Raw genomic sequence first — 251,190 nt, forward strand, 5'->3', positions numbered from 1 at the left:
CGGTAACCTATCAGACCAAGTGAAGGACCATCAGATATTGTCCAACGACTCCACAACCAAACTTTATATGTTCAATGTCGAGAATCGTTATTCAAAGCAATCTGATTCGCAAAACGCAAAAATAAATGTTTATAAGCACAAAATCAAACACCAAACGTTCAAATGAGAAAAAGAAGACAGTTTTGGGCCATGAAACCAGTTTTGAGATGAATTGAAGGTATTCGCTTAGCAAAACTTTTTCGAAGCAGAAAATTGATTTTTGGGGTAATTTGGATCATTTAGGTAAAAGTCTGCTCTCTAATGCGTTAAATAGGGATAACTTGCCACGTAAACAAAACTAATAATATGTTTATGACTCTCGTTGTTTGACCTTGAGGTTTGAAAAGGTGTCAAACCACAAAAAACTTTGAAAAATAAAGTCAGTCTGATTGAAATCTACGAACAGTTTCCATTATATTCTATAAAGATGAGTGCGCATGGTTGCCAGTGGAATTTGAGTTAAGTGATCATCTCATAAACTTGACACTGTACTTGTTCAGCAAAGAAATTATTATAGCTAAAAAAGTGAAAGGAAAACGATGTAGAAAGTTGTGACCACAGATCCGTTATTTTTCTCTGCATTTTCTCTTGCGGTTTTAAAAAAGACCATTTTGCGATCTTCAAAAGCTATCCATCGCCCACAAACATCTCTCTCATAATTGACAACAATGTTAGTAGCTATCGGTAACCTATCAGACTAAGTGAAGAACCATCGGAGGAAGCCAATTGTGTCAATTAATGGGGTTAACTCAACAATTTTTCTTTTTTCACGATTTCATCAAATATCTGTTGATGTTGTTTTATGTCAAAACACACAAAACATCATAACCTTCATGGTGAGGTGGGAAATTCACCATGAAGGTTTGCCGTGACCTAGAACGTGGAAGTGGACCAGAATTACACCCACAAATACGTCGGGAACGCTGTTTCACGTTGTTTTACGTCGGTTCCCGAGATCTTGGGCTTCGATTTTAGCCCAAAAAATGGGGTACAGAACAGTATTTTGTTAATATCTGCTAAAGTACTGGACCAAATTAAACGGGAGTGGTCGCATTTTGTTAGCACTAAACCCCTCTTGCATGCAGTATTTGGTTGGTTTCTCAAATCGTCCTAATCAAAAAGTTATTAATGATTAAAGTTGAAAAAAGTCGAATTTTCGGGCTATTCTGGGTGACCCAAATTTCGGTACAACAAAACACGTGATTTACCCAACAAGTGCTAGTGTTTTAGAATCCTCAGTTAGTGGGGAGTATGCCCATATATATTTTCCATAGCGTTTTACGGAATTCTGATAGTCAAATTTGGCTCTGAAGTCAGGTCACCTCGCTTTTTGGGTCATTTGGTACGGTACCTTATAATTGCTATAACTCCTCGAAGAATGTACCGATTGGGCTCATTTTTGAATATGATGCGTATCTCAAGCAGTGCTACAAGGTGGTACTAAGCGCGTTTGTTTTTGTTCCGCCGTTTTAGAGAAATTGGCCAGTAAACTTGACCTCGATTTGAGCCCCAGAAGCGGTTGACACCATCCGGCACCAGTTTTGAATCTTTGAATTTTGTGACTTCAGGTTACAAAATTAGTGTTCTGAACAGCCCGTCTAATGGTGATTTTGAATATGTATACTTTATATAGCGTTTTTGCAGGTTTAGAAGTTCAATTTTGGCTCTGCAGGCCGAGTACTCTGCTTCTTTGGCCATTTGGTACGGTACCTTTATGTTGGAATATCTCCTCGTAGAGTAAAGCGATTTTTGATCTGATCTTTGATTTGAACTCAGCTTGAGCAGTACTTGAATCCCTGTAAATAGCGTTTTGTTTCTTTCAGCCGTTTTCGAGAAATTGGCCAGGACACATACCTCCATTTTGGCCAATTCGTGTCCGGTACCTTTGCTGTATGTACATGTTAAACCATCAAAACTCGCTGTTTTAGACTCCATAGTTAGTTCGTTAGATTGCTCCGATAATGGGGATTGTCCCCATATATATTTTACAGGTGGTTATAACGAGTGGTTATTGGTTATAGTAGAGAAACAGGACACGAAATGGGTCATTTTGGTCATTTGGTACGGTACCTTGATGTTGGAATATCTCCTCGTAGAGTGAACCGATTTTTGATCTGATTTTTGATTTGAACTCAGCTTGAGCAGTACTTTAATCCCTGTAAATGGCGTTTTGTTTCTTTCAGCCGTTTTCGAGAAATTGGCCTCGACACATACGGTCATTTTGCCCTTTTAGTGACTGGTACGTTTCACGTTTCTACTTGTGAAATGTTGAAATTAATGACTTTGACTGCAGGAATAGGCTCGTTGAACTCCATTTGTAATGGGGAATCTCCCCATATATATTTTGTATAGGGTTTTCCGAGATCTAGGGGGTCAATTTTGACTCTGCAGGTGACCCCCCCCCCCCCCCAATGCCCTCAAAATATGCCCAAAATTCAGTAATCCCATTTAAAAAATTGTTAAAAATGGTCAGCTGAGCTCCCATTAGGGTTGCATTAGAACCCATATATAGTGGGGGAACTCTCCTCTAATTTTCAACCATATTGGTTGAGTGGTTAATCTTCTCTCCGCTTATTACTTATATATATACTATTATTCTAAGGTGAGGGCGTTTCGCCCCATGAGGTGCACCAACCCCCCCCTGTCCCGTTGAGACGCCGGTTAGTCGGTTCCCCCCCCCGCTGGGTTTTGGTGCACCTCATGATGGGGATGTGCGTGCGGTGCGAGCGCTTTTTGCGGGCGCGTTTTGCGGGCGTGTTTCTTCGCGTTTCTGTGTGTTTCTCTGTGTTTGTGTTCATTTTCATGTTAGACCAAATGCTTATTTTCAGAGCTTTTCTTTGTTTGCCTTGGCGCAGCAGCAGCAACAGCGGACTTCAATCTTCAAACAGTGAGTGCGCACGTTGTGCTGTCTTTGCTTTTCAGCGCTCACAGTGATGGCATGAGCTTTTTTTGTGCTTGCTCAGAGCCTCCTGTGATAGAGCGCGGCAATTATTTGAGTCCTGTGAGCACTCATCGAATGCCATGCTTTTTTGTAGCACTGATGGAGTGCAGTGCTATTTTTTGGGCGCACAGTGACGGCTTGAGCAATGCGCGTCTCTGTTTTTCCTTTTGCTCAAGGCCTCCTGTGATCAGACGCCGCAATTATTTAGGTCGTGTGTCTTAGCACTCACCGAGTGCTTTTCCGTCTCCTGTAGTGAGGCGAAGCAATTATTTGAGTCCTGTAGACACCCACTGAGTGCTTTGTTTTCGGTCTGCATGCAGCGTTGCTAGCGCGCTGGAATTTTAGGTGGTTGAGCGCTAACATTGAAGGCATGGGTAACCAGGGGCAGTGGCTGTCGGTTTCCTTTTTTTCGACCTCCTGGAGAAACATATATTGGTTTCTGATGGTCGTTACTGGTTCCATATGCTTGGTAGACATCTGGAAACGGGTGCATAAAAAATCTGAGGCCTCTGATGCGTTTTCATCTTGGTGCTTTTTTGGCCTGAATGAGGTTGCGTTTTTTCTCATTTTTGCTTTTTGTTTCATCAAATTTCTCATGTATTTGAACCTTTTTTGCTCTCAATGTGACTAAAAGCCCCTATATGTTTGTCAATAGACATGGTGTGATCAATTGGAGCCCAAAAGAAGGCGATTAGTGGTTTTGAAAGATGAAAATTTGTGCCATATGTGGAAATTTACTAGAAATGAATTTTTTTTCGAACCTTTGAGTGGTCGGGATTCCAAGACAGTGAATATTTTCGCCTGGTTTTTAGGAATGGTTTGTTCTAGCAAACGTTATAGTTCGTGAATTAATCAAGAAAAACCTCGAATTTGCAATTTGGTGAAAAATAACTTGATTTATGCGTGCATTTTTTTTTTGCTTGCGAGAGGGGCTGTTGGTGTCCTTTTTTTCGACCTCCTGGAGAAACATATATTGGTTTCTCATGGTCGTTACTGGTTCCATATGCTTGGTAGACATCTGGAAATGGGTGCATAAAAAATCTGAGGCCTCTGATGCGTTTTCATCTTGGTGCTTTTTTGGCCTGAATGAGGTTGCGTTTTTTCATGTTTGCTGTTTGTTTCATCAAATTTCTCATGTGTTGGATCTTTTTTTGCTCTCAATGTGACTAAAAGCCCCTATATGTTTGTCAATAGACATAGTATGATCAATTGGAGCCCAAAAGAAGGCAATTAGTGGTTTTGAAATATGAAAATTTGTGCCATATGTGGAAATCTACTAGAAATGATTTTTTTTTCGAACTTTTGAGTGGTCGGGATTTCAAGACAGTGAATCTTTTCGCCTAGTTTTTAAGAATGGTTTGTTCTAGCAAACGTTATAGTTCGTGAATTAATCAAGAAAAACCTCGAATTTGCAATTTGGTGAAAAATAACTTGATTTATGCGTGCATTTTTTTTTTGCTTGCGAGAGGGGCTGTTGGTGTCCTTTTTTTCGACCTCCTGGAGAAACATATATTGGTTTCTGATGGTCGTTACTGGTTCCATATACTTGGTAGACATCTGGAAACGGGTGCATAAAAATCTGAGGCCTCTGATGCGTTTTCATCTTGGTGCTTTTTTGGCCTGAATGAGGTTGCGTTTTTTCTCATGTTTGCTGTTTGTTTCATCAAATTTCTCATGTATTGGAACTTTTTTTGCTCTCAATGTGACTAAAAGCCCCTATATATGTTGGTCAATAGACATAGTATGGCCAATTGGAGCCCAAAAGAAGGCAATTAGTGGTTTTGAAAGATGAAAATTTGTGCCATATGTGGAAATCTACTAGAAATGATTTTTTTTCGAACTTTTGAGTGGTCGGGATTCCAAGACAGTGAATCTTTTCGCCTGGTTTTTAGGAATGGTTTGTTCTAGCAAACGTTATAGTTCGTGAATTAATCAAGAAAAACCTCGAATTTGCAATTTGGTGAAAAATAACTTGATTTATGCGTGCATTTTTTTTGCTTGCGAGAGGGGCTGTTGGTGTCCTTTTTTTCGACCTCCTGGAGAAACATATATTGGTTTCTCATGGTCGTTACTGGTTCCATATGCTTGGTAGACATCTGGAAACGGGTGCATAAAAAATCTGAGGCCTCTGATGCGTTTTCATCTTGGTGCTTTTTTGGCCTGAATGAGGTTGCGTTTTTTCTCATGTTTGCTGTTTGTTTCATCAAATTTCTCATGTATTGGAACTTTTTTTGCTCTCAATGTGACTAAAAGCCCCTATATGTTTGTCAATAGACATGGTGTGATCAATTGGAGCCCAAAAGAAGGCGATTAGTGGTTTTGAAAGATGAAAATTTGTGCCATATGTGGAAATTTACTAGAAATGAATTTTTTTTCGAACCTTTGAGTGGTCGGGATTCCAAGACAGTGAATATTTTCGCCTGGTTTTTAGGAATGGTTTGTTCTAGCAAACGTTATAGTTCGTGAATTAATCAAGAAAAACCTCGAATTTGCAATTTGGTGAAAAATAACTTGATTTATGCGTGCATTTTTTTTTTGCTTGCGAGAGGGGCTGTTGGTGTCCTTTTTTTCGACCTCCTGGAGAAACATATATTGGTTTCTCATGGTCGTTACTGGTTCCATATGCTTGGTAGACATCTGGAAATGGGTGCATAAAAAATCTGAGGCCTCTGATGCGTTTTCATCTTGGTGCTTTTTTGGCCTGAATGAGGTTGCGTTTTTTCTCATGTTTGCTGTTTGTTTCATCAAATTTCTCATGTATTGGAACTTTTTTTGCTCTCAGTGTGACTAAAAGCCCCTATATGTTTGTCAATAGACATAGTATGATCAATTGGAGCCCAAAAGAAGACAATTAGTGGTTTTGAAAGATGAAAACTTCTGCCATATGTGGAAATCTACTAGAAATGATTTTTTTTTCGAACTTTTGAGTGGTCGGGATTCCAAGACAGTGAATCTTTTCGCCTAGTTTTTAGGAATGGTTTGTTCTAGCAAACGTTATAGTTCGTGAATTAATCAAGAAAAACCTCGAATTTGCAATTTGGTGAAAAATAACTTGATTTATGCGTGCATTTTTTTTGCTTGCGAGAGGGGCTGTTGGTGTCCTTTTTTTCGACCTCCTGGAGAAACATATATTGGTTTCTCATGGTCGTTACTGGTTCCATATGCTTGGTAGACATCTGGAAACGGGTGCATAAAAAATCTGAGGCCTCTGATGCGTTTTCATCTTGGTGCTTTTTTGGCCTGAATGAGGTTGCGTTTTTTCTCATGTTTGCTGTTTGTTTCATCAAATTTCTCATGTATTGGAACTTTTTTTGCTCTCAATGTGACTAAAAGCCCCTATATGTTTGTCAATAGACATAGTATGATCAATTGGAGCCCAAAAGAAGGCAATTAGTGGTTTTGAAAGATGAAAATTTGTGCCATATGTGGAAATCTACTAGAAATGATTTTTTTTCGAACTTTTGAGTGGTCGGGATTCCAAGACAGTGAATATTTTCGCCTAGTTTTTAGGAATGGTTTGTTCTAGCAAACGTTATAGTTCGTGAATTTATCAAGAAAAACCTCGAATTTGCAATTTGGTGAAAAATAACTTGATTTATGCGTGCATTTTTTTTTTGCTTGCGAGAGGGGCTGTTGGTGTCCTTTTTTCGACCTCCTGGAGAAACATATATTGGTTTCTCATGGTCGTTACTGGTTCCATATGCTTGGTAGACATCTGGAAACGGGTGCATAAAAAATCTGAGGCCTCTGATGCGTTTTCATCTTGGTGCTTTTTTGGCCTGAATGAGGTTGCGTTTTTTCTCATGTTTGCTGTTTGTTTCATCAAATTTCTCATGTATTGGAACTTTTTTTGCTCTCAGTGTGACTAAAAGCCCCTATATGTTTGTCAATAGACATAGTATGATCAATTGGAGCCCAAAAGAAGACAATTAGTGGTTTTGAAAGATGAAAACTTCTGCCATATGTGGAAATCTACTAGAAATGATTTTTTTTTCGAACTTTTGAGTGGTCGGGATTCCAAGACAGTGAATCTTTTCGCCTAGTTTTTAGGAATGGTTTGTTCTAGCAAACGTTATAGTTCGTGAATTTATCAAGAAAAACCTCGAATTTGCAATTTGGTGAAAAATAACTTGATTTATGCGTGCATTTTTTTTTTGCTTGCGAGAGGGGCTGTTGGTGTCCTTTTTTTCGACCTCCTGGAGAAACATATATTGGTTTCTCATGGTCGTTACTGGTTCCATATGCTTGGTAGACATCTGCAAACGGGTGCATAAAAAATTTGAGGCCTCTGATGCGTTTTCATCTTGATGCTTTTTTGGCCTGAATGAGGTTGCGTTTTTTCTCATGTTTGCTGTTTGTTTCATCAAATTTCTCATGTGTTGGATCTTTTTTGCTCTCAATGTGACTAAAAGCCCCTATATGTTTGTCAATAGACATAGTATGATCAATTGGAGCCCAAAAGAAGGCAATTAGTGGTTTTGAAAGATGAAAATTTGTGCCATATGTGGAAATCTACTAGAAATGATTTTTTTTTCGAACTTTTGAGTGGTCGGGATTCCAAGACAGTGAATCTTTTCGCCTAGTTTTTAAGAATGGTTTGTTCTAGCAAACGTTATAGTTCGTGAATTAATCAAGAAAAACCTCGAATTTGCAATTTGGTGAAAAATAACTTGATTTATGCGTGCATTTTTTTTTGCTTGCGAGAGGGGCTGTTGGTGTCCTTTTTTTCGACCTCCTGGAGAAACATATATTGGTTTCTGATGGTCGTTACTGGTTCCATATGCTTGGTAGACATCTGGAAACGGGTGCATAAAAAATCTGAGGCCTCTGATGCGTTTTCATCTTGGTGCTTTTTTGGCCTGAATGAGGTTGCGTTTTTTCTCATGTTTGCTGTTTGTTTCATAAAATTTCTCATGTATTGGAACTTTTTTTGCTCTCAATGTGACTAAAAGCCCCTATATGTTTGTCAATAGACATAGTATGGTCAATTGGAGCCCAAAAGAAGGCAATTAGTGGTTTTGAAAGATGAAAATTTGTGCCATATGTGGAAATCTACTAGAAATGATTTTTTTTTCGAACTTTTGAGTGGTCGGGATTCCAAGACAGTGAATCTTTTCGCCTGGTTTTTAGGAATGCTTTGTTCTAGCAAACGTTATAGTTCGTGAATTAATCAAGAAAAACCTCGAATTTGCAATTTGGTGAAAAATAACTTGATTTATGCGTGCATTTTTTTTTGCTTGCGAGAGGGGCTGTTGGTGTCCTTTTTTTCGACCTCCTGGAGAAACATATATTGGTTTCTGATGGTCGTTACTGGTTCCATATGCTTGGTAGACATCTGGAAACGGGTGCATAAAAAATCTGAGGCCTCTGATGCGTTTTCATCTTGGTGCTTTTTTGGCCTGAATGAGGTTGCGTTTTTTCTCATGTTTGCTGTTTGTTTCATCAAATTTCTCATGTATTGGAACTTTTTTTGCTCTCAATGTGACTAAAAGCCCCTATATGTTTGTCAATAGACATAGTATGGTCAATTGGAGCCCAAAAGAAGGCAATTAGTGGTTTTGAAAGATGAAAATTTGTGCCATATGTGGAAATCTACTAGAAATGATTTTTTTTTCGAACTTTTGAGTGGTCGGGATTCCAAGACAGTGAATCCTTTCGCCTAGTTTTTAGGAATCGTTTGTTCTAGCAAACGTTATAGTTCGTGAATTAATCAAGAAAAACCTCGAATTTGCAATTTGGTGAAAAATAACTTGATTTATGCGTGCATTTTTTTTGCTTGCGAGAGGGGCTGTTGGTGTCCTTTTTTTCGACCTCCTGGAGAAACATATATTGGTTTCTCATGGTCGTTACTGGTTCCATATGCTTGGTAGACATCTGGAAACGGGTGCATAAAAAATCTGAGGCCTCTGATGCGTTTTCATCTTGGTGCTTTTTTGGCCTGAATGAGGTTGCGTTTTTTCTCATGTTTGCTGTTTGTTTCATCAAATTTCTCATGTGTTGGATCTTTTTTGCTCTCAATGTGACCAAAAGCCCCTATATGTTTGTCAATAGACATAGTATGATCAATTGGAGCCCAAAAGAAGGCAATTAGTGGTTTTGAAAGATGAAAATTTGTGCCATATGTGGAAATCTACTAGAAATGATTTTTTTTCGAACTTTTGAGTGGTCGGGATTCCAAGACAGTGAATCTTTTCGCCTAGTTTTTAAGAATGGTTTGTTCTAGCAAACGTTATAGTTCGTGAATTAATCAAGAAAAACCTCGAATTTGCAATTTGGTGAAAAATAACTTGATTTATGCGTGCATTTTTTTTTGCTTGCGAGAGGGGCTGTTGGTGTCCTTTTTTTCGACCTCCTGGAGAAACATATATTGGTTTCTCATGGTCGTTACTGGTTCCATATGCTTGGTAGACATCTGGAAATGGGTGCATAAAAAATCTGAGGCCTCTGATGCGTTTTCATCTTGGTGCTTTTTTGGCCTGAATGAGGTTGCGTTTTTTCTCATGTTTGCTGTTTGTTTCATCAAATTTCTCATGTATTGGAACTTTTTTGCTCTCAATGTGACTAAAAGCCCCTATATGTTTGTCAATAGACATAGTATGGTCAATTGGAGCCCAAAAGAAGGCAATTAGTGGTTTTGAAAGATGAAAATTTGTGCCATATGTGGAAATCTACTAGAAATGATTTTTTTTTCGAACTTTTGAGTGGTCGGGATTCCAAGACAGTGAATCTTTTCGCCTGGTTTTTAGGAATGGTTTGTTCTAGCAAACGTTATAGTTCGTGAATTAATCAAGAAAAACCTCGAATTTGCAATTTGGTGAAAAATAACTTGATTTATGCGTGCATTTTTTTTTGCTTGCGAGAGGGGCTGTTGGTGTCCTTTTTTTCAACCTCCTGGAGAAACATATATCGGTTTCTCATGGTCGTTACTGGTTCCATATGCTTGGTACACATCTGGAAACGGGTGCATAAAAAATCTGAGGCCTCTGATGCGTTTTCATCTTGGTGCTTTTTTGGCCTGAATGAGGTTGGGTTTTTTCTCATGTTTGCTGTTGGTTTCATCAAATTTCTCATGTATTGGAACTTTTTTTGCTCTCAATGTGACTAAAAGCCCCTATATAATTGTCAATAGACATAGTATGATCAATTGGAGCCCAAAAGAAGGCAATTAGTGGTTTTGAAAGATGAAAATTTGTGCCATATGTGGAAATCTACTAGAAATGATTTTTTTTTCGAACTTTTGAGTGGTCGGGATTCCAAGACAGTGAATCTTTTCGCCTGGTTTTTAGGAATGGTTTGTTCTAGCAAACGTTATAGTTCGTGAATTTATCAAGAAAAACCTCGAATTTGCAATTTGGTGAAAAATAACTTGATTTATGCGTGCATTTTTTTTGCTTGCGAGAGGGGCTGTTGGTGTCCTTTTTTTCGACCTCCTGGAGAAACATATATTGGTTTCTCATGGTCGTTACTGGTTCCATATGCTTGGTAGACATCTGGAAACGGGTGCATAAAAAATCTGAGGCCTCTGATGCGTTTTCATCTTGGTGCTTTTTTGGCCTGAATGAGGTTGCGTTTTTTCTCATGTTTGCTGTTTGTTTCATCAAATTTCTCATGTATTGGAACTTTTTTGCTCTCAATGTGACTAAAAGCCCCTATATGTTTGTCAATAGACATAGTATGGTCAATTGGAGCCCAAAAGAAGGCAATTAGTGGTTTTGAAAGATGAAAATTTGTGCCATATGTGGAAATCTACTAGAAATGATTTTTTTTTCGAACTTTTGAGTGGTCGGGATTCCAAGACAGTGAATCTTTTCGCCTGGTTTTTAGGAATGGTTTGTTCTAGCAAACGTTATAGTTCGTGAATTAATCAAGAAAAACCTCGAATTTGCAATTTGGTGAAAAATAACTTGATTTATGCGTGCATTTTTTTTGCTTGCGAGAGGGGCTGTTGGTGTCCTTTTTTTCAACCTCCTGGAGAAACATATATCGGTTTCTCATGGTCGTTACTGGTTCCATATGCTTGGTAGACATCTTTAAACGGGTGCATAAAAAATCTGAGGCCTCTGATGCGTTTTCATCTTGGTGCTTTTTTGGCCTGAATGAGGTTGCGTTTTTTCTCATGTTTGCTGTTTGTTTCATCAAATTTCTCATGTATTGGAACTTTTTTTGCTCTCAATGTGACTAAAAGCCCCTATATGTTTGTCAATAGACATAGTATGATCAATTGGAGCCCAAAAGAAGGCAATTAGTGGTTTTGAAAGATGAAAATTTGTGCCATAAGTGGAAATCTACTAGAAATGATTTTTTTTTCGAACTTTTGAGTGGTCGGGATTCCAAGACAGTGAATATTTTCGCCTAGTTTTTAGGAATGGTTTGTTCTAGCAAACGTTATATTTCGTGAATTTATCAAGAAAAACCTCGAATTTGCAATTTGGTGAAAAATAACTTGATTTATGCGTGCATTTTTTTTGCTTGCGAGAGGGGCTGTTGGTGTCCTTTTTTTCGACCTCCTGGAGAAACATATATTGGTTTCTCATGGTCGTTACTGGTTCCATATGCTTGGTAGACATCTGGAAACGGGTGCATAAAAAATCTGAGGCCTCTGATGCGTTTTCATCTTGGTGCTTTTTTGGCCTGAATGAGGTTGCGTTTTTTCTCATGTTTGCTGTTTGTTTCATCAAATTTCTCGTGTATTGGAACTTTTTTTGCTCTCAATGTGACTAAAAGCCCCTATATGTTTGTCAATAGGCATTGTGTGATCAATTGGAGCCCAAAAGAAGGCAATTAGTGGTTTTGAAAGATGAAAATTTGTGCCATATGTGGAAATTTATTAGAAATGATTTTTTTTTTCGAACTTTTGAGTGGTCGGGATTCCAAGACAGTGAATCTTTTCGCCTAGTTTTTAAGAATGGTTTGTTCTAGCAAACCTTATAGTTCGTGAATTAATCAAGAAAAACCTCGAATTTGCAATTTGGTGAAAAATAACTTGATTTATGCGTGCATTTTTTTTTTTGCTTGCGAGAGGGGCTGTTGGTGTCCTTTTTTTCGACCTCCTGGAGAAACATATATTGGTTTCTGATGGTCGTTACTGGTTCCATATGCTTGGTAGACATCTGGAAACGGGTGCATAAAAAATCTGAGGCCTCCGATGCGTTTTCATCTTGGTGCTTTTTTGGCCTGAATGAGGTTGCGTTTTTTCTCATGTTTGCTGTTTGTTTCATCAAATTTCTCATGTATTGGAACTTTTTTTGCTCTCATTGTAACTAAAAGCCCCTATATGTTTGTCAATAGACATAGTATGGTCAATTGGAGCCCAAAAGAAGGCAATTAGTGGTTTTGAAAGATGAAAATTTGTGCCATATGTGGAAATCTACTAGAAATGATTTTTTTTCGAACTTTTGAGTGGTCGGGATTCCGAGACAGTGAATCTTTTCGCCTAGTTTTTAGGAATGGTTTGTTCTAGCAAACATTATAGTTCGTGGATTACTCGAGAAAAACCTCGAATTTGCAATTTAGTGAAAAATGACTTGATTTATGGGTGCATTTTTTTTTGCTTGCGAGAGGGGCTGTTGGTGTCCTTTTTTTCGACCTCCTGGAGAAACATATATTGGTTTCTGATGGTCGTTACTGGTTCCATATGCTTGGTAGACATCTGGAAACGGGTGCATAAAAAATCTGAGGCCTCTGATGCGTTTTCATCTTGGTGCTTTTTTGGCCTGAATGAGGTTGCGTTTTTTCTCATGTTTGCTGTTTGTTTCATCAAATTTCTCATGTATTGGAACTTTTTTGCTCTCAATGTGACTAAAAGCCCCTATATGTTTGTCAATAGACATAGTGTGATCAACTGGAGCCCAAAAGAGGGCAATTAGTGGTTTTGAAAGATGAAAATTTGTGCCATATGTGGAAATTTACTAGAAATGATTTTTTTTTCGAACTTTTGAGTGGTCGGGATTCCAAGACAGTGAATCTTTTCGCCTGGTTTCTAGGAATGGTTTGTTCTAGCAAACGTTATGGTTCGTGGATTAATCAAGAAAAACCTCGAATTTGCAATTTAGTGAAAAATAACTTGATTTATGGGTGCATTTTTTTTTTGCTTGCGAGAGTGGCTGTTGGTGTCCTTTTTTTCGACCTCCTGGAGAAACATATATTGGTTTCTGATGGTCGTTACTGGTTCCAAATGCTTGGTAGACATCTGGAAACGGGTGCATAAAAAATCTGAGGCCTCTGATGCGTTTTCATCTTGATGCTTTTTTGGCCTGAATGAGGTTGCGTTTTTTTCTCATGTTTGCTGTTTGTTTCATCAAATTTCTCATGTATTGGAACTTTTTTTGCTCTCAATGTGACTAAAAGCCCCTATATGTTTGTCAATAGACATATTTCGATCAATTGGAGCCCAAAAGAAGGCAATTAGTGGTTTTGAAAGATGAAAATTTGTGCCATATGTGGAAATTTACTAGAAATGATTTTTTTTCGAACTTTTGAGTGGTCGGGATTCCAAGACAGTGAATCTTTTCGCCTGGTTTTTAAAAATGGTTTGTTCTAGCAAACGTTATAGTTCGTGGATTAATCAAGAAAAACCTCGAATTTGAAATTTAGTGAAAAATAACTTGATTTATGGGTGCATTTTTTTTGCTTGCGAGAGGGGCTGTTGGTGTCCTTTTTTTCGACCTCCTGGAGAAACATATATTGGTTTCTGATGGTCGTTACTGGTTCCATATGCTTGGTAGACTTCTGGAAACGGGTGCATAAAAAGTGTGAGGCCTCTGATGCGTTTTCATCTTGGTGCTTTTTTGGCCTGAATGAGGTTGCGTTTTTTCTCATGTTTGCTGTTTGTTTCATCAAATATCTCATGTTTTGGAACTTTTTTGCTCTCAATGTGACTAAAAGCCCCTATATGTTTGTCAATAGACATAGTGTGATCAATTGGAGCCCAAAAGAAGGCAATTAGTGGTTTTGAAAGATGAAATATTGCGCCATATGTGGAAATTTACTAGAAATGATTTTTTTTTGGAACTTTTGAGTGGCCGGGATTCCAAGACAGTGAATCTTTTCGCCTGGTTTTTAGGAATGGTTTGTTCTAGCAAACGTTATAGTTCGTGGATTAATCAAGAAAGACCTCGAATTTGCAATTTAGTGAAAAATAACTTGATTTTTGGGTGCATTTTTTTTTGCTTGCGAGAGGGGCTGTTGGTGTCCTTTTTTTCGACCTCCTGGAGAAACATATATTGGTTTCTCATGGTCGTTACTGGTTCCATATGCTTGGTAGACATCTGGAAACGGGTGCATAAAAAATCTGAGGCCTCTGATGCGTTTTCATCTTGGTGCTTTTTTGGCCTGAATGAGGTTGCGTTTTTTTCTCATATTTGCTGTTTGTTTCATCAAATTTCTCATGTATTGGAACTTTTTTGCTCTCAATGTGACTAAAATCCCCTATACGTTTGTCAATAGACATAGTTCGATCAATTGGAGCCCAAAAGAAGGCAATTAGTGGTTTTGAAAGATGAAAATTTGTGCCATATGTGGAAATTTACTAGAAATGATTTTTTTTTCGAACTTTTGAGTGGTCGGGATTCCAAGACAGTGAATCTTTTCGCCTGGTTTTTAGAAATGGTTTGTTCTAGCAAACGTTATAGTTCGTGGATTAATCAAGAAAAACCTCGAATTTGCAATTTAGTGAAAAATAACTTGATTTATGGGTGCATTTTTTTTGCTTGCGAGAGGGGCTGTTGGTGTCCTTTTTTTCGACCTCCTGGAGAAACATATATTGGTTTCGGATGGTCGTTACTGGTTCCAAATGCTTGGTAGACATCTGGAAACGGGTGCATAAAAAATCTGAGGCCTCTGATGCGTTTTCATCTTTGTGCTTTTTTGGCCTGAATGAGGTTGCGTTTTTTCTCATGTTTGCTGTTTGTTTCATCAAATTTCTCATGTATTGGAACTTTTTTTGCTCTCAATGTGACTAAAAGGCCCTATATGTTTGTCAATAGACATAGTGTGATCAATTGGAGCCCAAAATAAGGCAATTAGTGGCTTTGAAAGATGAAAATTTGTGCCATATGTGGAAATTTACTAGAAATGATTTTTTTTCGAACTTTTGAGTGGTCGGGATTCCAAGACAGTGAATCTTTTCGCCTGGTTTTTAGGAATGGTTTGTTCTAGCAAACGTTATAGTTTGTGGATTAATCAAGAAAAACCTCGAATTTGCAATTTGGTGAAAAATAACTTGATTTATGCGTGCATTTTTTTTTGCTTGCGAGAGGGGCTGTTGGTGTCCTTTTTTTCGACCTCCTGGAGAAACATATATTGGTTTCTGATGGTCGTTACTGGTTCCAAATGCTTGGTAGACATCTCGAAACCGGTGCATAAAAAATCTGAGGCCTCTGATGCGTTTTCATCTTGGTGCTTTTTTTGGCCTGAATGAGGTTGCGTTTTTTCTCATGTTTGCTGTTTGTTTCATCAAATTTCTCATGTATTGGAACTTTTTTTGCTCTCAATGTAACTAAAAGCCCCTCTATGTTTGTCAACAGACATAGTGTGATCAATTGGAGCCCAAAAGAAGGCAATTAGTGGTTTTGAAAGATGAAAATTTGTGCCATATGTGGAAATTTACTAGAAATGAATTTTTTTTTCGAACTTTTGAGTGGTCGGGATTCCAAGACAGTGATTCTTTTCGCCTGGTTTTTAGGAATGTTTTGTTCTAGCAAGCGTTATAGTTCGTGGATTAATCAAGAAAAGCCTCGAATTCGCAATTTGGCGAAAAATAACTTGATTTATGGTGCATTTTTTTCTTGCTTGCTAGAGGGGCTGTTGGTGTCCTTTTTTTCGACCTCCTGGAGAAACATATATTGGTTTCTGATGGTCGTTACTGGTTCCAAATGCTTGGTAGACATCTCGAAACGGGTGCATAAAAAATCTGAGGCCTCTGATGCGTTTTCATCTTGGTGCTTTTTTGGCCTGAATGAGGTTGCGTTTTTTCTCATGTTTGCTGATTGTTTCAGCAATTTTCTCATGTATTGGAACTTTTTTTGCTCTCAATGTGACTAAAAGCCCCAATATGTTTGTCAATAGACATTGTGTGATCAATTGGAGCCCAAAAGAAGGCAATTAGTGGTTTTGAAAGATGAAAATTTGTGCCATATGTGGAAATTTACTAGAAATGAATTTTTTTTCGAACTTTTGAGTGGTCGGGATTCCAAGACAGTGAGTTTTTTCGCCTGGTTTTTAGAAATGGTTTGTTCTAGCAAACGTTATAGTTCGTTGATTAATCAAGAAAAACCTCGAATTCGCAATTTGGTGAAAAATAACTTGATTTATGGGTGCATTTTTTTTTCTGGCTTGCGAGAGGGGCTGTTGGTGTCCTTTTTTTCGACCTCCTGGAGAAACACATATTGTTTTCTGATGGTCGTTACTGGTTCCAAATGCTTGGTAGACATCTGGAAACGGGTGCATAAAAAATTTGAGGCCTCTGATGCGTTTTCATCTTGATGCTTTTTTGGCCTGAATGAGGTTGCGTTTTTTCTCATGTTCTCTGTTTGTTTCATCAAATTTATCATGTATTGGATTTTTTTTGCTTTTAATGTGTCCAAAAGCCCCTATATGTTTGTCAGTAGACAAAGTGTGACCAATTGGAGCCCAAAAGAAGGCAATGAGGGGCTTTGAAAGATGAAAATTTATGCCATATGGGGAAATTTACAAGCAATGATTTTTTTTTCGAACTTTTGAGTGGTCGGGGTTCCAAGACAGTGAATCTTTTCGCCTGGTTTTTAGAAATGGTTTGTTCTTACAAACGTTATAGTTTGTGGATTAGGCAAGAAAAACCTCGAATTCTCAATTTGGTGAAAAATAACTTGATTTTTGGGTGCATTTTTTTCTGGCTGGCGAGAGGGGCTGTTGGTGTCCTTTCTTTCGACGTCCCGGAGAAACATATATTGGTTTCTGATGGTCGTTACTGGTTATATTGTGTTAACAGGGATGCCCCGGGTGTACACAAAAAAAAGATCAACAATCTTCCAGGAATACAGAATGGAATGTGCGCTAAAATCTGTTGATGCTGGTTCGTCTTTGAGAACTGCGTCTCGAAAGTTCAATCTTCCTTACTCGACTCTGAGACGACGCTTTTGTAACCAAGCAAATAAAATTGGAAGGCCGCCAATTTTCTCCGAGTATCAGCAGAGATCACTAATGAAGGCACTCTCTTACCAGTGCTTGACCTTTGAAAAAATGAGAAGAGCCTACATATTTGGAAAAAATTTAAATGTCAAGTTACCAGCCACTTGGAACACCCACCGAACTGTTGGAGTAGAATGGATGATTGGTTTTCTAAAGAAGTTTTCGCATCTCAACTTATTTATTGTCAAAGGAAAGTTCTTTCAAAGAAACGATTTTGTTTGCGTCAGATGCATGGGAAATAAGCAAAGAGGAGAATTAGGATTTCTGTGCGAAAGTTGCTGCCTTTGCACATGTAAATCTTGCTTCAGAAAAAGTGCAATCTGCTGTGTTGATTAATGTTTTCGTGAATTGTTTGTCATACTATTATTGTTGGTGGCTTGTTTGGTGTTTTATTTATTTCAATTGATATTCATTGAAGGGCGCTTGGAACGCGTTCTTTTCTTGCAAATCTCTTCAAAGGATTCAAAGACAGCACTTAAATTGACAGTTTTTCGTTAGGCTAGAGGGCACCGCCCTGCCTATGAAAAAGGGTCAATTTTTGAAGTTTTCTGGTAATCCCCGTTGGAAAATGAGAGCCGCCTACGAATAAAAATTGTCTTTTTTGGCGCTTCGAACGTTTTCAATTCTTGCAAATTTTATCAAAGTAGTTAAAGACCGCTCTTAAATTGACACTTTTTCGTAAGGCTAGAGGGCACCGCCCTGCCTATGAAAAAGGGTCAATTTTTAAAATTTTTTTGGTAATCGCGTTTAGTAAATGAGAGCCGCCTAAGAATAAAAATTGGCTTTTTTGGCGCTTCGAACGTTTCACAAATTTCTACAAAGGATTCCAAGATCCTACATATTGACAAATTTTCGATAGGTCAGAGGGCACCTAGAGAGATCAGAAAAAAGTCAATATCGTTTTTTGGTAGTCTGCGCTGGAAACTGCGTACCGTTAGACAAATAAAATGCCCTCTGCTTTTTCCTGTGGCGCCTCGCTAAATTTTGGCTGTTGAATTTTTCAAAGGGAACAAAGACGTCACTGACGGTTTCTCATAGGCTAGAGGGCACCGCCCTACCTACGGAAAGTTGTCAGTATTGTCTATCGGTGCTTCAAATAAGGTGGCGTTTTACAGAGTAATGGCTCTTTTCAACGTTTTGGCAAAAATGGACCTGACTACCTTACAGCGTGAGCGCCTCAGTGGCATAATTGAAAGTTCGTGCATGACATTGAGGTCATTCAAATTGCTCTCGGACCAGGATCTAGTGGGGGCTGGTTTTCCTAAACCAGCAGTGCTTGAGATGCGGGCTATTATTGGAACAATGACCGAGGAAGTACCTGCAATGACGCCGTCAACTTCTGCAATCGAAACATCGTTTCGAGGCAGCTCCTTTGAACCGAGCCAGGTATCTTCACCATTGAGCGATGCCTCCAGGATAAGTAACCAGGAAAACGAACTGCCTGAGTTGACAGCAGATGCACTCCGCTTGTTGACACAAAGCATTGATGTTGGGACTTACGCAGGGAAGCATGAGTTCAATAGAATTCTGGTGGCTGAAATCATAAAGGTCCATTTTTTTTCTCTTTTTTTTTATTACAAAAATGTAATAGAATTTTGAGTGCGTTTGCTTTTTTGCAGAGACAACCCGAGGACGCAAAGTTAAATCCAACTTCAAGAGACAAGCTTCGGTATGCAAAACTGGCAATTGAGGTAAAGCCAGAGTTGCGGTCCCTAGATCCGGTCTATCCATGTGTAATAATTTTAACTTATTTTTCTCCATTTTTGGAGCTGAGGGTTTTTTATAATAACAGTATTTTTAAGGCTCAGTTCTTTCGGCCATACTATCTGGAGAACGGTAAACCGAGGTGCGCAAAAGGGCTCATAGAGGAGCACCTGAAGTCTCTGCGGGCGAGAGCAAAGCGGCAAGAGGCTAAGAGAAGCGGTTAGATCAGTTTTTAAACCAGTGAACCAAGATTCTTTGAACCAAAATGAGGTGAGCAATGTGATCTTCAGGAACACCCTTGCAACCAAAACGATTAAGAATCAATCATCAGTCCCAGGAAGCGTCAAATGTTGACTTAAGTTGCCTGCAAGATCTTTTCGGACAGGAGGAAATGGATTTCAGTACTCGAAGGCGGGAAACGTTCGAGACACGAAAAAAGTTGCTCTCAGAAGCAGGAACGGTCAATTTTGATACCTACATGTACTATATTGGGATGGAATTAAAGGACATCGGTGAGGTAAGAGTAATTTAAAAACACCTGTATACCGGATATTGGGCTATTCTCAAACTAGGTAATTTTTTAAAGCTGGAGGAAGAATTCAAGCTATGGGTGCCGAACTCGCCTAAGGATGCCTTTGGTAAACTCTTCCTGCCATTTGTGGCAAAACTAATAGCTCTGTGCGACGATCCACCTAGAGAAGCGGTAGACAAAATACTGGTCCTGAAGAGCAAAAAACGTAAGCTTTTAATTTTGTTTTTTTTTGTTGGTCATGTACTAGTTTTTCTCTCTTTTTTGTAGTTTCGGAGCCCGTTTTGGCCTTGAGGGCTCTCCCCGCTCTGATGCCAGTAAAACAAAGCGTCGGCAAGGAGCGCAAAAGTACAAATGCTGAGTTGCGCTCCATGGCTGTTACAAAGTTTGTTCGGGAGCTTCCGGTAAAAATTTTAAGTCAGTTATACCAATTTGCGCATGAATGAGTGAAATAAATATTTTTTACGGATGTTGGGAACCTAGACGAAATCAGCCGAAATGAGAGTATCGGCGCCATCCTATGCACCAGCAGCCAGGTTATTGGTTGTTTTTTTAGCTCTTTTATCCTGTAACATCTAGTGTTTGGTCTACTGCTAGGGTGTCCGGTTTCAATTTAGGTTTTTGTGGTTGGACCAAAGCGAGTGATCTCGTGTGAAGATCTCTTTCAAGCCGTAGATGTTGCATTCAAGCTATTCTACATTTTGAACTTGAAGTTCCCCCGAGAGACTTTCGCGGTCTGGAGTTTTATACAAATCGTTGTATACAAATTGACAGCTTCGCATGTGCCGCCGCAAGTTGACAGCTTCGTGGCGAAAATGAATGCTCTCTCTGAAAACGAGTAATAGGACAGTCATAGGTTGCACCAAACACGAAGTAATGTATTTCGCCAAAAAAATTGTTCGGTTTTGTAAAAGTGCTTGCTTTCATTTGAAATGTTCACAAGCTTTTTGTTCAAAATAAAAATAGTTCGTGTGATTCAGTCTTTTTTTGAAAGTTTGAACTTAAATGGATAATCAACTTTCTTGACAACTCTCGCCGCTCATCGACTTTTTCAGTGCAAACATGGGTAAATCTATTGAAACAAATGTGCAGGACTACTTCGAAGTTGCTAGTGTTGATTGGATGCTACTGGATGAGTTGATTGATAAAGGCGGAGTCAGAAGTCATCGTGCAATTAGATTGGATCAAAGGGTTGAAGTGTCAAAGAACTCCGAACTCTATAAGTATCTGAAGGATTTGTATGTAACATCTTTTTCTTTTGTCTCATATGAAAAAGAACTTTCGTATTCTGAGGATAAAAATAGAGGTTATTGTGGCTACAAAATTATTGCAAAAAACGATTTTAATGTTGGTGAAGTAATACCTGGGTTGAAGGGAATTGTTGCCTCATGCCCTCAAGATATCGATGACACTCCCGAGTTAAACTATTCAATTTTTTTCAAGGGAAAATTTTCGTACTCTTTACAAGGGCCACTGTCTTTCGTGAACCATGCTTGTGTCCCAAATTGTAGGTATAAGGAACCAAAGGGTAAATCTGGTCTGGCGGTGGTTGAAGTGATCAAAAAAATTGCAACAGGTGATGAAGTAACAGTTTTTTAAGGAAAAGAATATTTTGGGAAAAATAATGAGTTGTGTTTGTGCCCTCATAAAGAAAAGCATGTGACAAAAGATTTCAATTTTTTACTCGAAAATGTTTCTTCAGGTTCAAAAACTAGATCAGGACTGAAACGAACTATTAACTCCTCTACTGCTCCTAATATTGAAAACGAAAATAAAAGTCTTACATCTCGCGCCTAATAAAAGTCTTACATCTCTTACATCAGCTAATGAAGAGAGTGTATCTACTAATCATGTGAACTTCGAAACGGCTGATGTTTTGTTAGAAGAATCTTCTGCGGGTCCTTCTATTGTTTCAGTTGCTCCTGAGGTATCTGCGAAAAAGCAAAAGACGTTTGTTCAAACGATGGTTCCCATAGATGAGGATCAGTCGATGTCAGAACAATCTGCAGAAGATCAGAATGCAGCCTCTGAGGATGCCCTATGTGGCATCAGTGTCGGTTTAGTATCAAGCCAACGGTTCTCCAGAAGAGTCAAGGAACAATTAGAAGCATGTAACGAATTGGAGCCTAGTAATGTTATCCTAGATTGCGAGTTTTGCAGTTTAACACTAAAAACTTCGATGGATTTTGTGTCGCACCTAAGAGTTCATAAGCTTGAGGCTTTGTTTACTTGCCCTTTTTGCAAGCGAATCTTTGGAAGTTATCCGCGTTACGTAGAGCACATGAAAAATCATTTTTTTGATATGAGTTCGAAAGGTTTTGAGTTCTTATTGTCATCAAAAAACAAAAAAAGTAAAACTAATAATGCTGAGCCAACATCGGAAAGACTTAAATCTAACCAAATAACCAATGTACCACTGGAGAAAACGAATATAAACTCTGATTCTAAATTGACAGTAATAAGTAATTCAAGCGCTTATGAATTACCCCAAATTTTTGAAAACGGTTTAAATAATTCAGGAAGAACTGAGGTGCAATTGAAGCCAGTAAAATTTTATCCTTGGTCACAAAAAAAGTTCAATTACAACCTAGAAAACACAGAAAAATTCAATTGTAAACAAGACGACTGCAATTTTTCTTATATGACGCTAGAAAATTACGACAGACATTTAAGCGATTTCCATTGCTTGGCGTCAAGTTTTTTGTGCCCCTTTTGTCCTAGAGAGCATACATCACTGAGGTATTTACAAAAACATGTTAGAAAAATGCATGCGGTAGCTGAAAGTCCTAGTGTGATTGATGAACTGCCGTTATCAATAGAGGAAGCTGAAATTGCGCAGGATCTTGAAAACATAGATAAACAACCGGACGTTTTTGCGAAACTTGATAGCTTGCAAAATGGTTTCTGTGGTCGCGAAGTGCTTCTAAAGAGTCTTTGCCAAACGTCATCGACTTGGACACAGTGTCTCTCTTTTTCGTCTATAGCATGCTCTGCTTTAGAGGAAGTAATGAGTTCAGTGAGGCTAGCTTTGGATGAAGTTCAGAAAGATACTCCCTCGGTATCAGAATCAGCAATCTTTGCAAAACTACATAGTTGTACCAGGAACTTTAAAACTACTGATGTGAGCAACCAATATCAGTTGATCTCCTTTCTCAAAAAACAGGAAAAGTTTGTGGAGCCCCTCGATCTAAAATTTGGGGAGGAAAATGAACTAAGGAGCGTAGGTGGTTTAAAGAAACCATTAGAACGGGTCAGTTTATCCCCATATCTGAGGTTCTGTCAAATATAATTTTCCAGGAAGAAGATGTTTTTCAAGTTTGCTTGGCTTATGAAAATTTTTTGAAAAAATTGTCCTGTCAACGGGTTTTGTTCGACATTAATCAGAGCAAAGGTAGTTTGAATCTTGATGCAAAATCCGTTATTAGAGAAGTAAGTTCAATTGTTGAGTGCGATGAGGGAATTTCAGTACAAGTAACATTACAGCTCTACTTTGACGAACTGGAGACCGCTAATCCCATAGGGTCTAGAGCAACGATACACAAAATAGGATGCTTCTACTGGTACTTGAAAAGTCTGCCCCCATGGTTAAATTCTGATATGCGATACACTTTCGTCGTTGCTCTTGTGTCCTACCTTGATGTAAAATATTATGGTTTTTCTCCGGTTATAGACGCCATAACGAATGATTTGGTAAAACTAGAAAATGGAATATCAATCACCACAAAAAATGGGAAGGTTTTAAAAATAAAAGCAAAAAAAATGAGTTTTGTTGCAGATAACTTAGCTTATCACGCCGTTTTTGGTTTCAATGAGAACTTTTCATCGGGCATGTGCTGCGAAAAATGTTTTGTGCCACAATCGAAATTTAAGCAAGTTTTTGAGGAAGATGCCGAAAAGCTCCGCTCACCCGCTTCTTGTATAAGTAATGTAGGTGTAGCTGGCTCAGGTATGAAAAGTGTATGTCGACTCAAAACTTCTTTTTTCGAACCGTATGAAAATTTTACAGTGGACTTGCACCATGATATATTCCAGGGAAGCCTGATGCACACTGTGAAACTTGTTCTCAACAGTCTCATTTTTGAATTAGGTTTTCTTTCTCTGCAAGATCTGAACTCACGAATCAACTGGTTCAACTATGGACGAGATATTGATGGAAAACCCTCCGAGTTTGCTGAAGAAAGGTTCTTATCTTGCTCAATCCTTGCATTGGTTCATTCGGAAAAATAATTGTTGTTTTTGGTTTAGGATAAAAGAGAAAACGTCCAAGTCACTCAAAGAGAAGTACGATCAGATGTATACCCTCTTCCGCTTCTTACCGTTGATGCTGAGTGACTTGGTTCCCGAGGGTAACTCGGTTTGGGCTTTTCTACTGGACTATTTTAATCTCGTCGAGATGTTGCTGAGCCCCGCTTTCGATGAAGATGACATCTCAATCCTTGGTGTTTTGGTTCACAATCACCTTAATTCGTTCTCTGAAGTGTTTCCTGATAGTAGTGTTATATTTAAACAGCACCATCTCATTCATTATCCTACGGTCATTAGGTCGTGCGGCCCTCTGTTATATCTAAGTGTGCTTCGTTATGAAAGAAAACATCAGTTTTTTAAAAAATTGGCAAACAATATTTGCAATTTTAAGAATTTGACTAAAAGCTTGGCAATGAGACACCAAATAGCGCAGTTTGTTGATTGGAGAAATGGATTGCCGGTGAAAGAAGACGATTTTCCTGGTGCTAGGCTTGTAGAATTCTCTGAATTTTTCAAATCTGAAGACTGTAAAACTGAAGAAAAATTTAAAAATTGCAATGTGCTTATTTCCAAACATGCTGTTATCAAAGGTACTCGCTACAACATCAACAAGGCAGTGATCAAATCAATATCTTCTCAAAGTGAACCTGAATTTGGATTGATAAAACACATTTTGGTTGATAAAACTGATATATACTTCGTTGTTGTGAATTTGAAGTTGCATTACTATGATGCTCACTCAAGATCTTATGCTGTAACGCAGGAAGCGTCTGGTCAGTTTTCATTTATCGCATATGCAGATCTCTTTGATTATCATCCCCTCTCTTTGCACTCTTGTTTTCTCAACACCTGTAAATTCTCTCATATCTGTTTACGCCATAGACTTACTTTCAACAATTATGCTAGCTATTTTGACTCAGAGAGCTGTAATTAAAACAGCAAAGTTTTGCGTATCTTTTGCATATCTTTTTTCTATTTTTCGTCAAACAGTAGGTTCGATAGAGGTCTGGATTTTTTTATGTTTTTTTTTGCGTTTTGTTGTTTTCGGTCTGGGTTCTTGTCCCTGTCCATAAATTTTTTGTTTAGTCTTTTGTTTCAAGTGGGCCTTATGCCGCTTCAGAAATGGAGCATCACGAGGAGGAAGAAGAATTACTAGTTGGACGACTTCAAGCTGGAGAGTCGGTATCAAACTATGCAATAAGATTATTATGGGAAGTACAAAATGGCAATGTTGAGTTGGATAATAGGATAGTTTTCATCGGAGACTCAAATTTAAGAGACGCTTATGAAACTTGCTCATCATTTGATATTCTAAAGTCTTACCATAACAAGTTTACAATTTGCGCTAAGGGTGGTCGTCGACTGTCGCATTTACCTGAGTTGTTTCCTTCAGTTGCTAATTTCAAATATAATTGTATTTTATTGGGCGGCAACGATTTAAGTACAAGATCTGTGGATGAAATGCTTAACGACATTGCGGAATTTAAATACCATCTGCCGGCATCTTGGCCGAAACAAATTTTGTGTGTTGTAGAATTATTTTATCGTGGTGACCAAACTGAAGAACCGCTTCTATCCAAACTGAAAGATTTTAATAGTCGTTTAAAAACTGAATTTAAAGCTGATTACTACCCAAATACCCAAGTTAGAGCTAACGCTTTTCCCCGACCATCTGATCGCGTCAATAATAGATTCTTCCATGATAAAAATGAAAAAGGATTCCAAATTATCATCTAAAAGTGCAATGCAGAAGCCAATACGCAAAACTTCTCAGTAAAATTTGTGATCATATGCTGAATCGTTCAAGTGTTCCAGACTATTCTTAATCATTTTTGTGAACTGTTCTCCAACTGATTTGTAATTATTTGCTCCTCAAAACATTGTTTTGACAGTTTGTTTAGTTGTAGGGCAGTTCTTGAATATCCTATTTTAAGCTGTCGTCTTATTAGTTCACGGAATGATCTTGTTTTAATCTGCATGCAGAGAATATGTAACATTGCATGTAAATTATGTACATTTTGTAAAATTTTAATAAAAAGAAAAAGCAAAAAAAAACTAAAAAAAAAACAAAAAAATTATTTAGATTTGTGATTTTGCTGTTCTGACTAAAGTTTGCTGTTCTGTATGCTGTCTGTTGAACCATCTGCTTTCATCAATTTTATGTATTTCCACAGATCTGCTAATACTTTTTATCTGTGCTCCTCATTTACCTATTTCTGCTGCCTATGTGTTATTATATTCCGATATAACTCTGCTCAATTTTCCCAATTCCATTAAAGTTATACTTAACTGTATGTAGTCTTAAAGATGTAATTAACTGCAATTCTCCATGCAAAAGCATGCAATTTTACATGTAAAAACATGCAATCTTTCGTTCGTAACCAATTTCAATATTTACTATAAATTGTAACGCTTATATCTAAAACGTATAATTTAGTTCTCGAGCTGTTGTTTTAATTGTTGTTTACTTTATCAATCTTATAGACTTTAAAACTTACAGTTTCAATATAACTTAGCTGACCTTGTAAATGGGAAAGGAACTGATGGAAAATCTCGGAATAAAGATTTGTAGATCAGTTTGGCTTCACCTCGGTGAGGCACGCTTTTTGATTAGTGGGCACCGCCCTCTCAAAAGGCATGCCTTATTGAGGTTTAAGTTGTACGAGCTTTTATTGGAATAGTGTTCCGCCTAATAATTGGAGTAACTTGTTGAGAGGGCACCGCCCTATCAGGTTAAAACTCTCTGGTTGGTAAGGTAAGTGGTTAGGTTTATGGTTTTCTGTTGTTCCTTTCCCATGGCTCCGGAAAAAATTTGATGTTCTTTTATTTTGGAAATTGGATCTCGGTTGGCCATTCCTTTTTCCGGAGCCTTTGATTAGTTTCAACTCATGTATTATGCATGTAAAACATGTAACTCAGCTTGTAACAAATTGTGCTTTGCCTAATTATAATTGTTTGTGCTTCAAAATGGCCATCCTTGATCCTAGTGTCGAAATCCTGTGGGCGCCTTCCCGTTGGTGGTTTTGTATAAGTCGTGTACTATGTACATGGCGAGCTGAGACCCACGTAAAAATTAAAATATAATGGGAAATGCAAAACTGATCATACCAGGTTTTTTTGCACACCCGACAGAGGCTGCTTACTTATGTCTTTTCAGCCTAATTTTTGCATGTAAATTGATTATGATTTGCAGGTAAATTTACCTAGATTTTGCAAGTAAATTGTTCTTTAATGCAATTCACCTAGAATCTACCTGCAAACACATTACATTACCTGCAATTCTAGGTAAAATTTCCTGCAAGTTACCTAGAATTTGCAGTTATACCCTCCTAGAATTTTACCTGCAAAAAAAATTTTCTAGGTAAATTTACCGGCAAAAAACACGCGCAAATTGCAGGTAAATTTACCTAGAATTTCATTTTTGCAGGTAAAATTCTAGGTAAATTTAAATGCAATCTACCTAGAATTTGCAGGTAAAAACACCTAGAATTTTACCTGCAAAAAAGTTTTTTTAGGTAAATTTACCTGCAAAAAGCACGCGCAAATTGCAGGTAAATTTACCTAGAACATTTTTTTGCAGGTAAAATTCTAGGTGTTTTTACCTGCAAATTCTAGGTAGATTGCATTTAAATTTACCTAGAATTTTACCGGCAAAAATGAAATTCTAGGTAAATTTACCTGCAATTTGCGCGTGTTTTTTGCCGGTAAATTTACCTAGAAAATTTTTTTTGCAGGTAAAATTCTAGGAGGGTATAACTGCAAATTCTAGGTAACTTGCAGGAAATTTTACCTAGAATTGCAGGTAATGTAATGTGTTTGCAGGTAGATTCTAGGTGAATTGCATTAAAGAACAATTTACTTGCAAAATCTAGGTAAATTTACCTGCAATTTATAATCAATTTACCTGCAATTTTTTTAGAGTGTAACGTCGGGCGAATTACTCTAAGACGACTGCCGAGGAGGTGTGTTTGGTAGCAGCCAGCTGGGGCTTCGGGATGTTAAAATTAGGGCGGGGTGAGTGGAGCGCGTAGGGGGTGGTCAAACAATGGGGGAGGTGAACCGCTGGGAGGGCGGGGTGTCAGTGGGTGACTGAGAGGGGGGTCAAACTTTTACGACTAAGAACCGCCCTTCACACCATGAAATTACACTTTAAAAAACGCAAACGTTTTTATTCCGATGTCTTAACCTTGCTGTTATGTCTCAAACTTACATTGGGCTCTTTTCTGTTATTGCCCCCCCCCCCAGCCTTATATAACCAGTCTATTTGCACCCCCCAAATATGTTCTTTTTGGTCCTTAGAGATCCTTTATTTTAGTCATAATAAATTGCCGGTACCGGTAGACGACTGGATGAATTTTTGTTTCCGGTTGTCAAAAAAATAGTACCATAGAGCTATTCCTGCAAAAGAAAGGCGAAAAAATATTATAAACAAGATTATTCTTTGTCTGCTTACATTATAAGCAAAGTTTGATTACCGTATACGTCTTAATTTCAAAACTTGGCTGCACAATTAAAATGTAAATGCCGTTTGTATATAATTGTATATGTTAGTCTATGAAATGAAACCAATATGCTATAACATGTATAAGTGGGGGGTGCAAACGGACGTGGGGGGCAATAACAGAAAAAGAGCCTTACCTTGCTGTGATGTCTCAACATTATTTACCCTAGAGCGTTATTTCTTAAAACTGCCCTCAAAAACCCTCAATTTTAACGTTATGCCGTCATTTCAACTTTGCCCCTCAGTCCAAAGCAAGCATTATTTATGAGAGTAAGGAAAACTCCTTTCTTAGAATTTTTCGTGAAAAACTAAAAAATTGCTGTAAAGGTTCCAGGTGTTCAGGTCTGCAGAACGAACATTGTAAAGCTTCAATCTACTCAAAAAACCGACAATTTGTCCTATTTCAATCTAAAGTCTAACAACATTTGTTGTGGTAGTACATCAAAACTAATTTCATGTCTGGGCGAAAATTGTATGAACTTAGAAGACGCGAAATTGACAAAAGTTGCAAGAACTCTTGGAGTTTATGTCCTCAAAACCATTTCTGACGGCTAAAAGCTACTCAGTAACACAAGCGTGAACATAGTTTCATTGGCTCCAAATAGCGGGAAAACTCCATATAGCGGAAATAGGCTACAAAATTACAAAAAATTTGGAAAATGCTGTATATTTTCTTCTGTTTAAGTTGGCATAACCAATAAATATATCCCACAAACCAACATGAGAAAAATCTAGGCAGGGCAAGACCTCCATCAAGTGTATCGAACGTCAATTTAAGACCTATTGTTCAAAGAACAAACCACGGAAAAACGTGAAAAATTGCAAAATTTTGAGCTTAAAACTTGTGAGTTTTCAACCTTGAATATAAATCTCTCAACTAAGCGAATCTAATGCAAATTAATACCCAATGGTCTTTACCTGTTATCCTGCTTTGTTATCGGAAAAAAGTCGGTTAACATCTTTTAAAAAACATAGCAGGACAAATCCTGAAAAACTACAAGCCAAAGCAAAAAAATAAGTCGACAAAAATGAGAAAAATAAAAGTGCAGTAAACTTGTAGATACTCTCTTTATTAGCGGATTGAATACCAACGTTTTCGGACCAAAAAGTATAAAACAAAATCTAAGAATAAACAACAAAGGAAAAAAATAAAAGTAAAACTAGATATTTACAGGAAGAATAACGCATATTTGCTCGAGCTTCTTAGTTCCTTTGTCTTCAAAACAAAAAGTCAAATAAAATCAACACAAGTACAAAGCCTCAAGAAAAACAAGTCAGAAACTTCGAGAATAATTCTTCACATTTATGACTTCAAAAACAATTATGACGTGCAAAGCCTAACAGAAAACTAACTCTCAGACTAGCTAAAAAATCTGAAATAGCTTCGTGGGCCACTAAAAGTCAGAAAAACTTGAAAAACGACTCATTAAAATTTATTGTCTAAGTTAGCATTACTAATAATTTTATCTCAAAAATAAGTCATGAAGCAATTCTAGCTTACAAAAAAGCTGTACGAATTGTGACCAATGCCAATATTTGACACATTAACCACAGAATCCAACAAATACAGAAACAACATGAGAAACTGCACCATTTTGGGCTCAATAACTTCAAGAAAACACAATCACACAGAAATTAAGCATTAAAATTAGCGCAAACATCGCATAAAAGACTACTGCAGACAGCTGCAGGTATCTAATAAAACTTAATGCCCTGAAGTATACAGCTCTTTATCACGTGTTGAAAACTCGAAGTCGTATAATATTACAAAACAACAAAGCGAGACAAGTCCTGAATTACAATTAAAAGAAATAAAAAACTAATGAACTGAATATAAGTTTTTCCATCATCAATAGACTTCATCAGTCAACAAAACATATGACCCATTATTGGCAGAAATGTAAGAACAATTTTGAAACTTTTGGTTCTCCAAAAAGGAGTGCTGTAAAAATCCTCAAAAATAACATTTTATATAACTATTGGCACAGCTCAATTTCAGAATGTCTAAACCCCACAACAACCTTACTGAAAACAGAGACAGAGCAAAAACGAAAAAAAAAATATTTGGCAAAAACCAGGAACAATTTTTAAATTGGCGGCCTGAAGAAAAAGCACAACTTTACAAGCAATTCAACCACAGCCGACCACACATGAAGAGCACCAAAATGAACCAATAACTTCGCCTCATTTACGCCTCACCAGCTGCCAATAAAACCTTAAATATAAAGATAACGAAAACAACACTAACCAAACTCTTGAATATATGGTAATCTTTAGCTATGAACTGAAACAATCAATTTGATTCAATTATACCTCATTAGCAACAAAGAGACCAGTCGTTAATGAGTGTAAGTGACATGGCAACAGAAATATTTTAAATACAAGCGAAAATCAAAAATTGGCAAACTATTTAATAACAACAAAGTGTCAAAGTCATAAAAGCATTGAGGGATTCAAGGATTTGCAAACAATCGCAGTCAGAACGCATGGAGAATATGTTAATATAACTATAGACAAAAACCGCTGAAAACAAAGTCAAAGTGCCGCACATGAAAGAAAACTAACCCTCGAAAACAAAAAATTTGATTGAACACCAAACTCTCACGCCACTTTATTAATTTGAAAATCACACTTCAACCGTAATAGATTTCTTGCTCCTTAGCAGAAAAATTGAGAGCAACAGTGTAAACAGATGATAAAAACAGCGCCTCAATAAAATCGAAACCCTTTGGTTTTTAAAAAGGCAGAGCACAAACACAATCCATTTTTTCTATTGTAAGAATCAAGGGCAGGTTAATAACAGCCACACTCAGATATCACTATCGGCGCTATGACTAAAGTGAGAGAGCTCTACAAACCCACTTCACACCAAAAGTATAAGTCTCCAAAGCAGTTCTGTGAATCGCATACTTTGAGACTACAGAGCTGAAAGGCTCTATGAGAATCTAATGCCCGATGGGCGCTACCTGCTTATCCCGTTTTTGAGGACAAAAAGTCAAATGGGTCAGACGAACAATTGGTGAGGCAAAAAATCGCATTAAAAACCGACAGGACTAATATAATTGCTATACAAAAGTATAGAAAATTTTTACCTCTCACTCACGAAATTAATTATACTTTTTGTCATTATTGATTGTTAATACGCACATCAGGTTAACAAAACTGTGATAATTTTTAAACTGATGAAATCGTCTCAAAAAAATTTAACTCAAGCCACAAATAACAGTAAAATTTGGAAACATTCATTACGCATCAAAAATTTTATGCATGAAATGATCGATTAGAAGTTTGACCAACTCTTCTCAGCTCATCAGCATACTTCGAGTTTCCACACCTAATTCCTGTCGATTCAAATAGAGTTCATCATTTATCAGACAATGATGAGTCAGGCCACAGCGACTAACTTGCCAACAACTGTCAACGCAAAGCACTTACCGGATAAGAAGATTGTTTTTTTCTGCAGTTGAATGTCATTCTGAATGTCATTTGAATCTCTTAATGTCATAATTAAATCTAATTGGCAAAAGTGACAAATAATTAACTTTTAGAGCTAACACTTTACACTATAAATACTTTGGCCCAAAAGTAGAAAAGTTTTGATTGTTCATCGCTTAAGAATTTTTTAATTGATGATAAATGTTGGTCGCCAATCTTTAATGGATGTTTCTGTACTGCTACTGACTGATATAGTACTGGAAATTTCCCTCATTTATGTTTGTTCAGGTGCCTATACTATGCAGACACCCTTTTTTCGGGGGAGGGGGGAGCGGGGAGGAAGGGGGATGAACTGAATCTGATGATCTTGTGTTCCCTAATCTTCCATAAGTCTCTCATCTTGTGAAGTAAGATTCGTAATGAGTTGTGATTCATCACATTTCTAATAACGAATCTATTAGCTTTTCTGCCAGCTATTCTATTAGCTTTTCCCAAGGAATAACACCGTTTTTAGGTACTAATTTATACAATTACATTCTACCGGAATATCTTGTTACTGTGTAATTGCGTAGTCAATTACAGAGAACGTCTTTGTAACCATCAATTGCATCACAACTTATAAAATCCCGTTGTCGTGGGGTCTCTTATATCTGACCTTGTAATAAATTGTTTTTATATATTCATAAATTCTTATGATTACAGAAAGGCATATATGCTTAGCTTGTGAATTTAGTTTGTTCACATGAAACATAAAAAAATTGAGAATGAAAAAAAACAAACAATTAAAAAACATAGCAGGACAAGTCCTGAAATACAATTCAAAGCATTGAATGAAAAACTTAGAATTACTCTACCTGACCAGCAGATCAATTCAACGATGTCAGTCAAAACACAAACAAAATCATCTCAAAAAATAGATAAACAAACAATCAAACAAACCAAACAAATATATAATCATTGATAAAACTTTGAAGCTTTTAGCAAGGCAAAATTTAATGCCTTTAAATATACCTATTTCAAAAATATATTCAAAACCAAATTTCTGATATTGGTGCAGTATTATATCTGCAAGGCCTGAAAAATATCATTGGCCCTTGAAGATCGATTAACTCGAAAATTTTCAAAAATTTAAACAAAAAATGATATCAATTGAAATTTTAATGAAATGTTGCTGAAAATCGTGATATTAATATCTTGAGAATCATTTCTTAAGAAATGATTCTAATGTCTCTAGAGGCTATCCAGTAAACCAATTCTAAGCTTTAAAAAATAATTGATTCAAAGATCGATAGGCAATAATTTTTATAAAAAATTTCAAATTTCAAAAACAGAAATTCGTTCTATTAAAATGTTGAAAACCATCCAATTAACCCCAAGCAACTATTTACTAACATGCTATCAAACCCTGTATGAGGTTATCTGGCTATTCAGGCAAGAAAAACTAACTGAATAAACGACAAATGTTTTGAAAAAAAACTTAAAAACTTGCAGGTTTTATCAGAAAATTTTCAAATTCGGGAGGTTAAATTGTTGAAAACAAATCCATTGAAACTAACAACTATGTAATAATGGAGATTCCCTGGCCCCATTGAAACTAACAACTATTGCGATTCCCTGGCCCCTGAAGCTGGAAAAACGCAAAAAATGACAAAAATTTTCAAAAAACCTGAAAAAAAATGCAAAAACTAGTATCATTTTGTGTGTTTATGTTTGTAGTACCGAAACATATAGCTCACAGAATGATCATAACAAGTACTTTTGTCTCGCAAAAATCCTTCATCAATTTTCGAAAATTTCAACCTAAGACTAATCAAGCAAAACACTTAAAAAATCACAAATAAAATGAAAAATTGCACCATTTTGAGCCCAAAAACTCCTAAAAAAGACCTTTTAACCTTGAATTAAGGCCATCCCAGCAGCTGCAACACTCTAAGCACGTGAAGGACTACTAACATCCACTTTGGGCCTCCAATGAAACTTAATGCCCGCTGGGCTTTACCTGTTCATCCCGTTTTGAAAGATCAGAGTCATTGAAAAATGTGTGAACACATCTTAAAAAAACACAGCGCCCCAATACAATTCAAATTCTTTGAATTGTAATAAAAAACGCATCACAACTGGTGAACGCCTATGTAAAAGCAAGCCGAATGTTATGTAATTATTATTTTATCTTTCAAAAGTAATCCAAATAAAACACCCTTCAGCGTCAGGGCAAATTATAGCAGGGCTGTCAAAGCAATCCCGTACTACAACCCAACCCAATATTTTTTCGCTTACTTGAACTTTTCTTTAAAATTCGGCTTGCTTGCCTATGGGCTTATTTGACCACCACCATCAAAACTGCGGTTATAAAACCAGTAAAGGTTAAAAACGGACCAGGTATAGATTGAAGTAAACTTTGAAGCAGTGCACAAGTACCGTTGTTACTACAACCCAATTAGCCCGAAGACAAGATTCACTCCATGGGTGCGCGATAACATGACAAGGCTGCTTCAAAGACACCACAGGACTGTCATTTCTGGAGAATAACTGGTCTGGGGCTAACAACAATCGACTGAGAACCGAAGGCATATCTTTCGGATCTGAAAGGCGAGGAACGACCGTCGTAGTTTTTTAAAAAGGGTGTATAATCCAAAAGTGGAAAAATATATTAAACTCATCTGACACTGTAAACCATAATTGTTTTGCGGTCAAAATTTTACAGCTACGGTCATCGTCGGTCAGCAAATGCTGTACTAAAATTGTACTTAGACAGTAGAAAGCAAATAATTAGATGTTAAATTTTTCAAAAGTAATCGAAATCAGCCGAAATTTGGCTAGGCGTGCCCCATTTAATTCTAGGGCATATTTTCACCCGAACATTGAAAAGGACTTTTTCCCGCTTTAACATGCATAATTTTTCCAAAGCTTCAAATTAATTTTGTCATCAGCTTCTAAGGTCAATTCCAACAGCTAACACATTAACTGGTAATAATTTTACGAATAAGAACGTCAAATGTCCTCCCGTATTATAAGGCTACGACTGAATTTGACAAAAAATGTATCAACTTTCACTAATTAGAGGCTCTCAGATGCTATCCTCGGTCCCAATATCTGTTGTAACTTATCAATCGTCACCAATGCTGGCAGATATGAAGTGAAAACTAATGCAATCTTACTCTTTGGTTTGCGAACTTAAACTTTAGAAATTTTGTAACCTTCGAATCGAGTTTGAGCGTTGGGCAAATACTTTGTCTTATTCACCCAATCGAGAGGTCATTGCTTCAATTATTCTATAATTTCACTGTTATCAGTATGGAGATATATTTTACACTCCTTGTATCAAATTTAGTATTACTTGAATTCAAGATTTGATATTAAGCCAATCCGCAATGCGTACATTTATTTCAAAGATACTTAAGTTAAGGTCAACCATTGAAGCCTACACTCAGTTTTTATGCTGTAATGCGTGGCAACTCAACAAGGGGTCGTCCCTGGCAACCAGCCCAACCCTCTACCCATAACAAACGTAAACCCGAACAATAGTCCATTCAGATCTATTCTGCTCTGCGAAAGCTTAGTGGACATAAAGAGCACCCCTCCCCCACCCGCCAGAGCAACCACCATTATTTTATATTTGACCATGCTATATAAGTAGTACGCGTCGCTGATGTGTAGTAATGGGGATCCTATTTATTTATTTATTTATTTATTTATTTATTTATTTATTTGGTTAATTGTGCATGATGAACTAACTTATCATGGCTACTTCAGCACATAATGTGTAACTGGGTGTCAAACGGATTTGGGGGCAACATAACCCCATTTTTCTCATTTCTTCGAAGCACCCAGTTTCGAATTTGACTAGTAACTATAGCCAGAACATTTCGACTTGTATCACGCTATCCTGTAATATAATATAACAAAGCTAATAAAATCTAATAATATAGCTAATAATCAATCTGTTCCATCTAATTCGAGAGTGAAAAAAGGGCATAGTAAAAACAGTAAATTTTATATGAAAATACTCTGCTGTATGTATTTTACACTACACCGAGATAATATTTAAAGGCAGAGGAGAGAGAACTGTTCGAGCACACTTTACAAGTGACCATATTCATCACCAAATTGGATCTATTCTGTATAAAGTCTCCCAGTACCGTTTACGATCCCCTCCCCCATAAATTATGTGATGTTATACAGCACGTTACTGTATGAAAAATAAGCATGATCTCTAGGAGAAAGCACGATTACGCCCACTAAACGGTGGGGAGGGGGGGGGGGGGAGAATAGATCCACGATATCTGTGAAATGTACCCTACAGTCACCTTTTCGATCACGAGGCACCATTAAGGCTCTGATTCCTACCAAGAATAACAAAAGGTAGAATACATCAACGGGCATCACAAAACCGATTGTCCTATATAACCGACTATAGTTGGACAAATAAATAACAAGTCATGCCTAAGGTGCTATTCGTAGCTCTTAGAAAGGCCTAATCACATTATGGGGCAAAAAATAGTAAGAAAAATCTGTACTGGATCTGAAAAAAGCAAGGCGTTCAAAAAAGTCAAATGCTCTCTACATCATGAATTTATCCCTTCTCAGCAGTTTAGGTAAACAGTGCAATTCACGGACCAGCAGAGCTCTAACGGAACCATTACCAGGCGATACAAGGATTAAGGGATTAAAAGAGTTTCTTTATATCAGAGCCCCCCCCCCCCCAACTATTTGCACCTAACACAAAAACATAACTGGATGCAAACGCGTTGTCCGCGGAAAAATTTTTCCACGGAGCCCAAAAAAGCACAGGAAAATGCCAAGTTACCTGTTGGGATTATGGGTTTTCGCAAGCGGAATAAAAGGCGTTTTTAACCAAGTAGAAAAATTAATTTCTCAAAAAGAGAATAACAAAAAAGATATTTTACAATAGAATTTAGAGATTTTTAGGAGAGATCTGATTATTACATCAGAATGGTGATTTGACTTTGGGGATGAAAACAGGCTCAAAAATCAGCTGTATATATAACCGTTATCAGTGCGAGAAAGTCAAGATACAAAACTAATCATAGCACCATGATTTACAGTGGGAGTCGCAAGGGTTACCCATTATGGTTTGCTTCTGCAAATTTCCTAGAAATCATTCACAGGGGATGCCATAGATGGTATGCATTTACACTTTTCTAAGAATTCGTTAACCTTTCCGGTGGTATCATAATCATTCAATACATGCTGGGAAGATTTTACATAAAATAATCTCACTCTAAGCATAGTTATCTCGATCGATATTCTAACATTACCAACATCTGTGTTACCTATTAGATCGATTAGCCAACAATTTTTGCGAAGTCTTTCAAAAATTAAAGCCGGAAACGATGATAACCGATTGCGTGAGCACTGATTTCAGTTTTTGAAAATTCTGTAGAATTTAAAATTCAGCTATGGTGGTTCGGGGCCTTAGGCTCTAAAATTCAACAAGTTTTGAATGTACTTCCTAAGAAGTGCTTTCTTTTAAGTTAGCCCTCTAGGCGACTTTAATTCCCCTACTGCCCTGACTAAAACTTACAAAAAATGGGCATAAAGCTACATTTAACAAAAGTTAACTCACACCAGCTAACTTCAAGTACATATACCTACAAAGAGAACTATCTAAAAAACACACCCAAACCTAGACAAGTTCTCTGTCTTACCAACAGAAAAACGAGACTTCACTCACAATTTTCAATTGAAAAGAATCTCCGAAAAGTATACAAATCGAGCTCTTTATATACTCCGCAAGAGTAAAGACAAGAGATATAATGAAGTCCAAGAATTATTCTTAGTGTAATCATATGCGAAAAGCCCCAAAAATCCATAAATTTAAAACAAGTTTATCCCCTATTTAGTTATTAACCCAATTTCTAGCTTAGAATTCTAAGTTCATTAGAGTTTCGAATCTGTTAAGTTGAGGCAAAGTCAGAACTTCCATTACCTATCAAGATCAATATTTGCTGAATAAACCACCTATAAAGTCAAAAACTTAATCGGTTTATATATTTTGGTTCCAAATAGCAAGCAACACCAATTCCTTCTGTATAACAATCACAAATAGCTCTTAATTTATTTATTAGATTAGACAGAAAAAATAATGCCTTTTGATGCACACCTTAGAGAAAAGGATAAAATTTAAATAATACCAGCTTGTTCAAGCAATGAAAACATTGATTAGTAACTTATTGTGATAAATAGCAACGATAACAAGCATTGGGTGATAAATCTACAAAACATTTTGAACGTTTTTTTGACTATGTATTCTATACCAATACAATAACCATCAAATTGATTGACAAAAGTTTCTCTTGGAATACATATGACAAAAATTACCCCCGAACAGTTGGGGCTTGAGATAATGCTACAAGAAATTAGCCAGTTAACGGCTTGGAGGGTAGTTGCTAAAATACAAGTTCTTACACGTCACTTATAATCTATTCAAAATTTTATGGCTCATTAAAAAGGTGCATCTCTGCCGTTGTATTCTTGTTTCCGCAAAAAAATGTATTGTTTACATAAAGCTTTGAAACTTTTTAAAATACCAGAATTTTTTTCGGGACGCCAAACACTTTGACATAATGGCAATTGTGGTTAGCTCGCTCTCTTCTAAAAAAATGAAGTTAACAAATTTATGGGCAGAACTACGTTCTCGCATGAAAAAGTTGGCTCTCGCGAAACAAGTGGCCACTTGTCGAACCGTCTAAATTGTTCGTTTCGGATAACTTTCAGTTTCACAAAGCTGCCTAATTTGAGTCTTATGACGCTTCTCAACCCAGATATTTCCTTATGGTTAGCTCAAACTCCAATTACACGCTTCTCCAAAAATAGGAAAATCTACAAAAAACAGCACATTTCAAAATTGTAGTCGCTTCAAAGCTAGATTTCATGAGCATTGAGACCAAGATCGGCACAAATTGGAAGCTGTGCCAATTGGTTACCTTCTTTAAAGGGTTTCGCAAACTATACAAAAATATTATGCTGGTTCTCAATAAAGTTTCATAAGGTTTGTGGAGTTGGAAATAGTTAAAAACAACATTGAACAAGACTGCTCGTGCTGTGAAAGGAAGAAGATCCGAAGCTGACAGACCGAAAGATAAAAAGCGCCGAACTAGATGACGAGAACTGAAAAGAAAGAAAAATCACAGCCAAATCCAATTGCTTCTATTTTTGACCAGTCAGCAACATTTATTCAAGCACTCAAGATGATGTGTTACTTGCCAAAATGTCGTGATCGCTTCTCTCTTTGTCAGACGAGAGCTCCACTTCTTTACATTCGCTCATACAGGCAATCCTTCCACCTGATAAAAGTTTCTCACAAGGTTTCTCATAAACGTTAAGCAATACTTCCGAGGAAATAAACACTCCTAGACCAAAATAGCTCTTCAATTTTTGTTCGCTTCGAATAGATGATGATATCACGCCACAACAGCAGCCGAAGTGCGGCATCAGCAAAAGAGTTAAGGAAAGAGAGAGGTGAGAGAGAGAGTGTGTGTGTGCGAGAGATAAAACGTGAACAAGAAAGAGAAGGAAAGAAATCCCAACCAACAGAGAGAGATTGCGCACTGAAAAATTTCCATGATGAGATTCGACTCTGCAACTTCTAGTATTCAAGCATGGTTAGTAATTAAATAATATACAAAACTGAAAATGCAAAGTTCAAAAGTTTCCACAATTCGCTCAAAAAAAATGTTCAAAACCCTTTTTTGTCCGAGGATTTCTCTCATGTGACCCATCTGCAAGAATTCAAAAGTTTCGTGGGCCAGTAATGATCGTTAAACTCACGAAATGGAAGAAGTATAAAATTTTAAAAACAATTGCAAATTGTAACAAATTTTTTCCTAAATTCGTGACATTAATATCTTCAAAACAATTTCATTGTCTCAAGAAACTATCCGGTGTCCCTAGTTCAAGACTTTACAAGTACAAGTTACATTAGCTCATAAAAATCCATAAACTTGGAACAATTTTTCGAAAATTTTTTAAAAAAAGTTAAATTTTATCAAAAAATGCTAATATTTCGAGTCACTAAAAGACTGATAACCATTTAATTTACTCTGAAAACTATGCGGCAGCTTATAATTAAACCTCGGAAGAGATCCATGGCCCCCTGGTGCCGGAAAAAATTCAAAGATTTTTGAAAAACTTGAAAAAATTGCAACTATTTTAAAAAGAACCACTTAAATTCGTGATATTAAAAGCATGAAAAACATTCCATTACATCTAGGAAATATGCAGTCCTATTATGAAAACCTAGAGGAGCTTCTTTGGCTCTTGAGGCTGCAGAAACCTAAAAAAAAGACAAACGTTTGAAAAAAATTGAAAAAAATTCAAATATTTTATTTACAAAATTGATTAAATTCGTGATATTAAACTCTTGAACAGCATTCCGTTATATCTAGACACTATGCAGTAACCTATTATCAAACAAAGATGAGGTTACTTGGCTCTTGAGGCTGCAGAAACTTGAAAAATGACAAACATTTTGAAAACAAAAATTGCCAGTTTTGTCAAAAATTACAAACGTTTGTGACATTAAAAAGTTGAAAACCATTCCATGTCCCACCTAAATTTTTCCGTAGCTTATTATCAAAGCCTGGAGGAGGTTTTTTGGCCCAGGGTCTGGAAAAACTCAAATGACAATAAATGAAAAACAAATTGAAAAAAATTTTGTCAAAAAAATGCAAAAATTTGTGATGTTAAAATGGTAAAAATTTTCCCGTTACCACAAGAAACTGTTCAGTATTCTATTAGAGGAGGTTCCTTGACAGCTAGGGCTGAAAAAACTTATATGAAAAAAAGTGTCAAAACCTTGAAAAAAATTGTAAGTATTATTAATTTGCGTGTTTTTGTTTAGATTACCAAAACATATAAAAAGCTCATAAGAAGTACTCATCTCTTGCAAAAGACCCTTATGACAAAAACCACAAAAATGGCAATAATTTGGGCCCAAAAACTCCTAAAAATAACCTTTTAAGCTTGAACTACCGCCTTCCCGTTAGCTTCATCACACTAAGCAATTGAAGGACTACTAAACGCGGCAAAGGGCCTCTGTCGAAACTTAATGCCCGCAGGGCGCAACCTGTTTATCCCGTTTTTCAGGACGAAAAGTCAAATGGGTCAGACAAAAAGCCGGTCAAGCAAAAAATCGCATAAAAAGGACCAACAGGACTAATATAAATGCTAAACTTAGTTTGAGAGCAATTGAAAAATTGATCTCCACCTTGAACATATTGACTATATAGCGAAAAATTATGGAAGCAGGGAGTGAGTTAAGCCAAAATTCAACGGTGACTTTTGCAAAACAAAATTGTGAGCGACACTGCGCAGAACTGAAAAGCTGGGCGCCTAAATAAAAAACGTGAGTAGGTGACCCAGCTTTCAAAAAAATGGTCGGGCGAATAGCTGTCAAACGACCGGCGAGCTGTTGGCTCTGTCAGTAGCTAACCGCGGTTTAGTAAGGCTATGTTTAGCTAAGAGGGGTGCGAGGTGAGGGTAATAGATGATGACATCACGCCATAACAGCAGCTGAAGTGCGGCATCACAAAAGAGTTAAGGGGGAGAGAGAGAGAGAGTGTGCGAGAGATAAAACGTGAACGATAAAGAAGTGAAAGAAAATTAAAAAGAGGAGATTGCGCTAGGAACATTTTCTATGATACTCGCTTCTGCTCATTCCAGTTTTCTAGCATTGTTAGTAACTAAATACAAAAAAAACAGAAAATGCAAAGCTCAAAAGTATCTACAATTCGCTCGAAAAAAGGTTCAAAACCATTTTTTGTCCGAGGAGTTCTCTCATGTGACCCATCTGCAAGAATTCAAAAGTTTCGTGGACCAGTAATGATCGAATGATGAAAACTATGAGTCAGCTTATAATCAAACCTCGGAGGAGATCCATGGCCCCCTGGTGCCGGAAAAAAATTCAAAAAGATTTTTGAAAAACTTGAAAAAATTGCACCTATTTTAAAAAGAACCACTTAAATTCGTGATATTAAAATCATGAAAAACTTTCCGTTACATCTAAGAAATATGCATTCCTATTATGAAACTCAATAGGAGCTTCTTTGGCTCTTGAGGCTGCAGAAACCTAAAAAATGACAAACGTTTGAAAAAAATTGAAAAAAATTCAAATATTTTTTTTACAAAATTGATTAAATTCGTGATATTAAACTCTTGAACAGCATTCCGTTATATCTAGACACTATGCAGTAACCTATTATCAAACATAGATGAAGTTACTTGGCTCTTGAGGCTGCAGAAACTTGAAAAAAAAATGAAACATTTTGAAAACAAAAATTGCCAGTTTTGTCAAAAATTACAAACGTTTGTGACATAAAAAAGTTGAAAACCATTCCATGTCCCATCTAAATTTTTTCGTATATTATTATCAAAGCCTTGAGGAGGTTTTTGGCCTTTTCCACCTGATAAAAGTTTCTCACAAGGTTTCTCATAAACGTTAAGCAATACTTCCGAGGAAATAAACACTCCTAGAACAAAATAGCTCTTCAATTTTTGTTCGCTTCGAATAGATGATGACATCACGCCACAACAGCAGCCGAAGTGCGGCATCAGCAAAAGAGTTAAGGAAAGAGAGAGGTGAGAGAGAGAGAGTGTGTGTGTGCGAGAGATAAAACGTGAACAAGAAAGAAATCCCAACCAACAGAGAGAGATTGCGCACTGAAAAATTTCCATGATGAGATTCGACTCTGCAACTTCTAGTATTCAAGCATTGTTAGTAATTAAATAATATACAAAACTGAAAATGCAAAGTTCAAAAATTTCCACAATTCGCTCCAAAAAATGTTCAAAACCCTTTTTTGTCCGAGGATATCTCTCATGTGACCCATCTGCAAGAATTCAAAAGTTTCGTGGGCCAGTAATGATCGTTAAACTCACGAAATGGAGGAAATATAAAATTTTAAAAACAATTGCAAATTGTAACAAATTTTTTTCCTAAATTCGTGACATTAATATCTTCAAAACCATTTCATTGTCTCAAGAAACTATCCGGTGTCCCTAGTTCAAGACTTTATAAGTTTCATTAGCTCATAAAAATCCATAAACTTGGAACATAATAATTTTTCGAAAATTTTTAAAAAAAGTTAAATTTTATCAAAAAATGCTAATTTTTCGAGTCACTAAAAGACTGATAATCATTTAATTTACTCTGAAAACTATGCGGCAGCTTATAATTAAACCTCGGAAGAGATCCATGGCCCCCTGGTGCCGGAAAAATTCAAAGATTTTTGAAAAACTTGAAAAAATTGCAACTATTTTAAAAAGAACCACTTAAATTCGTGATATTAAAAGCATGAAAAACATTCCATTACATCTAGAAAATATGCAGTCCTACTATGAAAACCTAGAGGAGCTTCTTTGGCTCTTGAGGCTGCAGAAACCTAAAAAAAGACGAACGTTTGAAAAAAATTGACAAAAATTCAAATATTTTTTTAAAAAATTGATTAAATTCGTGATATTAAACTCTTGAACAGCATTCCGTTATATCTAGACACTATGCAGTAACCTATTATCAAACATAGATGAGGTTACTTGGCTCTTGAGGCTGCAGAAACTTGAAAAAAATGACAAACATTTTGAAAACAAAAATTGCCAGTTTTGTCAAAAATTACAAACGTTTATGACATTAAAAAGTTGAAGACCATTCCATGTCCCACCTAAATTTTTCTGTAGCTTATTATCAAAGCCTGGAGGAGGTTTTTTGGCCCTGGGTCTGGAAAAACTCAAATAACAATAAATGAAAAACAAATTGAAAAAAATTTTGTCAAAAAAATGCAAAAATTTGTGATGTTAAAATGGTAAAAATTTTCCCGTTCCCACAAGAAACTGTTCAGTATTCTATTAGAGGAGGTTCCTTGACAGCTAGGGCTGAAAAAACTTATATGAAAAAAAGTGTCAAAAACTTGAAAAAAATTGTAAGTATTATTAATTTGCGTGTTTTTGTTTAGATTACCAAAACATATAAAAAGCTCATAAGAAGTACTCATCTCTTGCAAAAGACCCTCATGACAAAAACCACAAAAATGGCAATAATTTGGGCCCAAAAACTCCTAAAAATAACCTTTTAACCTTGAACTACCGCCTTCCCGTTAGCTTCATCACACTAAGCAATTGAAGGACTACTAAACGCTAGGAACATTTTCCATGATATTCGCTTCTGCTCATTCCAGTTTTCTAGCATTGTTAGTAATTAAATACAAAAAAAAACGGAAAAAGCAAAGTTCAAAAGTATCTACAATTCGCACCAAAAAAGGTTCAAAACCATTTTTTTATCCGAGGAGTTCTCTAATGTGACCCATCTGCAAGAATTCAAAAGTTTCGTGGGCCAGTAATGATCGTTAAACTCAAAAGGAAGAAATATAAAAGTTTCAAAACAATCGCAAATTGTAACTAAATCTTTCCAAAATTCGTGACATTATTATCTTCAAAACCATTTCATTGTCTCAAGAAACTATCCGGTGTCCCTAGTTCAAGACTTTATAAGTTTCATTAGCTCATAAAAATCCATAAACTTGGAACATAATAATTTTTCAAAAATTTTCAAAAAGCAGTTAAATTTTATCAAAAAAATGCTAATAATTCGAGTCATTAAAAGACTGATAACCATTTCATTAACTCTGCAAACTATGCGGCAGCTTATAATCAAACCTCGGACACGATCAAACTTCGGACCATGGCCATTTGAAAAAATTGCAACTATTTAAAACAATCGCATAAATTTGTGATAATAAAATCATGAAAAACATTCCATTAAATCTAGGAAAAACGCTGTCCTATTATGAAAGCCAATAGGAGGTTCCTTGGCTCTTGAGGCCACGGAAACCTTAAAAAAATGACAAACAATTTCAAAAAACATTAAAAAATTGCAATTTTTTTTTAAAAAAATTGATTAAATTTGTGATATTAAACTCTTGAACAGCATTCCGTTACATCTAGACACTACGCAGTAACCTATTATCAAACATAGACGAGGTTACTTGGCTCTTGAGGCTGCAGAAACTTGAAAAATTTGACTAAAGTTTCAAACAAAAATTGCAAGTTTTGTCAAAAATTGCAAACATTTGTGATATTAAAAGGTTGAAAACCGTTCCATTTCCCACATAAATTGTTCCGTAGCTTATGATCAAAGCCTTGAGGAGGTTTTCTGGCCCTGGGTCTGGAAAAACTCAAATGACAATAAATGAAAAATAAATTGAAAAAAATTTTGTCACAAAAATGCAAAAATTTGTGATGTTAAAATGGTAAAAAAATTTTCCGTTACCACAAGAATTTGTTCAGTATTCTATTAGAGGAGGTTCCTTGACAGCTAGGGCTGAAAAACTCATCTGAAAAAAAGTGTCAAAACCTTGAACAAAAATTGTGAGAAGTATAATTAATTTGCGTGTTTTTGTTTGGATTACAAAAACATATAGCTATTAAAAAGATCATAAGAAGTACTCATGTCTTGCAAAAGACCTTTATGACAAAAAACCACAAAAATGGCAATAATTTGGGCCCAAAAACTCCTAAAAATAACCTTTTAAGCTTGAACTACTGCCTTCCCGCTTCCCGTTAGCTTCATCACACTAAGCAATTGAAGGACTACTAAACGCGGCAAAGGGCCTCTGTTGAAACTTAATGCCCGCTGGGCGCTACCTGTTTATCCCGTTTTTCAGGACGAAAAGTCAAATGGGTCAGACGAAAAGCAGGTCCAGCGAAAAATCGCATAAAGAAGACCAACAGGACTAATATAATTACTACAACCTTCGTTTGAGAGCAATTAAAAAATTGATCTCCACCTTGAACATATTGACTATATAGCGTAAAATTATGGAAGCTGCGAGTGAGTTAATCCAAGCTTCAATGGTGACTTTTTTAAAACAAAAATGTGAACGACACTGCACCGAACTGAAAAGCTGGGCGCCTAAATTAACCACGTGAGTAGCTGACGCAGCTTTCAAAAAAATGTCATATTCTCCCCCTTTTTGATTATTTGTCAGGTTGGTGGGATGTGCAGGTACGAAGGGATACGACAGAGGGATGAGTCGCAACTAGGAGCGTATGGTACTGCTAATGAGCCAAAAAGAGCTGTAAACTCAAATAATGCTCCAACGCCCGAAAATGGAAACTAATGCCATTAAAGAATAAAATAAAATTTCACGAATTAAAACATAGCCGGCAGATTGCCGGAGAAGAGCCACCCACCGTTGACCCCAGTGACCGACGTTAGGATTGAAACAGTTACAGAAAAATGAGCAAACGGTGGCACAGTGAAACTTAGCAAAACTAATTTGCAAACTAAGCCACAGTGAAACTTCTCAGCCACAGTGAAAGAAACTAACGTTCATTCGGTTGAAACAGGTAAGTCGGGAGTCTTGACTTAAAACGAAAAACGTGATCGGAAGTTAAAATGAATTTTAAAAACGAGCGCCCAAAAATAGCCGTTGAGGCTGACGGCGGCTATTAAAAACATCAGGACAAGTCCTGACCTACATTAGGTCATTGACTTAAACACCTAGGAAAGATTGGACTATAAATGTATCACGGAAAAAATCCGATCAAAAAAATTGTACGAAGTAAAAATTGGAGACAAATTGCCGCATGCGAACAAAATACTAGCGAGAAAAAATTTGTGCTCCAAGTTCTCCTGCCGCAAAACCACGCGTTTTTTCTCTCCACTTTCCGTTTCGGCGTCACCAAAACCACAACAACAATTCGACTTCAAAAATCATCAAAATGAATTAATGAACAGATCTTTAAACAGACTAACGTCAGGTGCATTGCCCACAAACGACAGGTGCACGGTTTGCTTTGGTAGTAGCGAGCTGGAGCTTAGGGAAGCTACCATTAGAGGGAGGGCGCCCGAAGTGTGGGCGTGCAGTGCGGGGGAGGGAGGGGTCAAACGGGTTTCACCTGTTTACCCGTTTTTCAGAAAGAAAAGTTAAAACGGTGAGCCGAAAAATCGGTCAGGTACAAAATTTTCTTCAGAGCAATTGAAAAGGAGGAAACAAATAACCGTCAAATTCCATGAACTGGAAAAGGCTGTAGAATAAAAATACTCCTATGCGAGACGGAAAGAGACAGCAAGACTAATATAATTGCTACAAACTTTGCTTGAGCTTAATTAATATACATCAACCACCTGACGTCGGACAAATTGATGTCGAACAAGCGGGGCGATTTAATTCATCGGCTGGAGCCTGGCAATTTTCTTTTTCGGTGCAAAAACGTCCTAACATGCAGGGATTCGCACCAACGACCTCCGGAGTCCCGGAAATAATGATTAACCACTCCACTATCAAGTCCTTGCTATTTCTTCTTACAATCACCTTTGCTTTAGCAACAGACTTTACTTCGTAGTGAGAGCAATTGAGATCAATCAAAAATAAAAAAGACAAGCGTGAAAAAGTCAGTAGAGAAGTCAATGAATGTTCTAGAAAAGCGCAAAAACGGTCAAGCAAAAATTTTGCGTAAAACAAACAAGTTTACAATAATTGTTTCAAACTTGGTTCGAGAGCAATTAATAAATGGTAGGGTCATATTCCAGGGGGTAGGGATAGAACGACAGCGCTCCAATTCAATTCAAATTCATTGAATTTAGAAATAGAAGAATGCCTAAATACTAGCCGTTGATAGGCTGACGGCGACTATTAACCAACTGTCAATTAATTGTTAAACCTATATCAGAAAACTATAACCCGTCTTCAAGCCGGAAAAAAACAGGATAATCCCCTGTCTTCGTGAAGCTGTCTGTGTGAAGATGATCTCGCACTTAACCATAGATTTCTGGGTGACCATAGCCTAACCATTCAAGCAATTATACCACGCGAAAGCTTCAGACGCAAAAAAAAATTGGCCACAGTTACCAAAAAGGCAATGCCCTTAGTTAAACCAGCAGTCTGAAATGTTGGAAATAATACGAAAAAGGTAGCTGAGAACAAGACGCTGTGCCGTTGCCTCATGCTGTTCTGTTCCGCTGCGGTAACGCAGAAACCACAATTATTATTAAAAAGAGTCTGATAGAATTCAGATGGCGGAAAATCATTCACATTACGATTAAAAGATTCGCTCGATCCACTTTCGCGGGCCTTGAAAATACAACTATCGGAAACAACCAACTTTGAGAATTGACGCCAGGATAGCAATGCCCTTTGATTCATAGAACTATCACATATGTCATCTAACATGAGCGCTTGACATGAGCGTCATAACTGAAGACGTAGGAAACGAGAGCCTTTAATGACGCAGCAAAAATACTCTTCATTAGTGAGACAAGTGATTACTATCACAACTCAATGCTTCAATTCGGTATATTACAATAAATTTAATTTGAGTATCAAATGGAAAAATAGAGCAAAGATATCAATTGTAGTAGTTTGTTTGTAGTATTGCTAAGGCCATTCGTCACACAAGCGAGCGAGCTGGGAGGAAGCGTAGCAAGGGAACATGTATTCATCATCGACAGCATCTACATATCAAATTCAACTGTTCCTTCCCGAAAGTCCCATTTTCAAATTAATATTAGGCTGTAGTCCCAGGATATGATCAATTACTATTAGGATTGATTATTTTCTAATCCTATGTCTACCAACGTCTTCTCAGTGACCACATTTTGCACACAAAAATCCTCCAGCTTTGAAGCGTCCCTTAGTAAGAAAAAAAGTAACTATTGATTATTCAGTTATATTTTCAGTATGATTGAGAGAGACGACTTTGTGAAATGTATCGGGGGGGGGGGGGTAGATCCTGATATTGCAACCTGTTTTCTTGGGGGAACAATTAAACATGGTCATGAAAAGGCAGAAACTAGTAAATAAAGCATAGTAGTGTTTGTATGTACAAGTTATTATCACCAATCGCCAAGTTGATTATGAGAATACATTTCAATTTGGGGAATAATTGTGTCATTATTGTCTAGAAACAGAGCACCGAAACTGTGCATGTTATTGTTGTTGATGTTTTGTATCGAATAGAAGTTTATAAAATTCCACCTGAGATTCCTTCTCTTTCGCTTATGGTATTGTTGACTAGTAATAGATTACAATATTGGCTGCTGGATAAGAGCTCCTCGTGCTATCTATCGCCTTTTCTTTTCCCTATCTTCTTATTAGAAATCCCGATCCCATCCTGTCAAGTCGTCGGGAGGAGGGGCCTCGTTTGTTCTCTCGTATCTATCGAAATTGCTCGTGTCCAAAGGGGAGGCGATCTAAAATACCCCAAACTTTGAATTAACCAAGGTAAAAACCTTCTTGGCTAACAGTGGAAACATCAAAAAAGTGGAAACATCATCGGCTGTTCTTCGCACAGTAAGTGTTCCAACCCACGAAATAATCATTTTAAATAGCCACAATCAGATGGGTGGCTCAGATGTGGTAAATAATTTCAGATCTATTCTGCCCCCTGCCAACGTGTTTTTATGACCACTGCGGGTGAGCGGGTAGAATATATTCTTCAAGCTAATTTTAAAAAAAAGCACATGCAGGTTTTCAAGATTAAAGGCATGCCAATATTTCAAATATCCTAAAAGTTTTATATCCACTCAAGTGTTAAGGGGACACTGAATAGCTAGATGAGATTTTGATAAGATTGTTTGGTAGAAAACGTAGACATATATTCAAGCATGGAGGATCTTTAAATCTATTTTCAAGAAATTAGCTGTATTACCGGTATATATAATATGTTGATACTACAGCGTTTGTCAAAAAGTCAGGTTTTGTATCAAGCTCCTTTTTACTCGGCACAAAAAGTATACCCCACCGGGTCCCTTTTTTGTCACCGAAAGCTCATATCTTAACTTCCCTAACACACCAGGCCGAAAACAGCAATTATAAGAGAATTTACAGTTTTTATAATTCAATTTCTGGTTTTTTTTTTCTCTACGAGCTACCCTAACATGTTTTTTTGGATCTATTCTGTTTCTCCTCTAGTGTTTTTTATGACCCCAGTAACAAATTAAGTGTTGGGATCTTTTCCGTTAGTGCCCCCTCCCTCCAGTACGTTATGCCCCCCCCCCCCCCCCCCCCCCAGTTAGAGCACGTGCCATTACATAATAAATAATTATGTAAAAAAATGGCACGTGCGTCTGGAGGGTGCAAATAATATGCGCCCACCAAGCTGGGAGAGGAGCGCAAACCAAAAAGATCCTCATTTTAAATAGCCACCATCAGCTACTCAAATTGCTAATTAAGGCGCTGTCCTTTTTACGACTCAAAAACAGTTATGGTGAGCAGCGGAAAGAGGAGTAATAGTTACATATTTAAAAAAAAATACGGTTACGCCTCTTTTCACATGATGCATAGTGAAATGCCGAACGTGAAAACAAGTGTTTCGGTCCATCTGCAGAAAAAAATCAGGAAGCCCAGAGAAGTTTTGGAGTAATTTTTATTCATCAAGTTTCTGAGATAGAGAAATTTGGCGCAAAAAATATTTGTAAAGCAAGCAAATTCTTTTTTATCAAAGGTAGCTATTCCACAGCATTTTTTTAGTTTTAAGTTCAACCCGAATAATTTTATTGCCAAAAAGTAATGTATAGTACTTTTGGGACCATTTTGTCGACTTCAAGTAATTATTAGACTTTTAGATCAAATAAAGAGAAGCTCAAATAAAGAGAAGCTCGAGCGGCCAAAATTGGCGCACCAAAAAATCCAGGTTAGAATAAGTTCTTGACCCTTAAATACATTTGGGGGGTTGCAGAAAATAATGATCATACGCTTTTTTTTGCCTAAAATTTAAGCGAACATGATTTTTCAAACTCATGCAAGTTGGCCAGACGATGGAGAGCGAAGTCTTAGAGTGACTAAGCATGCGTAACTACTTTGAAAATTGACCAGTAGTTGATTTGAACTAACATCTCTTACTTCCAAGTCTAGTTGACTAACTGTCAAATTATCTAGTCTTAAGCTCTCGAACTTCTTTTTATAACCCATTCTCGAGGAATTTCTTACTCTCTCCATAGCCAAATATATGTTCCACAAATAGACCTTCTTGAAAAGCTATCTCAAGCTTCTCTTATGCTCAAGTTTCATTAAATTGTTCTCTCTCAGCCATCTTACAGCTATCTTACATTTTTCATGATGGGCGGCACCAGTTTCCTGTTGGCTACACCATCCCAGTTGAAACCTTCGAACCACTTGTTGCGTTTGATCTCCTTGATGCCTCCTTTGGGTGCTCCCAGTCTCTCTGCCGGGTTGGGTTTGCACAGACGCCTAATGAGTTGGTTTGCGGATCTGGAGATTTTCTTCGAGGGGAAGTGGATCACGTCAATGCCCTTGAGAATGATGTTGTACGTCTTCATTGGATCAGAACCAACAAATGGGGGGCTGAACAAAAATCTTGAATATGTTTCGATCACCTCGTGAACATTTTTTACCTCTGTGAACAAAACTTTGAGTAGCTTAATATGAGGTCAGGGCAAGCAACTACAATAATTTAATACCCTTATAAGGGAGTAAAAATGATTAAATAAAGTGAGATATTGTTATATTCCCAGTATTAATGTTGTAGCTTGAGCTGCCAAAATACCAGATACACATTTATATCTTGTAACATAACTGACTAATGTTGGTTGGGTTGAACTGCTCTAAAACGAGCGGTTGTCTCAATCAGTAGCTAGCTGAAGGGGCTCTAAACTGCACTTAGGGGGGCTAGCGTAAGCTGAATTGAGGATGGAAGGGGTGGAACGGGAGGGGGGGGGGGGGGGGTGGACGAAAGTAGTTGGGGAGGGGGTATCTCCCTTTATACAATTTATGACTCGGTTAATCGGTCGACTTAGAGACTAACCTAAGAGAGATGTACCGCAAATCTTTTTTCCCGAGTTCACTTGTTTATCTCGTCTTTGCAGACGAATGGTCCAAAGAAAAAACGGATTTTTTCCGTTTGTGCCCCCCCAGTACCTTATGCACCCCCAGTTACAGAGCACGTGCCATTACATAGTAAATCATTGTGTAAGGCACGTGGGTCTGGGGGTGCAAATAATATGCGCACACTAAGATGGGGGAGACACAAAGCACAAACGGAAACATCCGAAAAAACTATCAGAAGAAAAGTCGGTAGTACGCCAAATCCCAAAAAAAATACCAGCCGGATAAATACAACAGCTATAAAATTCGTTTGAGGACAAAAACGGTCAATCGAAAAGTAAGTTCTCCTTTGACTTCGGTTTTCCCTGACTCCTTTCGCTTTGCGTCGGCTAAATTTGCGAATTGCGTGCTTAAAGTCATTTAGGGAGAATGGCAAGACAATTAAGAAGAAACATTTGAGTTCACTGCTAGTCGCTCATGACTATAACAAATAACGTAATGCACATAAAACCAGCAGAAAAGTGGCAGGAGGAAACACACTAGGAGAAATAAACATCAGACAACAAAAATATAGCAGGACGAGTCCTGAACTATAATTCAAAGAATTTCATTGGAAAAGACAAGTAACTAGACCTAGAAACGACTGGTAATGGATTAGCAAAACCAATTAAATACTGCCGAGAAAGTTCAATTTTCAAAGGCTGCTTTTTCGATTTCAAGAACTTCACAGCATATTTAATAAAAACAAAACAATGGACAAAAATCGCAATCGCTAAAAATCCTCAAAGTGGTGTAAAAAAATTTTCAACTACGAATAACAACTGCTGAAAGCTAGAAAAAACCCTCACTATAATTACCATAGTGTAATAAAAACTTTTAAAAACTTAACATAGACCGCAGATTAACGGAATAGCTGTGATGTAGACTTGCGTGCCGTAAATTAAAGACATAAGTTGAACAAAGTTATCGCCGCTGCTAAAAAAAGCTACTTGAAAAACATTCAGCGAGAAATTATAAGAGCTTGTCTTGTCAAAAATTCATTCCACAGAAGCATTTTTTTATTAGGAACCTTCATTACACATATGAGTTGCTTTGACCTTCAACTATTTCAAATTAAAATTTTCCCCGCCTCTTTTTGCTTTTCGTAGGCTGAATTAGCGAATGGCGTGCAAAAAGTCCCTTAGGGAGAAAGGCAAGTTAAATATGAAGAAACATTTGAGTTCACTGCTAGCTGTGAAAAATTCATTCCACAGAAGCCTTTTTTTATTAGGAACCGTCATTACACATATGAGTTGCTTTGACCTTCAAGTATTTCAAATTAAAAATTAGTTTTAAAGTGCAAAAGTCATTTTCATTGAGTGAGGTAAGTCAGATAAGCTGAATTAGGGAATGGCGTGCTAAAAGTCACTTAGGGAGAAAGGCAAATTAACTATGAAGAAACATTTGAGTTCACTGCATGCTGTCAAAAATTCATTCCACAGAAGCCTTTTTTTATTAGGAACATTCATTACACATATGAGTTGCTTTGACCTTCAAGTATTTCAAATTAAAATTTAGTTTTAAAGTGCAAAAGTCATTTTCATTGAGTGAGGTAAGATCAAAATCTAATAAAGCAAATATCTCAAAAGCTTTGCTAGAGTGAGCGAGAACTGACACAACGCGCACCAATGCCGTTACAGAGAGGAAGAAGCCATTCAGAAAATTCGACTTTCTGCTTTGCGGTGTGAAAAAATGAAACGAAAAAAGAGCCTCAGACGACGAAAAAATAAACATAGCCGGAAGAATTCCGCAAACGACTCGAAGTCGTATCCCCCGAGAAGATATCTGTTTATCCCATTTTTCAAGACGAATCATCCGAAGAAAAAACAGACTTTTTCTGTTTTTGCTTCCCGTACTTTAAGCAGCCCCAGTTACAGAGTACGTGCCATTATATAGCAGACCATTATGTAAAAATATGGCACGTGCGTCTAGAGTTGCAAATAAAATGCGGCCACTAAACGGGGGCACAACAGGAAACGATCTGAAAAAACTATCAGACAAAAAATCGGTAGTACGCAAAGTCTCATTATACCAGCCGGATTATAACAACAGCCACAAAATTCGTTTGAGGGAATAAAAGGTCGTTCGAAAAGTAACTTTTCCTTTGAATTCTGTTTTCCCCGCCTCTTTTTGCTTTTCGTAGGCTGAATTAGCGAATGGCGTGCTAAAAGTCACTTAGGGAGAAAGGCAAGTTAACTATCAAGAATTATTTGAGTTCACTGCTAGCCTCTAATAAACATAACAGACATTGTAATGCACATAAGATGAGCGGAAAAGTGACAGAAAGAAGCACTAGGAGAAATAAACATCAGACAATTAAAAAGTAGCAGGACGAGTTCTGAACTATAATTCAAAGGATTTCATTAAATAGAGAATTAACTAGATCCAGAAACGACTGGTTATGGATTTGGAAAACCATTGAAAATACTGTCAAGAACTTTCAAGAACAAATTTCAAAAAAAACAGGACAATGGACTAAAATCGCTAAAATTCGCCAAAGTAGTTGATAAACCTAATATATTGTAAACCTAATTGCAATTATGAATACCAACTGCTGAGAGCTAGAAAGGCATCCTCTATATCCTTACCAAAGTATAAAAATAACCATTAAAAACCTAACGTAGACGGCAGATTGCGGAAATAGCTGCGAAATTGACCTGCGTGCCGTATAATAAAGACAAAAACAGATAGACATAAGATGAAAAAATTTATCAACGCTGCTCACAAATCTAGGTAAAAAACATTCATAGAAAAACTAAGAGGATGTCAAAGATTCATTCCACAGAGGCCTTTTTATTATGAACCTTCATTACACATATGAGTTCCTTAGGCCTTACACTAAATCAATTTAAAGTTTTAAAGTGAAAAAGTCATTTTTTGAGTGCAGTAAGTCAATTATGATCAAAATGTAAAAGCAGATGATCGTAAAACCCTGGCTAGAGAGTGCGAAATGAAATCACGCGCGCAAATGCCGTTTGTGAGGAGAAAGTCATTAGGAAAATTTGACCTTTTTCAGCTTTCCGGCGTGAACAAATTTAAAACGGAAAAAGAACTTCAAACGGCGAAACGAGAAAAAAAAGCACGAAGAATTCCGGAAGGGACTCGAAGTCAAATACCCCAAAATTTCTGCCTTTCCAAACAGCTGATATCACCTTGCTAATTAAATCAAAGCAGAAAAAACACAATCGTAAGTCAAACAAAGGCAAATTTTGCCAGAAAAAACTACGAAAAATTACATATATAAATAAAACAAAATTTCTGTTTCATGCAATGAAACATAGTTATCAAAAAAGACAAACCAAGCCCTAATGAGCTCAAAAACATCTCTTTTTTGAAGAAAACGAGACAAAAACGGAAAACATTGTCATTGTACAAAAATTCTAAATTTTTGTCAAATTGCATAGAGAAAATGTGTAGCAAAATTAACTTGTATCCCTTGTAGTAAACAGAGCCTACAGACACGAACCTTTATTTCGACGATCAAAAAATTCAAAAAAATGAAATGGGCCAAAAATCACGAAAAAGACAAAACCAGCAAAAAAGTTTTAAATAACCTTCAAATTATTCGACAAAAGATTTATTTCGAAAGACAAAATAATTCAAGGTCAAAAAGACCGATTAAAATTAGAACTAGGATCCCAAAAAAGTTGGTACAAAGTAGTTATCAGTCAGAATAATCAAATGACATTTCAAGCAAATTCTCAGTGCCGCACTATGTCAAATGAATTAAATTTCAAACAAAATAAAACAGAACGAAAAGGCTAAAACAGCTAATTTTTAACAACAGAGGTGATCAGAACTATGGGTCTCGAAAATGATAGAATGGTACATGCTAAAACATGGAGAATGATGAAAGAAACAAGAACAAACAAAAAAACAAAACTAGTTCTTGATTTTTGAAAGCTAAAAATCAAAATGAAATAGAAAAACAAATATAATTCCTTACTTAGCATTAAAAAATGTAGCTATCCTCCCGCATAGATTAAAATGTAGAAACATAGGTCAAAGATCGGAAACGAAAAAAGTTGCAATCAAATTGCCGAAAAATTTTCATAATTTCATTTTTATGGCGTTCTCTGAACGCCATAAAAGGATTCAAGTATTAGTAAAAGAAAATTAAAATCACTGACAGTGCACAAAGATGCCATTTCTAGCAATTCGATTAAAAAAAAACAAAAAAACAAGAAAAATTGGACAAAAAACTTCCAAACTCAGACAGGGATGTGTACAATTCTACAAAAAACACCTCGAACTATCAACAGGCACTCAATTCAAGAATTGTCAAAGTGAAATTTCCATTTGCACTAAAAAAATCCGCATTACGATCAAAAAATAATTTTAAATTGTAAAAACATGAAAATTTTTTTTTATAAAATTATAAAAACGTGCTCATTTAGAATTCAAAACCTACCAAGCAGATTGCCGGAAAATAGCCGCCGTTGATTCCAATAAGCATAATTGGGAATGAAAGAATAGAAGATATCAAAAAAAAAGATTTTTATACAGAAACATTTTTTAAGTCCGATTTATTTTGGTGGCATTTCGTAGTTGAACATACTTCTGTTTCTTAGAGAGAGGCTACAGGGGCTACTATCAATACCAATAAGCATTAGAGATGGTAACTAAGACTTATAGGAACGCCGTTCAAATAGCGGGCATCTAAAATTGGGCTTTATGGGTTTATCCCGTTTCTATTTCTGACTTCAATTTTTTATACTGACTATGTTCATTTTGAATTGCTTTCCTGAGCAACTGATGTTCAAATTCATTTTTAGAAGAATGAGAGAAGAGAGAAACTAGCCTATAGAAGTCAAAAAGATTTCACGCAAAATGCTAAAAAAGCGGCAAATTGGTTAAGCGAAAAAAAGTTCGACGAAGTAAAAAGAAATAGGAGCGCTATAATAGCCGGCTGAGATGATGAGGAGGGCTTTTAAACACAATATTGGACTCTCAAAACCACTGTGGAATCAATCAGAGGTTCACATATCAGAACAGCTTCTATTAGAAATTATTTCTACAAACAAATTTATAAGCATAAAAACTGTGCCAATTGGACAAAAAAGCGGCTATAAGTAGTAATCTACGTCCGGCATTCCGTCAAAAAAATAATTTTCAAAGTCGAAAACTCAACCACAGATCAAAGCAGATGGGTGGAAAAAATTATTTCACACGGCAATTTTACTCTTTCGCGTTTAGGTCAAAACGCCATCTGAACGAATTGTATTTCCGGTAAAAAAAAAGAAACAGCCGGAAGAATTCCGAAAACAACTCGAAGATGTCTTGAACAAAAAGTAGCCTGTCAAATAACAAGTTTCTGATGGCAGTGAGCATAGAAAAAGAGAAAACACAAACTCAACTAAAAACATAGCCTGCAAATTGCCGGAAAATAACCGCCGTTGACACGCTTGATGTACATCGGGACTGAAACAGAAAATAAAGATAAAAATTGACCGACATTTTTGTTTATTGCGTCAAAAGTGTACTAAATTAGCATCCAGTTTCAGTTACATTCTAAAACTTTACATAATTCAGCTTCTAAGAAAACTTATATGTTTAACACTAATATCAGCTATCAACCACACTAATGAACTTTAATATCCTAATGCTCTATAAACTAATGAGCGGGCTTCATCGGTTTATCCTGCTTTGTTTGATTTTAATCTTTTGACATTAATCGTATTAACTAAATTACGTAATTTGAGAGGCTGACGGCGGCTAATAATAAAAAAAATTTAACTAAAAACATTCTAAATCTAAAAAATACCAAAACTCATTTACGTTGTCAATTTGTATAAGTTGATATACAATAGGAAAACAGTATTTCAGCCAATCAACGATCTCACTCAATTGATCTCATAAACTTGGACCAGCCAAAATAAGCACAAAAGCATCTCCACCGTTGAAATAAAGTAAAAAAAACTGTAAGAAATTAGGAAAAATTAACAACTTTTCGCAGTTTGTCAAAATCAAAAAAATGCGTGGTACCAAAGAATGTGTATTTAATGTAATTTAAATGCAGACACTGCGCGAGCAAAAAACTTGCAAAAACAGCTTGAAAAAGCCGAATGCGAACAAAAAATTTGCTCACTGAGCAAAACACTATTCACACCTAGATTTCTCGCTTTTTCAAAAGAAGGCATGAAAAAGAGCCACCCTTTTATACGCTCTTCGAATTTGTTCATGGAAACAATTTTTTCACTCACTGAACTTCCGGTTTTCCTGCTGGCTCACTTTTCACAAAAACAAAACCATAAAGCCTCTTTGATTCTTAAAAACCCTTAGAAAACCAAGACGCCTCTTCGAGTCGTAAAAAACTAAGATTACCGCAATATAGCTCCGCTCAGCTTACAGCTTCGTAGTTTTAAAATTAATTAACATAACCGAAAAGATTGCCCAAAAATAGCCGCGATAGAAGCCTGTGGCCTTCCATGAATTGAAACAACTAAAGAAATAAGACAGACAGATTGACCACCAGTCAATTAATAGACCACTAGATTGACTTTTTGATTAGAATCGAACTGTCATTTATAGAGTCACATACGCTCTATAAGGAAAAAAAGCCCTAATGGAGCTTTTTCAAAATTAATATTCGAAATCAAAAACTCTAATACTCAAGAATTAGGGCATGTACGTTTGACACTACTTAGATGCACACTATTGACCTTTAACTAATAAATGTTCACAAAATTTAAATTCATTAAGCGAGTTCAAAAGTCATTTTTATTGAGTGAGATAAGTCACACAATTGACCTAAAAGCAGAAAAAATGACGTCACGTGCACAAATTTTAACTGCAGAGCAGTAAAAATCACTAAAAATTGAAAAGTCTATTCCAAGAAGTCAGTTCGTCAATGGAGACGACGAATTAAAAAACATAGCAGGACAAGTCCTGACGTACAATTCAAAGAATTTTCATTGACTAAACAGAAAAACTAGACCTAGAATGGACTATGAGTGAAATGAGAAAACCATTTTAGAAAAAATCAGATAAAAAATAAGAAAAAACATAAAATCCCGCATGTGAACCAAAAAAAAAACCACTAGCGAGAAATGCCGCATGTGAACCAAAAAAAAACCACTAGCGAGAAATGAAAAATTAATTCAAACAAAAAAACTAGGTCTAGAATGAGCTGTGAATGGATTGGGAAAACCATTTAGAAAAAAACCTGATCCACAAAATCGAAAAAACAGTAAAAATCAGAGTGAAATTGCCGCATGTGAACAAAAAATCACTACCGAGAAACCGAATTTTTGTTCAGACACCATTTTCTCACTCTACTTTAAAATTAGAGCGAAAAAAATTCACGCCGCAAAACCACTCGCTTTTTCGCTCCATTTCCTGTTTCGGCGTGACCAAAATCACTACTCCATTCAAAAATCATGAAAATGTGTGAACAGATCTTAAAAAAAAGACAGCGCCCCAATACAATTCAAATTCTTTGAATTGTAAAAAACCACGATGTCCCTAATAATAGCCGCTATCGCTTCGCGGCTATTAAAAACAAAAACAAAAATTTTTAAAAAAACGGCATGTGAACATTAAAATATATAGATAATTTATCATTGAGACAATTCCATGGTCGGGGAAGTTGAAATGCTAAAATGAGCGTGTAAAAGAGAAAGCTGAATTGTATCCACGCCACAATACGTACTTTCCGGTGAGGAGTTCAAACATGAGGATGCCGATGGACCAGTAGTCGGCTGCGAAGTCATGCCCCTTGTTGAGAATGATCTCTGGTGGCACGTACTCTGGGGTACCACAGAAGGTCCACGTCTTCTGGTTCCCAATCACTTTTGAGAACCCAAAGTCGCACTGTAACAAAACCAAACCAATTATCAGAACCATGCAATCAAATTATTCAGTCCTAGAACTCTGATTTGACCTTGTTTTAAAAATACTGCTAAGCGAGCGCTCGCATTTCTATGCAATTTTTTACATCGGCTGATTGATATCAGTTGAATCAATTGTTGGGATCAGTTGTTTAATTTCCGGGAAGAGCAAATACTCATTCTAAGATGATTATCAGCTTCACTGATAAATTTCATTTTTGCTCATTTCATATTCTTTGTATTGCTTATAATACCGTCTCCCCCATTTTACAGCTGAAGAATTAATTCGCTGAAAACGCGTCTCAAAAACTTGTTCAGATCGATGGTTTTTATGACATGCATTAAGTCGATCAGGAGTGATATTTGCGCATTACCAATTTTGCGTATCCTTGTGAGTCTAGGAGAAGATTTTCGGGTTTCAGATCTCGGTATATAATTCCCTTGCCATGGAGATATTCAAACGCCTCCAACACACACGCCAAGTAGAATCGGGTTGTGCCATCGTCAAAGTGCGAACTGGAAAAGCGCACACTATCACATGCAATAGATTAACAGAATTTGTGGCTTTTATAGTACATTTAGTTTTTAGTTGAACAACAGTTCAATAATGAGATAGAACATAGCGTGCACTAAGGTACAAATATTGGTTAGGATTTTGTCCATTAGAAACCCGTCAGCTAGCGAAGATAGAACCTTAAGGTCTCCTTCATTACTGCAAACACTCCATATGAGGGGTCTACATTTTCCTCGAGTTCCATAATAGGAATGATTCCGAATCGCCAAGTTTTCTGTTTTACCGTTGACGCTGAGTCAATTTCTCATCTAGGCGTTAGATAGCAAATGAAGAATCAGGTCACGAGTGCGATCAAAATCAATGTTATGCAACCTGCTTTTTAAAACCAGTTAGATAAGTTCATGATAAAGTTAAATTCGATGACTTACTAGTCTCTAAGAATAGTCCACAATTCTCCTCCCAAACATGCTTCGAAAACCATGTAGAGGTACTTGGAATCCTTGAATGTGGCGAATAGTCTGAAACAAACATTTTTATTCACAAAGTGCTGTCGTCTCAAACTCCATTAGATTGTAAATTTTAAACATATCTGCCAGATTATGAGAAAGAAGTAGCGCTTCAATGTAGCCTCAAAAAATCGACGAACAGCAATCCATTGAAAACTAGATAAATATCGTCAAATTAAAAGCTATTTTTGAATTTAAAAAACGAAATTTATTTGAATAAAATCGTGAAAGGGTGAATTTGAAACTTCAAATAGACAAAATTCAAATAGACCTCAGGCCAATCCAATAAATTAGTAGTCTCGAATACCTTTTAGTGTTTTAAAAACCCATTTAACTTTTTTTTCTAATTTTGAGGAAAATTCAGAGAGATCAGTTTTCCATTTAAAAACTTGTCTTTCACTTTTTTCAAAACTTGTGGCCGATAGAAAACGCTAGGCAGCCTTTAACTTCATTAAAAATACCCGGCAGATTGCCGGAAAATAGCCGCCGTTGATTCCCATAACTCTATTGGGAATGAAAGAAAAGAAAATATCAACAAAAATTGATTTTTGTATAAAAACATTTTTAAGAGCGATTTATTTTGATGTCATTTCGTAATTGAACATACTTCTGTCTCTCAGTGAGAGGCTACAGGGTCTAGTATCAATACCAATAAGCATTATAGATAGTAACTAAAACTTTTGCGAACAAAGTTCAAGTACCGGGCATCTAAAAATGGGCTTTATGGGTTTATACCGTTTCTATTTCTGATTTCATTTTTTGGTACTGACTCTGTTCAATTTGCTTTGCTGACCAATTGCTGTCTAAAAACACTTTTAGCAGAATGAGAGAAGAGTGAAACTAGCCTAGAGGAATCAAAAAGATTTCACGCAAAATGTCGAAAAAGCGGCAAAATGGGTAAAGCGAAAAAAAGTTCGACGAAGTAAACAAAACATAGCAGGACAAGTCCTGAAATACAATCCAAGTAATTGAATGAAAGACAGACCTAATGAACCTGACCTGCAGATCAATTGAACAATCCCAGCCAACAAGACAAAATCTCAAAAGTTGAGAAACTAAAGTCATCAAACAAACTAACCAAAAAAAAAACGATCATTGCTAAAACCCTTGAAGTTTTTAACTTGAAGTCCATATAAAACTCATTTCAAAATAATCATTAACTCACGCAAAATCCTTGAAAGAGATTATTCTGCCACTAAAAGTAGATAAACTGGACAAATATGACAAATGCATCAAGGCACTGAGAAGAGAAAATTTAAAAATTTCCAAAAATAGGGCTATAAAAAGGTCATTTTTGACTCTGTTTTGTAAACCGTCTACAACATTTAAAAATTTTCGTTGGCCAGTAAAGATAGTTATACTCAGAGAACGACAAAACAATCGAAAAATTTGAAAACGATCAAAAATTTTAAATTGCAAGCTTTATTTAAAAAATTCCCTACAATTGCAAAATTAAAAAGTTGGAAACTATTTTATTTCCCCTAGAAACTATGTAGTAACATACTAGCAAACCATAGAGGAGGTTTCCTGGCCACTGAAAAAAAATTTCAAAAATTTAAAGAAAAAAATTGCAACTTTATCAAAAAATTGGTTGAAAGATATTAAAATCTTGAATACCATTCCATGGCCAAAAAATATTTTCAGTAATCTGTTAGCCAACCCTAGATGAGGCTTTAAAACTTGTCATTATTCAAGTTTGCTTCCCCCCGGGGCTGGAAAACTTGAATAATGACAAAAAATGTCAGAAAATTTGAAAAAAAAACCAAGTTTGATTTTAAAAAATTATTAAAATTCTTGAAGTTAAAATTAAAATGTTTAAAACCACTTCATTACCACAAGAAACTATGCAACAACCTATTATTAAACTCCAGAGGAGCTGTTTTAACATCAAAGTCTGAAACAACTCAAAAAATGACGAAAATTTTCAAACAATTTGAAAAAATTAGTATAAATTACCGTGTTTATGTTTGGAGTAGCAATAGAAATCGCGCTTAAAGTGGCCGTAAAAAGCAATTTTGTCTTGCAAAGGACCTTTATCAACTTTAATAAACCTCAATTTCAGACTGGTCTAACAAAAAATCCAAAAAGTGACGAAAAAGTGCTAAAAATTTCATTATTTTAGGCTCAAAAACTCCCAAAAATGACCTTTTAACCTTGAATTACGGCCTTCCCATTAGCTTCACCACTCTGAGTACTTGAGGGACTACTAAACGCGGGCCTCTAATGAAACTTGATGCCCGCTGAGCTTTAACTCTTTATCCCGTTTTGAAAGCTCAGTCATGAAAACAGGTGTGAAAACATCTTACAAAAATAAAAAAACATAGCCGGAAGAATTCCGGAAACGACTCGAAGTGAAAATCTATTTAAGCGCCATACAACTACTCATCAGAAAAACTTGCCTCCACTTATTTATGATTTTCTCGAAACCAAACCATAAAACAAAAAAGTAAAAACAAAAAATCAAATCCGTTAAAATATGATAAAAAAAAATCTGATAAAATTTTGTCATAACTTGAGATCCCCAAATAACTATCTCCACCAAAATTACTTCATCAAAACAAATAGTACTTACTAAAATCACTTGAGTGAAGGTTTTAAAAATACTTGAGGCCAAATTATGAAAAAAAAAGCTCTTAAAAACAACTTGCACTAAAAAACTGGAAAAAGATAGTAAATTTCATAATATTACAAAAGCATATAAATCCAAAGAAAAATACTTTTCAGCCAATAGGGCATCCAGATGCTCGCAAAACAATAGACAAGTCATAATAGCCTAATAAACTTGTCTCAAAAACAAAAAACCCGAAAAATTGCAAAGAAAATTAAGAAAAGTAGTTCCAATTTTTTGTCATATTTCACAACAAAAAAAATGATTCATATCCACAAATTGCCCATACTTATTACTAAACAACTAGAACAACTATTGTGAACCCTAAACATCCACAAATGCCATAAGAAATTAAGGAATAGAAACGTCATTCAAAAACAAATTCAACAAATAAACTATAAAAACTGAAAGAGTTTTTTTATTAGTACAAGGAAACATAAAGCCGAATAAGGTTCCTTTGCAATTAGAGCAATGAAAATCTTGCACAAAACAATGAGCAAGTTATAATAGGGTGGCTAAGACACTTGTGTAAGATTAAAAAAAGAAACTGCAAAAAATAAGAAAAATGGTTTAAAATTTTTCAATTTTTCTGTCAATTTTCCGACGAAGAGAATGATTTACACCAATAAAACTTCAATCAATTAGTAGCTGAATATTCCTGAAGTAACAAGCTTCTATTCAAATCCCAGTTAAAGCATTAATACAAAAAAACAGGAGAAAAATAGTTAAATTTCGTCTAAAAATCAGCAAAACTGATCAAAAACCTCCAAATTAGCATTAAAAATCTAATTAACTACTTGAAACCTTCAATTCCTATCAAAACTAACCTAAAACTAATACAATATCATAATCAAACCTAATAACCATCAAAAGTTGCAAAAAAAACTGCTTTTAAAAGCCGCACGTGAACAAAAAAAATTTCGCTCGCTTAGAAAATATTCTTTCACACATCAATTTCTCGCTCTCTCAAAAACAGCGGTGTGAACAAAAACCACTCTCTTTTCGCTCCGCTCTTCACTTTTGTTCAGCACCAAAATCACTCCAAATTTTTTCACGCGTTTCATTTCCCGCTTCAAAATTCACTCCAAAAATTGATTAAAAAAAAGGACTTCTCCAATACTCCTCTTCGAGTCGTAAAAAGACAGAGCACCAATACAATCCAATTCTTGGATTGTAAAAAAATAGGAGCGCTATAATAGCCGGCTGAAAAGATGAGGGCGGCTATTAAAAACAACATTTCACAACATGGCAAAAATTGACACCTTTTTATTTTTAGCTCCAGCACAATTTCAGATGCCATTACTATCAGCAAACTGTATTGGTCATGAAGAATCACCAAAAACTACTATGTTTTGAGCGATACTGAAATTGTGGAAAGTTTTCCTCTTCAATGCACATATAGTAGTAGCTAATTTAAATGAGTTTTTAATGAAAGTATTTTGAATTAAAGAATGAGATCTATTATTTCGACGGTCACGAATGGAGCAGCAATGCATGACTAAGAAAGCTTGCATGGTTTTAAATAACTGTAGTTATTTATTTTTTCATCGATTTCTCTCAATATTTCATCATTCAGACTCTTTTGGCCAAAGTCCTCATTTCGATTCTACGGTAAGCAAAAAATACAAGGATTTAGGATATGAAATACTTTTGTCGACAAGATAACTAAAAATTGAATCATCTCAATTCAGACAATTCCTGTCACTCTTATGTTACAAATTCTATTACCTTCCAGAAAATTAACCAGAAACTATCAGAACTAACAAACAAATGGAAAAATCACAAACATTAATATTTTTTAGTTTAAAATAAAATGTGCAATAACAAATATTTTAAACAATAAGATACATGAAAATTTGTCCCTCCCCATACTTACAATCTTATCCATTAAATTACTAACTTTTATACTACATTGATTCCCATAACGATTGGGATTTAAAGAGCAAAAAACAAACAATTGATCTCATTTCGTAGTTAGACATACACTTTTTTCTAAAAGACAGGATGCATGGGGCTACTGTCAATATCAATGAGCATTAGAGATGATAAATAGGACATATAATTAAAAAGTTAAAGTAGAGGGCATCTAAAATTGAGTATTGTGGGTTTATCCCGTTTCTATTTTTGAATTCGTTTTTCAATGGCGACTCAGTTGATTCTAGATTATTATGTGCAGCAACTGCTGCTTAAAGGAAAAGCACTTTGAGCACAATGAGAGAACAGAGAAACTAGCTTTAAGATGTTGAAAAAGCTGTGAACTAAGTGAAGCCAAGCTATCTAACGAAATAGGGCCGCATTGCTAGCCGGCTGAGAATGAAGCCGGCTTTTGAAATCCAACATAATAGGAGTCAGTCTATACCCATTTGGATATCAGAATCTAAAAATTTCTCGCTAAAATTAAACATTACCGACCAACGTCTGGCGAACTGATCACAAACAACCGGCGAGAAGTTGGCTTCGGTAGTTGGCTGACAAAGAGGGGTCAAAATTTTGAGACCAAGAACCACCTTCACACTCAGAAACTATCTCATCAAAACAGTTCAGTGAATCGCATACTTACAGACTAGTAATGCGTAAGGTTCTAAGAGAGCTTCTCAGCCACTTAATGCCCTCCGAGAGCTACTTGTTTATCCCGTTTTTGATGAAGTAAAAAATCGCATTAAAAAGACCACATGACAAATATAATTGCTTCAAACGTTTGAGAGCAAATAGCAACTCAATACTGTCCAAAGAATCCAATTAATCAACATAACCAAACGATTTTCAAAAAGAAACCGCTGATCGACAAAACATCACGCATAGTGTTTGTCAGACTAAAAACTTAAACGAAAAATCTGTGGTAGGAACCTTAGCCGACAGATTGTCAGACATTAGCCGCACAAAAACTATTGAGACCTTCAGTTAAATACACTACTGGGGACCGAAAAGGGGCTACTCGAAAAGATTTTGATTTCATAATGTATTCTTATTTTCAAATCAAAACTCTCACACAATGTCTTTTACGCAATAACACTTTATAATACTCTAGTTCGGGTGATCTCTATTCAAAATCGATTCATTTACATTCGTTTTCAGATTTAATAAGTGAATGCAGACAATTGACTCTTAATAAATCAAAGCTTTCTTAAAACATTTTGAAATGTGTCTGCTAAAAAGGTGTTTTCTATGAAGAGGCGGTATCAACAACTTCTATGAAACCATAAATGCTAAATTAAATTATTCCACTTACGATACAATGAATGGGGATCTGCATGAAAGCATAATGTTTTTCTCGTTCATCACGTGCTCCTGTTGCCTCGTCTCAACAATGTGTCGCTTCTTGAGGGTCTTCATGGCGTACGTCTTCAGACTAGCTCCTCCTGTCTGCTTGTACTTGACCAGCTCCACTCGACCGAATCCTCCGACTCCCAGGGTGGCCACGTAATCAAAGTCATCTGGCGACAGCTGAGTACGGTCGAACTCCCTGTCCAAGAGGAACATGTTAAAGTAAAGAGCTGCTGCAGATGCTTCTAAGTAGCAGTGCTTGATGGACTCCAAACCCATTGAGTTATAATCAAATTAGTAATCTTTCGAAGCAAAAAAAACAAGATAAAAATTTTATTTAAGTCAAAATTGTCAAAAATGGGTTAAAAGCGCAGTGTGATGTCATAAGAAGTATAAAACTGACACTTGTTCGAGTCATTGCCAATTATTCCAGGACAACTTATGAACAACTTTATTTAGTCAACGTTGCAATAAGTCTCGAGTAACTCACTAAAGTAGTTGAGTCTATTTATAGTTTTGACGCAAAAGTTAAGGTTTTTTAGCGTTGCGACATTTAACTCATTATCAGTCAATTGAAGATATTACAATTATTCGGGCAATTTCAAAGATGTTGATAAGACTGCTCTTCTAAACGCAAGTTGCAGACAATGCCAATTTCCTATACAAATTGCGGTATAACTTCAAGAAAAAATTAATTTAATGGCGATAACTCATGGAGATAATCATAGAATAAAACTACATGAAAGTCAACATCAACCTAACCAATTTTTCCGTATTTTCCAAGTAAAGTTCCATAATACCAAGTTGTGCCTACACGTCTAGTCAGTCAATAAAAGACATGCATACTACCACGTACGAAGACTTTGACCTTTACTTGACAGAAGCGCCAAACTTGGCTGAGAATGTCTATCCAGTCATTAAAGAACAACAGTTCTATATACGTGAAATGCGTATGTAGACTTTGACGCGCCAAAATTTTGCTCAATAGAATACCAGGTGTCTCACCAGGGGTCATTTCAACAGGATGACGAATCAAATGGACAAAAAAATAACTTCATACTAAATAAACAACAGATGATGCAACTAAATTGACAACATTACTGTGCTCATAATTTGGTCGTTGGGGCCAAAAACAGCCTCTTAGTTCCGCATGACATTCCAGAGCCCTTGAGAGGCATGGCCATTGACAGCAGTCCACTATTTCAATCAAAATTTTAAATAGAATCAACAACTATTATTGTCGCAATATCGCCAATGTCGAAGAGCTAGCAGCGCTTAAGGATTATTGAAACTTAGAGTATGGAATTGTCTAGTTGGGATTACGACAGTGTCGACCATTTGATCTGTCGCCCCTATGAACAGCCTCTGACTCTAGATCAGTCACTTAAAGATGAACAAATTTATCCATATGATGAAATGCGTAGACTTTGTCACAAGGCCCAAATTTAGCTTAATGATACGTGTGTCCAGTCATCAAAAGATGAATTGAAATGTCTGGACTACCTTAACGAAACATCCACGAAAGCCGTAACTTTGACATTGAAATAGGCGCCAAATATTGCTTAACGGTACGTCTCGCCAGTGTTTAGAAGACAAATATCCTCATAATTTCAGTGTAAAAAATAAGAGCATTGAAACAGACATGTATCAACCCAACTGCGGTATAAGCTAACTTGGTTTTTTTCGTGCGCCCCCCCCCCCCCCCCGTTACAGAGCACGTGTCATTAAATAGTAAATCATCAAGTAAAAATATGGCACGTGCGTCTGGGGGTGCAAATATGCACCCACTAAGCTGGGGGGGGGGGGGGGGACAAACGGAAAAGATCACATTAATTCTCTAGAACAATTTTATTATAAATTTTTATTTATATATATTAGAACACATTTCATTATTACTATTATATTTGAAGTATGGGTGAATTGAGCAAAAATGAGCGAATTTTGTGAACCCTTAATATACCATATGGGTTAGTACGATAAGAGAGATTGGCCATAATTGAAATGAGAGTGACTAACGTGTGTCTAGGCACTGATGATATCGGGTGTGGGTGTTTGGGTGGTGATTCCTGGCTGTTGTTGAGTGCGGCCGAGGCCACTGCCTGTATGTAGGAGTCTTTGTTCAGAATAAGGCACGTGCAGGGTGACCTCGGACTCACCACCACGTTCTCCAACGTGCACTCTTGGCTACACCATAACACATACGCAATCACCATCAATTTATTAACTCGTTATTAATACACAAATTATTTCCTCTTTCAAATAATGCTCCCTTTTCCTCTCATGAACTGTTTTCTTTTTTCCTGCAGCGAAATATGGTCATTTTTGACTACGGTTTCGACCCAAACTTCGGCTGTCAAAGAGCTACGAATTTGGCCATGCCTAAACCAACGGTGAAACTTGCACAACCAAAACATTTCACGACAGAAGTTCAATGCCAACATGCGGCTTTATTTGCGAGGGTGGTTTATTTCCTATTAGAATAAGGTTGAGTTATTTTCAAGGGATTTATTTCCTTGGCCCTTTAATTGCTAACTTAACACCTTTGTACTAACATTTATGACAGCTCCACCTCTTAGAATTAGTCTACAAAACCATTCTAAATGCAAAAACGCACATTAGGTTGTTCACATTAGCAATTGGTACAAAATTTTTGTTCGCAGCAAAAAAAAAGAAAACAGTTCTTCCGATCGTGTACAATCTTTCAAAGGGGTCTGAAAATTTTTGATGGCACGACGAATTCAAACACAATTAAGTAAAGAATCACAAACATGCATCACCGCAAACATAACCGACGTGAATTCTAAGAATCACCAGCTCAATGATTCACATTTGAACAAACTATTTTCCGCTTGTCAACAGGAAAGATCCAATTAAAAAAAATTAATTTAACTTGCAAGTTTTCTACCAAATTATTAAAACGGCATAATACACTGTAATTGACACAGTACAGTTAAATTTAATAATTTTGAGAAACCATACAAGTAAAACTCATTCTGGAGACGCCGTGAAAGTAATAAAAGTCTAAATTGCTTTGAAGATTTCAAACTATGACCGACTTACGAAACCAGTTTAAATATATACGATTGTTGTTTAGGTTCAATTGGTCGTAGCAAATAAATAAACCAGACTAGCTATTCATGTACCTCTAGCAAAGAGACAACAATCTCGTGATTTGAAACTTATTTAAGGGACAGTGAAATGGGTATTGGTACTTACTCCCGGAGGGTCTCGTCTGCAAACCAGGCGCTATTGTGGATCGTGGCCGAGAATTTGGTGTCCGTCTTTCGCTGGACGTCACACTGGAACAAAACAAGTGGGTTGCTATAAGTCTCAAGAGTCCAGGGCTAATCGTTTTGCATGTTTCTGTCTCAATTGCCCGAACTGAATTGAGCAGGTATAGTTGTCAACTGAGATTTAAATGGATTGATAATTTGTGACCATTTTAAAACTGAGTACCGTTAATTAAGTGACCACCGATAAAATCTATATTTCGCGAGAAAGAGTAGCAACGCAAAAAGGAAGTTACCACGAAGGTTGCGAATAAATAGATAGAACTATACCAGTTACTACATTAGATGTTCCCTAACAATAATCGTTGGGGGGGGGGGTTCTTTCAGGTGCAAAGGAATGTTGCATAAATATTATGCTTATGTACCTGTTATACTTCATGTTCATGACATAGCCTACATTTGCGATGTCATCCTTAAGCCTAGAAAGAAACAAGTTAATACCGCACAAGACTTGAAAGTTTTGAAAGGACATTTTCAATAATTACGAACATAGCCAAAACAGTTGCTGCTACATGTACAAAGCAGGAGAAGCGGAATTGAAAAAATGAATTTATAGAAAATCATCAGAAAAAGCCTTTTTTATCAAAAAATCCATTAAAACTTGAAACCTTTAGAGTAACCTCGAATGAAATTAATTAGAGCAATTCAACTCAGAAGTAACCTTGAACGAGCGCCTGGCAAATTAGGTCAAGGACAAAAGCGGGCTCATTTTTCTGCTTTAAAGACTGAAAATGAAAAGCAAAAAATGAGCGTCACGACAAAACAAAATCCAATCAAACTCAACTATGATTGCGCAGCTGTGGACAAAATAGCTTCCAATTCCTGTGGTCATCTGAAAGAAGAAACATAGACGAATTTCATAGACGAAACATCTACTGAGATTTGATCGGATCGATATCTTGTCGTGAAAAACCAAGAGAAGGCCAATAATAGCTCCGCTAAGCTATCGCAGTTATTAAAAAAACTACAGAATAATTACAGGAAAGCACCAATTTTGGTCATCTAAAAATTGTTTTAATGGGTTTATTCTGTTTCCTCAATTTTTGATTTCGTTTTTTGACACTGACTCTGTTCGTCTTGGGTTTATTTGCTGGAAAACTACAGTATAAAACCACTTCACGCAGAATGAGCAAACAATGCAATTAAATAAAAGATTTTGCGCAAAATATCGAAAAGGCGGCAAAATTAGGTAAAGAGAAACAATTTGTGATTGACAAAGTAAAATATATATTAGAGCAAGCACTTAAAAAAAACCAAACAACTGACAGAAAAAAATTAAGGCCTGACCTAAGCAGCAGACCACCTGAGCAAACAAAAAATCAGTGTCAAAACATATATGCATCATCAGCATTATTCAATGAACAAAAAGCAACAAAAAATGGCAGCTAGAAAATATTGTTTGGCATAGAGAAAGGAACCGCCAGGGAAAACAAAAACTGTAAAAAACCATAAAGTTAATAAAACTAAAGACTCTCTTCGGATCCAAAATTTAAATAAGCATAGCTGGCAGATTGCCAGAAAATAGCAACAGCTCCGTAGACCTGCAGTCTCAAAAAGATAGTAAACGAAACAGACCAAAAAAAAACTTAATTAAAAAATGCTGAGATGTTAGATTTTGTTTAATCTGTTTAACTTATTGATGCTTGTATTAGCTGCCCTCAAATACCTTTCAATTATAATGACACGCACTCATTTGACTTTATCTATTTATATTAAAGAACAGTCGATTTCAGAGTGAGGAAGTCAATTTTAAGAGTGAGGTAAGTCACGTTAAACCAAAAACTTAATCACGCGAATTAACAAAAAACTACCCACAAAGAGTGAAGCATGATGTCATGCACTCAATTCAGTTGAAATTGCATGAAAGAATGAACAAAAAGCAGATATGAAGTGATTGTGACGACATGGTCGTAACAAAAACCTTGACGACAAAACGAAAAAAAAAACTAAGCAAAGGCCAATAATAGCCTCAGCTATCGCTTTGCGGTTATCAAAAACAATCAACTAACGTCAGAAGAATTCCTGTCGAACGACTAGCTGGAACTCTAATGAATTGCAGCCTGCTTCAATCGGTAGAGGGGGGCTAGCCTGACCAACGGGGCTACGAAATTCACTAGGCGGCTTCAAATAACCTTATTAGAGGTTATTGTATACAACTATTAATATTTAAAGTAAAAAATACACCAACTTTCGTACACTTTTACTTCTCATTTGATTTTAGTTGTTAACTAACGCCAATTGAGCTAAGCTGATTGCAATTGTGAATGTGAGAGAGCGTAAGATCACGTAAAACGCAGAAAGTCAAGGGCGTAAAAGTCGCTCGAAATCTCAAAAAAAACGGTCAAGCAAAGATTTTGCATTAAAAAAGACACACACGTGTACAATAATTTCTCTTCGAGAGCAATTTAACATTCATGCAGGTATTTAGCCGCAAATCATGAAGCCGTTTTATTGTTCAGTTAACTTGAACTCAAAAACCAAGACAAGACACAAAAAAAATTAAAACTAGAAAATTGCAAAAAAATATTGCCAATTTGCCTATTTTTTTTTTTTTCAAAACAAACTTTTTTGAGCAGAAATCTACTAAGTAACCAAATTTCTCAACCATTTCTCTGCTGCTAAAATCTATCAATTACCCACATGCAAGCTCTACAAAACTTGTACAGGCCTCCAACAAAATACTAACTACAATTTTGGGTGTTTAAAATGGCATGACGAATACATACACACACAAACACCTCAGAAAAGAACTACACATTACCGCTTTCACAAAACTTGCATGAAGTCTGACCATCGGGGATTGAAGCCCATCAATCAAAAAACTCAAAGATGTGAAAACATAGCTGGTGGAGTGCCAGAAAACAGCCACAATAGCTTCCTATATCTACAGTCTCAAAAACAAACAGTAAAAAAGACAGACCATAAATAATCTTTTCATTGAAGCATGAGATGTTATATTTTGATTAGGAATCTGTACAAGTTACTGCTGCATTTATTAGCTGCTCTCAGAAACCTTCACTTAGAGTACCAAACAACCAGTTGACCTTATCTCTTGAGTTAAAGTAAGGAAAAGTCGATTTCAAAGTCGAGAAGGCCTTTTTGAGAGAGGTAAGTCACGTGTGACCAAAAACTTAATCACGCAAAAAAAACTCGCAAAAAAACGATGCTTAATATAATTTAAGCCTGCTTAACGAACCAATTAACTATTATTTGGAGGCAAGAATTCAAAGTTACTCTAGGCTAAGCCCGCCCAATTTTGAATATTTAATATTTGCCTTCAAATAATTTTCAAAATTGTCTTGATTTGAATATTGTTATCGCTGGGGAAATCGCTGTTAGAAGAATGAAGCCGTAGTTGCGAAAATTGAAAGCAACTGAATATTTAAGTTTGAAATTGTCGACAGTACATGTAAGCAAACAATAGTCTTATCAGTCCAATGAGTTCGATGGCGGTTGACTAACCAAAGTCTTTACCACCTTATATATCGCTTTCATAGGATTTTTTAATCTTGGTGATGTCTCATCATATTGCTGGCTATTTTCGGCTCAATTAAATTAACCAGAATCTAATGAATAAAATAGGCTCAACTCTTTGAAAACTATTCAGGTTTGTCACTTCCCTTTTTCATGTTTTGGCCTAGATTCATTCCTTAATGGTCACTTTCTTAATGCTTTCTTTCTCCGATGACGATGAAATTACTTAGCAAGTACAATTTCAGATCAGATCAAAAAATTTCAGCTATTGAGGTCATAACTCACCTCTCCGTCCACAATGAACCAAGCACAGAAATTCAACTTACTTCTTATTTGCACTGTTTATTCAAATGTGTCTGAGTGAAATTAATTTATCACATCAATGATCTCCACTTTTGACAATTCTACATTCCCAAATAAAAACGAACCTTTTGTCCAAATTTAAGAAAATGTTCAACTTATAAACTAGCATGTAACTAATATTAACTGAGTGGTTCTTTTAATTAAATGTTTAAGACTAAAAAAGAATTTGTCAAGATTGCATGTCCTCAAAAACAACTTCAGATTAGATTTTTAAAAAAACTGAGATACTGAGGTCATAACTGACCTCTCCAGCCACAATAAATTTCTAGCATGTAAGAATAACCAGGTGGTTATTTTAATAACATGTTTCAGACTTAGAAAGAAATTATTCAGATTAGTTTCTTAGTTCCTTGTTTCTTCGTTTCTTTGTCGCTCACCTCTCCAGCCACAATGAAGTAAGCACAGTTGCCGTGGAATCCGTGTCTGATAATGAACTCTCCGGGCAGGAATTGTCTCTCCTCCAGCGTGTCCGCCAGTCTCTTGAGAGTGTCGTCGTCGTGACCAGAGAGGAGGTTGCAGCGTCTCAGTGCTCGCATGTGGTTCTCCTGCTTCTGAATAGTCGACTTCATCATCACATTTTGGAACACTTTCCTCTCTATCACCCACAGTTTGCAATCGCTCACAGCTGAAATAGAAAACAAACATAACAACAAGTATTCAAGGAACACAACAAATGCTTTGAAATGAATTCAGTTGGATGATCAGTGACAAGGCACAGAATTGCAGAATTGAAATCATAAACCGATTAAAATAAACCAATTGCTCCCGAATAACTGTCGGGGCGACGGGTTTTTTTTTTGAAGTCAAGCTTAAAAAGCCACTCAGATGTGAAATCGAAAGAATCTTCTAGAACAAAACGGTCCCGCGAAAATTTTGCATAAAAGACATACCTTTACAATAAAAGCTTCAAATTTCGTTCGAAAGCAATTCAATATAGATACTCCAATATTTTCCAACCATAATGAATGCCCCAATGCTGCCAAATGTTTGCATCATACTGGTACCTGTAGTTTCTCCACCTGTTGTTTTTTGTCGCAGATGGTATTTGGGGAATTTTCCACAGGATATTTTGATACCTTTTGATAATTTCCTTTGACTTAGCAAACCGACCTTAAGTTTTAATCAAGTCTTATATAATGGCTTTTTACTTAATCAAGAATAAAATTTGAAACTTCGACAAAGAAAATAGAAACTTCGACAGAAACTCTGATGAATTAACCGAAACTGCTCCTTTAATGGCGTCTCATTATTTGCAAATTCAAATATTAGCTATGACCGCAAGACGTACTGGGGTAAAAAATTCCGGATTCTACATCAAAATACGCGCTGTATTAATTTGTGAATTAAAGGTTTTCTTACATCTAATGGAAGCAGTTCGGGTACAGTTGTAGAGGATGGCCAGCTCTCCGAACAATTGTCCAGGCTTCATCACTCTGAAGGGCTTCCCACTTCCCTTGAAGACCTCCACGTTACCCTCTGTCAACAACACAGTCATTGATTCAAAACCATTCTAATATTTTTGAATACCATCAGATGAAGCAAAAATGAAAGAAGGAAGCAGAAATCATTGAATGAATGACCTACGTGAGAGGAGTTTAGATTTCTGGTACCTTTTTTGTTCGAGTACCGAACCACATCGAGCAGCTTGTCATGAAACACGAGACAGACATACTATAATTGCCGATTTAAAAAAGGAACACTTTATTTCTCCTATATCTTAAAATTTCAATCATAGCAAACTTTACAGAGATGGGCAGTGTAGATAACATATTAATTATAAACAAAAACAAATTTAGAGCCTTGATATATACCAACAGATAAATTACTGGTAACGGGCGAAGGGAGGACAGTATCATAAATTCAATGCAGTATAGAATGAAAGTTAATTGAACTTAAAATGGTTGTCAAAAATTAGACAGTTATATAATAATTTTTAGGCCCAATAAACGATTATTGTTGCAAAATCATCTTCTCTTGACATACCTTGAGAAATATGGTCAATTATACTCCCTCATAAAAAGTTCTCCAGCAATTTATTAGATCAACAAACCAACTCCCCTGTCATTTACTGTCATCTTCAATAATGCCTCATTCAATCCAGCTTGAATACATCACATCCGAAGTCAAAAATGTAACAGACTAACGTTGGGCGAACTTCTCTCAAACGACTGGCAAGCGGTTGGCTTCGTCAGCAGCTGCAGTTTAGGGAGGCTCGCTTTAGCTTAATTGAAGGCGGCGTGGGGTGAGCATGGAGGGGGGGGGGGGGGGCAAGTATAGGACTCCTCATTTAATTGTATTCAATATACACTTGGTACATTAGGCACTCTGCTCACCTTCAATGACGAACATCTCGTTGCCCACCTCTCCCTCTTTGATGATGCTCTCGTGCAGTCTGGACACTCTGGGTTCCATACAGTCCACCATGTCCGATATCTGCACATTGTCCAGCTTCTTCAAAAAGTCATTCTTCTCTATCGCTCCCTTGATCAACTCCTTCACTCTGTCAACAAACATTATCCAACATTACACAAACATCGCATTTAAAGGCTTCATTGCACAATGGCAGTATTTCATATACAATGCCATGTGTAAATATAGAAATTTTTTAATGAGGGGAACATTGTCTTCAACAAAAAAATTCTGCCACCCTCACTCTGTCAAAGCACAAATTTGAAAGAGAGCAAAATTTTTCTCAGAAGACTGGCGGACAGACTCGCTTCTAAGTGGGACAAACCCTACAGCATTATCATGAACTGGGTCAACCTGAGATTGAATTTTGCAATCTTAAGGGCTTCAAATATGTGCATAAGAGGAACTAGATCTAAATGGAGATCGTTTCGCCATGACGATGGAGCTTTTATACCTTGAAGAAGTATGTTGATGTTCCAGTTGTTATCGGATAAAAGTTATCAAATTTTTATCAAGAAACTTGAGAGGGCAGCGTACTTGTAGACTAAATGTCTACTGGCATGGATTCAAAAATCTATTTTAAAAGTCACCCCATCAGCAGGAACAACGAATTTTAGCGCCAATTATTAGCGCTCTGATGTTTTGTCACCCAATGAGTGGGGGCATCAACCTAAAATCAAAGGTGCGAGCAACTTCAAATGGGCTCAATTTGAAAAGGTCATCAACCCGAAAAACTACATTATGTATCCAGAAGAAAGCCCTCTAGCTAAGTTAATGCCTAAGATCACACGTTTTCGTTCCTACCTGATCTAAGTGGGGAGAACAAAAGCATATTGTAAGAGGCCTATTTCTTGTGAAGAAAAGAAACGGACTGCTGATATTAGATTAAATAAACTGGTAATCTGTTGTGTTGATGACAATATCGTGTTAACCAAGTTAATTGTCAATTGATTTTCATTTTTTCCAAATTTGAAAGATTCTTGGGACCTATCCCATTACTACAAACCGCCTAGCACTAGAGAAAAAAGTAACCCCAATTATGAAATTTTAGCGATCATTTACCTCTGTATGTTATGACCAGTAAGCTAGATTCACAGCAGAAGCAGAATTAAATTCTGGTGCCCTATATTCAAAAAAAATATTAGATTCTTCCGAGTTATTTGTTGCCATCAAGTTAAAGGTTGTCATCACAAGCATTATAATCAATGACTTAATGGACCGCTGAATTCTTTGAACACATTCACATCTATACACCAAATGAACAGTCTGAGATGTGGGGAATAATTGAAAAAGGACAGCTGAGAACAGGGTACGGTTAATACACTGCAGACTGAAAGCCTAATGCTGCTCCGCTGCGATTACGCAGAAACACATGTACCCTGTATTTATACTAATCAACATTTCCAAAAGAATAGAAAATTGAAAAAAGGGATGTGACTAAAAAAAGGGGATGGGACTTACGAATCACATAAGAAATCTGTCTTCAGCTATTTCATAACTTTTGGACTATAAATTCTTCCAAGAAAAACGAAAAAAACGACCGAAAATCTCAAAAAATGGCGACGAATTTTATGTGAAAGCCTAGCATCTTTCGAAACGTCAAACCAACTTTAGAACGACTTGCCATCGTGAATGCCACAAAAGTCAAATGTCTCGAAGCTGTAACATGATCAAAAACACTTGCTTGCTCAAATTGATCATCCCTACCTACTTTCTCGCCCTCTTAAAATCCTGCAAGATCACAACATACCCGGTAGATTGCCGAAAAATAGCCGCCATTGATTCCCATAGCCCCGAAAAGTATTGACAACAGAATGGACACAAATAATTTATGTAAGAAAACATTTTTGAAAAGCGAACTATTTTGATTTAACTGTGACACATTCCTGTTTTTCAATGAGCGGATATAGTATCAATGCTAATAAGCATTAGAAATGGTAACCAAGACATATAAGAAAATTCGAGTAGCGGGCATCTAAAATTAGGCTTCATGGGTTTATCCCGTTTCTGTTTTCAATTCTGTTTTTGAAACCAATTCTGTTCATTTTAAAATGCGTTGCTCAACAACTGAACAGACACATTGAACAGAATGTGCGAATAATGAAATCAGCCTGGAGAAGTCAAAAAGATTAAACGCAAAATTTAAGAAACTAAAATGATCAAACGAACTAAAAAATGCGGAACTCTCGAAATTTTTTACCCTGAAGGAAAATTTTGATCCATCAAAGTATACCCATTAACTCACGCACGAGCCTTGAAAAGGTTTATTGGCCACTAACAAAATACTCTAAAACAGCCACTAAAAACATAGCTGGCAGAATGCCAGAAAATAGCCGCAATAGATTTGTAGATCGGCAGTCTAAAAAAACAGTAAAAAAGACAGACCAAAAAAATTCGTCTTTTCATTGAAGGCTGATCTGTTAGATTTTGATTAAAAATCTGTATAAGTTATTGCTGCCTCTATTAGCTGATCTCAAATAACCTTCATTTAGAGTGACACACACCCATTTGACCTTATCTCTTTGAGTTAAAGTAAATAAAAGTCAATTTCAAAGTGAGGAAGTCATTTTTGAGAGTGAGGTAAGTCAAGTGTGACCAAAAATTTAATCACGCGCATGAACAGAAAACTCGCTCCACTAAGAGCGAAAAATGACGTCACACATGCATTTCAGTTGAAAGTGCATGAACGAATGAACAAAAAGTGGCTGTGACGTCATATGGTCGTAACAAAAATCCTGACGACGAAATAAAAAAACCAAGAGAAGGCCAATAATAGCCCCAGCTATCGCTGTGCGGCTATTAATAACAAATACTTAACAAAAGACAAAAATAACAAAATTAGAATTACAGAAGAAAGTTACTAAATTTCGCAATATTGATGTTCAACACCATTTTTTGTCTCTCAAATCTGTCCAGTAATCCATCTGCAAGACCTAAAAAAGTTTCATTGGCACCTACAGATCAATAAAGTCAGAAAATGACAAAAAAAATACAAATTGAAATTCGTGATATTAAAATGTTGAAACCCATTACATTGCCACTAGTAATTATTTGCCACTAGAAAGATCAAAGAAATGGAGAAATAAATGAAAACATAGTCGGCAGATTGCCGAAAAATAGCCGCTGTTGACGCGCTTGATGCACATCGTGATTGAAACAGTAAAAAAAGAAGAGACAAATTGACCGATTTTTTCCTGTTTATATTTCAGTGTCAAAAAGTTCTAATTTGGCGTGCAATTTCAATTGGATTCCAAAATTATATTTAATTCAGCTTATAAACTAAAAACTAATAAGCTTAATACCAATGTCAGCTAGCAAACACTCTATTGAACGTTGATAACCTACTTCTCAATGAATTAATGACAGGGCCTTATCGGTTTATCCCGTCTCTTTTGATTTTGATCTTTTAACTTTGACAGTATCCACCAAATTGCGTAATTGATTGCGTGAAAGAAATTAAAATCCATTAAGTTGAAACGGTGAGTGAAGTAAGTAAGTCAAACGTGAAAATCGTGATACGAAAAACGTGATCAAAAGGTAGAGCGAATTAAAAAACATAGCAGGACAAGTCCTGACGTACAATTCAAAGAATTTTCAATGAATAATCAAAACAACTAAACATAGAACAGACTATGAGTGAATTGGGAGAGACATTTTTGAAAACCAGATAAAAAGATTATAAAAAAAACAGAAAATCAATGTCAAAATGCCGCATGTGAACAAAACCACTAGCGAGAAAGTGAAATTTGGTTCGAACAAAGAAACTAGGCCTAGAATGAACTATGAATGGAATCCAATCCAAAAAATGAAAAAAAAACCTAGTAAAAATCAAAGTGAAATTGCCGCATGTGAATGAAAAACCACTAGCGAGAAACCGAATATTTGTTCAAACACCGTTTTCTCACTCTACTTTAAAAATAGAGCAAAAAAATTTCACGCTGCAATACCACTCGCTTTTTCGCTCCATTCCCTGTTTCGGCGTGACCAAAAACCCTACGCCAATTTGCCTTCAAAAATCATGAAAATGTGCGAACAGATCTTAAAAAAACATAGCCGGAAGAATTTCAGACGCAAAGTGAAAGTTTCAGACGCAAAAAAAGTGGCCCCAGTCACCAAAAAAGAGCAATGCTGCTCATAAAAAGAACACTCTGAAATGTGGGGAAAAATAAGAAAAAGGGCAGCTGAGAACAGGCCGCCGTAGCCTAATGCTGTTCCGCTGCGATTACGCAGGAACCAAAAATTATTATTATTATAATTCCGGAAACGACTCGAAGGAGAAAATTGCCCATACCTATGACTAAACAGCTAGAACAACTATTGTGAACCCTGGGCCTCCACAAATGCCATAAAAAATTCAAGGAAGAAACGGCCTTCAAAAACAAATTGAAAAAAAAACTAGAAAAACTTAATTAGAATTTTTAAATAGTACAAAGAAACATAAAGCAGAGTAAAGTTCCCTTGCAATTAGAGCAATGAAAAGCTCGCAAAACAATGGGCAAGTCATAACATGCTAAGAAACTTGTCTAATTCTAAAAAAGAACTGCACAAAAAAAATTTTAAAAAATGGTTTTAAATTTCTCAATTTTTGTCAATTTTCCTAAGAAAAAATGATTTAAACCAAAAAAACTTTGGTCAATTGATACCTGAATAATCCTCAGGTAACAAGCTTTATTCAAATCCCAATTAAAGCATTAAAACAAAAAAAAACAGGCAAAAAACCATTAAATTTCGTATAAAAATCAGCAAAACTGTTCAAAAACCTCCAAAATAGCATTAAATTCAAAATAAATACTTGAAACCTTCAATTCCTATAAAACAAGCCTAAAACTAACACAAAATCATAATCACATCTTATAACCATCACAAGTTGCCAAAAAACTGCTTTTAAAATGCGCACGTGAACAGAAAAATTTCGCTCGCGTAGAGAAAATTGTTTCGCACATCAATTTCTCGCTCTCTCAAGAACAACTGTATTAACAAAAACCACTCTCTTTGTTCAAAAAACCACTAGCGAGAAAGCGAATTTTTGTTCAAAGACCGTTTTCTCACTCTTTTAAAATTAGAGTGACAAAAATTCACGCCGCAAAATCACTTGCTTTTTCGCTCCGCTTCCTGTTTCGGCGTCACCAAAATCACACTAATTTGACTTCAAAAAACATGAAAATGAGTGAACAGATGTGAAAGATAAAAAAATATAGCCGGAAGAATTCCGGAAGGGACTCGAAGGAAAAAACTAACGCCCTTAACTAACTTGATTCTACTGAGTGACCACAATAACTAACAACGCTTATCCTATTGAATAACACTAATCATTTTAAAACAAGAAAATTAAAAAGAGTAATGAAGTATCTGACCAGAAAAGACGATAAATCATGTGATAAAATTTTTGTATTGAGTTGCAGCTTTAGTTTTATTCCGTTGAACCACTGCAAATTGAGAGAAAAACTCAACAAAGTTTCCAAGTAGGGAAAACGGAGGTAAGAGAAAAGAAGAACTAAACCAAAAATATTCTCGGTTACATTGCAACAAAATTTAGCCAAAATTTATTGATCAACTGCCAGTATGCTGCTTTCCATAATTTGTGGCAATGCACAGTAAAAAGAAGCAAAAAGCACACAATCAGAAGTTTTCAGCAAGAAAAGCAAAAAAAGACACGAAAATTTGCAAGAAATCTTGATAAAAATTACTGAATTATCTCTACCAAAATGACTCAAAACTCAAATCAAAAGTATTAAAATGCATCAAAAACAACTAATTTGTGCCATACGCATCCACAAATGCTAAAAACATGAAGAACACAGTGCATTTAAAATCAACTTGAAACAAAAACTAAAAAGAAAAAAATATACCCTTTTGATTTCACGAGAGCACATAGAGCCAAAAAACGTTCACTGGAACAACTAGAGTATTGAAAATCTTACAAAACGATAGGCAAGTAAAACAGGCTAAGAGATTTTCTAACGAAAAACAGCAAAAAAATTCAGAAAAACAATTTAAAAATTTCAGTTTATTGTCATCTTTCTTTAAAAAAATAGCTTTATACCAATGAAAAGGTAATCACTTGGTATCTAAAGACTCCATAACTAAAGTGCGTCTATTCAAAGCCCATACAAAAGCAATTTAACAAAACAAAATGCCAAAAATTGCTAAATTTGCCTAAAATTCACCAAAATCGCTGAAAAAAACTGCAAAATGGCATAGAATGCATTTTTATAACCAGAAACCTACAAACCACTATCAGGTCAACCCTAAAAAGAATACAATATCATAAACGTGGCCGACAGTTTGCCGGAGAATAACCGCCGTTGACGCGCTCGATGCATATCGGGATTGAAACAAAAAAAAAAGAAGAGATAAATTGATTAAATTTTTTTCTATATTTTCTCAGTGTCAAAAGTGTTCTAATTCGGCGTGCAATGTCGGTTGGTTTCTAAAACTATACTCATTTGAGCTTCTAAACTTAAGATAAGAAGTTTCAATTAAGATAATTAGCCTAAAACCAATGTCAGCTACCAAACACTCCAATGAACTTTGATAACCTAAAATTCTCGATGACTTAATGAAAGAGCTTTATCGGTCTCTTTTGATTTTACTCTTTTGACCGTATTTGTATTCACCATATTACGTAATTCATTGAGTGAATGGATTTAAAAACCATTCAGTTGAAACAGTGAGTGAGGTAAGTCACGAGTCAAACGTAAAAATCGTGACTTAACGCAAAACGTGCTCAAAAGTAATAAGTCGTAGAGAGGCTGACGGCAGCTATTAATCAATCTTTTTTCCAATATCGTGGAGCCATGGACCCTTATATAGCTATCAGCGTGAAGTGGGGGTCAAAGCCTAAGAACCGCCCTACACACACCATGAATTCATATCTTCAAAACAGTTCCAGTGAATCGCATACTTCAGTACGCCGGAGTTCAGTACGCCGAAAGGCTCTAAGAAAACTTAATGCCCTCCGAGCGATACCTGTTTATCCAATTTTTGAGGACGAAAAGTCAAAAGGGTCAACTCAACTGCACTCTAACTTCGACGTGGGTTCAAAATAATTAAATTGAGTAAAATACGTAATTCATTGAGTGAATGGATTTAAAAACCATTCAGTTGAAACAGTGAGTGAGGTAAGTCAGAAGTCAAACTTGAAAGTCGTGAATAAAGTAAAACCAAAAACGTGATCAAACGGTATAGCAAATTCTTTTAAAAAAAGGAGAGCGCCCAAATAATAGCCGTTTGAGAGGCTTGCAGCGGCTATTATTCAAACTTCTAAACAAAAAAAAAAAACGGTTTTTAAAAGCCGCACGTGAACACAAAATTTCGCTAACAGAAATTTTTTTCACACCTCAATTTCTCGCTCTCTCGAAAACAGCGGAATGAACAAAATCTTTCGAGAAAAGTTATATTACTTGACCATATTTTATACATTATCCGTTTATAATCACGAAAGATAATTTCAGATTTCAAAATTGCACATTTCTATTACAGCAAGCACGTAGAAAGACAATATTGAAAGAAGAGCCATTATTATACATCAACAATATCTCTTTTGAACTGTTCGGCTTTGAACTGCATCTGCTTAACTCCACAGCTGGTACAGCAGAACATCACAAAAAAGTCTGACAGAATTGATCGGTTCAGCTCAATGTCAAAACTATCTCTGAACTTTTTCCTCGCAACACTCAGCAGAATGCAGCAAAGAACAACCATAACACTGAAGGCTACCAGACACCCGAAGAAAACTTTTCCGTCCTCTGTGCTCAGGTCAAACAAAGGGTAAACAGTAGCGGTCGTAGCAGTTTCAGTTGTCGGTAACTTTGAGATTTATTCTATAATTCTAGCACGCTCTGTGCATATTAGATATATTAGATATATGGCGCGCAATTAACAATAATCAGAAAACTAAATGACCGATAAACAAAAAAAAACGACAACTTTGGAAAACAAACTATATCGAAGTTGGCTTTGGTAGTAGCCAGCTGGGGGCTTCGGGATGATAACATTGGAGGAAGGGTTGAGCTCTACAACGACCATTTGGAGCACGAAACTATTGCAGCCTGCTTCAGTGGGTTGGGGGGGGGACTAAAATCACCAAGGGGGATCCAAATGATGCCATTTGAATTTATTATGTATCACTAACCACTTAAATAGCAGTGAACTGCAGCCACTTGATTTCAGCTGCTGACACTTGGGAAAGAGAGAAATTTAGATGACGCAAAGCGAAAAAGTCAAGATGCTAGAGAAGTCAAGATGGTCAAGCAAAAGTTTTGCATTAAAAAGACGAACACATTAACAATAACTATTTTAAACTTCGTTCGAGAGCAAGTAAAAATAATAAGCACTACAAAATTGCGCAAAATGTAAAACATATCCAGATTGCCGGAAAATAGCCGCCTTTGATGCGGTAGACGGCCATCAGGATTGAAACAGAAAACATACCCGGCAGATTGCCGGAAAATAGCCGCCGTTGATTCCCATAACGAAGATTGGGATTGAAACAACAGAATATTAGAGCAAAAATGATTTTCGGAAAAAAACGTTAAACTGCGAACTATTTTGCTGTTATTTTGGAGCTGAACAAACTGATGTTTTGTAGTGAGACGACACAAGGGCTAGTATCAATACCAATAAACATTAAGGTAACTAAGATGGCAACTAAGTTCGAGTAACGGGCATCAGGGGTTTATCCCGTTTCTATTCGTGATTTCATTTTTTAATACTGACTCTGTTCATTTTGAATTGCAACTGCTTAGCAACTGCTGTCTAAAAGCACTTTGAGCAGAATGAGAGAAGAGTGAAACTAGCCTAGAGAAGTCAAAAAGATTTCACGCAAAATGTTGAACACGCTGTGAATTAAGGTAAAGCGAAAAATTTTTATTCGACATAGAATTTAAACCTATAATTACTTCAGCTTCTAAACTGAAGGATATTAAGCTTAATACTAAAATTAGCCAGCATCCCTATAATTAACTTCGATAACCTAATACACAATGACTTAATGACCGGGCTTATCGGTTTATCCCGTTCCTTTTCATTTTGCTCTTTTGGAATTGACCGAATTCACTACATTGCGTAATTCAATGCGTGAAACAACTAAGAATCCAATCAGTTGAAACAGTGAGTGATATAAGTTAAGAAGTCAAGCGTGAAAATTGGGACTTATGTAAAACGAAAAACGTGATCAAAAGGGATAGCGAATTAAAAACGTAGCCGGAAGAACTCCGGAAGCGATTCGAAGCGTCAAAACTTTACACAGACTACGTAATTGCAGCTGGAGCCACCATCATTTGTATTAAGACATTTGCACTCAAAACCTCCCCAAGCCTGATCTTAAAATTGATTAAAATTAAACCACTGTCACCAAGAGAAACAAAATGCAGCAAAATTTTATATTATTGAAAACATTTGGCAACGTTAAAAAAGTCCGAAATAATTAGAATGGTAAAAAAACTGATAGGCTGAAACAACTGATAGAGCTATCAATTGCCCTAAAATAATTCATGATTCTAATCTCAAAAAGATCGTGAAAGCAAACGGCAGATAATAATCTTAGAAACTGAGCAACTAAGTTGAAAAAAGAATGCTCAAAATTAAGAATCAGAGAAACCACTACAAATAGATTTCTGTTCACCAAAAATAAGACAAAAACAACACCAACTTCTTCCTTGTTGTATATATGCTAGACAACATGATTTCATATTAAATCAAAAGTTAAATTAATCATGGAAAAGACAAGCAACAGAATAATATTCAAAGGCGAAAAATCGTTTTAAAACAATAACAAGGCCAGAAAAAATGGCAATAAAAAGTATTAAGTGTCAATTTTTGCTAAGGCTTTCCAGCAAATTCTCAGTACTGCGTTATGTTGAATGAACTTAATTGCAAACCAAAGAAATGACGAAGACCTAAGAAAAAACTGAAATCATTCAATTTTTTAACAATCAATATAACGAAAAAAAATTAATACAACGAATACAATTGCAGGTGCCAGGACAAAGTTAGGATAATACAAATTAGAATGTGAAGAATATGGACACAAAGGAACACCGTAATAAAAAGACTAAATCTTGATTTTTGAAAGTTAAAAACCAAATTAAAAAAATCAGGAAAAACGAATACAATGCATTGTTCAGCAATCAAGACATAGAAAAGACAACAAGTCATTCGAGACAAAGATCCATCCTTCTGAACAAAACAAAAAACTAAAAAGCAGAAATCAAACATACGAATCATTGAAACATTTTGCAAACAAATGGTCAAAAAACTTTTAAGACTGGATTTTAAAAACAATTTAACTGTTTTTTAAAAACTTAACGCCAAAAAAGATTGAATTGTGATTGAAACGAAAGTCAAATCCCTCATGTTGCGCAAAAAGATTATTTCTGGTACTTCTAGATTAAATCTAAAAAACTCATAAAAATTGAAAAAACTGCCAAAATCGGATTAGCATATGTACAATTTTATAAAAGCGAAACTACATCGAGGTAGAAAGAGACGTTGAGTATATGTATTATCAAAGGGATATTGCCATATTAACTGATTTTTGACAAAAAGACGGCTGAAAGATCCAAAAATTAAGAAATTAATAGAAAAAGCCAAAAAATAACTAAAAAATCAAGAAAAATGTTCCAATTTTGAACTTGAAACGCGTATTCTGGCTCTACAAATTAAGTATCAATTCTCGACGTTCACATTTCCATATAGCATCGAACAAACATAATCCGAAAAACGTCGATTTTCATCTCCTGATTGATGATTGCCCCGGGGAGCTTTGTCTTCCGATTTCCGCTTTTCCTGAGGTGTAGTTCCTTCTGGCGATTTCCTTGTGGTGGATATTCCTGAGGCAAATTTCCTTGAGGTGGATACCCCTGTGGTGGATATCCTTGAGGTGGATATCCCTGTTGGGTGTTTCCTACAGACTGGTACCCTTGGGGTGGAGGGTATCCTTGAGGCGGATAACCTTGGGGTGGAGGGTAACTTTGAGGTGGATACCCTTGAGGTGGAGGTTGACCAGACTGTGGCGGAACGACAATTGTATCATCTTCTCGTGATCCACCACAGCATCCCTTGTCATTGTTAGGAACACCGGCGAACACACAAACTGCCATTGCAAATGAAACAGAGAAAAATACAAACCCTGTCCAGACTAACACTTCGTAATTGTGTTCGCTAGGGACAGTTGAGTGCACTTGGACATAAGTTTTTCTTGTCCCGACACCTCCAATTTCGCCGAACTAGTTCTCTTCATTAAATATTAATTAAATATTTTTTTTACTTTTTTGCCCCAAAATACAAAAAACCTGATATGATTGAACAATGTCAGAAAAAGTTTCACAAATTTAAATGCAATCTATAAAATATTTTGCCTGTTTTTGAAAATTTAGCTCTGATTTTTTCATATGAAAAACTTAGATAATTTTTGTACTTTTTGATTATCATCTTAGATTAACATAAGCCGAAAAATGTCGGAAGAATTGCTCTTGAACGACAGGCGAGGTAATTTAATTCAAGGGCTGTAGCCTAGATAAATTTTTCTTTATTGGTGCAAAAAACCTTGCCCCTGCCGGGATTCGAACCACTGACCTCACGCTTCATAACCAGCCGCACTAATCACTACGCTATGAGTCGCTTATTTTTGTTATGCTGCTACCGATTTTATATTAGCAACAAGCTTTGCTTCGGAGTGAGAGCAAAGAGAAGTCAAGGAATGTTCTGGAAGAAAAGCGCAAAATTGTCAAAGAAAAATTTGCATAAAAAGATCACGTTTACAATAATTGCAATGAACTTCGTTCAAGAGCAATTAAAAATTTTTTCTACAAAAAACCAAATTACAACTTAAAAAACTGGGCCATTTAGACGAAAAAACGGCTAAAAACGGTTATCTATATGTACCATTCAGTCAACAACTACGTTTCAAAGTCAAAAAGTCATTCATTAAACGCAGCGCATGATCAAAAAACTTCTCTCGCTCAGAAAAAATTAGTTCACACGGCAATTTTACTCACTTTCGCTTTTAGGTCAAAACAGCGTCTGAACGAATAGTACTTCCGGTAAAAAAAACCTTAAGAAAACCAGTACTCCTCTTCGAGTCGTAAAAAGGAGAGCGCCTTAATAATAGCCGTTTGAGATGCTGACTACGGCTATTAAAAATCACTATTATTTCATGAAAACAAATAGCGTCTAAGTCTTCAAACCCACCAGTTGCTTTTAGGGGTTCAAACAACCTTAAATGCATATTCTTGAAAAAATGTATCCTTTACAAAAAGCATTGGTGCACGAAATTAAGAGAAAACGGCATAAATTGAACTCATATTAGCTGACGTTAAAAACAAAGATTGCCTGACGCTCTCAGGAACCAAACAGTACTTGAATACCAATTTCCCACTCCACTTTAAAAGCAGTTGCAAATAGTTTCAAGGCTTAAAGCTACTCGCTTTCTGCTCGATGTACTACTCCAGCGTGACTAGATTAAAATTACTACTCCAATTGCCTTATCTTTGACAGGAGAAAGTCGAAACAGATTGTAACAACTAAGAGAAGACCTATCATAACACAACCACAGCTATTAAAAAGATTCTTTTTACTGTTAAATTTGACTAGAGTTATCAAATTTACATCTGGGTTTTCAGTAAGTTAGCATTACGCATTCTTAATTTTACAGGCATTGAAGACCACTGCTGTAGGGGATCAATGTTGTAACCATTATTCCTGAACTTTGATTACAAGTTGGTGTAACATCAGGTCAAAAATTAAATTTTTACTCTGTATAAGAATAGGGTGCTCACTAATTTTTAACGTAAAGTATAGTTCACCATAATTTTGAGGCAATAGCTTAGTAGTATTCCCGAGAGAATAAATCGCTTCATACAGTAGTGGTTGAATGGGTGCTTCGCTCCCAAGCACGATGTTGGCGTATGTAACCTTATGAAACTAGTCAAACTACTAAGATCAACTTCAAAAAAATCTCCCTTTGAATAAGGGAATATCACAGTTTCACAAACAAACCCCGATTCCTTCTATCTGCCAATTTTGTGATGCTCCGCGCCACCTGTGATGCTTGTCATCTTAGTATAATACTTAATACTTAAAATATTATACTTAATTTTTAAAGCTTATCTCGAATGCCGATGCAGCTAGTTTCTTCAATCCCTTTTACGCAAAACAATGCCGTCACTACAACATTTCTACAACCAAAAAATAGATTGATTAAAATTCCAATGCCGACATATCGTTTTCCGTTTAATTGTTTTATATTTTTCGGACTAAAAATGATACGTGCAAACTGGATTTAGTGCGCTTAAAATATTAGCGATAAAAGTTGACTTATCACATATTTACCAAACATATTCACCAAACATACCCGGAATATTGCCGGAAAATAGCCGCCGTTGATTCCAATAAGCATGATTGGGATTGAAAGAATAGAAGATATTGAAAACAAAAGATTTTTGTACAACACCATTTTTTAAGTCCGATTTGTTTTGATGGCACTTTGTAGTTGAACATACTTCTCTTTCTTCTGAGAGGCTACTTTTGAGAGGGTACAGGGGCTACTAGCAATACCAATAAGCATAAAAGATGGTAACTAAGACTTATAGGAACGACGTTCAAATAGCGGGCATCTAAAATTGGGCTTTATGGGTTTATCCCGTTTCTATTTCTGACTTCAATTTTTTTATTCTGACTCTGTTCATTTTGAATTGCTTTGCTGAGCAACTGATGTCCAAATTCACTTTTAGCAGAATGAGAGCAGAGAAAAACTAGCCTAGAGAAGTCAAAAAGATATCACGCAAAATGCTGAAAAAGCGGCAAAATGGTAAAGCCAAAAAAAGTTCGACGAAGTTAAAAAATAGGAGCGCTATAATAGCCGTCTGAGAAGATGAGGGCGGCTATTAGGAATCACACCTCTATCCTTTCAACCCGATTTAGATCCTATTTAATTCGCACTACTAAATAACTTAGTAAAATAATCTTTTGGCCATGCCTCGCGGATATAACATGAGATGAAATGATAAGCAATCAGAAAAAACTGTTAGAATTTCTATTGAAACTAAAGCCTTAATGTTCCAGTTGAATCAGACAAGCGCAAATTGATCCAACTCACTAAATTGAAATAAATGAATCTTCAAGAAATTGTGCGTAGAGTCAATACTCGGTTCAAATTGATGAATCTAGATGACTATTAAAAAAGTGAGATTATTTTACGTAAAACATTCTCAGCATCTATAGAAAGATTATGATACCTAAGGAGTGTGAACGAATTCTTAGAAAAATGCTAGGGTATACTACTTATGGTTTCCCTTGCAAATGATTTCTAGGAATTTTTTAAAAGCAAACCATATTTGGTAAACCTTACGACCCCCACAATAAATCATGGCGCTAAGCTCTTGACTTCTCACTGATAAATGGTATACACGCAGCTGATTTTTTCGCCTTTTTCATCACACAAATCCAGATCACCATCTTGATCTACTATTAATCAGATCTCTCCTGTAAATTTACTGTAAAAATCATTTTGTTATTTTCTCATTCTTGAATTATTCATTTTTCTAATTTAGTTAAAAACGCTTTTATTCCGCCTGCGAAAGTTCATATACCAACAAAAACCGGGTAAAATAAATGACCTAAAATATTCCCATGAAACTTTGACTAGTTTTCAAACCATCAGCACTATTTACTCTCATATCGCTCTTTGTATTGTACATGCTCCATCTCTCCAGATCTCGTGCAACTTTATGATTGTGGTGAGAGTGATGTTTTTCATGCGTGACAGCGTAGCCCACTTCATACATGGCTATTCCGAAGTATACTCCAAAAGGTATCACCAAAGGTACTGGGAAATATACACGCGTTCACAAAAATGTGAAATTTTGTTCCCACAGAAGTGAAAATAGTGCGGGGAGCTGAACTGGAAATGCATTCCACTCTCTATAAACTTCGAATCAAGAACTCTAAAATGGTAGCGTAAACTACCTGATATATTACACTTTTATATATCAATGATAAATAAAATAGCTAGCCCCTACCGTTTAATCATCAGCACATTAACCCAAATGTTTGTTCACAGAAACGAAAAATTTGGTCACGGGGAACGATTCATTGTTCACGGATCCCAAGTTTATATCACCTTGGAAAACACTCAAAAAACAGTAGATCAAGATTTAAGTTGTGGTGAGAGAAATCGAAATTGAAATCACAGAATTCCCGTAACACAAAAGGGCAAATTATTCCATGTATAATCTGAAGGTATTACTAAAATTAAAACGCCCACTAATCTGTCTCGATATAAGCAAAAGTTCGACAACTTGAAAACCGACGCTAATCAATTTGACTTTAAAAACTTACATTTGCTATTCAAGTTGTAAAATTTAACATTTTTTGTTAACGAGTGTATGTATAATCGGAGGTATTAAAATTAGGCACCCAAAACTCCGAAAGTTGTAACAACGAACAGAACGAAGCTGGTAATCAGAATGCCTTTCTTTCTGCTAATTTTCATGACATCTATGATGTTGCACGCGGTACAGCATATGTTGGTACAGGAGCATGGATCTTTACAGCAGGCGTCACCAAGTGACAGCCAATGCGTAGGTTGGCTATCAAAATCAACATCATCGTCATCAACATGCCGTTTGCGACCTCCAATGCTTATTGAAACGATCAATGCAGAGTAAAAAGTGCAGCCACTCAAAGTACACTCATTGTCAAGAGTATGCGCACAAACTTTAATTCAATTTGTAAATTGCTTGTTTTTGAAGTCAATTTTAGACAAAAATTTTACCTCTTCCGTTTGATTTTTATCAATTGACACATCATCAAAAGTATAACAATTACCCTTTCAGAAAAACTGACAAGACTACTTACAGAGAAAATCTAGAAGGAATTTGAGTGGTTTTCCGTGAGCAGGTGACCGCCGTATTGGCCGACAGGGCGTTTAGCCGACAACCAAAAAGTGAGAAATTTAGCCAACAATTTAAGTAAAATGAGCAATAAAACTTATTCTGAAGCTGTGATTGGCCAATTTAAAACACTATTTCGTAAGCGGACAAATATACCGCAGTTTTTTCATCAACTAGCGTAACGAAGGTTTAGCAACTAGAGTAACGAGGGTATTTAACCGCATCTGGCCATGCCTCGCGGGCCATGGCCATGCCTCGCGGGCCATGGCCATGCCTCAGCGGCCCGTGGGACTTGATATGAATCTATCACAACCGAACTACTGATTTATGGACCAATGAGACTTTTATGACCAATTATGATAAAACTGTCAGCTAAATTTCCCATTTTTTTCCTTGTCGGCTAAACGCCCTGTCGGCCAATTTTCCTAGCACCCCGTGAGCAGCAGTAATTTGAGTACCGCGCGAAATCTGTTCAACTTGCTTATGCCTCCTTCATTTCAAGGGATGTGAATTCGAAAATTTTGTGAGCACGTTGACCAGATTTCTCGTGGCAATCCAATATCTTCAGCTTACAGAAAATTGAAAAAATTTGATCTGGATTTTCTCAGTAAGTAGGTTTGTCAGTTTTTCAGAAGTTTCTGTTAAATTTTGATGACGTGTCAACTGATGTAAAAGTGAAACGAAAGAGGCATTGATACAAGAATCCAAACAAACGGCCAAAATATGTCGACTAAATATGACCTCAAAAACAAGCAGCTTAACATTTAAAATTGCCATTTGTACGTTTACTTTTCTCAATGCGTGTATACTGAACGTCGAAATTAAGTTACCACCTTATAGTTTTACGAACTGAAATTTAATTCTTGAAATGATACCCGAAATAGAAATCGTAGATTGAGGTTACTTTTTGCAGAATCGCTCCCCTACACTAAGGGTTTTGCTTACTTAATGAGTAAAAACGTAATGGTAACTTACCAGAAAGCACAAAGTAGAGTTCGTGAACCCCATCCCAGTTTAAAAAATATTGTCAACCAATGATATTTTCACATTTATTCAAGTATGATTGAGTTTGCATTTGCGCTAAAGAGAAAAGATTGAATTAATTCTTTATTTTGTCCCTGTTTTACAGTGAAACTTGGACGGAGTTCACCATTACATGTTAACCTAATTTAACAGGTAGACAAGGCGACCAGTGTAGGTCATCGAAGTTCTTCAAATAGGATTACAATTTGTTCAAAAATTTTTACATCGTAAAACAATACGAAGCTAAATTACTTTTGAAACAGTATCCAAGAGAAAACATAGCCGATAGAAAGCCAGAAAAAGGACACGATTGAAAAAAATAGACGAGTCGACAGCCTTTATCTAGGGTTTAGATTCGCCTGGTTTAATACAAAGGTTTCCTGTCAAAAGTTTAAAGCGAGAACCAAAAATAATGCATCTAAAAAAATCTAGCCTGGAATAACAGACAAGCGGAGGCAGGCAAAAAACAAAAACTTATTCCCAGCCAATGAGGAACACAAAAGCTACTGATCCCAGTAACATAGAAGTAATTAATGACATGAACTCAAAGACAAACATACCCGGCAGATTGCCGGAAAATAGCCGCCGTTGATTCCAATATGCATGATTGGGATTGAAAGAACAGATATTGAAAAAAAAAAAAGATTTTTGTACGAAAACATTTTATAAGTCCGATCTATTTTGATGGCATTTCGTAGTTGAACATACTTCTGTTTCTTAGAGAGAGGCTACAGGGGCTACTATTAATACCAATAAGCATTAGAGAGATGTAACTAATACTTATAGTAACGACGAGGGCATCTAAAATTGGGCTTTATGGGTTTATCCCCTTACTATTTCTGACTTCAATTTTTAAACTGACTCAGTTCATTTTGAATTGCTTTGCTGAGCAACTGATGTTTAAAATCACTTTTAGCAGAATGAGAGAAGAGAGAAACTAGCCTAAAGAAGTCAAAAAGATTTCACGCAAAATCTTGAAAAAGCGGCAAAATTAGGTAAAGCGAAACATTTTTTTTGTTCGACGAAGTAAAAAAAACATAGCAAGACAAGTCCTGACGTACAATTCAAAGAATTTTCATTGACTAAACAGAAAACTAGACCAAGAACGGACTATGAATGGATTGAGAACTCCATTTAGAAAAAAAACCGATCCAAAAATTCGAAAAAAACTGTCAAAATCTAAGTGAAATTGCCGCATGTGAACAAAAAACCACTATCGAGAAAGCGAAATTTTGTTCAAACACCGTTTTCTCACTCTACTTTAAATTTAGCGCGAAAAATTTCACGCCGCAATAACACTCGCTTTTTCGCTCCATTCCCTGTTTCGGCGTGACCAAAAACCCTACTCCAATTTGACTTCAGAAATCATGAAAATGTGTGAACAGATCTTAAAAAAAAAAGATGAGGGTGGCTATTAATAAGACTTCTACATTCTACAGAAGAAAGTTACTAAATTTCGCAATATTGATGTTCAACACCATTTTTTGTCTCTCAAATCTGTCCAGTAATCCATCTGCAAGACCTAAGAAAGTTTCATTGGCACCTACAGATCAATAAAATCAGAAAATGACAAAAAAATACAAATTGAAATTCGTGATGTTAAAATGTTGAAACCCATTACATTGCCACTAGTAATTATTTGCCACTAGAAAGATCAAAGAAATGGAAAAATAAATGAAAACATAGTCGTTAGATTGCCGAAAAATAGCCGCTGTTGACGCGCTTGATGCACATCGTGATTGAAACAGTAAAAAAAGAAGAGACAAATTGACCGATTTTTTCCTGTTTATATTTCAGTGTCAAAAAGTTCTAATTTGGCGTGCAATTTCAATTGGATTCCAAAACTATATTTAATTCAGCTTATAAACTAAAAGCTAATAAGCTTAATACCAATGTCAGCTAGCAACTCTATTGAACGTTGATAACCTACTTCTCAATGAATTAATGACAGGGCCTTATCGCTTTATCCCGTCTCTTTTGATTTTGATCTTTTAACTTTGACAGTATCCACCAAATTGCGTAATTGATTGCGTGAAAGAAATTAAAATCCATTAAGTTGAAACGGTGAGTGAAGTAAGTCAGTCAAACGTGAAAATCGTGATACGAAAAACGTGATCAAAAGGTAAAGCGAATTAAAAAACATAGCAGGACAAATCCTGACGTACAATTCAAAGAGTTTTCAATGACTAATCAAAACAACTAAGCATAGAACAGGCTATGAGTGAATTGTGAGAGACATTTTTGAAAACCAGATAAAAAGATATTTAAAAAAACAGAAAATCAATGTCAAAATGCCGCATGTGAACAAAAAAACCACTAGCGAGAGAGTGAAATTTGGTTCGAACAAAGAAACTAGGCCTAGAATGAACTATGAATGGATTGGGAAGCACATTTAGAAAAAATCCAATCCAAAAAACGAAAAAAAAACCAGTAAAAATCAATGTGAAATTGCCGCATGTGAACGAAAAACCACTAGCGAGAAACCGAACATTTGTTCAAACACCGTTTTCTCACTCTACTTTAAAAATTGAGCAAAAAACTTTCACGCCGCAAAATCACTCGCTTTTCGCTCCACTTCCTGTTTCGGCGTGACCAAAATCACTACTCCAATTTGACTTCAAAAATCATGAAAATGTGTGAACAGATCTTACAAAAAGGACAGCGCCCCAATACAATTCAAATTCTTTGAATTGTAAAAAATAGGAGCGCTATAATAGCCGGCTGAGAAGATGAGGGCGGCTATTAAAAATAAAAACTTGAAAAATGCTAAAACTATTAATGATTTGTCTAATTTCTTCATTAATAAAGTCTCAATAAGCATTTTTTTCCCTGCGAAAATTAGATAACAAATAACTTACAAGCCAGCAGAAACCTGGTTGGACAAGAGATAAACAAAGGAACAACCAAAAAGGTTTAAGAACATGAAAATATGGCGAATAATTTCTAATATTCTTGAAACTAATGTCATCAATCCTCTTTTGCTCCTACTAAGACCTTTCTATTAATCACAAAATTGAAAGTTGCAAAATTCCACGGAATTTTGAGTTTAAGTAGCCAGTACCAAAAGTGTACCTCACAAAAAAGTCATGAAGAGGAATTATCGCAATTACGAGCTGTATATCCAAAGAACCAACGTCATACCACTCTCTAAATATGAGCAGGCTAAATTTACCTAAATCATGCTGACATTTACACGCCTGAATCAAAAGTTCAGGTAGATTTTCTGGTATATAAATGAATTTTTTTGCAAGAAAAATATTGACAAAGCTTTTTTTCTATCCAATTCTCCTAAGCAAAACAGTAACAAATTGAGAGACACTATTAGTGCGGATTGACGTGATCCTTTCTTGAGAAGCAATATTTTCAAACTGATAAGTATAAGACGACGCTATCAAATGTACTCCACTAAAGCAAATGAGAATAACACTTTAAAACTTAAAAGGTTCTCAACTTTATATCTTATTATGAACTTTTTAAAATATGAGTACAAAGGTTACTAAACAGATTTCTCGTAGCAAAAATGACAATTCTGCAACCGTGCCAATTTCAGAAAAGATATTAAGAAACCCGATTTGCAAAAAGGTATGAAAAAATTAAATAAAATTTGTAATCTTCCTGAACTACTCGGTTCATTACTTTTGAGGTATGCTATGTTTCCCGAAGTGGATCAGGTGAGAATAACTAGCCCAAACATGTAAATTCGGATATTTGCATAGATAAATCTTCCCCAAAGATTTGTCTATATTCAAAAGGCCTATTTCATAACGAGTCCCTGGCCCCCAAAATAGCCCAACCGTATGTTTGGCTACTAATTATGCTCTACAGTGTTCGTTGTTTAATCTCTGCTTCCGCAGCTTCATCGTCTAAAATGTCAAAGTACTTCTGATGAACTGACTCAAACTTGAGCCCATTATAATAATGTGGGCTAACGTACGGCCTATCCACAGGGTGAAAACCAAAGAAAATTTTGCCCATTTCGTCATCATTGATGTACGCTTTTTTAGCCTTCGAGACTGTTTCCTTTCCCTTAGAGACCAAACTTTTTGGGTTCATTACAAACTGTGTAACCCAAATAATGCGTGGTTTTGCGCTGATAATGTTTTGTACAGGGTTATAAAAGGTTAATTGCGATTTATAAATTCGATTATAGGTGAAAAATAATACAACTATTGACTAAAGTAAACGAACATAATCCACTTTCACATGGTAATATGGAGTTTTTGAAGTCAACGCCGTCGTCTGCATAATTTTGGTAAATCCTTTTGTTTTTTTAATATCCTTCGATGCATAATCCTCAGAAGTTTAATAGATCTAAATACTGAGATACCGACAAGCTTACTTTCAAAGAAAATCCAGATTAAAAGTTGGTCGGTTTTCCATAAGTTGATTCCATCGCAAATTCTGTTGAACTTGATCATTCCTCCGCCAATTTGAGCAAGTGTTTGCATTGCTAAATTAAAGTTTTATGACCAAGCTCAACAGAATTCACGTTGGACTGACTGAACGTACAGCTTCTGCGGTGTGTTAGAATAGGCAAAATTCTATCTGGATTTTCTCCTTATGCTCTTTTGGTATCTTACAATTTTGAGAAGTTAAAATTCTACCCATTTATAATCGCGTTGTATAAAACTTGAAACACAATAAAATCGCGATGGTGCTAAAAATGCTCTTTAAAAAGAGGTAGCTTACCATGTAAAATTGCATTTTGTGCGCTTACTTTTGTCATTCAGTGTATTAATAGACAGTCATAGTCAATAGGTCAGAAGGGAACAGTTTCTGGCCTTCCTCAGTTTGCGAAGGGCTCCATCATTGACAGCTTTCATTTTAAATTGTCGACCCAGTTCGTCAAATTTGTCATTTTCGCCTTCAAACTCGGGAAGAAGAGGGATAAGCTTATCAAACGAATCTTCATCACTCATCGCTTGAGACTTGTGGAAAACTCTCACTAATTTTATTTTGATTGTTCAGCCAAATATAAACGTGAACAAATTGCGACTCTGTCGAGTTGTTAGTTTTTCACATTTTAACAATCTTAGGTCGTGATTTGAAGTAAAAAACGCAGCAGATTGGTGAACAAAAATATCAAAATTAGCCAATCAGTAATTGAAGTATTACAGTCGTCTGAAATTTCAGCAAATTAATTGCAGCAGAAACATACAAACGCCGGATAAAAAATAGCATGAATAATTTGATGGAACTGCTTTGCCCATCCCACCCGTGAACAAACACTTGTTTTCACAATTCGTGGTCAAATGCGCATTTTACACTATAAATGATTTACTTAGTTTGATAAAAGGGAGTCACTAGCCCTTACAATAAATAGACACCATTATAAAGGTATGAACGTTTCAATTATAGGTAGTGTAGGATTGGGGGTGGGGGCAATTGCAATATGAACAATAATTGATCCGAATAAAAAACTGTCTGTTGAGCAAATTTAATTCATATAATTCGCCATTACGAAATATTACTCATCTGCTTCAATTCGTGAAGGCTGCTTGAGATAGGGTGGTAAAACAAACGATCCAGAAATTCTTTGGAAACGATACAAATTGCAAAAAAATTCAGCTCAAAATTTTCATTCCTTTCCTGCTAGAATAGTATTGCCAAAGACTTTAGAAATTATATTATACTCTAAGCGATAGCCTCTCCATCTATTACCTGATTAACGATAACACCCAATCGAAAACCCAAAAGCCAGCGCTCCTACCAAATTTTAAAAATTCCTTTGCACTGATTTCAATTTTAATGATCATTCCTCATTTATTCACCATAAAAGCCTTTATAAAGCTTTTAAAATAAAAGCCAAAAGCAGCAACCCAAATGATGTGCTGGGTGCGAAGGCTACATATTTGTTTCAAAAGGACTTACATACCTATTGGACTTGTCGTGCCTGATCAATTTGATATCATGTAGGTTGAGGTTGGCAGTGGGCTCAGCTGATATTCCGATGCCTCTCTGTTTGAACACACTCGTTCTCTGGTCTCCTCCCCCCATTGTTGCACCTGGCTTCGGTGTCCCTGGCGACGCTGCCATCGCATTTGGATCTTTATGCTCCAAGTCATGGAAACTCAGAATAGACCTAATAACAGATACAAAACTTCATAATAACAATAAAGCTGTTTTGTAGATAAAACTATAAACATACCCGGCAGATTGCCGGAAAATAGCCGCCGTTGATTCCAATAAGCATGATTGGGATTGAAATAACAGAAGATATTGAAAAAAAAACATTTTTGTACAAAAACATTTTTTAAGTCCGATTTATTTTGATGGCATTTCGTAGTTAAACATACTTCTGTTTCTTAGAGAGAGGCTACAGGGGCCCCTATCAATAACAATAAGCATTAGAGAGAGGTAACTAATACTTATAGGACCGACGTTCAAATAGCGGGCATCTAAAAATGGGCTTTATGGGTTTATCCCGTTTCTATTTCTGACTTCAATTTTTTATACTGACTCTGTTCATTTTGAATTGCTTTGCTGAGCAACTGATGTTCAAATTCACTTTTAGCAGAATGAGAGCAGAGAAAAACTAGCCTAGAGAAGTCAAAAAGATATCACGCAAAATGCTGAAAAAGCGGCAAAATGGTAAAGCGAAAAAAAAGTTCGACGAAGTAAATAGGAGCGCTATAATAGCCGTCTGAGAAGATGAGGGCGGCTATTAAGAATCACACCTCTATCCTTTCAACCCGATTTAGATCCTATTTAATTCGCACTACTAAATAACTTAGTAAAATAATCTTTTGGCCATGCCTCGCGGATATAACATGAGATGAAATGATAAGCAATCAGAAAAAACTGTTAGAATTTCTAATGAAACTAAAGCCTTAATGTTCCAGTTGAATCAGACAAGGGCAAATTGATTCAACTCACTAAATTGAAATAAATGAATCTTCAAGAAATGGTGCGTAGAGTCAATACTCGGTTCAAATTGATGAATCTAGATGACTATTAAAAAAGTGAGATTATTTACGTAAAACATTCTCAGCATCTATAGTAAGATTATGATACCTAAGGAGTGTGAACAAGGAATGCTGACTATTTGACACAGATTGTGACAATCGAGGGGGTAAGGTTGCAAGTGTCAATATATCTTTTTTGTCTAATTTAAAAAACATAGCAGGACAAGTCCTGACGTACAATTCAAAGAATTTTCATTGACTAAACAGAAAACTAGACCGAGAACAGACTATAAATGGATTGGGAAAACCATTTACAAAAAAATGCGATCCAAAAAATCGAAAAAACAGTAAAAATCAGAGTGAAATTGCCGCATGTGAACAAAAAACCACTACCGAGAAACCGAATTTTTGTTCAAACACCGTTTTCGCACTCTACTTTAAAATTAGAGCGAAAAAAATTCACGCCGCAAAACCACTTGCTTTTTCGCTCCATTTCCTGTTTCGGCGTGACCAAAATCACCACTCCAATTTGACTTCAAAAATCATGAAAATGTGTGAACAGATCTTAAAAAAAAAGACAGCGCCCCAATACAATTCAAATTCTTTGAATTGTAAAAAAAAAAATAGGAGCGCTATAATAGCCGGCTGAGAAGATGAGGGCGGCTATTAATTAAAAATTAGTCGAGATAAGTTTTTCTGGTTATATTTCTTTGACAAAGTTGAACTTTTCTTTGACAAAGATGAATTTTTCAACATCTGATTTCTGATCCAATTTTGTAAAGAAATTTTAGTTACAATTGATCAGGAAATAAAGTGTTCGTTGCAAAATTCGAATTTAAAAATTCATATTTTGAAAATAGTATTATAAAAGGTCAGCAATGACGACTTTGGGCGAAAGATTCTTTTCTTTCAAATTCCAATTCGTAGCTAGAGACGGTCTCAAGTACTTTAAAGAGAAAAATAGACACTGGTTCCGAAGGCTACACACATCAAATTTCAAAATTGTGCCCAAATTACAGGACAGTTAATACCAAACTACTAACGCAATTTTATCAGCATGAAAATAATAACGTGCTGAGACCTCAATTAGATTTAACTATACAATTATACCACTGACTGTTTAGTGCGCACAAACCAATCTTGTCGACTAGAAGAGATCAATAACAACATTGGCTGGAGTCCTAAAACCTAATTAGTTGAGAGAAAAGCGAGTTTGAAGCAGCCATTGAGACGCTATAATTTCCCTGATGAACAGCATTTTTTGAGAACAACGAGATTACATAAATTATTAATTTTAAGCTTCGTTTCTACCTGCGCAGACACTTATTACGAGGAAGAAATAGCACATGCAGGTTTCTCAAGAAACAATTAGGCAAAATAAAAAAGTGAAGAGAAGACTTCAGCGGTGTGAATAACAACTCTTAGCGTAAAAACAGTATACCCTGAGTTCAAAAAAAGAGTATAATAATTACGAACTAAACGATCTGAGATACTGCTCCCATCCACTAAAAATTACCCAGATGCAAAAAATTGTATTGAATTGTTCAGTTGTTTGTACAACGGTCAGCAATATTTGTCTACAAACCAAGTGTGATCCAACATAACTATCTAATGGATTGATGGCATCCAATAAAAGATGTTGCATTCTAAAACAATGCCATTCTCCAAAAAATCTGCAGCCATCAACAAAAAAGACTGATACCAATCACACTGTTGTTAAAACTTTACATATATGTGGTCAGGAGTTAAGCTAAAAAAAATCAGATTCTGCAAAAAAAAATCAGCTCCCAAAAAACATAACTGACTAACGTCTGGGGCCAATCTCCATAAAAGTTGGGGACTGAAGTAAGTAACCAATCCACAAATTGCTGCTCCATAAACATTAGTTCATTCCGTTCATCAGAAACAAAGTCCCGAAATTCGTCGGCGTAACAACAAATCAAACAAAAAATTGGCATTAAAAATGCATGAAACAAGAAGGACTAAATTTATTGCCACCTACTTATTCTTATTTTGAGAGAAACTAACACACGGAAGTCAATAGCTTATGAACGAAATATGGTCAAAAACTTGAGAAAGTCGTGCAAAAAACAAAACACCACTCACTGAGTTTTTTTTTAAAAAAACCAACCAAAAAAGAAAAGTATCAAAATAAACATATAAGAATAAAAAATAATACTTGAATTACTGCATAACTGCCGGATAATAGCCGCCAAATACGCTGGTAGACCTGGAAGTAAACAGAATAAAGGAAAACAAGTAACAAATTTATAAACTTTGTTCGTATCCGTTCTTTTTATTACTTTGTCATTCATTACTCTTCTTATTACGGCACTCAAGTCTATATCGTAAACTTTTTGCGATACAGACTTGAGTGCGGCTGGCATCACTTTTGACAAACTTCGAAAAACTAACAGTGTCGAAAATGCTCACGAGATTATTCCAAGAGTAGGATACTTGTTGGAATATTAAAACAATATTTGGAGAAATAAATACTATTTCATCTCGAAATAGCCGAACAACAACGAAGGTCAAACGGTAGAATAGAATAAGCGACTAAAACAAAGATAAATCATGCATTCTCAAGACGCTAAGTTATTTTACATGTCATCTCGAGTTCTAATGACATATCTGGATCTCACGACTCGTCCTGCTAAGCTTTTTCAAATTTGCATTCACATTTTGCATGCAAAAGTCGCGCCTTTAGCGTAGGCTTTCTCACTAATGTCACATACAATTCCTTCTAATTAAAATTAAGAGATTGTGAAACAATCATATGCATTGAAAAATTTCAAGGTAAAAATTGTTATAAGTCTAAGAAGCCAGAACGTTGAATCAGCATGAGTAAGCGTTAGGTGATTGGATAGCATAAGAGCGAAAGGTAAGTAAATGTTATTATTAAGGATAAAAGCTCTCAGCTTAGAATCTAAGACAACAAAGTTTGAGCCGTAATTATATATTGTTGTTTCATTTTGTTGTTAGTCGCGTCCTGTACACCTGTTAATGGCAAGTTTCAGCAATCCTCTAATCCAACATTATTTAATTTAACTAGTACTTTGAGTTCGTAACAAATTTTGTTGAACCAATTATTTTCTAACAGCATGCCAAGTTTTGAAAGTTGCCTAATATTAAGAAATAGTGAAAAGTCATGCATTGAAAACTTTTAAGGTCAAAATATTAATAAGCCTAAGACACCAGAACGTTGAATCAGCATGAGTAAGCGTTAGGTGATTGGATAGCATAAGAGCGAAAGGTAAGTAAATGTTATTATTAAGGATAAAGGCTCTCAACTTAGAACCTAGGACAACAAAATTGTCTAATCTCAATAAAGTTGGGACCAAATTTGGACACGTTTGACACTGAAAAAGTCGACAACCTTTTTTTATCCCTACTACAACTTACGTCAGGGGAGGAACTATATTCTTAAACCAATCTTTTGCTGAGTGAATTTTGGCCGATCGATGTACCTAACGTAGAACGACGAAAAGGGTTTTTATTAGAAAGCCCGTCAATAAATAGGTTTATCTGAAAATGATATTTGAATATCGTATTTTATTTCGAGCAGCAATCGCGGTTTAGGTTTTTGTGACAATTTGATGTGATTTTGTTCACCCTTTGCGTCATTTTTGATCAAATCAATTTTGTGCCAAAGTATTAATTACAATAAAATTTGGAATAATTGAGTGTTTTTCAAGATGCACGGCAACAGCAGGGCACGTTTTGGTCTCAGCATTTATTTTTACGAACAGAAGTAATCGGATTTTATTGGGGCGGTCTTTTTTATGAAGAGTTCACACGGTTTTGTCATTGCAGACAAGTCAGCCCTCACATCAAGGCTCCCATGATGACAAATATCATGTACGATTAAATGAGACCCAATGTGATTTTCACCTTTTGCGTCATTTTTGATCAAATCAATTTTTTGCCAAATTATTAAAAACATAAGATTTTGTATAATTGAGTGTTTTTCAAGATGCACGGCAACAGCAGGGCACGTTTTTGGTCTCATATTTCACAGGGTTTGTCATATCACACGGTCTTACATTTCACACGGTTTGTCATTGCAGACAAGTCAGCCCTCATATCAAGGCTCCCATGATGACAAATATCATTTACGTTCAAATGAGACCAAATAAACATATTAGGTTTTCGGATAATAGCTCATATTTCATATGGTACCAATTTATTCGTTGAAAAAAAACAAAGACTTGAGTTTCGTTAGCACTTATGAATTAGTGTCATTAACTAAAGGTGTAATGACTTTAAATATAAAAGCTCTCGAAAAATATCACCTATATTTTAACTTCGCCACTTTTTGTGAAGGCCTAGCTTTGTCTGACTAATGACGGCCTCATCCTCTTTCTAGATGGAAAAATAATCGGACCCATCATCAAACTAATGACAGGTACCATTGTTATCCTACGAAATCTATGCGAATCCATCTAGATATTTTAAAAGAATTGTTACGACTTTTTAAAAACCTTTAGGCACCTTTGAACTCTGCCCCTTTTCTTCACTTTGTCAACTTGTAATATTTTCTCATTAATGACAGACCCTATCTGCTTTACAATTTAGAACAAAGTATTTTAGGTTTTATCTGATGCCATTTTGAATTTCATACCAAGTGTATTTTTAATACAGATCGAGTTATTGAGTTTGAGCCGTAATTATTTATTATTGTTGTTTCATTTTGTTGTTTGTCGCGTCCTGTACACCTGTTAATGCCAAGTTTCAGCAATCCTCTAATCCAACATTATTTAATTTAACTAGTACTTTGAGTTCGTAACAAATTTTGTTGAACCAATTATTTTCTAACAGCATTCCAAGTTTTGAAAGTTGCCTAATATTAAGAAATAGTGAAAAAGTCATGCGTTGAAAACTTTTAAGGTCAAAATATCAATAAGCCTAAGACACCAGAACGTTGAATCAGCATGAGTAAGCGTTAGGTGATTGGATAGCATAAGAGCGAAAGGTAAGTAAATGTTATTATTAAGGATAAAGGCTCTCAACTTAGAACCTAGGACAACAAAATTGTCTAATCTCAATAAAGTTGGGACCAAATTTGGACACGTTTGACACTGAAAAAGTCGACAACCTTTTTTATCCCTACTACAACTTACGTCAGGGGAGGAACTATATTCTTAAACCAATCTTTTGCTGAGTGAATTTTGGCCGATCGATGTACCTAACGTAGAACGACGAAAAGGGTTTTTATTAGAAAGCCCGTCAATAAATAGGTTTATCTGAAAATGATATTTGAATATCGTATTTTATTTCGAGCAGCAATCGCGGTTTAAGTTTTTGTGACAATTTGATGTGATTTTGTTCACCCTTTGCGTCATTTTTGATCAAATCAATTTTGTGAAAAAGTATTAATTAAGATTTGGAATAATTGAGTGTTTTTCAAGATGCACGGCAACAACAGGGCACGTTTTGGTCTCACATTTCACACGGTTTGTCATTTCACAAGGTTTTTCATTGCAGACAAATCAGCCCTCATATCAAGGCTCCCATGATGACAAATATCATTTACGTTCAAATGAGACCAAATAAACATATTAGGTTTTCGGATAATAGCTCATAGTTCATATGGTACCAATTTATTCGTTGAAAATGAACAAAGTCTTGAGTTGCGTTAGCACTTATGAATTAGTGTCATTAACTAAAGGTGTAATGACTTTAAATATAAAAGCTTTCGAAAAATATCACCTATATTTTAACTTCGCCACTTTTTGCGAAGGCCTAGCTTTGTCTGACTAATGACTGCCTCATCCTCTTTCTAGATGGAAAAATAATTGGTCCCATCATCAAACTAATGACAGGTACCATTGTTATCCTACGGAATCTATGCGAATCCAATTAGATATTTTAAAAGAATTGTTACGACTTTTTAAAAACCTTTAGGCACCTTTGAACTCTGCCCCTTTTCTTCACTTTGTCAACTTGTAATATTTTCTCATTAATGACAGACCCCATCTGCTCTACAATTTAGAACAAAGTATTTTAGGTTTTATCTGATGCCATTTTGAATTTCATACCAAGTGTATTTTTAATACAGATCGAGTTATTGAGTTTGAGCCGTAATTATATATTGTTGTTTCATTTTGTTGTTAGTCGCGTCCTGTACACCTGTTAATGGCAAGTTTCAGCAATCCTCTAATCCAACATTATTTAATTTAACTAGTACTTTGAGTTCGTAACAAATTTTGTTGAACCAATTATTTTCTAACAGCATGCCAAGTTTTGAAAGTTGCCTAATATTAAGAAATAGTGAAAAGTCATGCATTGAAAACTTTTAAGGTCAAAATATTAATAAGCCTAAGACACCAGAACGTTGAATCAGCATGAGTAAGCGTTAGGTGATTGGATAGCATAAGAGCGAAAGGTAAGTAGATGTTATTATTAAGGATAAAGGCTCTCAACTTAGAACCTAGGACAACAAAATTGTCTAATCTCAATAAAGTTGGGACCAAATTTGGACACGTTTGACACTGAAAAAGTCGACAACCTTTTTTTTATCCCTACTACAACTTACGTCAGGGGAGGAACTATATTCTTAAACCAATCTTTTGCTGAGTGAATTTTGGCCGATCGATGTACCTAACGTAGAACGACGAAAAGGGTTTTTATTAGAAAGACCGTCAATAAATAGGTTTATCTGAAAATGATATTTGAATATCGTATTTTATTTCGAGCAGCAATCGCGGTTTAGGTTTTTGTGACAATTTGATGTGATTTTGTTCACCCTTTGCGTCATTTTTGATCAAATCAATTTTGTGCCAAAGTATTAATTAAGATTTGGAATAATTGAGTGTTTTTCAAGATGCACGGCAACAACAGGACACGTTTTGGTCTCACATTTCACACGGTTTGTCATTTCACAAGGGTTTCATTGCAGACAAATCAGCCCTCATATCAAGGCTCCCATGATGACAAATATCATTTACGTTCAAATGAGACCAAATAAACATATTAGGTTTTCGGATAATAGCTCATCGTTCATATGGTACCAATTTATTCGTTGAAAATGAACAAAGTCTTGAGTTGCGTTAGCACTTATGAATTAGTGTCATTAACTAAAGGTGTAATGACTTTAAATATAAAAGCTTTCGAAAAAAATATCACCTATATTTTAACTTCGCCACTTTTTGCAAAGGCCTAGCTTTGTCTGACTAATGACTGCCTCATCCTCTTTCTAGATGGAAAAATAATCGGTCCCATCATCAAACTAATGACAGGTACCATTGTTATCCTACGGAATCTATGCGAATCCATCTAGATATTTTAAAAGAATTGTTACGACTTTTTAAAAACCTTTAGGCACCTTTGAACTCTGCCCCTTTTCTTCACTTTGTCAACTTGTAATATTTTCTCATTAATGACAGACCCCATCTGCTCTACAATTTAGAACAAAGTATTTTAGGTTTTATCTGATGCCATTTTGAATTTCATACCAAGTGTATTTTTAATACAGATCGAGTTATTGAGTTTGAGCCGTAATTATTTATTGTTGTTTCATTTTGTTGTTAGCCGCGTCCTGTACACCTGTTAATGGCAAGTTTCAGCAATCCTCTAATCCAACATTATTTAATTTAACTAGTACTTTGAGTTCGTAACAAATTTTGTTGAACCAATTATTTTCTAACAGCATGCCAAGTTTTGAAAGTTGCCTAATATTAAGAAATAGTGAAAAGTCATGCATTGAAAACTTTTAAGGTCAAAATATTAATAAGCCTAAGACACCAGAACGTTGAATCAGCATGAGTAAGCGTTAGGTGATTGGATAGCATAAGAGCGAAAGGTAAGTAAATGTTATTATTAAGGATAAAGGCTCTCAACTTAGAACCTAGGACAACAAAATTGTCTAATCTCAATAAAGTTGGGACCAAATTTGGACACGTTTGACACTGAAAAAGTCGACAACCTTTTTTATCCCTACTACAACTTACGTCAGGGGAGGAACTATATTCTTAAACCAATCTTTTGCTGAGTGAATTTTGGCCGATCGATGTACCTAACGTAGAACGACGAAAAGGGTTTTTATTAGAAAGCCCGTCAATAAATAGGTTTATCTGAAAATGATATTTGAATATCGTATTTTATTTCGAGCAGCAATCGCGGTTTAAGTTTTTGTGACAATTTGATGTGATTTTGTTCACCCTTTGCGTCATTTTTGATCAAATCAATTTTGTGAAAAAGTATTAATTAAGATTTGGAATAATTGAGTGTTTTTCAAGATGCACGGCAACAACAGGGCACGTTTTGGTCTCACATTTCACACGGTTTGTCATTTCACAAGGTTTTTCATTGCAGACAAATCAGCCCTCATATCAAGGCTCCCATGATGACAAATATCATTTACGTTCAAATGAGACCAAATAAACATATTAGGTTTTCGGATAATAGCTCATAGTTCATATGGTACCAATTTATTCGTTGAAAATGAACAAAGTCTTGAGTTGCGTTAGCACTTATGAATTAGTGTCATTAACTAAAGGTGTAATGACTCTAAATATAAAAGCTTTCGAAAAATATCACCTATATTTTAACTTCGCCACTTTTTGCGAAGGCCTAGCTTTGTCTGACTAATGACTGCCTCATCCTCTTTCTAGATGGAAAAATAATTGGTCCCATCATCAAACTAATGACAGGTACCATTGTTATCCTACGGAATCTATGCGAATCCAATTAGCTATTTTAAAAGAATTGTTACGACTTTTTAAAAACCTTTAGGCACCTTTGAACTCTGCCCCTTTTCTTCACTTTGTCAACTTGTAATATTTTCTCATTAATGACAGACCCCATCTGCTCTACAATTTAGAACAAAGTATTTTAGGTTTTATCTGATGCCATTTTGAATTTCATACCAAGTGTATTTTTAATACAGATCGAGTTATTGAGTTTGAGCCGTAATTATATATTGTTGTTTCATTTTGTTGTTAGTCGCGTCCTGTACACCTGTTAATGGCAAGTTTCAGCAATCCTCTAATCCAACATTATTTAATTTAACTAGTACTTTGAGTTCGTAACAAATTTTGTTGAACCAATTATTTTCTAACAGCATGCCAAGTTTTGAAAGTTGCCTAATATTAAGAAATAGTGAAAAGTCATGCATTGAAAACTTTTAAGGTCAAAATATTAATAAGCCTAAGACACCAGAACGTTGAATCAGCATGAGTAAGCGTTAGGTGATTGGATAGCATAAGAGCGAAAGGTAAGTAGATGTTATTATTAAGGATAAAGGCTCTCAACTTAGAACCTAGGACAACAAAATTGTCTAATCTCAATAAAGTTGGGACCAAATTTGGACACGTTTGACACTGAAAAAGTCGACAACCTTTTTTTTATCCCTACTACAACTTACGTCAGGGGAGGAACTATATTCTTAAACCAATCTTTTGCTGAGTGAATTTTGGCCGATCGATGTACCTAACGTAGAACGACGAAAAGGGTTTTTATTAGAAAGCCCGTCAATAAATAGGTTTATCTGAAAATGATATTTGAATATCGTATTTTATTTCGAGCAGCAATCGCGGTTTAGGTTTTTGTGACAATTTGATGTGATTTTGTTCACCCTTTGCGTCATTTTTGATCAAATCAATTTTGTGCCAAAGTATTAATTAAGATTTGGAATAATTGAGTGTTTTTCAAGATGCACGGCAACAACAGGACACGTTTTGGTCTCACATTTCACACGGTTTGTCATTTCACAAGGGTTTCATTGCAGACAAATCAGCCCTCATATCAAGGCTCCCATGATGACAAATATCATTTACGTTCAAATGAGACCAAATAAACATATTAGGTTTTCGGATAATAGCTCATCGTTCATATGGTACCAATTTATTCGTTGAAAATGAACAAAGTCTTGAGTTGCGTTAGCACTTATGAATTAGTGTCATTAACTAAAGGTGTAATGACTTTAAATATAAAAGCTTTCGAAAAATATCACCTATATTTTAACTTCGCCACTTTTTGCAAAGGCCTAGCTTTGTCTGACTAATGACTGCCTCATCCTCTTTCTAGATGGAAAAATAATCGGTCCCATCATCAAACTAATGACAGGTACCATTGTTATCCTACGGAATCTATGCGAATCCATCTAGATATTTTAAAAGAATTGTTACGACTTTTTAAAAACCTTTAGGCACCTTTGAACTCTGCCCCTTTTCTTCACTTTGTCAACTTGTAATATTTTCTCATTAATGACAGACCCCATCTGCTCTACAATTTAGAACAAAGTATTTTAGGTTTTATCTGATGCCATTTTGAATTTCATACCAAGTGTATTTTTAATACAGATCGAGTTATTGAGTTTGAGCCGTAATTATTTATTGTTGTTTCATTTTGTTGTTAGCCGCTTCCTGTACACCTGTTAATGGCAAGTTTCAGCAATCCTCTAATCCAACATTATTTAATTTAACTAGTACTTTGAGTTCGTAACAAATTTTGTTGAACCAATTATTTTCTAACAGCATGCCAAGTTTTGAAAGTTGCCTAATATTAAGAAATAGTGAAAAGTCATGCATTGAAAACTTTTAAGGTCAAAATATTAATAAGCCTAAGACACCAGAACGTTGAATCAGCATGAGTAAGCGTTAGGTGATTGGATAGCATAAGAGCGAAAGGTAAGTAAATGTTATTATTAAGGATAAAGGCTCTCAACTTAGAACCTAGGACAACAAAATTGTCTAATCTCAATAAAGTTGGGACCAAATTTGGACACGTTTGACACTGAAAAAGTCGACAACCTTTTTTTTATCCCTACTACAACTTACGTCAGGGGAGGAACTATATTCTTAAACCAATCTTTTGCTGAGTGAATTTTGGCCGATCGATGTACCTAACGTAGAACGACGAAAAGGGTTTTTATTAGAAAGCCCGTCAATAAATAGGTTTATCTGAAAATGATATTTGAATATCGTATTTTATTTCGAGCAGCAATCGCGGTTTAGGTTTTTGTGACAATTTGATGTGATTTTGTTCACCCTTTGCGTCATTTTTGATCAAATCAATTTTGTGCCAAAGTATTAATTAAGATTTGGAATAATTGAGTGTTTTTCAAGATGCACGGCAACAACAGGACACGTTTTGGTCTCACATTTCACACGGTTTGTCATTTCACAAGGGTTTCATTGCAGACAAATCAGCCCTCATATCAAGGCTCCCATGATGACAAATATCATTTACGTTCAAATGAGACCAAATAAACATATTAGGTTTTCGGATAATAGCTCATCGTTCATATGGTACCAATTTATTCGTTGAAAATGAACAAAGTCTTGAGTTGCATTAGCACTTATGAATTAGTGTCATTAACTAAAGGTGTAATGACTTTAAATATAAAAGCTTTCGAAAAATATCACCTATATTTTAACTTCGCCACTTTTTGCGAAGGCCTAGCTTTGTCTGACTAATGACTGCCTCATCCTCTTTCTAGATGGAAAAATAATCGGTCCCATCATCAAACTAATGACAGGTACCATTGTTATCCTACGGAATCTATGCGAATCCATCTAGATATTTTAAAAGAATTGTTACGACTTTTTAAAAACCTTTAGGCACCTTTGAACTCTGCCCCTTTTCTTCACTTTGTCAACTTGTAATATTTTCTCATTAATGACAGACCCCATCTGCTCTACAATTTAGAACAAAGTATTTTAGGTTTTATCTGATGCCATTTTGAATTTCATACCAAGTGTATTTTTAATACAGATCGAGTTATTGAGTTTGAGCCGTAATTATTTATTGTTGTTTCATTTTGTTGTTTGTCGCGTTCTGTACACCTGCTAATGGCAAGCTTGAGCAATCCTCTAATCCAACATTATTTAATTTAACTAGTACTTTGAGTTCGTAACAAATTTTTTTGAACCAATTATTTTCTAAGAGCATGCCAAGTTTTGAAATTTGGCTAATATTAAGAAATAGTGAAAAAGTCATGCATTGAAAACTTTTAAGGTCAAAATATTTATAAGCCTAAGACACCAGAACGTTGAATCAGCATGAGTAAGCGTTAGGTGATTGGATAGCATAAGAGCGAAAGGTAAGTAAATGTTATTATTAAGGATAAAGGCTCTCAACTTAGAACCTAGGACAACAAAATTGTCTAATCTCAATAAAGTTGGGACCAAATTTGGACACGTTTGACACTGAAAAAGTCGACAACCTTTTTTTTATCCCTACTACAACTTACGTCTGGCCGATCGATGTACCTAACGTAGAACGACAAAAAGGGGTTTTTATTAGAAAGCCCGTCAATAAATAGGTTTATTTGAAAATGATATTTGAATATCGTATTTTATTTCGAGCAGCAATCGCGGTTTAAGTTTTTGTGACAATTTGATGTGATTTTGTTCACCCTTTGCGTCATCTTTGATCAAATCAATTTTGTGCCAAAGTATTAATTACAATAAAATTTGGAATAATTGAGTGTTTTTCAAGATGCACGGCAACAGCAGGGCACGTTTTGGTCTCACATTTCACACGTTTTGTCATTTCATAAGGTTTGTCATTGCAGACAAATCAGCCCTCATATCAAGGCTCCCATGATGACAAATATCATTTACGTTCAAATGAGACCAAATAAACATATTAGGTTTTCGGATAATAGCTCATATTTCATATGGTACCAATTTATTCGTTGAAAAAGAACAAAGTCTTGAGTTTCGTTAGCACTTATGAATTAGTGTCATTAACTAAAGGTGTAATGACTTTAAATATAAAAGCTCTCGAAAAATATCACCTATATTTTAACTTCGCCACTTTTTGTGAAGGCCTAGCTTTGTCTGACTAATGACGGCCTCATCCTCTTTCTAGATGGAAAAATAATCGGACCCATCATCAAACCAATGACAGGTACCATTGTTATCCTACGAAATCTATGCGAATCCATCTAGATATTTTAAAAGAATTGTTACGACTTTTAAAAAACCTTTAGGCACCTTTGAACTCTGCCCCTTTTCTTCACTTTGTCAACTTGTAATATTTTCTCATTAATGACAGACCCTATCTGCTTTACAATTTAGAACAAAGTATTTTAGGTTTTATCTGATGCCATTTTGAATTTCATACCAAGTGTATTTTTAATACAGATCGAGTTATTGAGTTTGAGCCGTAATTATTTATTATTGTTGTTTCATTTTGTTGTTTGTCGCGTCCTGTACACCTGTAAATGGCAAATTTCAGCAATCCTCTAATCCAACATTATTTAATTTAACTAGTACTTTGAGTTCGTAACAAATTTTGTTGAACCAATTATTTTCTAACAGCATGCCAAGTTTTGAAAGTTGCCTAATATTAAGAAATAGTGAAAAAGTCATGCATTGAAAACTTTTAAGGTCAAAATATTAATAAGCCTAAGACACCAGAACGTTGAATCAGCATGAGTAAGCGTTAGGTGATTGGATAGCATAAGAGCGAAAGGTAAGTAAATGTTATTATTAAGGATAAAAGCTCTCAGCTTAGAATCTAAGACAACAAAATTGTCTAATCTCAATAAAATTGGGACCAAATTTGGACACGTTTCGACACTTAAAAAGTCGACAAACTTTTTTATCTCCACCACAACTTACGTCAGGGGAGGAACTATATTCTTAAACCAATCTTTTGCTGAGTGAATTTTGGCCGATCGATGTACCTAACGTAGAACGACGAAAAGGGTTTTTATTAGAAAGCCCGTCAATAAATAGGTTTATCTGAAAATGATATTTGAATATCGTATTTTATTTCGAGCAGCAATCGCGGTTTAGGTTTTTGTGACAATTTGATGTGATTTTGTTCACCCTTTGCGTCATTTTTGATCAAATCAATTTTGTGCCAAAGTATTAATTAAGATTTGGAATAATTGAGTGTTTTTCAAGATGCACGGCAACAACAGGGCACGTTTTGGTCTCACATTTCACACGGTTTGTCATTTCACAAGGGTTTCATTGCAGACAAATCAGCCCTCATATCAAGGCTCCCATGATGACAAATATCATTTACGTTCAAATGAGACCAAATAAACATATTAGGTTTTCGGATAATAGCTCATAGTTCATATGGTACCAATTTATTCGTTGAAAATGAACAAAGTCTTGAGTTGCGTTAGCACTTATGAATTAGTGTCATTAACTAAAGGTGTAATGACTTTAAATATAAAAGCTTTCGAAAAATATCACCTATATTTTAACTTCGCCACTTTTTGCGAAGGCCTAGCTTTGTCTGACTAATGATTGCCTCATCCTCTTTCTAGATGGAAAAATAATCGGTCCCATCATCAAACTAATGACAGGTACCATTGTTATCCTACGGAATCTATGCGAATCCATCTAGATATTTTAAAAGAATTGTTACGACTTTTTAAAAACCTTTAGGCACCTTTGAACTCTGCCCCTTTTCTTCACTTTGTCAACTTGTAATATTTTCTCATTAATGACAGACCCCATCTGCTCTACAATTTAGAACAAAGTATTTTAGGTTTTATCTGATGCCATTTTGAATTTCATACCAAGTGTATTTTTAATACAGATCGAGTTATTGAGTTTGAGCCGTAATTATTTATTGTTGTTTCATTTTGTTGTTTGTCGCGTCCTGTACACCTGCTAATGGCAAGTTTCAGCAATCCTCTAATCCAACATTATTTAATTTAACTAGTACTTTGAGTTCGTAACAAATTTTGTTGAACCAATTATTTTCTAACAGCATGCCAAGTTTTGAAAGTTGCCTAATATTAAGAAATAGTGAAAAAGTCATGCATTGAAAACTTTTAAGGTCAAAATATTAATAAGCCTAAGACACCAGAACGTTGAATCAGCATGAGTAAGCGTTAGGTGATTGGATAGCATAAGAGCGAAAGGTAAGTAAATGTTTTTATTAAGGATAAAGGCTCTCAACTTAGAACCTAGGACAACAAAATTGTCTAATCTCAATAAAGTTGGGACCAAATTTGGACACGTTTGACACTGAAAAAGTCGACAACCTTTTTTTTATCCCTACTACAACTTACGTCAGGGGAGGAACTATATTCTTAAACCAATCTTTTGCTGAGTGAATTTTGGCCGATCGATGTACCTAACGTAGAACGACGAAAAGGGTTTTTATTAGAAAGCCCGTCAATAAAAAGGTTTATCTGAAAATGATATTTGAATATCGTATTTTATTTCGAGCAGCAATCGCGGTTTAAGTTTTTGTGACAATTTGATGTGATTTTGTTCACCCTTTGCGTCATTTTTGATCAAATCAATTTTGTGCCAAAGTATTAATTAAGATTTGGAATAATTGAGTGTTTTTCAAGATGCACGGCAACAACAGGGCACGTTTTGGTCTCACATTTCACACGGTTTGTCATTTCACAAGGGTTTCATTGCAGACAAATCAGCCCTCATATCAAGGCTCCCATGATGACAAATATCATTTACGTTCAAATGAGACCAAATAAACATATTAGGTTTTCGGATAAAAGCTCATAGTTCATATGGTACCAATTTATTCGTTGAAAATGAACAAAGTCTTGAGTTGCGTTAGCACTTATGAATTAGTGTCATTAACTAAAGGTGTAATGACTTTAAATATAAAAGCTTTCGAAAAATATCACCTATATTTTAACTTCGCCACTTTTTGCGAAGGCCTAGCTTTGTCTGACTAATGACTGCCTCATCCTCTTTCTAGATGGAAAAATAATCGGTCCCATCATCAAACTAATGACAGGTACCATTGTTATCCTACGGAATCTATGCGAATCCATCTAGATATTTTAAAAGAATTGTTACGACTTTTTAAAAACCTTTAGGCACCTTTGAACTCTGCCCCTTTTCTTCACTTTGTCAACTTGTAAAATTTTCTCATTAATGACAGACCCCATCTGCTCTACAATTTAGAACAAAGTATTTTAGGTTTTATCGGATGCCATTTTGAATTTCATACCAAGTGTATTTTTAATACAGATCGAGTTATTGAGTTTGAGCCGTAATTATTTATTATTGTTGCTTCATTTTGTTGTTTGTCGCGTCCTGTACACCTGTTAATGGCAAGCTTGAGCAATCCTCTAATCCAACATTATTTAATTTAACTAGTACTTTGAAATCGTAACAAATTTTTTTGACCCAATTATTTTCTAACAGCATGCCAAGTTTTGAAAGTTGCCTAATATTAAGAAAGTGAAAAAGTCATGCATTGAAAACTTTTAAGGTCAAAATATTTATAAGCCTAAGACACCAGAACGTTGAATCAGCATGAGTAAGCGTTAGGTGATTGGATAGCATAAGAGCGAAAGGTAAGTAAATGTTATTATTAAGGATAAAGGCTCTCAACTTAGAACCTAGGACAACAAAATTGTCTAATCTCAATAAAGTTGGGACCAAATTTGGGCACGTTTGACACTGAAAAAGTCGACAACCTTTTTTTTATCCCTACTACAACTTACGTCAGGGGACGAAATATATACTTACACCGACCTTTTACTCAAAGAATTTTGACCGATCGTAGAACGACAAGAAGGGTTTTTATATGAAAGACCGTCAATAAAAAGGCTTAATTGAAAATATTTTTTCAATATCGTATCTTTTTTCGAGCAGCAATCGGAGTTTAAGTTTCTGTGACAATTTGATGTGATTTTGTTCGCCCTTAGCGTCATTTTTGATCAGTTCAATTTTTCGCCAATTATTAAACATAACAGACTAACGTCGGGCGAATTACTCTCAAACGACCAGCGAGCGGTTGGCTTCGTCAACAGCTAGCCACAGTTTAGTGTCCTCAGGGCGCTACCTCTTTATCCCGTTTCTAAACACGAAAGTCAAATGAGTCAGACGAAAAATCGGCCAATCAAAAAATTGCATAAAAGACAAACAGGATTAATATATTTGCTACAAATTCCTTTTGAGAGCAAATTACAATGGTTTCCTAAAAGTACCTGTTAGATCATTTATGATAAAAAAAAACATTTCAACTATAACTCATTGATAATGAGGATCAGAGATAGTGACATTACGCCACATAACAGCAGCAGAAGTGCGGAATCAACAAAGAGGGAGAGAGAGATAGACAGTGAACGAAAAAGAGAAGGAAAGGAACCCTAACCGAAAGAGAGAGAGAGAAGGAGACAGGAATATGTTCCATGATGGGATTCGAGACCGCAACTTCTAGTTTTCTAACCTTGTTAATAAATAAACCAAATAGAAAAAAAAACTGAAAAAGGCAAAATTAAAAAGTTTTGAACTCCGCAATAAAAAAATCAAAACCATTTTTTGTCTCAAACGTTCTGTCAAGTAACCTATCTCCAAGACTTGAAAAGTTTCGTTGGCCAGTAATGGTCGTTAAACTCGGAAAGGGACAAAAAATATTTAAAAAATTTGGAAAAATTGCAAATTTTAACAAAATCTTGCTACAATTCGAGACATTAATATCTTAGGAACAATTTCATTGTCTCAAGAGACTATCCAGTGTCCCTGCTTCAAGCCTGAAATAGTTTCACTGGCGCATAAAGATCCATACGCTTGGAACAAAAAAATTTCCAAAAATTTGAAAATTTTAATTTTTAAAACCTAAAGTTTTAAAGTTTTTGAATATTACTAAAACTAGAGTAAAAAAATGTTGATAAATATCCCACTAACTCTAGAAACTGTGCAGCAGCTTATTATCAAACCTTGGAGGAGGTCCCAGGGCTTCTGTTGTCGGAAAAAATTCAAAAACATGAAAAAAACTGCAAATATTTTTAAAAGTTGCTTAAATTCGTGATAATAAAATCCTGAACACCATTCCATTACATTTATAAACTATGCAGTAACATATTATCAAATCCTAGAGGAAATTCCGTGGCCCTTGAGGCTAGAGAAACATGAAAAATGATTTAAAATTTAAAATATTGCAAGACATTCCATTTAATCTAAAAATTATTCAGAAAACTATTTCCAAACCCTAGAGGATGTTCCTTGGCTCTTAAGGCTAAAAAAACCTAAAAAACGACAAAAAAATTTCAAAAAAACTTGAAAAAAGCAAGTTTTATACAAAAATTGCTAAAATTTGTGACATTAAAAAGTTGAAAAACTATTCCATTACCAATAAAAATTTGTCAGTAACTTATTAGTGAACCCCATAGGATGTTTTCTGGCCCCTGGAAAATGTCAAAAAATTTGAAAATTGCACGTTTTGTCAAAAAAAATGTTAAAATTCGTGATGGTAAAACGTTGAATTTTTAGTAACCAAACGTAGCTACGCAGTAACCTATTTTTGGGGGTGGGGGTCACACGGGGGTGATTGGGGGGTGCAACACTGGGGTGGGGGGCAATAGCGCGGTGGGGGGTGGAAGCAATAGGGGGGAGTCAACAGGGGGGGGGGGTGTTTTCAGCCTCAAAGAACCACCCTTCACACCATAAATATAAGTATGAGTCTCCAAAACAGTTTGAGCTGCAACAGAGAAAAATCGGTCAGAAAAAAAAACAACATAAAAAAAGACCGACAGGACTAATATAATTGCTACAAACTTCGTTTGAGAGCAATTAATTATACTAAGATTTAGAATAATTGAGTGTTTTTCAATACGCACGGCAACAGCAGGGCACGTTTTGGTCTCAGCATTTATTTTTACAAACAGAAGTAATCGGATTTTATTGGGGCGGTCTTTTTTATGAAGAGTTCACACGGTTTTGTCATTGCAGACAAGTCAGCCCTCACATCAAGGCTCCCATGATGACAAATATCATGTACGTTTAAATGAGACCCAATGTGATTTTCACCTTTTGCGTCATTTTTGATCAAATCAATTTTTTGCCAAATTATTAATTAACATAAGATTTTGTATAATTGAGTGTTTTTCAAGATGCACGGCAACAGCAGGGCACGTTTTTGGTCTCATATTTCACAGGGTTTGTCATATCACACGGTCTTACATTTCACACGGTTTGTCATTGCAGACAAGTCAGCCCTCATATCAAGGCTCCCATGATCACAAATATCATTTACGTTCAAATGAGACCCAATAAACATAATAGGTTTTCGGATAATAGCTCATAGTTTATATGGTACAAATTTATTCGTTAAAAATGAATAAGGTCAGCACTTATGAATTAGTGTCATTAATTAACGGTGTAATGACTTTAAATATGTTTTCAAAAAAATATAACCTATATTTTGAACTTTGCCACTTTTTCTGAAATCGTAGCCTTGTCTGATTAATCACGGCCCCATCGTCTTTCTAGAAGAAACAAAAATAATCAGTTCTATGCTCTAATTAATGGTTTTACGACGTTGATACTACGAGTTTTCAAAATAAGTGATTTTTGAATATTTCGACACATGCAGTTATTTTTGGCGTGTTGTCCCATCGTCAAACTAATGACAGGTTCCATTGTTTTCCTAAGGAATCTATGCGAATCCATCTAGATATTTTAAAAGAATTGTTATGACTTTTTAAAAACCTTTAGGCACCTTTGAACTCTGCCCCTTTTTGTTCTTCATTTTGTCAACTTGTAATCTTTTCTCATTAAGGGCAGACCCCAACTGCTTTACAGTTCAGAACAATATATTTTTAGGTTTTATCTGATGCCATTTTGAATTTTATACTAAGTGTATTTTTAATACAGATCGAGTTATTGAGTTTGGGCCGTAATTTAATTTTTTTTTGTTTCATTTTGCTGTTTGTCGCGTCTTGTACACCTGTTAATGGCAAGTTTCATCAACCCTCTAATCCAACATTATTTGTTTTAACTAGTGCTTTGAGTTCTTAACGAATTTTTTCGAACCAATTATTTTCTAACAGCATGCTAAGTTTTGAAAGTTGCCTATCTCTTCTTCATTTGGTAGACAATTCAGTCAAAACGTGGATGAGCGGGGTCGTAACATTGTGCAAACGCACATTACCGAGCCTTATTGTTTCCTTATTTTTTCTGTTTCAGTAAAAATTGACGCCAAGATACTCGCATTTATACGGCAACATTCGGTTATGCTTGATGCTCAGATTCTCACAAATTTGGGTTAAAAATTAGTCAATTGATCAAAAACGAACAAAATTGTTTAAAAACTGGCCAATCACTGAACGGAAATAGATGACTCAAACCTTATTTGAGGTCAAATAGTCCCTCAAAAACTCATATAATGTCTGAACACAGAAAAAGAGGGGTTAGCGCCCACATTTCTGGGAACAAAAGAACCACAATAAAAATGTGGGAACAATAAAAACCTATGTCTTTCTAGATACCCACGAAATAAATACGGCAATAAAGACTAAAAAACCGGATTGTAACAACATGTTTTCAATAAAATGGAAAGATTTACCTCCGCAACTTTATTACACTAAATAAAAGCAAAGTCATGTGCTTCTTCTGTACATAAAAAATAGGTAAGTAATGGAGACCAGAAAAATCCAGTTCCAGAGCATTCATCATCTGTAATTGCAACGCATACTGGAATGAATAATCAATTTCGCAGAAGCAATTCCAACAGCTCCATCAGATCAAAGTAAAACAAAAGCCTTTAAAGGTTTTTGATTATAATTGGCTCGCTAAGAAGTTTAATAACAATCGTACCAGTATAGACACAAAAGATTACAAAAACCTACAGACCTACAGCATAAAAAAAATGTAGACATACAGTAAATAAAAACTACACACTTACAGCATATTAAAAAATCATCTTGAATCACGAATTTGATCAGAAATAAAATGCTTTTAATTCCAACTTATATGTACAACTATTGCAAATGAAATCGGTAATTATTAGACAACGTTTTGAAGTATTGACTCCACTTCGCATTACAGCACACGCCACGAAACTATAGTCACCTCCATTACAGTATTTACATTAATTTACATTAATTGGGCGGGATACGGCCGGGGGTATACAATGAAAGACTCAACTAATATTTGATGTTCTTATTGCTCCCGTTTTGAAAAAAAAATCGGACTATTTTACTGTTCCGGCAATTTTCTGACTTTTTTCGAGAGCATCCCAGATCAACTCATGTAAAAACTCTCATTTTTTGGCTATTTTAGACATATTTTCCGGCCAATTTGAATTAAATTTACTGCCTAATGGACTATTGCTCAGTTATCAGAGAAAAAATTGCATTTGAAACCTTGTATCCCCACATATTTTTGAGGAAAAATATGATCACTTTATGCCAGCCCAAGTATGTTTTTGGAATACTACTTTCAATTTTTTAGAGCGCATCCAAAATCATTATGTGATAGATTTTAGTATTGCTCTGCTCTAGAATACAACTAACTACAAAACAAAAAGAAATACGTTTTCTAATAAAAACTTGATTTAAAAAAGTTTTGGCATGTTTTGGATATCTTTGCGTCTTTTTGCCGCAAAGTCAAAACTGTAAAAGTTTCAAAACATTTACAGTTTTGACATTTAGCAACCTTACCAATCCATAAATTGCAACGAATTGTGAGGCTTGCAATTAGTTTAAAGTTCATATGTTAACATTTTTTCGGGGGAAAAGGAAAAACTAAACATAAACCACTAAAGTGGGACGAATAGCTCTCAAACGATAGGGGAGGTCATTTAATTGAGAGGGGATGTTTCTTAGAAGTTTCTCTTTCTTCAAAAATCCCAACCCCGTTCTATCCTGCAACCTCTTCTATGATAGCAGTCAGACGTCGTAACTTTAATCGCTATGTCGTCTTTAACTTCAACACTAAAATCGCCTTTATGTTAGCAACAAACTTTCTTCGCAAGTGAGCAAGTCAAGCATGAAAAAGTCACCAGAAAAAAAGAATGTTCTTAAATAAAAGAGCAAAAAGAGCGCATAAAAAAACAGACGTTGACAATAATAGCCTCAAACTTAAATTGAGAGCAATTAAAAATATATTAAAAGAAATCTTGGAGGAAATTCATTAAATATTGAAAATAAACAGTTTCCAGACAAATTCTAGTCCAAATGAGGAAATGTTGGAGCAGAGATGTTCAACAAAATCAACACAACACGTTTCCCCTAGGTCTTGAGAAAAACATAAAACAACTAAAGCCGGAAAAAAGGCTCTCGAACGACAGTCGGGAGAATTTAATTTATAGGGGATGTACCATAGAAATGTTTTATAGGTGCAAAAAAAAGCAAACGACCAAACAGGGTTTCGGGCCCCTGACCTCCAATGAGAGCAACTCTTTCATTAATTTCTGTTGGAGAGTAAACTTTTCATCCCAATTTCTATAAATAACGTCGAGAATTTTAGAGATTTAATTGAGAATTTTTATCTGGGGTCTCGTGCTGTTGCTGGAACTAATTAGTACTGAAGCCTATTTTTCTACATTTTACTTTTTTTCCAGATAATCAAACCCACGTGATTCTTTCCTCCCCATGAGCCTCATTTGACAGAATTTTTATATTGTAAATGCCGTTTGTGTTCAATTGCATATGTGAGTGAATGCAAACACTATGCTGTTACATGTGCAAGAGGTGATAACAGAAGGGTCCGCATCTTTAAAAATTCACCTTTGAGCCGCAGATAACCACAAAATGTAGTGAGAGCTAACTAACCTGGTCATATCCAGGTTCGCTTTGAGTTGTTCAATTTCCGAGTCCCGCTCTCGGATGATGTTCTCCAGATCGCTAATTCGCGACTGCTGTTTCTTGATTATGGTGTTTGCCTCCGACAGACTCATGTTGTCAGGGTCCTCGGGGTACTCGATGTCAAAGGGTGGAATTGGGGTGGACTTGCTCGTGTCGTAGAGCCCCGCTGTATTTAAGTTCCGGTAAGACACCAAAGTGTCGAAGGATTTGGCTAGTGTCTGGTTCGCGTATTCCAGGGGTGCGTTAAGTAGGACCCCTTCTTTATTCTTGTTCCTGTTCTTTCCTTTGGATCTAAAGAACGAGGCCATTACTTCCCCTCTGGTAACCAACCAACCGTCTGAGGCTTGGGTAAAGTGATCAAACTCAGACTTGCAAGTTGAGAAACGATCACTGCAATCGATATGAGATTATCTCGTTCAAATTATTAATCCAAATGTACTCAAATGAACTCAAAGTGTCTTCTTTTTCTATAACCAGTTATATACCCTGGCTATGGCCCAGCGTATCACATAATAAAGTAAGCAAGAATGCCCGCCAAATACTGTAAGCTATGTCGCAAGATAAGCCGCGGCATAAACATTGATCAAAAAGAAAGGGCTCAATTCATAAATAAACCAAGGAGAAATATCAAGTCCTATTAAAATAGTTCCCTGTATTCAAATAAACGTAGAATTGGTAGTTACTTCGCTGAACATACTGTTAAAATATTAATTCACATTTGCTACTGTAACAATAAACTCTTCATAAGACAGGAATTTAAGCTGAAGCTCCTGTTCGATTATAAAAGACGATCGCGTCAATCACAAAAAACCTGTAAAATCTCAATCCAAGGGCTATTAGAGGGATTGAATTTAATGTCCACATTGGATAGATACCAGCCGGTGAATTACAGCTCGGAAATAATGGATACAATAGAGGCAACTTAAGGTGGAAATGTGAATGTATGTACCCTTTGTGAGTATCGAAGTTATATTTGGAGAGACAACGTCGAAAAGTGCGGATTATGGGATTAGAGTTGAAAATTTGTGGATAAAGAAATCATTAGTGCCGTTTATGGTCATTTTGGGACAACGAGTACCACTACAACACTCCAATTACGAAAAAAAAAAACAAAACAAATCAGATCTAATTCTATTCAAATTCACGCACAATTGACAGAAACGACCTCGACTTTTATTTCCCCAAGTGTCACGTCACTAATTTGGCAAAGTTGACCCAATTACAGGCAAAATTCTTCGGCTTAAAAACCCTAGCTATACAATGACAAAGGAACAATTGAGACGAAAAATAGCACTTGATGATTTGACTTGGGGGCAATTTTGATCACAACAAAAATTCACGTGCCCCGCAGTTGTGGACAATTCTTAGCCTTTAGGTTTATGCAGCTTTATGGCGCCAATTGAATTAACAATCGGCCGTACAAGGTAAAAGTTGGGCTATGGCAGTATCAGGGGGTAATAATGAAATAGGGCTCGTTTTTCACGCTTGAGGACAGAGGGGAAAGAAGGAAAAAAGTAGACCAACATGCAACACAGGCCTCTTACTTCTAGTTATAACTAACCACTGTAAACACTCTAAAAAGCTAGAAACTTAACAGCAAAATCAAGTGACTGCACAGCGAATGCAGCAATAGAGAGAAAAGTAAAATCAATTCAAACAGCGAATGCTGCGCGAATTAATTAAAGTAAGCTTCAGCAAGTCAAGTCAAATATTTTCAAGCAATCTCTTAGTTAATAAAAACTCAAAACATGTTAACGCTCCTGGAGAATTAGCAAATACACGATAAGTTTATTTCACGCACAAGGGCTGGCGCCACCCAAAAAGGAAGGTAAATTGGATAACTTCACTGAAATAATATTAGGAATGACGAAAGCGGTGCTGCTTTGTCCTTCATTAAAATGAGAGAAACCCAATGCAAAGAAGAGACCTGATACCTCCCAAGCATAATGTCCACAAGTATTACAATTTCAGAGACTCGAGAGATTATTCGAGGCTGCGTCTGGCAGGGACAAGTTTAATACGCTTTGAGAATTGAATAATTTTGGCAATTTGATCCAAACTCAAAGCCCTCCTTTTCCTCCTTTTCTATCTGTGCCTTAGTAGTGGAACAAATTAAATTACATATGCAATGTGGCGCAGATAGGATAGGTGAAGTAATTACAAAGAGACCAAGGGAGGCAGGGGAGCGTGAAATGTTTCATGGGAAGACATTAGTATTCTGGGGGGAACACTTCAAACGAAACAAAACAGAACCCTGTATCCACAACGATTGCCAGCATTAATGCAGAATTACATTATAAATTCCATCAGTGAAAGCCTCAACTGTAATAACAATGACAACCATTATATCTACACCAACAGTCATAACAGAAGATTTCTGCTGCAATCTTTCAAATCATACAAACTCCCATTTAAAATTCGCTCATAAATGAAGCAACTATTTTTGCCACTGCTGCGCTGGCTACGGTACCACGCAGTACACATACTGTACTTGAAGTCTGGCCCATCAAAATAGAATTAACCGGAAATAGGCAATCTGCAAAATATAATTATGCAAAAACCATCGACCGCCACTCATTTTAATTGGAACAACTGAAGACAAACTGAATTCAAAATAAACACTTTTCCTAAAATACGCCTGGTGGTGAAACCAGAGGGAGTAACCTATTTGTAGCTGTTAATGAAGGCAGAAAATTCTGATTCCAGAATTAATAATAGCTCAAAATAGCATAATCAAAAACAAGCTTTATAGATGAATTGACCCAAAATTTTTGCTTAACCAATCGAAATGCTTTACGCAATTTAAAAACAACAATTCTTTATAAACTACATAAATTATTTTGAAGACGCTTCTAATTCAATTAACGACTCAAATTAGTATATGCCAATTCGCAAATTCTTTACAAAGCCCAATTATTATGACAACAGTTACAAATTAAAAAATGAATACCAATAACCAATCCTAAAATAGATTAAACGACTGACGTCGGACATATTGCGCCACAAACGACGGTGGCTGAAGATTCTTTCATTTTTTTCGTGCCGTGGAACATAACCTCAGGCATATAGAGAAATTATAAAGAAAGAAAGATTTCTTTATTCAGGAGTGTACATCAAACTTTCAGAACACTTCAGAAGAACTGCCCCCTTTTCAAACTAGCAATATAATTAGCAGTTTTTTTTAAAAAAAAACAAAAATCAAAACTATCCTCTACGGGCTACAAAATGATGCTTCTCTTTCTTCTCTACGATACGTTATTAAAAAGTGTAAATTTGACTGAAGAAGAGGAAGTCGGAAAATCAGAAATGCACTGAAGAACCGAAAAATCTAACGCAGAGTACGACAGAAACACTACAAGCAAAAAAATTCGTAGATACACCAATTGCGCTAACAATTGTGTAAGAATGACATTTGAGGGCGAAAAAAAGCAACAAGATGAATTTATAAGTTCGATCTATTCGATCAAACGAAGAGGTGAAACAATGATAAGCAAGGTGGGTGTTGGTGGGATAAAATCAGGCCGTGTAAACAATATAACTTGGATGAAAAAGCAACATCAGTTGCAGAATTTGCACTCCAATGAGAATAAACGTTATTATATGCTTATCAAAACTTGGTGGTAAAAAATTACAACGATCAGCAATCAAAGAACTGTGCACTTTTTATGCTCTGATTAAAATACTCGTATTATTTATTTTGCTTCCTTTCAACCCAATTATAAACGGCAACAAAAATATAAAACATAGCTGGCAGATTGCCAGAAAATAGCCGCAATAGATTCGTAGATCGGCAGTCTAAAAAAACAGTAAAAAAGACAGACCAAAAAAATTCTTCGTCTTTTCATTGAAGGCTGATCTGTTATATTTTGATTTAAAATCTGTACAAGTTGTTGCTGCCTCTATTAGCTGATCTCAAATAACCTTCATTTAGAGTGACACACACCCATTTGACCTTATCTCTTTGAATTAAAGTAAATAAAAGTCAATTTCAAATTGAGGAAGTCATTTTTGAGAGTGAGGTAAGTCAAGTGTGACCAAAAATTTAATCACGCAAATGAACAAAAAAACTCGCTCCACTAAGAGCGAAAAATGACGTCACACATGCAATTCAGTTGAAATTGCATGAACGAATGAACAAAAAGTGGCTGTGACGTCATATGGTCGTAACAAAAATCATGACGACGAAATAAAAAACATAGCCGGAAGAATTCCGGAAGCGACTCGAAGCACTTCACGAAAAGCTGAAGCCATTACCTTTTGTATTAAACCATTAACTCATTACCTCACCCCGGGTCTGATCTAAAAATCGGTGAAATTTAAACCACTGTCACCAAGAGAAAGAAAATGCAGCAAAATTTTATTATTGAAAACGTTTGGTAACGTTAAAAAAGTCTGAAATTTTTAGGATGGTCAAAAAACTGATAGCCTGACAAAGCTGAGAGGGCCATCAATTGCCCTCAGATAATTTATGATTCTAATCTCAAAAAGATCGCGAAAGCAAACGGCAGATAAAAACTTTTCAAAAAAGACAGGAAAGTCAAAATTATTCAAAAAAGTGCTTAAAATTAAGAATCAGAGAACCACTACAATTAGATTTCTAATCACGGCAATTAAGATAAAATAATACATAATTCTTCCTTGTTGTATATATGCTAGACAACATGATTTCATGCTAATTCAAAAATTAAATTAATCAGAAAAAAAGCAAAAAAAGAATAATATTTAAAGGCAAATAATCGTCTAAAAACAATACCTAGCCCGGAAGAAAATTGCAATGAATAGTAATAAGTAGAAATGTTGGAAAAGACTTTCTAGCAAAGTCCCAGTACTGCCTTATATTGAATTAAATCAATTGCAAACCGAAGAAACCAAGATCTAAGAAAAAGCTGAATTCATTCAATTTTTTAACAACTGAAAAAATCAATATAACGAATAAAAAAGTAGGTGCCAGGACAAAACTAGAATGATATAAACGAGAATGTGAAGAATATGGACACAATGTTAGGAACACCGTAACAAAAAGACCAATTCTTGATTTTTGAAAGTTAAAAATCGAATTTAAAAAAATCAAGAAAAACGAGTACATTTCATTGATCAGCATTCGAGACATAGAAAAGACAACGAGTCATTCGAGACAAAATCCAACTTGCTGAACAGAATAAAACAAGAAAAAGCAGAATTCAGACATACGAAACAATGAAAAATTTTGCAAAAAAAGTGGTCAAAAAATATTTAAGACTGCATTTATGAAAAAAATTATCTGTTTTTTCAAAAACTTAACATCACAAAAATGATTGAAATTTTATTGAAACGAAATTAAAGTCCCTCATGTTCCCCAAAATACTATTTCTAGTAATTAAAAGCAAAATACAAACAAAAAACTGAAAAAAATTGCCAAAAAACTACGAAAATCGGATTAGCAAATGTACAATTTTATGAAACAAAATTACATCGAGGTAGAAAGAGGCATTGAGTATATGAATTATCAAAGTGAAGTTGCCATATTAACTGATTTTTGACAAAAAACAGCTAAAAGATCCAAAAATGAAGAAATTAATAGAAAAAAAGCCAAAAATTAACTAAAAAATCAGGAAATATGTGCCAATTTCGCATTTGAAACGCAATTTCAGGCTATGCAAAATACTGTGCTATCAATTTCCGGGGTTCACATTTCAACATAGCATCAATTAAAAATTATTTCTACAAAAAAACCAAATTACAAGCAAAAAAACTAGGCCACTTAGACGAAAAAACGGCTAAAAACCGTTATCTATATGTGCCATTCAGTCAAAAACTACTTTTCAATGTCAAAAAGTCATTCACTAAACGCAGCGCATGATCAAAAAACTTCTCTCGCTCAGAAAAAATTAGTTCACACTGCAATTTTACTCGCTTTCGCTTTTAGGTCAAAACATCGTCTGAACGAATAGTACTTCCGGTAAAAAAAAAAAAACCTTAAGAAAACCAATACTCCTCTTCGAGTCGTAAAAAAACCAAGAGAAGGCCAATAATAGCCCCAGCTATCGCTGTGCGGCTATTAAACACAAAACTTAACTAAGTAGTTATCGAAATCAAGAATTACAATGGCGCTAAATGATTTCCCAAAAACTGTACAAAAATGTCCAATTTGTATAAATTTTGATTCAAAAATCACGGTAACTAAATACAAAGGAAGATTGCAAAAACCAAAGAAAGATTTAATTCAATTTTAATCAAATCTCGTTGCGACAACAACAGTTGCATAACTTACCCGTGAAATATCTTACCCGTGAAGCATAACTTGTTAGAGCCCGATGGATAGTACAAAAATCTGCAACGGTTTCGAAATTCTGCTGTTATATTAGACTATCCTTTTCCGCCATCGCTGAGGAGTGGCGAGAAAAGACTGACGGAAAAAGATGGGTCCAATCATCGAATCGATACAATAGCGTAAGTTATGCAACTGCTAATCGCAGCGAGCAACTTCTCGCAGTCGATAACAACTGAGACCCCCCCCCCCCGACCCCGACTCGACTTGTCAAAGATCCACGAACCAACAGGGTTCACAACAGGGACGGCACAGCTTCATCACGATGTATGACAAACTGTAATTGCTTGGAAAAGTAAGGGCAATCATCTCTCTCTAGCAAAAAAGGGCAAATTGCGGATATAAGCGGAAACAAGAGTGGAAAATTTCTGGAGTTATGCAGCGATCCCAGCGGAAACTGATGGCATCTTTGGGGACAAAAGCGGAGAGGAAGATATAGAAATGAAGAGGAGATAGGAGGCTAAAAGGGAAGGTTCAAAACACCACCATATAATGGGCACACAATAGTAATGGAATTCTTATATAATAAGAAGAGAACGTGCCAATGACAACAAGACAAATAGCCCCTTTCCCTTAGCTCCCATAGACCCATAGCTCATACAGAACCACAATAGCCTTCTATTAATTATCGTCCTCAGATGGAGGGAAACCGTAAATATCAATTCGACCAATTCCTCTTCTCTTCCCAACAGTATCTACCATTTTCCAGAAGAAATTGAACTAGCAAATGAGTATAGAAAGCGAAATAAATAATAAGAGAATACCACTACCACAAAGGGTAAAGTGTAAAACATTGATTGGTATAAGGGAACGTAAAGGTATTGTGTTTAGTCAGCCCAATCCGCGACAACTTTTGCTGGCCATGTTAGGGGGCACAGACAATATAGAATTTGTAATATAATCAGATTAAGAATAAAAACGGTACAATTACAACGAGAGTAGAGGATTTTATTCCAATACTTATTTTATGCGTTGCATGCACACCTGGGATCTGCAACAGTCCTGTGGCTATTTCGAGATGGCAGTGGATACAAAAGGTATTAGACTTCAAACTTTCCTTCAATTTCAGCGTGTGACTGTTAATTCAAAACAGATTCGGCTGCTACCTTCAAAATACAAACCACCAGAACATTCACTGATATAATGTAAGCCATAACTAATACTGCTCACATTAAATTTATCTTTGAGTTAAATATTGCTTTGAGTTAAACTTGACAGGCCATTTAACTTGTAGTCAATCAAGGCCGGGTTAAGCGAATGCTTAGAAGTAGTCGTTTCAGCGAAATAAACGACGTCGCGACCTGCTGCGAGTTTAAGCCATTTCAAATAACTTTATGACAAGGGTTTGCTTTGGTCAAAACAGCTCAGGCGAGCAAAAAAGGGTCTTGGCCACTGTGAGCAAGGAGGGGGAGATTTAGTTCATTTTAACTGATAATGCTCATGAGTCCCTTTTTTAAATCAAATGAAGGCTGTAATTGTCGCAACAGCCAACGCAATTTTTCCAATGAGATGTTCAACATGGGGATGAATGTCATCCTTTTGGCTCTCTAATTAAGATGAACCTCCAACTCCACCCCACTAAGCTGCAGAGGGGACATAATGGGACTAACCTCGGACGAAATACCCTCGGTCGACTGGCGAGGCGAACGATTTAGAAGGGAGCATATGCTGGAAAAACTTTTATGGTGCAAAACCTTCTGGCTTGGGTGAGGTCCGCACCCTCGACCTCTCGGATGAGAGTTACTATCATTAGCCTCAACGCTACATAGCTCACAATGGGTTTTATTTATGAAATAAATTTCTGAATTCGCGCAAATCAAATCACTAAAAAAATCAAAAAGTCGAGCGTGAAAAAGTCATTTAAAACTGAAATCGAAAGAATGTTCTAGAAGAAAACGGTCAAGGCAAAATTTCGCATAAAAAAGACAAAAGAGACACGCGCGGCCTGGTACTCCCCTGACTGATAAAGATCAACTGAAGTTTTCTCGAGCAAGATTCGCCGATCTTTCTGCTGGTTGGTTAGATACAGGTCTCTGATTACTTATCAAGTTAATGGCGCTTTTGAACGCACATTCCTTCTCTGGTTTCAGTTCAATTTCTCCGACAACTTGATAGTAGGCAAACAAATAGATAAAATCTAAAACGTAATTCGGAGTACTCTATTACATGCTTAAGCCTTTCAAACGACCCAATACTGCGCATGGACACATTTAGCTGTAAATTTTATTTTCCAGTCCTCTGCAATCCCATTTGACGTTAATTAACATCTGCTCTAGCGGTTCTTCACAGTTCAAAAATTTTTGCGAAAAAATTGGTTGCTTAATTAGGGGCAAGCAAAACCAACAGAATCAAATAACTTCCGAGTCATTTGAATGTAAAATTTTAAAAACGCTTGGGCTCGTTCAAGACTATGTCAATAACTTTTCTTAACTCCGAGAAGAGAAGTTTTCCTTATCAAAAATCACCCTGAAGCAATTGGGAGCAATTTAGAGCGCAATTCGCTTTAATGTAATAAACTGTGCTGAAAAATTAAGAACCGCCATTTCGATACTTTACCAAGTCTAAACTGCGCTGGTTCAAGAAAATTTAGTAAGAGCAACCAATTGTCAATACCTAGCTGCGGCTTCGGGAGGCCAGCTTGAGCTTGAATGAGGGGGGCGAGGCGCAAGCATAAGGGGAGGGGGTGGATGAGGCCAAGCGTGCGGGGTTGCGTTTGGAATGAGGTGGAGTGGGGCTTTTGTACGCACAAAAGCCCCACTCCACCTCTGGCACTTTTGTACGCACATTAAGGGCGCTTTTGTACGCACATTCCTTCTCTGGTTTCAGTTCCATTTCTCCGAGAACTTGATAGTAGGCAAACAAATAGATAAAATTTAAAACGTAATTCGGAGTACTCTATTACATGCTTAAGCCTTTCAAACGACCCAATACTGCGCATGGACACATTTAGCTGTAAATTTTATTTTCCATTCCTCTGCAATCCTATTTGACGTTAATTAACATCTGCTCTAGCGGTTCTTCACAGTTCAAAAATTTTTCCGAAAAAATTGGTTGCTTAATTAGGGGCAGGCAAAACCAACAGAATCAAATAACTTCAGAGTCATTTGAATGTAAAATTTTAAAAACGCTTGGGCTCGTTCAAGACTATGTCAATAACTTTTCTTAACTCCGAGAAGAGAAGTTTTTCTTATCAAAAATCACCCTGAAGCAATTGGGAGCAATTTAGAGCGCAATTCGCTTTAATGTAATAAACTGTGCTGAAAAATTAAGAACCGCCATTTCGATACTTTACCAAGTCTAAACTGCGCTGGTTCAAGAAAATTTAGTAAGAGCAACCAATTGTCAATACCTAGCTGCGGCTTAGGGAGGCCAGCTTGAGCTTGAATGAGGGGGCGAGGCGCAAGCATAAGGGGAGGGGGTGGATGAGGCCAAGCGTGCGGGGTTGCGTTTGGAACGAGGTGGAGTGGGGCTTTTGTACGCACAAAAGCCCCACTCCACCTCTGGCACTTTTGTACGCACATTAAGGGCACTTTTGTACGCACATTCCTTCTCTGGTTTCAGTTCCATTTCTCCGAGAACTTTATAGTAGGCAAACAAATAGATAAAATTTAAAACGTCATTCGGAGTACTCTATTACATGCTTAAGCCTTTCAAACGACCCAATACTGCGCATGGACACATTTAGCTGTAAATTTTATTTTCCATTCCTCTGCAATCCCATTTGACGTTAATTAACATCTGCTCTAGCGGTTCTTCACAGTTCAAAAATTTTTGCGAAAAAATTGGTTGCTTAATTAGGGGCAGGCAAAACCAACAGAATCAAATAACTTCCGAGTCATTTGAATGTAAAATTTTAAAAACGCTTGGGCTCGTTCAAGACTATGTCAATAACTTTTCTTAACTCCTAGAAGAGAACTTTTCCTTATCAAAAATCACCCTGAAGCAATTGGGAGCAATTTAGAGCGCAATTCGCTTTAATGTAATAAACTGTGCTGAAAAATTAAGAACCGCCATTTCGATACTTTACCAAGTCTGAACTGCGCTGGTTCAAAAAAATTTAGTAAGAGCAACCAATTGTCAATACCTAGCTGCGGCTTAGGAAGGCCAGCTTGAGCTTGAATGAGGGGGGCGAGGCGCAAGCATAAGGGGAGGGGGTGGATGAGGCCAAGCGTGCGGGGTTGCGTTTGGAATGAGGTGGAGTGGGGGTGAATCCATTGACAGTGTGAATATATGTCTCAAACAGTTTCGGGGAAAAGCCTACTTAGCGACTTAGAACATAAGACCATCTGGGCTTCACTTGTTTATCCCGTTTTTTATTACAAAAAGTCAAATGGTCAGACAAAAAAACGATCAGACGAAAAGTTGGTATTACAAAAATCGCATAAAAACTAGCAAGATTAATTTAATTGTTACAAACTTTGTCTGAAAGCAATTTATATGTAATTAACCGCAAATAAAACAAAAAAGTAAAAAGAAATCCTAGTCGAATTATCCCAAATTGTAAAAAAATAAAAAAAATTTTGAAAAACAAATCATTAAAGAATAAAGACAAAATCACCAATGAAGTACAATTGAAGATTATGTCAAATTTGTCTTTTTAGGCCAATTGAAGAAGTTTTTATTCAAAGCGGCCTGTTACGTTTGACAATGTAAGGTGTAAATAAAAAACAACAGCATTTCAAAGATATTCTTTAAAATGTTTACGTAATTCTCTATATTATTAACTAAAGAAACTTTTGTTCAGTTCTTGTTACAAAAATCACATATGTGATCAGTTAATTTAGCTTTCACCAAATTGAGCCATCAACTAATCGGACAGAAACTCAGAAAATAACCGACTAACTTTGGGCGAATTGCTCTCAAACGACTGGCGGGCGGTTGGGTTTGTCGATAGCTACAGTTAAGGGAGGCTAGCTTCGGCTTAATTGAAGCTTCGTGAGGTGCGCATTGGGGGAGGTGACCTCGGCTAGGGGGAGAGGGGTTGTCGTGCGAGCGGTATTGCGGGTGTAAGGAGTTTGTTACAGTTATAAATTAGGTTGAAAGGCGGGGAAGTGAATGCAAGGGAGAGAGAGAGTCATACTCGACAAACCGCTCTTGACACCACGAAATTGTCTCTTGAACATTTTAGAAGAGAATCAACAGAAAATTGAGTTAAATTTTTTTTTAGTCTTTGGACTACTGATAATTTTTATTTGTTACAAAAAAGTTCTTGTTACAAAAATCACTTTAGATCAGTTTATTTAACTTCAGAATATAGCCCTCTAATGTCGGGCGAAGTGCTCTCAAACGAAAAATGAGTGGTTGGCTTCGGTAGCAGCCAACTGGCTCTCAGGGACGCTACCATTAGCGCATGCCTGAATGGGGGGTGAGCCGATTGGTGGTCAAGCGTGGGGGTCCAAATCTCCAGGAGGGTGGACGGGGGAGTGGGGGGGGGGGGGGGTGAAAGAGTTTCGGTGAGTCGCATACTAAGATACTAGTGAGGCGTACGGTTAAACCCCAAAATTGGTCAAGCGAAAAATCCCATAAATATAATTGCTAACGCGGGACTAATATAATTGCTATAAACTTCGTTTGCCAACAATTTAAAAAGTCTACTTTAAAAATGTGAACTCAGTTTTCAAGGTTTGATGCAAACAATAAACATTAACGACAACAGCATTATTAAAAAACTGCTAGTAAATAGTACGCTCACCGGAGTACCAAAATTTGAAAGTAATTTCAAGTAGCAGGAAAATCAACGTAGGATAAAATTGAAAAAAGATAACATTGGCACTTTTTGCAGGAAACTAAGCTTTTTGTTGTTCTGATATTGATAGCCAATAGTAGATTTCCCATAGTAGATTTCCAATAGTAGAAATCGCTAATCGCACTCTAAACTGAGGACAAATTTAGGGTTCAGGAATATGTTTTCGCAGAAATTTAGACGAGTTTTCTACTATTCTGATAAAACTGAACGTTTTTCTATGAAAATGCACATTAAGTATCTTCAAGTATGAACAGAAGGTATTACTATCTTCTCGAAAAATTAAATTATATAGGATTCTTTGATAAAAATTTCTTGGTTTTTGTAATTATGAGTATACTTCCCTAGCGTGTAATTTTTGTTTAACAATTAGCTTTCTAGAACTTGCGGCTTTGGATCTTGTGACGATAATTACTCTGATTAATGTAAGATTCTACTCAATGAAACGATAGTTTAAACCTTATACATGAGTGACAACCTTTCACAGCACAAGGTTGTCATTTATTGAGATTTTGGGGCAACCTTTCAATCCTAATGAAATAGTATGGGCATTTTAATCCCAGTTGACAGTCTCGACCTCGTTCTCTTGCGTTTTCAAGTGTTTCATTAAATAAACACTGGGTCTCATACTAGCTTCCAATGTAAAGCTTTCGGTTTTTGTTTCAATTCCACCCTAAAGGGGCGAGGAAATTTTTGCTCAATTCGTTTCTTTATTCTGTCAATTTTGACCAATCAATAGATATTGTACAGAAGCGTGAGTGGTTCCATCAGAAAACCCGTCAAGAGTATAATATATCAATATTTTATAATAATTATAGCAATATTTTGTATTTTTCTTTTTCTGTGACGAGGTTACGAGGCTTAGAGTTTTAGTACCTATTTTCCAGCTTACCGCGATTTTTGTTCACTTTCAGTGTCCTTTTGGCCCAATTACAGATACTTTTTTTGTCAAATTATGTATATGATAAAATTTTCATAATAAAATCTGGAACATTTAAGTATTTTTAATAGCTGTTCATAATATTAATTAGGAGTGATCGTGATTTCTTATAGGATTCGAATTCTTGGGGGCGCTGTTTTGTTTTAAGATCTGTTCACAATTTCGATTGTTTTAAAGAGAGCGAGAAATCAAATTGGAATAGTGATCTTCTTAGTCACACTAGAACTGTAAATATAGAGGAATAACCATCTGCTAATTTCAAAAATTTTCAGCCTGTTTTTATAGCAATCGGTGTAGGTACATTTTTCTCGGTTTTCAGAGAAAATTTTTGTCACCTTCGGCAGTCTGAATAAATTTTGCCGCTTTCTTTTTTCCCCTCAAACGCTATTACCAGCTAAATATATTACACTAAGCTTATTCATAAAATTTGGTGAATTTTTGAATTTCGCCTACATATCCGTTTATTTTTGTCACCGATCCTATCATATCACACAAACATGAGCATACTTCTACAACACAGCAGCTGAATGCTGTGACGAAAAACCTCAGTTGGTGTCAAACGACGTTGTTTACTACATGCTGTAAGATTTTAGGTCAATTGTGAAGTTTTTTGAGCATGCACTTACCTCACAATATAAAAAAGGAGTTCCTCACTCTCTTGTTAAAAATAAACAGAATGCAAAAACAGGTCACACCCACACCGGTTAGATAAAAATAAGGTTGTTTTTCGAAAGATATTAGTGCTTGAAATTCAGTTAGAAAACAGGGTAGGATTTGAATTCAGAGTCTCATTTTTTTATGGTTGGCAGAATTGTTTAGGACAGTTTTGTTTCCGCTGTAGGAACAGCATTAGATTTGATTTCATCTTTTGCAACCACATTCCCCGTTCAGTTCAAATGTTGTTCACTCAAGTAAAGTGAAAAACAAACCGGTATTTGCTTCTCGTTCTTTGAGAATCAATCAACTTTTAAACAAGAAAGCTCGGTAATGTGCGTTCGCACATTAAGTTCCGAACCCGCTCATCCACATGAGAACAGATAGAAAACAACAACTCAAATGAACAGAAAAATCGCCTCAAACGCAAATATTTCAGTGCAGTAAAAAATACCGCATTAGACTGATGAGATCTGCCATTATTAAAAAAGCGATGCAAGACCAAAAACAAAATCAAACAACAACAAACATTATTTACATCCAAAACTTTATGTCAATTCCTTTGAAAACTTAATATCAAGATAGCGTCATATAAAAATTCAATTGAGCAAAATAACTTGTACTTTACTAGAAAAGATATGGGATCATAATAAGGCTCGGTTACAATTAGACAAAAAAGAAGAAAAACATCAAAGTTAATAAATTCGATCATATTTAAAAAAAAACAATTAATTTCAAAGTGAGAAACATCATCAGATATCAACTGAAATTATCCAAACGTTTTATTATAACCGACGCCTATATATGACAGCATTAGTACCTGTATTTATTCAATTTTTCTTGCTACAAAAAGAACAACATACAGAGAAAAAAACAAAAATTCAAATGAGACTTCTAAGAAAACACTGTCGAATCCGCAAAGCCATTTTCTTCCTCTCAAAATACGTTCGGTTGTGCCTTCTTCGAACGCCAATAATGTGGTCAGTGACCTCTCATTAATCTAACTAAGTAAAAATTGATAAAATCGAAAAGGGGTAAAAGTAAGAATACATTTGTGTTTTTCGAAAACAATTATTTTCAAAGTCATGCAAGCCATTAGCTACAAAATGAAAACATTAAGTAGGCTCGTTTTTTCGGCCGAAGGAAGCCCTTGAGATCTGTAATTATTCGGAATATGTCTTAAGTTTAGAGAAACGTCAAATTAAACAAAATTCAAAAATTAGTTAACTTTTTGCGAAAAACCCGTGTCGAAGCCAGTACTGTCATAACAAGTTCTTTAAAAACTTTAGATGTTGTACAATCGCGCCTTCTGTCGACGCCAATAACGTCATATGTGATCTTTAATTAACGAGACTAGGTAGCAAAAACACAACGAACAAAAAGACGAAGTTGGAAACAATTGTTTTCAAAGTCATGAAAGCCATCGGCTATCTACTCAAATCAGAATATAGGCTCACCTAATCCTCCATAAAAAGCCAGTGAAACCTGTCATTCCCCAGGAAAATTCATACAAAAATTGTGCTATGTGAACTGCCAAAAACTGAAAAAACGAGAAAAGGTCGTGAAAAATGAGCAAATGCCTAAAAGTAAAAAAAAATGTCAAAAAATTTTGTCTAGAAGCAAAAAATAGTGAAAACGGGCAGTACCAAGGCCAGAAAATAATAACTTAACGCGTAAAACCGCAATAAAGAATAAATTTTAAAGAAAGCATTCTTTCTTTGCTGACACTAAGCTACAAAATGACCAAATTCAGAGAAAAATGGTGGCAAAGTTCAAAAAACCTTTTTTGTTAAAATTTAAAAACAAAAAAAAAACAAACAAAACCAAAACAAAACAAAAAAACAAAAAAATGTCAAAACGACCACAAGATGTTTAAAATCGAGAGTTATTGGATTGTGACAGACCAAGATATCACCACAACTAGCCTTGCTACTAATGCTGTTCGCACTAAGAAAACTTAATTGTTTCGAATGTTATAGATATAGATAATTTGTTAGTAAACGAAATAAAAAATAAAAAGTGCGTTTTTGATAATCATCGAGATAAATTAGCAAAAAGCGGCCAAATCTTTATTCTAGAGCACTCTCAATGTAAATGGAAGTATGAGGAGTAGCCCCCTTGGAGTTTACAAAAATCATGTTAGTGGTTTTTGGGTGTGTGCTTCCGGCAAATTTAATCAGAGTGGACGAAAGCAGCTTATTTGGTGCAATTTTTGAGGAAAAAGGCTGAATTTTGAGATATTTACCCAATTTAACCCAAAAAAATAAATCAAAATACTCAAAAAATTTGTTTTTGTCTTTGAAAATCAAACCAACAACACTAATTGTAAACAATTTAAACAAATTTTGACAAAATTGACTAAATTTTCGATAAAACTTCCGGAATGTGAATAAAAATAATGCAAAAACCAATCTCAAAACTCACAAAAATTTAAACCTCGATAAATCGCTTTCGAAAAAAAAGAAATTCAAAAAACTTTTTAATTGCGTATTCTACGCTGGATAGGCTTTTTAAAGACACCACTTACAACTCTCTCCTCTGAACAAAAAACCAGTTGAGTATATAGTTCCATAGCCCAAGAGGGGTAGGAACAATAACAAAGCATAAACTCCAAAGTATTATTTTGAAAGTTTCCTATCTCTAGCTTCATTTGTTAGACAATTAAAACAAAAATGTTGATGAATGGGGTCGAAACCACAATAACGAGCCTCCTTGTCGTTTGAAGATAAATGTATTTTTTATTCGCTACGATAGTTTATTGAAATCCAAAAGCAATCGTTTTCAGAATATATATTTCCTCGATATTCACCTACAACAAAAATAACACGTTTCTAGAAACGCATGATAAACAAACAAATTATTTAAAAAAAATCGTTCGAAAAATCTTTTAAAAATCATTTTTTAACAAATTGCTATGCGAAACGCCATTTCAAGCTCTAGAATCAGCCAATTTAATCAAATTTATGAGGAAAAAAAAACAAACTTTATCTTAAACCTCAATACATTACTTTGACAGTTCTCCGTGAGTAGCAACAACAAACAGAAAAGCCAACCCAGCGTATATTTAGAAAGTTTCCTGCGAAAACACACATCAAATGTAACAATATAAAATATACATGTGCAACAACGTCTGTGATTAAAAATCCGTCAAAATAACGAGTTAACTTCTTATAATTATGATGGTAACAGTGGCTGTATAAATGAGGTCAAGGAAAAATGGTTAACAATTTTAGCTCGAAAGAAGAGAACTGCGCAATATCAATGCAACATATCTAAAGAAATCTTCTATTCATCAGCCTCTTAGAACTGTACTTAAAATTCTGAAAGAGCGCATCTTTCACAGTCTGGTGCGCAATCGTTTGAAGCATTTAGCAAGAACCGGATCAGACAATAGAAGCTACGAATTCACTTTAAAAGCATCCGCTTGTCGCTTCTGTTGCAGATAGGGAGACGAGATGAGTAAGCTGAAATTAGCTCTAATTTTCTAGATATGAAGCAAGTCGTACTTTTCTGCTGTTAGATGTTGAAAGTTACTATATAATTTTTCTGGCTGCTTCAGTAGGCCAACGAAATTAACACCGAGCCTCGTGATGCGTTCGCGTATGATGTTCCGGCCATTTGCATCTAAACTACAAAACATTTTCCACTCAACGCTCTAATATTAAAATTGGAAGGATTTTCAAATCTCAAACTGTCAAAAAATGCAATCACATTTTCAATGCAATCACTTTCAAGCAAATTCCTTAACCGAATTCTCCCTGCACTGTCCATCAAAAAAAAATAAGTTTGTCGGAAATATATACTCAAATGGGTATTTTGTTCAGTGCATTTTGAACGACCGATATATTAATCGTGAAGGGTTGTGAGTGGTATCATTAGAAAGCCCGTCCAGCGTAGAATACAGAATTATAGAGATTTTCTAAATTGATTTTTTTTCCAACGAGGACTTATCGAGGTTTAAAGTTTTGTGAAAATTTGACTAATTTTCGTTGTTTTTGTTCACATTTTCCGTATTCTTCCAAAATTTTTCGGACAATTTTGCTGAAAAAAATGTTAGAATTCTAAATGATAGTGTTGTTGGTTTTACCTCTAGATAGAAGAGTGCCGTTGAACTGTTTAATCCAATTTTTTCTGCTAAAATGCTAGCTAAATTTTTAAAAATTTAGCCTTTGATCAAAATGGCACGAAATAAGCATTTTAAATTGCCGAATAAGACACCTAAAACTGCTGACACAACCTGCGCTAACTGCAAGGATGGCTAGTTCTACATGCGCCTCCTTTCAGTGCGTTCTTGAATTAAAATTTTGTCGGCTTTCGCTATTTTTTCTCAAAAAGATCCAAAATTCATTGACTTTCTGTCGAATTACCATATCCATATTATTTGGAACAATTTCGTTTTCCTAATGGAACTGATTTCATTAAGTTTTTCATGACTTTCTTAACTTCGCTTTTCCTTTTTGTCTCCGTGTTACTTAATCTCAATAATTACAGATCGCAAATTACATTATTGGTGTTCAAGATAGGAACAATTGAACTTATCTAACGTTTTTGCAAGGCTTATTGACTTAACGGCTTTTACACCGGTTTTTCGCAAACATTGTATTCAATTTTTTACTGTTGTCTGTATTTGTCGTTTTTTGTAGAGTTGCGATTTAATCTGAACAATGACAGATATCAATGACTTTTTGGAGAAATGAAGAACCTAATTGTAGATTTCAGTTCATAGCTGATGTTTTTATGATTTTGAAATAAACAGTTTTCGAAAATTTCAACTGCATTTTTAAGTTCATTTTTTTCATGTCTACTTTTTGCCTAGGCTCAATAATCTGATGTCGCATATCACATTATTGGTGTTCAGAAATGCGCGATTCATTACATATTATTTTTTACTGAATAGATTATGTTTTTAACGGCTTAGACGCCGTTTTCCCGCAAAGTTTTATTGAAATTTTATTTTTCGTCTGTATTTCTTGTTTATTTTTTCAGACTTACAACATATTCTGGATAATGAAAGTTCTCAATGTCTTTGTAGGGAGGTATGAATGAACATAAAACTATTAGAACATTTCAGTGGATATTAAGTTTTTCATTATTTGAAATTATTTGTTATAAACGTATATTTTAACTTTGCCGTTTCTGTTCTTCTTTGCCTTCTGGTTACCGAGTCTCATTAAGGACTGATCCCATGTTTTCTGTTATGAAGTACAAATTGATTTATTTAGTTTAGCGTTTAATTGACGCTATTTGACTTGTTATTAAGGATTTTTTCCAAAAAATAGACATTTATTTTTTGAGGTAAATAATGTTTTTGTCGTTAATTGATTTTGTTGCCTGTCTTGTCTCGTAGTCTTAATAGTGGCAGATCTCATCGGCCCTCTAATATGGCATTACTTACTGTACTTACTAAGTGACTTGAGTTGGAAGCAATTTTTTAATTCATAAACCAATTATTATTGAGTTTTTCTCTTCCTCATTTGGTAGACAATAAAACCAAAAATGAGGATGACCGGGGTCGGAACATTATGTGCAAACGCAAATTACGTTTATATCATTCTTAAATTTATTTTTCCAGTATTATGTGCTCAAAGAATGCCAAAGAGTAGATACAAGCCATAGTTTTCAAGTTAAGCGTCAACAAAAACAAACCAACAATTTAAAAAGCCATTTTGTTTAATTAAACATTTACAAGATATTCTTGTTAACAATAATGACAATATTTTAAAAGGGCAGTTGAATATCTGGCAATTCAGACCAGCGGAACGACCAGACAGTTTATATGCATAACGACAGTTTTTCCTAAAAGCAATGTTCAACGTTAACTATTACGTCTCAAAAACTGTAATTAGCTCAATTAAATGTTGCATTTTCCCCAAAGTGACGGAACTAAAAACATGCTCAAACACAGTCTACTTTTTTGGTATTGTCCTTTATCTTGGGAAAGAAAAAATATATTTTGTATTTTATTTTAAAATATATTTTGTTGTTAATAAATTTGATAGTTTGACCTTCTCGTAGTACAAAATTTAGGCTGAGAAACAATTTAGTGGTGCCATCGTCTTCTGTATAAATAGGGGCGCGTACAAGTAATATTTTAAGAAAAAAGTTGTGTAAAATTTTAGTAAAACTAAAAACGAACAGCGTTCAGTAAAATTTTTACGGCTTTCATTTAAACAAAAGTCATATATTTCTTCTGATGGAGCTAAAAAGAATAATGGCTGCTTTGATATTAAACGATTAAAAATTTGAAGCCTATTCAATAAGAAATTTTGTGCCAATTTTGTCCATATTTCAAGACCATTGTATTTAATTTATGTCAAAATTTTCAAAATGTAGCACGTTTACCGTTCAAATTTAATTAGTGGATAATTCGAAAATATCTTCCATAATAGCAAGTAAAACACAATTTTCTGACAACTTCGACAAACTTATTTTTACTTTTTATGAAAGTCAATAGCATACATTAATCCTGCTAATACGAAAAAACAAGCAAAAACTGGTGAATTTCAAGTTTAAGCAATTAATTGGACATTTTTTGCTGTACAGTTGTTACTAAGATTAGAAATTTTGAACGATAAAAAACATTTAAGTAGTTGTCATTTAAGTGAAGAGCCAGAATTTCAAATAGTCATTCTCATTCTTCTCTTGTGCGCCATTGCGTTGAACAGAAAATTATGGAAACTCATTGAAACAAAAATTGCTAAAAATTTGGTAAAACTTTTCAGAAACATTTTCTTTTATTGGATTCTATTTAATGAAGAAGCAAAAATTGGAAATATCACTTGAGAAGTCACAGAATGTTCGTCAACAAAAGTGCGAAATTGGTCAAGCAAAAATTTTGAATAGAAAAGACCAATACGTTTACAATAATTGCTTCAAATTCATTCGAAAGTAACTAATAAATTAAACCGACAGATGTCGAAAGAATTGCTCTTGAACGACAGGCGAGGCATATTAATTCAGGGGCTGTAGCCTAGATAAATTTTTCTTTACGGGCGCAAAAAGCCTTGCCCCGCCGGGATTCGAACCACTGACCTCCCGATCCACAACCGCACGCAATAACCATGCTATTCTGCGACCGATTTTATATTAGCAACACGCTTTACTTCGGAGCAATAGAGATCACTCATAAATGAAGAACGAAAGCGTGAAAAAGTCACTTGAGAAGTCAAAGAAAGTTCTAGAAAGCGCAAAATTGTAAAGCGAAAAATTTGCATAAAAAAGACACACACGTTTACAATAATTGCTATGAACTTTGTTCAAGAGCAATTAATAACAAGCAAAAACAACGATTGATCAAATCAATACCGTTTTTAATGTCATTTAGTTGCAATTAGCAATAAGGCTACCATTGGTGAGAGTAAAAAAATTATTTATTAAAATAAACAATACGTCAATTTAGTTGTGGAACCCATAAAGATTAAAAAGAATTAAGATAATAATTTGAGATTAATTTGTATGTTCTACAGTTTCAATTAGTAGACGTTAGAATAACTTGGTGAAATACAAGACGTTAAATTTTTTAATCACATTATTGATAAACTAACGAAAAGTTGGCTAATTATTGCATGGTTATTGAGCTGAGCTTTATAACAGGGCGACTTATTATTTGAAACAGCAAGCACATAGCAAAAAAGATGGTCCGGGAAATTACTACTCCAGATTACATTCCTTAATGGGAAAATCCCTAAAAGCAGAAGTCTTGATTTGATGTCAATTAAAGTGGAAAAACTATGTCAATGCTTTTCAAAGCCATGCTAAATAGCTGAATTGGCGTCAAATTTTTTCAAAGCTAGATTTCCAATAAACATAGCCTGAAGATTACCAGAAAATAGCCGCGATATCTATACATTACGTTCATTTCTTTAGACGCTGCAGAAAAAGTTGGTTCAAAAACTCACTATTATTGTTAAAAATAAATATTGTTCAGGAATATGACTCAAATACTTACTAACTAATTAATCAGAGAAATCAAGACTTCTTCTTGGACAAGTTGGGCGAAAACTAGCCAGAGAGGTATGTGCGACCGTTGTCTGAAAATCACACGACCTTTAACGTATTATCAAATTTTTAAATAAAATTTGACAAAAAAAGAAAATTTGTGCAAACTCAATCAAAAAATTACAACACCAGCTGATAAACTGAGTATAGGAACTAACAAGAATTGAAAGCCAAAAGCAAAAAAAATTGTGCGGTTATATTCTATTTCCACCCAATGCCAAAATAAAAGTCTTGAAAATTTTGAATAGAAAAGACCAATACGTTTACAATAATTGCTTCAAATTCATTCGAAAGTAACTAATAAACATAAACCGACAAATGTCGAAAGAATTGCTCTTGAACGACAGGCGAGGCATTTTCATTCAGGGGCTGTAGCCTAGATAAATTTTTCTTTACGGGCGCAAAAACCTTGCCCCGCCGGGATTCGAACCACTGACCTCCCGATCCACAAGCGCACGCAATAACCATGCTATTCTGCGACCGATTTTATATTAGCAACACGCTTTACTTCGGAGCAATAGATATCACTCATAAATGAAGAACGAAAGCGTGAAAAAGTCACTTGAGAAGTCAAAGAAAGTTCTAGAAAGCGCAAAATTGTAAAGCGAAAAATTTGCATAAAAAAGACACACACGTTTACAATAATTGCTATGAACTTTGTTCAAGAGCAATTAATAACAAGCAAAAACAACGATTGATCAAATCAATACCGTTTTTAATGTCATTTAGTTGCAATTAGCAATAAGGCTACCATTGGTGAGAGTAAAAAAATTATTTATTAAAATAAACAATACGTCAATTTAGTTGTGGAACCCATAAAGATTAAAAAGAATTAAGATAATAATTTGAGATTAATTTGTATGTTCTACAGTTTCAATTAGTAGACGTTAGAATAACTTGGTGAAATACAAGACGTTAAATTTTTTGATCACATTATTGATAAACTAACGAAAAGTTGTCTAATTATTGCATGGTTATTGAGCGGAGCTTTATAACAGGGCGACTTATTATTTGAAACAGCAAGCACATAGCAAAAGATGGTCCGGGAAATTACTACTCCAGATTACATTCCATAATGGGAAAATCCCTAAAAGCAGAAGTCTTGATTTGATGTCAATTAAAGTGGAAAAACTATGTCAATGCTTTTCAAAGCCATGCTAAATAGCTGAATTGGCGTCAAATTTTTTTAAAGCCAGATTTCCATTAAACATAGCCTGAAGATTACCGGAAAATAGCCGCGATATCTTTAGATTACGTTCATTTCTTTAGACGCTGCAGAAAAAGTTGGTTCAAAAACTCACTATTATTGTTAAAAATAAATATTGTTCAGGAATATGACTTAAATACTTACTAACTAATTAATCAGAGCAATCAAGACTTCTTCCTGGACAAGTTGGGCGAAAGCTAGCCAGAGAGGTATGTGCGGCCGTTGTCTGAAAATCACACGACCTTTAACGTATTATCAAATTTTTAAATAAAATTTGACAAAAAAGAAAATTTGTGCAAACTCAATCAAAAAATTACAACACCAGCTGATAAACTGAGTATAGGAACTAACAATAATTGAAAGCCAAAAGCAAAAAAAAATTGTGCGGTTATATTCTATTTCCACCCAATGCCAAAATAAAAGTCCTTTAACCTTTTTGCGTTTAATAGGGCAATTAAAAATTAGAAATTGATATTAGAAGGTTATGTTTATCATACTAACCAAGCTTGGCACAAGTCCAAGTAACTTTCACAATCAAAAATGGTTACGTTAATCGTGGAAAAAAGTGACAAGTATAAATTTTGCAACGATTTCGAGCTCTCAATTAGCCTAAAACCTTATTGCTGGAATTTAATTAGTAATGACTTGAGACCCGACTCAGAGAGTCAAAATTTTGTCAAAATTTTCAAAATGTAGCACGTTTACCGTTCAAATTTAATTAGTGGATAATTCGAGAATATCTTCCACAATAGCAAGTAAAACACAATTTTCTGACAACTTAGACAAACTTATTTTTACTTTTTATGAAAGTCAATAGCATACATTAATCCTGCTAATACGAAAAATCAAGCAAAAACTGGTGAATTTCAAGTTTAAGCAATTAATTGGACATTTTTTGTTGTACAGTTGCTACTAAGATTAGAATTTTTGAACGATAAAAAACATTTAAGTAGTTGTCATTTAAGTGAAGAGCCAGAATTTCAAATAGTCATTCTCATTCTTCTCTTGTGCGCCATTGCATTGAACAGAAAAATATGGAAACTCATTGAAACAAAAATTGCTAATAAAAATTTGGTAAAACTTTTCAGAAACATTTTCTTTTTATTGGATTCGATGTCACATACCTCCAACAGTAGAAAACATATATCAACTAACGTCGGATGAATTCCTCTCGAAGACAGGCTGTGAGCAATTCAGAGTGTAGCTTAGAAATTGTTTGGGTGCAAAAACTCGCCCCTTGATATGGGTTCGAACCATCGACCTCCAGAATAGCAGTCAGACATCTTAACCACTAGGCTAAAGCCACGCTGTTACTCAACCGCTAACGATCACATTTATACTAGCAACACACTTCATTTCAGAATGAGAGCAATCGAAATCACTCAAAATGAAGAAGCAAAAATTGGAAATATCACTTGAGAAGTCACAGAATGTTCGTCAACAAAAGTGCGAAATTGGTCAAGCTAAAATTTTGAATAGAAAAGACCAATACATTTACAATAATTGCTTCAAATTCATTCGAAAGCAATTAATAAACATAAACCGACAAATGTCGAAAGAATTGCTCTTGAACGACAGGCGAGGCATTTTAATTCAGGGGCTGTAGCCTAGATAAATTTTTCTTTACCGGCGCAAAAAACCTCCCCCCGCCGGATTCGAATCACTGATCTCCCGATCCACAACCACACGCAATAACCATGCTATTCTGCAACCGATTTTATATTAGCAACACGCTTTACTTCGGAGCAATAGAGACAACTCATAAATGAAGAACGAAAGCGTGAAAAAGTCACTTGAGAAGTCAAAGAAAGTTCTAGAAAGCGCAAAATTGTAAAGCGAAAAATTTGCATAAAAAAGACACATACGTTTACAATAATTGCTATGAACTTCGTTCAAGAGCAATTAGTAACAAGCAAAAACAACGATTGATCAAATCAACACCGTTTTTAATGTCATTTAGTTGCAATTAGCAATAAGGCTACCATTGATGAGAGTAAAAAAATTATTTGTTAAAATAAACAATACGTCAATTTAGTTGTGGAACCCATAAAGATTAAAAAGAATTAAGATAATAATTTGAGATTAATTTGTATGTTCTACAGTTTCAACTAGTAGACGTTAGAATAACTTGGTGAAATACAAGACGTTAAATTTTTTAATCACATTATTGATAAACTAACGGAAAGTTGGCTAATTATTGCATGGTTATTGAGCGGAGCTTTATAACAGGGCGACTTATTATTTGAAACAGCAAGCACATAGCAAAAAAGATGGTCCGGGAAATTACTACTCCAGATTACATTCCTTAATGGGAAAAGCCCTAAAAGCAAAGTTCTGATTCGATGTCATTTAAAGGGGAAAAACTATGTCAATGCTTTTCAAAGCCATGCTAAATAGCTGAATTGGCGTCAGTTTTTTTAAAGCTAGATTTCCATTAAACATAGCCTGAAGATTACCGGAAAATAGCCGCGATAGACGTTTGTTCTTTAGATTACGTTCATTTCTTTAGACGCTGCAGAAAAAGTTGGTTCAAAAACTCACTATTATTGCTAAAAATGAATATTGTTCAGGAAAATGACTTAAATACTTACTAACTAATTAATCAGAGCAATCATGACTTCTTCTTGGACAAGTTGGGCGAAAGCTAGCGAGAGAGGTATGTGCGGCCGTTGTCTGAAAATCACACGACCTTTAACGTATTATCAAATTTTTAAATAAAATTTGACAAGAAAATTTGTGCAAACTCAATCAAAAAATTACGACACCAGCTTATAAACTGGAGTATAGGAACTAACACTAATTGAAAGCCAAAAGCAAAAAAAAATGTGCGGTTATATTCTATTTCCACCCAATGCCAAAATAAAAGTCCTTTAACCTTTTTGCGTTTAATAGGGCAATTAAAAATTAGAAATTGATATTAGAAGCTTATGTTTATCATACTAACCAAGCTTGGCACAAGTCCAAGTAACTCTTTCAAGATCAAAAATGGTTACGTTAATCGTGGAAAAAAGTGACAAAAAAGTATAAATTTTGCAACCATTTCGAGCTTTCAATTAGCCCAAAACCTTATTGGAAATTAATTAGTACTTACTTGAGATCCGACTCAGAGAATTCATTGTTATTATGATCAGTGATATAGTTAGTTTTGAAACCGCTAATTTTCTTCTTAATACACAATGCGCGCGACTTTACTGAAATAATCGCCAACTAAGCTTTTTCATTTTGGTCTAATTGAGAAGTTGTTAACTGTCGCGTTTAGTAACCGATGGCAACGGTGACGGCACGAAAAGTGTGAGTGCTAAGAAGTGTAGATTTTTAAGCATGTTCGTGGAAAATAGTGACAAACGATTAAATTTATTTGAGAAATCGGACATTTGCCACGTACTGACACTATAAGAAATCTCACTTCAAAATCATTCTTCCATATCACCAACCGAAATTGACTCCAAAAATTGAAGTGCTCGAATAGAACTCTAAACACATATAGCATCCGAATTGTGAATCTTTAGAAAATCTTATTAAGTTAAAAAATTATCCAAAGCTTAAGACCATATAGAGAAAAGGCAGAAATACGAAAGCATAAAAATCATTTCTTTAAAAAAGGGACAAAGAAATTCTGTTGTGGCTTCTGAACAATAAAAAGGAAATCAAGGCAACTTATAAAAAAAGTCGAGCCAATCATTAATATTCATCACATCAAAAAGGAACAAATCGAATAATCAATTTAAAAAAACATGAATAAGCAAAATCAATGAGCCTCGTTAGACTAAAAAAAAAAACTTCCAAGTAGAGAACAAGTGCGAAAAGCGTTGTAAACAGCAAATTGACAGAATATTAGGGCTCCCCAAATGTCGCTTGTGAAAAAGAAATTTCTCAGCTAAATATTTTATAAACATTTTTCCAACACTATGAGAGAAGTTATTAAGTAAACATTCTCTTATAACTTCTCTTCACTTTTGCTCCACATATTGAGCTAAACACTTTTACAGGCGGCCTTTCTTTTTCCACGAACACCTAATCGATAACTCAATTGATCACGATAACATCACTTAGCGAAAAGCCAGCAAAACGCCACTGATAGCTCTACTCAGCAATTAAAATCGTGAACAAAAAAACGTCATTAACAAATTAAAATGGTCATTGTGTGTACATATCCGATGTATTTAATGATACGTAATGCATTTGAACGAAGAGCCCACAGAAAAGACTTAAACCCGTTTTTTTCCTAAACAAAGAAATCTTAGATTTTCGTTGATACCACTTGCCGTTCCCACATTTTTACAAAATGCGGAAAAATATATGCCAGGCTGGCTTTTTTCGTCAAATTTTCACTTTTTAATGACTGGGATTTTGAAATTTAAGATTAAAACGAAGAGAGAAAATTGTAATAAAATTCGACAGATAAAGGGGAGTTTTGATGGTCACGAGTAATTCTTTACAGTTTCACGCCTATAAGTAAACCATTTAAATTATTAGACCAAAAATTTCGAAAATCTGTTTTTCTTCCTAAAAATATTGCTTAATTTTTTTTGTTTCTCTGTTTTCTACGAATTAAAAACTATTGTAAGAACTATTGTTTCACTGTATCGAACGAAATTGTTCGCCAAAAGACTTAAGGCAGTTTAGAGCTCCAAACCAAAAGCAGAAACATGTATACTTTTCTGAAGTTGCTTTTGCAAACAATTTTTCTTAGTTTTTGATCCGAATTAACAACTGAAGGATTTTCAAAACCGGGGACACGTAAAAAACCATTTTCATGGAATGAATATCAATATCACATCAACCAAACTCATAGCTCAAACGTAAAGATGGAAATCTATTCATATCTTTTTTATTTTCATTCCCTAACATGTCAGAGCAGATCAATCGAACAAACCTCCTCGAGCATACGGCAATACTGAAGAATTTGGGATTTAGAGTTTATTGAGCGCCAGGTTGAAAAATGAAATACAAGTGATCACACTTTTTTTGAAAAAAAAAGAAATTTTTTCACCCGTCCTTGTTTTCAGTTTCTCTTCGAAATGATCTGTTCAGACTGAGGATGTTTCTGTCAATTGAGCAATAAAATAGTTTATTGATTGTGAAAGTCCTCATATAAAATTTATTTTGAAAGATAAAAAAATGTATTTCTTTTTTTTGCAGTTCACACGAAAACTATAAAAATTTTCTGTTGCTTTAAAGATACTCCGAAGAGTGAAAAGGTAGAAACATAAAATTCAATGATAAACAATAATCTTCAATGCTACAAAATAAGAACCTTTAAGGAGAGCTTTCAACGTTCTCTTTAAGGAGAGCTTTTAAAGTTGGACACAAAATTGTCAGAGTGCAAAAACTGTGAGAAATCATTAAAATATATAAACATATAAATTGTTACAAATTGCGGTTGAAAATTTTTCCAAAACCAAAATTTGATTCTTCAAATCTCGCTGGTAACACATCTGCGAGATTTCCAAAAATTAGAAACTACGTTATGCTCATGAGACCAAAAATGACAAAAATTGTTTCTAAAAATTTCAAGTTTCATTTTAATTTAAAGTTTAGTAACAAAAATGCAATTACCGGTACAATTGCCTCAACCAGTCCAAACCTATTTATTAAGAAAAAACGAAGAAGAACTTATTCAAGGTGACAACCTGTAGTTAAGATCAATTGCCAAAAAGAAACATTTTTAAAAATTTAATTTTTGATGTTGAGGTTTGTATTTATGTGATTTTCTTTGTATGTGCATTGTGCGTGATGTGAGTTTGTATGGGTTGTCTGTGTATTTATGTTTCAAAGTGTACACTAGTCTTTCTAGAATGTGCTAAGGAATTTTCGTAGTTTTAGTGTGCCGAAATGGGGTAGAATCTAAGGGGAGATAACGATATAGTACTGATATGAAAACAAATCGCTGAGAATAACTTGTTTAAAAGTCTAGCTAATTCTGTACGTATCATTTAATTAAGCAACAGTTTTGCGACAGAGAATAAATTAATCTGATACAAATTTCACCATCCAGAGATGAACACCACAGATAAATGCAGCGCAAAATCTTTTAACTAAAAACGGTTTTTTTTAAAATCAAACTTTATATCCAGAATGATAATCCGTTTTTGCGATAGTTCACCAAAAAGAAAAGCCTTTAATTTCTGAAAGCTTTTGAGATATCACTGAAAATTACTTAAATTGAAAAGGTGATTGGCAATGGAAATGAGTCTCAAAATGTAATATAAGAATCTAAGAGAAGTTATTAACTTACCCTTATTATACTAACGACGCTGCCTTCCTTCTAAGGTGGATGATGTACTGGACACTGATCAACTCATCTTACACCTTGGGGAAATTAAATCAGTCGATCTAATTACAATATTCAATCAATTAACCCAAAACCACGTCAAGTGCAAACGTCAAGAAGCAAAAGTGCGCAAAAAGCAACTAACTAGCCGCTCAATACAACGAGTCCGAGCAAAAACGAAACATAAATCTCCAATATAGAAAACAAATAATGAAAACAGTACACTGATTTTTAAATTGGCGATTATATCAAGTGGTTATGGAAAGCCAGACTAAATCCACAGTTTGTCAATCAAGCATAACGAGTTAATATCACTCTGCTGAAAATAGACTGCTTACAGTCCCCTGAAGTGCTGTAAAATCCCATACAGGTAACCATCTTGAGGCATAATTAAAAACCGAGGCAACCAATAGAAAAGATAATATGCAGCTCAACAAACAAACTCAGGTCAATAGTCCAAAAATGATGTAAGAAACACACCAGGAACAAAAAAAATTCATTTTCAGCCGAAAAATCAGTCATAATTATCGGCTTAATTTTCGCAAGAAATGCGCTGAAAAGTGATAAAAATATTTTTGTTCAGCATCTTCAGCTTTCGCATAGTGAAGATCTCTTACCAATTTCCTCATATTCAGCACACTTCTTAAATAATTATCTGCTATCCGCTCCCACCTCGACTTGAAAATTGTTACCTTCAGATCAAATAAAACACCCAACGCATATATTGCCGTTGAAAAACTCCATGAACATTTTTTTTCAATTGCGTTAGCTGCGATAATTGTGTAAAAATGTTTTCAGAAAGAAAATTTGCCATCAAATGAACAAAATCCGTTATTTTTCGATTGATAGATGACTGTTGGAACAAAGTTTCAACGGCGATAGTAAAAAACGCCTAATTTTCACAATTTTTCTGAATCCAATTGTGGAGGATGGAGCTTTATGCCAGAGGAGCTTTTTTAAGACACATGTGACCAATTTTTACATATCGACCAATTTTTACGAATAAGGTAGTTTCATGCAAAAACTCCTGAAAAGTACACCGATCTGGTGAAGCAGAATTTTAAATTTTTCTTTCTTCAGAAGTAAACAAGTTTTGATTTTTCACGCAAAACAAATCATTTCACAAATCAAAAACGTATGAATGTGTGTGCGTGTGGTGTGCGTTCACTTATGTATGTTTGGCGAGGGAGCGAGAGAGCATACCTGAGCACAAAAATGAGTGTGTACGAGCACATATGGTAACATAAACATGAAAGCATGTGTATGTGTACATGTTCTCGTGTGCGTGCTTCTGCACCCTATTGTGAGTAAAAAAATAGAGCGCCCGCGTGTGTGAGTGAGTGAGTGAAAGAGAGAGAGAGAAGATGCTAAAATAAATTTACTGAGCGAAGACCTTATTAATATTCTTAAGATTTTAACAATAAGAATTGGCAAGGAATTTTTTGGTTGTTGGTTTCTCATAGATAAATTGTTCACATATTTCATGCGAATCAGAAGTCAACGCTGTTTTTTGACACTACGAAGTAGCAAAAGGTAGAGAAAATGCTGGTCCTATTAGGGTTTGATTTGTTCCTAACTGCTGACGTGAAGTGCGAAAAGGATGTCTGAACTTTCAGTTTTCAGTGATGTTTTTTTATTGCAAGTGGATTCCAAAAATATCCCCTACATGGCAGACGAAGGTTTATTTTGTCTTTTAGTTGCAATTTGATAGTTTTGAAGACAAACCACAAAAATGAAGCACCGAAATAAAATCAGTGAGTGTCATAGTAAATTTTGCTGCAGCAATATTCTTTGGGTTTTTATAGGGTTCTTGCAAAAAAACGCACAAGGCATAATATTCGATCTTTAGAAGTGTCTTTATTATTCAATTTTCATGCATGTAAACATTGGCCCGAAATTTTTCAAAATGATTTTAATTGGCGACAAGAATTCCAGTAAATTTTTGTTATTAAATGCAGATTTGAGCATTCTGATCTCCATTGGAATCTTTTTTTACTCCATTTTTGCGTACTTTCTGTCTCAAAATGGCATTTGCATGATTTGATCGTTAGCACTTAAGTCTAATGTCATTGTTCACATTAAATTGGAAATTTTTGAGGCAAGCTTCTAGAAACAGTTCGATTTGATAAATATACATTGCTTTTCTCAATTGTTTTGTATTCGTAAGTATACATCTACGAAATTACCGGATGTTTTTAATTGTAGAATATCAGTTAAATTTTTAAAATTGGCCCCTTTTTATACGTTGTCGATCTTTAATGAACCAAACGTCTGGGTTGGAACGGTTGCAGTGCTTCGCACAGCAAACCGCGCTTCAGCATGCTTTATTCTAGTTTAGTCAAATTTTTAAATAACCAATTATTTTATAATTACAGTTCAATTCTAATTGTGCCTTTTCTTCAAAGGCAAATTTTGTAGTAAAAGATTGAAAACAAAATGATTAAAGAGTCCGTTATTTTAACATAAAATTAAGGCTTCACAAAATTAGACGTCCTTCTGTTTCCATCAGCAAAAAAGTTTCCTTTTTTCTGTTAATAATGGCTCTATTAAACAATAAAAATGTTTATACAAACATCTTCAGAAAACCTGATAATTCACCAAATAACTAAACACTTTGTCAACACGGAGCAACTTGTTTCTATTTCCGTCTCAAGTCACCAGGTTTTTCGCTGTTGTATTTGAAATTTTGCACTTCAGCTGTTTACATAATTCAGAACTTTTACCGAACAGTTATAGAACTTTTATAAAGTTACAACCTAAACAAAATAAAACGTCAGCACTTATATTTGCCCATTTTGTATACACAAATTAAGCTTCTTGACAAGAGCTACATACCTTTTGCATAATTTTAAAACCCGAAATTTACCTTGGCATCCTTTTGGTAAATTTCGGGTTTTAAAATATAGCTTGAACATTTTGAGCAGGCTATTATCTGCTGATATTGAAGACACTAAAGCCACAGGTACATATAAATACAATAAATTTTCGTGCTTTCACCAATAGTGTTTAATATTTTTTGTTACCTGTCTCTTAGCTCTTCGAGTAATTTTTTTTGTTTAGACGGTTATATGTAGCACGTTTTCTCTCTTACTCAACATATTTGTTTTAATTTTTTCGGAGAAAGTCCAGAAATTTACTCGTAAACTGCCTTTTAGTTTCAATCTGCATATCAACTTTCTCGAACAAAAAATATTCAAATTTGGTGGATTGTTCGAACCCAACGCTTAATGCGCTTTCATTTGATACTACTGTTTTCTTCTAGTCCGCTTTATAAAATTGGTATTTTAACAGAGGAAAAAGGCAACCTGCTATACAGTTTTACACCATTTTCCTAGGAAATGTTGAAACAATAATGAAGCAAGACTGATCATCACAAGTGTGAAAAAACGACCCGAGAGGTGTTCGATGCCAGTCCTTGATCTTAACCACTGAGATATATGCTTTCTGCTAGTTCACCGCCTTTATGCTAGAAACTCAGACTTAAATTCAGAATGAGAGCTAATTTAGATCACTTAAAAAAATCAAGAAATCAAGCGTGAAAATGTCATTTCAGAGAGAACAATGTTCTAGAACAATTAGACGAAAATTTTGAATAAAAATGACACACACGTTTACAATAATTGCTTCAAACGTCGTACGAAAGCAATTACTAAATTATAGAGGGCGGCACTATCATAAAGGGACTAAGGACGAGGATATCGCATACATACAACAGAAGGAGAACAGAATCCGCTATCTTTCTAGATAGCCCCTGTAAAAACAAAACGAGATGTTTCTGAGAAATTAATCACAGGACTCACCCCCTTTCTACGAACTAAAAAGGAGTAAATTATTTTTGCCTCGCATCCATTGATTAAAAATTCGAAAAAAACTGATTGCTAACCTTAAAATAAATTTGGGAATAGAACTAAAATTCGATATCCTTAACATTCACTGGTTTGGAGCGTAATACAGTTTTAAGGATGCAGTTTATTGAGTGCTTATTAAGAGAATTTCCATATTTGTTGCATATTTAGTTCAAATTTGTTCAACTTTTGTTAAACTCAAAAGCAACTCAAATAAATCGTAGGCCATAAAACATCAATAGCGTTAGCATAGTCTGTTGACCTCACAGAAGTGAGAAAAAATATGCGCATCAATGATGTCACAAATGCGTGCAAGAGATGACGCAAGACATCAAATTTTATTTGAAGAGCGTCATAATCATTGAGCACCATAATCTTATTCAACTATAGACTATGAACCCATAGTTTGCGCAATCACACAAAAAAGGAAATATATTAACCAACAGGGGAAAATCGAGAACAATTAATCAATTTACTTAGCGGCGAAAGTCAAATTATAGCGCCAACACATTTAATATTATGCCAAAATAGCCGAAACAATCAATTAGACCATTAAGTGTGATTCATTTGAATTTCAAAATCTGTCTAGCAAAACGTATACAAGTTTGTTAGATCTGAAACATCAATAACCAACTAACGTCGGGCGAATTGCTCTCAAACGACCGGCGAGCGGTTGGCTTCGTCAGTACATGGCCACTGTTTAGTGATGTTAGCTTTAGCTTGATTGAAGGGGCCTGAGATAAGGGTAATAGACGATGACATCACGCCACATAACAGCCGCTGAAGTGCGGCATCAACAAAAGAGTTAAGGAGAGAGAGCGAGAGAGTGCAAGATTAAACGTGAGCGAGAACGAGAAGGAAGGAAACGACAGCCAACACAAAGAGAGAGAGCTAGAAATTTTTTCCATGATATTTTCCAGCTTTGTTAGTAACTAAATCATATAGAAAAAAACTGAAAGTGTAAAATTCAAAAGAAAAGTTTCCACATTTCGCAGTGAAGAAAATGTTCAAAAACAATTTTTTTCTCTGGATTTTTGTCATGTAACCCATCTGCAAGACTTAAAAAGCGTCGTTGGCCAGTAATGATGTAATGATCGCTAAAAGTATTCAAAAATTTGAAAAACAATTGCATATTTTAACACAATCTTGCTAAAATTCGTGACATTAATATCTTCAAAGCACCATTCCATTGTCGCAAGAGAATATCCAGTATCCCCATTTCAAGCATTAAACAGTTTCACTGGCTCATAAAGATCCATACACTTTGAACTTGATAACAATTTTTCAAATTAAATTTTATCAAAAAATTGCAAAAATTCGAGTCATTAAAATAATGATAACCATTCAATTAACTCTAGAAACTAAGAAACAGCTTACTATCAAACCTCGAAGGATGTTTCTTGGCTCTTGAGGCTGGAAAAACATAAAAAATGACTTACAATTTCAAAAAACATGAAGATTGCTAAAAATTTTTCAAAAAAATGTTAAAACTCGTTAAATGTTATAATCTTCAAAAACACTCCACTGCATCTAGAAACCATACAATAAGTTATTATCAAACTCGAGATGAAGTTCCTTGGCCCTTGAATCTCGATAAACCTATAAAATGACAAAAAAGAATTCAAAAAACTTGAAAAAATTGCAAATTTTATGAAGAAATCGATAAGACTTGGTAAAAGTAAAAAGTTGAAAACTATTCTATGGCCAATAAAAAATTTTCAGTAACCTATCATCAGGGCCTAGAGGAGGTTTCCTGGTTCGTGAGGCTGGAAAAACTTAGATAATGACAGTAAATTTTGAAAAATTTGAAAAAATTCAAGTTTTATCATGATGTTAAGATGTTGAAAACCATTCCATTACCACTAAAAACTATGCAGCAAACCCTATTATCAAACCCTTAAGGAGGTTTTTTGAACCATGAGGCTGAAAAAACTTGAATAATGACAATAAATGTTAATTTTTTTTTAAAAAATGCATTTTTTGTCCAAAAAAATGCTAATATTCGTGATCTTAAAATCTTGAAAAAGTCCAATACGCCTAGCAACTGTACAGTAACATATTATCAAACCCTAGTGGAGGCTCCTTGGCTCTTGAGGTTGGATCAACCAAAAAAACGACAAAATTTTTCAAAAACCTTTAAAAAATTTGCAAGTTTTGTCAAAAAAATGCAACAATTCGCGATGTTGAAACCACTCTATTACCACTAGAAACTATGCCGTAACCTACTAGAGTGGGTTCCTTGACATCTAGGGCTGATAAAACTCAAAAAATGACAAAAATTTTCAAAAAGCTCGAAAAAATTGTGAAAATTTGTATAAATTTGCTTGTTTTAGCGAGCGGTTGTTCGTCAGTAGCTAGCCACGGGGGGTGGGGGTCAACAGTAGTTGGGGGGGGGGGGGGGGGGGGGGGGTTCTTCAACCTCTATTGAACCACTCTTCACACCATAAGTATAAGTCTCCAAAACGGTTTGGGCTGAAACAGAGCTGAAAGGCTCTAAGAGCACTTAATGCCCGCAGGGCGCTACCTGTTTATCCCGTTTCTGAGGACGAAAAGTCAAAAGCGTCAGACGAAAAATCGGTCAAGCGAAAAATCGCATAAAAAAAGACCGACAGGACTAATCTAATTGCTACAAACTTCGTTTGAGAGCAATTAAAAACATCACATTTCAGAACTGGTAAAATATTCGAATCGATCTATCGATCTGCGCAGCCTAAATGTTCCCTAAACCATATTTGGGATCAAAAAAACTTTGACTTAATGAAATTTTAATGACCGTCTGTAAATTACAGCTGCTTGAAACACTCACGTGCAGAGTTTTAAAATGCCTTATCTCTGTGGTAACAGATTTTAGAGAGCAAGATTTTCCTATATACAGTGCAAGATATTAACTAAACACGTTTCAAGCATGGTCACGTGAATCGAAAAGTGCGGCCACTTTGAAGGTCAGGCTTACATGTCGCGAGGCTCTCGATTCCTGCCAGATTCTCTGTGAATTAGTTATAGTTAAGTAACATATAAGTGCAATGCTCAAAACACGTTCACTTAAGAAAACTGGGGTCTTTCCCATTATTCCCCTTCCCCTCCCCCCACAAAATTATAGCCCCCACCCCATTACTCGGGAAAATGCATAGAATAATAACTAACGATAAACAAAACAGTTGAATCAAAATTTTCCAAATTCAGAGGAACAACTGAAAAATGCAAATAAGCCTGTTCTAAACTTTACCATCAACTATCACTTAGTTCAGAACCACTATAATTTGATTTAGAAAAGAGAGAAAAGCTGTGCTGTGAAATTTTGTAAACGAATAATGTTCAAAAACCTAATCGCTATCTTAAAACGTAAATTGGTAAAAATCAATACTAAAAAAATCCGATACCAAGGCACTGGATTATAGGTTTCATGGAGCGGCGAAATATCAAGATACTTCAATCATAAGACACGATAGTAAAAAAATACAATTTTAAAACATTTCAGAGAAGTTGCACGACGAAATTTTTCTTCTAACACGGAAAAATACATAACTCTGCAGTCTAATTCTCCAAGAACACTCTGAAGATTAAAAGACAAAAAACTTTACGTCAATAGATTTATTGTATCAGAAACAAAATATTGTCTTAGGTTAAAAAGACTCGGATTACCTGTAAGGAACAGACTAGACAAACACAAATCGTGCAACATAAATCGTCAAGAGGACCACTAACAAAAACACAGTGACCTTGATATCCACTTTTTCCATAAAAATATCAAGATCACACCAATCTGCGCGATTTCTTGCAAACGTTTGTCCACAAATTCTACTTCCTCGCAAACTTTTTCTCTGAATCATTTATCGTATTGCCTGAATCCAATTTTTCTGATTAAAACTAGCAGATTCCAGGAGAGAAAAGGAATATGTTCCATCTTACCTATGAAGATGATATTGAGATCATGAAAATACACGACCAGAGCAAAATTTGAAAAATATTTGCTCAATCTGTGCTTATATACCCTTGTTGTTGAGCATTAGCAAATTTAAAAGCGAGTAAATGCAAGTGTATTTCACAAAAGGAAAATCTGAAAGCTGATTACTCATGTTTGTACAAAAAAACTGCAGCAAATATGAAAAATACCAATTAATAATTGCCTGTGTGGTTCAGAAATCTGCAATTAATGTTCACAAAGTCCAGCACAGACCCTCGTTAGAGTATATATTAAATTTCGAGTATTGCTATCAAGTACACAGTAATGAAATCGTAAGTTTTTAGCACGTGCCTCCTGGTACACACCGTGAAGACCCGAAGATCAGAGACTGCTATCTTCCTTTTTCTACATTATTCGCTCTTTATGAGGTCATTTGTGGCTTTTATATGAGACGCGTAAGGTAAGACTCGAATAATGAATAACTTTCGTAAAGTATTTTACACTTTCAAAAACTCAAAAATAAACGAGTTTTGTGATTTGAAACATGGTAAAAGACATTTCAAAGACGGCTTGCAATACAGTGAAACTGTTCAAAATTTTCAGAGACATTGATAGCACAAAATTGTGCATAAAAAGATAAAAAGGAAGAAAAAAAAATTAGTTCAACCAATCACCAATCCGACAAAAACACCACATGCCAAAGGGCACTCAAATACTTTAAAGAGCAAATAAAATCCAAAAAATCCTTTAAAAACAGATTGCGTTAATTTGGTTGATAAAAATCTATCACAAATAGCATCCGTTTAAACTACCAGCTTATTTTACTTACAAAGAATGTGAACTCTACCACTCAATATCCAAGATACAAATGCAGTATTCACGGCAGAGTTTTTTTCGCCTTCATATTTCGCGAAATAAAAAATCAGTTATGCTCCGTTAAAAAGTCAAGCTAGTTGTTCCGACCCTCTTGAGGGGGGAGGAACTATATACTCAACTGGGTTTTTTTTTTGTTCAGTGAATTTTCGCCGCTCGATATATTCATCGTAGAGAGTTGAGACTGGTATCATTAGAAAGCTCGTCCAGCGTAGAATATGGAATTAAAAAGATTTTTTTAATTTTCGTTTTCTACAGGGAGTTATCGAGGCTTAAACTTCTGAGAAAAGAAGAGTGAATTCACGTTGTTTTTATTCACATTTTCCGGAATTTTTGCCTAAATTTTCGTCAATTTTGCTAAAATTTGTTATAATTTTTAAGAATAGTGTCGTTGATTTCATTTTTGAAGACGAACAAGCATTTTTGATTGTTTTGATTTAATTTTTTGGTCAAAAAATCTGGATAAACATTTCAAAATTTAGCCTTTTTCATCAACAACAGCACGAAATAAGCTACTTTAGTCCACTTTGATTAAATTTGCCTACAGTACACCCCCAAACAACACTCATACAATCTTTGTAGACTCAGAGGGGGGCTATTTCTACTTCAGAGTCCGCAGAGAGTGCCTTGTAGTTAAAACTTTGCCGTTTTTTGCTAACTTTACTCGTTGATTATCAAAAATGCAAAATTTATTTTGAGTTTCAACTCAGAAATTATCTATATCTACAACATTGAAAAATCAATTGTTCTTAACGGACAATAAGTATTAACAGGGCTAGTTTTGGGCCATTCTTGGACTGTTACAATCCAAAAAAAATCGGGTTGTAATCAGTCGGTCTTTTTTTTTAAAAAAAAGACTTTTTTTAATAATAAAGAACAGAACATATCAAATCAAAGCTCAGGAGTGATAGGTCCAACCAATTCGCTTGCGAAACAGCTCCAGGCTAATTCATTTAGTTTTTTAATTGAAAGTTTATGGTCGTTTTTTTTTTAAAAAATAATTGACTTTTCAATAAATAATGGCTTAATTGACTTTTCCTCTATTTTTTTCTTAATTTGTTCAACTTCCAGCTTAGTGTCAGCAAAAAAAGACTGCTTCTTCTTTCTACTGAGTTAACATTTATTCTCGGTTGCAGTTTTAAGCCTGAAATTATTGTTTTCTGGCTTTGATACTACAAGATTTTAGATTTTTGTTTGTTTTGATATTTGCCAGTTTTTCATGTTTTCTAATTTTGTCACATTATCACATTATTGACAGTTCTCATGTCACCTTATTAGCATTCAAATTAAAACACAATTGAACATATTAAAATCTTGAAAGATATAAATCATCGTTTTAATGGCCTCGACGCCTCTTTCTTGAAGAAATCAATTGAATTTTTTAATTTTGTCTTAACTGTCATTTATACTTTGTCGTTTCGGTCGTATGAAATTTCCTGTTTAGTGATAGCTTTCATTGGCTTTTCATGGAAGAATAGAAAAACTGATATTCTGATATTAGCAGATAGCTGATGGCTTTTATGACTTTCAAACCCATCGTTTTCCAAAATTAAAAAATAACTTTTTTAACTTCGCAATTTTGTTCTTTTTATGTTTCTTTTTGTTACCTAATCTCGTTAGTTGATTACAGGTCAAATATGACATTATGGGTGTCAAGGGAATAAAAGGGATTAGTGTCCAAAAATCTTTTTTTTAAAGATTTTGTTATGACCTTACTGGCTTCGACACCGCTTTTTCACAAAAAAAAATTAAATTAATTTGATTTTTGTCATATTTGACGTTCTTTTTGTAGATGCAAGAAATATTCTGGATAATTACAGGTCTCGAGGGTTTCTTTTTCATGAAAAAACGACGATATTTAAATAGCTCTTTTTGTAATTAATGCCTTTCATGACATTGAATGTAATTTTGTTTCGAAAAAAAAATTAAAAGTATTACATACTTTAGCACTCCGCTTTTTTGTCTACTTGTTACCTAGTCTTACTAATGAATGGCCACGTACTACATTATAGCTGTTTAAAGAAGGCGCAATCAAATATATTTTGAGTGCCAAAATTTGGCTTGACGGTTTTGACAGCGTTTTCTGGCAAGTTTCAATTTAAATTTTGTTTGTTCTTTGTTGTTCTTTTTAGCCGCTCTATAAAATGAATAAGGTCAGGTCCTAATGCCCTTCTATAGAAGCAGTGGTAATCGCAAATTTGTGGTAATATTAATTTATTCCTAATGGTATTTATTACTTTGAAGTTAATTGTTTCAAAAAAATAAGTTAACTTTTTTAACTTTTCTGTTTTTGTTCTTTTTTGTATAATTGTTACCCAACCTTTCTATGGACTGGTCGCATATGTTTTCTGGTGATTTTTAAGTTATTTTTGTTTAGTTTCAGGTTTATCTGACGGTATGCTGACTTTGTTATTAAATTTAGTTTTTAAGAGGGACATAAATTTTTTGATATAATTAATGTTTGTTGTTGTTGTTGTTTGATTTTGCTGTTCGTTTTGACTCGCTTTCTTAATATTGACATATTACATCAATCTAATGCATCAATTTTTACTCCACTGAGTTATTTGTTTTGGAGGTTATCTTATCGTTCATACAGAATTTTTTGAAAAAGACTTGGGCTTTTTTGGGATTCGCAAAAAATAATTTTTGGGTTTTTCTATCTGTTCCTCATTTGGTCGCCCATCCACAAAATTGTGGATGGGCGGGGTCGGAACCTTATGTGCCATTGCACATTACCGAGCCGCCTTGTTTGAGTTAAAACTTCGAATATAAACCGACTAACGTCGGAAGAGTTTCTCTCGAACGACGATAGAAGTCTGACATCTTAATCACCAAGCTAACGGCTTTGATTATCACACGCTCACAATCGCTTCTATTTAAAAAAAACTTTATTTCCAAATGAGAGCAATTGACATCACGCCAACTTTAGGAAGTCAACCGTAAAAAATTCATTTGAAAGCGAACAATTTTAACTGACAAAAGGGCAAAAACGGTCAAAATTTTGCATAAAGACGTCACGTTTACAATAGTTGCTTTTACTTTGCTCGAGAGTAATTAAAACTAGGAGGCTCGGTAATGTGCGTTTGCACGTAACATTCGACACCACGTTTTGACTTGATTGTCCACCAAATGCCGAAGAGATAGAAACCCGGGTCGAGGTGTCAAAGCCAAATCTTGCTAAAAATATGTAAGAATTGCGGTGAGAGCGATATAGGAAATGCGATTTCTAGCGTTGAATGCGGTGGAAAGAGAATTTACCGCTAAGAATAGGAAATCTTACAAAAGTTCACCGACCACTTAATTTACCAATAGCTTCACAGTAAAAATTATCGTAAGAAAATATGCAAGACTAGCGGTGAATGCGTTAGGAGCGGCAAAAAATAACTCACCGCTGAGAATCGCAAATCTAACATAAAATCATTGCTAAAAACCCCAAATCTTACAAAAATACACCATTTACCCGCATTCATCAAGTAAAAATGCAAGCACTTTGCGGCTAAGAAAAAACATTTTTTTCACCGCAATTCTTCCATTTTTTCGACAAGACCTCGACCCTTGAAACTTTCAAAAAATCACTTATTGTTCGAAAAAGATTTGTGTATCCATTCAAAAAATTGCTTTCAGCTTACGCACTACGCAAATTAAACAAAAACACATCGGCTGATGATACCTACACTTAGGGAGAGAAAGAGACAAGAAACAACAAAATCAAATAAAAACAACAAGTATTACTTATGAACAAAACTCAACATCTATCGATTTATTTAAAAACTTAAATCAAAATAGCATCAAAAACCAAACTAAACTAAATGACTTGCTTTTCACTAGAAAAGATGTGACCTGCCTTAATTGAGAATAATAGGCAAGCAGACAAAAATGAAAAGAGGCAAAAAATACGTTCACACTTTTTGAAAACTATTAAAATCCAAGACATAAAATTCATTAGCTATGAGCTGAAATTAATCAAAAGCTTCATTTATACCTTCATGCAAAACCATTGAAACAAGTTATTGTCCGGAATGTCATAACAAAAAGAACAAATACAGGCAAAAATCAAAATTCACTAAATTTTGAGAAATAGCGCCGTCGAAGTGTGTAAAACCAAAATCTATTGACCAAAAATACTGAATAAAATCAATTGACCTTCTTTTAACGTCATTAACGTGATATGACAATTGTTATTGAGGCGCCATCAATGTGACTATCGGATAAGGCAGCAAAAGAACAGCAAAAATTGGAAAATGCCAAAAGACAAATTTATAAAACCACATAGTATGACCGCCAGAAAATCAATATTTATAGAAAACAGCAACAAAATTTTAACTTAAATCACTCGAAAAAACTGCGACTTTTCTCTTTGCCGAGACTACGCTAAAAGGTGTCAGAAATAAGATTGAAAGTCGCAAAAAACATTATTTTTTTTAAAACCGTAAGACATAACCGTAAGCTTTCAAACAAAAAGTGTCCAATTGGACATATGATTGGACATATCATTAGAGCGAATAATTCCAAAGACTACTAATTTTCAACGAATACAGGCAGAACAAAGTTTCACAAACAAATTTACGCAAACGGCGTTGAAGACAAAAAATAACATGTTTTTCGCTAAAATTATCAAGAATGTTCGCTGACCTTCATTTGCGCATAAGTTTCACCTGTCAATAATTGAGGTTTGATTTGAAATCATTGTAGTGTGTCAACCTCAGGAAATAAAAGGCAAAGGTATTTCAAAAAAATATACAACGCGCCATTACTATACAAAATTTTGAGGTATAGAATTCCACAAGCAGATCAAAATTTGTTTTGCTCCTGCTGTTTCACCAAGAAAACAAAAACTTCTCCAAGTGTTATCAAAATCGCCAATTTGAACAAGTCAAAATTTCAAAATATAAGATGAATTTTGGATACTTATCGAGTTATTTTACCGAAAAACTATTACGCATCAACTGATGTACTAAACTGTTTCTTTTCTTTCAGTTCTAATCTAGATATTTGATTAACGAGACGCAGTAATAAGACTAAATAAGACTATCAAATGCAGGCAAAACAAGAAATCATTAAAAATTTAGGAAAACAATTTGTCGTAGCCTTAAAACCATGAGCTTTAATCAACAAAAACAAAATTTAATAATTGCACCAAATGTGAACATAAACGAACCTCATTTTAATTCAAATTTCACACGAAAACAGCCTTGCCTGGAGTTGGAATGAAAAAGAGCAATATTTGCAAAAAGGACAGAACCAAAACACAATTGGAATCTTTTTGCAATGCAAAAATCAACGAGGAGACCAAAACTGGCCTTGCTATCGCTGCCGACTATTAAATAACTTAATTGTTCTAGAAAACAGCTCAATAGTTTTTTAAGCAAAAAATCTTGATATCCAAAATAAATTATGCATTTCCTTCATAAACACCGGTTGAAATTAGCGAAAGACCGAAAACATGTCATTTCCGAAAATTTTAATCCGAAAATTTGTCATAACCGGAGCAATTAGTCTATATCTGAGTAAACGAAGATCATGTCAGCAGTTTCTATGTCTGCCCCCCGGTCAAACTGGACAAAGCGGGCCAATTAGTCAAATTTGGTGCCATTTTTTTAAATGATGAATTTTCAAAAATTTAGCTGAAAAGTAGCCAAAGCAGTTGGTTCTAACAATACACCAACTCCCTTTTATCTTTAAACGCAAAACGTAAATGAGGCTATTGATAACAATTTTATCATATTTTGAGCAAAAATTAATCAAAATTGAAGGAAAAAAATACGATAGATGTGAACAAAACAACGGAAGTTAGGCTAACCTCCACAAAATTTTAACCTCTGTAACTCTTCGAAAAAATGAAATTAAAAAAATTATAGTTCAAAATTCTGCGCTTGACAAGCTTTCTAATAATACCACTCACAGCCCTGTGCGATGAATATGTCGACGCACGAAAATTGAGACTGAACAAAAAACTCAGTTGAGCATATCTACAAAAGTGGGTGGGAACAAATATAACCAACTAATGTCAGAGAACTCTCTCTCTCTCTCTCTCTCTCTCTCTCTCTCTCTCTCTCTCTCTCTCTCTCTCTCTCTCTCTCTCACACACACACAAACACACACACACACACACGCGCGCACACACAAACACACACACACGCGCGCACACACACACACTCACGCGCGACGCGCGCACACACACACACTTGTGACCGTGGCTCGATTACAAAGTAGCATACTTCAATTGGAAATGGCAACAGCATGGCAATCGGTTTACTAAGGAGTTCCAAATGATGTTACTAGAGCTTACCAAAATATTTTTTATCATCACTTGCATAAATGGTTGAGATTTCTACTTTTCCCGCAACTCATTTCAATCCCCTATATTTTAATATCATATATTTCCACTCAACATTAAATTAATTCCTGAAAACTTTTATCTGAACTAAACTCAAAAAATTTTTAGTTCAGGTATTTATTTACCCAACTCATAATCTATACAATATAGTTCTCACGTCAGTATACTTGAGCGCTTCTACTGAAATAGACTGTTATTTTACTTCCGACTGGATTGACTCCATTTATGATTGTGAAATAATTGGGGAGCCAGCTTCCAAAATCTGCGGAACAAAGAAGGGATATAAATGATCTGAAAAATAACCCCAGAGGAGCCGAGGCAGAAAACAGAAGAAATTTGGCACACAAATTCAAAATCAATTAAAGCGAGTCTTTCACAGCGCTCAAAAAATATTGTGGACAAGTATGACCAGACCAACAGATTTATCAAACTTGCAGAAATCTGATAATTACTCATTTAGCGATACAGAACCTGCACCTAACCGATTATGTAACAATAAGCTAAAGCGTATGCAGCGTAATCTCGGTTAAGAGAAGCCATTTTCTTAGCAATTAGAAAATTTTCATCTAACATCTTAAATTAGGCGAAAACCAATTAAAACACTGATCGACAGGACTTCAAAATCCACTTGACGCTATAATGTACGCAAAGGTCCCTAACATTGGAGTTGGGGCTGCTCAAGAATCTCAGCGGAACCGAAAAATCACAGCCTGGTTCCCAGGCTTTACGCCGGCCTGGTTCTTCTCTGGGTTGCAATTGACTAACAATCTCGTCGAAACTATTAATCGCTCAGTTGTATTAAAGGACTGTAACTTCAACTTCGGAATTGATTTGATTGAAGTTAAGATTATCATAAGTGATAAATTATATTCAATCTTGTGCTGAAGTTTGTAAAGCTTCAGCCAATTGCTAGTACTGTTGCTACATTCTCGTGCAGATATCTCAACTAACATAAAACTTAAAAGATCTTAAGATCTAACAAAACTTAGCATAAGTTGATGTAGAATCAAATTATTGTCTATTCTGAGAGCCAACTGCTCTTGGTAACAGCTCCTTATGGTTCTAAATACAATACAATTTCACTGCCCAAATAAACGGGTTAAAGTAAACGCGAAGCTAAATGTCAACAATAACATCATCACAACTGGTTCCTGATTTGTAAATCAAGTAATGTGATATAGGTCAAAATTTACACTGTAAATGTCAAATTACTGCAATATTTGCTTTTGTTGACATAAGCACGAATGGTTATTACGTATGACTAGATACCTTGAAATATGGCATTGGACAAACAAAAAACTAAAGGTTCACAAAATCAGCACATAACGAAATTTAGCAATAAATTAGAAAAGTATGAAAAATTGTACTTTTGCACCGCTCGTGGGGTCCATGGTAAGCTCACAGGTTACCCAAATCAGAAACTGAGGCCGTTGGTTGCCCAGGTTTTCCCTTCAGAAAGTGGAGGGTGGACAACCTTGCAGTCCCAAAATGTAAAATTTTCGATTGTCATTTTAGAGTTTTGATAAATTCAAAGTTTTTTCAGCTTCGAAATTTATTTCTTGCTGACTGATGTCTCTTGCTTCTGTTCAATAGTGGAACCAACATAAAAGGCGTATTTGATCTTGGAAACATATAATACTATCGCTAACTTCAAGACTGCAATTGACTAACAATCTCGTCGAAACTATTAATCGCTCAGTTGTATTAAAGGACTGTAACTTCAACTTCGGAATTGATTTGATTGAAGTTAAGATTATCATTAGTGATAAATTATATTCAATCTTGTGCTGAAGTTTGTAAAGCTTCAGCCAATTGCTAGTACTGTTGCTACATTCTCGTGCAGATATCTCAACTAACATAAAACTTAAAAGATCTTAAGATCTAACAAAACTTAGCATAAGTTGATGTAGAATCAAATTATTGTCTATTCTGAGAGCCAACTGCTCTTGGTAACAGCTCCTTATGGTTCTAAATACAATACAATTTCACTGCCCAAATAAACGGGTTAAAGTAAACGCGAAGCTAAATGTCAACAATAACATCATCACAACTGGTTCCTCATTTGTAAATCAAGTAATGTGATATAGGTCAAAATTTACACTGTAAATGTCAAATTACTGCAATATTTGCTTTTGTTGACATAAGCACGAATGGTTATTACGTATGACTAGATACCTTGAAATATGGCATTGGACAAACAAAAAACTAAAGGTTCACAAAATCAGCACATAACGAAATTTAGCAATAAATTAGAAAAGTATGAAAAATTGTACTTTTGCACCGCTCGTGGGGTCCATGGTAAGCTCACAGGTTACCCAAATCAGAAACTGAGGCCGTTGGTTGCCCAGGTTTTCCCTTCAGAAAGTGGAGGGTGGACAACCTTGCAGTCCCAAAATGTAAAATTTTCGATTGTCATTTTAGAGTTTTGATAAATTCAAAGTTTTTTCAGCTTCGAAATTTATTTCTTGCTGACTGATGTCTCTTGCTTCTGTTCAATAGTGGAACCAACATAAAAGGCGTATTTGATCTTGGAAACATATAATACTATCGCTAACTTCAAGACTTGCCGGTTCAACTCTCCATGTGCCATTTTGACTCTCGCTGATCGCAAAACCATGTTGTTGCCAGTAAAGATCTCAATGATTCATCCCAGCTTGTACTCACGGGATTTCAAAGAGTCATCTTTTAGCCATAGAAACTCGCCTTCTTCAAGGTTTCGAAAAGATTTGGTGTGAGGGCTGTCAAATCTTCTGGGTCGACACTTCCTGCTGTCAGGGGTCTTGCATTGGGAGTTTGCTCTACAAGACTCCTTGCAGTGCTAAGTACCTTGTCGGTGATGCTTCGGTTGTCCAAAATTAAAATGACTTTCGTGCAACCTTGAACAAGTCTTCCACAGATTCCACCAAAGTTTGGGGCTCTAGGAGGGCTGAAATTGCAAATGATCTTTCTCTGTGCTAAGTCACTTCCAATCTTAGCTTTGTCCCATTCGTCCAGGAATGCCTTAAGTTCCTTGGCTGCTCCAACGAAATTCGTGCAGTTGTCACTGCTGACGGTACTTGGTTAGCCATGTCGTGCAATAAATCGTGTCACTGCAGCTAGACATGACTGTATCCAATAACTGTGTAACTTCGTTGTTTACTGCTCTTGTAATTAGACACAAGAAGCAGCACTACCTCTTCAATGTACGTCGTAGGAATTTGATTTCAAACGGCCCAACGTAATCATCTCAGGTATGGGTGAATTGGAACTCATGTTCATCAAGTGGTAAATCTGCCATCGGTGGATGGATAGGGTTGGCCTTCCTGTGTCTGCATTTGATACATCTCAATTTGATTTTTCCTAACGCATGTCAGTCCACTGATCCAGTACTCTTGTTTAAGTATGTTTCTTACGTATTCTGTGCCCTCATGTAGGTTATCACTATGTGCCCTTTCTAACAGAAATTGTACGACAGGATGCTTCCCTGTTAACAAAATTGGTTGTTTGGAATTGCAATCGAAGTTCGAATGCTGCAGTCGACCTTTCACTCAATTTGTGCCATCTTCTTCTATGAATGTTGACAGTTTTGCGATATTCAATGTTTTCGAGATTTCTTTGCTGTTTAATATCGACTTCGGTTTCGAAATTCGGGAAGCTTTCGGTTTGAACCAATCGAAACAATATTTGCTCTGCTTGGTGAATTTCATCTGTTTTCAGGGATCTTTGTCTGGAACCTCATGCAGTAGGCGACAAATTTTCTGGCTTTGACAAATTATCTTCATCTTTTTGTAGCCATGCCGGCTCATTTAACTACTGGGATTACTTGAGTCCTTCGGTGGACATTCCTATTGTGCCAATATCTGCAGGGTTTTCAGTTTCATTAATATGACACCATTGATTCGTTGAAGAGCTTTCCTGAATCTCTGCTATACTGTTGGCAACAAATACTTGTTGATTCTTGTGTGATGATTGTAGCCATTGCAACACTGTAGATGTATCAGTCCAATGATAGATTTTTTTTTTCATGCTACCTCAAAATCAGCCTCCTGAGGCGAACTCCGTATGCTGCGGCCTGAAGTTCTAACTTCGGAACAGTCGTGAGCCTGATATGTGCCACACAGCACTTCCCATCACGTACGTCAGTATTGACGACACTTGGTCTTGCATATATGCCACTTTGCACGTTACTGCTTCTGAGGCATCAGTGAAAATGTAAAGTCTCAAGTTTGTACATCCATTTTAGATATAAAGTCGATTTGTACATCGTATTTATTTCTCTCAACTCAGAGCACCAATCACTGAAAAGTTTTGAGTGTTCGATTGACAACTCATTGTCCCATGCTTGTCCCATTGCAGCCTAAATGATTTTCAGTAGTAACGGCATCCGTATCGTGAAGGGTGAACATATCCCAAGTGGGTTGAACACTGATGATACAAACGATAGGACAAACCTCTGAGTTCTTGCTCAGTTCCCCGACAGACATAACACTATCTGTGTGAACATTCCAGTTTAGTACAAGGATCAAAAATGATTGTGGTTCAGCTTTGAAAATTTTCACATCTTTCGTTATCTGTCTGTTTCTGGGATTTGTGACTTGACTTCATCGTCACTTATAATCCATTTCGTCAATTTAAATCCACCTTTGCTGAGGATGTATCTGACTTTTTGGTAGAATTCAATTGCTTCTTGGTGTTCTGACTGACTCAAGGAAGTCGTCCATGTAGAAGCTTTGCTAAACCGTTTGACGAGACTTTAGTCGTTGACTGCATTATCTTTTGCCAATTAGTGCAAAGCGTAATTTGCAGAAGTCGTCGAGCTTTTCGCTCAAAAAACAAGTCGTGTACTCGTAAGATTTCATCTTCTTCTATGGATCTTCTCACAAGAGAAATCGTAAATATAGGCTGTCAACGCTTGGTAAAGCAATTTGAAAACATTACTTTTATGTATGTCGGCTGATAAAGCTATTCGGTGTTCTCGGAAGCGAAAAAAAATTTCGATCAAAATCTGCAGCAGGTCTCGTCCAGAATGAGGTTTGTCGTTAAGTGCTACCCCCTGTTACCTTGCTGCTGCGTTGCACACTCCTCTAACTTTCTCGGGATTGTGGGTTGATGTGAGGAAGATGTGGCAAATACCATTGCAGTTTGTCTTTGGCTTGATTCAGTTCATTTTGGTCAACTTTGCAAACATATCCTGCTTTGACATCTGTGTCAACGGTTTCCTAATGAAGCGTTTTCATAGAGTCTTGTCTTTTTGTAGTCGTCGTTCTAGGGACTTTAGTTGCCCCATTCCCGAGTAGTAGTTGTTCGGCAAATTCACTTCGTCCTCTCGTCACAAAAGTCTAACTTCGTATCTTTCACTGTTGAATCGCATTGTTTGCCCCAACGTCTTGATTGACCGTTCTTCATACTTTGAATGAACGGTGACAACGCAGCTTGAGGCGTAAGACTCGATAACACACCACTTACTCAACTGCTTTGAGAATTTATTATCTGAGATTGATATTGCTGTTATTGAAAGAGCTGCTGCTTGCTTCGCTGATAGCGGACTACTTAAGGCCCATCCTGTCTTTGATTTCACTGCCCATGGTGCAACTTTGTCTTCTGACCTCTCGAATTCGAAAGCGTGATGGCTGTCGAAACGGACTTTAAACTCTTGCAACTCCACAATCTGGTCACCCAGCTTAAGTTTCTAAAGCACAAAAAATTGCGCTGTTGTCAAGACTTCTCATGGGCTGAAACAGCTATCAGCACTACTTCAGTCTTGACATCCTGTGAGTCATGAATCCCTGCTATTGATAAGAAAGCTTTGCGGCCTTGAAGTTAAAATTTAGATATCACCGATTTGTCTACAACTGAGATTGAGGATCCCGTCTCACACAGTGCTATCACATTTAGGCTTAAGTCTCTGTTCGTCAGTCTGACTCACACCACTGGGAGAGTTGCTTGAGTGAAGTTGGTTGCTACTGCCGTTGCAGCGTCAGAGACACTTGCTGCAGTTTCCCTCACTGAGAGGTCACCATGCGACCAAATCTGTTTTGTCGCTTTACAGACTGGGGTACACTACATGACCTGCTTTTGCAGTCATTCGACAGCTGACCTAGTCTGAAACAATTGGAACACAGTCAAAACTTCTGCACATGCTCTCATCGTTCAATCCCAACACAAGACCAAATAGGGTGTTGTCCTTCATTGAAAGGACACTCGACGTTCTTAAGTTTTGTTGAATCTTCAGCGTTCGGAGCAAAAGTACTCATCTTCAGCTCATCGCGGCTTGGAAATTTATGTCTGTCGATCGACAAGTTTGTCTGTGCTCATGGATTACCGCTTTGGGGGCAAGCCACTCCTTGAAAACAATCATTTTGCCTCTCAGTAGTCTACGATCTTGCAAATACAGCAACCGCTGTTCTCTGTTGTGGAGAAATTTTTTTCGCTGTTGAACTTGGCCCTCCTGATTCGCGGTCGAATGTGTATCCAAGTTGCGTTAGTGCGTTTACCATGTTTGCAACTACATTTGAAAATTTGAAAATGCTCGTAGAATCCTCTTGCCGAACTGGAAGATGAGCATGCATTTTCTTGAAATTAGCGTGGACTATGACATCTGATCTGCCTTACTTCACACAAAGAATATCCCAAGCATGATAGTATGATTGCCAGCTGAATCCCATTCCCGATATTGCAGCTTTCGCTTGACCCGTGACACTGGTCTTCAGGTATTGCATCAAAGACCCGGCCATTCAGGGTCGGTTACTTTAATTGATTTATGGCTTTCTGGTTTCTTGAGAATGCTCGACTCAGTCAATGACGCTGAAGAGTCCTACGCCAGGATGAAATAGCGGGTTGGTTCTCGTATATTTGCTGAAATGTTTGTCAACTATGCCTTGTGTGACGTTCTTGGGAGGGTCGATAACAGTGTGGAGTCAGTGGCGGCTAGGTACAGACCGTTGAGCTACTCACGTTGCCCACCCTGCTGTTCTTTCTTGATTGCGCCTTGATCCCACACTTTCTATTTCGTCTACCACTGACCTAGATGCTATTGAGCTTGCGTTGGTCAGTTAAAGTTTTAGAAGCATTTCTTCGTCGGCCTCTTTCTTTCTTGCGTGTTCCAGTTCTCGCTCTCGCTGTCAAAGACGGAACTCTTGTTCTTGCTGTTGCATTCTCAACTCAACTACTCCTCGTTCATTCTCTAATTGAATCTTTTTGTCTCTGAGCTGTTGCTCTGCGTCTTGCTTGGCCATCAAATTTTCAAGTCTCAATCGCTCAACTTCACGTTGTCTCGACGAGCGCGGCTTGGCAACACAGTTATTTTCTACTCCTTTTGTTAGCAAACTTCTAAGAATAAACATCAACAGTTTCTGCCTTGGCAATTGAAGCTTCTTTATCGTTGTCAATTAAGGTATTGTTTGGATCACTTTTGCTGCTCGATGAGGATGCCACTAGAGACGTTTGGTTTCCACAATCCTTGCTGTGCCCGTACTGCTTGATCAGGTCTTGATATAACTCCTACAATCGCTGAAGTTTCCAAGCCCTTGGGTGCAATCGTCTGGCATTATGATTCGAATGCCTTCTTCGGAAATTTCATCTAGCTTTCCTAATAGCTCTTCCAGTTGAAAACGATGTTTTAGTAGTCGCTTAAATTTTCTGCTTTCAATTTCTTTTCCAAGATTGACAATTCGTTAATAATTGAAACACCAACGTCCTATAATTTTTAAGCTTGTAACGTTTCCTTCCATTAGTCGACGCGGAACATTTCAATATTTCGAAAGAATGTTACTTTGTCAACTACCCCTCGCAAAACTTTACTCTTCTGTTCTATCAAACGCATGGGGTCATGATCGAATTTTTCATTAACTTTGTTTTTAATAGTAATCTCTGTTGCTATCTGTTGTCTTTTAAACTGTCGTACGTCTTGAAGAGTCATCAATAAGCATTTTTGGTTGTCATTGTTTTGTTTTGTCAGTTAGCCTTCTAGCTAGGTGAATAATTTGTGTCTGGAGAATAACTTGAGTAGGTCAGCTTGCTCTTTCTCTAACGTCTTGAGTTGACCACTGGACTTCCAATCAACTGTTTTCCAGTGTCTACTGGGATTTTTGCTAGCCATCGTTAATGTTAATTGAAGAATTGTTGCTGTTTCCGTCACTGTAGTTGTTCTGCGGATCGGCGGACCAAATGTTGTGACTGCTCAAGAATCTCGTCGGTATCGAAATATCACAACTTGGTTCTCAAGCTCTACGCCGGCCTCGTTCTTCTCTGGATTCCCATTGACTAACAATCTCGTCAGAACTATTAGTCGCTCGGTTGTATTAAATGACTAACGGACTAAACGACTAACTTCGGAATTGATTTGATGAAGTCAAGAATACCCTTAGTGATAAACTATATTCAATCTCGTGTTGAAATTTATAAGGCTTCAAACAATTGCTAGTAATGTTGCTAACTTCTCGTCAAGAAAGCTCAATTAACATAAAAATTGTGAGATCTTAAAATCTAGCAAACCTTCCGCATAAAAGACAAAAGCTGATGAAAAATCAATTTATAGTCTTTTCTGAGAGCAATCTGCTCGTGGTAACAGTGTCTAATGGTTCCAAAAACGATACAATTTCACTGCCCAAATTCACGGGTTAAAGTAAACAGTAAGGTAAATATCATCAATAACATCATCATAACTCGTTCCTGATTTGTAAATCAAGAAAAGTGATATAGGTCAATATTTACACCGTAAATGTCAAGTTACTGCAATATTTGCTTTTGTTGACACAAGCACGAATAGTTATTACGTAGCGCTGTATGCCTTGAAACTATAGCATCTGAGATAAGTAAAAAAACCAAGAGTTCATAAAATAAACATAAGGAAATTTAGCTAAAAATTAGAAATATATGAAAAATTGCACTTTTGCACCAATTAAGTGGTATTAGCGACAATTTTGGGTCTGATGCCAAAGCGCTCGTGGGGTCGATGGATAGCTTACAGATTACCCTAACGAGGTGCTAAGATCGTTGGTTGTCCAGGTTTTCCCTTCAGAAAATGGGAGGGTGGACAACATTGGAAACCCAACTTGTAAAATTTTCTGTCTGTCATTTTTGAGGTTTGACAAATGCCAAATTTTTTCAGTTTCAAAAGTTATCTCTTGCTGTCTGATGGCTCTTGCTTCCGTTCAATAGTGGCGCCACCAAATGGTGTTGACACGAAATTGAAATGTTGTGCATTAATAAAGTGCATTAATTTTTCGAAGTAATGTATTTCTACAACCGTCGGAAATATCAGGGAAAATTTGCGAGGGAAACAGTGGAGCACACGAAAGAAACTTTACTACTGTTTTGTAAATACTCGCAAGCTAAGAGGGTGCAAAAAGGTTCGAGAAAAAAACTAGGAATAATTTGGAGATCCCTCTAACTCTAAAAATTTCACACTAAAGTAGGTATTCTCACAATTTAACACGTCGTTGTTCAATTGTGAGCAATCTTGATCACAATAGGCATTTAATAGTACAATTGAGAGCTATTTATTACTTTTTAGATTGGTATTTTGTCATTTTTCTCCCTCTACGTCGAGTTTTTCAGCTCGAGTAAGAATATTTCTTAGTTTTGATGAAGCGTTCAATTGTTTGCTATTTTCCGGTCTATTCCTGAAGTTTTCTGCCATATAATTCTGTTCTTCAGAAAAATGTCTCATTTCATTGGTCTGCATTACTCTACTAGTTCTGTTATCAAAAGGAGTCCCTGAAATTCTTGAGAGGTCATGATTGAGATGTGGAGAAATTTTGATTGCACGACGCACCATTGAAGAGAGCATTCAAAAATAACTATGTTCAACATTGGTTGCCTCGTTTTGTCGCTATTGTGTCGTTTTTTTGTTATATTTGTTTTGTTGAAATATATCAAATAGCCTCTTGAGCATATATGTCTATGAGAGTCGGATTTCGTGAAAATGTCGACAGATTCTGCTTTGCTTTTCGATAGAAAATCTCCGTGTTTTCTTTCAAATTTATTGGTTTGAGAAAAAAATTAGTGTAATTAGTTTAATGAGCAGTTGGCTGATTGAATGAGCAGTCTGAGTCAAATTTTACAAGACCGTTCATGAGTTTTCTGGCCATGTTTTTAAAATTTTATACTGCTTTCAAAAGGGGGTTAATTAGTATTTATTTAAACGTAGCCGACTACTTTCGAGCGAATTGTTCTCAAACGACCGGCTGGCTTCGTCATTAGCTAACGACGGCTTAGTGAGGCTAGCTTTAGCTTAGTTGAAGGGGCGTGAGGTGAGCGCAGCGGGGGAGAGGGTTGGGGTGAATTGATGGGGTAGGGGTCTCTGACTGCATGGGGCCACAACCTTAAGGCCTGAACGATGTGCAGTTTTGGGGATGGGGGGGGTCAACTGAGAGGGCTGATGTGGGAGGGGGGGGGGGGGGTCAAACTCTGTAGCGATCTTACCATGAGTATACGTCTCCAAAGGTTTCAGGACCCTCGAGCTGAAAGACTACGAGAACTTAAAGCCCTCTGGGAGCTACCTCTTTATCCCTTTTTTGAGGACAAAAACAAAATGGGTAAGACAAAAAATCGGTCAAGTGAAAAATTGGATAAAAAAAGAGACCACATGTCTAATATAATTGCTACAAACTTCGTTTGAGAGCAAATAATTAGTACGCGTTCTACAGCAGTTATAGGCCACCAATTATTCAAGGCGCAGAAGCGCCCATCTTAACAAAAAGACCAAAACATCAAAACAAACAAATTCGAAATTGAACCTTTGCTGTAATTTGCAGAACAGAGTTGCATTTTTTTTAAAAATGTGCCAATACAGTTAAAATAAGTACTACGAAAATCATTATTTAAAATTATAATGATTTCCTCCAAATCAAAGCGTGTACATTTCCCTAATGGAGATGATTACATTGGATAGTTATGTAAATAAAGGATAAAAACAGCATAAACAAACAACATTCAGGTCCCTTTAAGAGCAGACAAGTTTAAGTTCAAGAGAAAATTGACTATAGAATGTGGGAAAACTTTTACCTGAGAGGGCGCCTTGAAGTCTGAAATTTGGTTACAACTTGTAACTTAATAAACTGCTTTCTGCCACTACACGCTTTTCACAAACAGACAAATCACCAATTTCAGGGTAACTATTGAGTCGATTAAAAGTGGGTTTTTGGAGGGTAGCGGGTAATATCATGAAGGAATGAACGAATCAAGGAGAGAGGAGTAGGGTTGGAGCGAGGCTGTGAAAATTCACACACGGGAGGCTATATTGTTACTTGTGGGTGGTGGCTGTGGTGGGGAAGGGGGGACTGGTTTAGAGTGACCTTGGAAAATGGGGAATGGATGAGCCCGGGGCGGTGGTGCGCCTGGCATACAAATGATGTAAGAGAGTATAAATACAAAAATGGATTTTTCCAAAGGCGGCAGATTTCCTTGAGGTGCAAATGTATGGTCAATACTATAAATCCCCACTCTTTTTTCCTCGCTCTCTCTCTATTTCTCTCCTGTGTGTAAGGTGAAATGAAGGGGATAAGAGAAACAATCCCTTAATTCGCTCTTCCAGTCCCTTACAAGCGGCGATTAAAATCGGTTTAAAAGGGCGTACGATCCTTTGTACATTGCGACGAACCACTGCTTTACCAGTCACTGTTTCAACTTGAATCGATCTGCAGCATAGAATTGTAATTTTCAGTTACTGACCGGTCTGTCCCGTCTTGTCTTGTTTCATTTCACAATCCACCCCCCCCCCCCCCGCTTCTCTAACCTCAACCACTACTGCCAAAATATCCATCAAATTTGGTTCACTGATTTCTGTCTTCAAACGCACAACCGTTTTAATATCCTCAGGCACGCTTTCATCAAAATGGGCGATAGATAGATAGACAAAATTCGATCAAATCGAACAAAATTGGGCAAGCTGCGACAGCCAATTTATCTCAATATGAAATTCAAACAACGGTTATTTCAATCCCTACCGTTATTCGCCAAGGATAAATAGTCATGACACGTAATTAATTATTAGAGCACTAACGTACAATGCAAGCAAGTAGCGTACAAAAAAGGGAGCAAATATTGTACCTCAATCAATACACGGGGTTGCATTTTACAATGGCCTGCCTCCATATAATTGACAAGAGTTTCAAACAACAGGAAAAAACGTGTCACACAAAAATCAACCAACTGCCACCAATTTTCACATGGTATTCTTACACAATGCAGTTCCAAAAATGAACACCTAGTTAAAGTCCCAAAACTTGTACAATACACAAGCACACTACCGTAAAATTACCACGACCTAATCACGCATCAGTGAATTTTGTTGCTCCAAACCCTCCCAAATTTAAATTTTAAGGAGAACTTTTGCCGTACTGCATGCAACCTATTGTATATTTTGTACAAAAGAGCAAGAAAGAAAACAAGTTTTTACTTGCGTAACATAGAAGCAATTAATCAGAGCTTTATATATAGCAACCAGTAACCCGCTTTTTCACCGCCATTTTTCTAACCCCCTGTGATTTCATCCAACTATCATTTCACCCCGATATTAACCCTTTATAAAATGTCACAAAAATAGTATCGAAAAAACCATAACAACTAACTGATGTCATAAAAACCGGCCTCAAATAATGAGGAAAGCTTTAGATTATATGATAACTTATTTAGGCGGATATAGAGCGAGGATACAAACAAATAAGGAGTTCCGCAGATTATGTCATACTTCAGCGACAACTGTTGAAATTCATTAAACTCTATGAAGCAGTCATTATATTTATAACATTGATATATCACATTACATGCAATTTAGTTTCCACTTCCCAGCCTTTAGGATCTCGATTAAAAATGAAAAGTTTGCACATTCAATGCCACTAATTGATCAGAGCGAAACTAAAGACACATGAGATTCAAATATTTTCTGCTCTTTATGAGTAAAGTCTGTTATTCGTCGAATAGCAATCAACAAATTTTTAGAAAATTAACATGCCCGAATAACATCGGAGGAATTGCTGAACGACTGGCGGTGAATCAATTTTTTTGTAGACTGCATCATGCTTGGGTGTCGGGGTTACGAATGCCAAAATGGAGAAAATAATTCCATCGACTTATAGTAGATTTCATCTGACTCGGAGTGTTCATTTGACTTGTTCATTTGACAATTGCCCAATTGATCTCAGATGGCTAATATTGTGAATGAGATGGCATTTTAGATAACGCAAACCGCAGGATGTCAATCCTTAAAAAGGATGTCACCCTAAGGGACTCTTGAGAGCGAAAAGAAAATTCTAGAACAAAAACAATAAAGTGGAAATGTACACGACGAAAGAGACTTATTGCAAATAGGCCAAATAATCAATATTTCAACCAACAAAAACAAACCGAACATAACCGACTGAACGTCGGAAGAATTGCTCTCGAACGACTAGTGGGAGCTCTAATCAATTGCAGCCTGCTTCAGTCTGGGGGGGGAGGAGGGAGGGGAGTCTAAATGGGACTAAGAACATCAATAGTGGGCTTTAAATAACCACATTAGAGGTTAACATACACCACTATTAAGATTTGAAGTGAAAAATGGCACCAGTTTCGACTTACTTTTCATTTGACTTTTAGTATTAAATTGCAGTCAATTGAATTCAGCTGCTTGAAATTGTGATTGAGAATTTTAGATCACGCGAAACGCAAAAAGTCAAAATTCAAGGGCGTAAAAGTCACTCGAAAAGTGGCGGATGTTATGCAACTGTTGTAATCGCATATTAAAATATTGCGTGATCATTAAACTAAATTATCCGGTTAGGTATGCTGAAATTCTTGTAATAGCAACCGCTAAATTGTTATCCGACTATAAAACGCGATGATCAAACAGACTTAATTGAGTATTATGGTATTGGGTAAAATGTCATAACTCCCCAAAACTTACATATCACGTTATCACATTAAAAATATAATCACACCACTGTTAATGAAATTTTAAACTAATTTGAACAAGGAGGCTCGGTAATGTGCGTTCGCATATGGTGTTCCGACTAAGCCCATCCAAGTTTTGATTTAGTTGTCTACCAAATGAGGAACAGAAAGAAAAAGTTCACAAATTAACATATTTTTCTAAAAAAGTAAGTGGAAAAATAATTATGGATTAGAGAGCCGATGAGACTTGCCATCAATGAGAGTACTGGAAAAAACAGACGCACAAACAAATAATAGCAAACATTAATTACAACTAAAACTCGATTAGTATATTTCAAAAACACTTAATAACAAAATGGAAAAGGAATCAGATAAAACCTGACTAAACAAATCAACCTTAGATAATCATAGGATAAGACAAGACCTCTCAACAATGCGAATCGGTGACAGGCCGACAAAGAAGAGCAAAAAAGACAAAGTTCGAAAATACTTCTTTTTGAAAACAACTAATTTCATAGTGAAAACGCTTCGTATCATTTCGGCTCTTTAAGAAGGCAAATTCATACGTCATAGGAAGCAATTGAGACCTGTCGTTATTGAGACCTGTCGTAATATTTTGGACGACTGCAAAAACAAAAACGAAACAAAAAAATTGAATTTGAAAAGAACGCGGTGCATCAATCGTTGCAACCATAAGCTATTCATGGAGAATAATAAACATCACACAGTTTGCACTTTATCAACGCCAATTGGGCTACCCATTAGTGTGATAATGTGGAAAAGAAGCAAAAAAAACTCAATGGGCAAATATCCAAATATCACACCTTTCTTGCGTAGTACGAAAGCCCAGAAACCATTAGTTGAAAATAAAGCTATTATGAAGACTGGATCTTGGTTTACTGAAAAAAGGATGCGACCTGTCGTTACGGAGACCAAGCGGCAAGATTGAAAGAGATAAGGTAAAAGTGACAAAACTCGAAAATCCACTGATTTTTTAAAAATAAATTCAAAAATTCAAACAAAACAAAAACTTCCAAATCTTTCAAATTAAAATATAAACAGATCAATTTGCAGCTGATCAGGAAGCCATCTGTGCTCGTTATTTTTGAAACCGAATCAGAGGACGTTCAAAAAGAGAAAAGACGTTCAGAACTCAAAATTTCAAACAAATGATCGAAGCCAGTGTTGAAGCCAATATATCTATAATACAGTAAAGAAAAACTTAGAGACAAAAAGGACTGAATAAATTGCATGTGACTCTTGATTTTGACTGGGTCTTCTAGGTTAAGGGTGTTTGTGGAAAAGACAACAAAGAAAACCACAAATACTGACCAGTATCAAAAAAACTTCCAATGAAAACACATTTTTAAGCTCTATAGAGATCTGTCAAATCCAAAGCAACTTCAATTTTTTTCGAGCAACAAAATTGATGCGCTCTGTCAACAATAAGACTTGGTTACTTGTTGATGAAAAAGATTTCAGAGAACAGAATATTGTTTTAACGGCTGCGCATCTCTGCTCTCCCAAAATTTCATAGGTTCTTTTGTTTCTGCCTCTAATTGTCGTTCTTTGTGTTGTCGTTCAGCATATTCAAGACAATAAAAAGCCTTGATTGCTTCCACGGATGTTTAACTGAATATAATTCCTGATTTCAATTTATAGCTAACAGTTTTAGAGCTATCTTTAATTTAAAAAATAAAAAAGGAAAAAATTACAACACCAATTACCGGAATATGCAATAATTGGGAAGTACTATACTATTTTCTTACAATTAATTGAAAATTATTCAAACAATTTTAAACATCTATAGAAAAAATTAAGGCTTTTGATTGACAGAAAAATGCCGTACGAAAACGAAAAGAACAACAATTACCGGCTAAAACAAAACCAATAAACTTTGTGAGAGAACGGCTTCAAAGTCGTTAAAACTATGAGCTATTCACGAAAAGTCTTAACAACGTTTATGTTGCCAATTCCTTCAACGCCAATTGAAGATATCCTTGATATGATCAGTCAAAAAGAATAAATAACTACCTCAAATAAAGCAAAATACGCAAAATTTCAATAACTTTAATGAAATTTCGTAGAAATAAAGCCAAAAAACCCCATTACTTAAATTTAAAGCACTCCAAACAGTATCTTTTCCTTCACTTGGAATAAATTTTTCCCTTTATATTTTGAGACTAAGCTACAGGTGGGCAGAAATAAGATTCAAAAAATGACAAATTTCAAAACTTCTCTGACATATCCTTTAAACAAATATATTCAAAGTCACACAAGAGGCATTAGAGAACAACTGAAGGCATTGTACAGGCTCATCTCCAGCTCTTTAGGAACCCAATTGGATCTTTAATAAATAAGACGTAGTCATGAGGCTGCAAAAGTTTTTCTCTGAAGAAAAACTATATTTTCATATGGCCTTTTGTTGCAAATATGATCTGTCATTGATTGGGTCGTGATTTGAAATCATTCTTGTCAGTAATCAACATTAAAATCAAAATTGTGAAAAAAAGCAAATTTAAACCAAGTGGGATACAAAAGCCAAGTGGGATACAAAAGCGTACTTGGAGCCTTTTTTGAAGTCTCAAATTCAAAAAATTGGCAAAAATTTTAACCGAAAAGCTCGGATAAAACGAACTGGCGAGCCTTCTCTATCCTTAAACGTAAAAAAACCATTGTTTTTAAAAATATTAACAAGTTTTAGCAAAAATGACAAGAATTTGGTCAAAAATACGGAAAATGTTAATAAAAATAAAAGAATTCACTCTACTTTTCCCAAAAATTTAAACCTCGATGACTCCCTGTAAAAAACGAAAATAAAAAAGTATTTTTCATTCCATATTCTACGCTGGACGGGCTTTCTAATGATACCATTCTCAACTCTCTACAATGAATATATCGATCGGCCAAAATTGACTGAAAAAAACACCCAGTTGAGTATATAGTTCCTCCCCCCACGAGTGGGTGGAACAACAATACAATTTGACTTTTCGCCAAACACCTACCTGGTTGATTGTCCACAGTCAGGTGTACAAGTCGAATTCTAATAAATCCACAACCTCTTCTTCTGGTTTTAATTTTCCTCACAGTAGTCTCTTTTTATAAACAGCATCCACCCCAATAGATAAAAAGCCTCTTCACAATTGGAGTTGAGTAGCGGTTGAAGTGGATTCCCGCCCACTTTTACTATTGGGGTCAGTGGTGCACAGGCGTAAGGTGTACGTAAGAAACCAAAGCAGTACAGAGCAGAGCTAAACTAGGGCGGAGGCTTACAGTTGATTTGAAATGAATTTCGATCAGCCAGGCCAATAGACGGGCAGAGCAGCGGGGCAAGTAGGAAGCTATAGTAGCGTTTTTGGAATTTCAATTGAGCTCCTCCGATTAGAACTGGGAAGAAAATTCAGCCACTTTCCCAAGGAGAAATCAGCTTCTACTCAACTATAGCGAGCACAGGCACAGATTAAGTTTGCACGCATGGATGGACCTGAAATGAAAACAAAACAGAATAAATTACTAATTCCGCCCGCAAACAGCCGACAAACTAGTCAACACTGTTTACCTTGAGCTTCCTTAATGGACTTTAATCAGCCATTAAAGATTCGTTGCAGCTTCATTTTATACCCAGAAATAGCGAAATGACTCAAAAATAACTATAACCTCAAATTATAAAATAACTTGCTAAAGCTGCGCGTATATTGAAGGCTAGACTGATCAACTTTGGAGAAACAGACTTGGAACTTCATTTTTAAAGAACTGAAATGCAATAATTTTATCGAGCGCCTATTTTGCATAACCCCGTTCATAGTAGGTTGGAACAACAAACTCAATCCCTTATACCTTAAGAAGAGGCAAAAACTAATGCAAAATAATAAAAATCATTTGCAGTCACCCAACTAAAACACATTTTTATCAAAAGATGATACTTCTTACATGGGACAAAACAAAGTCGCCGAAGCAATCGGATCTTAATTATTTGCAATACATCGTATCCGAGAAAATGGCTATCAGGAGAAACTAATATACTTAAAAAAACCATCAGCGTCTATTTTTTCTCAAGAAACGAACGAAAATGCCTCAATTCAACGACGGATTCAAAATTTAACATTAAATTGTAACAACTATTATAGAGCTTATCCCATCTGTTTCGATGCATTCAAGCCAAATTGTTGGGATAAACTTGTTGGGAATGGTCTCCAATCGCACTCAGGAGGCTATTTAATCGTGTTTCAATTGTCTTGGAGAAATGCATGGTATCAGTTAGAGGCCGGAATTTTACTGGTCAGCTCCACTTATCATGGATTTCAGATTCCGGCGGAAGGTCATATTACTTACCACTCATTAGCTATTCGAACGACGCCAAAGGATAACGATACATGCTCGCCTTGTCACAGAAATAGGTCTTTTTTAGGTTTTGTTCAACGAGTAGCAGTGGTACAGATCGTTTTTTTAGGCTCATCGATAACGTTGATTCTCTTTCCTCTTGTTTTCTTTTCGATATTTAGAAAATGCGCATCAGCTCACAGAGCAAACCCTCTCAGTAGTGTTTAGTTGCGAAGCCAACCAAGTTTCAAAACAATAACTGTCCTGTTTAAAAATGTCATCGAACCATGAAGTTTCTTGGTTGCTCACCGGTGGCTTTTGATATGCAGAACTGGCGCAGGCAAACATCTACGTAAAAGTTCTGGTCAACTATCTGAAGTGAAATTCTGTCGAAGATAAAGTGCGTTCATGTAACGTGCGTTCTCGAGTTAGAAACGAACAAATCACACAGAGCAAAAAAAATCTAATTGTAAGTCCAACTAAGATATCCAATCAATATGATATTTTGGTAAAAGGCACTGCAAAGGCAATCGGAACGGAGTTATTCAAGCAGCTTCGAAGACAAAAAGAATGCGGCAGATCAACTAAAACACCGGCTGATAGTTGCTCCTTGTAAAGATGTTGTGGTTTTAAAAACTTGCAGCCGCTGAAAAAGTCCGTAAAAAAACATTATTTTCAAGTTTTCGACTTTCTAAGATCTACAACTATTTAAAGGAATCAACTGCAGTGCAAACGAAACACAATGCCGTACTTCGAAGTAGTTCCAACTAAACCATTATGGAATAAGTGCGCTTCTTTTCAACTTCCATAAATTCGTCAAACCTAGATACTCTTATTACTTGCATCGGAAAAATTATTATCAATCAACTGGCGTGCAGTTGGCTGTAAAAATAGCAAGCCCATCTTCACTGAGGAGGAAGAAGGAGGCAGAAGGGGGATAAAACGTGAACTTCATGCCCTTAGAGAAATGCACAGTGACATTAGTCTCTCGGACTTTCCTAGTATAACGTCTCACCAGACAAGAAGTCATTAAAATTCAGATTGAAAAACGACCAGACGAGAAACTAACCGTACAAAAATCGCATCAAAAGACCAAAACTAAAATAATACCAAAACTGAAAACTAAAACAAACTGAGCTAAAGTTTACTTACTATGATACGAAAACCTCTTCCACCTATCAGACTCAAACAAAACATCAGATCTACTGGCAAAAATGAAATGCGAAGTCTTCAAAAAAGATGAACGATTCAAATACGTTAGGTCACAGTAACCAAATCTATCTTAACTTTATTTTAATTAACATCATAAAACAACACAACTGTTCAGATTTCTCCACAAAATCAAAATAGATGTTTTTGAACTCCGCGCATCGCCCCAAAAACTCAGAACTCTTAACTCCGCACCTAAAAAAACACAAAAAGTAATATGCATATAATATGATGTCTACGCTCAATTTTATCATAAACCGCGAAAATAGTGGAAAATTGAAAAAACAATTATGACAAAAGAAACGTTTAACCAACAATTGCAAAATTGACAACTCCCTAGTGTAGAGATTTTGTTTAAAAAATCAATCAAATCACTAATTTTTCAACGTCTTGTTCTTAATTTCTCTTATTAGTACAATTTGTCATTAGTACAAATCAGGTCTATGAGCCAAAAATCTGTTTCGATGCATTCAAGCCAAATTGTTGGGATAAACTTAAATGGTCTCCAATCGCACTCAGGAGGCTATTTAATCGTGTTTCAATTGTCTTGGAGAAATGCATGGTATCAGTTAGAGGCCGGAATTTTACTGGTCAGCTCCACTTATCATGGATTTCAGATTCCGGCGGAAGGTCATATTACTTACCACTCATTAGCTATTCGAACGACGCCAAAGGATAACGATACATGCTCGCCTTGTCACAGAAATAGGTCTTTTTTAGGTTTTGTTCAACGAGTAGCAGTGGTACAGATCGTTTTTTAGGCTCATCGATAACGTTGATTCTCTTTCCTCTTGTTTTCTTTTCGATATTTAGAAAATGCGCATCAGCTCACAGAGCAAACCCTCTCAGTAGTGTTTAGTTGCGAAGCCAACCAAGTTTCAAAACAATAACTGTCCTGTTTAAAAATGTCATCGAACCATGAAGTTTCTTGGTTGCTCACCGGTGGCTTTTGATATGCAGAACTGGCGCAGGCAAACATCTACGTAAAAGTTCTGGTCAACTATCTGAAGTGAAATTCTGTCGAAGATAAAGTGCGTTCATGTAACGTGCGTTCTCGAGTTAGAAACGAACAAATCACACAGAGCAAAAAAAATCTAATTGTAAGTCCAACTAAGATATCCAATCAATATGATATTTTGGTAAAAGGCACTGCAAAGGCAATCGGAACGGAGTTATTCAAGCAGCTTTGAAGACAAAAAGAATGCGGCAGATCAACTAAAACACCGGCTGATAGTTGCTCCTTGTAAAGATGTTGTGGTTTTAAAAACTTGCAGCCGCTGAAAAAGTCCGTAAAAAAACATTATTTTCAAGTTTTCGACTTTCTAAGATCTACAACTATTTAAAGGAATCAACTGCAGTGCAAACGAAACACAATGCCGTACTTCGAAGTAGTTCCAACTAAACCATTATGGAATAAGTGCGCTTCTTTTCAACTTCCATAAATTTGTCAAACCTAGATACTCTTATTACTTGCATCGGAAAAATTATTATCAATCAACTGGCGTGCAGTTGGCTGTAAAAGTAGCAAGCCCATCTTCACTGGTTGAGGAGGCAGAAGGGGGATAAAACGTGAATTTCATGCCCTTAGAGAAATGCACAGTGACATTAGTCTCTCGGGCTTTCCTAGTATAACGTCTCACCAGACAAGAAGTGAGACAAGACAAGAAGGAATTCAGGTTGAAAAACGACCAGACGAGAAACTAACCGTACAAAAATCGCATCAAAAGACCAAAACTAAAATAATACCAAAACTGAAAACTAAAACAAACTGAGCTAAAGTTTACTTAGTATGATACGAAAACCTCTTCCACCTATCAGACTCAAACAAAACATCAGATCTACTGGCAAAAATGAAATGCAAAGTCTTCAAAAAAGATGAACGATTCAAATACGTTAGGTCACAGTAACCAAATCTATCTTAACTTTATTTTAATTAACATCATAAAACAACACAACTGTTCAGATTTCTCCACAAAATCAAAATGGATGTTTTTGAACTCCGCGCATCGCCCCAAAAACTCAGAACTCTTAACTCCGCACCTAAAAAAACACAAAAAGTAATATGCATATAATATGATGTCTACGCTCAATTTTATCATAAACCGCGAAAATAGTGGAAAATTGAAAAAACAATTATGACAAAAGAAACGTTTAACCAACAATTGCAAAATTGACAACTCCCTAGTGTAGAGATTTTGTTTAAAAAATCAATCAAATCACTAATTTTTCAACGTCTTGTTCTTAATTTCTCTTATTAGTACAATTTGTCATTAGTACAAATCAGGTCTATGAGCCAAAAATCTGTTTCGATGCATTCAAGCCAAATTGTTGGGATAAACTTAAATGGTCTCCAATCGCACTCAGGAGGCTATTTAATCGTGTTTCAATTGTCTTGGAGAAATGCATGGTATCAGTTAGAGGCCGGAATTTTACTGGTCAGCTCCACTTATCATGGATTTCAGATTCCGGCGGAAGGTCATATTACTTACCACTCATTAGCTATTCGAACGACGCCAAAGGATAACGATACATGCTCGCCTTGTCACAGAAATAGGTCTTTTTTAGGTTTTGTTCAACGAGTAGCAGTGGTACAGATCGTTTTTTAGGCTCATCGATAACGTTGATTCTCTTTCCTCTTGTTTTCTTTTCGATATTTAGAAAATGCGCATCAGCTCACAGAGCAAACCCTCTCAGTAGTGTTTAGTTGCGAAGCCAACCAAGTTTCAAAACAATAACTGTCCTGTTTAAAAATGTCATCGAACCATGAAGTTTCTTGGTTGCTCACCGGTGGCTTTTGATATGCAGAACTGGCGCAGGCAAACATCTACGTAAAAGTTCTGGTCAACTATCTGAAGTGAAATTCTGTCGAAGATAAAGTGCGTTCATGTAACGTGCGTTCTCGAGTTAGAAACGAACAAATCACACAGAGCAAAAAAAATCTAATTGTAAGTCCAACTAAGATATCCAATCAATATGATATTTTGGTAAAAGGCACTGCAAAGGCAATCGGAACGGAGTTATTCAAGCAGCTTCGAAGACAAAAAGAATGCGGCAGATCAACTAAAACACCGGCTGATAGTTGCTCCTTGTAAAGATGTTGTGGTTTTAAAAACTTGCAGCCGCTGAAAAAGTCCGTAAAAAAACATTATTTTCAAGTTTTCGACTTTCTAAGATCTACAACTATTTAAAGGAATCAACTGCAGTGCAAACGAAACACAATGCCGTACTTCGAAGTAGTTCCAACTAAACCATTATGGAATAAGTGCGCTTCTTTTCAACTTCCATAAATTCGTCAAACCTAGATACCCTTATTACTTGCATCGGAAAAATTATTATCAATCAACTGGCGTGCAGTTGGCTGTAAAAATAGCAAGCCCATCTTCACTGAGGAGGAAGAAGGAGGCAGAAGGGGGATAAAACGTGAACTTCATGCCCTTAGAGAAATGCACAGTGACATTAGTCTCTCGGACTTTCCTAGTATAACGTCTCACCAGACAAGAAGTCATTAAAATTCAGATTGAAAAACGACCAGACGAGAAACTAACCGTACAAAAATCGCATCAAAAGACCAAAACTAAAATAATACCAAAACTGAAAACTAAAACAAACTGAGCTAAAGTTTACTTACTATGATACGAAAACCTCTTCCACCTATCAGACTCAAACAAAACATCAGATCTACTGGCAAAAATGAAATGCGAAGTCTTCAAAAAAGATGAACGATTCAAATACGTTAGGTCACAGTAACCAAATCTATCTCAACTTTATTTTAATTAACATCATAAAACAACACAACTGTTCAGATTTCTCCACAAAATCAAAATAGATGTTTTTGAACTCCGCGCATCGCCCCAAAAACTCAGAACTCTTAACTCCGCACCTAAAAAAACACAAAAAGTGATATGCATATAATATGATGTCTACGCTCAATTTTATCATAAACCGCGAAAATAGTGGAAAATTGAAAAAACAATTATGACAAAAGAAACGTTTAACCAATAATTGCAAAAGTGGCAACTCCCTAGTGAAGAGACTTTGTTTAAAAAATCAATCAAATCACTAATTTTTCAACGTCTTGTTCTTAATTTCTCTTATTAGTACAATTTGTCATTAGTACAAATCAGGTCTCTGAGCCAAAAATTGTTGAAGAAAATCAATCGCTCTTACCGCAAATAATATTTGCGTAAGTTGGAGCAATAAGTCATCCATGCAAGCAAAAGGAGTCCCAAAAAACTGATTTGTTGCTATGAACCATTTCCAAAGAGCATAAATTGAAAAGATTTGGAAACAAGCTAAGCAAAAAGATCTATTCCAAAAAAGATGTTAAAGCAGAAAACAAGAGTCTTCTTCAAAACTAAGCACTAAACATAACCGACTAACGTCAGGCGAAATGTTCTCAAAGGACCGGCGAGCGGTTGCCTTTGTCAGTAGTTATCTTAAGCTTAGTGAGGCTAGCTTAAGCTTAATTGAGACGTTGTACGGGGAGCGAAGGGAGGGGGCATACTGGGGGAAATAAGCACCTGAAATATTTCCTCGAGCAATAAAAAAACTGAAAATCGCTTCAATTTTTGAGAGCTTTTCAACAACGCCATTTTTAAATCACTCAGCAGGATATCGGTCGCCTAATAGTGACTTAATAAAGCAACGCCGGGCGAATTGCTCTAAGGGGGGGGGGGGTAGGGTTGCAAAGGCTAGATTAGAGGGGTTCAAGCGGATGAGGGTAGACAGTGGGAGTGCCGAGGAGGGAAGGTAATGCGGTGTGTGTGACTGAGAGAGGTCAAATATAGATTAACGACCACACTTCACACCATGAAATTGGCTCTTTAAACGTTTTGGTGAATCGCATTCTCAGAGAACAGAAAGGCTTAGTAGGGCTATAAAAGAATTAATGCCCTCCAAGCGCTACCTGTTCATCCCGTTTTTGAGGACGAAAAGTCAAATGGGTCAGACGAAAAATCGGTCAAGCGAAAAATCGCATAAAAAAAGACAGACAGGACTAATATAATTGCTACAAATTTTGCTTGAGAGTAATAGGCAAAACCAACTAAGTTCGTACTTATTGCTCTCCAACTTCGGCTCAATTAAATTGCAGTCTTATTAAGATATTAGCGGGGCATCAGGTTTACTGAATGATGTTATTAGATCTTGTATACCTTGTAGTATGATTTAGAAAAAGTAACTAATTTTGCCCGCTTTCCAATTGCATTCTAAAAATAATTTATCGCCAATTGAGTTCAACAGCCGGGTATTGTGTACTTTAGACCGCTAATCTGAGTTTGAAGTACCGTCAGCGTTTTAATTGGTTTTCGCCTAATTGCTACAAAAAAGGGCTACGCCTAATCAAGCTTTCCCCTAATAGCCCATTCCCCTCATCCGCTTATAACTGTCAATGAGAGAGCAGTTTAAATCACACAGAAATCTTGAAGTCAAGCATGCTGCAAGTAGCTCGAAAAGTAAAAACTCTACAGCTTTGTTCCCAAAATTACGAAGTCTGACAATTAAATCTTCCATATTATCCCCTTTCCCCATAACAAAGTTGCCAGAATGGGGGGGGGGGGGGGTTATAGTTTTTACATTTTAGTCGTGGTTGGGCTATGGATACCATTCAATTCTATATTTTTTATCAGGTCACACACCCATTTTGCAGAAGAAATGCTCATTAATTGACACCGTTTGAACAGTTGGACAAAAAAATCCCGAAAAGTACATCAGAAGAAGTATATCTATATACAGTTTACACCAAGGAAAATTCGATATATTGGTCGGCCATATAAATCGCCCATTTAAATCAAAATAGAATCCAATAAAATGCGAAAGAAAAATACTAAACTATTTCTGTACTAAATTAGTTTCAGGGATAATCTCCCAGTCTCAAACAGCAAAAGCGCCAAATATAGTTTCGTTAACTAGTTGGCCACGGAAAATTGAAGAGACGTACTTACTAGCAGTAAAAACAGACGATAAAGTCAAGGGCGCCGTAAAGTAATATCTTTGAAATTGTGACTGTTTTAATTTTACCGTTATCAAATGCTTCACAAATAGTTGAGTAGTTTCAAAGTATAACGCTTATTTAATCACTTTCTAGCTTTTAAGTTTGAGTGAACTAATTTTGAAAATCGTAGCTTACATTTTAGAACTAATAAGTAACGATTCTGCGTAAATTGAGATAGCTATGATCGCCTATCGAATCGAAATGATTCAAGCTATGTATCTAGATACCACAGCAGGTATTAAACATAGATTTGTCAACAGAGCAACCAAGGGCTAGCGGCTGCGGGCAAATTTACAGAGCGAAAGGGGATTGATCGAAATGCCTATGAATTCATATTTGAGTACACAGCGCCAGAAAGACTAACATAGAGCTTATACCTGTCAAAGTGGTCCACCAATTCCAAACGAGAAACTAGCCGGTCAATTTGTCCAGTCCAAGTTCATAGTTGAAATTCTTACCAACTCATAACATACTGGCCAAAACAATACTGTCGTTGAAATAATTATTAAAGCTACCAAAATATATCCTTAAAATTAATTCAGCTTTTTGTTACTAAATGCTAATGATAGACGAGCTGCTCATAAATAATGAGCTGGTCAGATTTGATATATTACATTTCCGAACGAGGTGGGCCTTAACGCGCATGAAAAATTTACGCCCCTTTTCCATAAATATTTTACCCAACTTTAGTGGGAGGAACCATATGCTCTGGGTAGTTTTTGTTCCGACGTGTGATAAGGAAAGTCACTGTGCTAGGCCTGGAGAAATTATCACAGGAGGAAAAGTGTATATTAGTAAATGAAAAAATTCGTAGAAGAATGATAGCGAATGGTTTTTCTCAGGGCAAATTGAAGGAAAATCGGGGACTTTCCCTAGAATGCTTAGGTTTCTTCCTAGAAGCTAAAGGATAACTAGAAATCGAGCGGATACGAATCATTTTAACGCACGCGTCAGTTTAATTGAGCAGCCACCATTCTTAAGTGCTAATTTTTGCTTATTATCAATCCTCCAATTTTATTTGTCAGTTGCTAAATATGTGTTCTCAACTACTTAGTTTTCGTCAGCAGATTTCTGTTGACCGTTATCTCCTCCGTTTTGCTTTTTTAATGTAGATCAGGGATGAAAACTCAAATGAAACTTTAGGAAAAAAGTATTTTCAGCCATAACTCCCCATAATGAATGTCAAAAACGGAAACAAAAACATAGCCAGCATATTGCCAAGAAATAGCAACCGTTGACACCAGACCATTGTTGAGACTGAAACAGTGATGAAAAAATAAATTTAACGAGAGCCTAATTTTTCTTAGTATCAAAAAGCTCTAACTTGGTCCACAGTTTAATAGATTTTATGAATATGGTAAATTCTGCCTTTAAGTTTGAGGACCATCATGTTAAAACTAACAGCAGTTAGATGTACACACTAAGTATAATGTTCGGACCTCACTAATCCAAAATTTTGTCTCTATTGTCTAACAATTGAAGCAGAGATTCTGACTTCCTAGTCAGAATTAGTCCACATTTAATTAAAAATTTGACAGATTCTTAAAAAAAGACCCGTCCATACAAAAAGGGTTCAATCGAGAGATATCCTTTAATTTACCGAAAGCAACACCAAAAAAAAACAAGACGACAGACATTAAGTGAACTCTAAGGCAACTTCTCTAGTAGAATGAGATCCAAAAATCAACATCTGTCCCAATTTCAAACTGAATCTCGAACTGTAATGTAACGAGTCAGTAATTGTATGTAAAAAGCAGCCTCTGTTTATAATTTCAATTAGATTTTAAATTCTCAGTTCAAAAAAAAAGATTGACGAACTCAAAACAAAAAACACAATTGTAATTTTAAACAGAATGCAAAATCTAATCAAATTCAAGAAGAGGATACCCAAGGAATATAAACGCGAGGTAAGTCACAAGTGATATTACTCATGTTTGAACGCAAAATTTATCAAACAATTGCTCCGACAATTTTGTTTCTTATTTTTATAAACACATTCGAAGGAAAAGTAGAAAAAAATCATAAAAAATTCCAAATTCATTGAAGATTCTTGGTGCTAAAATCAGAAACTAAAACCAGTGAACGCAAGCACAGAGGCTTGGATAAAAATCAGCTATGACATCCTACTTATTTAGGTTCTTTTAAACCTCATTGGAAATCGAACTGTCAGTGTTTGCACTCTGTAACAAAACATGACGGATTCAAAAATGGACAAAATTTACAAATTAACGAAAATTTTTTGTTTCAAAGTCAACCGAATCATCAGTCCCCCAAAGACCAATTCAAACAACTGCATATACTCATCACTAAAACAACAGTATCGCAATTAGTGCACTTCGGCAGAAACTCACGAGAAAGAAAGCAAAGAAGCCAAATGGCCGTAAAAACAAACAAGCAAAAAATGGCTCTAAAAAGCCAAAAATCTAGATCCAAATTTAAATCTGCTTTATTCAAAGAAATCACGACGAGACAGAGAATAGCCTCAACCTTGGATCAGGTTTAAAAAAACCTAAAAATGTTGAAAGTAGCAATATAATTGGCAAAAATTGACCTTTTTTAAATCCCCAAGAATGTAAACAAAATTCGTGCGAAAAGTCAAAGAGTCACAAAGAATTTTAAACCTCTATAACTCCTCAAAAAGAATAAAATTTTGAAAAAGCTTTTTAATTTCCCACTCTATGATTGACGGGCTTTCTAGTGATACCACTCAAAACTCTGTACAATAAATATAGCGATCGGCCAAAAATGACTGACAAAAAACCCAGTTGAGTATATAGTGACCCCCCCCCCCACAAGTAGGGTCGGAACAAATTCGTTCGGTCAGTCAAACATAGACGACAAAACTAAGACTACAATGTAGTTAAAACGAAAAATGGGATTGAAACGTAAAAGGAATTAAAACATTGCATAACAAGTCCCAAAACGCACTCCAAAGAAGACAGACTTTGTAGAGAGTAGGTAAAAAGGGCAAGAACAGGGAAAATGAAAAAAAAACAATCAATATTTTGATAAACCAAGTAATGAAACAGTAAAAAAACTGTTAGCTCTAAAGTGAAAACACTAAGAACATTCAATTTTTCCTAATCATAACACCTCATCAGAAGAAATCTCTCAATAATATCACTGAGTACCAGAAAACAAAAAACAACATGAGTAAAACTCAAAAACCACCAATATTGCAATACATCAAGCAAAAACCTTATCAATGAAAGGGGAAAATCAAATAAAATCATTCATATATCAGCGAAAATGCCAATTGACTCTTCATTAATGGCAATTAGACATAAAAACAAATGCGGTTAAAAAACAGCAAATAAAGTTAAAACTCAAAAAATTCACTAAAAATTATAAAAACAAATAGAGTCGATGAAAACAAACGGACAAAAGAAACTAACTTTCAATTTTAATACGTACACATACATCCACTTACGCCTCATTAGAAAGCCAAGAACAGTAAATATTAATCCTAAGCAACAGGACATCAAAAGAACAAGAGAGAATTTCGAAAAAATACAACCCTAAAAACAAGAAAAAAACAGAGTTATAAATACCATTAGCTAACAACTCAAGCACGCGACTCAATTCTCTAATGCTTCATTATAAAGCGGATAAGAACACTCATTAATGAGCATACGAAAAATGATGCCAATACAAACAACAATTAGGGACAGAACTCAAAAACTGATTACTGTTTTAAGAGGAGAAAGAGAATCACGGCAGAAATTACAGCAGAACTCCAAAAATTCATGTTTTACAAAAAGTAATGCTAAATTAGAAAAACCATAGCAATCAACTGATACCAATATCCACTCTAATTTATTCATCTATGTCCCATTAGATAGCCAATAAAGTTTGCCGTTAATGACATTAGGTGACGGGAGAAAAAGAACATGCAGGCAAAACAAGAGGTGTTAAAATCATATAAGCAAAGATCGATGAAATGAAAGCGGTAACTACTTCCATTTCAGTTTTTTATTGATTCTAAGTGACTTCAAAAAGCTCAACAGTTGCGGACAAATTTGAAAAACTCAATTTATTGAAAACAATTTTTTAAAGACAAATAATGAAAACCAATAGTTATAAACAAAAAAATAGTTATGCAAAAGTAATGAAAAACAATAGTTATGGTCTTTTATGCCTCTTTAGACAGTCGATAAGACTTTTTAATCATTGAGTGAAAAGACAATAAATTATTAACAAATATTGGAAAAACTCAGAAACTTGAATAAATAATGAAAACAGGCAGCATAAAAGTCAAAAAATCATTAGCTGCCAATTGTCGCCTGAAATCTGTTTAAAAACGAACATGCTTAAGCTACTCGCTTTTTCACTTCCGTTACAACTCCAGCGGGTCTAAAGTCACTACTTTACTAAATGACTTCTCACTGACATTTGAAAAGTCAAATCCAAATCCTTTGGCTTGTGAAAAAGAAATAGAGCAGGCCAAGTGCCGAATTACCATTCACTCAATTGAATTAACGAATGACCTGAAAATCATTTTCCAGCAACATGAAAATTGGACGGTTAATAAAGCGCAAGACTAAATGCCTAAACACGCAAAGCTAAATACTTCGCTTACCAAAAACTATTGTAAAAATCATCAATAACAAAAAGCAATTTATGATAATAATGACACTACGCACCCCTACAATGTGAAAACCACACAATTATCCCGCCGAAATCATTAAGAGACAAATTTAAAAAGGGTCAAAGAACAGAATTCAATTCACTTTTCTAAAACCAGAAACCTGTCGTGACATAAAACAGCAATGTCATGTGATATACTGAAGACTTAAAGAAGCGCTCAAAATTGAAAGAACCATTACCTTTACATCGAAAAAGAACAATGCAAGCAAAGCAGATAAGACCAACATTTATACTCAAAAAATTAAAAACATCAATAAAAAGGAGTGGACCAATAATTCTCAATTCTTTGTCAAAATCGCGCCCAAGTCAATAAAAAAGCATACCACTGACAAGTGCGCGCGAGGCACCATTGTTTTCTTGCTGCTAATCTTCAGCTGCAGTCGCAAAAAACCAGATTTTAAAAACTGACAAACATATGAAAAAGCACCCAAAGCAACTCATGAGCACAAAAAAGTCGCAAATTTCTATCTCACTCACTTTTAAATTACAATAACATAATACCATATCCCATTCAATATAACTGCTGCTTCCCTTTTCGATGTAAATTCGATACCAAGTTGACTTTAAAAACATCAAAACTCAACCTAAGATCTTTAACAAAAACAAGGAACTGGTCCCAATACAATTCAAAATAGATAATTGATCCCTGCGTAAGTAATAAAACAAAGACTAGTCATATAAATTTAATCAAAATATTCAGTGCTTCAAACTAATTTCATTAAACTGAAAGAAATCTGAAGAAAACTTTCTTTGCATTTGAATTTTGGTAATAAACTCAAAGTTGCGAAAAGATGCACCAAAAACCTATCCAAAAAACGAATTCATAGTCCCTTGTCAGTTCAATTTTGCTTAGGGACAAAGCTATGTTTATAAGAGTAATTTTTTGAAAGTCCTCAAACAGTTTCTATTTTTCCAATTTTCTCCAAAACTCAAGAAGTGTCTCCCTATTAAAAGCATATTGATTGAGGCCAGATCTCAAACAATTAATTCTTCAAAAGTTCATAAAAAACTTGAAAGAAAATTGGGTAAAATTAACTAAAAAAGTTAAGCAATTTAAAAAAATGGCAAAAGTTTTGTCTAAATTGCTTTCATTTTAAAATGCACGTCTTCCAAGATTTTAAAACCCACATAGACAGGATACGAAAAATTGTAGGTCAGGAACAACGTCGAAAAAGGAGCAAATTGTGCAAACCGATCAAAAAATTAAACAATTTCTGAAAAATTCGACCACAAAATATCAAAATGGCCAAAATTAGTGCCGATTTTTTTGTTCAAAACTGGGGAGAATTTTTCGTACGAAATTGCTGATGAAAAGGGACTAGTTTAAAGGAAAAACTAACCTCTTAGTTACTTGAAGATATATCTAGCAAACTAAGCTTTGGACATTCTATTGTTCAGCTTAGCATTTGATGCGTAAAGATTTGATCGAACCCTAAAAATTTGTTTCGATCGAGATTTTGAGTATTGCCATAGAAAACTTGAATTAAATAGCTGCAAAACTACCAGAAAATAAATGTGATTGTGTTGAACACTTGCAGTCTGGAAATACAAACAAACATAATACACCTAACGTCACAACTCACAAACAAAATTAAATAATGTGATAAAGATCTGATTTTGAGCGGTGACGTCAAAAAATAAACAGGCACCAAAAGTAAACGAATCGGAAGCTCAGTGAATCTCAGTGCAAATCTTGAAACAACAAAGGTCGCCGAGATTGATCAAAACTTTAAGAAGCAACAAAGCACTTTATATAAGGGATCAAAAAGTAATAAATTTTAGTTTAGGTCCCAATTTGATCATCAATGCATACCCAGATCACCAAAAAAGATTATTGTTCAAAAGAATAGGTGTATGAAAGATAATCAACCACTACCACGGACCAGAAAATAAAAATGAGAATCCTAAATTCTACTAGAACGATAGACCGCGGCCGCAATCTTCTCCAGCAAGAGTGTTGGGTACTGGCCTCATAAGTTTTATGTTATCATAAGTTTTATGCTATTTCCTATTTAGAAATCGGAAGGTAAAAAAAATTACACTTGAAAAGTTAAAAGTTCAACAACTAATTTATAACTAAGCACGTCATTTAAAAAAACTTGTCTAACTGATGCACAGTTATTGATTTATGGCTTCAAATCAACTCCAAGGTAACTGATAAATCAGCTGACCATAAGTTCTCCATTTAGAAGTTCGAAATCTACCATCAAACGAATTGCTCTAAAACAATCAGCGCGGGTCTGTTTCGGTTGTAAGTAGTTTTTACAATTATGTAGCCCAGCTGACGTGGTTAAGAAAGAGGGGACCGCCTCCCAAAATTCAGACAGACATTCAAACGTAGTTCTGCTTCCCAAGAAGCTGCGAAGAGAATGCCTCGGGTTTACTAGTTTATCCTGTTTTCTTTTCAGTTCCAAACCTCAAATCGATTAAAAGCGCGACAGAATAACTCTGAAAAAATAATCAATAAGGTCAAACAAACTTGGCATCCAAAAAGGTACAAATGACAAAAAAATAACTACTTGAAACTTCAAACAATAACAAATACCTCAAAGAACATACAAATGTCATCTAGTTCTAAATGTAGGACACTGACTGATATATAGGTCAAAAGAATAAGTATAAGAAAATCAACCACTACACCGGACCTATAAAAAAATGATGATCGTAATTCCAACGAGAGCGAGGGATCTGCGCCTCGATAAGCGAACTACTCTCAAGCAAGAGTGCTGGGTAATGGCCTTATCTAAAGTTCTACACCTATTTATAACTCAAAATCACATTTAAAAGAACTTGTGTAACAGATTTAAAGTTGACGAACTTAGTATTCAAAGTAACATCAAGAAGACTAATTCCTCAGCACACCTTTAATTCTCCAATTAAAAGTTAGAAATTTACCATCAAGCAAAATGCTTTTCAAACAAGCAGGGGTCGGCATTGGTTGTAGATAGTTTATGAGTATGGAGGCCAGCTGCCGTGGTTAGGAAAGAGGGGCTGCCGTGGTTAGATTAAGCTGTAGACTTAACGATCCACTTAAAATAGAAGGAACCAATAATTTTACTTTGAAGAAACAAATGCAGAAAAGCGATGAAAGTGATCAAACACTTAACTTCGCTCAAGTATTTCAAACAAAATAAAGCAGAAAAGACCTACATTATTCATACTCATAAGTACAAAAAAAATCAAAAAAGAGGAGTGAAGAATAATTTTCAAATGTTTCTCAAAATTGCGCCAACGACAAAAAATCTTCACGCTGATAAATGCACGCGAGGCACCCTTATTACCTGACAGCTAATCTTCAGCTACAGCCGTAAAAAGCAGTTTGTGAAAAACTGAAAGGAACATATGAAAAAGCACCCAGAGCAACTCAGGGGCACAAAAAAGTCCAATTTTTATCTCAAACTAACTTTGAGATTCCAATAAAATAATACCACATATCCACTCCATATAACTGCTGTTTCCCTTTTGCGTGTAAATTTGATATCTAGTTGACTTTCTAACAAAACTTAAAATCAGATCTTTTTTAAAAGAAACAAAGAAGTGGCCCCAATACAATTCAAAATAGTTATTTGATCCCTGCGTAAGTGATGAAAATGAAGACTAGTAATCATAATTTTAATCACAATATTCAGTTCTTCAACTAAATTTCATTAAACTGAGACAAAGAGTTGAAGAATTTTGCATCTCAATTTGGGCTATGACCTCAATGTTGCGAAACGAAGCACCGAATGTTGCGAATCATCGAAAACCTAAGTGAATTCTGAAAATTTTGACAAATTATAAAAATGGCCAAAATTGGTGCCGATTTTTTTTCTTCAAAACTCTAAATTTCTCCAAATTTCACTTTTTACCGAAACTTTACAAACAGCTTTTAGTTGTAACAACAAATTTTAGTCTGGGATGCCCCTCAAAAAAGTCAGAACTGCTCGGAGCAATAAAAGTGGGCTAGCATAACTGTCTTCTATTTTTTTTTTCAAAAGACGTAATAATAAGTTCTCTCAATGAATTACCTAATCTTTAATAAGGCTACAAAATTTGGTCAATTGAGAGAAAGATGTCAGCTCTTGTTGGGACTTGTCAGGAAATTGTTACAATTTGTCTGATTTATGATTGCAAACAATCAACTGAAAATAATTCAGTTCTGCTTCGACAGTTTCTCATAATCTGAATTACTTTGAACTCTACTTATAGTCAGGTCACGGCGAAACTGATCTGTCACTTTATATTATAGTTAAATTTAATCCATGAATTAAATGAATGAATGATGCTCTGAAAACTGAGCCGTGAAATAACGTACGAAATGGTTGATGGAAGGGGACTATTTTAAAGGTAAAAACTAACCTCTAAGAGACTTGAAGACATATCCAGCAAATTAAGCAGTTGACCTTCTATAGTTCTGGTTCGCATTTGATGCGGAAAAAAGATTTGATCGAACACTTAAAATTTGTTTCGATCGAGATTTTGAGTAAAGCCAGAAAAAAATTGAATGAAAATAGCTGCAATATTAACAGAAAGTAAATGTGATTGTTTTAAACACTGGCAGTCTGGAAATATGGAAATACAAACGAACATAACACACCTAAAGTCACAGCTCACAAACAAAATAAATCAATAGGAGAAAAACCTGATTTTAAGTGGTGACGTCACAACAGCAAAATAACAGGCACAAAACGTAAACGATTCAAAACTCGAATCTTAACTCTCAAACCAACAGTGGTCACTTAGATATCGCAAAACATTTAGTCAGCAACAAAACACTATTTAAGTGAACAAAAAATATTAGATTTTAGTTTAAACTAGCAGGTCCGTAAAAGCAGTCTAAATAAACCTTTTTTTCCATAAGAAATTTCTTGCAAAAAAAGTTTATTTAGACTGCTTTTGGATGCACAAAGGTGCGCATCCCAACATTCCATTGAAGCATTTGACGAGAACTGAAAAATGTATACGATGGTGAAGTAATTGAAAAAATCCGGCAAAAAAAAGGAAAATGAGCACAATGGTCACAAATATTAAGATTAAGCAAAATTGCTAAATTTTTATTTGAAAAAAAGTTTTGTGTTCTGATCCGATAATAATGAAACATCCGACAAACATCCAAAGATACACCCGCGAAAAGAAGTAGGGGGATAAATCCAACCTGCCATGGCGGTAAGCTAAAAACTTCTTCAAGCACCTTGAAGCAATATCAGAACCTAGGATAAACTTCCAATAATTTAAGTTGGTGCACATTCCATCTCACTTTGGAAAGGAAAAGCAGTGCTTGAAACCGTGAAAATTGTGAATACAAAGGCAAACAAACATATCAAAAATCCAGATCTGTCAGCCAAAAACATTGCCTGGAAAATTTTGATGCAAAGCAATTAGCGAATAAATTATTCGATCGTGAGCGAAAAATCGTAAAACTCTCTAAGCCAACAAAACATACTTCACAAAAAATGAAACACAACCGACTAACGTCGGGCGAACTGTTATCAAAGGAGCGGCGAGCGGTTGGCTCCATCAGCAGCTTACCACAGTTTAGTGAGGCTAGCTTTAGCTTAATTGAAGGGGCGTGAAGTGGGCAGGTGCACCGCACCGGGGGGCAACAGTGGGATGGCGGCAACAGTGGGAGAGGGGGCCATGGTGGGAGGGGGATCTTTGGCTGCACGAGGCACTTACGGCCTGAACGATGTGAAATTTCAATTTTTAGGAAGAGCCAATAACACCATAAGTATAAGTCTCCAACACAGTTTCTGTGATTCGCACAATTGGAGACAAAAGAGCTGAAAAGCTCTAAGAGAACTTAATACTCACTTGGCGCTACCTCTTTATTTCGTTTCTGAGAACGAAAACTCAAATCGGTCTGAACCCAAATCAGTCAAGCGAAAAAAAAAACGCATAACAAAGAACAACAGGATTAATATAATTGCTACAAACTTCGCTTGAGAGTGTTTGAGAGAGATAAAACGTGAACGAGTCCAACCCACAGAGAGGGACAGGGAGAGCTAGGAATGATGAGATTCGACTCCGCAACTTCTAGTTTTCTGGCCTTCTTAGTAATTAAATCATTTAGAAACTAAAAACTTCAAAAAAAAAAGAAAAGTTTCCAAATTTCGCAGTAAAAAAAAAATTCAAAACCATTTTTTCGAATCTGGAGTTCTGTCATAAAACCCATCTGAAGGACTTAAAAAAATCCTTGGCCAGTAATGATCGTTAAAATCAGAAAAGGTCAAAAATATTCAAAAATTATTAAAAATACCAAATTTAACTGCTAAAATTCGTGATATTAATATCTTCAGAACCCTTTCATTGTCTCATGAGACTATCCAGTATCCCTATTTAAAGCCTTATATAGTTTCAGTTGCCCATATAGAACCATAAACTTGGCATGTGATAATAACTTTCCGCAAACTTGAAAGAAACTTAAATTTTATCAAAAAATTGCTTAAATTCGAGTCATTGATAACCATTCCATTAACTCAAGAAACTATGCAGCAGCTTATTATTTAACCTTAGAGGAGGTCCCTGAAACCAGAAAAAAATCAGAAAGATTTTTAAAAAACTTGCAAAATTACATTTAGAAACTATGCAGCAAGAAATTATCGAATCCCAGAGGTTTCTTGACTCTTCAGGCTGGAGAAACCTAAAAAAAATGACCGAAAAATTTCAATAACTTCAAAAAGTCGCAAATTTTATCAAAAAGGCTAAAATTTGTGATGTCAAAAAGTTGACAACTATTCCATGGCTAACAAAAAATTATTATTGAACCCCAAAGGAGCTTTTGTGACACCTGAGGCTGAGAAAAACCTGAATAATAACAATGAAGGTTAAAAAATAAAATTAGCAAGTTTTGGCGATACTGCTAAAATTCGTGAAGTTAAAATTTTGAAAAAAACTCCATTACATACAGAAATTATGCAGTAACCATTTATCAAAACCTAGAGGAGGTTCTTTGTCTCTTGAGGATGGAGAAACCTAAAAATTGAAAACAAAATTCAAATAAACTTTGCAAATTGCAAGTTGTGTCAAAAAATTTGTAAATTTGTGAAATTAAAAAAATGAAAACCATTCCCTGGCCAACAAAAATGTTTCAATTCCTTATTATTAAACCCAAAAGGAGGTTTTCTGAACCCTGAGGCTGAAAAATCTGAATAACGAAAAAGATCAAAAAAAAATTAAAAATTGCAAAAATTGTCAAAAAACGATAAAAATTGTCAAGTCAAATTCTTGAGAAACATTCCATTACATCCAGAAACTCTGTAGCAACATATTATCAAACCCTTGGCTCTTGAGGCTGCAGAAACCTAAACATTGAAAAACTCAAATAAACTTGCAAGTTTTGTCAGAAAACTGTTAGAACTCGTGATTTTAAAAATGTTGATTGAAAACCATTCCATCGCCACTAGAAAAGTCGCAGTAACCTTATATCAAAACCTAGATGAGGTTTCTTGACACCTCGGGCTGACAACAAAAATTTTTTTGCCGCGTGAACCTTTTGGCAGCTGGATTATCGATCATTCACTCTTTTGGCATTTAGGTCAATGACTCTTTTATAGTCTGCGCTTTTTCGGACATTGACCTTTTACGAGAGCAATTTTTTGGTCATTGACCTCTCGCAATCTGCCCTGTTAACCAAGCTGCTCGAGAGCTCTTCAACATTCTCTTCGATAGATCTTAAACATGCACTACAGAGGCCTCTAAAATATGCATTGTCGCCTTTCGTTATACACGGTGCCTTATAAATTCATATATTTAATATATAGGATCCCAATTTGATCATCACTACATACCAAGATTATCATCAAGATTATTCAAAAGAAAAAATGTATAAAGAAAAATCAACTACTACAACGAACCTATGAATAAACATGAGAATCGTAAATTCTACTAGAACGAGCCACCGTGATCTTCTCCAGCAAGAGTGCTGGGGTACTGGCCTCATGTTATCATGAGTTTTAAGCTATTTCCTATTTATAGATCGGAAGGTTAAAAAATCTACACCTAAAAAGTTGAAGGTTCAACAACTAATTTATAACTAAAGACGTCAATTAAAAAACTTGTCTAACTGATGCATAGTTATTGAATTATGGATTAAAATCAACTTCAAGGTGACTGATATATCAGCTGACCTTAATTTATCCATTTAAAAGTTAGAAATCTACCATCAAACGAATTGCTCTCGAACGATCAGCACAGGTCGGCTTTCGTTGTAGCTAGTTTACGAGTATCGAGAACAGCTGCCGTGGTTAAGAAGGAGGGGACACGCCTCCCAAAATCCAGACAGATATTCAAACGTAGTTCTGCTTCCGCAGGAGCTACGAAGATAATGCCTCGGGTTTCCTAATTTATCTTGTTTTTTTCGGTTCAAAACCTCGAATCCATTAAGAGCGCGACAGAATAATTCTGAATAAATTATCAATACGGTCAAACAAACTTGGCATCCAAAAAGGTACAAAGGACCAAAAAAAACTACGTCAAACAACAATAACTACTTCAAACTTCAAAGAACTTACAATTGTCATCCAGTTCTAATTGTAAGACACTGACTGGAGATTGATGCAATCACATTGCCAACGAATCACTAGTTCTGGAAAAAACTATTTCAATGTAATTTCCAACAGGTGATCACATGTAGAAAACAACAAAATACTTCAGCAAATGGACAAATAGTAGTTTCTTCCCTTGATTCAAAGAAGGTGATAGTCAATTTATTGCACACTATTGTCATGTTTCTCTTCTGACATGTTACTCAAAAGTACTGGAAACTTGTATTCAGGAAATAATTCAGAAATAGATTAGTCCAATACAACATGGCTTCAGAAAAAAGTCAACAAAAACCCAAATGATACCTTATACCAGTGGGATAATGAGAACTTGAGAAAAAAACTCGTGAAACAATATATTTAGATTGTGAGAAGGCTTTCGACAAGGTGTGTCACGAGAAACTACTTAGGGATAGGAGGAGCACTGCTGCAACTTCTGAGAAGTTAATTTATTGAAGGAAATAAGATAAAATTAGGTTGACGCCTCATCAGAAAAGCTTGATGTTTCAAGTGCAGCACATGAGGGTGCAGGTTTGGGCTCTCCGTTCTTCAGGATCTTAATCATCGACTTACCTGATTGCATCATGTCGAAATGCTTTAGCCGAAATCAAAATTGCTCGAACAAAAATGGAATTTGCCTTTAGATTGCTGCCCATCAAATCCTGGAATCCTCAGAAAAAGACGTTGAGCGATCAAACACAAACCAGATATGAGAAAACCGCTAGTTTTTTTACATGATCGAGCAAAATATTGCATGGTCAAACCACTGGACATCAAAAGAAATTTGGACGTTCTTAAATTCAATTAATTCTGTCTTATGGATTGTAGTCTGGAAATTATCGAAAACCGACCTAAGAGCAATAGAACGGGTCCAAATCCGAGCTACCTCCTGGATCCTATAAACGAAAGACTTATCATACAGACACCAATTATCTCGGCATAGACTCCACTCACTATCGATGTACCATGAGCTGCACGCCCTTCTTATGTTCACTGATATTCTAAGGCAAATACATGCTGGATTGTCGACAATATGTTGAAATAGTTAAACGCCCGAAGGAGTGCCGAAACAAGCGATCTGCCGACACCCCAGCTTTCAAAGTAAAAAACAGGAATAAACAACGTCCAGATAGTGATTTCTGGACAACAAGTGTCCGCCTTGGGAATATCATGGGAGCTTAACTGAACAAAGCTACACAACACCAAAAATTTAAAAAGTGAGATCAGAGATATACAAAGAATTCGTCGAAAATTTTGACAGTGAAAATATACGCACTTGGAGACCAACATGCAGTTGTGTGGACTGCATAGACATCAAAAGACTGATCTCTGACCAACTCGAACTCAAGAATAAACCCTTCCCATGGGTTTTTACCAAAATCCACAATTACTACTACTACTAAAGATAGTAAAAACAGACAAAAACGCAATAACTTTTTGAATCAAGGGAAGAAATAACTATGGAAAAACCTATTAGATCAACAAGCAGGTCAAAACTTAACTGCTATCTTTTGAAAACCAATGGTCTCAAGGAACTATAGGTAATAGTTAAAAGCTCAAAACATGAAAAGACATGTTCTGCTTTGTATCATTCAGACGGGAGCTAGAATTAACTACGCTTCACCTGAGCGCCAAGAAGTCCTTTCACTAACGGAACTATATCAGCGTACGAAAACTACAAATACGAGCAGACCTAAAAACCAGATATATATACGAAAAACCAGATACGAATTTTTTAATATTATATAATATATATATATATATATATATATATATATATATATATATATATACTTTAAAAAATTCGTTACAGACGTTAGATATAAAAACCAGTCATCGAATTAGTTATGCTTGAAGAGAGAGCCAAGCGTCATTTATCAACAAGGCTTAGCAAGAGGACAACAAAAAATCCATTAACTTCTCTTCGATTAATTAAAATAGAAAAAAAACACTGAATTCCGATCCACATCAACGAGTACAATTGATATTAGTCCGGCAGTGTAATTATTTAAATGAATTTAATATTTCCATATTATAACAGAAAACTTGAGTTAAATTCAAATTATGTCGCATATCTCAAAATAAAAATTAATTAAGTTTATAAAGTCAACCCAACCAGTAAACAGTAGTTCTAATTCATTTTCCAAATTTAAAGTCACGCCAAGTTGAACAAGTAACCTGCCACAAAAAGGGTTCCTTTTGTAAGCTGAGGAGAAGAAAGTTCTAAGTCGCTTGGGGAAACTTTTTTGTCTTGTTTGATTTTAATTTCGCTGGGTAGTTCATTCCAATCTAGTATCGCTAATCTAACAAACGAGTTTTGCCTTTTGATAGAGAAAAATTTTTGGTCCCAGAACAATTTTTTGTCCTTATAGACTCATGAAGATTCCAGGTGATTAAAGGACGTCCCAATGTTGGTGAAAAAGCAGGTCGTAACTGTTTTTTTTATTTTCCAAAAGTATTGTAATCTTTTTGTTTTTAAAAAGAGTTTTACGGGTAGTATATTCCGACTGCATTTAATATCTTGAACAGATTCAAATTTTTGTCTAAAAAAGGTTGCTCGTAATGACCAGTTAAGCTGTTTCGCAAGAGACATTATTAAATTTTGCTCAATTGCGTGAATGATAACCGCTGAGTAGTGCAAGTGACTTAATACTAGGGCATTTAGGACAAGTATCAATAGTTTTTGTGGAATTGATTTTCTAATAGCATAAATTGTTTTTATTCCTCGGGCCATTTTTCGTAAGATATGTTTCACTTCCTCTTGAAACGTTAAATTGCTGTCTTTGTGAACCCCTAAATATTTTACTTCAGGTTTCTCGTCTATTGGAATTGAATCTAAAATTATCTGCTCACTGAAATCTTTTCTTTTGCTCTTACCAAATATCATGAATTCAGTTTTAGAGGTATTAACTGTGAGGTGATGTTCATGAAAAAATCGAATAAGTTTGTTTGCATTTTGCTCTAACTTGATTTTGCTTTTGTCAATGGAGGTATCAAAAGTTAAAATAACGGTATCGTCAGCATATTGTATGAGTTCAGTTTCGTTGTCAACTCTTGTTGCCATGTCATTAATGTACAGATTAAATAGGAGCGGACCAAGTACTGTTCCTTGTGGTACACCTCTATGAAGCATTAGTTCATCTGATATGCAATCTTGTAGTACAACAGATTGGCGGCGGTTTGTAACGAAACTTCTTAAGAGATTTTTTTTTGAGTTCTCATCAAAACCTAAGTTGCCTAACTTGATATCCAACATGTCATAATTGATAGAATCAAAAGCTTTTGATAGGTCAAGAAATGCTGCTGTGACAAAATTGTTAATGTCAGTTTTGTTTCTGATGAATTCTGTGCAAAATAATAGGGAATCGATGGTAGAAAACTTTTTCCTAAAACCATATTGATTTTTACTTCCACAGTCATAACCACAGTCATAAGTATTAGTCATAACCACCTGTCACAACCAATATTTATAAAAGCTAAGGAGAAAAAACGGCAAAAATAGAAGTCAAATTGCCGCACGCGACAAACATTAATTTTCAAAAACAGAAAATGTATCTCATTTCTCAGCACACTTTTAAAATAATTCGGCGCCTAAAAAAATTCCAGCGCGATTAAAATCACCACTCCACTCTAAATTAACTTCTCATTGACAGCAACAACTCGACGGCGACAAAGGCGTAAGGATCTAAGAGAGGTGCTCGGCCACTTAACGCGCTCCGAGCGCTACCTATTTATCCCGTTCCTGAGGAAGAAAGGTCAAATGTGTCACAAAAAAATCGCATTATAAAATACAACAGGATTAATAAAATTACCAGAACCTTCGTTTGAGAGTAATTAATTAAATTAGATCATTATTAGCACTAATTTGATCTAAAATTGCAACCACCTTTTCTACTTCAGTTTCCAATACCAAATTATGCCGCTTTTGAGGTGAAGGCTAAAAATTAGTTGAATCAAAGTAACTAAAAACCTAGTGAACATCTCCCCTCGCAATGAGTGCCAGAAAAATAACTCAAAAAGCTGTACATAGTTATCAAGCTCATAAAAAATACTTCAACATCGCAACTGACTAGCAAAATCCAGTTCAGATCAGATATTTAAACCGTAGATCAAATTTATTCGGTCACTCAGAAGTTTGATTAACAGTTACAAAAATTATTTCAATTAGCAATTATTCAATCACTTGAAAGCCAACACAATATTATTTCTTGAAAAAAGACGAAACACTCTTTTGACCAATTTCTTTCTTCAGTTTCGTCTTAACGGCAGGTTTTTTGGCGCCTGCAGCTGACAATTTAGTTAGAGGTACGCCACACTTAGTGTAGTCTTCAACAACCTCCTGATTGCCATCAGCGTCAAGTTTGCTTTTCTTAGCTGACTGTACTTGAATGTTCTCTTTCGCACTTAGCGCCGCTTGATCAGCAATCGTTCTATCTACGATATTCAGATGAGACTTCAATTTTTTGCTCAAATTGGGACCAATGTAATCAGCGATAATATCAAATGCATGGAGATTTAGTTGAGTCTTATCGGCAAATAACATGTTTTCCCTGGATTTTTCGATCAAACATTGCAACGTATTAGCGTGTTTCTGCTCCAGGAACTTGATACACTTGTCTAAAACATTAAAATCCATCCAAATCTAAGTAAATATCAAATCTATTGTTCTTTTTAAATTTCAAATAAATGTGAAAGCTGTGGATAAGTCAGAAATAACTCACCAGAATCAAGCCGACATGCAAATTCCTCATCACACAGCTTCCATGAGCACAATTTGTTTATGATCTTTTCAGTGAAACGTTCTTTCAACAGAGCAACGCCTGGGAACCCTTCGGGAGTCACGATATCCGACAGCAAGAGCATCTTGTTATGGGATAATGTCTCGTCCAATAATGTTAATAGACAATAACAAGGATTATACTCGCTGACTATCAAAACGTCGTTCTCGGGTTTAATTGTTTGGTCAGCAAGCCAACTTCCATACTTAACCGAGAATTGCTTCACTTCGTAAACCTGAGATTCGCTAAGAAGCAGCAGTTTAGATTCGCCTTTGGATGCTGGGAATACGAAGGACTTTAAAATTGACGCCTCGCAATTATTATTTATTATAACAAACTTTGACATATTGCACTAAAATTAGATGAACTCAGAGAAAAATTAATTTCTTTTTCAATCATACAACCCGGCTATCAGGTAAGAAAAACATGAAGTCAGTTAAAGTGCCTCTCCCTGTATAATGTACTCAGTCAACTCGGGGACATTTATAAATACTGACAGAAGTCAACATCGAAACATAATCAACTAACATCGGGCGAATTGCTCTCCAACTACCGGCTGGCTTCGGTAGTAGCCAGCGGGGGCTTCGGGATGCAGGTGGGTGGGAGCGGAGTGAGAGGGGGGTCAAGCAATTGGTGAGAGTGATGGGGGTTGTGGGGGAGCTGAACGAGAGGGGTCAAAATTATAAGTCTGAGAATCGCCCTTCATACCATGAAATTGTCTTTAAACACAGTTCCGGTCAATCGCATGCTTAGAGACTAGTAAGACTCTAAGAGCTGCTCAGCCACTTAATGCCCTTCGGGCGCTATCTGTTTATCCCGTTTTTGAGGACCAAAAGTCAAATGGGTGAGACAAAAATTGGTCAAGAGAAAACCCGCAGAAAAAGCACATAATTGAGGCTTAATTGAAGGGGCGTGATGTGAGCGCAGCGGGTGCGGGCTGATGCGGGGCGAGTGGTGAGGGGCTGAACGATGTGCAGGGGTACTGATTGGGGAGGGGCGGTGAAGTGAGGGGTCTGCGGGTGGTTGTGTTTATGCGTGTGTGTGAAGGGGGGCTCAACATCTAAGAATCGCCCTTCACACCATAAGTACATGTCTTCAAAACAGTTTCTGTGAATCGCATACTTGGAGACTAGTGAGCTGAAGCGCTTTAAGAGAACTTAATCACCACTGGTCGCTACCTGTTTATCCCGTTTTTGAGGACGAAAAGTCAAATGGGTTAGAAAAAAATGGTAAAGCGAAAGATCGAATTATAGAAAAACCAAATAACTAATGCAATTGCTACAAACTTTGTTTGAGAGCAATTAATTAGCATCAAACTCAAATTAATTAGAACTGCATGCAGGAAAGTGAAGGGCTAAAAGTGGACTTCTCGACATCTCTTGAGTCCCTGCACATATTATAAATTCTTGATTTCTCGTGGTAGTACTCTTTTTGTCTGTTTTTAACATCTTAACATAAAAAAAACCTCAGAGAATCTAATTTTCCATAGCAAAGCTCAATTCCCTACAATAAGGAAAATAGCCAAAATCGTACCCGTCTACATAGGTTGCGACAAACAAGAGGCCTCCAACTGAATCAGCGTTTTGTCTGCAATCTCGACATTGCTTGAAACACAAATATCCAAGAGTTTCAAAGATCCATTTTCCAGTTCATATATTCCTCTGCTTTTTCAATCCCGTGCTTGTCATAGATATGACGGGCCTCCTCATCTTCCATAATTTTCTTTGCCTGAAGAATAATTTTGAACAGGTCCTCCCGACCACCCTTGTCCGGATGACAGGGCATTGCTAACGTTTTGAAATGTTTCTGGATAGTACTGATTGTGGCCCTCTGTGGCAGGAATAGAAGCTCATAAAAGTTCGGAGGTCGACTGAAAGGGCTCTGCGCGTTGATCGCCTCCAGTCTCCTCTGGATGACCTCCTTTGAGGTGTGTTCTGTTCTTACCCTGGTCCTTTGTTTTCTGATATCTATCTCGGCATTCTCCAACTCCCGAGCTAAACACACCCGCTCATCCACCAGAGGGATGCATTCTCTTGTCTTCGTGTTGGCTACATTCGTAACCTCCGCCAACTCTTTCTTCAATATTTCCATCTGCCTTCTGCAGGACTCCCGCTGATTCCCAGCGTATTCAAGCAGTCGTTTGGTCTCAAGCAATTGATCGCTTAACCTGTGACTTTCAAATTTTAACTGCCGGAGCTCCTCTTCGAGCCGAGCCCCGGCAGTTCCCAGCATTTCGCTGTTGTCAATCTTCTTCTGCTGTTCCTCGATTCTCTGATGCATCCCATTTAACTCCGTAACACTAATTGCGGCTCTATCCACTATGTTGGTTGGATGCAGCTGCGTCAATGGCACCACGTATCTTTTATTTGAGGTAACTCCAACAATCCGATACACTTGGTGCCTGACTATCGCCCTGACCTCGAACAACTCGGGTAGATAGTAGCAATAATCGCCAATTTTTGGTTTTGCCATTCCTACATAGCATACATTTAAATTAATCTAATGTGTCGATCTCAATTTCTGTCATATCTGGTACAGATTTAGCGTTTTTTGCTTTTTTAACTACAAGGTCTGTATTACCATCACACAGTTCAACTGTTTTTTTTCTTGTCAAATTTTGTTCCTTAGTACGTTGTTTTAGATGAGGAAAATAACCTAGTTCCTCCATGGGATTAATGGATTGCAGAGCAATCACAGGATTGGTGCCACTGCGTAGCATGTCGATTGAAAAAAACAACGTACCAAACGAAATATGATTTTTAATCCAATAAAAATAGTTATCAAACTGATGGTTATTTCCCTGGCCACATGCCAGACTTATTTCATTTCAATACCCAGGTATTCAAAAATCAGCATTTCATGCCACTAATGATTGTACTTCCAGTCCGTCTTGAAATACTCTAGAGTTTCATGCTCTTATAAAACTTCTAGTCCCAGGAAAACTTCTCTTCCTGTAATCGTTGTTCTCGAATGCCTTAACCTTTTCGCCCTCTTGCTAAGTTCAAGGTCTTTGTCATTGAAAAACCCTTCCAATGGTGCGGAAGTTGACCAATTGACGTTAACTCTGTAATTAGGCATATCATTGGGTTTATGAATCAGTTGTATTCGTCTGCCATATGTTATCCATGACCCATTCTTCAGTTCAAGAGCGTTCGGGTACATGGGGTTGCAATTAATTAGTGTGAAATTTCTATAGAATACTCTAGAAATGGGGTCCATGTATCTAATTCCTTCTGAACTGTTGTCAGAAGACACCCCAATTGGTACTTCCTGGGTACAAAACTGGTTTTCTACAACATGTACGATAACTTTAGCGCACCTATGGACATAAAGTATTCCCCCCGCTCTTTCTGCGTGTGTACCCAGAGCGTTTTATTGATTTAGGAAAATTTGATGTGAGTTTCCGTTAATTGGTGTCGTTAAAATCATAGCTCTGTGCAGTGTTTCTTTGTGACAATTTAATAATTCTATTTGTTTCAGATTTTCAAACATGCCTCGAAAATCCCACACAAAAAGTTGGTCGAGTTTTATGTCCCTGAGATCTGTCTCAGATATATCTGTTGGTGAAAAATTTTGTTCCATGGCCGTCAACGCTTCCTTTGTGTAAAAGAAATTTCTGTGTTTTGTTTCAAAAAGCTGAAAATTGTCTTTCTGTTTTGTCTTGTTTTTCAACTGAACAACTAAATTACTTTTTCTGACCAATGTGCTTGTCAAATACTTCTGGTTCCCAGCGCGGACTATTTTTGCGGTTATCGAGTCTGGAAATTTAACTATCGTTAAGATATTTGGTTTTCTGTCTTGGTCGAAAAAAATATTGTACTGAATGTTGTACAATTGTACTTCTATTTCAAATGTGTCTCCTTGATATAACAAGGTCTGCTCCTGCTTCACAGGGTCTTTAAAATATAACCATGTTCCTTCATTCGCTTCTCTAGTTTCAATGAACGAAGTCCCCATGAAAATTTAAGTATTTATCATGATATTACTTTTACGTGTTTCACCTTTTGGATTGATCCACTCAACGGGGTAGACATAATTCACTCCATTTTCATCTCCGCCTTTCATGATTGTTTTTGATACCTTCTGAACAAACTCTGCGTCGGTTTTATCAACATTCATCTCATTATGGACTTCTTTAGGAGCATTGAATTCAAATTCACAAAGACCCGGTAACCGCGCTTTGTGCCCTGCCATAGGTTTTGGCAGACTGATTTTTTTATCGGGTGATACGTAGGAATTATTTGTAATTTTTCGTTTAAGTAAGTTGCGTCGTCATACCAACCACTTTTTTCCAGCACAGTTTCCGTATATGCAGCCCTGTACCTGCAGTATTTTAGTTTACTCCTGTTGCTCTCGGCGTAGATGAGTCCTCCTTTATTTACCTGTTCCTCATTTATGATGTGTGACGTTTCGCTTTTTGTCCGTTCGGTCCTGGCAAATTTTTGCGTCTGCAGAATTTTCTCAAAATCATACCCCGCAACCTCCAAGGATTGTGAAAAACCTACTCTGCTAACCAATTGGAGATGTTTCCAGTTCAGCTGCACGTTCCAATGTGGGTTCCATGCCCTCTGCATGTTGTCGTTTCACCTTTTTAAAAAAATACATCATTATCAAATTTTTCATCTGAATCGTTATTCTTGAATAAAAAATAGTCTTTGAGTTTCCGTGGTCTTGTTATTCCCGACATACTTCTTGTTTGATATCGTCGTTTGGCAACACGAAGTAGAAGCCGGCCTTCTATTTGGAAATTCTTCGCCTTCACTCCTTTCGGATGTTGCCACCAGGCTATCCCGCCTCTGCTGTGTGGCTACTTTAGGGGCAGGTATCTTTGTGCTTCTGCTTTTGTTGTTTGTGTTATTATTTATTGATTCTCTTGTACTCCCACCCATTGGTGTTTCAAAAAATTCCTCCTTGACTGTCTCATTGTGAGCTTCAGTACTATAGTTAATTTGACTATTATTCATTTCAGGATTAACTTCTCTTCTTCCTGTGTCATTCCATTTTGGAGTGACTACCTCAATTTCCACAAAATCATTGTCCTCCGTAAGGTGATTTTGGGACATTCTCGGTTCACTCTTTGCCGTTTTAGGTTCTTTTTTATCAGTGGTAGCACTTCTACTGTTAAGACGCTTGAGTTGATCGTAGTGGTCTTTTTGTTGTTTTTTCGTTTTTACATCCTCAATAACAAAGTTTAGATCGTTGATTATTTCACGTATTACTTGCAGTCTACTGTAAAAAGGATCTAAATTTCTTTGTCTGGCCAGTTTTCGTTGTGGAGTTGAACACCATTACTAAATCACCTACTTCATATTGTGGTCCAAATGTGCTACGGTCATAGTAGGTTTGTTGTCTTTCTTGCTCCACATCCATGCTTTCCCAAACCAGTTCATGGCACGTCTGTAGTTCGTCTTTCAAGCAACCAACGTAATCACTCAAGGATGGGTAGATATTGTCTTGTATTGTTTGATACATGCAATCAATCGGTAACGCGCATGATCGTCCTAAAAGGAGGTAAAAGGGGCTGTACTTGGTAACAGAGTGAATTGATGATCTGTACACAATCTTTACTAGCGGAAGATAGTCGCTCCAGATGTTGTGATGTTCGCCCACATATTTTGCAAGGCACTCTTCGATTGTGCGATTGGTGCGCTCTATCATTGCGTTTCCTTGAGGATGATAAGCTGCTGTTGATGTCCTGTTAATTCCCAGCTCTTTACACATGTTCTTGAAAAGATTCGCCGGACAACCAAACCTTGAAACCCATACTTTTACAAAAGCCTTAGCTACCGTTGAAGCTTCTTGGTTGCTCATGGGAATTGCTTCATACCATTTTGTAAACTCATCTCCAATTAACAGAATGTATTTGTTTCCACTTGACTCAGGTAAAGGTATCATAATGTCCAAAGCAACTTGCCAAAACGGATGACTTGGTTTCCACATTGTGAGGCTGTGTATGTGTTTCTGGTGTGGAGATTTTTTTTGACAGCATACTTCACAAGAACTTACCCACTCGTGAACATCTTTTTTTCATCCCGGGCCAGTAGAATCGTTCTCGAACCCGATCAAATGTCTTGGCCATACCAATATGACCGCAATGTTCATGGAGGAAAGGTAGAATTTCTTTTATATGTGATCTCTGAATGACTATTTGTGTTAAGTTGTTAAATTCGTCAATAGGTTTCTGTCTCTTGATCAGACCATTTTCAATTTGTAAGTTTCTAAAATCAGTCCAAAATTTCCACAGGGCTCTAGAGGCTCCTGCCATGTTTTTTCTTTGAGGGCGTCTCCCGTTCTCAATCCAATTTCTTAGTATAATGAGGTCGGATGCATTATTTTGATGTTCATTTAATTGTTCAACAGATTTCCCTAGTCCAATGGACCAGATGTTTCTGTCTTCCGTATATACTTGGTTCACTTGATCGTAGTTTTTGACTTGTTCTTCTGTCTGCGGAACTCTCTACAGACAGTCTGCGTGAGGGATCTTTTTTCCCGCTTTGTGTTTGATTTCAAAATCAAACTGTCCGAGATTTTCTATCCATCTGGCCAATAATCCGTCTGGTTCCTTAAAACTATATAACCAAGTGAGGGCCCTATGGTCGGTAACAATTAAAAACTTTTGTCCCAGAAGATAATTTCTGAAGTGTTGAGTGAAATAAACTATTGCAAAAAGTTTCTCGTTTTGTCGCAGAATAGTTTCGTTGACTTCTGCTGAGCGTTTTGCTTGCGTATGCAAAAACTCTTTCACCCCATTGTTGTCTTTGGGAATTAATTGCGCCAATGCCAAACAGAGAGGCGTCGGTGATTAACGTATAGGGATCCGCGTCATTCGAATAACCCAATATTGGTGCTTTTTGTAATGCTTAGTTTAGTTGTTCAACTGATGGTTCACACTCTTTGCTCCAAGAAAAACGTTCTTTTTTGTTTAATAGCTTATAAAGAGGCTCTGCTTTTTTCCAAAATATTGTATGAATCTTCTGTAAAAACCAGCTAGTCCTAATAATGCTCACAATTCTTTTATTGTTCGTGGACTTTTTGTTTTACTGACTGCCGCTACTTTCTCTGGATCCACTTCTACGCCTTTATTTGATACAGTGTGTCCCAGGAAATGAATTTTTTCTTGAAAAAATCTACATTGTGAGCCTTGCATTTTCAATCCAGCGTCTTTAAGTCGTCCAAGTACGAGATCTGGACGGTTGAGATGCTCCTCAAAGGATCTACCGAAGATGACTATGTCATCCAGGTATACTAAAGCCACTTCATAAGAGAGTCCCGCCATGATCAATTCCAATAAATTTTGGAAAGCTCCTGGCGCTGACGCCAAACCTATGGGTAGTCTCTTCCACTTGTAGAGTCCCATTGGAGTTACAAAAGCTGTCACTTTCTGCGACTCTTCATCCAGCGCCGTTTGGAAATATCCCGATGTCAAATCGATATTGGAAAAGTGACAATTTCCGTCTAGAGAATCAATAACCTCATTTATTCTTGGTAGCGGCCAACTGGTTTTCTCGATTTGTTTGTTCAAGTCTCTGTAATCTACAACTATTCTGTAGCTGCCATCTTTCCTTTTCACCAATATTGATGGTGCTGCCCAATATGAATGGGTTGGTTCAATTAATTTTGCATCCTCTAGATCTTCGACAATTTTTTTGCATTGCTTTTCTTTTATCAAAACTCATACTGCAATAACTTCTTCTGAATGGCTGTGCATCTTTGTTGAGTTTAATTTAGTGTTTAATTTTGTCACAATATCCTAAATCATTCGAGTTTCGGGAGAAAATTTGTGGATGTCTCATGAACAATTCCTGTACTTTCTCTCTCTGCTGCTTTTGTAGATTAGAACCTTCCAAATTTACGTGTTTTCCCCTTTGAAAAGTATCCAATGTTTTTGGCTTATTTTGATTTGTGAAAATTCCATTCGCAACCAAGTTCTGTTTGTTTTCAAAATAAGTTCCTACTTTAGTGCTTTTATACACAATCACTGGTGCGTCCGTTAGATTTAAGTCTTTTATCATACTAGAACCATCTTTCATCGACATCATACAGGCGGCTAAATGCAAACCAGTCTTTAGTTCAAAATCTTCAATAGCTTCAACTAATCCTTCAACTCCCGGAATTTTTTCTCCGTTTTCGTCAGCTAATCTAATTCTCATTAGACTTTCGTTTTTACTCTGTTTATAAGTCTTTTTTTCAGCAACTGCAAAGACCTGAACACCGTGCGTTTTCTCTGTGGTAAGCGATATTGAAATTTTAAAGTGACTGCTATATAGTTTCTCTTTGTGTAAGTTCAATACATATTTGATGGTTTTCAGGAAATCAATTACCAGCAGACATTCTCTATCTTCGTCTGCCGGTATCAAAAACTCTTGTTCAACCTCCGGTAGTCTTGGTTACAAGCGTTACTCTTCCTATTATTTTGACAGCTGCGTTATTGGCTGTTAAAACTTGTTTTGTGTGTAATTGCACAATTCCCCGTTTGCCCAATTTTTCGTATGTGGACCAGCTCAAAAGCGATATACTACTTCCACTGTCTATTAATCCAACGCATCTGTTCCCATGAAGTATGATTCTGCGTTTAGACATTTAATTGTGTTTGTCGAACAAACTCTAATGACATTACAGTTCTCGGTGGTTTTCTTTTTAAAAGGACAGTTTCTTTTCAACTGTTGAGAACTTCCACATAGGAAACAATTTCGACAATTCCTAAAAATGTGCCCTTCTTGTCCACAGGCTCTGTACTTGAAATCCTGCCTGTCGTTCCTCCTAGACGGTTCATCTCTTCCGAAAGATCTAACTCGATGACTAGGTCCTGGCGTTGGCAATCGCTGCCGATCGTTGAACCCACAATCTTGTTGCTGTCTTCTATCACGTCTGTCGTCAGCCCACCGTCCCCGGGAACTGCTTCGCTCCCTAGATTGATTTCGACTGTTCTCTCGCTGCTTGTCATCTACCGACAAATGGTTCACAAGCCTGGTAACGGCCTCCACTAAAACTTTTGTTTCATCCCATCTAATTACTGCAACTTTTGGTGTTTGCTCTTACTCTTCTATTCTTGTTACAGCTTCTAGATGCAATGCTCGTTCCAAAACTGTTTCAATTTTCATATCCTTGTGGTTGATTTGCTTTCTGAGATCTAACCTCACCTGACTATGGTTGATTCCTTCATGAAATCCTCTCAGAACTAGATGGTCTCTAATGTCTTGCGACTCCGTTGTGTAAGCTTTCCAAGCCAACTGCTTTAAGTCTCCCAGAAAATCTGTCGGTTTTTCTCCTGGTTGCTGTAACCGGCAAGCTAGCCGTCCCCGGAAAACGACCGGTTTTTCGCTATATTGTTCTCGAAAAGATTTAATGCATTCTTTACAGTTTTCTCTTTGTAGCTTAAGGTAGAGTGCGATAAAACTCTATGGGAGATTTTTGTAGCCTAAGTGCAAAGTAATGCGGCCGTTCATCAACTTCGCGGGGCGGATCTCCTTAAGTTCTTTTCCGCTTTTGTAGTTCCGCTAATAGCTCAAAATGCGTCACGTAACTCTCCAAGTCGTTTGAACTGGTTACACTTCCGGTAATAGCATTCTAGAGGTCGAGCCCGTTGCCATTTTACTTTTCCCCTACTTGTATCGCGCCCTTTTAAAACTTTGTTTAGTTGTTGAAAATAATAGTTTCTATAAAATAATTACCAAGTAGGTCGTCACTGGTAGGTGTTTTCTAAATTTATCTTTGAGTTTCTATAACACTCTCTTTTTTTTAATGTTTAAAAACGTTTGTTTATAAAACCTAACGCTTATTTCAATATGGTATTTTCTTTTTTACTTATTATTTTTTGTTTCTTAATTTTCCTAATTACTAACAAAATTTTAATTTACAATCCCATAGATGACTGTGCAACCTAAATTCTCTTTATTATTTTAATATGATACTAGCTGTATTCCGATTTTTCCTGTTTTATTGGTGTTTATAAAATATATATTTTTTCTAATTACGACAAGGATGATATTAGGTGCTTTAATTTTCTTTTACCTCTCCTGCTTAATGTTACCTGATTAACTTTTTTTTGCTTTTTGTTTTTTTTAATTAATGGTAGTTTCAGAAAAAGGCAATATATAAGTTTCAATGTACAAAACAACGCAACTGATTCAATTCTTTTACGACGCAAATATCGTGCAGTTTTTTTTTCGATTGCTACGCCGCTCGTTGCTCAATTTCGCAACTAAGATCGAATGAGAAAAAAAATTTCCTAGACTAACAAGACTAACACAGTGGCGATCAGTTTTGATTACCAACGACAACAACTAGAGAAAACTCTTTATTTGTACTCACTCGGTATGATGCGGTTTTTCCACACAAGCAATTTTCTCTATTCACCAACGAGTAAAAGTTAGCCCCACGCGAGTAAATTCTCACTTGCGACTGATTCCGTTGTGACTTCTGCAACTGATTCCCACAAACTTTCGTGGAAATTGGTGGAACTGGTGATTTGTTATCCCAAATCTTGTGTTTTCTCGAGATTAATTCGATTCTCGGGATCTCGGGATTAAAGTGCTTTTTATTCGCGTCTTCCTACCGACAATTTTGTTAAAGTTTTTCAAAATATTAATTGTTTTTTAAATCTCTGTTGCCAGTGTAATATCCGTGCACGGTGTACGGCTAGGAGTTGGGTTAGGGATTTTTTTAAAGCAAAAACTTTAATTAATTATGAAGCTGTAAATATTAAAGCTGTTCAATATAGAGTTAGACTTATTGGTCGAAAATACAATAGGTTTCAAAAGATTACAAGGTGTAAAGCTAATAAGAGAAAAGCAGCTCAATTAAATGAGTTTTAGTTTTGAATATGGTCTTTCGTTTCGGTCCTATCAATGGTTGATTAATCTTAGGTTATTTTTACCCATTTTCTTTAGTCTCTTTGGGATTTTTTTCAAAGTTTTTATCTACTGCACGGGTCCCTGTTAGTTAAACTAACAGATAACATGTGTACCTGCCTGACGAATCCCGTCAAGAACAAACATTCCTTGACGTCTCCCGTCAAGATGAAATTCCGTGATGATTCCTATCATTATTTATGATGCTTTCTTTATATTGTTAAAATCCGGTTTACTCTTAGTAACCATCTCTTTTTGCTTCCCATTTATTGTGAAAATTTCGAATTGTGCGTTCACTATGTATTTTATGAGCATCTCATACATTAAGTTCTATGGTTTGCTACAATATGGCCGAACGTTTGTCCAACATAGGTGGAATTGCACGCACTAAAAGTTAACTCGTATACCATGTGCAATTTTAGATGCTGATCAAAACCAGATAACAATGATAAGCTACAGCTGAGTTTCTTTGTTCTGTAGACCAACCTAATATTCGTTGTTTTGTGCAACAACCGTCGAATTTAATAGAATAACTACATGAGATCAACAGCTGCTTGAAATATACAAAATATTCCTACTGCACGACATTCTGTATTAACCGAATTTTAAAAGACATTGCGCAAAGTCTCACATGAAGTTCTACTAAAAAACGGTCAATATTTGGCTCTGAAGGAAACTGGCTGAGCCCGTTAATACACTATCTCTCTAATCAGAAACCAGCGTCGGGAACAAATGGCAAACTCTCACAAAAAATGCAGTCCTTAGCGGCGTAACCAAGGAATAAATTCTGGGACTGTTCGTCCTGGGTCTCATAAACGACCCGCCGTCTTGTTCTTTTTGCAAGACATTTGGCTATAAAGATTATTACAAATTGTAGGAAACAACCCTGTGACGGTCAGCAGATGTCAGACGTTAAATAATCTTTTTAGGTGGTGTGAGGATAAATTCATGTCAATGAGTTTGACTAAAATGATGCTGTTGTGCATTCAGGGCGTCGTTCAGATAAATGTGCTCAATTATACTTTATAATTCAGCAATTAATTCAATTATTCCATTATCGAGCAATTCAATCAGACTTTACAAATGAATAATCCATTCAAATTTCAGGTATCTTTTTCTAGACTTTCTAAAACAAGACACTACACACGGAAAAAAAACCAAAAACGGAATATTTTTTTTTATGCTAAAACGACACCAGAACAATAAGTACGTAGTACTTATTAATAGATATAGTGCGGTTTAATGAAAACAATTGAAATTTGATTTAAAATTGTTTTAAAATGTTTAAGGAAATGCATTGTCTTGGCACTTCAGATGAAAAAATAGCGTCATCTGATACAAAAACAGAATTCAGAAGCTCAACATCTTGCCATTTTCTCTATATTGAGTGTTAATATTTGTGAATTTTAAGTCGGCAAAATTAACATAGGCTGGAAAAAAATCTTAGCCTCTCCGATGTGGGCAACCGGAGAGACCAACTCACCAAAAGTTTTATAGGCAAGCAAACGTGATTGCAGAAGTTTATATCACATTTTTGGAACAAGGCCTGCCACCTTGCAAGTCTGCTTAAAGTTTTAAAAAATTTTACATCTTTTCCAAAAAAGGTCACAAAGAAGACTCCTGAAACTCTAAAAAACAAATCTTAATGTCCTGATACAACGAGTCACAACCTTGCACTTAGTGTCCTATATGTGGTTGCAAGAACTGATCTTAACGTATATGATTGAAAGCTTCAAACCACTCAAATACCAGGTTGTATGCAAACTCGTGAATAACTTTATCCTGAATATTTTCTTTCTGTTGCTATTTGAGGCCGTTTCCTTTGATGTCTATTCTTCTACTGTCTTTCGCTGATGTGCTTTAATTTGCAAGTATTTTTCTTTTCATTGTCCAAAGACATATTTCGAGCTCTACATCATTGCATACTACTTCAACCACATTGTCCAGGGAATTGCAAATGTTGTTGTGCGTGTGAAGTGAGTGTATTCACCCTTTTGGGCAAAGTAAAGAATGTAACAAACCTTCTCATGCGCAAATTTGGGGAATGTTTTTCTGTTCCAATCCTAATCACAAGGCAATTACTCAAAAAAAATATAGGTTTGGTTAGATCAATTTTGACCTTTTTAGGGTGGGAGCATAGAACCAGCATGACGCTCCTTTCTCTGTGGCTCATTTTATTGCACATGTTTTGATCTTAGACAAATTGCTTCTTAATATGTGAATTTTTGGTTTGATTAAATAATCTCGCTTTTAGATTTCTCTTTTGGTTTTTCTTTTTCACGAGAACTTGCAGTATTGATGAGTACTTCAAAATTTTACACACGATTACGTGATGAAGAATGTTGAGATCGCGTTCGCAATTCAGCAACAAAACGTCACTCCACGTGTTGCTGTATTCAGAATGATTAACCATTGATGAGGATAGTTTATTGTTAATAATAATCCTCTTACTGGCGATAAGTATCAAGGAGTTTTGCAGAGTTTTTTATTTAATTCAGTTTTTGTTGATTAGCTTTTGTGAAGGTTCTGCACTCCTTGTGTGTCAAGACTTAGATTAATGTGCTGGATTAATGGTTTCGACAATAAAGAGGTGCCATTTTCTCCTTTTGCGACCGAAATTTAGCGCACAATTCAAGTGAGACAATTACGGAACCAACGACTCAAGGCATCTTCACATCAACATTTCCTCCTCTCATGAATATTTCTGGCTTTGACTTTTTGATTTGTTTTTGAGATAATCGGGCTCTCGACAACATTGTATCTGAAATTTGGTCCTAACGCGCAAAGTATAAAAAGGGGTCGTGTAACGGAACTCATCACGGAGTCGGGCAAAAAAAATTAAAAACGACAAATTTAAAAGATGTTAAAGTCAATTGTAGAATTATTGCAGCAAACGTTTCTGCTATATTTATCATCAGCAGGCAAAATGCAACTTAAAGTGATCTTAATTACAATTAAAATTACTTCAATTAAATCATGAAACAAACCTGTAATTTAAGAGTCTATAGAAAGATTATTTTTTGTTAAAACAAAAAATTCTAAAATTGAGTTCTAATTTAAATCAAGAATTTGGGTTCATTATCTTGTCTTTTATCGCTAGAGATTTTTTGAGACCTATCTACCGTTTAGGTTTGGAACATTTCACTGTTTTAGTTCCATAAAATTTAATTATCTGAGAGAACAACATGTCTACTGTTAAGTGATGTTTTCAGAGAGAGAAAGTCACCAGACGTTTAATATGGAATTAAAGGCAACTGCAGAAAATTGAATCACATTTTTGGAACCAACCGATCCTTCCAACTCGAAGTTCTGCTTTGAAACTAATTGAAATTTGACTTTCTTTAGAAAACAGATCACAAAAACCTCCTGAAAATTTAAAACAGTTATTAATGTCCGATACAACGATTCAGATCCTTGCTCTTGGCGTCTTATATGTGGCTGCAAAAACTGTAGACAATAAATCACTCATTAACCATGTTTTATGCAAACCCGTGGATAATTTTATCATAAAGATTTTTTGTTGTTGCTATTAGAGGACGTTTTTTTTATATCTGGTCTTCTACTGTCTCTCCGGTTGTTGTGCTTTAGATTCCACGGAATTACCTTTTCAATGTCTGAAGACATGATTCGACCTCTACATCATCGCATACTTTGGACCATTTCAGGGTGAAAGCATTAATCTGGCATGACGCTCGCCTGTCTGTGACTTTGTTTATTGAACACGTTTCCATCTGAGACATAATGATTGTTTGATGAATCATTGGTATGTGATTTTTTTTTGCGTCTCATGGCACTGATCAATCAATCCCATTTTTAGCTTGTTTTGGTTTGATTTTTTTCACAAGAGGTGCTAAACTTGATGAATCCTTCAAATTTATTAACACGATTACGTGAAAAAAGATACAGTTCTTGAACCAGGACCAAAAAATCTCGGTATGCGCTGCTATAATGACTAACTATTAAAGAAATTAGTTCATTGCTAAAAATTATTTCTGTTCGGCTGTTTGTATCAGCAAGTTTTCACGCGTTTTTGCTATTAATTGAGTCAGTTTATGTTGAAAAGCTATTGTGAAGTCTTTTCACTCATTTTGTGGCAAGATATTCGCTGGATTACTGGCTTCGGTAAGGAATTGGTTCTAGTCTCTCGTTTTGTGACAGAAGGTTAGTTTTTTGTCCTTATGAGACAATGACGGAACCGAGGACTCAAGGCCCCTCTCCTCTCAAGAATGTCTCTGGCTTTTACTTTTTGACTTGTTTTTGCGCTGAGGTGGCTCTCGACAACATTTTATTCAAAGATTGGTCCTGTCGGGCAAAATATTTTAAGGGAACGTATCAAGGAGTCCATTCAGCCCGCTGGTTTTCATCCATCTGCATGACCATGTTTGGTGTTTGGGTATTGTTATGCTCACGAAAGAATTAAAATGTTTACAATTGAAATTATTTCATTTAAACTCTGAAACAAACCAGTAATTTAAGAGTTTATTGAAAGATTATTTTTTGTTAAAACAAAAAATCCTAAAATTGAGTTCTAATTTAAATCAAGAATTTGGGTTCATGATCTTGTCTTTTATCGCTAGAGATTTTTTGAGAACTTTCTACCGTTTAGGTTTGGAACATTTCACTGTTTTAGTTCCATAAAATTTAATTATCTGAGAGAACAACATGTCTACTGTTAAGTGATGTTTTCAGAGAGAGAAAGTCACCAGACGTTTAATATGGAATTAAAGGCAACTGCAGAAAATTGAATCACATTTTTGGAACCAACCGATCCTTCCACCTCGAAGTTCTGCTTTGAAACTAATTGAAATTTGACTTTCTTTAGAAAACAGATCACAAAAACCTCCTGAAAATTTAAAAACAGTTATTAATGTCCGATACAACGATTCAGATCTTGTTCTTGGCGTCTTATATGTGGCTGCAAAAACTGTAGACAATAAATCACTCATTAACCAGGTTTTATGCAAACCCGTGGATAATTTTATCATAAAGATTTTTTGTTGTTGCTATTAGAGGACGTTTTTTTATATCTGGTCTTCTACTGTCTCTCCGGTTGTTGTGCTTTAGATTCCACGGAATTACCTTTTCAATGTCTGCAGACATGATTCGACCTCTACATCATCGCATACTTTGGACCATTTCAGGGTGAAAGCATTAATCTGGCATGACGTTCGCCTGTCTGTGACTCTGTTTATTGAACACGTTTCCATCTGAGACATAATGATTGTTTGATGAATCATTGGTATGTGATTTTTTTTGCGTCTCATGGCACTGATCAATCAATCCCATTTTTAGCTTGTTTTGGTTTGATTATTTTCACAAGAGGTGCTAAACTTGATGAATCCTTCAAATTTATTAACACGATTACGTGAAAAAAGATACAGTTCTTGAACCAGGACCAAAAAATCTCGGTATGCGCTGCTATAATGACTAACCATTAAAGAAATTAGTTCATTGCTAAAAATTTTTTCTGTTCGGTTGTTTGTATCAGCAAGTTTTCACGCGTTCTTGCTATTAATTGAGTCAGTGTATGTTGAAAAGCTATTGTGAAGTCATTTCACTCATTTTGTGGCAAGATATTCGCTGGATTACTGGCTTTGGTAAGTAATTGGTTCTAGTCTCTCGTTTTGTGACAGAAGGTTAGTTTTTTGTCCTTATGAGACAATGACGGAACCGAGGACTCAAGGCCCCTCTCTTCTCAAGAATGTCTCTGGCTTTTACTTTTTGACTTGTTTTTTGCGCTGAGGTGGCTCTCGACAACATTTTATTCAAAGATTGGTCCTGTCGGGCAAAATATTTTAAGGGAACGTATCAAGGAGTCCATTCAGCCCGCTGGTTTTCATCCATCTGCATAACCATGTTTGGTGTTTGGGTATTGTTAGGCTCACGAAAGAATTAAAATGTTTACAATTAAAATTATTTCATTTAAATTCTTAAACAAACCAGTAATTTAAGAGTTTATTGAAAGATTATTTTTTGATAAAACTAAAAATTTTAAAACTACAATCTTATTTAAATCTTGAATTTGGATTCATGACCTTGCCTTTTATCGCTAGAGATTTTTAAAGGACTTTCTACCGTTTAGATTTGGAACATTTTACCGTTTTATTTCCAAAATATTTAATTATCTAATAAAGCAGCGGGCCTACTGTTAAGTAATGTTTTCAGAGAGAGAGAGAGAGAGAGAGAGAGAGAATGTCACCAGAAGCTTTATATGCAATTAAAGGCAATTGCAGAAATTGAATCACATTTTGGAACCGATCCTGCCACCTTGTAATTCTGCTTAGAAACTATTTGAAATCTGACGTTCTTTAGAAAACAGATAACAAAAAACTCCTGAAAATCTACAAACAGTAATTTATATCCGATACAACGGTTCAGATCCTTGCGCTTGGCGTCTTATATATGGCTACAAAAACTGTAGAACCTGATCTTTTTTTATGATCGAAAACTTCAAAGCATTCATTAACCAGATTTTATGCAATCCCGTGGATAATTTTATCCCAAATATTTTTTATTGTTGCTGTTACAGGACGTTTTTTTTAGATCTGGTCTTCTACTGTCTCTCCGGTTGTTGTGCTATAGTTTCCAAGGGATTATCTTTTCAATGTCTGAAGACATGTTTCGAACTCTACATCATCGCATACTTCGTTGACTTTGTCCAGAGAATTGCAAATGTTGTTGTGCGTGTGAAGTGAGTGTATTCACCGTTTTGGGCATGGAAAGAATGTAACGTACCTTCTCATGCACAAATTGGTGGATGGATTATTATTGTGTTTCAATCCAAATAACAAGGAAATTATATCACAAAATTGTAATTTGGTTAGGTAAAAATTGGACCCTTTCAGGGTGAAAGCATTAATCTAGCATGACGCTCGCTTGTCTGTGGCTCTGTTTATTGAACACGTTTTCATCTGAGACATAATGATTGTTTGATGAATCATTGCTATGTGATTTTTTTGCGTCTCATGGCACTGATCAAACAATCCCATTTTCAGCATGTTTTCATTTCATTTTTTCACAAGAGATGCTAAACTTGAAGAATTCTTCAAATTTATAGACACGATTACGTGAGAAAAGATACAATTTTTGAACCACGACCAAAAAATCTCGATATGCGCTGCTATAATGACTAACCATTAATGGGATTAGTTCATTGCTAAAATTTTTTCTGTTCGGCTGTTTGTATCAGCAAGTTTTCACGCGTTCTTGCTATTAATTGAGTCAGTTTATGTTGAAAAGCTATTGTGAAGTCTTTTCACTCATTTTGTTGCAAGATATTCGCTGGATTACTGGCTTCGGTAAGCAATTGGTTCTAGTTTCCCGTTTCGTGACAGAAGATTGATTTTACTTCCTTGTGAGACAATGACGGAGCCGAGGACTGAAGGCCCATCTTCTCTCAACAATGTCTCTGGCTTTGACGTTTTGCCTTCTTTTTGCGCTGAGGTGGCTCTCGACAACGTTTTATTCAAAGATTGGTCCTGTCGGGCAAAATATTTTAAGGGAACGTATCAAGGAGTCCATTCAGCCCGCTGGTTTTCATCCATCTGCATTACCAGGTTTGGTGTTTGGGTATTGTTAGGCTCACGAAAGAATTAAAATGTTTACAATTAAAATTATTTCATTTAAATTCTTAAACAAACCAGTAATTTAAGAGTTTATTGAAAGATTATTTTTTGATAAAACTAAAAATTTTAAAACTACAATCTTATTTAAATCTTGAATTTGGATTCATGACCTTGCCTTTTATCGCTAGAGATTTTTAAAGGACTTTCTACCGTTTAGATTTGGAACATTTTACCGTTTTATTTCCAAAATATTTAATTATCTAATAAAGCAGCGGGCCTACTGTTAAGTAATGTTTTCAGAGAGAGAGAGAGAGAGAGAGAGAGAATGTCACCAGAAGCTTTATATGCAATTAAAGGCAATTGCAGAAATTGAATCACATTTTGGAACCGATCCTGCCACCTTGTAATTCTGCTTAGAAACTATTTGAAATCTGACGTTCTTTAGAAAACAGATAACAAAAAACTCCTGAAAATCTACAAACAGTAATTTATATCCGATACAACGGTTCAGATCCCTGCGCTTGGCGTCTTATATATGGCTACAAAAACTGTAGAACCTGATCTTTTTTTATGATCGAAAACTTCAAAGCATTCATTAACCAGATTTTATGCAATCCCGTGGATAATTTTATCCCAAATATTTTTTATTGTTGCTGTTACAGGACGTTTTTTTTAGATCTGGTCTTCTACTGTCTCTCCGGTTGTTGTGCTATAGTTTCCAAGGGATTATCTTTTCAATGTCTGAAGACATGTTTCGAACTCTACATCATCGCATACTTCGTTGACTTTGTCCAGAGAATTGCAAATGTTGTTGTGCGTGTGAAGTGAGTGTATTCACCGTTTTGGGCATGGAAAGAATGTAACGTACCTTCTCATGCACAAATTGGTGGATGGATTATTATTGTGTTTCAATCCAAATAACAAGGAAATTATATCACAAAATTGTAATTTGGTTAGGTAAAAATTGGACCCTTTCAGGGTGAAAGCATTAATCTAGCATGACGCTCGCTTGTCTGTGGCTCTGTTTATTGAACACGTTTTCATCTGAGACATAATGATTGTTTGATGAATCATTGCTATGTGATTTTTTTGCGTCTCATGGCACTGATCAAACAATCCCATTTTCAGCATGTTTTCATTTCATTTTTTCACAAGAGATGCTAAACTTGAAGAATTCTTCAAATTTATAGACACGATTACGTGAGAAAAGATACAATTTTTGAACCACGACCAAAAAATCTCGATATGCGCTGCTATAATGACTAACCATTAATGGGATTAGTTCATTGCTAAAATTTTTTCTGTTCGGCTGTTTGTATCAGCAAGTTTTCACGCGTTCTTGCTATTAATTGAGTCAGTTTATGTTGAAAAGCTATTGTGAAGTCTTTTCACTCATTTTGCTGCAAGATATTCGCTGGATTACTGGCTTCGGTAAGCAATTGGTTCTAGTTTCCCGTTTCGTGACAGAAGATTGATTTTACTTCCTTGTGAGACAATGACGGAGCCGAGGACTGAAGGCCCATCTTCTCTCAACAATGTCTCTGGCTTTGACGTTTTGCCTTCTTTTTGCGCTGAGGTGGCTCTCAACAACATTTTATTCAAAGATTGGTCCTGTCGGGCGAAATATTTTAAGGGAACGTATCAAGGAGTCCACTGAGTCCGCTGGTTTTCATCAATCTGCATTACCAGGTTTGGTGTTTGGGTATTGTTAGGCTCACGAAAGAATTAAAATGCTTACAATTAAAATTATTTCATTTAAATTCTGAAACAAACCAGTAATTTAAGAGTTTATAGAAAGATTATTTATGATAAAACGAAAAATTTTAAAATTGCGTTCTCATTTAAATCTTGAATTTGGATTCATGATCGCGCCTTTTATCGCTAGAGATTTTTCAAGGACTTTCTACCGTTTAGATTTGGAACATTTTACCGTTTTATTTCAAAAATATTTATTTATCTAATAAAGCAGCGTGCCTACTGTTAAGTAATGTTTTCAGAGAGAGAGAGAGAGAGAGAGAGAGAGAGAGAGAATGTCACCAGAAGCTTTATATGCAATTAAAGGCAATTGCAGAAATTGAATCACATTTTGGAACCGATCCTGCCACCTTGTAATTCTGCTTAGAAACTATTTGAAATCTGACGTTCTTTAGAAAACAGATAACAAAAAACTCCTGAAAATCTACAAACAGTAATTTATATCCGATACAACGGTTCAGATCCTTGCGCTTGGCGTCTTATATATGGCTACAAAAACTGTAGAACCTGATCTTTTTTTATGATCGAAAACTTCAAAGCATTCATTAACCAGATTTTATGCAATCCCGTGGATAATTTTATCCCAAATATTTTTTATTGTTGCTGTTACAGGACGTTTTTTTTAGATCTGGTCTTCCACTGTCTCTCCGGTTGTTGTGCTATAGTTTCCAAGGGATTATCTTTTCAATGTCTGAAGACATGTTTCGAACTCTACATCATCGCATACTTCGTTGACTTTGTCCAGAGAATTGCAAATGTTGTTGTGCGTGTGAAGTGAGTGTATTCACCGTTTTGGGCATGGAAAGAATGTAACGTACCTTCTCATGCACAAATTGGTGGATGGATTATTATTGTGTTTCAATCCAAATAACAAGGAAATTATATCACAAAATTGTAATTTGGTTAGGTAAAAATTGGACCCTTTCAGGGTGAAAGCATTAATCTAGCATGACGCACGCTTGTCTGTGGCTCTGTTTATTGAACACGTTTTCATCTGAGACATAATGATTGTTTGATGAATCATTGCTATGTGATTTTTTTGCGTCTCATGGCACTGATCAAACAATCCCATTTTCAGCATGTTTTCATTTCATTTTTTCACAAGAGATGCTAAACTTGAAGAATTCTTCAAATTTATAGACACGATTACGTGAGAAAAGATACAATTTTTGAACCACGACCAAAAAATCTCGATATGCGCTGCTATAATGACTAACCATTAATGGGATTAATTCATTGCTAAAATTTTTTCTGTTCGGCTGTTTGTATCAGCAAGTTTTCACGCGTTCTTGCTATTAATTGAGTCAGTTTATGTTGAAAAGCTATTGTGAAGTCTTTTCACTCATTTTGTTGCAAGATATTCGCTGGATTACTGGCTTCGGTAAGCAATTGGTTCTAGTTTCCCGTTTCGTGACAGAAGATTGATTTTACTTCCTTGTGAGACAATGACGGAGCCGAGGACTGAAGGCCCATCTTCTCTCAACAATGTCTCTGGCTTTGACGTTTTGCCTTCTTTTTGCTCTGAGGTGGCTCTCAACAACATTTTATTCAAAGATTGGTCCTGTCGGGCAAAATATTTTAAGGGAACGTATCAAGGAGTCCACTGAGTCCGCTGGTTTTCATCAATCTGCATTACCAGGTTTGATGTTTGGGTATTGTTAGGCTCACGAAAGAATTAAAATGCTTACAATTAAAATTATTTCATTTAAATTCTGAAACAAACCAGTAATTTAAGAGTTTATAGAAGGATTATTTATGATAAAACGAAAAATTTTAAAATTGCGTTCTCATTTAAATCTTGAATTTGGATTCATGATCGTGCCTTTTATCGCTAGAGATTTTTCAAGGACTTTCTACCGTTTAGATTTGGAACATTTTACCGTTTTATTTCAAAAATATTTATTTATCTAATAAAGCAGCGTGCCTACTGTTAAGTAATGTTTTCAGAGAGAGAGAGAGAGAGAGAGAGAGAGAGAGAGAGAGAATGTCACCAGAAGCTTTATATGCAATTAAAGGCAATTGCAGAAATTGAATCACATTTTGGAACCGATCCTGCCACCTTGTAATTCTGCTTAGAAACTATTTGAAATCTGACGTTCTTTAGAAAACAGATAACAAAAAACTCCTGAAAATCTACAAACAGTAATTTATATCCGATACAACGGTTCAGATCCTTGCGCTTGGCGTCTTATATATGGCTACAAAAACTGTAGAACCTGATCTTTTTTTATGATCGAAAACTTCAAAGCATTCATTAACCAGATTTTATGCAATCCCGTGGATAATTTTATCCCAAATATTTTTTATTGTTGCTGTTACAGGACGTTTTTTTTAGATCTGGTCTTCTACTGTCTCTCCGGTTGTTGTGCTATAGTTTCCAAGGGATTATCTTTTCAATGTCTGAAGACATGTTTCGAACTCTACATCATCGCATACTTCGTTGACTTTGTCCAGAGAATTGCAGATGTTGTTGTGCGTGTGAAGTGAGTGTATTCACCCTTTTGGGCAAAGTAAAGAACGTAACAAACCTTCTCATGCACAAATTTGGGGAATGTTTTTCTGTTCCAATCCAAATCACAAGGCAATTACTCAAAAAAATATATGTTTGGTTAGATCAATTTTGACCTTTTTAGGGTGGGAGCATAGAACCAGCATGACGCTCCTTTCTCTGTGGCTCATTTTATTGCACATGTTTTGATCTGGGACAAATTGCTTCTTAATATGTGAATTTTTGGTTTGATTAAATAATATCGCTTTTAGATTTCTCTTTTGGTTTTTCTTTTTCACGAGAACTTGCAGTATTGATGAGTACTTCAAAATTTTACACACGATTACGTGATGAAGAATGTTGAGATCGCGTTCGCAATTCAGCAACAAAACGTCACTCCACGTGTTGCTGTATTCAGAATGATTAACCATTGATGAGGATAGTTTATTGTTAATAATAATCCTCTTACTGGCGATAAGTATCAAGGAGTTTTGCAGAGTTTTTTGAAGTATTTAATTCAGTTTTCGTTGATTAGCTTTCGTGAAGGTTCTGCACTCCTTGTGTGTCAAGACTTGGATTAATGTGCTGGATTAATGGTTTCGACAATAAAGAGGTGCCATTTTCTCTTTTTGCGACCAAAATTTAGCGCACAATTCAAGTGAGACAATTACGGAACCAACGACTCAAGGCATCTTCACATCAACATTTCCTCCTCTCATGAATATTTCTGGCTTTGACTTTTTGATTTTTTTTTTGAGATAATCGGGCTCTCGACAACATTGTATCTGAAATTTGGTCCTAACGCGCAAAGTATAAAAAGGGGTCGTGTAACGGAACTCATCACGGAGTCGGGCAAAAAAAATTAAAAACGACAAATTTAAAAGATGTTAAAGTCAATTGTAGAATTATTGCAGCAAACGTTTCTGCTGTATTTATCATCAGCAGGCAAAATGCAACTTAAAGTGATCTTAATTACAATTAAAATTACTTCAATTAAATTATGAAACAAACCTGTAATTTAAGAGTCTATAGAAAGATTATTTTTTGTTAAAACAAAAAATTCTAAAATTGAGTTCTAATTTAAATCAAGAATTTGGGTCTATTATCTTGTCTTTTATCGCTAGAGATTTTTTGAGAACTTTCTACCGTTTACGTTTGGAACATTTCACTGTTTTAGTTCCATAAAATTTAATTATCTGAGAGAACAACATGTCTACTGTTAAGTGATGTTTTCAGAGAGAGAAAGTCACCAGAGGTTTAATATGGAATTAAAGGCAACTGCAGAAAATTGAATCACATTTTTGGAACCAACCGATCCTTCCACCTCGAAGTTCTGCTTTGAAACTAATTGAAATTTGACTTTCTTTAGAAAACAGATCACAAAAACCTCCTGAAAATTTAAAAAACAGTTATTAATGTCCGATACAACGATTCAGATCTTGTTCTTGGCGTCTTATATGTGGCTGCAAAAACTGTAGACAATAAATCACTCATTAACCAGGTTTTATGCAAACCCGTGGATAATTTTATCATAAAGATTTTTTGTTGTTGCTATTAGAGGACGTTTTTTTTATATCTGGTCCTCTACTGTCTCTCCGGTTGTTGTGCTTTAGATTCCACGGAATTACCTTTTCAATGTCTGAAGACATGATTCGACCTCTACATCATCGCATACTTTGGACCATTTCAGGGTGAAAGCATTAATCTGGCATGACGCTCGCCTGTCTTTGACTCTGTTTATTGAACACGTTTCCATCTGAGACATAATGATTGTTTGATGAATCATTGGTATGTGATTTTTTTGCGTCTCATGGCACTGATCAATCAATCCCAATTTTAGCTTGTTTTGGTTTGATTTTTTCACAAGAGGTGCTAAACTTGATGAATCCTTCAAATTTATTAACACAATTACGTCAAAAAAGATACAGTTCTTGAACCAGGACCGAAAAATCTCGGTATGCGCTGCTATAATGACTAACCATTAAAGAAATTAGTTCATTGCTAAAAATTATTTCTGTTCGGCTGTTTGTATCAGCAAGTTTTCACGCATTCTTGCTATTAATTGAGTCAGTTTATGTTGAAAAGCTATTGTGAAGTCTTTTCACTCATTTTGTGGCAAGATATTCGCTGGATTACTGGCTTCGGTAAGTAATTGGTTCTAGTCTCTCGTTTTGTGACAGAAGGTTAGTTTTTTGTCCTTATGAGACAATGACGGAACCGAGGACTCAAGGCCCTTCTCCTCTCAAGAATGTCTCTGGCTTTTACTTTTTGACTTGTTTTTGCGCTGAGGTGGCTCTCGACAACATTTTATTCAAAGATTGGTCCTGTCGGGCAAAATATTTTAAGGGAACGTATCAAGGAGTCCATTCAACCCGCTGGTTTTCATCCATCTGCATAACCATGTTTGGTGTTTGGGTATTGTTAGGCTCACGAAAGAATTAAAATGTTTGCAATTGAAATTATTTCATTTAAACTCTGAAACAAACCAGTAATTTAAGAGTTTATTGAAAGATTATTTTTTGTTAAAACAAAAAATTCTAAAATTGAGTTCTAATTTAAATCAAGAATTTGGGTTCATGAGATTTTTTGAGTACATTCTACCGTTTACGTTTGGAACATTTCACTGTTTTAGTTCCATAAAATTTAATTATCTGAGAGAACAACATGTCTACTGTTAAGTGATGTTTTCAGAGAGAGAAAGTCACCAGACGTTTAATATGGAATTAAAGGCAACTGCAGAGAATTGAATCACATTTTTGGAACCAACCGATCCTTCCACCTCGAACTTCTGCTTTGAAACTAATTGAAATTTGACTTTCTTTAGAAAACAGATCACAAAAACCTCCTGAAAATTTAAAAAACAGTTATTAATGTCCGATACAACGATTCAGATCTTGTTCTTGGCGTCTTATATGTGGCTGCAAAAACTGTAGACAATAAATCACTCATTAACCAGGTTTTATGCAAACCCGTGGATAATTTTATCATAAAGATTTTTTGTTGTTGCTATTAGAGAACGTTTTTTTTATATCTGGTCCTCTACTGTCTCTCCGGTTGTTGTGCTTTAGATTCCACGGAATTAACTTTTCAATGTCTGAAGACATGATTCGACCTCTACATCATCGCATACTTTGGACCATTTCAGGGTGAAAGCATTAATCTGGCATGACGCTCCCCTGTCTGTGACTCTGTTTATTGAACACGTTTCCATCTGAGACATAATGATTGTTTGATGAATCATTGGTATGTGATTTTTTTGCGTCTCATGGCACTGATCAATCAATCCCAATTTTAGCTTGTTTTGGTTTGATTTTTTCACAAGAGGTGCTAAACTTGATGAATCCTTCAAATTTATTAACACAATTACGTGAAAAAAGATACAGTTCTTGAACCAGGACCAAAAAATCTCGGTATGCGCTGCTATAATGACTAACCATTAAAGAAATTAGTTCATTGCTAAAAATTATTTCTGTTCGGCTGTTTGTATCAGCAAGTTTTCACGCGTTCTTGCTATTAATTGAGTCAGTTTATGTTGAAAAGCTATTGTGAAGTCTTTTCACTCATTTTGTTGCAAGATATTCGCTGGATTACTGGCTTCGGTAAGTAATTGGTTCTAGTCTCTCGTTTTGTGACAGAAGGTTAGTTTTTTGTCCTTATGAGACAATGACGGAACCGAGGACTCAAGGCCCTTCTCCTCTCAAGAATGTCTCTGGCTTTTACTTTTTGACTTGTTTTTGCGCTGAGGTGGCTCTCGACAACGTTTTATTCAAAGATTGGTCCTGTCGGGCAAAATATTTTAAGGGAACGTATCAAGGAGTCCATTCAGCCCGCTGGTTTTCATCCATCTGCATAACCATGTTTGGTGTTTGGGTATTGTTAGGCTCACGAAAGAATTAAAATGTTTACAATTGAAATTATTTCATTTAAACTCTGAAACAAACCAGTAATTTAAGAGTTTATTGAAAGATTATTTTTTGTTAAAACAAAAAATTCTAAAATTGAGTTCTAATTTAAATCAAGAATTTGGGTTCATGAGATTTTTTGAGAACTTTCTACCGTTTAGGTTTGGAACATTTCACTGTTTTAGTTCCATAAAATTTAATTATCTGAGAGAACAACATGTCTACTGTTAAGTGATGTTTTCAGAGAGAGAAAGTCACCAGACGTTTAATATGGAATTAAAGGCAACTGCAGGAAATTGAATCACATTTTTGGAACCGATCCTTCCACCTCGAAGTTCTGCTTTGAAACTAATTGAAATTTGACTTTCTTTAGAAAACAGATCACAAAAACCTCCTGAAAATTTAAAAACAGTTATTAATGTCCGATACAACGATTCAGATCCTGGCTCTTGGCGTCTTATATGTAGCTGCAAAAACTGTAGACAATAAATCACTCATTAACCAGGTTTTATGCAAACCCGTGGATAATTTTATCACAAAGTTTTTTTGTTGTTGCTATTAGAGGACGTTTTTTTTATATCTGGTCTTCTACTGTCTCTTCGGTTGTTGTGCTTTAGATTCCACGGAATTACCTTTTCAATGTCTGAAGACATGATTCGAACTCTACATCATCGCACACTTTGTTGACTTTGTCCAGAGAATTGCAAATGTTGTTGTGCGTGTGAAGTGAGTGTATTCACCTTTTTGGGCGATGTAAAAAATGTAACGTACCTTCTTAAGCACAAACTGGGAGATCGTTTTTGTATTTCCATCCAAAAAACATTGCAAATATATAACATAATTTTATTTTGTTTCTCTTAAAGTTGGACCATTTCAGGGTGAAAGCATTAATCTAGCATGACGCTCGCCTGTCTGTGACTCTGTTTATTGAACACGTTTCCATCTGAGACATAATGATTGTTTGATGAATCATTGGTATGTGATTTTTTTTTGCGTCTCATGGCACTGATCAATCAATCCCATTTTCAGCTTGTTTTGGTTTAATTTTTTTCACAAGAGGTGCTAAACTTGATGAATCCTTCAAATTTATTAACACGATTACGTGAAAAAAGATACAGTTCTTGAACCAGGACCAAAAAATCTCGGTATGCGCTGCTATAATGACTAACCATTAAAGAAATTAGTTCATTGCTAAAAATTATTTCTGTTCGGTTGTTTGTATCAGCAAGTTTTCACGCGTTCTTGCTATTAATTGAGTCAGTTTATGTTGAAAAGCTATTGTGAAGTCATTTCACTCATTTTGTGGCAAGATATTCGCTGGATTACTGGCTTCGGTAATTAATTGGTTCTAGTCTCTCGTTTTGTGACAGAAGGTTAGTTTTTTGTCCTTATGAGACAATGACGGAACCGAGGACTCAAGGCCCCTCTCCTCTCAAGAATGTCTCTGGCTTTTACTTTTTGACTTGTTTTTGCGCTGAGGTGGCTCTCGACAACATTTTATTCAAAGATTGGTCCTGGCGGGCAAAATATTTTAAGGGAACGTATCAAGGAGTCCATTCAGCCCGCTGGTTTTCATCCATCTGCATGACCATGTTTGGTGTTTGGGTATTGTTATGCTCACGAAAGAATTAAAATGTTTACAATTAAAATTATTTCATTTAAATTCTTAAACAAACCAGTAATTTAAGAGTTTATTGAAAGATTATTTTTTGATAAAACTAAAAATTTTAAAACAACAATCTTATTTAAATCTTGAATTTGGATTCATGATCTTGCCTTTTATCGCTAGAGATTTTTAAAGGACTTTCTACCGTTTAGATTTGAAACATTTTACCGTTTTATTTCAAAAATATTTATTTATCTAATAAAGCAGCGGGCCTACTGTTAAGTAATGTTTTCAGAGAGAGAGAGAGAGAGAGAGAGAGAGAGAGAGAGAATGTCACCAGAAGCTTTATATGCAATTAAAGGCAATTGCAGAAATTGAATCACATTTTGGAACCGATCCTGCCACCTTGTAATTCTGCTTAGAAACTATTTGAAATCTGACGTTCTTTAGAAAACAGATAACAAAAAACTCCTGAAAATCTACAAACAGTAATTTATATCCGATACAACGGTTCAGATCCTTGCGCTTGGCGTCTTATATATGGCTACAAAAACTGTAGAACCTGATCTTTTTTTATGATCGAAAACTTCAAAGCATTCATTAACCAGATTTTATGCAATCCCGTGGATAGTTTTATCCCAAATATTTTTTTATTGTTGCTGTTACAGGACGGTTTTTTAGATCTGGTCTTCTACTGTCTCTCCGGTTGTTGTGCTATAGTTTCCAAGGGATTATCTTTTCAATGTCTGAAGACATGTTTCGAACTCTACATCATCGCATACTTCGTTGACTTTGTCCAGAGAATTGCAAATGTTGTTGTGCGTGTGAAGTGAGTGTATTCACCGTTTTGGGCATGGAAAGAATGTAACGTACCTTCTCATGCACAAATTGGTGGATGGATTATTATTGTGTTTCAATCCAAATAACAAGGAAATTATATCACAAAATTGTAATTTGGTTAGGTAAAAATTGGACCCTTTCAGGGTGAAAGCATTAATCTAGCATGACGCACGCTTGTCTGTGGCTCTGTTTATTGAACACGTTTTCATCTGAGACATAATGATTGTTTGATGAATCATTGCTATGTGATTTTTTTGCGTCTCATGGCACTGATCAAACAATCCCATTTTCAGCATGTTTTCATTTCATTTTTTCACAAGAGATGCTAAACTTGAAGAATTCTTCAAATTTATAGACACGATTACGTGAGAAAAGATACAATTTTTGAACCACGACCAAAAAATCTCGATATGCGCTGCTATAATGACTAACCATTAATGGGATTAGTTCATTGCTAAAATTTTTTCTGTTCGGCTGTTTGTATCAGCAAGTTTTCACGCGTTCTTGCTATTAATTGAGTCAGTTTATGTTGAACAGCTATTGTGAAGTCTTTTCACTCGTTTTGTGCCAAGAAATTTGCTGGATTACTGGCTACGGTAAGCAATTGGTTCTAGTTTCCCGTTTCGTGACAGAAGATTGATTTTACTTCCTTGTGAGACAATGACGGAACCGAGGACTGAAGGCCCATCTTCTCTCAACAATGTCTCTGGCTTTGACGTTTTGCCTTCTTTTTGCAATGAGGTGGCTCTCAACAACATTTTATTCAAAGATTGGTCCTGTCGGGCAAAATATTTTAAGGGAACGTATCAAAGAGTCCACTGAGTCCGCTGGTTTTCATCAATCTGCATTACCAGGTTTGGTGTTTGGGTATTGTTAGGCTCACGAAAGAATTAAAATGCTTACAATTAAAATTATTTCATTTAAATTCTGAAACAAACCAGTAATTTAAGAGTTTATAGAACGATTATTTATGATAAAACGAAAAATTTTAAAATTGCGTTCTCATTTAAATCTTGAATTTGGATTCATGATCGTGCCTATTATCGCTAGAGATTTTTTAAGGACTTTCTACCGTTTAGATTTGGAACATTTTACCCTTTTATTTCAAAAATATTTAATTATCTAATAAAGCAGCGTGCCTACTGTTAAGTAATGTTTTCAGAGAGAGAGAGAGAGAGAGAGAGAGAGAGAGAGAGAATGTCACTAGAAGTTCTATATGCAATTAAAGGCAATAGCAGAAATTGAATCACTTTTTTGGAACCGATCCTGCCACCTTGTAATTCTGCTTAGAAATTATTTGAAATCTGACGTTCTTTAGAAAACAGATAACAAAAAACTCCTGAAAATCTACAAACAGTAATTTATATCCAATACAACGGTTCAGATCCTTGCGCTTGGCGTCTTATATATGGCTACAAAAACCGAAGAACCTGATCTTTATTTTTATGATCAAAAACTTCAAACCATTCATTAACCAGATTTTATGCAATCCCGTGGATAATTTTTTCCCAAATATTTTTTATTGTTAATGTTACAGGATGTTTTTTTTGAGATCTGGTCTTCTACTGTCTCTCCGGTTGTTGTGCTATAGTTTCCAATGGATTATCTTTCAATGTCTGAAGACGTGGTTCGAGCTCTACATCATCGCATATTTCGTTGACTTTGTTCAGAGAATTGCAAATGCTGTTGTGCGTGTGAAGTGGGTGTATTCAACCTATTAGGCAATGTAAAGAATGTAACGTACCTTCTCCTGCACAAATTGGGGGATTGATTATTTTTGTGTTTCCATCTAAATAACATGGAAATTATATCACAAAATTGCAATTTGGTTAAGTAAAAGTTGGACATTTTTAGTGTGAAAGCATTAATCCAGCATGACGCTCGCTTGTCTGTGGCTCTGTTTATTGAACACGTCTTCATCTGATACTTAATGATTTTTTGTTGAATCAATGGTATGTGTTTTTTTGCGTCTCATGGCACTGATCAGACAATCCCATTTTTGGCTTGTTTTCATTTGATTTTTTCACAAGAGGTATTAAACTTGACAAATCTTTCATATTTATGGACACGATTACATTAAAAAGGATACAAAAAATCTCGGTATGCGCTGCTATAATGATTAACCATTAATGGGATTAGCTCATTGCTAAAATTTTTTTCTGTTCTGGTTGTTTGTATCAGCAAGTTTACCAGAGTTTTTGCTATTAATTGAGTCTGTTTATGTTGAAAAGCTACTGTGAAGTCTCACTCTTTTTTTGGCAAGATCTTCGCTTGATTACTGGTATCGGTAAGTAATTGGTTCTAGTCTCCCTTTTTCTGACAGAAGTTTAGTTTTTGGTTCAAGTGAGACAATGACGGAGCCGACGACTTAAGGCTTCTCTACATCAACATTTTTGTCGTCTCATGAATGTGTCTGGTTTGACTTTTGCTTTGTTTTTGCGCTTAGGTTGCTCTCGACAACATTGTAACATTGTATTCAAAGATTGGTCCTGTCGGGCAAAATATTTTAAGGAGACGTATCACGGAGTCCATGGAGCCCGATGATTTTCATCCATCTGCGTAACCATGTTTGGTCTTTGGTTATTGTTAGGCTCACGAAAGAATTAAAATGTTTACAATTAAAATTATTTCTTTTAAATTCTGAAACAAACCAGTAATTTAAGAGTTTATAGAAAGATTATTTTTTGATAAAACTGAAAATTTTAAAAGTACGTTCTCATTTATATCTTGAATTTGGATTCATGATCTTGCCTTTTTTCGCTAGAGATTTTAAAAGGACTTTCTACCGTTTAGATTTGGAACATATTACCGTTTTATTTCCAAAATCCTTAATTATCTAATAAAGCAGCGTGCCTACTGTTAAGTAATGTTTTCAGAGAGAGAGAGAGAGAGAGAGGGAGAGAGAGAGAGAGAGAGAGAGAGAGAGAGAGAGAATGTCACTAGAAGTTCTATATGCAATTAAAGGCAATAGCAGAAATTGAATCATTTTTTTGGAACCGATCCTGCCACCTTGTAATTCTGCTCAGAAATTATTTGAAATCTGACGTTCTTTAGAAAACAGATAACAAAAAACTCCTGAAAATCTACAAACAGTAATTTATATCCAATACAACGGTTCAGATCCTTGCGCTTGGCGTCTTATATATGGCTACAAAAACCGAAGAAACTGATCTTTATTTTTATGATCAAAAACTTCAAACCATTCATTTACCAGATTTTATGCAATCCCGTGGATAATTTTATCCCAAATATTTTTTATTGTTAATGTTACAGGATGTTTCTTTTTGAGATCTGGTCTTCTACTGTCTCTCCGGTTGTTGTGCTATAGTTTCCAAGGGATTATCTTTTCAATGTCTAAACACATGGTTCGAACTCCACATCATCGCATACTTCGTTGACTTTGTCCAGAGAATTGCAAATGTTGTGCGTGTGAAGTGAGTGTATTCACATTTTTGGGCGATGTAAAGAATGTAACGTACCTTCTTAAGCACAAATTGGGAGATCGTTTTTGTGTTTCCATCCGAAAAACATTGCAATTACATAACAAAATTTTATTTTGTTTCTTTTAAAGTTGGACCATATCAGGGTGAAAGCATTAATCTAGCATGACGCTCGACTGTCTGCGACTCTGTTTAATGAACACGTTTCCATCTGAGACATAATGATTGTTTGATGAATCATTGGTATGTGATTTTTTTTGCGTCTCATGGCACTGATCAATCAATCCCATTTTTAGCTTGTTTTCATTTGATTTTTTCACAAGAGGTGCTAAACTTGATGAATCCTTCAATTTTATAAACACGATTACGTGAAAAAAGATACAGTTCTTGAACCAGGACCAAAAAATCTCGGTATGCGCTGCTATAATGACTAACCATTAAAGGAATTAGTTCATTGCTAAAAATTATTTCTGTTCGGCTGTTTGTATCAGCAAGTTTTCACGCGTTCTTGCTATTAATTGAGTCAGTTTATGTTGAACAGCTATTGTGAAGTCTTTTCACTCATTTTGTGGCAAGATATTGGTCCTTTTGAGACAATGACGGAACCGAGGACTCAAGGCCCCTCTCCTCTCAAGAATGTCTCTGGCTTTTACTTTTTGACTTGTTTTTGCGCTGAGGTGGCTCTCGACAACATTTTATTCAAAGATTGGTCCTGGCGGGCAAAATATTTTAAGGGAACGTATCAAGGAGTCCATTCAGCCCGCTGGTTTTCATCCATCTGCATAACCATGTTTGGTCTTTGGTTATTGTTAGGCTCACGAAAGAATTAAAATGTTTACAATTAAAATTATTTCAATTAAATTATGAGACAAAACAGTAATTTAAGAGTTTAAAGAAAGATTATTTTTTGTTAAAACAAAAAATTCTAAAATTGAGTTCTAATTTAAATCAAGAATTTGGGTTCATGATCTTGTCTTTTATCGCTAGAGATTTTTTGAGAACTTTCTACCGTTTAGGTTTGGAACATTTCACTGTTTTAGTTCCATAAAATTTAATTATCTGAGAGAACAACATGTCTACTGTTAAGTGATGTTTTCAGAGAGAGAAAGTCACCAGACGTTTAATATGGAATTAAAGGCAACTGCAGGAAATTGAATCACATTTTTGGAACCGATCCTTCCACCTCGAAGTTCTGCTTTGAAACTAATTGAAATTTGACTTTCTTTAGAAAACAGATCACAAAAACCTCCTGAAAATTTAAAAACAGTTATTAATGTCCGATACAACGATTCAGATCCTTGCTCTTGGCGTCTTATATGTGGCTGCAAAAACTGTAGACAATAAATCACTCATTAACCAGGTTTTATGCAAACCCGTGGATAATTTTTTCATAAAGATTTTTTGTTGTTGCTATTAGAGGACGTTTTTTTTATATATGGTCTTCTACTGTCTCTCCGGTTGTTGTGCTTTAGATTCCACGGAATTACCTTTTCAAGGTCTGAAGACATGATTCGAACTCTACATCATCGCACACTTTGTTGACTTTGTCCAGAGAATTGCAAATGTTGTTGTGCGTGTGAAGTGAGTGTATTCACCTTTTTGGGCGATGTAAAAAATGTAACGTACCTTCTTAAGCACAAACTGGGAGATCGTTTTTGTATTTCCATCCAAAAAACATTGCAATTATATAACATAATTTTATTTTGTTTCTCTTAAAGTTGGACCATTTCAGGGTGAAAGCATTAATCTAGCATGACGCTCGCCTGTCTATGACTCTGTTTATTGAACACGTTTCCATCTGAGACATAATGATTGTTTGATGAATCATTGGTATGTGATTTTTTTTTGCGTCTCATGGCACTGATCAATCGATCCCATTTTTAGCTTGTTTTGGTTTGATTTTTTTCACAAGAGGTGCTAAACTTGATGAATCCTTCAAATTTATTAACACGATTACGTGAAAAAAGATACAGTTCTTGAACCAGGACCAAGAAATCTCGGTGTTTGGTATTTAGGTATTGTTAGGCTCATGAATTTTCATGAAGAGGGTGTGTTTATCCATACATTGCTTTAGCTAATTGGCTGCCTTTAGTGGTGCCCCCTCCAGGTTTGAAGTTTAATTTGTTCATCTTTACATCTGATTAACTTTGTTATATATTCATTAGGAGATGGTGTAACAAATTTTTAAAAAATCTTTTTGAGGGCAAGTTATTAATTAAAACTGTTAAATATATTATTATTTAAAAAACAGGAGGACGCCATACCGATTTGTTTCTCATCTGCACACTTGAGGGACTGCAAGGCCGAGTCATAATAGTAATTTTCTAACAAATCGGGTCAAGTCCCGCTTCACAGGTTACATGATTATTTTTGCTTACGTTTCCTCATATTACTTCACTAAACATCGGCGCATTTGTCTAAGTTGGTAAGTCGGCTTGTGTTATAGGAATAAAGGAGGGAGAGTTTTTAACTGGCAGTTCAATTGCAGGTTTTTCGAGAAGTTAGCACAGGTCGTTACACGACGATTTGGACAAAGTGGTAGCACCCTGAGCATCGGGGCCTGAAACTCCGTAGCTTCCACTTATTGTTGGTGGCATCTCTGCAAATAGCGGCTCTTTTTTTCAAAGTTTGAGAATGCTTAGTTAGGTGGGTCGTCGGGATTGCTGTTTGAGGGTCTTAGGGTTTTTGGATATTTAACCTGCTGGATTTGAACAACGGTTTTCTGTACCCCAATGTCTGTTTTATTAGTCTTGGAGAGACCAGTAACATTTGATTCTTTTTTAAGGCATCTGGTAGCAATTGCGAGCTTGCCTGAGTTCATGTTCTTTGAAGTGTTGATATTCGTTGAGGTCACCTTTGAATGTGTTCTTAATCAGTTGCTCTTGCAAAGCCTTTGTCACGGTTAAATTTAATTTTGCCCCTAATATCCTTACAACAATGCCTCTGGCAACGTTTTTCAACACGGATCGGTTTTTGACCTCATTGATTAGCAAAAAGTGCAAGTTGGACAAATTGAAAGCTCAGAGCAGGTTGGGTTTTGTTTTTAAGCATCTTCAGTTGCTGAAAACAAAATGTCTAATGTGTCAGTGAACTGAAAACCAACCATCATTTTGCTTATCAAAAAGAACGTACTTCTCCAATGTGAGAATTTTTATAAATAATAATCAGGTTTTGTTCTAATCGGGAATCATGTTTTTCCAGAAGTGAGGGACTGGGAGTTTTAATGCTACTCAAAATGTGTTGAGGTGCTATTACAAGTTTGCATTGCGCTTAAGGATGTCTTGTGCCGTGTTATAAAACCCAAATGTTGTTGTTTTCCAGATGACCTTCCGCTATATTCCATGTGTATCTTTTTTCCGGCAAACGGCATAAAATAATGTTTCTGTAATTTTGCCATTGTGGGGTTGAGACGAAACTACTTAAGTGTGCTCAAGGTTAAGTAATGAACTTCATAACTAATCAGTACAGAAACTATATTAATTTGTGAACAAATTTATCAAATATAAAATCAACTCTGAACGAGAAACAATCACAATCGCGGATGATGCCGCTATTAACAGACAAGACGGGAGAAGTGACAGCGGTACCAGGTAATTATCGACAAAGAATGCTATAAAGGACACAGTCGTTAGAGTATGTGTTTTCTCTAATTAAAAAGTTGTTGGTGTGGTCTATAGTTTTGGTTGCATTTACTATGGTGGGTGGGAATTTATAATATTGAGATTTCATTGCATACTTCAAGACGTTTCCGATTTTATGTTTGAATATATTGAGAAGGTACCTAGTTATCCTTATGTTTTAACCTGTCCAGTCACAAATGAATATCTTGGTCATGTAATGGGTATTGCGTTTTGCCTGTATGCCTGTTTATTGCAAGCATAAACTTAAAAAATGTGGGAATTTTAACATTGCGACCGGTTGTCATTGATTTTGAAGGTTTTGGTCATAAAAAGTCTGGTTTCATAATAAAAGTTTTTGCTACCACTACTGAAAAACCTTACAGGCACTGTCTCATTCCAACTCCCAAACTCAATCAACTCCTTGTCATCAGGTGAGCAAAGATCTCAGGATTGCGTCTTAGAATTTTTTAATAGTTTAGCTTAAGAGAGCGGGCATTGCCCATACTCTTTTTCCCTCAGATTCTTCACAGCATTGTGTTTCAATTTCCACTATCAGTTTTTTCTAAGGTACAGAAAAAAAGAGATTTCAGGGAAACGTCTCCAGAAGGAAGTATTAATTTCAGAAGAATTTGTTCGGCCAAAAATCAAAAAATCAAATCAAACAACATTTTGAAAAAAGACGTCATGGGATTTAGCTCACAATCATGCTATCATGTTTGGGGATATACTATGTGAGAGGTATGGCACATCAGATGTCATAGTCAATGCTCAATCCAAGAAAATACATACTCCTCCCCAAGCTTGGCACAACAATATTACGAGCATCGTCAAATTTGCGATTGTGGATACAAATGTGCTAAACGCTTTAACTCAATTTGGATACACATCTGACCTAGAATAGGAAGCAGGGCTGAGTTCAGCAACAAGAAAATTGTTTCTGCAATTGAGAGAACAATTATAGGAAAGATTGTTAATTAATGAGAGGCAACCAGACTGTTTACAAAGAATGACTTGCCTCCAAATTAGCAGTTCATGAGAACTTGTTGGCACAGACGTGCTCGTTGTTTGACAGAAATAATCTTAAAGCCCATATAAGCCGAAAACGAGTTCCTTTGCTTCAATTGCTGAAGATTCAAGCAAATCAAAGAATCTTGCATGTCCCTTCAAGGAGGGACAATACCCTATTTGAACTTGTGAAAAATGCAAATCAATGAAGTAAATCAACAACGAGAGCATGTCCAGAAGTCCCGGCTGTGTTTCAATGGTTTGAGAACAGGTCATCTACTAAATTACTGCAAAGAAAGGACGTCTAGTGTACCAAAATGTGGAAGGCAACACAACAAACACAAACTTTTGCACAGCGACTTCCCGAAGATGGATACTACAAAGAATGTTTCAGATGCTACAACGGCAGTAGCCACTAACATCAGCCAAATCGGATTACCAGTAGTGCGAATCAAACTGACAAACCTAGACGTAAGCCTATGTACTATACATGTGTGATTAGAGATCCTCAATCTCATTTGTGCACAAGTCAGTGGTATCTAAATTCTAATTTCAAGGACGAAAAGCGTCTTTATCAGTAGCAGAGATCCATGGCGCACAAGATATCAAGACTGAAATAGTTCCAATAGCTGTTTCAGCCAATGAGAAGTCTCGACCATTGACAACAGTGCTGTTCTCTGTGCGTAGGAAACTGAAGTTGGGTGGTGAGATTGTGGAGCTGCAAGAGTTAGAAGACCGTTACTCACATTAAGGGAACTTGATAAGTCAGACCTACAACCTATATGAGGTTAAACCGATTTTTACGACTTTCATCATCCTTTCCAATTCAAAAAATCAATAGAAAAAGCTTCACCACCGGCAGTGAAATTGGCTGAACGTTAATTGTTCCCGTACCAAAAAAGCAATTAGCAAATGTTGCCACAACAGCAACATCAATTGCAAATGATCAACAATTAGTCAAGCAGTTGAATAATTGGTGTGATATCGAGGACGAAGTGAAGTTACCGAACAATTTCACCTCTGCAGTGAGGCAACTCAAGTCACTAGATTGACGCCGGTAGAAAAACAAAACCCTAAAGAACCGCTGCTATGAAATCATTGACAAGGATGTCAATGCTGAATACGTTCGGAAAGTTGATCAAACTGAACTGAATGAAACCCGATACAAAATGCAATGGTATTTGCCACATCATCCTGCCAACAACCCGCATAAAAACCTGAAAAGAAAAGGTCCGAAGACTGTACAAGGCCACATTATTGTATCAAAAGTTAGCCCGCAACGACAAACATCTATGTGGAGAGGACCAGATGCAGACTGATTTATATTTCTCTTACTAGAGTACCAAATAGCTTTTTCAGCCGACATAGAAAAAAGTTTCTTCGAATAGCTGACCAAAGGACGAGAGCCGATCTCTATGTTTTTTTGGTGAAAAAACTCAGAGCAAAATATGGAATTTTATGAGTACATACGAAACGTTTGGGGTACAAAACCTGCCAACTTGAGTAAATTACGCTTTGACTCAAGTGACAAAACTTAATGAAGTCAACGACGAAATCCTTGTTAGAACGATTCATCAAAACCTCTACATTTAAGACCTTCTCAAGTCAGTCAAAATCCTTCAAGAGGCTATTGAAATATTCCAGAACGTCAGAAACATCCTAAGCAGAGAGGGATTCAATCCGACAAAATAGATAGCAAGTGACGAAGAAGTCAAGTCACAGATCCCAGAGACAGAGAGGTCAACAAAAGTTGTGCAAACCTTCAAATGTGAACCACAACCATCTTCTATCCTTGAACTAAAATGGAATGTGGACACACACAGGCAGTCTCATTGTCAGTGGTGGATCTGAGTTAGCAGTTCCAGCAATAATAACTCAGAGATTTTTCTTATCGTTTGTCTCAGCAGCGTTCAACCCGCTTGGGATATGTTCACCAATCACTATATGAATGCAGCTTCTACTCAAAATCGTTTGGGCAGCAATGAGGCAAGCATAGGACAAAAAGTTGTCAGCAGACGACTGAAAACTGTTGAGTGATTGGTGCTCTGAAATGAGAGAAATAAGGACAATGTCTATAAATCAATTTCATTTTGGAAATGGATTTTCAAGACTGAGAATTCACAATTTACAGATACATCAGAAGAAACAATGTGCATTGGGGTACATCTGCGAAATCGAACAGCCCATGGAAAGACCTATGTAAAACTGAATTATCGCTTAGCATGCATCAGACATACGACAAAACGGAAGTAAGAACTCTAGGCCGCAGTTTACGGAGTTCGTCTCAGAAAGCAGATACTCAGCAAAATGAAGTCCAAATTGACAAAATCTATCATTGGAGCAAATCATCAACTGTACTACAGTGGCTACAAGCAGCACACAACAAGAACAAGTGTTCGTTTCAAACAAAGCAGCAGAAATACTGAAAAAAGTGAACTATGGATCAATTGAAACACGTCAGAAGAGTTCGAAAACCCTTCCAAATACTTTTTCGACTTGTTCGAATCGAAAGATTCCCCAATAAATTGAAGTCAGTTAAAAGCAGTAAAGAGATGTTGATTGCGTTGAACATTGCCAAACTGTCACCCTTCATAGAAGAAGATAAAAAAATTTGAGTGAAAGGTCGACTGAAGCATTCGAAGCATGATTACTATGCCAAAAACCCAATATTGTTAACAGCGAAGTTTCCGTTGTAATACTTCTGTTGGAGTGAGCACGTAGAGATAATCTGCACGAGGGCACAGAATATTTGAAAACCATTCTCTAACAACAATTCTGGATTGTTGGATTGCAAAAAGCACTACGAAAAACTAAGTCACGTGGTTTCAAATGCAGACACAGGAACGCCCACCCAATCCACCCACAGATGGGTAACTTACCCCGAAAACGGCTTGATGAACATTTTTCCCATTCGCCCATGGCGGAGTCGATTAATTGGGACACATTGAAGTGAAGTTCCTACGACATATCTTGATGAGTTGGCGCTGCCTCTTCACTCGTCTAACAACGAGAGCAGTGCACATCGATTTCGCACAATCCTTGTACATCGAATCATGTCTAACTACAGTTACAAGACTTAATGGAAGATTTGACACCCAAACAGCGACAAAAGCACGAAATTGGTTAGAGCAGCCAAAGAATATATCGTTCCCGGACAAATGCTAAGATCGAAAGTGACTCAGCGCAGAATAAAAATCGTTTCGAATATAAACCCATAGGAGCCCAGACTTTGTTGAAATCTAGGACAGACCAGTTCAAGGTTGCTAGAATGTCATTTTAGCAATCAGTCTTGAACAACCAAAACCTCAGCGACGAGGTACTTAGCACAAAAGTTTGTCTTATGGAGCAAACTCTCAACGCAAGACCCCTGACAGCACTAAGTGACGACCCAGAAGATTTGACAACCCTCACACCAAATCACATCCTGCAAGGACAACAAAACGAGAGTGCGCACTTCATGCCATCCAGTGGCCGCTACCATGACTTGATATAATCCTTCAAAACAACTCAAGCGCACGACGACATGAACTGGAAAAACTGGACTCGGGAATCCCTTCCACAATGAACCAGACATCGAAGTGCTGAAACGAACACGTGCGAAACCTGAAGGAAGGCAAGTTAGTATGGCCAGTAGATGACTCTAAAAATCAGTTTGAGTATAATCTTCTCCGGCCAGTCAAAATGGCACGTGGAGAGCAGAACCGAGTAGCAGTGAATTTAGCGCGAGTATTCTACGATGGTTTTTCCTAGATCAGAAACAGGACCGGCGATGTTGGCGTCAAATCAAATCGGCTACAAGCAGACAACAAGAAAAAGATTTGAAACTGATAAAAACGAAAATTAATGTAAAATTCCCCTCGACATTGGAAAGGGAAAACTTGAGCAAATCAAGGTTATGACACACTGTTAGGGACACCTCTAAGATGTTTTTGGACCCAACGAAAGTTATTGCATCATGTCCACAAGTGTAGCTATTAGCACTTATGTGGTACAAAATTAGCATTTTCGATTTTTTGCCATTAATTGTTAAATATATTAATTTGTTTAATATATGATTCTTTAGGTTTTCATTAAACGCCAAATTCCTTATGTTTGGGATTTTTCGAGCTACGTAATAATCATCCTCGCTTATGTTGACAAAAGTAAATTTTTGCTGTAATTTGATATTTATTGTGTACAAAATCTCTCCAAGGAAATTTATCAATTTATTGACGGAGTTTTTGATTTTTCTCAACCTTTTCCTCATAATATTTTTATGGCTAGTGGCAAAGTGCAACAGAACTTTCTCCTGAAACTTTGGGGCTAGTTGCGAATAATGCGGTTGTTCATCATATTGTTCATCATCTTCTTTTCTTTTATCCCACTTGTTTTTAAACTCAGCTAGTAGTGCGTCATGTAGGTTTTCTACTCAATCGATTAGGACAGCTTTTTGTTGATGGCATACTTCGAGTTTAACGGCTTACCAACTTTCCGTTATCCTACTTCACTCTGCAACAAACTAAAATTTCTCCTTTTTTTGATAGTTATTAAACACTGTTGGCTATTTGGCAAGTTGCCTGGCATAGTAAATTGCGCTTTTTTTTCTACTTCATGTTTTATTAACCCTTAAAACGAATTGCTATCAGGGGCATTTAATTTATCTGAAGTGTTTGAAAGTTCCACAATTTAAAGAATTTCTGGTTTTTCATGTTGCAGTTCCCATTCTTCGACAAACACCTCGCATAAATTTTTCCCTTTGTTTTTGTTGACAGTGTCT

General features: G+C 35.8%; 3 protein-coding genes across 4 annotated transcripts; all 3 read right to left on the minus strand.

Annotated features, from left to right (window-relative positions):
* Window positions 1–47,845: 47,845 nt before the first annotated feature.
* LOC142334908 (cGMP-dependent protein kinase 1-like) lies at window positions 47,846–191,592 on the minus strand. 2 transcript variants are annotated; one of them, XM_075383239.1, is made up of 15 exons: window positions 191,370–191,592; window positions 182,904–183,382; window positions 121,933–122,256; window positions 98,447–98,653; window positions 75,580–75,746; window positions 74,606–74,722; window positions 73,624–73,871; window positions 69,336–69,418; window positions 68,136–68,303; window positions 66,085–66,318; window positions 60,170–60,259; window positions 59,602–59,743; window positions 59,050–59,210; window positions 50,624–50,879; window positions 47,846–48,766 (listed from the first exon to the last, which is right to left on the minus strand). In XM_075383239.1, exons 3-15 carry the CDS (start codon window positions 122,055–122,057, stop codon window positions 48,668–48,670), a joined length of 2,097 nt encoding a protein of 698 aa, XP_075239354.1. In that variant the 5' UTR covers window positions 122,058–122,256; window positions 182,904–183,382; window positions 191,370–191,592; the 3' UTR covers window positions 47,846–48,667. The 2 variants fall into 2 exon arrangements, with proteins under 2 accessions (XP_075239354.1, XP_075239361.1); XM_075383246.1 differs by lacking the exons at window positions 182,904–183,382; window positions 191,370–191,592 and adding an exon at window positions 177,034–177,633.
* Window positions 83,038–96,829, minus strand: LOC142345666 (uncharacterized). The gene is made up of 5 exons (XM_075397877.1): window positions 96,395–96,829; window positions 91,073–91,296; window positions 90,312–90,482; window positions 88,518–88,570; window positions 83,038–83,464 (listed from the first exon to the last, which is right to left on the minus strand). Exons 1-5 carry the CDS (start codon window positions 96,622–96,624, stop codon window positions 83,177–83,179), a joined length of 966 nt encoding a protein of 321 aa, XP_075253992.1. The 5' UTR covers window positions 96,625–96,829; the 3' UTR covers window positions 83,038–83,176.
* Window positions 191,593–208,346: 16,754 nt separating the features above from the next.
* On the minus strand, window positions 208,347–209,797 carry LOC142345672 (ribonuclease H2 subunit B-like). The gene is made up of 2 exons (XM_075397890.1): window positions 209,307–209,797; window positions 208,347–209,202 (listed from the first exon to the last, which is right to left on the minus strand). Exons 1-2 carry the CDS (start codon window positions 209,707–209,709, stop codon window positions 208,787–208,789), a joined length of 819 nt encoding a protein of 272 aa, XP_075254005.1. The 5' UTR covers window positions 209,710–209,797; the 3' UTR covers window positions 208,347–208,786.
* Window positions 209,798–251,190: the final 41,393 nt, after the last annotated feature.

This window comes from Convolutriloba macropyga, chromosome 1 (assembly GCF_964194025.1).
Source record: "Convolutriloba macropyga chromosome 1, txConMacr16.3, whole genome shotgun sequence".
In the NCBI taxonomy this organism is placed as follows: domain Eukaryota; kingdom Metazoa; phylum Xenacoelomorpha; order Acoela; family Convolutidae; genus Convolutriloba; species Convolutriloba macropyga.

Excerpts from the sequence above, each read along its gene's own strand:
- LOC142345666 (XM_075397877.1), bottom strand. The coding sequence starts at position 96,624 with ATGAACCCAAAAAGTTTGGTCTCTAAGGGAAAGGAAACAGTCTCGAAG. Across the intron at positions 90,483-91,072 it reads TACAACTTTCGGAGTTTTGG|TACCTTTGGTGATACCTTTT; the intron begins GTGCCTAATTTT and ends TATATTTCCCAG. Across the intron at positions 88,571-90,311 it reads GAGAGTAAATAGTGCTGATG|GTTACATACGCCAACATCGT; the intron begins GTTTGAAAACTA and ends TAGTTTCATAAG.
- LOC142334908 (XM_075383239.1), bottom strand. The coding sequence starts at position 122,057 with ATGAGTCTGTCGGAGGCAAACACCATAATCAAGAAACAGCAGTCGCGA. Across the intron at positions 73,872-74,605 it reads CCGAACTGCTTCCATTAGAT|CTGTGAGCGATTGCAAACTG; the intron begins GTAAGAAAACCT and ends TTTCTATTTCAG. Across the intron at positions 59,211-59,601 it reads CACAAGGATACGCAAAATTG|TGCGACTTTGGGTTCTCAAA; the intron begins GTAATGCGCAAA and ends GTTTTGTTACAG.
- LOC142345672 (XM_075397890.1), bottom strand. The coding sequence starts at position 209,709 with ATGTCAAAGTTTGTTATAATAAATAATAATTGCGAGGCGTCAATTTTA. Across the intron at positions 209,203-209,306 it reads TGCATGTCGGCTTGATTCTG|ACAAGTGTATCAAGTTCCTG; the intron begins GTGAGTTATTTC and ends TTAATGTTTTAG.